This window comes from Giraffa tippelskirchi, chromosome 2 (assembly GCF_054371585.1).
Source record: "Giraffa tippelskirchi isolate mGirTip1 chromosome 2, T2T-mGirTip1v1.2.pri, whole genome shotgun sequence".
NCBI lineage: Eukaryota > Metazoa > Chordata > Mammalia > Artiodactyla > Giraffidae > Giraffa > Giraffa tippelskirchi.
Genome location: NC_137276.1, coordinates 27,539,325 through 27,818,894, shown reverse-complemented (window position 1 = coordinate 27,818,894; position 279,570 = coordinate 27,539,325). Strand labels below are relative to the sequence as shown.

Sequence of the window (279,570 nt, the reverse complement as noted above, 5' to 3'; positions counted from 1 at the left end):
GTAAAAATGAATGATATCTGTACAGATTTCTCCTAGAAAAGGCTTACATAGCTTCCCTGAGATCTTAGATAATCTTGATGATTGTATTGCTTCAGAATAACTTAGGGTGTTTCAGTATGGACACTACTACACCTGAGTGAGGACAAACATCATTGTTATGGTGTGTCTAAGCCTCCTCCTGTCATGTATTAAGGCAGCTCATATTATGCAGCCTCAGGGTTTTCCCCAGGCTAAGCTTGTGGCATTAAAATTGTAGAGGACCCTAATGATCATTTAGTCTAACACTCTTCTAAGATCTCTGAATTCTGTCAGTAATGTATTATTATTGTTTATGATACATCTTAATATGCAGGGTGAGTACCCTTTCAGGACCTAGATTTTTCCAAAATTATCTTAGCTATTCTTATCTGAGTACTTTATTTACATTTTTTGTTTTTGTATTTTTGTATTTATTCAGTCACTCAGTCATGTCTGACTCTGCGACCCCATGGACTGCAGCACACCAGGCTTCCTTGTCATTCACCATCTACTGGAGCTTACTCAAACTCATGTTGATTGAGTCAGTGATGCCATCCAACCGTCTCATCCTCTGTCATCCCCTTCTCCTGCCTTCAGTCTTTCCCAGCATCAGGGTCTTTTCTAATAAGTCAGTTCTTTGCATCAGGTGGCCAAAGTATTGGAGCTTCAGCTTCAGCATCAGTCCCTCAAATGAATATTCATGACTGATTTCCTTTAGGATTGACTGGTTTGATCTCCTTGCAGTCCAAGGGACTCTCAAGAGTCTTCTCCAGTACCACAGTTCAAAAGCATCAATTCTTCGGCACTCAGCCTTCTTTATGGTCCAACTCGCACATCCGTACATGACTACTGGAAAAACCATAGCTTTGACTAGATGGACCTTTGTTGGCAAAGTAATGTCTCTGCTTTTTAATATGCTGTCTAGGTTGGTCATAGCTTTTCTTCCAAGGAGCAAGGGTCTTTTAATTTCATGGCTGCAGTCACCATCTGCAGTGATTTTGGAGCCCCCCAAAATAAAGTCTGTCACTGTGTCTGTTGTTTCCCCATTTATTTGCCATGAAATGATGGGACCGGATGCCATGATCTTAGTTTTCTGAATGTTGAGTTTTAAGCCAGCTTTTTCATTCTTCTCTTTCACCTTCATCAAGAGGCTCTTTAGTTCCTTTTTCTTTCTGCCATAAGGGTGGTGTCATCTGCATAGCTGACGTTATTGATATTTATATACATTATTTCATTTAATTCTCAAGCTGAGCCTATGTGGTAAGGTTTTTCAAATCTCCATTTTACGGTTATGGAAACTGAGGCTTAGAGAAGTTTGCTATGGTTACACCAGAACTGAAACTTGATTCTTGGTCCTTTTTATTCCAAAGCTACTATCTTTAGATGTAATGAGGTCTCCATCTTCACATAAAATTGAGTTCTAATAGGAATAATAACTATAAAAATGTATTCAAACAGAAAAATGGTACATGAGACTTAAGTTTAAGCCAGTGTATACTTATGGGGAAATCTAAACTATATTTAAGATTCATTGACCTTTTGTAGTCTATCTTCTGACCCAGAAAGGGAATGTAGACTGCTCTCTGAATACACTGGCTTCTTATTTGCTCTATAGCCAAAAAGGTCCTTACAATGGTGGGCCTCATCCTGCAGGATTTTAAAGACAAAAATAAAGCATGCCAATACCTTAAATACTATTTGTGGTTCTATTTTCATATATATATGAAAAAAATTTAAAGAAAGTAACATGAAGAAGGGACTTCTAAGTTTTGGAATATTAGAATTCAGGAACATAATCTTCAAATTAGAATTAAGTATAAGAAAAAGTTCTACCTTGTATGTGGCTGTTAGTAAATTTTTAAGTTTTATGTAAGAAGTTGATTCAAGAAGGATTGAGATCAGACATTCTGATCTGGGGTCTTGGTACGGAATTTAGGAGATTAATAGAACTCCTGAAAATATATGCAAACTTGTATATATGCACGCATGTGCACACGCGCGCACGCGTGCACACACACACACACTTTTCTGGGGAGAAGATTCATATCTCGTCAGAATCTCAAAGGGAGTTATTACATTCTAAACCTCCATAAACTTGGGCATCGTAACTTTAACTTTTTGTGTTTCATTTTCTTTCACCTATAAAATGATGGAATGCTCCTCTGATCCGTTAACACTGACTCTGGTGTTAAGACTTCCTTTTCTCTATAAGTTTGCATTCTTGGTTCCACATGGCTGAGGAAGTGTCACCTTGGTCACCTTGGTGAAATAGTATTAAGAGGTACCACTTTACTTCTAATTCTGGACAATATTTCTCTCTTAGCTATAGAAGTTGAAGTCCTTTTCAACTATGTTTCTCTCCTGAAGAGTCATTTCAATATATTTTTATTGAATGTCTTCTGTATACCAGACACTTTAGGGTGCTTTGTGGAATACAAAAATAACCAAGTTTTATGAATATCACATACTGTCCTTGACAGTGAAAGTGTTACTTGTGTCCAACTCTTTGTGACCCCATGGACTGTAGCCCGCCAGGCTCCTCTGTCCATGGAATTCTCCAGGCAAGAAGACTGGAGTGAGTAGCCATTCCCTTCTCCAGAGGATCTTCCCAACCTAGGGATCAAACCCAGGTCTCCTGCGTTGCAAGCAGATTCTTTCCCTCTTGAGACATCAGGGAAGCCCAAGTAAAGAGTAATAGAGCTTTCCTGCCAGAAGGATGGAGGTAGGACAATCCAAGGTTTGGAGAAAAGCAAGGAATCCATTGGGAGAGAAGGATGTTAGGTAGGTTGGATTCATGTTATGGAGGGCTTAACTGCCAACTGAGGAAGGCCATTAGGTGGTGAAAAGAACTTAAGTGGCAGTCTGAATTCTTGAGATATAGACTGGGCTTTGTCATAATTATGTGTGTGATCTTGGGTGAGTTAATCTCCATTGACTTCACTTTCATTACACATGTATACACACATAATGGGATAGAAAATGGGCTGGTTGAGTGCTTGTTTCCTTATAGCTCTAAAATCCTATGCTTCTTCTTAATTCAGTTAGAAGTGGGAAATTATCAAAGGTTTCTGAGTATGGGAGTTTTTTCATCAGCAGAATTACTGCTGTTCTGTTGCTTGGATACTCCTATTTATTAATGCTGCTTCTTCACGCTAAGGTGATTGCTCTAGTGGGACTGTCACTTTAGATAATTCTTGATGTAGTCAAGGAGTTGGCCATCATTGTCATTATTAAGTTCTATTATCAAGAACATAGAAACTACCAGGTGTCTGTTCTTGAATCAGATCTAAAGCTAGTCTTATTTCCTCATGTATTATCAGTCACTGACTTGAGAGTTGGATCATGTGTCCTGAGGGTGGGCAGCAGGTAAGTGCTGACATTTTGATGGCCACATCATATTTCAGGGATCTATAAGAAGGCCTGTAATGACCATGGAAAGCCAGCCAACAGTCTCCTTGCCGTGGACAAATGGGAGAAGTTACTAAGTTTAGCTGACATTAAGCTGTAAATTATTTGAAAGGTGGAAAAGGATGCTATTCAGAGGCTATCTAGAATTTCCATTTACTAATCAGGTCTGTGTGCTGTAGGGGCCTCCATCCCAGGAAGAATATTGCTTTCTGGTTACTCTTTCCCCAAACTTTGTCCCTGTTATATTGGGGAGATGATTTGCAGCTCTTATTGGGACCTGGCACTTTAGTGCTTCCTGCTATCCTTAGATTCCAGGGGCTTCAGGATGATAAAATCAGAGGTTGAAACTGCTTGCTAAAAATTGGAATATGAGTTTCGTTGGAGTTGACTTTTCTCCAGAGAATGAGAGACGTGTGAAATACAGTAAATTGATTTTTGAAAGGAATATTTCTAGTGATATTTACAAATCACCAAACCTGCCAGATAAGAAAGTCTCTATAAGAAGTTATACAAATCAATAAGAAAAAGGCAGATTTTGCAACAGAAAAATGGGCTAAAGACTTGAACAGACACCTCACAAAAGAGGATATCTGAATAGTCAGTAAACATAAGAATAGATGTTCAACTTCATTAGTCATTAGAGAAATCCAGAGGCACTGTGGACTACTACTACACGTAGAGCAGAATAACTGAAATGAGTTGATATGTCCATACTCTGTTGAGCCAGCAATTTGATTTCTAGAAGTATATGCTGTGCTGTGCTAAGTCGCTTCTGTCATGTCAGACTCTTTGCAACCCCATGGACTGTAGTCTACCAGTCTCCTCTGTCTGTGGGAATCTCCAGGCAAGAAAACTGAAGTGGGTTGCTGTTTCCTCCTTCAGGGGATCTTCCCAACCCAGGGATTGAACCCATGTCTCTTACATCTCCTGCATTGGCAGGCAGATTCTTTACCACTAGTGCCACCTGGGAAGCCCCATTTCTAGAGGTTTCAGTTCAGTTCAGTCGCTTAGTTGTGTCTGACTCTTTGCGACCGCATGGACTGCAGCATGCCAGGCTTCCCTGTCCATCACCAACTCCCAGAGCTTGCTCAAACTCGTGTCCATTGAGTCAGTGACACCATTCAGCCATCTCATCCTTTGTCGTCCCCTTCTCTTCCTGCCTTCTAGAGCTATACCCAATAGAAATTCATACATATGTTCACCAAAAGATGTGTACAATAATACTTATAGCAGCACTATTCATAGAAAAAAAGAGGGGAAAGCTGCCCAGATGTCCATAATAAACAAAATGGATGAGTGGTATATGTGTGGTATAGTCTTACAGTGAAATGTTATACAGCAAGGAGAATTAGTGAACTACAACATACGGCAACACAGATGAATTTTTTCCAATGTAATATTGAGCAAAAGAAGCCAAACACAAAGGAGTTCATACTACACAATACCATTTATATATTAAAAGCTTTTACTTTGGTTGTGCAGAGCAATCAGTGGTATTAGAAGTCAAGCTAATGGCTACCTTTGGAGTCATTGTGAATGGAAGAAGTCATGATAGTGGCTTCTGGGTCCTGGTTATGTTCATCTGTGCTGGTTACTTAGGTGATTAAGTTTGTGAAAATTCACTGAGCTGTGTACTTAATGATGTTATATACTTTAACTGAAAAGTTTTCTTAAAGGGGGAGGGAGGGATTAAGTTTGTAGATGCTGAGCCGTCAGCCAGTCTCACTCACTAGCTAAATAATTAACTGTTACAAATTACTTAAAGCAGAATTCAAACTTTTGTCTCAGAAAAGTTATTAATTATGATTAATCTTGGATCTTTAGAGCCATTTTTAAATAGTTGAGATAGTAAGTGTTAAATTTATGGATGCTATTTTGGTCATCAATACTAATAAGAAGGTCTTTGGGGTAATATGACTAAAATGAAATGGCAAGAAGAGGTCTACTCTTACAATACTGATTTTTGGTCAGTATTATATGGAACACTCCTTGGAAGAAAAGCTGTGACAAACCGAGACAGTGTATTAAAAAGCAGGGACATTACTTTGCCAACAAATATCCATATAATCAAAGCTATGGTTTTTCCAGTAGTCATATATGGATGTGAGAGTTGGACCATAAAAAAGACTGAGTGCTGAAGAATTGATGCCCAAGCTGCGGTGCTCGAGAAGACTCTTGAGAGTCCGTTGGACAGCAAGGAGATCAAACCAGTCAATCCTAAAGGAAATCAACCCTGAATATTCGTTGGAAGGACTGATGCTGAAGCTGAAGCTCCAATACTTTGGCCAGCTGATGTGAATAACTGACTCATTAGAAAAGACTCTGATGCTGGGAAAGATTGAAGGCAGGAGGAGAAGGGGATGACAGAGCACGAGATGGTTGGATGGCATCACCAACTCAATGGACATGAGTTTAAGCAATCTCTGGCAGATGGTGAAGAACAGGGAAGCCTGGCGTGCTGCAGTCCATGGGCTCACAAAGAGTCAGACACAACTGAGCAGCTGAACAATAAGAACAATTATATGGAACACAGAATACCCTGTGTTCTGTTGACCCTTATAATACTAATTTTTTCCCTCTGTCAGAGTCAGGCTACAGAAATTGTTTAGTGTGAAGCTTGCTTTTTCTCTCTGGGCAGCTCAGTTTGTGACTTTTCTTACTTTTGCCTCAATATCTTTGTTTGTAAATAAGACACTTGCTTATTCATCTTCCAAGACTGTTAAGATATCTTGTCCACTATATTTGTTCAGATTAGGCTGCCTTTTTTTTTTTTTTTTTTTTTTGAGAATTTTTGGTCTTTCTAGTTATGATTTTGTGTGTGTGTTTGTGTGTGTGTGTGTATGTATCTGGAGCTCGATTCATTATTAGTTGTGGAATGAAAGGCAAGGTATATTTTGTTCTCCTGAATTTTCTCCCTGTTCTAGATCTGCTGTCATCAGGCTTTAGTCAGAAGCTGATTTAGTGATGCTGAGTTAGTCCTAGAAATTGCCTTCAATTCTAGTTTCAATTTATTCTGAGTTTCTGTGTTTTAAAAAAAATTCTCATTTTATGATTCTTGGTTTACATTTGTATAATTTAAGAAAATATGGCCACCTGTATTTCAAATATATATAGCTTCATCTTTTCTATTGGGCGTAAAGAGCTGTGTTGGATATTGTGAAACTGGAAGTAGGTTGTGTGGATAGTTGTGGGATTTAAGTGGATTAGTAGCTGGTAGAAGTGATGAATTGGAAAAGTGGTAGGTTACATGTGTTTCTCACTCAGGTCTAGTCTGTTCTTACTGTTTGTTGTCAGAGTAAAAAGTGTCAATAGCTCAAAAAGGCAGAAGCATCTTGACAGAGTTGAAAAAGTTATACTGATATTCCATTGACCAAGAGGAAGTTATATTTTCAAACTTGCACGCTGAGATGAAATCGAAATCGTATATCTGCCCTGTTTATTCTTCTTAGCCTTGATTTGGTTTTCAAATCTGTTCTATTAAATATGATATATGTTATATTAGCATTGAATCTGCTATGCCTGTATTGGTTGAGATTTCTATTAATCAGTATTAGATTTCTGGTCTCTGTTAGGTGCCTCATTTTTACTACTGGCATTCCCTAGAATAGAGGCATGCTTATGTTCTTATGATTATAAACACCAGAGTTTTTTTTTCTGGGAGTGTTAGAAAATATTGCAGTGGTATTAACCTAGAAGAGATTTTGGGATTTTCAGATTTTCAGGTAAGTATGAGGGCTTGGTCAGCCTGTGGCTTCTACACCAAGACTATTCTTTATCAGCCCCAAGCCACAGGGGTTTGTGTGGGGTTGAAGAAGGGATTGATTTTCTATTTATTAGAGGTGACAAGAGCAGTGGGGCAGTGGCAAAGAGGCCATGTTGCTCTTGCTAAATATACATCCCTGACAGTTGGATAATAGGTTCCAGGAAGTTCAGTGGAAAATTAAAACAAAGCAACATTTATAGCTGATTGAACTTGAAAAGCCATTTTGGTGTTGAATGGCAAATATGTAGACTTCAGCATTCCTGGAGCCTGATGCATCCCGCTGGATGGCCCTGTTCCTGTGTACATGATGACCTGGGGACTCAGCACTGTTCAGGGCATTCTCCTTTAGAGAGTGTTTTGAGGAAAGAAAGCTTCCTGGTGCTTACAGAAGTCCCCTTCCCATAGACTTAGGTAACACAGATTCCTTATGTCTTGGGAGCATCTTTCCTCTGATGATTTGATGACTTGTTTATTAGAAGGACAGGAATGACTGGCAAGAGACAGAACAGCTCTTAAGTGCTATAAATACTCCTAATCATTCTGTATTGGGGCTGAAGCTCTAAGCAGATTGCTGTGGTATATACACACGATCTCAGCATGGTACTACTTTTGATTAATGTCCCTAGTTGTCCTGAGGCCACTGACTTGAGCCTTAATTTGAGCTGACTTGGCTATGAAGAAAAGGTTTTGGACTCCATGTGCACGGTGGTTAATTTTTTTAGAACCAGAAGAGGGGCTTCAAGGGATTGGAAGGTGAAGAAATGGTACAAGGAATATAGGTGGAGAGAGAATCGAGCCTTTTGCAACTATCAAGAAAAGTTGCTGTACCATCTTTTTCTCCAAGATTATCTCATGCTTCCCTTCCTTTGTGTCTGTCTTGTGGAGAACAAAGCTTGAACGTCTGATGAAAGCTTTTGAGCTTTGGTTTAGTAAGAGTGATGAGAAAGTCCCTGTCACTTAACCTGATCAGTCCCTTCAGAACTTCATGCTAACGAAGCTGTCAGGAAAACATGAATTGTGGATATTGGCATAATCTTCTTTGGTTCCCACTCAGGTGAACTGCCTTTGTTGGCTGTAGAACCAGTCATTCCTGCTCCCTGTGTATTTCCCCAAAGTTGAACTACTCCAGTGGAATGGAGAATTTATAGGTTCCCTAGCTTATCAGGGCATTTTCCTAACAAATAAACAGTTTTCTTCCTTTTCACCTTAACTAGAAAACAGAGACCTAGCCTTAATAGTTCTCTAAGCTCCTCCTTTACTGAATGAAGCTTGAGTGGGCCCCATTTTAGACATATCTTCTATAAGAATGGTGGAATGGAGAGAATAACATTGAAACATGTATATCATCATATGTGAAACAGAATGCCATTCCAGGTTCGATGCATGAGACAAATGCTCAGGGCTGGGGCGATGGGATGACCCAGAGGGATGGGATGGGGAGGGAGGTGGGAGGGGGGTTCAGGATGGGGAACACATGTAAACCCATGGCTGATTCATGTCAATGTATGGCAAAAACCACTACAATATTGTAAAGTAATTAGCCCCAACTAAAATAAATAAATTTAAAAAACCCCTCCAACTAAAATAAATAAATTAATAAAAAAAAAGAAAAATATAATTCTGGGCCTAGCTGGCTGAAATTTCTTAATTAAAAAGAAAAGAAGAATGGTGGAATGTTAACAAACTTAGAAAATGTTAAGTCTCTCTCTGCCCCCACTCTGCTGTGGGTTTGAGGCTGCTGCTGCTGCTAAGTCACTTCAGTCGTGCCCGACTCTGTGCGACCCCATAGACGGCAGCCCACCAGGCTCCCCCCGTCCCTGGGATTCTCCAGGCAAGCACACTGGAGTGGGTTGCCATTTCCTTCCCCAATGCATGAAAGTGAAGTCGCTTAATCGTGTCCGACTCTTCGCAACCCCTTGGACTACAGCCTACCAGGCTCCCCTGTCCATGGGAGTTTTCAGGCAAGAGTACTGGAGTGGGGTGCCATTGCCTTCTTAATGGGTCTCTTCCCTTCCCAATTGCAACTGTATCAGCTCTGTGCTTATGTTGCTTAGCAAACATTTATAAACTTTGGATAACCTGGCACCAGGCCTTCAGTTCACTTTTATTTTAATGCTTTTGAAGTTTCGCTTTTAGTTCAGTAACCTTTGTTGGTGCCTAACTGTTATAGTTAGCAATCTCATCCATTGCAGGGGAATCTTGGCAGCTGATCCACTGTTGTCTATGCAGTTTCAAGGGTCTTTGGTTGCAGTAAACCCATACTTTTGGTGTTCCCAAACTGTGAAACTGTGATGCTACAAGGTGGGAACGGCTGTTTCAGTTTGGTTTCTCCTATAGAGAGAATTCTGCTCATGAAATTTGGCTCCAGGTGTTTTCCTCAAGTGCCTGTAAGAGTCACTGAAGAAGAAATTGGTTTCCAGTGAATTGAGTTTAATTTTGCCCTGTTGCTTTCTGTCTGCATCTCACATTAGCACCATTAGTTTGCTTTCTAAGCCACTGAAAGCAAGGATTTGCCTGTCCTGTAGAGATCTGAGACTTGGCTAGGCTCGTCTTTGTGGTCTCCTGGTGGTGAAATTAGGGCCAAGGCACAAGGAAATGCTGGTTCCTGTAGTGTCTTATGGACAGTGAGTGTTCACTTTGACAGGACAAGGAAAAGTAGTTCTGAATATGTGCTCCAGAGTCCCGTGCAAGGGTAGCAATACTGTGAATGCTAATGAAGAAGAATTGAGCTGCTGGGCAAACGAAGCATTTCATGACTTGGAAGCAGGCTCCTTGTATTGTGGAGGCCAGGTTATGTTCCTAGCTTCTGGGAGGTAACACTACAACAAGAATCCTCCTGTTCTTCTGAGCACACCCAAGTCCAGACTGCAGCCAGTACTATTCCTTTCCTGAAATAAGAACGTGATTTACGAGGTGTGGGCCCTTACGTGAAAGAAAACAAAACCGGCTGCTGTGTGGGCCTGTAAAATTCTTGTGCCATCTCGATGGTGTAGGTTACAGGAGGAGAAGATGAAGAGGGCTAGCTGGCCCTCCCTTACTGGGGCTCAGCTTCCCCAAATACTTGTGATATTGTGGGTTATTTATGAGCTCGTCTGGGCTGGGATTCACTACCCCACACCCTGGTAGGTGAAGATTTGCAGGCAGAATGTAGAAGCCCTCATTAATCTTCCTGGTCTTGTTGGGGATTTCTTGCCGGCCGGAGCTCCTGTTGGACAACGGACTGGCCTTCCCACTGAATTGCAATGACTCAGATTAATATTAATCCCTTTAATGCTGCAGTTCATGATATAGTCATTAGGTGACTTGGAACTAATCCTGTCCACCTAACTACTGTGATTTATTAAATACACATGGAGATCGAGCCTGAATACAGCCAGGCAGAATCAGCAGCAAATAAATACCTCTGTGTATCTGTATTAATGCTGGTTGATTGGGACACAATTGCAGGCTGGGCTGGGGAGGAATGGCAGTAAAAGAAGGCTGTGCTCTCTAATCAACAGCACTTGCCCAACCCTAGCTTTTAAGTGACAGAAATTCTGAAAACTCTAGATACAGGCCCAAACTAAGGAGGAAAAAGTCCCTTAAACATATCAGTTCTTTTATTGAGTTTCCTCCTGTACTTTTTTTCCTTTAAGTTTTAAGAGTAATTAATCAGATAAAACTTAATTGTGCCTTAACTTGCTTAGATTCTTAGTTCTTCATTATTAGACACCCTGGGCAGGGCATGGGGCACAGTGACCTATCTTCTCTCCTGGCCTCAGGGCTTACATTTTTCTTTTTCAAAGGGGCAAGAACGTGGAGCAGCAATACCTGCCAGATAACAGTTCTTCTTTTATATCCTTGCCCAACTTAGAAGCATAATTTCTTCTGCAAATAATTTTAAGTTTATCATTTTCCTTTCTCAAACCTCCTTTTCTTTCCCCTTTTGCTCTTTTAGCAAAGATGGCATTAATATGAAAAACATCTACCTAGCTGGCTTCGTTTAATCAGGCAAGTCTGACATTTGTGAAACCTCTCATTAACATTTTCCCCAAAGAGCACAAAATGGCCTCTCTCCCATCTCCCTTCCCAATACAGCCACCTCAGAGTTTAACTGCTTTCCATCTCCATTGGCAGGCTGTTCTGAGAAAGGTTACTTCTCTGAACTCTCGCTCTTGGCCAACAGCCAATGGTCACATATGGAGGGACCTTCTGTTCAGATGCTGCCCTATTCCTTATAAACCTTACTTTTCACCAGTTTTTCTTGGAAATGACAAGAAATCTTTGATAGAAAAATTTGGATATGGATTTTGTTAGTATGTCCCTGTGACGTTTTTCAACTGAAAAGCATTGATTGAGCACTACTATCTTCATGAACCCTCTCTGCCTTCCAGGAGCTTACAGACTACAATTAGCTATTCCATAATGGTACTTCACATGGTAAAGAAGCTGCCTGCAATGCAGGAGACCTGGATTCGTTCCCTGAGTCAAGTCCGAGATCCCCTGGAAAAGGGAATGGCTACCCACTGCAGTATTCTTGCCTGGAGAATTCCACGGACAGAGGAGCTTGGCAGGCTATGGTCCATAGGGTCGCAAAGAGTCAGACACAACTGAAGCTACTAATACATTTCACCTTTCTTTTTTTCCCCCCACAAGCCAGAATGTACTGTATATACTAAAGCAACAGCATTCTAGAAGTACCAAGAAGGAATACATTAATTCTGGTAGCAAGAAATTAAAGGTAGTTAGTTTTACTGAAATTGAGAAAGTGAGTAATGAGAGAGCCAGGCCTAAACTCTTGGGAAGATCTTGGTTTTGTTACTGCCATCAAAGTGGAGACCTGTGTGTGTGTGTATCTGTGTGTTAGTCACTCAGTTATGTGAGAAGCCCCAAAGATCTGTGTACCCTGAACCAATGGATAAGAACTGACCCAGAATAGGAATCTTAACACATCACGTTAGTAATGGTACTTCCTACTTTTATTGCAAGGTGAGCAGTGGTAATTCTCTTTATTGCTTGTCCTCAGTTTTCTTTGCTATTCCTTTAATCCACTTGATTTCAGTGTGACATACTAATTCATATCCAAATGAGGACAATAGTCTCTTGTCAGTTACCTCTGTGTTTAGATCATACTCTTGAGAGGCTCTTTATTCTTTGACTGAGTATAGTTTAAGTTAGGATATGACCTGCTTAGAGAAAGCAGGAGAATCCAGAAAAAGAGAAAGCAAGGGAATTCCAGAAAACATCTAATTCTCCTTCATTGATTATGCTAAAGCCTTTGACTGTGTGGATCACAACAAACTGGAAAATTCTTAAAGAGATGGGAATACCTGACCACCTTATCTGTCTGAGAAACCTGTACGTGGATCTAGAAATAACAGTTAGAACCTTACAGGGAACAACAACTGGTTCAAAATTGGGAAAGGAGTATGACAAGGCTGTATATTGTCACCCTGTTTATTTAAATTATATGCAGAGTACATCATGCGAAATGCTGGGCTGAATGAATCACAAGCTGGAATTAAGACTGCCGACAGAATTATCAGCAACTTCAGATATGCAGATGATACCACTCTAATGGCAAAAAGTGAAGTGGAACTAAAGAGCCCCTTGATGAGGGTGAAAGAGAAGAGTGAGAAAGCTGGCTTACAACTCAACATTGAAAAAACTAAGAACATGGCATCTGGTCCCATCACTTCATGGCAAATAGAAGGGAAAAAAATGGAAGCAGTGACAGATTTAATTTTCTTGGGCTCCAAAATCACTGTGAATGGTGACTGCAGCTGTAAAATTAAGACACTTGCTCCTTAGGAGAAGGCAATGGCAACCCACTCCAGTACTCTTGCCTGGGAAATCCCATGGACGGAGGAGCCTGGTAGGCTGCAGTCCATGGGGTCTCTAAGAGTCGGACACGACTGAGCGGCTTCACTTTCACTTTTCACTTTCATGCATTGGAGAAGGAAATGGCAACCCACTCCAGTATTCTTGCCTGGAGAATCCCAGGGACGGGGGAGCCTGGTGGGCTGCCATCTATGGGGTCGCACAGAGTCGGACACGACTGAAGTGACTTAGCAGCAGCAGCTCCTTGGAAGGAAAGCTATTGACAAAGCTAGACAGCACGGAAGTGAAAGTTGTTCAGTCGTGTCCGACTCTTTGCGACCCTGGAGTGGGTAGCTTGTCCCTTCACCAGCAGATCTTCCCGACCCAGGAATTGAACTGGGGTCTTCTGCATTGCAGGCAGATTCTTTACCAACTGGGCTATCCTAGACAACATATTAAAAAGCAGAGACATCATTTTGCCATCAAAGGTCCATATAGTCAAAGCTGTGGTTTTTCCAGTATTCTTGTATGGATGTGAGAATTGGACCATAAAGAAGGCTGAGCACCGAAGAATTGATGCTTTCAAACTTTGGGGCTAGAGAAGATTCTTGAGAGTCCCTTGGACTGCAAGGAGATCAAACCAGTCAATACTAAATGAAGTCAGCCCTGAATATTCATTGGAGGGTCTGATGCTGAAGCTCCAGTACTTTGGCCACCTGATGCTAAGAGCTGAGTCATTGGAAGGGTCCTGATGCTGAGAAAGATTGAAGGGGAAAGGAAAAGAGGGCAGCAGAGGATAAGATGGTTAGGTAGCATCACCAACTCAATGGACATGAATTTGAGCAAACTCAAAGATAGGGAGATAGTGAAGGACAGGGAAGCCTGGTGTGCTGCAGTCCCTGGGGTCACAAAGAGTCAGACATGACTGAACAACACAACTTTAAAAAAAAACAGATTTTAAACATTTAAACCACTATCTCTTGACTTCCTACTCCTAGATGTAGAAATAGCACTTCTGCAGTGCTGCTTGATACCTATTTTCCTTCCCTCCATCCTCCCAATATGTAATAGTTCTCTCTCCAGTTGGCTAAATCAATATTCAGTCTTTACCTTATTAAGATCTTAAGTATTATTTACTACAAGTCAGATATTACTCCCTTTTGAAAAATATACTTAATTTTCTATGTTAGTATTACTATTTCTTTTCAAGCTGTACAATACAGTTTTTAACTCTGAATATTATTTTCCCACATGATCAAACACTCCATTCTTGTCTCTTGCATTTTTATCTTCTACTCCATTTTTCTCTCTTCTTGGAGAATCTTTATCAGTGCCTGCTAGCCTCTTCTTCCATTCTGCATCGGTTGCTTTCTAGGCATGAGGTACAGCTGTCATCCTGAAACTTCCCTTCACTTTTCTCGGGACTCCTTTTTCCTGGATTCCATGTCCATTTCCTTTTTGTTTTACTCTCTCAATTTGGGTTAATAATCCCCCAAAGACCCCTATAAAAAGACACTTGGTATATAAATTCTTTTAGACTGTATCTGAAACTATTTGTATTAATGCACTGACTCTTGAGTGAAGATTTGACAGGATATAGAATCCTAGTTTGGAAATTAGTTTCTTTCAGAATGTGGTGGCTTTGCTTCTTTGTCTCTTCATTTCCAGTGTCGCTTTTGAGTAGTCTGATACCATTGATTCTCAGTGCTTTGTGTTTGAACTGGAAGTTTTTTTGCAATCTCTGTTTCAGTGTTCTAAAACACTTGATGTCTCTTTCTAGTCATTGTGCTACGTTCTTAGTGAGGGTCCTTTTGATCTAGGAAAATCATTATCATTTGATTGGGAGATGATCTTGTAGTTCTTCAATGATTTCCTCTTCTTCCATTTCATTTTCTTCTTTTTTCTCACCCTCCACCTGATGCTTCCATTTCAGAGCTTGTTTCTCACTGGTGCTTCCCTCTGAAGGCCCCTGGTATTCAGCCTTTTCAGCTCTACTTCCGTTTCCTTTTCTTCTGCTAAGAATATGTTGATGAATCTTATAACTACTTTTTCTTCATCTCAGGTCACTTTATTTCACCTGTTAATATGTTTCAGTTTTTATATTTAACTCTTGAACATTTTAGCACCTGGCACTTGTCCTTCACTTATGTGAGCCCTAATGTCTTTCTCTTCTACTACATAGGAAAGGATTGCATTGCATTGTTCACCACTATATTTCTATTATCCAGCCCAGTGACTGCTACACAGTTGGTGCTCATAAATATTTATTGAGTGAATTAATTATTATCTTCTTTTGATCACGTAGAATTTATTTTGTCAAGTGAAATGAAGCAGGAATGTAACTTTTACTCCCTAATAATTAACCATGTGTTACAGGACCATTTTTTGAATCTTCTTTTATCATACATCTTATATTACATATTATTCTACTTGTTCTTCTGCTAGTATTATACATGCTTATTTGTTATAGTTTTGTAACTCATTTTAAAATGATACTATAAACTTTCATTAGTTATTTTTAAAAATATTCTGGCTATCATTATCTGGTTATTCTTTCACATGAAGTACAGGGTCACTTACTCAAGTTCTTTTAAAAATTCCAGTTGGGAATTTGATTTTAAAATGTCAATTAATATGGGGAGACTTTACATCTTTATAATATACATTTGCCTCCCTGTCCAGAAACATGTTTTTGCTTCCACATTTATTCAAGACTTCTTTTGTAACTAGTAAAATTTGTAGGTTCTTCTTTCCCCCATTTATGTACCATAAATTTCTTAAGTTTGTTCTTAGATTTTTTTTTATCTTCAATTGCTAATGGAATGAGATTTCCGCCCACTATAAATTCTTTTTAACTAAAATTGGGTAGATTTTCCTTTTTTATGCAATAGAGTTTATGTTATATGCCCAGGACAAAAGAATACTAGCTTCATTTTTAACAAAAGCTAGCTGTTTCAGTTATCTGTTGCTAACTAACAAACCACTCTAAAAGTTCGTGGCTTAAAGCACAACCATTTTATTATATCTCACAATTCCATGGGTTGACTAGGGCTCAGCTGGGCAGTTCTTCTAATGCTCTCACTTAGGGTCTTTCTTGAGGTTGCAGTCAGCTATGACTGTGGCTTGGATGTCTGGTGCCATGTGGCTTCTTTCGATATGATGCTTCAGTCTCCAGGGCTTTCCCTTGTGACCTCTCATAGAGTAGCTTAGACTTTGTACATGGCAGTTCAGATTGCCAAAATGAAAGAAATAGAAGCTTCAAAGTCTTTTTAGTGCCTGGGCACCAAAGTCCCAGATTGTCCCTTCCCCTGCATTATATCTGTCAAAGCAGTCACAGACCAGATTCAAGGGGAACCTCTTGATGGGAGGAAGCCATGTGAGGGGTGGCATTGTATGGGACTGTCTTTGGAGATTATCATAATGGCATTTGTTCACCTGTCCTTACCTTTCTTTTCTTCTTTTATACCAAGTAGCTACTAGCTACCTTAGGCTCTTAAATTCCCACAAGCTTCTTTCATCCAGTCAGCTTCTAGTACCAAATAACTATACTCATTGTTATTTGGGACTGGAAATTAGAATCTGTTTGAAGAGGGTAGCAGAGAGAAAAAAATTGTTTCCACCTTCCCATTTGTTCTCCTGGGTGAGGCATACGTCTCATGGACAGAAATTCAGCGTTCGCTTGAGCATGAAATTCCAGACAAGGGGACAGGTGTACATTGGCCTTGTTCTCCTGAATTCTGCCTACTCTCCAGGAAGAACAGCCTCCCCTCTTTTCCTCCCTAGCAGAAGTCTAACCACTTTCTTCATTGTACCTTACCATAAGAGCTCCCTCCTATGCTAGTCCAAGCAGAAATGAGAACGTGTCATTCCTTTTCTCTTTTCACATGTACTTCTTCCTACCCTGCGTGTACTAACCTCTAGCTTAAATATGCCCTAAGCAAAGATGTATAGTCTTCCTCCCTTCCTCCCTCTCAGCTTAGTCTGATGGAAGGCAGCAGGTGATAGAATGAATAAAGAATGGGGCTGGGGTGATGGGGAAGGAATCTTTTCTCACACAGTATGGATGTTGCTCAACAGAACGGGTGTGAAATTTAGTCAGAGCCACAGCATGTGTTTCAATTTTCCAGGGAATTTCCTCTTCCTAACAGTAGGTTTAACCCTTTCTTCTGTATAGTGCCAAGAGCTACATGACATGTGTGAAATGAGTTATTTACAAGAAGGAAAAAATGCTAGGGCCCCTTAGAGATGTAGGATCTCCAACTTATTTCCTACCAAATGGTTGTGGAGAAAAGTGTAACTTTTAGAGCTGAATAGACCTGGGTTCAAATCCCATCTCTACCATTGGGTTGTCTTGGAAGTTTATTGTTGTTCAGTAACTCAGTCATGTCCAACTCTTTGTGATCCCATGAACTGCAGCACGCCAGGCTTCCCTGTCCTTCACCATCTCCCAGAGCTTGCTCAAACTCATGTCCATTGAGTCAGTGATGCCATGCAACCATTTCGTCCTCTGTCGTTCCCTTCTTCTCCTGCCTTCATTCTTAGCCAGCATCAGGGTCTTGACAGTTACTTGACCTATTTGAACCTCCATTTTTCATCTGTAAAATGGGGATTAAAAACTTGTTTTACCCGGGTTCTCCTGAGGATTAAACAAAATGATACATGCAAGGAGTCTAGTACAATGCATACCTAGCACCTAGTGCATAATAGGCACTCAGTACATGTTTGTTTTCTTCTCCAGTCTTTCCACTTGATTTTGAGGATACCTACTCTTCTTTTATGGACTTCCTTGGTGGCTCAGAGAGTAAAGAATCCGCCTGAAAGGTGGGAGACCTGGGTTGGGAAGATTCCTGAGGAGGGCATGACCACCCACTCCAGTATTCTTGCCTGGAGAATCCCCATGGACAGAGGAGCCTGGCAGGCTACAGCCCATGGGGTCACAAAGAGTTGGACACGACTGAGCGACTCAGCACAGCACTCTTCTTTTATGCTGCACCACTTTGGGTTTGCCATGTAAGCAGCTTTTTATATTCCTAAGCTGTAAGCTATTTTCTTTGAATCTAACTCTTTAAGTGTGTTAGAGGGGTGAAGTCATTTCACATGAAGTGGAGAATCCATTCTCTGGTTGAGGAGAGGGGTGGGTCTCATTAAACTACAGGATGAATCTATAACAATGCTGAGAAGGATTACAAGGCTTGCCTTCCCCATCTTATCCTGGAGGTCATATGAACTTACAAGAGTATTAAAATAATACAATGGTAGAGCCAAGGTGAAGCATAGATATCATCCAGGCCCATTTTATTGAGAAGGAACTGTGGGTTAGAGGTCATGTTTTGTATAAGGCCTCATGACAGAGTGGTGACGGCTCTGGAACTAGAGCTCTGACTTGCTTGTCTGTTACTATGGTTATAATATGTTTTTTAAGACTGACTATGATTTTTTTTTTTGGCCACACCACTCAGCCTGTGGAATCTCAGTTCCTCAACCAGGAATTAAACCTGTGCCCTCTACAGTGGAAGTGCAGAGTCTTAACCACTAGACCACTGAAATCCCTGAATTTTAAGTAGTGAGGGCCTGACTTTTTCTTTGTGAACTTCTAAATTGAACCGTGATTATACTTTTATCAATAGAGAAGTAAACACTGGAAGACATTTCAGTGACACTCCTTTGGGGAACCATAGGGCCTCACTAAGGTATATCAGTTACAACATGAAAATCTCTTCTTTCCCCAAAGGTTGCCCAAGGGGCACTGACATGGCAGCTCAGCTCGCTGTTGAGCCTCTGCTCCCAGAATGGTGAGCTGAGAAGCAAATTTGCTTCTTCTCTTCTATATCTTCATTCTCCTAAATAATCCCAATAGGAGAGGCTGATCCCAAGCACCCCTAGTTCTCTCTTCTTTTTTTTAGTTGAAATACAGTTAGCATACGCTGAAGTACACTGACCTTAGGTGTTCAGTTGATAATTTTTTGAGAATTGTAGACATTCATTAACCATCTTAAAAAAAAAGATATATAACATTTTCATCACCCCAGACAGTTGCCTCATGCCCCCTTTAAGTTAACCCACACACGCATATACAAAACCACTTTCTATATTCTATTACCATGCCTTAGTTTTGATTTTGGATTTCCTGTAAATGGAATCACATAAGATATTCTCTTTTGTATCTAGCTTCTTTTCACTTTGCATATTTTTGGAATTCATCCATGTTGCATATATCACTAGGTTTTTTTTTGGTTTTGATTCATTGTTTTACTGAGCAGTATGCAGTTGTATGGGTAAACCATAAGAGAATTTACTCATTTTCTTATTGAAGGATATTTGGAGTGTTTCTAGTGTTTGTCTTTCATGAATAGGTTGCTATGAACATTCCTATACAAGTCTATTTATGAACATATATTTTAGATTCTCTTAGACAAATACTTAAGGATGAAATTGCTGGATCATAGGGGAGATATGTGTTTGAAAGAAACATTTCTTCAAGGTGGCTATAACCCCCAGTCTATCTTTTCCTCCCCTGGGGAGCTAGGCTCTTTAAATTGAAGATTTGGCAGGAGAAGAGAACCCGTATCATCAGGGTCCCTGCTGCCAGAGCACAGTGGCCTGAATCGGACACTTAAAAAGCTGAAACAGGTGTTTGAAACCCTACTCCAGCCTCCCTATTTTATGCCAGCCCCCTGAGAGACTGGGGCTTGGCCAGCAGAATTCAGATCTAATCTAATGGATGCTGGATTAGAGATTTTTCAGGACATGGCTAGGTAATAATGTATGCGCTGTGACTTGATGCATTTGAAGCAGGTAAATGAGCGTCATTATGTAGGAGAGGGGCCTTTGGTGGCCGAAATGCTTCTTGATCATGGGGTAGTCTGTGTGGCAGATGAAAGCCCCTTCCCACTCTTGCTTTTTACCCCTACCTTTTCTCCTTGAAGCTGAATGCAGTAGAAATCATCACTTCCCTTAGTAACGTTAATATTGCCAAGGTCCTTTAGCCAGTTAGGATTTAGTATCCTGTGTATCAAATATTATGGAAAATAAATTATGCCCTGGTAAAATTCTTCTCCGTACTTTTAATGCGTCTATCTTACCTAGGTCTTAGGGAACGAATTCTTGGGAGCCAGAGGTTAAAGCAAGAAACAAAAGGTTAGGGTGTGGGTTCCCAAAGCCAAATGACTTAATGTACCAAAGAGTACTCTCTACTGTTCTCAGTAGGCTTGAAATTGATGGAAGTGTGATCTGTCTCTGCAGGGCTCCTTCAATTGAAGGTTTCGAAAGAACAAGTTCCAGTAACAAATTTTTTCTAATATTGGTTAGAAGAGCCCAGGGAGAGAAGAAATAGGCTCCCCATGCCAGTCTAGCCTTTCCACAGAGGAAAGGGCTTTTCTGAATTCAGGTCTGTGTACATAGGTGGCCATTCCCTTAAACCTAATCTCAGTGTCTTCAGACCTCAGTCTTAGAAGGCAGGGTCTGATATTTGGCTGCATCATGTGGATGCCATTCTTGGTGTGAACTAGGCTGAGATTTGTATATTAAGATTCTTTTGATACTTAAAAAATTTTTTTTAAATTTTAATTGTTGTATAGTAAAATTGAGTTTTTTATTGTACAGATTTATGAGTTTTAACATACACATAGATCCCTGTAAGCACTATGTCAGTTGGAATACAGAACAGTCTCATCACCCCAGAAAACTCCCTCTGTTAACTCTGTGTGATCACACCCTCCCCCAACCCCAACTCCCTTGAACCACTGATCTATTCTGTCACCACAGTTTTACCAAAGAAGTCACATAAATGGAATCCTACAGTATGTAACCTTTTCAGGCTGATTTGTCTAAACTGCTGCCTAAATCAATAGTCTGTTCCCTTTTCATTGCCAAGTAGTATTCATTGCATGTTTCTACCACAATTTGCTTATCCATTCACTAGCTGAACGACATTGGGCTTCTCCATTTTGGGACAATTATGTATAGAGCCGCTATAAACATTTGGGTACAGGTTTTTGTGTAAAGAACACTGGTTTTCATCTCTCTGGGATAAATATCCAGGAGTAGGATTTCTGGGTGAAAGAATAAATGTATGTTTGGTTTTATAAGAAACTGCCAAACTGTTTTTCCAGAGTCCTATACCATTTTGCCGGAGAAGGCAATGGCACCCCACTCCAGTACTCTTGCCTGGAAAATCCCATGGACGGAGGAGCCTGGTAGGCTACAGTCCATGGGGTCGCTAAGAGTCGGACACGACTGAGCGACTTCACTTTCACTTTTCCCTTTTCCCTTTCATGCACTGGAGAAAGAAATGGCAACCCACTCCAGTATTCTTGCCTGGAGAATCCTAGGGACGGCAGAGCCTGGTGAGCTGCCGTCTATGGGGTCGCACAGAGTCGGACATGACTGAAGCGACTTAGCATAGCATAGCATACCATTTTGCATTCCCACTAGCAATGAGGATTCTGATTTCTCCACAGCTTCTCTAGTGCTTGGTATTTTCAGTACTTTTATTAAGTCATCCTAGTAAGTAAGCAGTGGTATCTCAATGTGGGTTAAATTTGCCTTTCCCTATTGGCCAGTGACATCAAACACTATTTGGTGATCTGTCTGTCCAAGTCTTTTGCCCATTTTTTGATGGGAGTTGTTTTCTTATTGTTGAGTGTGAAGACTTATGTCTATTCTGGATTCAAGTCCTTTATTGCAATTTTAATTATAATTTATACAGTTATATATAAATATTTTCTCTCAATCTGTAGCTTGTTTTCTCATTCTCTTAACAGTATCTCTCATAGAATAGATATTTTGTTTTTATTGAAGTCAAGTGTACCAATTTTTTTCTTTTGTGCATTTTGCTTTTGGTGTCCTATCGAAGTACTCTTTCTAAAAAGTATGCAGATTTATGCTTTTCATTTACCCCTATGATCTATTTTGAGTTAATTTTTGTGTAACATGAGGTTTAGGTGAAAAAAAAATTTTTTTTTTGGATATGGGCGTTCGGTTGTTTCAACAGTATTTGTTGAAATTGATACCTTTTTTGATACCAAATTCTCCTTAGGACTGTGTATTCTTTTTTTTTTTTTTTTTTTTTTTGCTGTAGATTATTCATGTTTTATTCTTATTGCCAAATAAAACTTCTGGTTACAAAATAGGTACTGGCAAAAACTTGTTTGAATTAATACTAAGTTAACTGAGTTAATATGAGTTAAAACTGAATTAATACTGAGTTGCTGCTGCTGCTGCTGCTAAGTCACCTCAGTCGTGTCCGACTCTGTGCGACCCCATAGATGGCAGCCCAGCAGGCTCCGCCATCTCTGGGATTCTCCAGGCAAGAACACTGGAGTGGGTTGCCATTTCCTTCTCCAGGGACTGTGTATTCTTTAGGAATGAAGGAATTACAGAGCATTCTCTTGAGTTCTTCCTGTCTTTCCAGCAATCACTTTTGTTCCTATTCCTTGTTTCTTTCTGAGTCTTTCTGATTTGAGGTTTGTTTTTAATGCCATTTAATGGAAGACTCATTATTTATAAATTGACTGAGCATAAAGTTTTTCATTATAAAGTGGCCATCCATCACAAAGAGGCATGTGGGCTGTAAAAAACATTAACTGTGCACTCTGGGCTGGAATGCAACTTTACCAGAATAATGCAGCTTTTGTATTGTGTGAGGTTGGAATAAAATGAGAGAGACAGATATTGTTGGGGAAACAGGTGTTGGCTGAACCCGGGGTTCTGTCCCATGTTTTCTAAAAGGTTGTTTCCCAACCCTTTCAGGATTACTCCTCTAGATTCAGCTGTCTTGAAGGTTCTCTGGGTACGTTTCAGAACAAGTAACGTGTGACTTCTCAGAGTACTGCTGCTCCCATAAACTTTGTTCATTCTCCAGCTCACAGTCATGTCTTTAGAGGCAGCAATGGCAGGTGGTTAGAGTACTTGTCCTGGCCCTTGTTGATTATATTTTAAATGTCTTTATTTTTCCCATCAGTGAAATGGAAATGTCTCTTGTCATAAAGTTCTTGAGTCCATAAACACAAAAGGTGTCTGAGGCAGAATAAGATTCCTCAGACTTATTGTCACTAAGAATTTGTGATATGCTGCTATTAAAAACAAAAAAACAATTTCCAGCTGCTTGGGAAAGGTGAAGAATTAGGTTTCTGTACACTTAGGGAACAGGGAGAATTGCTTACCAGTCCTGTAATTGATACTCTTTAGGGGTTCTCTTACTCTTTTCCAAAAGCTTTGGCTATTGACCCTTCAGTCTTTTCTATCATCTATAGACTTTGCTAATGTCAATTCAGAATTTAGTTCTTTAGTATTTCCTTTTACTTCCCTTCAGGGCCCCTGGAGAGACCTGACAGGGTGGTAATTACTGATAAACCTGTAGTTGTTTTCTTTTCTTGCTGCTGTTGAACAATGAAATATTTTACTGGACTATGAGGGGAATTTGGATTGAAAAAGTTGCTCCAAAAGTAGTGACTGCATAAAGCTGGGGTGAATGTCCTGTTTTAAAGTGTAGCAACAGAAAATTTTAATTTCTCCTGGGCTTTCAAATTGCCTGCTTAAGTTTGCTCTTGGTCTTATACAATGAATGCAGAAAATGGCAAGGCAGAGTAAAGGACCACAGTAGCTCTGGTTTGCCTGTATGTTACAACCTAATTGCTTTCCTTTCAATATGTGCCAATTTCCTCTAGAAGGAAGAGAACTAGTGTTAAGAGTTGACACACATCAAACTTGTGCTCTCAGTAAGACAGATGGATCAGTCTGTCCTCAGGCCTCTGCGATATGTTTGAGGCTGGTCCCTATGGGCCTCATTTAGCCCTGCCAGTCTTGTTAAAGGGGCCTCACTCTTCCCTCTTGGATTAGGAATGAATGTGGGCAAACCTGAAGCTTCATTTGTATGGCAGTCATAAAATCAGTAACTGTGTTAGTCATTGGTTAGAAAGAAGAAAGGTACAGAAGAAACTTCAATTCTCGGATAGTTAAGTTTTACATTTTTATTTGCCATCTGTGTTATGCAGTTAATGTATCTAATAGTAAACCCATAGCAATAGCATAGTATAATGTTTAAGAACATAGTCCAGATCAGACCTGGATTTAAATTCTACCTCTTCCACTTATTGTGTGACTTTGGGCAAGTCACTTAACCTCATAGAGCCTTGGTTTTCTTATCTGTAAAATGGGAACAGTAATATTATTCCTAAGGGCTATTCAGTTCAGATCAGTTCAGTTGCTCAATCGTGTCCAACTCTTTGCAACCCCGTGGACTGGAACATGCCAGGCTTCCCTGTCCATCACCAATTCCTGGAGCTTGCTTAAACTCATGTCCATTGAGTTGGTGATGCCATCCAACTATATCATCCTCTGTCGTCCTCTTCTCCTGCCTTCAATCTTTCCCAGCATCAGGGTCTTTCCTAATGAGTCAGTTCTTCACATCAGGTGGCCAAAGTATTGGAGCTTCAGTATCAGTCCTTCCAATGAACATTCAGAACTGATTTCCTTTAGGATTGACTGGTTTGGTCTCCTTGCAGTCCAAGGGACTCTCAAGAGTCTTCTCCAACACCACAGTTCAAAATGGGAAGATAAAAATCATCTACATATGATAATTAGTTTATTATGTAGCTGTTGCTGATGTCTGAGGCCAGTTAAGGTTGTTGTCCTGAGCAATGGAATTGGATTCTTCTTGTAGGTGGTATAGATAGCAGCTCCTAGTAGCAAGCTAAACTGGTTATTTACCAGCTTAAATAACTGTTTAACTGTAAATAACATTTAACTGGTTATTAATGTCCAAGGTGGGAAGCTCATTCCTCTTCCAATTAGGATTGTGTATCATATTGAAGAAAGTCATACAGTACATTAAAAGTATTTTCCCATGTGTGCGCTGCCTTTTAAGTTCCTATCTTACCTTCTGAAAGTGAAGGCTAAATCTGACATCAGGCAGACCAGGATGGTCCTCCTCAACAAGGAGGAGATTATAAAAGTGAGGATTTCAGGAACAGAGATTTTTGGGAAGTAGCCTGCTTTGGCTTGTCAAGAGATTTCAATCTGAAAAAAATACATCTTCTTTTCTATCCTCTCCCTAAGTAGAAATGGACCTGCTGTAGAGACAGAGGTGACCCAGGTCCTGACAAGGTGTTTGAGCCAGAGAACATATGTAAATGCCAAAAATCCTTTTCTTTTTGATCATCTTGAACATTTGGAGGCCAGATGTCTATGGAAGAAGGAGAGTAGTTTTTATGTCATCTCTGACTTAAGTTGGGACTTCATGAACATGACCTGGAAATTACTTATCGAAGACAGCTTGGGAAAAATATAAATTTATGATTTCTAATTCTTGGGATCATCAGACTTTTAGTAAAAGCCCAAGATGCATAAGTTCAGGAATTGCTTATGTTTAATTAGAGTAAAAGTTAAGATTTGGTTTTTTGATTCATAAAAAGAGGTTGAGTTGGCCTTTGAGGGAGATTCTAGCCTGAAAAATGAATACTTCTCAAAGGGTTTTTAAAGGGCGAAGTGTTAAATGGAATTTGCCTTTCGTAGTGTAAGGTGGTTTGTACCATTATCTTCTACTGTAGGCTCTAAGTAGACCCATTGACTCACCTTGTAGCTGGATGTGGTAGTGATTACACTACCACCGTACTTTAAAAAAAAAAAAAAAACTTTTAAAATTTATTTTTGGCTGTGCTGGATCTTTGTTGCTAGTTTCGGAGAGCAGGGGCTACTCTCTAGTTGTACTTGGGCTCCTCACTAGGATGGCTTTTCTTGTTGCAGAGTACAGGCTCAAAAGTTGTGCACACGCTTAGTTGCTCCATGGCATGTGGGATCCTTCCAGATCAGGGATGAAACCTGTGTCTCCTGGGTTGGCAGGTGGATATTTTAGCACTAAGCCACCAGGGAAGCTTCATACTTTGTTTCTTAAAGGGTCATAATATCAGAGATAATCCACCTCCCCACCCCTGCTACAGTCTGAAGGCACTTTGAGAAACTAAGCATTTGTTTGAAAATAGGAAACAGATCTGGGAAACTACTGGATGATATCTAGAAAAAGAGGATCCACTGTCAGGAGCTTAGACAAACAAACCAGGCTTGCTTTTCCCCCAGGCTACCTTTGTAACAGACTGTCTGCATTCATGTTTATTTATTCCCAAACTGTACTTTGTGTTTAGAATAAGCTTGGAGGGTCTAAAGGGAGCCTTAAAGAATTTCATTAAACTGTGTACCCCCACCACCATCTTCCCCAGGAAAACTCTGTGGATGTGAAGTGTTTGCCCAAGGTCACATACAGTGACAGACCAAGACTGGGCATAGCACTTTTTTTTTTTTTTTTTCCGTTTCTCTTGTTGTATAGGGCAGGGTTGCAAACGGTTATCAAGGTTTAACTCTTAAGCCCAGAGTAGGTAATTTTCTGAGAGCTGCTCTTTGGCAGCCTTCTCTCAAGTCAGATCGTGAAATCAAGCCTAAATCCCCACCTAACCTTTCAAGGCTGGAGATAAAGGTGTGGCAGATATTTCAGAGGCTTCTGGCTCCACTAAAGTTTAGTTTGGCTTATCCTTTGGACCACTACTCCTGATGTCCCCTAGTGACCAAAGAGTACAACTCTTTCCTACTGAACTTACAGTTTCTTAAAAATTCCATTTGTAGCTCATTCTCAATCTTACTTTGACTTTTACAAGAAATATTCCTAGGCATAGCTTAGTCAGAGAAGTAGAATATGAGGACCTGGACTTCCCTGGTGGTCCAGTGATTAAGCCTCTGTGCTTCCACTGCAGGGGACACCAGTTTAATCTCTGGTGGGGAAACTAATATCCTGCATGGCACACCAAAAAATAAAAAATAGGAGGATCTAACACTTTCTCCTAAAATGGAATGTGCAGGCATAGACATAAAAGCCCAGAACCAGAGAGCTTTTTATGCTCAGATAATTCTGTCCTGTGTCTTTGGATACAGAAATGTCAAGTGGGGTAAACGAACTAGACTTCTGTTTTTATCATGCTCTGATTCATTAGTCTGTTATACATGATCTACCTTGTGAATGATGATATTCTGTCTCCAGGAACATGAGCCAATATTTGCAGGATGAAGAGTTAGGATGGGAGCAGGCTGGTGACCCTCTAGAAAGCAAGAAGGGAGAAGAAGTAGGCTCTGAGGGCAAAAGGGGTCGAGACAAGCATTTCTGAAGTCAAATGGTGTTGAAATAATATACCACAGGAGTTTTTCCTTGTCAGCGTAATCCAATTGAGAATGCCCAACCGTCCCTGATAAGAGTCACTCAGGAGTAAAGAGCTTCGCTACCAGGGAAAGCAGCTTATGTGTGCATTTTGGCTCAGGAATGTGCCAGCCCAATGCTGGCCAAATGAGAAAAGGCTGCTGTAGGCTGGAGAACACATGCCTCCTGGGAGGATGGTGACTGCTCCCCTGTATGCTGAGAAGAGATTGTTCCCTTTTGTCTAAGGGCAGTGCAAAGCACCACATGTTGAGGCCTTTGACATAGATTATCAGAAAAGGTATCAGCTCTGATGTGGGAAGATAAAACAGTGTCACTATTCATCTCCATTTGGACAGGCCACTGCATCATCTGAGAAGACAAAAGACTTAGGGGTCATCTACACATTCTCAACCTGACTTTAGGCCGGAGTGAGACTTACCTGTTAATGCTATAATATAGGGAGGTGAGAGCCCTGTTCACTGATGTTGAGCAGAGTAGGAGCAGAACACCATCAAGAAACCTCTGGAGATTCAGTTTGCTTTGTGTTGAAGTGGCCTACAGCTTCTTCAGAAATAGTTTAATAAGTCTTGCTTGATTATTCTTACTGGGCACTGACTAGAAGTTGGACCTGGACTTGATTTGAGAAGCAGGTGGCCTAGTCCTCGAAGGATCCCAAGTGTTCTTTCTCCAATGGGAGTTGAATTCCCCCTCCTCCTTGTTCAGTTCAGTTCAGTCGCTCAGTCATGTCCGGCTCTTTGCGACCCCATGGACTGCAGCATGCCAGGCCTCGCTATCCATCACCAACTCCCAGAGTTTACTCAAACTCACGTCCATTGAGTTGGTGATGCCATCCAACCATCTCATCCTCTGTCGTACCCTTCTCCTCCTGCCCTCAATCTTTGCCAGTATCAGGGTCTTTTCAAATGAGTCAGTTCTTCGCATCAGGTGGTCAGACTATTGGAGTTTCAGCTTCAGCATCAGTCCTTCCAGTGAATATTCAGGACTGATTTCCTTTAGGATTGACTGACTGGATCTCCTTGCAGTCCAAGGGACTCTTGGGACTCTCAAGAGTCTTCTCCAACACCACAGTTCAAAAGCATCAATTCTTTGGCCCTCAGCTTTCTTTAATGTCCAACTCACACATCCCTACATGACTACTGGAAAAACCGTAGTCTTTGATTAGACGGACCTTTGTTGGTAAAGTAATGTCTCTGCTTTTTAATATGCTGTCTAGGTTGGTCATAGCTTTCCTTCCATGGAGCAAGCATCTTTTAATTTCATGGCTGCAGTAACCTCTTCCTTGTACCCATTCCTTTTTTATCTTCCCATCTTAGAACACGAATTAGTCACCTTCAGAGCACCCCTCTACCTGATCTGCACTCTGTTTACTGAACTGTTTGTGCCTTGAGGTTGACAGCCTTCCAGGGTGGGAATTTTGGCTACTTGGCCAGGGGTGTCAGATGTCTCCTTGTTTGTGAAATTACTCAACCTGCTTACTATGAACAGCATCATGGCACCTTTTCCCTGAAGGACTCAGGCGGCTCTTCCTACCCTTCCAAAGAAGATCTAGACAATTGAATCTCAATTCCTGGGCAGAATGAATCAGAAGATAGAACACCAGAAATTTTTCTTTTCTGGATTCATAGGAAGCAGTAGAGTTGAATCAGCAGTTCAAACTAGAGGTCAAAACTCCAGTTCTGCCTAGACCAGATTTTCTTGGGAAAGTGATTTCAATGTACCATCATTCTCTTTTTTTGGAAGGGTAGGGGAATGAGGGTGATAGTGAAGGTTCCTGGTGGGTTCTTTAAAAAGTCTAGCCCTTTTAGTTTTCCATCACTGAATTTCCATAAAGCATTGACTCACAGAATGGAAGTGCTGGAATGGATGTATTGTAGCAATCAGATTCCAACTATCTAATTTGACAGGTGAGCTTAGGTATCATATGCCTGGTTATTAGTAGGAGTGAGACTAATGATTCCTTGTCCGTTGACTGGATTATATATTTCACATCCAGAGAATTTTTCGTGGGACATTGTCCAGGCCTCTGTATAGTGTCACTCCTGCCCCCTCAAAGTCTCAATGCCACATTGAGCTCTTTCCTCTTAAGAAGCACAAGGTTAGCAAGTCAGATCTAACAGTATATAAAAATAATTATATACTAAGACTGATGAGGTTAATCCTGGGAATACAAGGCTGATTCAATATCTGAAAATCAATTAATCTACCATATTAATTATCTAAAGAAAAAAAATCACCTGATCATATCAGTTGTTGAAGCAAAGGCATTTGACAATAAAACATCCATTTTTGATCATGGACATCTACAAAAACTTATGGCTAATATCATACTTCACAATGAAACACCAAATGCATTTTCCTAAAATTGGGAACAAAACAAGATATCTACTTTTATAGTACTGGAAGTCCTAACCAGTAGTGAGACAAGAAGAGGAAATAAAAGGCATGTAAATTGAAAAGAAAGAAACAGGGACCTCCCTGGTGGCCCAGTGGCTAAGACTCCATGCTCTCAATGCAGGGGGCCTGGGTTTGATCCCTGCTCAGAGAGCTAGGTCCCACATGCCACAACAAAGACTCAGGACAGCCAAATAAATAAATAAATATTTAAAAAAAGAAAGAAACAAAACTGTCACTATTTGCAGAAAACATAATTGTCTATGTAGAAAACCCCAAAGAAGCTACCCCTCCCCACAGAAAAATCCTAGAATGAATAACTGAATTTAGTAAGGTCACAGGATGCAAGGTCAACAGACAGAGATCAATCACATTTCTATATTCTAACAATGAACATCTGGAAACTGAAAATTAAAACACATACCATTTACAAATATGCCAAATAAAATTAAATACTTATGTATAAATCTAGCAAAACATATATAGAACCTGTGTGCTGAAAATTACAGTACACTGATGAAAAATATCAAGTAAATACACAGACATACCGTGTGCATGGATTAGTAGGCACAACATAATAAAGGGGTCATTTCATCTCCAAGTTGAACTATAGACTCAGTGCAAATCCTGTAAAACTTCCAAAATTCTTTTTGCAAAAATAGACAAGTTTACCATGTGAAAATGGAACGATAGAAGACCTAGGATACTGGAAATACTGGAAATAGTACTGAAAAAAAACAAAGAAGTAAATTGGAAGAATCACACCACCTGATTTTAAGATTTAGAATATATCTGTTGTAATCAAGAGAGTGTGATATTGTCAGAGTTTGACACACAGGTGAATAGAACAGAACAGAGAACCCAGAACAGACTCACACAAATAAGGCCAACTGATTTTTAAAAAATTGTATTGAAGTATAGTCTATTTATAATGTGTTAATTTCTGCTATACAGCTAAGTGATTCAGTTACACATATATATATATATATTCTCTTCATATTATTTTCCATTATGGCTTATCACAGGATATTGAATATAGTTCCCTGTGCCATACAGTAGGAGCTTGTTATTTATCCATCCTGTATATAATAGTTTGCATCTGCTAATCCCAAACTCTCAGTTCCTACCTCCCCCACCCACTCCCTCTTGGCAACCACAAGTCTGTTCTCTGTGTATCTGTAAGTCCAATTTTGTTTCTTAGATCTATTCATTTGTGTAGTATTTAGATTCCATATATAAGTGATATATTATGGTATTTGTCTTTCTCTTTTTGACTTACTTAGTATGATAATTTCTAGATCCATCCATCCATAATTCCATGACATGGCATTATATCATTCTTTTTAATTGCTGAGTAATATTCTATTATATATTTACACCACAACTTCTTTTTATTTTTAACTATTTATTTTGTATTGGAGTATAGATGATTAATATGCTAGACAGCATGTTAAAAAGCAGAGACATTACTTTGCCAACGAAGGTCCATCTAGTCAAACCTATGGTTTTTCCAGTAGTCATGTAGGGATGTGAGAGTTGGACTATAAAGAAAGCTGGGTGCCGAAGAATTGATGCTTTTGAACTGTGGTGTTGGAGAAGACTCTTGAGAGTCCCTTGGACTGCAAGGCCAGCCAGTCAATCCTAAAGGAAATCAGTCCTGAATATTCACTGGAAGGACTGATGTTGAAGCTGAAACTCCAATACTTTGGCCACCTGATGTGAAAAACTGACTCACTGGAAAAGACCCTGATGCTGGGAAAGATTGAAGGTGGGAGGAGAAGGGACCACAGGGGATGAGATGGTTGGATGGCATCACCGACTCAATGGACGTGAGTTTGAGTAAACTCTGGGAGTTGGTGATGGACAGGGAGGCCTGGCATGCTGCAGTCCATGGGGTTGCAAAGAGTCAGACACAACTGAGCGACTGAACTGAACTGATAGATGATTAACAATGTTGTGATAGTTTCAGGTGGACTGCAGAGAGACTCAGCCATAAATACACATGTATCTATTCTCTCCCAAACTCCCCTCCCATCCAAACTGCCACATAACATTGAGCAGAGTTTGATGTGCTATACAGTAGGTCCTTGTTAGTTATTCATTTAAAATATAAGAGTGTGTACATGTCTATCCCAGACTCCCTAACTATCTCTTCCCCCCATCCTTTCTTCTTGGTGACCATAAGTTCATTCTCTAAGTCTCTAGAGTTTCTTTCTGTTTTGTAAGTAAGTTCATTTGTGTCATGTCATTTTAGAGTCCACATATAAGGGATGTTATACAATATTTTTTCTTCTCTGTCTGACTTACTTCACTCAGTATGACAATCTCTAGGTTCATCCATGTTGCTGCAAATGGCATTATTTCATTCTTTTTAATGGCTGAGTGATATTCCAATGCATATATGTACCGCATCTTCTTTATCCATTCCTCTGTGGATGGACATTTAGGTTATGTCTTGTCTTGGCTTTTGTAAACAGTGCTGCTGTGAACATAGGGGTGCATGTATCTCTTTAAGTTATAGTTTTATCAGGGTATATGAGGAATGGGATTGCTGGATCATAAAACTCTATTTTTAGTTTTTGAGGGACTTCCATACTGTTCTCCATAATGGCTGCACCAATTTACATTCTCACAAACAGTGTAGGGGGGTTCCCTTTTCTTCACAACCTCTCTAGTCTTTATTATTTGTAGACTTTTTAAAGATGGGCATTCTGACTGGTATGATGTGGTACCTCATTGTATTTTTGATTTGCATTTCTGTAAGTAGCAGTGATGAACATCTTTTCGTGTGCCTATTGGCCATCTGTATGTCTTCTTTGAAGGTATCTGTTTAGGTCTCCTGCCCATTTTTCAATGGGGTTGTTTGTTTCTTTGTTATTTAATTATAGGTCTTGTTTGTATATTTTGGAAATTAAGTCCTTGTCAGGTGCATCACTTGTAAATATTTCCTTCCAGCCCGTAGATTGTTTTTTCCTTCCATTTATGGTTTCCTTTGCTGTGTGAAAGCTTGTACGTTTAATTAGGACCCATTTGTTTATTTTTTCTTTTGTTTCTATTGCCTTGGGAGATGGATCTAGGAAAACATTGGTATGATTTTTGTCAGAGAATGTTTTGCCTATGTTATCTTCTAGGACTTTTATGGTGTTTTAAGTCTTTAAGCTATTTTTTAGTTTATTTTTGTGTATGGTGTGAGGCTGTGTTTTAGCTTCATTGATTTACATGTGGCTGTCCAATTTCTCCAACTGTTTGCTAAAGAAACTGTCTTTTCCCCATTGTATATTCTTTTTCCTTGTCAAAGATTTATTGTCCATAAGTGTATGAGTATATTTCTGGGCTTTCTATGCTGTTACATTGATTAATATATCTGTATTTCTACCAACAGTAAGCTATCTTGAGTACTGTTAGCTTTGTAGTATTCTGTGAAGTCTGGGAGGGTTATGTCTCCTGCTTTGTTCTTTTCCCCCAGGACTGCTTTCACAATTCTGGATCTTTTATAATTCCATATAAATTTTAGTTCTGTGAAAAATATCCTGGGTATTTTGATAGGTATTGCATTTAATCTATAGATTGCTAAGGCCAATTGAATTTTGACAAAGGTGCAAAGACAACTCAATGAAGAAAGGATTTTTTTTTTTCCAACAAATGCTGTTGGGACAACAGAACATGATATGCACAAAAAAAAAAGAAACACTTTCATCTGAAGCTCATCAGTCAGTCAGTTCAGTTGCTCAGTTGTGTCTGACTCTTTGCGACCCCATGAACCACAGCACACCAGGCCTCCCTGTCCATCACCAACTCCCGGAGTTTGCCCAGACCCATGTCCATTGAGTCGGTGATGCCATCCAACCATCTCATCCTCTGTCGTCCCCTTCTCCTCCCGCCTTCAATCTTTCCCAGCATCAATGTCTTTTCAAATGAGTCAGCCCTTTGCATAAGGTGGCCAAAGTATTGGAGTTTCAGCTTCACCATCAGTCCTTCCAATGCACACCCAGGACTGATCTCCTTTAGGATGGACGGGTTTGATCTCCTTGCAGTCCAAGGGACTCTCAAGAGTCTTCTCCAACACCACAGTTACAAAGCATCAATTCTTCGGTGCTCAGCTTACTTTATAGTCCAATTCTCACATCCCTACATGACTACTGAAAAAACCATAGCCTTGACTAGACGGACCTTCGTTGACAAAGTAATGTCTCTGCTTTTTAATATGCTGTCTAGGTTGGTCATAACTTTCCTTCCAATGAGCAAGCGTCTTCTAATTTCATGGCTGCAATCACCATCTGCAGTGATTTTGGAGCCCAAAGAAATAAAGTCAGCCACTGTTTCCACTGTTTCCCTATCTATTTGCCATGAAGTGATGGGACTGGATGCCATGATCTTTGTTTTCTGAATGTTGAGCTTTAAGCCAACTTTTTCACTCTCCTCTTTCACTTTCATCAAGAGGCTCTTTCGTCTTCTTCACTTTCTGCCGGAAAGATGGTGTCATCTGCATATCTGAAGTTATTAATATTTCTCCCGGCAATCTTGATTCCAGCTTGTGCTTCCTCCAGCCCAGCGTTTCTCATGATGTACTCTGCATAGAAGTTAAATCAGCAGGGTGACAATATACAGCCTTGACGGACTCCTTTTCCTATTTGGAACCAGTCTGTTGTTCCATGTCCAGTTCTAACTGTTGCTTCCTGGCCTGCATACAGATTTCTCAAGAGACAGGTCAGGTGGTCTGGTATTCCCATCTCTTTCAGAATTTTCCACAGTTTATTGTGATCCACACAGTCAAAGGCTTTGGCATAGTCAATAAAGCAGAAATAGATGTTTTTCTGGAACTCTCTTGATTTTTCAGTGATCTGTCGGATGTTGGCAATTTGATCTCTGGTTCCTCTGCCTTTTCTAAAACCAGCTTGAACATCTGGAAGTTCACGGTTCATGTATTGTTGAAGCCTGACCTGGAGAATTTTGAGCATTACTTTACTAGTGTGTGAGATGAGTGCATTTGTGGGGTGGTTTGAGCATTCTTTGGCATTGCCTTTCTTTGGGATTGGAATGAAAACTGACCTTTTCCAGTCCTGTGGCCACTGCTGAGTTTTCCAAATTTGCTGGCATATTGAGTGCAGCACTTTGACAGCATCATCTTTCAGGATTTGAAATAGCTCAACTGGAATTCCATCACCTCTTCTAGCTTTTTTCGTAGTGATGCTTCCTAAGGCCCACTTGACTTCACATTCTAGGATGTCTGGCTCTAGGTGAGTGATCACATCATCGTGATTATCTGGGTTGTGAAGATCTTTTTTGTACAGTTCTTCTGTGTATTCTTGCCACCTCTTCTTAATATCTTCTGCTTCTGTTAGGTCCATATCATTTTTGTCCTTTATTGATCCCATTTTTGCATGAAATGTTCTCTTGATATCTCTGATTTTCTTGAAGAGATCTCTAGTCTTTCCCATTCTATTGTTTTCCTCTATTTCTTTGCACTGATCACCGAGGAAGGCTTACTTATCTCTCCTTTCTGTTCTTTGGAACTCTGCATTCAAATGGGTATATCTTTCCTTTTCTCCTTTGCTTTTTGCTTCTCTTCTTTTCCCAGCTATTTGTAAGGCCTCCTCAGAGAGCAATCTTGCTATTTTGAATTTCTTTTTCTTGAGGATTGTCTTGCTCCCTGTCTCCTGTACAATGTCATGAACTTCTGTCCATAGTTCATCAGGCACTCTGTCTATCAGATCTAGTCCCTTAAATCTATTTCTCACTTCCACTGTATAATCGTTAGGGATTTGATTTAGGTCATACCTAAATAGTCTAGTGGTTTTCCCTACTTTCTTCAATTTAAGTCTGAATTTGGATCCAGAGTAGGCACTTGTTTAAGTCTCTAAGCTCAACAGTAAGGTAACAACACCATCAAAAAATGGGCAAAAGACTTGGACAGACAAATCATCAAATGGTGTTTGATGTCACTGGCCATTAGGGAAAGGCAAATTTAACCCACATTGAGATACCACTGCTTACTTACTAGGATGACTTAATAAAAGTACTGAAAATACCAAGCACTAGAGAAGCTGTGGAAAAATAAAAATCCACATTCCTAGTGGGAATGCAAAATGGTATAGGATTCTGGAAAAACAGTTTGGCAGTTTCTTATAAAACCAAACATATACTTATTCTTTCAGCCAGAAATCCTGCTCCTGGATATTTACCCCAGAGAGATGAAAACCAGTGTTCTTTACACAAAAACCTGTACCCAAATGTTTATAGCGGCTCTATGCATAATTGTCCCAAAATGGAGAAGCCCAATGTCGTTCAGCTAGTGAATGGACAAGCAAATTGTGGTAGAAACAGGCAATGAATACTACTTGGTAATAAAAAGGGAACAGACTATTGATTTAGGCAGCAGTTTAGACAAATCAGCCTGAAAAGGTTACATACTGTAGGATTCCATTTATATGACTTCTTTGGTAAAACTGTGGTAACAGAATAGATCACTGGTTCATGGAAGTTGGGGTAGGAGGGAGGGTGTGATCACATAGGGATAACAGAGGGAGTTTTCTGGGGTGATGAGACTGTTCTGTATTCCAACTGACATAGTGCTTACAGGGATCTATGTGTATGTTAAAACTCGTAGATATGTATACTAAAAAAGTCAATTTTACTATATGATAATTAAAATTAAAAAATATTTTTTAAGTACCAAAAGAATCTTAATATACAAATTTCAGCCTAGTTCACACCAAGAATGGCATCCACATGATGCAGCTGAATATCAGGCCCTGCCTTCTAAGACTGAGGTCTGAAGACATTGAGATTAGGTTTAAGGAAATGGCCACCTATGAATGCAGACCTGAATTCAGAAAAGCCCTTTCCTCTGTGGAAAGGCTAGACTGGCACGAGGGAGCCTATTTCTTCTCTCCCTGGGCTCTTCTAACCAATATTAGAAAAAATTTGTTACCGGAACTTGTTCTTTCGAAACCTTCAGTTGAAGCAGCCCTGCAGAGACAGATCACACTTCCATCAATTTCAAGCCTACTGAGAACAGTAGAGAAACTACTCTTTGGTACATTAAGTCATTTGGCTTTGGGAGCCCACACCCTATGTGTGTGTTAAAATTTATAGGACTCAAAGAGTCAGTTTTAACGAATTAAAAAAATTTAAAAACAAACAAGCAGAATGTACTTGGACCTGAAAGTGTCAAATGCTGGTTGTAAAATTGCCAACACCTTTGACTACAAAACAAATATAGGTATAGCAACTGGGTGAATGCTCAGAAAAATCTGTTCCCTATCCTACCTCTCAAAAGATTTTTTTTCCATTTAACAGTTTCATATCTCAAATATTCCCAACCTATTTTTTTAAATGACAAGCCAAATTGTATGTAATAGAGTTGTGTTCCTAAAGCAGCAGGACTAGATGACTTTAATTTTCTCAGTCTGCTTTTTAAAGGTATTTTATATATTTCAGTTTTTCCAAATATTTCTATTCTTTACATCTCAACCCTTCACCATCTTACACACACACACACACACAAAGGTTTTTCTCTAGGCTTTTTCTGCAGATTGTACATCTCTTGGTGGGGGTAGCGGGGGATGAGAAGCAGGTTTTATACAGCTGATGTGATCACTATACAGACAAGCTTGGAAAATGCTACCCAATCTGCCAATTAATTAAAGCATTAATCTGAGGAGCAGCCGGGCCAGGGAATGTTTACCCAGAGAGGGGCGTGGTAGGAATTGAGTGGGAAGCTCCCTGTATTTGCATGAAAATGGAGGTGCTTAGGAAACCCAGCTTCCTTTTGTCTCTAAAGGTGGGGCAGCCCTTATCCAGTCCCTAAGTCTTCTAGCCTGTTTAGGAATCCTTTTAGGAAGCTAGTGTCTGACATCTGTTAGCACTGTAGAAAAACAAAAATTAAACCCCAGGCATAGTAGGGTACTGAGCAAATCCAGTATAGAGTAGCTTCTTAGACCTGGAATGAAACCTAAATTCAGGAGTTTGTGCTGATAATTAAGTAGAATAGATGTAATCTTTTTTCAGGTTTTAGAACCATATGTGTAGGTTCAAATTCCAGCTCTGGTTCTTACTAGCTGTGTGATTTGGGGTCAGTCGTGTCTTGTCTGAGCCTTATTTTTTTCATCTGTAAAATAAAGATCATGAATTGCCTCATCATCTCCAGGTAGTTAGCCCTCTGCTTACTGTAGACTGAAAGAAGGCTGGAGAGTGATTAGGACCTTTTGGTCCAGTTCAGTAGCTCAGTGGTGTCTGACTCTTTGTGACCCTGTGGACTGCAGCACACCAGGCTTCCTTGTCCATTACCAACTCCCGGAGCTTGCTCAAACTCATATCCATCAAATTGGTGATGCCATCCAACCATCTCATCCTCTGTTGTCCCCTTCTCCTCCTGCCTTCAGTCTTTCCCAGCATCAGGGTCTTTCCCAATGAGTCAATCCTTTGCATCAGGTAGCCAAAGTATTGGCGTTTCAGCCTTAGCATCACTCCTTCCAAAAATATTCAAGACTGATTTCCTTTAAGATTGACTGGTTTGATCTCCTTGCAGTCTAAGGGATTCTCAAGAGTCTTCTCCAACACCACAGTTCAAAAGCATCAATTTTTTGGTGCTCAGCTTTCTTTATGGTCCAACTCTAACATCTGTACATGACTACTGGAAAAACCATAGCTTTGTCTAGACAGACCTTTGTTGGCAAAGTAATGTCCTGCTTTTTAATATGCTGTCTAGGTTGGCCATAGATTATATTAACTGCCTCCAACACAGCCTTTTGTTCTTTTTAAAATTATTTTTCAGCAAGGGACTATAAACCACAAGTTTCCCCCTCAACTTCCTGGGATGTACTGCATTTTTTATCTCTAAGAGAAGTGACCTTGATTATAACTACAAAAGACCTGAAGACAGCAGCTCATCCTGAGATCTCTTTGGCCATGTTGGCTGTACTCAAGATTTGGTTTACCTGTGTATCCCTAGGGAGGGTGCTGAAATGGACATGGGAAATTGACCCAGCTGTATTGATGATATTAAAGAATTACTGTTAATTTTTAAACCGTGGTTTAAAATATGTGTGTGTGTATGTATATGTATATTAAAAACATAAAATTTACCGTCTTAACCATTTTATTGTTAATTTTTAAACATGGCAATGATACTGTGGGGTTTTTTTTTTTTTTTTTAAGCTTTTTAATCTTTTAGAGGTACAAACTAAAAATTTTACAGATAAAACAACATAGTGTCTGGAGTTTGAGTCAAGATAATTCAGAAGGAGGATGATGGTCCCAGCAACTAAGAACTTTGCCTCACAGCACAGACAAAATGGCCTTTTTCTACGTTTAGTTTCTTTTAAGATGGCACCTCCTCATGCTCATTTCTTTTCTTACAGAACTCTCAGAAATTGAGCCCAATGTGTTCCTTCGTCCATTTCTGGAAGTAATTCGCTCTGAAGATACCACTGGCCCTATCACTGGACTTGCACTCACCTCTGTCAACAAGTTCTTGTCCTATGCGCTCATAGGTAAGCACTCAGGCTTTTTTGAGTGACCACACCCTTTCATTTCTTTGCCTTTCCCAGGGTGGTCAGGCTTTAGGCAATGAGCTGGTAATGCTGAAAAGTTTTCCCCCAAGTATCTGTTTCCTTGCAGAAAAGAAATAGGATTGTTTTTTGGCTACTCATCACACTAATTGATTGAGGTTGTACAGAGGGGAGTGAGAGGAGGTTTCCTTGGGACTACTGATTTCTTTGTGCTTTGGAGGCAGTTAAGGATATGATGCCCTTGGAGGTTTGATTTTAGTTTATCTTTATTTTTCAAGTGTAATGTATGGTTATTTTAAGAAGATAAATAATAAAGAGGTGACTACAAGAAAAGTTAATGGTCTCTCTCAATAGTCCTCATCCTTCTTTAGGTAAATGATGTTAACAGGAAGGTTTGAATATTTCTATACCTTTCCATACATTTATATAAATATATATAAAGTTCTACTTCTTTTTAATTAGTTTATTTTCTGTTTTTTAACTTTACAGCATTGTATTTGTTCTGCCACACATTGACATGAATCCACCATGGGTATACATGCTTTCCCCCTCCAAAACCCCCCTTCCATCTCCCTCCCCATCCCATCCCTCCAGGCCATCCCGGTGCACCAGCCGCGAGCACCCTGTATCATGCATTGAACTTGGACTCGCGAATCGCCTCACATATGATAATTTACATGCTTCCATGCCATTCTCCCATATCATTCCGCCCTCACCCTCTCCCAGAGTCCATAATACTGTTCTATTTATCTGTGTCTCTTTTGATGTCTCGTATACAGGGTTATCTTTACTGATTGACTAAATACCATATATATGTGCTAGTATACCGTATTGGTGTTTTTCTTTCTGGCTTACTTCACTCTGTATAATAGGTTCCAGTTTCATCCACCTAAAATTCTACTTCTTTTTAAAAAGAAATAAAAATAGAATTTTGTGCTAAATATTTTTTTTTCATTTAATAGTATTAAAACAGTGTACATAATATAATTATCTATCTGATTTATTCTTTTCCCTCCAATTTTATTGATATAATTGACATATAACATTGTATTAGTTTAAGATGTACAGTATAATGATTTGATATATGCATATGTTGCAAAATGATGATTACCATACTTAGTTAAGTCCATCACCTCACATTGCAACAAATTTTGTGTGTGTGATGAGAACTTTTAAGATCTGTTGTCTCAGCAGCTTTCAAACATACAATACAGCATTGTTAATTACAGTCATCATGCTGTACACTACATCCCCAGAACTTATTAATCTTACAACTGGAAGTTTGTATGTTCTTTTTTTATTTTAATAAAATATACGTAATATAAAATTTGCCATTTTAAAGTATATAATTCAGTGGCGTTAACTACATTCACAGTGTTGTACAGCCATCCCCATCGGTTTCTCAAACTTTTTCATCATACCAGACAAGAAATTCTAACCATTAAGTAATAATACACCATTTCCCCTGCCCCTCAGTCCCTGGTAAGATTTTTTTCTTTTTGGTAGCTGTATAATTTCTATAGTGTAGATATAACACAGTTCACTCAATCGTTCTCTTATTGGAGAATATTTAATATTTAGGTTGTTTCTGGGTTTTTTTTTAGAAAAGATTTATTATTTTTGGCTGTGCTGGGTGTTCCTTGCTGCGTGTGGGCTTTCTCTAGTTGTGGTGCCCAGACTACTCTCCGTTGTGGTGCACCAGCCTCTAACTGTGATGGCTTCTCTTGTTGGGGGGCAGAGGCTCTAGACACATGGGCACGCTGGCTCAGTAGTTGTGGCACACGGGCTTAGTTGCTCAGGGGCATGTGGAATCTTCCCAGACCAGGGATCAAATTCATTTCCCCTGCATCGATAGGCGATTCTTAACCACTAGCCCACCAGGGAAGCTCAAATTATTTCTTGTTTTGAGCCATTATCAATAATGTTGAAATAAGCTTCCTTGTTCACGTAGCTTTATTATAAAATTTCATTTTGTATGACAGATTCCTGTACTTGAAATTTGAATGTCTTCTCCTTTATTGAGTTGTCTTTGTTTTTCTGATTAGTTTGTAGGAGTTCTTTGTATAGTGAGGATATTAACCCATTGTCTATCATAGTGTTACAAATTTCTCTCAATCTAGCCCAAATATTTTATCCAGTCTATTGTTTATCTCTGAATTTGTTTATGGTGTATTTTTTTATTTCTTTTTAGTTGATTTTGTCACTCAGAATCCTGAATTCTTTTTCTCATATTGTCTGCCCATGTGCAATAGTGAGGAACATAAAACACAGGCAGCTGTCCTTGTTTCTAAGTAGGGAGACAGGAAAAGTGGAAGCTCAGGTAGCTAGCAAGAAAGGAAAATGACCTTCAGTTCAAAGCAAGAAAACCCTTTATCTTTTCTAGAAAATTGGATTTGTTTAGTTGAAGCATTCAGGATTGGGAGCAAATATGCTGGTGCCAGCTAGGTTCTGAATAGGGGCATCAGCTTCTCCAGGCACCCTGGTCCTAGCTTCATATTTCTCCTAAGCAAAAATCAGGCCCAGCAACTTAGAGCCTTACCCTGAGCACCACCTGCAGGTCATCTCTCTTCAAGGCCTCCAGTAGCTGCCCTCTGTGCCTTTTCCCTCTGCTCTTTTGTTAGTGTTTCTCTCTCGCCTTTCTTGGCTTGGCAGACAAGCTGGTCATTGGAGACCTCAGGCCAGCTGGTCACTGGAGTTTCCTGTGGTGGGAAAAGAGAATGCTGGAAGTGGTGATTGTAGTGGGTATGAGAAAAGGAACAGGAAGGAGTGTATGAAAGCCAGAAGGCAAAGGAGATGAGATTGGCAAATTTCCCTGCAGTCTTCTCCAGGGTGGCCAGGAAAGGAAGAGATTCTAAAGAAGAGGTCCTGGGGAAGATAAGGTCTGTTAAGTGAACCAATCTTTTGTTTAGGCTGCCCTTCTTGAAGGAACTGCCCTCCATCTCTCAATCCTGTGATGGAGGCTTCTAGGATTATTTTAGATCCTACTCCAAAGACCAGCCTTTTGTTTGGCCCCACACAGCTACCAGATCAGGATTTGTGCCTCTGATTGCCTGGCTTGTGAGGCCCTGCCTGTGGTTCTAAGGACCTGTCACTTGTACTTGCCTTTTTAGAAAATTAAGTTTGCTACTTCATTCAAGCTCAGAGGATAAGAGCTACAAAAAGATCAATAGAGCTTAAGCCATTTTAACTAGGGAGGTTACTGAAAGAGGGGAAGAAATAAACCCCCAGAAGTTTGTGAGGTGAGAGCAAGGCTGCCATTCACTAGGAGCTCTGAAACACCACACAGCACCAAAAAGGTCCTGGATTTTCTGAGCAAGGAAAGGTCCTTCTGTGGACTCTGTCCAGCAGGGCTGTGAGAGAGGACTCAGGCAACTGCCTTGAGAGTATAGGATTTTCTATATTGATTGGGAGAAACATGGAGAGTTGGGTAATAGAAGGAGCTGGGTCCTTCCTCTATTGTAGATCATGAAATTGGCTTCCTTCTGCATGACCTCTAAAGTAGCCATTCATGATACTGAGTAGAGGCATGAAGTAAATAGGACAACAAGAGTCTTTGACCAGGTATCAGAGACTAACCAGGACGGGAGAGAAAAATGAAAACCACTCACAATTGATGAACGTGTTCTGGCTCATTGTTGCAAGAGAAATGTTCTGGTTTCTCAGCCATCTCCTGAGCTTCAAATTCAGGAACTCCATTATTTTCAGGTACAAGGAAAGAGAATGATGAGAATTTCTTCTAATTCCTACACTTAAAAACTAGGAGGTTCTCTTACCTAACACCATGTCACCTCTAGAGCATTTTTCTCTGTCACTCACAAAGTTTTTGTCATATCCCTATCTTCTTTTTCCTATTTGTGCCCCCCAAGAACAATCCAGGCTGCTCTGGAGGACCCTTGTAAGCCTTGATGGAGGTCACTTCTTTGTCTACTCTTTATGGGTATTTAAATCATGAACGGGAGCAGTTTCCTCCTTGGCAACATTTGTGTTAGCTTCTACCCCAGTGCTGGTTGTCAGAGCTGGCATCTCCCTTCTTATTCACAGTTTAAGGTCTTCCTGCCTCCTACTTCCCAGTTAGCTAGCCTCCAGTCCTCTTCATTTAGTCCCCTATCACTCTTAGTTAAGGATTCGTGTCCATAACATACTGTTTTTAATAAGCATGAAACCAAAGCAGGAAGTGCTTTCTGATTTGCTGTAATGGATACCCACATCTTCATATTGGCAGCAGTGACTGTCCATTTTTTACCTGTACTCCCCTACCTCAGTTGCACCTGAATACTGCATTCCAAAAGCGATCAGATAGAGAGATGTGTTGAAAGAGAACACATGAAAAGAGAAAGGCCACAGCCTTGGCATTCAAAGCTCTGGCCCTCCCAGGCACTTGCTCTGGGCCAAAACCTCAAATTTCCAGGTCCTTCCTCTATCAAGTGAGTAGCTTTACACCAGTGATTCCGAAGTATGGTCCCCTGACCAGCAGCATTAACTTTACCTGGAATCTTGTTAGAAATGCAGATTCTCAGGCCCCATGCTAGACCTACTAAATCAAAAATTTGGGGTGTGGGCTAGCAGTTTTTATTTTTCACAAGCCCTCCAGATGATTCTGATATATGATTGAGAACCCCTTTTACACAGTAGCATTTGTGCTGAGATGGGCACAACATATATCAGCCAGTTATGGGCAAAAACTCAGGTAATTCAAGGAGCCATGGGTTAGAGAACTGAAGAGGAGAAAACTAAAGTCTCTCAAAATAGACCCTACACAGGACGTCTTGACTTTTTACCTCTCCTCTTCATATCCTTTCTTTTTTTTTCTTTGCTTGAGCAGATCCCACCCATGAGGGCACAGCAGAGGGCATGGAGAATATGGCAGATGCTGTCACCCATGCCCGTTTTGTGGGCACAGATCCTGCCAGCGATGAGGTTGTCCTCATGAAAATCCTTCAGGTAAATGGAGGGAAACAGCAACTAGGCTAATGGCCAGGAGCGAGTGCTTCCGGCTCTACTTACCGGAGCCTGCCAGCAATGTGAAGCTGTGTTTTGAGTCCACTGAGGCTTAGAGAGCTACTTTGTTTCCAAACAAGCTGCTCTGTACCCAAAGTAAAAGCTTTTTCTAAGGAAAATAATTAAAAGCTTTAAATTTGATATTGATATCAAATAACCGGAACCCTTAATACACTTGTACCTCTGGCAGACTGTATCTGTGCCATTCATCCGTTAGGTTTGTGGGCTAGGGCAGAAATGAGTGCTGAACTATGTTGGGGTCATATAACATAAAGACACAGCTCCTAAGATAAGCTCCTGGGAGACTTGACCACCAGCACCAAGCCGAAGCAAGGTCAGCATTCTTGCTAACCTCTTTCTCACTCCTGAGTGCTTCCATAGGACACGAGAGAAACAGGAGACACTTTCTCTCCCCTCACGTATACCCTTCTTCACCCAGCCTGCCTTGTTTATCATAGTGTCTCCTTTTTCTTTCCTGGTAGGTACTGCGGACTCTGTTGTTGACCCCAGTAGGTGCCCACCTAACCAATGAATCTGTGTGTGAGATTATGCAGTCTTGCTTCCGGATCTGCTTTGAAATGAGGCTCAGTGGTAGGTGCTTGAATACTGGGCCCTTCATCATTCCTAGGGGCAGTATCTGTGAGTATGAATATAGGATGCTGTCTCTGAACCCCAGAGAGATAGAAAACTCATGACTTCTCCATCACCTACCTTGTGGAGCCATAGGGATCTTGAAGTCTCTGTACTTGACAATTTGTTGTGTGGCTAGAAAAGACCTTAACTCTTTGTGTTAGGGCAGGAATTGGGCTAAATCGCAGACTGACTCAGCCCAGAACCAGATCTCCTTCCCTTGAGGTTTCTGGGATTGACACCAGCCTGCAACCCCTGAGAACATATCCTTGTGCCTTTTTTCCTGACTCAGTAGTGCCATCTAGTGGGTCAGTGAAGTTATAGCTTCCAAGCTGAGCTGGAGCTGGTTTTAATAAGTTTGGTATAATCCTTAGTAAACAAGGTTTGGAGGGGAGTCTGCTCTGAGAAGCCTCCTGATAATAGCACGGCAAGTAATGACACCTGTGTTATTTGTTTTTGCCTGTGCAGAGTTATTGAGAAAATCCGCAGAGCACACTCTCGTAGACATGGTGCAGCTGCTCTTCACAAGGTAAACCTGCTGCTGTTTGCTTCAGCCTGGCTACCCAGGCCTCTTGAGCCTGCCTGCTTCCACACAGCCACTTCAGGGACCTGGCCAACCCCACAGCCACATCAGAGGCTACTGAGATGGTGGATGGGAGTAGTTCTCTGGGCCCAGGGTTACCATGCAAGGGAGAAGGAGGAGGGAGCTGGCTTGGCCTCAGAGGGAAGCAGAGGGTTATTTGATCTAGGCTGACAGAACTTCTGCTTCCCAAACTTGTGTCAGTTTCTGTGCAGGTAGCAGCTGGGAAAGGAAACCCAGAGAGGAAGCCAAACTCAAGGAAGCCTGGAGCAGGTTGCTGAGCTCCCAGAGCTCAGTCCAGTTTCTGTGAGGAAGGACCAAGGCTAGGGTAACCAACAATCCTGGTTTGCCTAACTCTTCCCATTTGAGCACTGAAAGTCCCGCATCCACGCAATCCAAAACCGTTGGTTACCCTCATCAAGGCCCTCAACTTAGCCCTGAGGCGAGCACTTTACAGCTTCCCCTAAGGGATATTGATGATGGAGGAGGTTATGCTTGTAGGGGAGCAAGTGTTATATGGGAAATCAGTGTACTGTGAAACTAAGATTGCTTTTTTAAATAGTCTATTAAAACATACACACACACACACTTCCCCCTGGGATTTATTTTTGCTCTCAAATCTATAAATAATAATTCTTATTACCCACAGACTAGATTTGCCTCTGAACCCTGCTGCTAATTGTTTCCTACTTCTCAGGTTCAAATTTACTGGTTTCAAAACTTCATCTGCCTTTCACTTCTGACCCTATGCCCAGTCTCCTGGGGTTTTAATAGACTGCCCTCTCCGCATATCATGCCTTTCAGCAATATCTGCCAGGTGAATACAAGCAGGAGAGTATCAGTTTAAAGATGAAAAGAGCCTCTGCACTCCAGGGGTACTTAGTCACCTTTCCCTCATGACAGCTACCTTCTTTTTTAGAACGTGTCTGTGTCCCACGTTCCTCAATTTCTGTGGCCCTTCAATAAAGCTCTGAAAAGGGTGAAATTAGCCTGTTTCTTTTTGGGACTGTGGCTGGCATGAAGGGGAATATTTGTTATTATCCCTAATTACAGTCCATGGGATTTTCTTATCTTACAGGTTACCTCAGTTTAAAGAAGAACCCAAGAACTATACGGGGACCAACATGAAAAAGGTATGACCTGCTATCCCTCACCCAAACTTCAATCTCCCAGCTTCTGTGCTATCGGGATTTTCCTGGATACTCTTGCTTAGCAAAAGTATGCTTTTGCCTAGACAGGTTTGCTTGGAATCTAGAAATAGTTATCGCTCCTTTACCAAGAAATTTTCCAGATGCCTCTTTCCCAAGTACCTCTCCTTCCCCAGCCGTTCCTTTCTAGCCTATCTTTGTTGACCCTCCATGTAAGCTAGTGAGCCAGTCCTTCATGGAAACTGGGTGAGGCCCATCAGGCTGGGCAAAAAATGTATCCTGATAAAGGTGAAAGTCCTGCCATCCCCTCAGGGCCCAGTCTTGTCAGCAGATAGGAGGCCTAGAGAGGCTATACCTAAAATCTCCTGATACTGAATTAGACTGGGCTCATGCTTGGGCTAGCCTCTGACAAGATAAATCAAGTCTGACTCCAGATCAGAAGGTTCTCAAACTGCTAGGAGAAGAATGGTGTTGAGAAGAATGGCCTCTTTCTATCTTAAACTGAAGCCCTGGACTTCACAGGCCTCTGATGAGGAATCTGCTTGCAGCCCTAAGAGGTTCTGCCCTTGGAGATGACCCTTGGCTGTTTGGTGCATGAACCTGACCTTCCCATTTCCCCTGCCATCCATCCCCGTTCCTGCCCTGTGCCCTGTTGGCTTGTGTCTGAGTTTATTTCACTCTGTTTAAATCGTTCGTTTGCCTGTCTTTCACAGATTTCTCCATGTCTCCTCAACAAACTGGAGCTAAGTAGTGGGGAGCAGACCAAAGCCCTGAACCAGTTAGAGAGGGTACTACTCTTTAAGAACCTCAAGGTCTCTCTCCCTCTCCCTCTCCTTACCCCCTTTTAATTTATTTATTTAAATGTTTATTTTTTATATGTAACATCTGGGTCCCATGTCCTCTGTATAGAGCACAATTTACCCCTCCCTAGTAATACAGCATGGCTTTGGAAGAGCTGCATGTGTTTGTAACTTTGCAGTGTTGGGAATTTTCATGGGGCATCTGGCTGCCTGGAGGCAGAAGGAAGCCTTAAACTGGTAACACATTGTATAGTGAGCCTAGATAGAGAGCCTGGGTCCTACTGACATCTTGTGGGGAGGCTTAATATCTACCATTTCTAGGGGAACTATGAGGGACCGTCAAACAAGACCCTTCACTTTTCTACCCTCTCTCTGTCTCAGAGCTGGCATTAGAAAGCTTAAGCACAGTCCTTGATTCTAGCTGGATAATTGAACTTGGTTTTGAGGGAAAGGGTACTCTGTCTGGTTGAGCTCTTTTTTTTTTCTTGGTTACCGTTAAAGGAGTCATTCGAAGATTTAGGACTCTAGATGGATGAAAAGGAGCCAGGTCCAAGGTTAGCCCAGGACACTGAAAATACTTTGTCATCTGCCAGGGGGCCCTCTGTCCTTGAGAAGTAGGGGAACTTAGAAGAGGTGCAAGCTAAAGATTACTGTAATCCCCATATCCCTGCTTTAGGAAGAAGGAGAGAAGGCAGTATGGGCTGTCTAAGCTGTCACAAGAGTGTGCATGCTAGAGGTGTAGTTGTGGACATTCAGGTTTTAGAAGATGAAAAGAACTGTATGTGTGTACACTTGACAGTCCACAGGCCTGTGTTCTCTCTGCATGCCTTGTCTCAAAGTTTCATTTGTGTGCTTGCCTAGTCTCAAGTTGCAGCTCTCTTCAGTGGCTACCCTGTGTTTTGCCATGTTTATTAAGCTGGGACCTGCACTTTTTTTTTTTTATAAAGCTTATATTGTCTGTTGGAAGTAGAATTATATGGAAAAGGTGATGAAGAGTTTCATGAACTGTTCACCCCAGCCCCCATCTTAGGCTCTTAAAACAGGGAGCACAGCTGCACTTTTAAAGGACTGAGACACTTGTAAGAACTGGCAGCCTCTCAACTCTTACTCCAGCCAAGAGGCAGAGAACACTCATTGAAATGATCAGGTTAAAGCTGCCTTTGCAGAGGATGGTGAAGGAGACAGGGATGTGATCCTAGTGTGGGAAGGAATCTCAGTGACTGGCTTCTCAGTGAAAGTGGGACTACCTGGAATTCCTGAAATTGGGGAGCCACCTGGAGAGAAAAGATATCTCACACAAGTCAACCCAGGTGTGAGTGTTTTTTGGAGCTCAGTGACAGTTTCCAGTTTAAGCCAGGAGGTTCCTGTTTTCCCTCATTGATCTCTTGGACTTCTGGCCTATCTGCATGTTTGACTGACTCTTATCTCCAGAACTTTCTTTTGCCATGAACTTGACCCAGATGAGCTTCAGTGGTTCCCGGAGGGAGCATCCTGGTTCCTGCTTACCACAGGAACCCCAGTACTCAGAGCACTTGAAGCTCTATTCTAGGCATATGACTGCTGGCATTTTGGAGATGCAGGGACAAAAAGTGTAAATCCAATGCTAGGCTGTTGCTGTGTTACTAAGAGCTGGAGGTGGGGCTCAGCTGTTGGGCTTCTCTCCTTTATGGGTGGAGATATGGGTAGGGAAGAAAAAATTATGTGGTTTCTAAGCAAAGCATCAAAAGTTAGCAAGATTCTGGAGGGCTTGGGGGGAAAAGGGGGGCCTATCTCTCAGATAGCAGAGGGAATTGAATAGGCCAAGGATAACATGGGTATATTCAGCCTTTAGAAAGAGGCAGGGAGAAAAATTGTTTCTACTCTCTTTTAGAGTCATGCTAATGGTCTCTAGAAGAGAATTTCTATTGCCCTTCCCAGGAATGGTCCATCAGTCTAGGAATAGTTTGATATAACTGAAGGGGGGTTGGATTCAAACCATAACTGAGAAGGCATCAGGATTAAGAAAATGAAATGGGCCTAAACAAAGTAGCTATGAACTTAGGGTGGAAAAAAATGCATGAAAATTTATACCCTAAAGTAGTCAACAGGTGATAAAGGTTTTCCTTTGTGACTAAAAGGAAGCTAGAGAAGGGATAGAAATATAGCAAGAGAGAGGGAAATGGAATAGAGCAAGAGTCTAAGAAATCAGTAGTTTTAGTATCTGAAAACATAGTTGCTTCTAGAAAGACCAACAGTGAGAAGGACAGGAGGGCTCATTTATATACTGAAATTGAGAGTACCAGAGCAGCAACATGACATGACCTTTCATCCTTAACTCCACAAGTCAGCTGGGATACCACTCCTTCCATAATTCCAAGGAATGAACCTTTGACCTGTTTGATGTAGACAATCAAGAGTGACGGATGTGGTTAGGATCTAGGCCCAGTTCATGAAGTAATAGGAAAGCTAAGCATTTGGCTGGGAAGAAGTAGGCTGTCATAGCTGGGTTAAGAACTAGGAGTCAAAGGCTTCTATGCAGGTAGTTGAGGAAAGCCCAGGGATCCAGGACCTGTAGATCTGAAGCTTCTGCCAAAGGACCCCCGGCCCTTACCCATTCTGCACAAGAGTCGGGCACCATCTACAGGGCTCAGGATGGCCACCTGGGATTCAAGGAAGCAGAGTGATGTGTGAGGATTGACCTTACCAATGACCAGCCTAAAAACAGAATGTCACCTTCCACTTGGAGGCTCCCAGGCTGACCTTTAAAGTGGCAAATGTAGAAGCCCAGCTAGAGGACTAGGAATGTGCTCTGATGGTCTTGATTGTTACTTTGGTACAGATGTGGTGCATAGGCTATCTTCTAGGGACCAGTGGGACTAAAGAAGGGAGATTTCTAGGGATAGAATCTTAATTTGAATATCAGTGCTAATGAGGTACGATATTTCCAGCTAAAAATGAGAGCAGGAGGCATGAGTGATTCATCTAAGTGGAAGAAACAGAAGAGATCTCCCCGGGCCCCACGCCATATGACCAAAGTCATACCAGGCTCAGAGCAGCCCATCTCCAGTGGAACCACCTTATCCTCTAACCTCAGTGGTGAGTACCTTGAGCTGCTTCTTCTGATTAGAACAGATAGAAGAAAAGCTCCTACCTCTTTCAGGTATTGTGTCAGTGAAGACCAACTAACTGAGGCACTTTGGTCCTTCTGCAGAGAGCAAATTGGAAAAACTCCAGGTCAAACTGTGACCATTTAGCAATTCTGCAGTGACTTAAGGTTGTTCTCCTTCCAGTGGGACTCTGACTACTCTAGAGACCAGCGTATGCAGTCTAGGGAAAAACAAGCAAACAAACAGTACCATGGAGGGTAGGTGTTTCCTAGAGTCTCTTTTCTTTAAGCTTTACTTACTTTATTTAGCAGGTGGCATGCCCTTCATTGATGTACCCACTCCCATCTCCTCTGCAAGTTCAGAAACTGCCTCAGCAGTGGTCAGCCCCTCTACTGACAGTGGTCTGGAGTTCTCCTCCCAGACCACCTCCAAAGAGGACCTCACTGACCTGGAGCAGCCTGGCTCTCCAGGGTACAGCACAGTTGCAGAGCCTGGCAGCAATGAGCTGGGGATTCCTGAGCAACCTGAGCCACAGGTATGGCTTTGATTTCTAAAGATCCCTGTGCAGTCTTCTGCTGTGGGAATTGGCTTGATCCCTTGGCTCCTTTATCCAGGCCTTGGTTCAAAAGAAGGTTGGGGCAGTGGGGGTTCTTCCCTGTTTCCTAGAATTAGCTGTGCTGCCTAGGAAAAACACAGCATGACTCACTGTGGTGGGTAGCTCCCGGGATTTTCAAGTTGCGCATACAGGCAGTACTTGGCAAAGGTGAGGATGCTGGCCATGGCTTTTTCTGGATGTTAATGATCTAAATCCCAAGCCCCTGAGGTCCTCTGTTGGTATGCAGTTCTAGTCACCATAGGTCAGTGTTGCCTCAGGTGATGTTTTCTGAGTCCTTCGTCATACTCCTTCCCTAAACCATCTTGCACTGATTCACAGCCCACTGAGCTGGCCCTGTACCCACAGTCCATTAGAGACACTTGGAGGACAGAGACTTAAGGGAAATAAGTTCACGTTGCTCTTGCCTCATCCTTTTTCCTATATCCCCCCCACGACTGGTCATAGCAGGAAGGGGCTCATGTGGAAAAGGCCCAATCAACATCTGTGGAATCCATCCCTGAAGTGTTAGAGGAGTGCACATCCCCTGCTGACCACTCTGACTCCGCCTCTGTCCATGACATGGATTATGTCAATCCCCGGGGTGTGCGCTTTACACAGTCCTCTCAGAAAGAAGGTGAGTACTCTCAGACAGGCTTTTCCCCTATCTGACCCACTAAGCTGTCTGACCCTAAGCCATCCTAGATCCAGGGTGTCTTCTGGCAATGTCCTAGGCCATTTTCTAGTGAGGAAATGGAATCAAGCCAGAGGACTGTTGGATGGAGCCCTTCCCTAGCTTACACAGAGAGGGAGTTTGGTTAACAATAGGAAGTGAAAGGGAAGAATAGAAGCTTGAGACTTCTAACAGAAAGGTGGGATCATCAATTCTGATTCCCTTCAGTAAGTGAGACTAGTCTCCCTACTGCCCTAGAAAAAAAAATTGTGGTTTTTTTTTTTTTTTTCTGGAAGAGAATCACTTATCTGAAATTGCCTGTATAATACAGGGCAGGTTAGTTCTGTGATCGAGCCAGTTGTTTCTTAGCAGTCCCACTTCCCTCCTGGCCTTTCCCAGGCACAGCTTTGGTCCCCTATGGTCTCCCCTGCATCCGTGAGCTCTTCCGCTTTCTCATCTCCCTCACCAACCCACACGACCGCCACAACTCAGAGGTTATGATCCACATGGGACTGCATCTGCTCACAGTGGCTCTTGAGTCCGCCCCTGTAGCCCAGTGCCAAACCCTCTTGGGCCTCATCAAGGATGAGATGTGCCGCCACTTATTCCAGGTAAGACTGGATTTCTAAAGGGGTGCCAAGCCCCTGGCTATTTTTCAGGGTCTCTTAAGGGCCAGGGACACAGGGAGGTTTGGCTGATTCATGTGAAGAGTATAGGACCCAGGAAAGAACCTACCTCCCCTACTGACCACTAGTCATAGTCAAGAGGACTCCATTAATTCCCCAGGGATGCTGGCAACCAAGGGGAAACATAGAAATGGCTGGATACAGAGTTCCCTCAGAGCACAAATATAGAGTTCCCCTGGTGGCAACTTCCCACAGTTTGCTCTCCTGCTTTTCTCTTGGTTGAGCCAAAGTCAGGTTCAGAAACCTAATGGCCCGTCCTACTGTGATCTCCAGCTACTCAGCGTAGAGCGACTGAACCTTTATGCTGCTTCCCTCCGGGTATGCTTCCTACTCTTTGAAAGTATGAGGGAGCATCTCAAGTTCCAGTTAGAGGTGAGTTTCTTGAACTTGGAAAAAGAAGGGGAAAAAAAATAGGAAGATGTATGGCACCTTCATTTGGATCAGCTTTGTCATGCTGCAGGGGTGGGATTTAGTGGCATCTGAGGAGAGTGCTTTTAGCCTCCATAGTTTGGTTCACTGGCTAACCTCTCTCATGGACAAATTGAAAGGAGCCCAGAGAAATCTGCCTGGCTTTAAAATGGGAGAACCCAAATGTGAGAATTGGCAAGTAACCTCACTGTGAGTGGGTGCAACTCTTTTGCCTGTAGTTCTTTTTCAACACAAGCAGGCAGGTCAAGCCGAATTCACCAGAAAATTGCAAAAAGGAACCCTGAATAGGACCAGATAAGGCTCACAGAGCACAAAAAGGGCAATAGGCAACTTGTTTTGGATCAGGCACAAGGTAGAGAACCAGCTCGCCTCCATCATGAAGGGCAAAGAGGGGAATGTCTTTAGGTATGGAATACCATTGTCTCTTAATGCATGCTTCCTGGCTAGCATTTGCTTCCTATCTAATTTGCCTCTTCTTATCTTGAACCCGTTCCCCATCCAAATGGCAATTACTCAATTATTGTCAGATGTACATCAAAAAGCTCATGGAGATCATCACTGTGGAGAACCCTAAGATGCCTTATGAGATGAAGGAGATGGCACTGGAGGCTATTGTGCAGCTCTGGCACATCCCCAGCTTTGTCACTGAGCTCTATATCAACTATGATTGTGACTACTACTGTTCCAACCTCTTTGAAGATCTCACCAAGCTGCTGTCCAAGGTGCTGAGCATTGTTACTGGTCTCTGGAAAGAAAACTTAATTAAGGAAATCTCTCTGGTGGTAGTGAGGATACTACATATAGGGAATGAAACACTTGAGAGTTGGGGAACAAAAGGAAGGGCATTTTCTCAAAGCAATGTAAAAGTTATGGGCAGTTTTAGGATTTTTGGAGTATTCTAACCTCAAGTCTACTGGATCTGTTTACTTTCCAGAATGCCTTCCCTGTGTCTGGTCAGCTCTATACAACACACCTGCTGTCTCTCGATGCCTTACTGACAGTGATTGATAGCACTGAGGCCCACTGCCAGGCCAAAGTCCTCAACAACCTTATCCAGCAAGAAAGGAAAGAGGCAGCCAGACCTGGCTATGAGGCAGTAGATGGCGCTCGAGAAGCCAACAATAGTGAGAGGAATTTCTTTCTTTGAGGATCCCAGATTCTATGTTTATCCCTTCTCTACTCACTGAATCTTTTCTCCTACACTTTCATTACTTCCTCTGAAGTACTCCTAATTCTGTGTTTCTAAGATTTGGTGATGTGAATCATAGACCAGATTGGCACATTAAAAGGACTCATGGACTTCTCCCTTTCTCCTCTTCCATACTTTGTCTTTTTTACTGACTTGTCATTTCTTTATGGGGAGAAAAGAGAATTTAGATTAAAGGATATAGGACTTACGTTCCTTAAAGTTCCAGGCTTTAAGGAAGTTTTTCCTACTTTTCCTTTTCCTACTCCCAGTAACTGCCTCAACTCTAATTAATCTTCTCTAACTTTTCCTTGAGATTGAGGTGCAGAAGATCAAGGAAAGTGACTCAGTAATCTCTTTATTAAACTATAGAATCTAATGCTTGACTAATGTGGGATAGTGAATACTTATTTGGGCTTGGGTTTATCCTGTCAGGGCTGGTGACCTATGTGGGAACATGCAGATCTCCTTTGCCTGAGACTCAATTCTCCTGAAGCTCTGCTTGGCTTCCACAGCACCAATCTTCACTTAACTTCTTCTCTCTTACCAGCTGAGAGAGCAGCCAGTGATGGGAAGGCTACAGCCATGGCCCCAGACATCGCAGGCCTGAATCTGCCAGGTGGAGGGCGGCTGCCAGCAGAACATGGGAAACCAGGATGCAGTGATCTGGAGGAAGCTGGTGACTCTGCGGGTGTGTACTGGGTGTCCATCTTCCTCAGCCCCCTCAGCTGGAAGGCCTGTTGGAGAACAGAGGGGACGGTAGCAGAAACCCCTGAGGCCAAATGAACTTGGCCGCTAACCTTGGCTTCAGACCCAGAGAGAGGAAGGAGAACATTGGGAGCCCTAGAAAATAGGACTTCTAGGGATGCGAAAGACTGATGAGCACAAGAAACTTTCTGAGGCCTCCTTCTTTTCACTAGAGGGTATATCAGCATCCTTCTAAAAGTCATTATCCTGGTAAAAGAGGTCTTACTGGTGTTTCCCTCTTTCCCTCCCATTCCTAGCTGACAAAAAGTTTACCCGGAAGCCAGCTCGATTTTCCTGTCTCCTGCCAGATCCACGGGAGTTGATTGAAATTAAAAACAAAAAGAAGGTACATATAGATATCCCCAGAGCTCAACCTCTACCTGCTCTGACTGGGTGTTCTCTGGGGGGTTCTGTCTCAGAGAACAAGGGAGAGTTTCAGCTCATTGAACAGTTTCCTATGGCTAATTTTTGTGCTTGTTGGGACTTCAGCAGTCCCCCAGTCTCCTTTGAAGCCCTTTCCTTACTCCTAAGCCATATAATCAGGACCTCCTATTGTGTGCTCCTGGGCAAATGCTGCCCTCACTGAGAGTCAAGTGTTGCTTGTGGCAACAGGAGTCCTGGGAACCGGTATCCTGTGGATCACTGAAGGTTATTGGTCATCTGGAGCTCTGGGGTGATCATTGGCAATAAAAGGGAATTGACATTTATTCTGGTGCTTTTAGTAAAGTTCAAATAACTGTGCTTTGTGGTTTTCTTAACACAAAGAAAACCTATTTAACCCTTCTTCATCTTAAGGCTGGCCTATATGACTTTGGTTTATGTGTGCCCTTGATTGCAGAACTGTGAATAGACAGTCAAAAAGTTATCATCATGGTTAGTTCGCCATGTCTTTCAAACTCCAGGGCCTTAAGAGCTAGGAAACCAAAGAAAGAAGGGGAATCTGTAAAGAAAGGCTAGAATCAGCTAGTCTGTAAACAGATTCTAGGGATGGCTGTAAAACTGAAAAGGAAACCTTCTCTAGTCTCTTACTTCTACTTTTTTCCCCTGATTCTCAGGTTGGAGGAGAATGCTATGCATTTTTAGCACTCAGAAAAGGAGTAAGAAGGAGTTCCTCAGCCAGTTCTACATAAACAATGGAGATCGGGGAAATCTAAGGGCCAATATGATTCAGCCTTAGTTCTGGAGTGAGCCATGTCCTAGGAACCCATTAGGTGACCAGCTGTGGACCCTGATGGAGGCCTGGTCTTGTCTGGTTTAGAGGCAGAGCAGCTTTTGACACCTCTTGTATTTCTCCTGCAGCTGCTGATCACTGGCACAGAGCAGTTCAACCAGAAACCAAAGAAGGGGATCCAGTTTTTGCAGGAGAAAGGTCTCCTTACCATCCCAATGGATAACACAGAGGTAGCCCAGTGGCTGCGAGAGAACCCTCGACTGGACAAGAAAATGATTGGAGAGTTTGTGAGTGACCGCAAAAACATTGACCTGCTGGAGAGCTTTGTGAGGTGAGGAAACTGTAAGAAACGTAGGCTGTAGTTGGGGGACAGACAGTTCAAAACAGTACCAGTCAGTTCCTGCTAGTAACCCAGGTCACATGCTCTTCCTCTTCCCAAGATTTATATCTGTTGAGTTTAAAAGAGTCTCCAGCAAGAAAGCTGAAGGGGCCAATCCATTCTACACAGAGAACATTGCGAAGGGGTGGAGCAGAGTTCCTGAGCACAGGGCAGGTTCTGGGTTCCAGAATGAAATTTCTAGGCAGGAGCACACTGATGTGAAAAGTACTAAGGTTAGTGGTTGTCAAATTCTGATTCAGTGTTAGAGATGTCCAGGAGATACCTCCCCTTTGCCAAAGCCTTCAGCCTCTTCTGTTCCAATAGGAGAAGCTTAGGGGGACTATAGCTATAGATCACCCAACATTTGCAACTTATATATCTTGAGTCTTTCATCCTTCTTTCTTTCTCTGTAGCACCTTCAGCTTTCAGGGTCTGCGACTGGATGAAGCTCTCCGCCTCTACCTGGAAGCCTTCCGCTTGCCCGGGGAAGCACCAGTCATACAGAGGTTGCTAGAGGCATTCACAGAACATTGGAGGGTGAGTTTGAGTGGCAGGGGCTGAGTCCAGCATCCCAAATTAATTTGACTAAGGGTTTCTGTGGCTTCAACTGAAAGACTCAGTTCCTGTCTCCTAAGGAGGCTGAGAACAACATCAGTGAGCTTTCCCATAGAGGGGATGCCAACTTCCATCAAGGAGTTGGCAAGAGATGGGTCAGTTTCTGGCTGGTACCTTCCCTCTGTCTCAGCATTGACCAGTAGGTTGGCAGTGAGGGTTTGATTGGCTAGAGAAGAGCATTGACATAGGCGGGGTCTTTGCTTTTTCAGAATTGTAATGGCTCCCCATTTGCCAATAGCGATGCCTGCTTTGCCCTGGCCTATGCTGTCATCATGCTTAATACTGACCAGCACAACCACAATGTTCGCAAACAGAATGCGCCCATGACCCTAGAGGTAAGATTGAATCCCAGCCGCGGCAGAGCAGTTCTAGCACAGCTTTGGAGGTAGCAGGAAGGATGAGGGATTTCCAGTGGGCACAGTGGACACGGTTCTGTCCAAGGGAGTCAGGGAGGGCTGGCCAGTACAGAAGAGGAACTGGGGTAGGGAAGTGGATTCTTTTACTTATTGTTTCCTAAGTCCTGTTTACCACAGATCCAGGAGTTCCTTGCGTGGGGCTTCAGCATTGACACATGGTAGGGTAAATCTTACTGCCCTGTCTCTAGGAGTTTCGCAAAAATCTGAAAGGTGTGAATGGAGGCAAGGACTTTGAGCAAGACATCCTGGAGGACATGTACCATGCCATCAAGTGAGTATATGTAGAGAATGGTATAACATCTCTGCTAAGGAGAAGCACACTGCTTCCCTTTGCAAATATTGGAGTCACATCAGTCTGCAGTGACTCACATGCCCTGGATTTAGCTTCGTACTTCAGCTGGGCAGCCCCGCCTCCCCCAACTCATTTATTTCTTAAAGAAGCTGAACAGTACTGTAACTGAAGAACTCTGAGCCAGGATTCAAACGGCCCCTGCTGAGTGGAGGGGGCATCATCGCCCCGTTTTCTGAATCCACAGCAGCTAGATTTTCCTGTCTAGCTCACAAGATGCGTTAGGATGGGGGTAGTAGAGAACCCAAAATGAGTGCTAGAGGGTGACGTTTGGGACACTTAGACTTTTACTGTAAACCAGAAAAAGTAGAATTGTTCATTCTCTCATATCCAGAAAGAATATGAGATCTTACTGTAGAACTAAAGGCCCACTTAGAGACAGGGCTTGGAGATTATGGGATGCTTCCTTTCTTTCTCCTTTGTGCCACTGGTGGGCATGGAAACAGACCACTGAGCTGCAGTTGTGATGACCTCTCATTGGTGGAAGTGCCAGTTATGGGCAAAGCCCCTTGTCCTAGGTTGTAACCAGTCAGTTCGGAGCAGTGCACCTACTCCTTTTGTTACCTCCTGACAGGAATGAGGAAATTGTGATGCCTGAGGAGCAGACAGGCTTGGTCCGGGAGAATTATGTGTGGAATGTGCTGCTTCATCGAGGTGCCACCCCAGAGGGCATATTCCTACGTGTGCCTGCTGGCAGCTATGATCTTGACCTCTTCACCATGACCTGGGGCCCCACTATTGCTGCTCTCTCTTATGTCTTTGACAAAAGCCTTGAGGAGACAATCATCCAAAAAGCCATCTCAGGCTTCAGGTAGCCAGGATTTGACTTTGGTCTTAATCTTCTTCCACCTCTCTGAGTTAACATGATTGCCTCCATGCCTCTCTGACTCCTACTCTTATTTTCCGTAGAATGGGGTTCCTCCTGAGTTTCTGGAGGGAGACTGAGGCTTGGGAAAGCTCAGTCTTAAACAGACTCAAGAGTAAAGGTTTCTTCCTGAGACTGATTAGGGAAGAATCCCAAGCAAGTCTCCTTGAGGACTTGGAAGGGCTGCCTGGCCTTTCAGTGATTGTATCTGGTATGTGACATTACAGGAAGTGCGCCATGATCTCCGCCCACTACGGCCTCAGTGATGTGTTTGACAATCTCATCATCTCTCTATGCAAATTCACAGCTCTCAGCAGTGAGGTGAGCAGCGACAGGAACTGTGTTCTTGGCATTCCAAAGGAAGACCTCTCCCTTGGCCATAGATCTACCTGTATCTGTGGAGCTGATTCCCTTCAGCATATTCTCTCACTCAGCCAGACTATAGAAGAGCTTAGGCCATTTCTGTCTGACTTATCCTGTGATGAGAATAGCATTACCTTGTATAATGGGGATGAGAGAGGAGACACAATAGTGGAGAAGGCCTTAGCCAGGTTAGCCCTTCTCACCAACATTATGGGGGATTGAAGCAGAAATAGCAGAAGGACCCTTAGGAACCATAGGTACAGGACTAAGAGAATCTCCTTTCAATTCATTTGCCAGGCTCTAAGCCTCTTCTCATCTTCTTTTCCAGTCTATTGAGAACCTCCCGACTGTGTTTGGAAGCAACCCTAAAGCCCACATTGCAGCCAAGACAGTGTTCCATTTGGCCCACCGTCATGGTGACATCCTGCGAGAGGGCTGGAAGAATATCATGGAGGCCATGCTGCAACTATTCCGAGCCCAACTGCTACCCAAGGCTATGATAGAGGTAATTCTTGGTAGGAGACTAATCGATAATAACAAGGCAAGAGCTCCAAGATTATGTACTGTCTGTTGTTAGAAATGGTTGAGAATAGCACTGGGCCTGATGCATGCTGAAACTTACCGGGAATGCCTCAAATGTAAGACCACAGATCTTCAGCCAAGGGGATAGCTGTGAAGGAAGGCTGGTAGAAGTCATTGCCAGTCACCAGTTGGAGGGGACTCTGTCAGTTGTGGAGGGCAGAGGGTAACAGGGAGAAAGCCAGAAAACTTTACTCAGAGGAATAGGAAATGCAAAAGGCATGTGGGAAAAAGTTATTCTTGACCTGATTTTCCAGGTAGAAGACTTTGTGGATCCCAATGGCAAGATCTCTCTACAGCGGGAAGAGACACCATCAAACCGGTGAGGGCAAATCAGAGGCTAGAGACTTTGGGGAGGGAGGATTAGAACTCTAGAGCTCACTAGAGCTTGTACCCTCTTTCTCCAGAGGAGAGTCAACAGTGCTGAGCTTTGTGAGCTGGCTGACACTAAGTGGTACTGAGCAGTCTAGTGTGCGGGGCCCATCCACTGAGAACCAAGAGGCCAAGAGAATGGCTTTGGACTGTATCAAGGTAACTGACCCTGATCACCCCTGGTGAACAAGCCTAGACCTTTCTCTACAAGATAAGATACTGCTGTATGAACTGAAGACTAGGATCACTAGAGTTTGTGACCAGATCTGACTCCTTCTGCCCTTTCTTCCTAGCTTCTTGGGAACATTCTCTTCCCTCTAGTCCTTATCATTAACCCTTGTGCCCTTCTAGCAATGTGACCCAGAAAAGATGATCACAGAAAGCAAATTCCTCCAGCTGGAGTCACTGCAGGAGCTCATGAAGGTACAGAGTGAAGAGGAAAGAGGGATGAAAGGGCTGGCTGGGTCTGGGAGGGGAGACAGGGATGTATGCCTCAGTCACTGTCAGGGCTGGGCCACTGGCTAGCTTCTTCTCCATGCCTACTTTCCTGCGATTATTCTCCTCCAGGCTCTGGTCTCAGTGACACCAGATGAAGAGACCTATGATGAAGAGGACGCTGCTTTCTGCCTGGAAATGCTGCTGAGGATTGTGCTAGAGAACAGGTAGCAGGCAGTTTTTAGGCAGGCCTCATATTGGACTTGTGCCAAAGAGATGGAAGCCTGGAGTCATCTTGCAGGGTGGACTCTAGGGACAAGAAGCACAGGAAGGTGCAGGCAGTGGAGAAGAAGCTTGCTCATTAGACCTGCCTTGAAGGGCCTAGCTTCAATCAGAAAAGAAGGCTTATTGTCTACTGGCCTCTTCAGCTGAGACTGTCCTCATCCCTTATGTTTCTCAGGGACCGTGTTGGCTGTGTGTGGCAGACTGTTCGAGACCATCTATACCACCTGTGTGTCCAGGCCCAGGACTTCTGCTTCCTTGTGGAGCGGGCAGTGGTGGGGCTGCTGCGCCTAGCCATTCGGTTACTCCGGAGAGAAGAGATCAGTGGCCAGGTAAGCAGAGTGCAGCTGGGAGGGCAGGAAGGTATATAAGGGGTAGAACCACAGTATTAGTTATGGATATGGCCTGAAACAGAGAGCTCATTTAATGCCCTATAGCGTGAGCCCAGTGATCTACACAGGGCTGGGGGAGTCTTAACAGGTGGCATTGGAAGTGAGTCTGGAATGGCCTCAAGCATGAAGCCTGATACTCAGCGTCTGTGCTCAGTAGGGTTAGACGGCTACTGCCTTGTGGCAGTCCCAACCCTGTACCTGATTTCCTAGTTCTCATGCTTAGGACCTTTGCCCAATTTATAAAAAGACAACCAGCATAGAAATAATAAGTGAGTTCTGCAAAATCAGGGGATATAAGATCAATACACAAAAATTAATTACATTTTTTAATACTAACAATGATCATATAGAAAATGAAACCATTTCAAGTGTTCCAAATAAAGTCAAATACTTACCTATAGACCTAACAAAACATGTATATACTCTGTATGCTGAAAATTACAAAATGCTGATGAAAGATATTAAAGAAGACCCATATAAATGAGACATAGCATATGCATGGATTGAAAGATTCAGTGTAGTGAGGACATCATTTCTCCCTTAATTGATCTATTAGTTTAATGCAACTCCTATGAAAATCCCAGCAGGGTTTTTTTGTAGACATAAACAAGCTTATTCTAAGATTTACATGGAAAAGCACAGGCCCTAGAATAGCCAAAAAACATTTTGAGAAAAAAGGTGGGAAGGGTCACTCCATCTGATATTAAGGCTTACTGTACAGCTACAGTAATCAATACTGTGGTATTTTTGGAGGAACAGACACATGGATCAATGTAACAAGAGAAGCCAGAAATAGACCCACACAAAAAAACTTAACTAATTTTTTGACAAAGGTGCAAAAACAATTCAGTATAGAAAGGATAGCCTTTTTAATTGCTGGAGCAATTGAAATCCATGGTGGGGGTGAACCTAGACCTAAGCCTCATACCTTATAGAAAAGTTAATTCAAAATGAATCATAGATTTAAATGTAAAATGTAAAACTCTGAAACCATTAGAAGGAAATACATGAGGATATCTTTGGGAGCTAGGCCAAGAGTTCTTAGACTTGACACTAAAAATACAATCCATAAAAGGAAAAACTGATAAATTAGACTCATCAATATGAAAAATTCTACTCTATGAGAGCCCAATGTGGAAAGGATATAAAGACAAGGAGTGTCTGTTTTCAAATCAAATACCTGAAAAAAGACTAATATCTAAAATGTTAACTCAAAACATAACAGTAAAAAAAAAAAGTTAGAAAATGAGTGAAAGATACGAAAAAGATAACACAGATGGCAGATAAGCACATGAAAAAGATTAAGTGATGTTCAAATCATTAGCCAACAGGGAAACACAAAACCACAATGAAATACCACTGCACACCTGTCAGAATGGCTAAAGTGAAAAATAGTGATAATACCAAATGCAGACAAGGATGTGGGTCACTCATAAATTGCTGGTGGGAATGTAAAACAATAGAGTCATTTCTGATGAAACTAAACATGCAGTTACAACACAGTCCAAGAGTTGTGCTCTTGGGTGCTTATCCTAGAGAAATGAAAGCTTACTTTTATAAAAACCTGTGCATGAATGTTCACAGAAGCTTTATTTGTAGTACCCAAAACTAGAATCAGCCCAGATGGTTTTCAACATAAAGTATAGTATATGCATACCATGGAATACTATTCAGCAACTAAAAGCAACAAACTATTGATACATAATTCCTTGGATGGTTCTCCAGGGAATTATGCTAAATGAAAAAAGCCAATCCCAAAAGGTTATATACTGTATAATTCCATTTATATGACATTTTTGATTGACAGAGTTTTAGAAGTTGTGGACAGATGGCCAGGGGCTAGGGATCAGGGCAAGAAAGAGTTCATGGAATTCTCCAGGCCAGAATACTGAAGTGGGTAGCCTTTCCCTTCTCCAGGGGATCTTCCCAACCCAGGAATCGAACCCAGGAATCGAACCCAGGTCTCCCGCATTGCAAATGGATTCTTTACCAGCTGAGCCACAAGGGAAGCCCAACAATACTGGAGTGGGTAACCTATCCCTTCTCCAGGGGATCTTCCCAACCCAGGAATTGAATTGGGGTCTCCTGCACTTGCAGGCGGATTCTTTACCAACTGAGCTATCAGGGAAGCCCAAGAAAGAGGCAAATGTGGTTATAAAAGAACAACACAAGGGATCCTGTGGTGGTGAAGCTATTCAGCATCTTGGCTAGTGGTGGAAACACAAACCTCCACAAGTTAAATTGAATTAAATTGTGTAGAACTTAATATGCATATAAGTAAAACTGGGGAAATCTGAATAAGATTAGAGAATTCTATCAATGTCAGTATCCTGGTTAGGATATCATACTATAGTTCTGCATAATGTTACTGATCTTTTCTTTTTTTCAGTTTTTTAAAACTTAAACTTTTAATATTGAGTTAAAAGTTATATATATCTATATAACTATATATCAATATAGTTATATTGATAACTGTAGATTCATATGCAGTCTTTTATAATAAAGTGTTGGATATCAGGTAATTTATTAGATACTGTACTGAAAGTGGCAAACAAAATGGTTGTAAGTGCATCAGTTGTTCACCTTTATGATGGCATGTCTGACTGGGAGCTGTGGCACCCTGACGCTGCCCAGCATCGCAAGAGAGTATTGTACTGCATGCACATCAGTAGCCCTGGAAAAAATTAAAACTCTTAAGTATGGTTTCTACTGAATGTGTGTTGCTTTTGTACCACTGTAAAGTCCAAAAAAGTCTATGTCAAATCATCATAAGTTGAGGGCTGTCTGTACACATTCCCCATTTTACCCCAATGGTAGCATTATGTAAAACGATAGTGTAGTATCCTAACCAGGATACTGACGTTGATATAGTTTACTAATCTTACCAGATTTCCCAGTTTTGGTTGTACTCATATGTGTATTAAGTTCTACACAATTTAATCCTTGTGTAGATTTGTGTTTCCACCACTAGCGAAGATGCTGAATAGTTCCACCACCACAGGATCCCTTGTGTTGCCCTTTTATAACTTGCCTCTTGCCCCCATCTCTAGCCCCTGGCCATCTGTCCACAGAGTACCTTAAGTTGGGTCTTAGCCGAACCATCCTCACTGGCCTAAGGAGACTGCTGGGGAAAGAGGCTAGACAAGATACTGTGTGCCCACTTTCTACTTCCTGCTCCCTACTCTTGCCCCAGGTACTGCTCTCCCTGCGCATTTTGTTACTAATGAAGCCCAGCGTGTTGTCCCGGGTCAGTCACCAGGTAGCCTATGGGCTCCATGAACTCCTTAAGACCAACGCAGCCAATATCCACTCAGGCGATGATTGGGCCACCCTCTTCACACTGCTGGAGTGCATTGGCTCAGGTGTAAAGCCTCCAGCTGCCCTGCAGGCCACAGCCAGGGCCGACGCACCTGATGCTGGTAAGCCCTTTCCCAGGGAGATCCGCAGTGGCAGATAAACAGTCATGGCCCCAGTGGCTGAGACAGGAAAACAAAACGCAGGTTGTTGTGTTCATCAGATTAAATACCTTTGGCTCTGCCATCTGCTTCCAGGGCTTCCTGTGCCCACTGGCCTTTTACCAGTACTCACAGACTAAACAGCATAAAGGCAAGCAGGCAATGGAAAAGGCTATGAGCCAGGCTTCCTACTATCCTGAGGACTGTTTCCTCAGAAACTGTCCTCACTGCCATCTCCCTCCCCAACAGCTTCCATCCAGAGCCCCTACTAGATGCCATCCAGAGCCCAAATTAGCCTGCTGCCCCATTTGGTCAAGAGAGCAGCTCTCTAGGCCATCCTTCAGCCCTCTGGTGACAGAGCTGAAACTAATCTAGACCCAGAGAAAAGAGAGGCCAGGCTTCAGCACCTTTCTTCTGATAACTGAAATTATCTCTCATCCCAACATCCCCATCGCCACCCTGACTCTGCCCCTTTCCCTGCTGTCTCAGGGGCCCAGTCAGATAGTGAACTCCCATCCTACCATCAAAATGATGTGAGCCTGGACCGGGGGTACACTTCCGACTCAGAGGTCTATACTGACCATGGCAGACCTGGCAAGATTCATCGATCAGCCACAGATGCTGATGTGGTCAACAGCGGTTGGTTAGTGGTGAGTGAGCATATGGGCAGCGGGTGAGTCTTCCCTCCTTGGCCTATGGAAAAGATTCCTGGTCTTTGAGAGGGTATCTAGGGGACGATCAGGGTCAAGCCTGGATTCTCAGCTCTTCTGTACTCAACAGGTGGGGAAAGATGACATCGATAACTCTAAGCCAGGGCCTGGGCCCAGCCGGCCAGGTCCTTCACCTCTGGTCAATCAGTACAGCCTAACAGTGGGGCTGGACCTCGGACCACATGATACCAAGTCCCTGCTCAAGTGTGTGGAGTCACTGTCCTTCATCGTGCGTGATGCTGCCCACATCACACCTGACAACTTCGAGCTCTGTGTCAAGACTCTCCGCATCTTTGTGGAGGCCAGTCTAAATGGCGGTGGGTCACCTGATGAAGGGACAGTTGGGGAGTAGCCATGTGAATTACGGGGCAAAGGTGGGGAAAGGCAGGCCATCTATGCCCATAGATGTGATATGTGACCTGGGTCTGGCCCTGCTCAGGGTGCAAGTCCCAGGAGAAACGTGGCAAGAGTCACAAATATGACAGCAAAGGGAACCGCTTCAAGAAAAAATCCAAGGAAGGCTCAATGCTTCGGCGGCCTCGAACCTCCAGTCAACATGCCACTCGGGGCGGGCATAGTGATGACGATGAGGATGAAGGTGTGCCGGCCAGCTACCATACGGTGTCTTTACAGGTCAGTCAGGACGTAAGTATGGCACCCTTTACTTCCTCTCCTCTCCCTGTACCTGACATCGGGAGTCTTGGTGGGGCCAGGGACAGTCAGGGCTAAGAGGAAGGGCCTGTTTTCCAGCCCAAGTCCTTGACTAGCACCCCCAGTGTTTCCCTATCCAAGACTACTTGTAAGTCTTCATTTGCTTAATTTTTAAATTATAGTTAATTTTTTAAATAAATAATTCTAATGCACATAGTACAAAGTTCAAAAGGTACAAAAGGGTAAACAGATAAAAGTCCCATTCCATTCCTGTCCCTAGCTGCTAAGTTCTCCTTACCAGAGAGAACCACTGCCACCAGTTTCTGTTTATCTTTCTGGTTATTCTATTGTCTATTCAAAACGTACAAAGTTTATTTTATGAGCAGACTTTATATCACTAAATAAATGGAGAACTAATTGCTTTAAATAGAATAACCTTAGAAAAATGATGAAAACAAAAATTACTACATCTGTCCAAACACTACTGCCTTTAAAAGCCTCTGAGCCTGAGATTTGCCATTTTTAAAATGAGATTAACGAATATGAGGCTTTATCTGTCATCAGAAAGGGTGAAAGAGAAGTGAAAAGAAAGTGCCTTTCTCATTGTGTATTTGTGTTATTAAATTCTTACTGCACACACCTCAAGTCCCTGCTACTGGGAGTAATACCTGTCTTTGGAAAACACTGGTCAGGACTAGGACACCCAACTCACAAAGTTGAAGATTCGAGTGGTGAGAGGAGTGTGGTGCGATCAGTACTAGGGGCTCCCTTGAGGACTCAGTCAGGGACAGTGGGAGTGGGCTGTTGGGGAGAGGGTCCAGCAGACCTAACCCCATTTGTGTCCTGCCCCTCCTGTGATCCCAGTTGCTAGATCTGATGCACACCCTGCACACAAGGGCAGCCTCTATCTACAGCTCATGGGCGGAGGAGCAGCGCCACCTGGAGACAGGTGGCCCGAAGATTGAAGCTGATTCACGCACCCTCTGGGCTCACTGCTGGTGCCCTTTACTGCAGGGTAAACCTCAGGGGAGCAAGGGCGGCAGAGGTGGAGCTGGTGCTTAGGAAGTACCAAGATTAGGATGCCTGAAGGATCTGAGCCTGTTCTTGTTCTCAGGCATTGCCTGCCTATGCTGTGATGCCCGGCGGCAGGTGAGAATGCAGGCACTGACCTATCTGCAGCGAGCACTGCTGGTACATGATCTGCAGAAGTTAGATGCTCTGGAATGGGAGTCCTGTTTTAACAAGGTAGGCCTTCCCTTCGGTCTTAAGGTAAAGGGCAAATCCTAAAGACAGGGATCCCCTGGCAGCCTGAAGAGCCGCTAATGTCAATCCTCAGCTGATTATACCTTCCCTCCTGCTCTGTACCCACACTCTCCAACCCAGGGTCAGGTGGGCATGGCTTTCACCTGACCCCTCTGGAGAGATGTTGACTCTTTACCCACCAGGTGCTGTTTCCTCTACTGACCAAGCTCTTGGAGAACATCAGCCCTGCAGATGTGGGTGGGATGGAGGAGACCCGGATGAGGGCTTCCACCCTGCTCTCTAAGGTACTGTCACCACTCTACACCCACCCACTGTCTCCACCCCCGCCACTTCAGAAGCCTGGGAGGACCGAGAGATGTAGTGTAGGCACTTATGACCCCCAGCTGTAGAGACTCAGCAGGACCCAGGAGGATTTTGGAATTCAGAGGAGTCTCTGATCCAGGATTCCCATGAAAGATAGAGAAGGCTTGCCTCTTACCCATGGAGAGGGGTGCAGAAGGCTCCTACCCTCCTCTTGGCTGAAAGGGGCTGGGGGCCATAGGTCTTTCTGCAGCACCTGTCTCCACTGCTGTCACTCTCCACCTTTGCGGCCCTCTGGCTGACCATCCTGGACTTCATGGACAAGTACATGCATGCAGGCTCCAGTGACTTACTGGTACGTTCTGCCTCAGCCCAACGCTGCTGCCTATGTCCTCTCCTACTTTCTGGGAAGACTTCCTGTTTCCCACTTGGTGGCTATCTCCTCCTTACCATATTCCCCCATATCCCTTTTCCCATTCTCATGGTCCCACTGCCATCTGCAGTCAGAGGCCATTCCAGAGTCTCTGAAGAACATGCTCCTGGTGATGGACACAGCAGAGATTTTCCACAGTGCAGATGCCCGAGGAGGCAGCCCCTCAGCCCTCTGGGAGATCACCTGGGAGCGCATTGACTGTTTCCTGCCCCACCTGCGAGATGAGCTCTTCAAGCAGACTGTCATCCAGGGTAAGGGGCTCCGACCAATTTCATCAGAGAGAGTCTGGAGCTAATAACTAGTTCTCTGTGCCCTGGGTAGGTGGGAAGTCTAGTAGGTAGGCAAGACTGTACTTGAGAGAAAGCACTGAGAGCTGCCGTCTGGATTCTCTACCCTCCCCAGACCCTGTGCCCATGGAGCCTCATGCCCTAAAACCGCTGGCCTCAGCACACCTGACTCCTGCTGCTGGTGACACTAGGACACCTGGCCATCCACCTCCCCCAGAAATGCCGTCTGAGCTGGGGACCTGTGGTGAGTCCCTCTGAGCGAGCTTGCTGGATGTCAAGGCCTAAGAGGAGGCCCACAGTACTTTATGACTGCTGCTGAGCACGGGCAGTGAGCCAGGGGAAGGAAGGAACCACAGGATCCCGCTTACCTGCTCTTCCTGTGGGAGATTGCAGGGCCAGGTCTGATGAGCTAGCTGCCTGGGACTTCCAGGCTTCAGAGAAGAAGGCTGGATTGGAACTTGGGATGAAGAGGCAGAGGTGCCCTTCAGGGATGCTAGTAAAAAGCAGACCAAAATTAATCTGACTGGAGGTACAACAGTGGGGGGAGTGGGTAGGTATGAGGGAACTGGACACTGGAATAAGTTTCAAGCAGAGAATCTCAACTGTGTAGACTGGGAGGAGTCATTTTGCTCACAAGAATGGGGAGGAGCAGAAGTGTGGTAAACCAGCTGCGGACTGTAAGGGAGTTTGACTGCAGCCACCTTGCTTTCCTCTAGACTTTGAGAAGCCCGAGGGCCCCCGACCTGCTAACAGCAGTTCTTCTGGATCACCAGTGGCGTCCAGCCCCAGCAGGCTGAGCCCTACCCCAGATGGGCCTCCACCTCTGGCTCAGTCCCCACTGATCCTGCAGCCCTTGGCCTCCCCGCTGCAGGTGGGCGTGCCCCCCATGACTCTGCCCATCATCCTCAACCCTGCTCTCATTGAGGCCACCTCACCTGTGCCCCTCCTGGCCACACCTCGCCCCACAGACCCCATGCCCACCTCTGAGGTCAACTAAGGCAGGCCCCTCAGCTATCAGGACCAGTACTTCTAGCAGGCTGTCCCTGGCCCCCCTCGCAGCTGTCCCAGGGGCCACAGACTCTTCAGTCCCAGCCCAAGCGGCTGTCACTGCTTTTTGGATGGGGACGGGAAATAGAACTTTTATGGCCCCTCCTAGGACCCACAGTTAGTCTGTGGGACATTCCTCCTCTGCTGTCCATTCCTGGGAGTCCAACCTGAGAGCACACTCAGGTATCACCTGCAGCCTGGCAGCTCCGGGGAGGGAGGCATCACTGTACCAGCCCTACAGTGCCTGCCCTTGTGCCCCTCCTGCCCGTGTCAGGCATCGAGAGCCAAGTCAACCACTCTGCACTTTGTTTCCCTCTCCCAGCCCCACTCCCACTAGCCCTGGACCACCACCTCTAGTTTTTCCTCTTTTATTAATTAGTTGGTCAGTTTGGAGAGTTGATTTGCGCCATAGAGTGTGGGCAGGTGGAACTGGAGAGAAGGATTGCCCACAGGAGCATGTACATACGGAAAAACAGGAAAACAGTGGACTTTTTATGATGTAATAAATGTCTTAGTACCAACATCATGGCCTTTTCCTCTGGTTTCCTTCTTGAGCTTGTGGGTACCATGTTTTGGGATATGTAGGCCCTCACATGAACAGAAATGAGGCTGAGCCTACCAACCATGGTCAGGATTCCTTCACCACTGCTACTACCCCCCACCCGCCCGCCACTACCATCACCATTATAGTGGTGCTCCTTTGTCACCAGGGATGTGCCGGGGGTTAACAGTTCTCTTCCGTAACTGCTCCAGTGGAGATAACTGTGACAGCCCAGGCTGGGGTCAAAGGGAACGTGAGCCAAGGCTGAGCTGTCATTACTCAGAAGGCTTCCCTCAGGTGTGCCTCATAGTCCAGCAGCACAAGGAGCCCATGGGCCTTAGGGGGTGGGAGGCTACCTTGCCCATAGCTGTGAGCTTGTGTTTCTGGACACAGGGCATTCATTCTGGCCCATAACTGAGCGGGAAAATTTTTTTCTCATCCCATAGCCTACAAACAGCCCAAGAGGGAGTGTGCATGGGGCAGGCAGCATGGATTCTGCAGGGCTGAGCTACTGTGGGTGGGATGCAGAATGCTATTAAGCCTTTCCAAGTGAAGCATCTCCCATCATCTTGACTTCCTCCTCCACCATAGTCCCTTCCACCAAAGGGTGGAGAGTAGTACCAGTGGGCCTCCCTCCTGGAGACTTAGGGGCAGTCACCTCTTCATTGGCCCCAGCTGTCTCTGTGATCAGTCAGCCTCTCAGGCTTCCCTTTGCTCAGCACAACCACATGGATGGGTCTGGATGTCTGTCAGTGCCTCCCTTGGGTGCACCGCTGTGGAAATGGAAACAACCGGATGTGGAACAATACTAACAGGAGTCCAGCAGCTCCTACACTAGTTTCTCCTGCTTCCCTTCCTTCTGCAAATAATCCAGACCATGCCTGCTTTCCACACTAACCTGAAACCTTGCCCCTGGGGAAATTATGAGTCAGACTGAACGCCTCACCTGCTCTTTTCTGTATGGGTGCAGCAAAGCCTGGATCTACAATCAGGTAGACACTTGGGCCATTGGCTTTGACTCTAACATCTCTGTTCTCTCTTCTGAGCCCCACAGCTCTGCCTTCAGAACCCTCTGAAGGAAGAGAAACATGTGAGGGAAACAATATAGACTAACATATAGAAATCCAAAGTCTATCCAGTGAACAAAAGAATACGAAAAGTCTGTAGCCCTTGGTCTGAAATATTAGGAAAGAAGCTGGGGTGATTGCAAACTGAACCCTGCCCCACTGGCAAGCAAAGGAAAACATTTGTTGAAAGTCTCATTCTGGTATAGAAAAATCAGCTGACATATAACCTGACTTGTGTTGTTAACAGTATTGTCAGGCAAAGGAAACTACAAGAAGATCTAATACGCAGGCCTTAATTCTGACCAAGAAAGAATCGCTAATGACGTGGAAGTGACAAAACCTGTGGGAAAATAGTATAATCTGGAAGGAAATGCTGGTCTTAACAGTGTCTCCTATAAGAACTCAGATGTGGGTGGGATGGAGGAGACCCGGATGAGGGCTTCCACCCTGCTCTCTAAGGTACTGTCACCACTCTACACCCACCCACTGTCTCCACCCCCGCCACTTCAGAAGCCTGGGAGGACCGAGAGATGTAGTGTAGGCACTTATGACCCCCAGCTGTAGAGACTCAGCAGGACCCAGGAGGATTTTGGAATTTAGCAGGTTTCAAAAAGCCCAGAGGCCTGAGATCCTAACAAGCAGAAGTGACATTGTTGGAACACCAGTGTATGTCAATATTAAGTGCACTGCTTACCCAACCTTGTAGAAATATTAACTCCTCTCCTAGATGAAGCAGCAGGTTCAGAGAGGCCGTATTCCTGGGAAGTTAGGGAGCTGAGATTTGCATCCAGGTCTGTTTCACTCTAAACCGCATGGTCTTTCCTATGACACTTCCCCAGCTCAAAAGTAGTGATGGTGATGTGGAAACTCTCGAAAATGAAGTACATTTTTCTGTAGTTTCTCATGCGGAAATAAAAGGTCGAGTACCTAAAGTAATAATAACATGGTGAGCTAAGACTTCACTAGAAAACTGGGAAAAGGGGGCTGGGATAAATGAGTTGGGATTAATACACACTGTGTGTGTGCATGTGTGCTCACTTGTGTCCAACTCTTTGCAACCCCGTGGACTGTATAGCGCACCAGGCTTCTCTGTCCATGGGATTTTTCAAGAATATTGGAGTGGGTTGCCATTTCTTCCTCCAGGGGATTTTCCCAACACAGGGATTGAACTGGTGTCTCTTGCATCTCCTGCATTGGCGGGCAGTCTTTACCACTGAGTCACCTGGGAAGCCCATAACAGATACACACTACTACATATAAAATAGATCAACTATTTTCAATATCGTAATAAACTATAATGGAAAATATCTGAAAAAAATATATGTATGTGTGTGTGTGTTGTTGTTCAGTCACTCAGTTGTGTCCGACTCTTTGTGACCCCAGGGATTGCAGCCCGCCAGGCTTCTCTGTCCGTGGGATTTCCCCGGCAAGGATACTGGAGTGGGTTGCTGTTTACTTCATGTGTGTGTGTGAATTACGTTGCTGTATACTTAAACTAACACAACATTGTAAATCAACTATACATCAATAAAAGGGGACTTCCCTGGTGGTCCAGTGGCTGAGACTCTGCGCTCCCAATGCAAGGGACCCCAGTTTGATCCCTGGTCAGGGAACTAGATCCCATATGCTGCAATTAGGAATTTTCATGCCATAGCTAAAGATCCTGCATGCCACAACTAAGACCCAGCATAGCCAAATAATATTTTTTTTAAACTAGAATTAATAAAAGAAAAACAGGAAAAAACAGACATAACCAAGAATAAATGTGAATTTTCTGAGCACATAAGAATGATATCAGAACTTCCCTGGAGATCCAGTGGTTAGGACTCCACACTTCCACTGCAGGGGTCATGGGTTCCATCTCTGCTGGGGGAACTAAGATCCCACAAGCCCCATGGAGCAGCCAAAAAAGGAAAAAAAAGAATGATATCAGGGAGGATGAATTACAGAGTTGTAATAATGGGTGCACACTTCCCCATCACCCCAGCCTCCCAATAAGTGCTAGGAACAATAAAGTATGTGGCTTTTCAAGCCCTTCGGTATTCACCTGTGTTCAGGGCTCACTGGGAAACTGTGGTTGTGAGAAAACAAGAACCCTGAGCTTCAGCTGAGAAGGAGCTTTAATTCAACTAAATAGTTCACCACCCCCTCCGTGAAATGCTCTTCACCTGGCTGAGACACAGGTTTTTCTTGGTTCTCCTCTGCCTCACTGACCATGTCTTTTCAATTTCCTCTTTTGGTTCCTCCTCATCTTCACAGCTTCTTAACATCAGAATGTCCCAGGGTGTAGTGCTTGTCAACTCCTTTTCTCTACATTCAATCGTGGGGTGATGGTGACCACTGTCAAAACTTCAAATACCATCCATTACACTGACTTAATGTACAATTATCCCTCATCTCCTCCAGGTTCTTATATCAACACCCCTCCCCAACATCCCACACCCAATTCCTCAGCAAGTTTTATTCCCCTTGTCTTTCAAAGCTATCTAGAATAAGACCATCTCTCCCACTCTTACCCACTCCCACCCAAGTCTAAAGTCTCACAATGGGGTGGGAAGACCTGCTTTGCCTTATACAAATTTAGGGTAAAGAGCTTTGTGCTAGAGTTAAGAGACTGGGTTTTATTCTCACTCTGTCCCTTTCAAGCCGTGTATTTGGTTGTGTTACTTCACCTTTCTGAGTCTTAACTTTTATCAGTTTGGGCTTCCCTGGTGGCTCAGTGGTAAAGAATCCATCTCCCAATGCAGGAGATGCAAGAGGCTCAGTTTCAATCCCTGGGTTGAGAAGATCCTCCGGAGAAGGAAATGGCAATCCACTCCAGTATTCTTGCCTGGAAAATTTCATGGACAGAGGTACAGTCCTGGCAGGCTACAGTCCATGGGGTCGCAAAGAGTCGGAGACGACTGTGCAACTGAGCACACATACGTCTTCACATAGTATCTGGCACATTCAATTTGCAGGCAAGATGAAGAGGGGGAAGTGACAGGAAATTACCCAAATCAAGGGCCACCATAGTCTCCCTTTATGCAGAGCTACTGCAGGCCTGTAATTCCATTATTGAGGGCAGGGGCAAGTTGCAGGCAAGATTTGAAACAACAGCCTGTGTTCTACCCTGGTGAGCCTAAGGGAGAATGCCTCCAAAAATGGAGATTACTCATGGCACCTCCTAAAAAGAGATTCTACCAACCAGAAATGTCCAGGCCCAGAGGTCAGTACTTTGTGAAAATCTGTACTGACCTTGCTGCCACTAGAAGTGTCTAAGCAGGGACTTCCCTGTGGTCCAGTGGCTAAGACTTCACACTCCCAATGCAGGGGGCCCAGGCTCCATCCCTGGTCAGGGAACTAGACACAATGAAGACAGAAGATCTCGACAAAGATCTCAACTAAGACCCAGTGCAGCCAAATATACATATCTTTAAAGTAAACGGACATAGGAAACTATGTAAAAAGGCAATCTCTTACATCAAAGGCATTTGAACTATTAATTTTGGATGACTTTTCAACTCTAATATTCCAAACTTGTGTGATCGATGAGTCTCCCAGATAAATACCTCCTTTCCCTTATCCTCGGAAGACCTCCTGAATTCAGGTCTGAAAGTTTGGCCAGCTGTTAACCTGTCATTTACAGAACAAGTTTCAGATCCGGGAAGACTGAGAGGATTATGGAGTCTCCTTGAGGCTCCAGAGGGGCCACCAGATGGCACTCTAGAACCTACTGCAAGATCAACTTCCTTCCTCTTCCCCTAAGTCTTCCCGGCAGCCGGGCCCCGCTCCGGGCGAGGGACCAGAGGGCTGAAGCATATCAGCTTCCCCCTGGGGTTCCCCGACTTCAGAGGTGGCCGAGCATTAGGCGCAGCAAAAAACCGAGTAGCAGCAGGGGCTGCCAGCCGGCTTGGACAGGCCTGGGTGTGACGAGACCGGAGCCAGGTCCCTCGGCTGGGGAATGGCGCTCGGTCAGCGGATCCCGCAGCGGGTTGGTCCCCAGGTCAGAGCTAGTGCCTGTCTGAGGGTCATTCTCACTCTGGCTTCCAGAGCTGTACAAATATTTCTCCTCCAAGGGGCGCCCCTGAGTCACTCCCGATTGGTTGTGTAAGTCCAGAGTTAAACTTTCAGCCAATGAAAAAGGGCACGGCGAGTGACGCACGGAAACGTCACGGGAATTCCCCCCTCCTGGGGGCGGAAAAGGGGCTTTCCCGGCTGGAGTCCTGGTGGTGGGAGAGGTGTCGCGACCCGTCCGAGGTGGGTCCGGCAGGGAGAGAATCCTGAACCGGAGCCACCGCTGCGGTGAGTGGCCGGGTTCAGACCTCTGGGTGGTGGGACACCGACAAGGGCGGGAGGAGGGTCCCTAGCTGACCGAGCCCTAGAGCTAAAGAGCGGCATCTGCGCATTCAGAGAGCGAGCATACGAACATGACACGCGGATACACAATCGATATCCTTGTACAAAGACACGCGGGCCGTACATCCATCTACACGTATGCCCGCAGGTGCACAAGATCGTTCATGCACTCAGACTCTCACACACATGCATACGCAAAACACACTCACCCATGCACAAGTGCCTGGACACACACCCTTCACCCAGAAACTCAAAGACAGGTTCACCTGTGCCCTCAGATACATGCTGACATGTGTCCACACTAATAAATTTAAGGATTTTCACCTGTACACGCATGTTCACGCCGGGCACACAACGCGCAAGCACATGGGCTGAAACATACTTAGACACCTGTGATGTACATGTGTCACATACGGCCGTGGGACAGGGGCGGGGGGGGGCGTGGGCACCCAAAGCAGGTGCGGTGTGGGAATCAACGACTGTTGAGATTTTCGGGAAGAAGGAATGGAGGTGCCCACCCCAACACCCCCTCTGGCCCCTTGGCCTCAGAGACTGCTTCTCGGGACAGAACCCCGGGGCCCTCTACTCGGAAGAGCCCCCACCTACAGGCCTTCGGGGAGGAGGCCTTCCTACAGCAGGAATGTCCCCCCAAAACCCCCCGAGGTGAATCAGCCGTGGCCTCCCTGAGGGTAGAAAATCCCAAGGTTGCTCCAGGACGGGGGAGGGGAAGGGGGCGGGAGGCGGGCCGGGCCCCGGACTAGGAGCTTCCTCCGGCCTTGAAAGACCCTCCAGTCCCCGGCGCCGGCCCTGGAGAGAGAAGGGGGCCCCCCCAACCCCGCGGGGCCTTCCCTGGGTCTGACTGCCCCTCTGCTTGCAGAGACGCTGCAGGCGCCCTCTGGCCAGCGAAGAGACAACCTCGCGCCCCTCCCGCCAGGGGGCGTGGTCGCTGACGTCATTTCCAGGCCCGCCCCTCCGGCCCCGCCTCCCCCTGGTATTTTCGGGACTTTCCTAAGCTGTTCTAACTTTCCTGCCCCTTCCCCGGCCTGGCCCAGCCCAGCTCCGGATCTCGCCCTCCACCGGATCCTGCCCGCCACACCCGGACGGGTAGTTGGAGGAGATCGGACCCTCCCCTAAATTTGGGCCCCCCTCTCCCCCCAACTCCCGTCCTGATCTGTCTCTCCCTACCCCCGCCACTCCTCCCCACCCAAGGCGGGCGCCTGAAACTCTGGGAAACAGAACCCGGCCGAAGCCACCGGACAGAGCCGGGCCTAGCCCAGAGTCATGGACAGTTGCTACGACCCAGTGAGTCACGCTGCCTGGCCCCAAAGCCAGCCGGTTACCCCCCTGTGCCTGTCTGCTTGTCTGCCTGCCTGTCCTAGTCCCTTCTACTCCCTTACACCTCTAATGTCCTCAGATTATTTCACCCTGCCTGTCATTCAGTCTCTGCAAACTGCTTTCAGTAGCAGCTTTTTTATGGGCCTGCCTAGGAGAGGGAGTGATTACTAATGGTTTAGAGAGCTGAGAGGTGGAGGGTTCTGGGGGTGGCTCAGAATCAGCTGCCATCCCAGTCTGTCTCCATACCAGGGTCTGGATGGCATCATTGAATATGATGATTTCAAATTCAACCCGTCCATTGTGGAGCCCAAGGAGCCAGCCCCAGAGACAGGTTAATAAGTCCCCTGACCTGCTCTTGTCTTGGAGGGAGGGGGAGGGAGGAGCATGTGGTGTGTGCCCTCTGTCTTGGGAATGGGCTCAGAGGTCCTGGCTCAGCAAGGCTCCTCTGTCCCCAGCTGATGGTCCCTACCTGGTGATCGTGGAACAGCCTAAGCAGGTGAGCAAGTAGAAGGGATGGTGTGGGATGGCTTCAGCTTTGGGGGCAAGTGGGATAGTTGTAGCTGGGTGGCCATGGGGAAGGTAACTGATCACATACCCACTTCGGGTTGGGATGGTTAGCAGCTGCTGATCACAGTGGCGTGGTGATTCAGGATACACACGTCCAGTCATTATGGTCACTGCTGGCTGGGGATGTGGCTGGGGAGGGGGGGATGTTTCTCCTGGTCACAATGTCACTCTACCCTGGCACCTTCAGCGAGGCTTCCGATTTCGATATGGCTGTGAAGGCCCTTCCCATGGTGGACTGCCAGGTGCCTCTAGCGAGAAGGGCCGGAAGACTTATCCCACTGTCAAGGTGAGCCAGGGTGCTGCTGGAGGGTGGGCTAGTGGACAGTGTGTCCATGGGCATTACTGACAGCCCTCACCCCGCACAGATCTGTAACTACGAGGGACCTGCCAAGATTGAGGTGGACCTGGTAACACACAGTGATCCACCTCGTGCTCACGCCCACAGTCTGGTGGGGAAACAGTGCTCGGAGCTGGGGGTCTGCGCAGTGTCTGTGGGGCCCAAGGACATGACTGCCCAGTAGGTGCCCGGTGCCCCCTACCCCTGGTCCCCACTGGTGTGCCCCCTCATTGCTTGCCAGTTCTAGGTCCCAGCCCACCTTTGTGAGCTTAGCATCTGACCAAGGGGAAAGATTCTGGTTGGCCCCAGAACCCAGGGGCCCAAGTAAAAACTAGAAAAGCTTCCTAGAGGAAGTAGAGCTGAGCTGAACCTTGGCAGTGGGGAGGGTGCCTCAGGAGGAAAGAACTGCCCGCAAGGCCTCTGACTTCTCCCTGCCCCCACACAGATTTAACAACCTGGGTGTCCTCCATGTGACCAAAAAGAACATGATGGAGATTATGATACAAAAACTTCAGAGGCAGCGTCTTCGCTCCAGGCCCCAGGGCCTTACGGGTATGGGGGATATGGAGGGAGTCATGGGAGGTGGTCATGGAAGGAATAGAGGAGGAGTCCAGGGGTCACATGTATGCCCACTGCCCAGAGGCTGAGCGTCGAGAGCTGGAGCAGGAGGCCAAGGAACTGAAGAAGGTGATGGATCTGAGCATTGTGCGACTGCGCTTTTCTGCCTTCCTTCGAGCCAGTGATGGCTCCTTTTCTCTGCCCCTGAAGCCAGTTATCTCCCAGCCCATACATGACAGCAGTGAGTATCCTGACCACCTGGGGTGCTGGGCCTGGGTGCCAGAGGGAGTGTGGAGGGCAGCCTCGAACTGTGGAGTCAGATATACTCGGGTTTGAGCTTGACCCCACCATGTATGAGCTGAGTGATCTTGAGCAAGTCACGTCCCCTCTCTGAGTAAATGAAGATACTGGCAGTTCCTGTGTCTCTTGGGGTTATTAAAATATAAAGCACCTGGCTCCCTAGTTGGGACCATGGCTATTGTATCATCTCAAGTAACTGATATCCCATCTCCATAGAGTCTCCTGGAGCCTCAAACCTGAAGATTTCTCGAATGGACAAGACAGCTGGCTCTGTGCGGGGTGGAGATGAGGTTTATCTGCTCTGTGACAAGGTGCAGAAAGGTGAGGCTGGAGCCCAGGCTGGGAGCTGGCAATGGGTATCAAGCTTGGGGAGCAACACAGCTTCAGGACAAATGGCCCTATGGATTCAATTTTCCCTGTAGATGACATTGAGGTTCGGTTCTACGAGGATGATGAGAATGGATGGCAGGCCTTTGGGGACTTCTCTCCCACAGATGTTCACAAACAGGTACCCTAGGGCCAGGGCTGGGTCTGGGCTCAAATTAAGTCAAGGCCTTAATGACACCTATGTCCTCCTTCCCCCTAGTATGCCATTGTGTTTCGGACACCTCCCTATCACAAGATGAAGATTGAGCGTCCTGTAACCGTGTTCCTGCAACTGAAACGCAAGCGTGGGGGGGATGTCTCTGACTCCAAACAGTTCACCTATTATCCTCTGGTAGAAGGTGGAGCTAGACTGAAGATCCCAGGGGGGCTGGAGGCGGGGGCTTGACTGGAGGGTCCCAAGAACTAGATCAGGGGACCCATGAGTGAAATCAGGAGTAGGGAATGTCCCAGAAAGAAGTGGCCCTAGGAGCCAGCCTGAGGGCTTTTGGGGGAAAGGCCATTACCAGGTGTGGGACAGGGCTGGTGCGAGTTGGGGTTTTAACATCTCTTTTCCCTCTACCCCTAGACAAGGAGGAGGTGCAGAGGAAGCGGAGGAAAGCCTTGCCCACCTTCTCCCAGCCCTTTGGGGGTGGCTCCCACATGGGTGGAGGCTCTGGGGGCTCGGCTGGGGGTTATGGAGGAGCTGGAGGAGGAGGTGAGGTGGTGCTGGTGGCAGGAAGGGCAATGGAGGAGGATGGGATAAAGGGGAGAAAAGTTGTGGGGAAGAAATCTGGGGGAGTCCTCCTGGTGCCCTCTCCCCACAGTCCTGCCTGTATCCACAGGTGGCAGCCTCGGCTTTTTCCCCTCCTCCTTGGCCTACAGCCCCTACCAGTCGGGCGCGGCCCCAATGGGCTGCTACCCGGGAGGCGGGGGCGGGGCGCAGATGGCCGCCGAGACGCCTAGTGTGGATGCTGGGGAGGAAGCAGCAGAGCCGAGCGCGCCCCCCGGGACTCCCCAGCGCGAACAGCAAGCCCCGGAGCTGCTGCATCGAGGTATGACCTCGGGAATCTCAGCGGTCGGGACGCTGCGGGTGGGGACCTAGCCCACAGTCACGCCCCTGTCGCCCCCAGCCCGGGAGTACAACGCGCGCCTTTTCGGCCTGGCGCAGCGCAGCGCTCGAGCCTTGCTGGACTACGGCGTCACGGCGGACGCGCGCTCGCTGCTGGCGGGACAGCGCCACCTGCTGACGGCGCAGGATGAGAACGGAGACACGTAGGTGGGCGGGAGAGCGGCCGGGGTTCACGGCTCCGCGCGCCGGTGGAAGGTCGTGGGCTGTGGGGCAGGGAAGGGACCTATAGAGCCAGTGCTCCGGAGTTAGGCAGACCCAGTTTCAAGTTCGGCCTCGCTACGCTCTAGGTCTGTTCGAGATACTTATATCTCTGCAGACCTCAGTTTTGTGGATTGTTTAAGGGGCACAGTAATAGTACGCACTTACCACAAAAGGTGCGCGGAAGGATTTACTTTCGTGGGTCGGGGAGGCCTCAGCGATGAAGATTATGGAGGTGGTGGCGTTTTGAGAGTAAAGCCTAACAAGTTGCTGAGCTTCCTAGGCCAGAGTCTCACCCCCCAACTCCTAGGCCGCTGCACTTGGCCATCATCCACGGGCAGACCAGCGTCATTGAGCAGATAGCCCACGTCATCTACCGCGCGCCGCACCTTGGCGTGGTTAATATCACCAATCATTTGCACCAGGTGAGGGGCCTCCATTGGGGAGGGGAAGGGGCCGGAAGTCAGGCGGGGGAGGCAGGGGCAGGCCTGGCTCACGCTGCCTGCCTCCCCCAGACGCCCCTGCACCTGGCAGTGATCACGGGGCAGACGAAGGTGGTGAGCTTCCTGCTGCAGGTGGGCGCAGACCCAGCCCTGCTGGATAGGCATGGAGACTCAGCAGTGCACCTGGCACTCCGGGCAGGTGCCAGCGCCCCCGACCTGCTGTGCGCCCTGCTGCGGAGTGGGGTTCCTGCCATGCCCCAACTGCTCCATGTGCCCGACTTCGAAGGTGAGTTCATCACCTCATCTGAACCAGCGGGCAAGGGTGGGCACCAGGGAGAGTATCTGGGGAGTGCCTGCAGTGGACATGAGGCGTGGAGGTCAGCTGGTCAAGGGCTCACATTAGGGGCACAGCTGCAGGCTGAATACCCTGTGTCACTAGGGCTATACCCAGTCCACCTGGCAGTCCGTGCCCGAAGCCCCGAGTGCCTTGATCTGCTGGTGGAGAGTGGGGCTGAGGTGGAGGCTGCAGAGCGGCAGGGGGGCCGGACAGCCCTGCATCTAGCCACAGAGATGGAGGAGCTTGGGTTGGTCACCCATCTCGTCACCAAGGTGGGACTGAGGACTGTGGAAGACGTGGAGCCAAGGGCTGTGGAGGGACTGGGGACGGTGAAGGTGTGGGGGGAGGCCCAGTGGATCAGTCAGTGCTGTGATCAACCACTCCCTCGCACCCCACAGCTCCGGGCCAACGTGAATGCCCGCACCTTTGCAGGAAACACACCCCTACACCTGGCAGCGGGACTGGGATCCCCAACCCTCACCCGCCTCCTTCTGAAGGCTGGTCAGTCTCACCCTCAGGGGCTTATGAACAGGGGTGAGGGAGCAAAGGGGGTGCCTCCCAGTCGCCCACTTTGCAGTCCTGAATGTGGGCTCCGAGGGAGCCTCCCCGTGACTATCTCCCTGCCCCAGGTGCTGACATCCATGCAGAGAACGAGGAGCCCCTGTGCCCACTGCCTTCGCCTCCCACCTCTGGTAGTGACTCAGATTCTGAGAGCCCTGAGAGGGACACCCGAGGCAGCTTCCGGGGCCACACACCTCTTGACCTCACTCGCAGCAGCAAGGTGAGGCCAGCCTGGGACTAGCAGTAGCAGGGGATGGGGCATCTGGGCTTGTAGATGGGGTCCTGAGTAGCTGGTACTTGGGGTCAAGGACTGTGATGGGAGGTAGTCAAGGCTGAGGCTGTCTCCCCAGGTGAAGACCTTGCTGCTAAACGCTGCTCAGGACACCATGGCGCCGCCGCTGACCCCACCCAGCCCTGCAGGTGAGGAGTTCTCCTCACCCACTGCCAGACCCCTGACCCCTGCTCACAGCATTCTCTTGTCCTTCGGGACCACTGAAGGAGGTCGCCCTTTCTCCATCCCCGTCCTCCGTTTGTTGCCCCAGTGGCCCTGCCTGCCCTATCTATCAAGTTGCCTTGAGAGAAAGGTGTCATTTGGGTGTCTGTCTTTGCCATCTCTGGGGGTAACTAACATGTTTATGTGTGGGACCTCTTCAGTGCCAGAGATACCCCTTGAAGATACAGTCCTACAGAACCTGGAGCATCTGCTTGATGGGCCAGGAGCCCAGGGCAGCTGGGCGGAGCTGGCAGAACGGCTAGGGTTGCGCAGTCTGGTGGACACGTATCGAAGGACAGCCTCGCCCAGTGGCAGCCTCCTGCGCAATTACCAGGTCAGTCAGGCCCTGGCCCATGCTCCATGCCCCAGTCTCAGATCTCTGGTGCTTCCTCAGAGATCCCACACCCTAACCACAACTCCTGGTTCATGCCTCTTCCTTCTCCTCAGCTGGCTGGTGGCGACTTGGCGGGCCTGCTGAATGCCCTGTCTGACATGGGCCTGGAGGAGGGGGTGAGGCTGCTGAAGGGTCCAGAGACCCAGGAAAAGCTTCCCAGCACAGGTAAAGGGGCCGTACCTGAGAGGTGGATCTGGGCTTGGAGGGTGGGAGGCCTAAGGCCTGACTCTTCCCTGCACCCTTTCCCGTGTCCACTCCCCCAGCAGAGGTGAAGGAGGACAGCGCCTATGGGAGCCAGTCGGTGGAACAGGAAACAGAGAAGCTGGGCCCACCGCCTGAGCCACCAGGAGGGCTCTGCCATGGGCACCCCCAGCCTCAGGTGCACTGAACCGCTCCCCACCCACCAGCCCCTTCCAGGGCCCCTCTGTACAGTGACCCTGCCTGTTCCAGTTCTTATTTAACACCCCGTGCCCACCCTTCAGTTGGGGCAAATAAAAGATTCTCATGAGAAAGCGAGGGGGCCTGGCCTCCTCCCCAACTTACAGCGGCCCCTGATGTGTGTGGTGCTTGTCCCCAGGAAGCAAATGCCTACCCTGGCCTCAGGCCAGGCACTGGAGAGAGGAGGAGGCCCAGCCAGCAAGTCGAGAGCAGTTTTAATGGAGGTGGAGGCGATACAAAGGGCAGGGCCCACTGAAGGAGGGAAGCAAGGCTGCACTGCCTGGCCTGTGCACAGGGCCTCAGCTTGGACATCCATCCTCCACCTCTGGCAAGGGAGAGGGTGAGCCCTCAGGGCAGAGGGAGGGAAACCAGCTCAACCCCAACTCCTGGCTTGTGTCTGAGCCAGGCCCCAGGTTGGAGGGGGACTGCTGGTGTCAGGAGTGGGGGTGGTCTCAGCAGAAAGCAGAAACGTCTGGTCTCCCCCACAAAAACAAAAAAAAAGGAGCATCAAGAGTCCGGGGGCCCTGGCCCCTCCCACCCCATCCCCTGTACGAAAAAGTGCAAAACATTATCACAAAAAGGGGGTCTTGGAGGGGCCCTTAGCCTAAGGTTCCTGAGGCCCATGCCCTAGCCCTGCCCTGCCCCGGACACCGCGTCCGGCGCGGTCAGGCCCTGGACCGAGAGGCCCTCACAGGTGGCCCGAAGCCGGCCTGGGCTTAGGCAGGGCCGTGTCATGCAGGTGCCCAGCGGGCACCGCCCCCCCACTCCCACCCCCAGCTCAGGGCTTCCACCGCCCACTGCCTGCCCCTGCCCGAGCCTCTGAGTCAGGACACTGAGCCCGGGGCTGGCTGGAGGAGTTGGGCAGCAGGGAGGGACTGGAGTGAGAAGGGGGGAGTCCATCCTCTGTGCTGCCAGCCTGGGCCACTGCTGCCTCCACCGCATCCAGCTCCTCGCTGCCTGCTTTCAGCTTGACCCGAAGCAGCGCTGCGTACGTGCCGTAGCGGGATTTCTGAGACAGAAGGGCAGCGGTGAGACTGCTGGTCCTCCTTTGCCGGCCCACCCCATCTGGAGCAGGGAGCCAAAGAAGGCTAGGAGACGCCAGGTTCTCACCAACCTCTGAGGCCCCTGAAGCCCCCAAGGACTGACTGTGACCACTCACACCCCTAGGTGTTCTGGTGCCGTTCTCTGGACTCTGTAGACTGCCAGCTGTAACACCTCATGTTCCTGGAGCCTTTACTAGAGTCAGCGAAATGGAGCCCTTGGCAGAAATCGGCTCCCTTCATCACCCTCGTGGGGACAGACTACTGTCCTCCTTGTCCCACTCAAGAGGAAACAGGCTCATGGCTCGAAAGCTGCCCACCCAGGGTCACCCAGATAGTCCCACCCTGAGCCATGCCCTTAACCACGCTTTTGAGCCTGTGCATGGGACACAGAGGCCCTGATGGAGCAAGAGGTCCCTGGGCTGGGAGCTTACCTCAAACTCCAGATACGCCTCCTTCTGCCGCTGCTCTTCAGCCTCCTTGCCCCGGGCCTTCTTGGCCAGTTGCGTGGCCCGATGCTCCCGCAACTCACTTGCCATGGCCTTCAGCTTGGCCTCATGGGTCCGTACCTGCTCCTCCTAGGAGCCAGGGGAGCACGATCAGGGTTACTCTGGCATAGACAGTGCCTTTGTGCAAGGTTTTTGAAAAGGTGCCCCTTCCTCTGGATGAACAAAGCACCCGGTGTCTGGGTTAACTGACTGACTGACTGGACTTCAGCCTCCATGGCCCCCCGCATCCTGGTGCAGTGGACGCTCACATTATAGGCAGCAGCCTCGAGTGTGGTGGGCCTAGGCCAGCCCCACTCCAGCACCCCACTTGCCCCAAGGCACCAGGTGGACAGGAGGTGGGGAGGGTACCTGGGAGAGGCGGGTGGCAGCACTGGGTAGCAGAGGGCGGCTGAACTTCTTCTGGGAGCTGACAGCAGCTGGGAAGGGGGGTGCGGAGAACATGGCAGCCACCACGTTGATGCGAGTGATCCAGGACTGCATCTGCTCCAGGCTCCTGGGGAGACAGCACGGCCAACTGGGACTGGGGCCAGGGATCTGTCCCACGATGGCAGTGCCAGCTCAGGGTGTGGCCTGACAAGGAACGAGGCAGTCCGGGAACAAGGGAGGGGAGCATGCTGGAGGTGGGGGGAAGGGGTCTGGGATAGGCCGGAGGAGGGCACTCACGGGGCCTGGAAGAGGAAGACCCGCCAGTCAGCAGTGCGCAGGTAGAAGACGTGAGGCCTCTTGCTGTAGTCACTGGCCCGCGTGGCCAGTGCGTGGTGGATGCTGATGGCATTCTTAAGCTCTGCCTCCGACAGGGCTTTCCCAGGCTGGTACTCCTCCTGTGGGGCGCCCATCTTGTCCTGGCCATAGTTCCGGCGCAGCCCAGCCCCCCGCACCCCCTGAGCCACCCCAGCCCCACCCCTTTGGGCTGGCCTCGCACCTTCTGCAGATACAGGATCATGCCCTTGAGGATCCCGTGGAAGTTCTTCCAGCCGCGCTTGCCCCGAGGTGCTGGCAGGTGGGCAGAGGTGGGGGGTGAGGAAGACAAGTCAGGGGGTGCCTGAGACAGGCCCACTCCCATCCCCCTCCCAGGCCTCCCCACCTGGCCACGTACTCTTCCTGCAGTCAGGGTCTGCGTGCACCTTTCGCACCAGGGCACCGTGCTTGTAGACTGCAGCCCCGGGCTCAGGAGTCAGGTCCAAGAAAGGGCTAGAGCCGCTGCCACTGCCCCCGCTGACCCTCTTGATGACCTTGGGGTTGGGGTCAGCCAACTCAGACAGAGAGCGTCTCAGCTCCTCCTCGTCTCTGCAGGTGTGATCACCTCAGAGGGGGCTGGTTGTGGAGCCACAACCCTGCCCCCACATCCAGTCCTGACCTCTGGCACCCAGGAAAGTGTGGAGAAGAGGGTGGGGGGCTGCCCCTCTTCTCCACAGAAGAAGCCACAGAGGGTGTGGCTCTCCTCAGCCTGAGGCTCCTGGAGCCACATCTTTGGCCTCAGACCAGGTGGCCCAGGGTGCTGCTGTACCTCCCCACTCAGATCAGGGCTCCTCCAGCCAACCTGTCTCTGCCCCCATATTAGAGCTCCCACGAGTAGGGCCATGTCTGTCCCTTTCTCTCTTCACATGGACCCAGCCCCATCCTCTCCATTTCTGCACACACAACCCTTACTCCCTTCTGTACTAGGGCAGAAATATCTGACTCAGCTTCTCAACCACACCCAGCACCAGGCTTTACTCACAGCTTGTTGGCTAAATGGTGGCAAGGGGAGCTTCCTAGTGGTTCCCTTGTACATCCTGGTCTGCAGGCTCTGTCAGATATCATCTAAAGGATCTGATTCTATCTTGTTACTCCCTTCTCAAAAACCTGCAGTAGCTCCCTACTGCCTCCCACATGGAGCCTACACCACATCCCCACCAGCACCGTCTCTTTCCTTCCACTCGCTATTCCAGTTAGGCCTACCTCCTCTTGGTCTCCCCACCCTACCCAAATATCAACTTCCCTCTTTCTCTCCCCAAACAATTTTTCCTCTCCTTCAAGGCTTGCCCCAAGACCAGTCCTCACAGAAGCTTTCCCTGATCCCCCCATACCCCAGTCCTGAGCTTTGCCTCCTCTGAGGAGCAGAGGGAGCTCCCAACTAAACTGAGCAGTGACTGGACTCTCAGCAGATACCAGCAAGTATGAGTGACCCATTGACTATTTAGATGAGGGCTGTACTCTCAGACTGGGGAATTCAACATTAGACCTCCTCCCTCAGACTAGACTTTTCCAAGACAACTCTTAAGTCTTTCTGTTTCACTGGGGCTGCCAAGAGTAGACAACTCTGGACTCCCTAGGACCCAAGAGGGGGCTCTCCCTCTATCGGTCAGAGACTTCTGACCAGAGACCTCTACTTTCCCACTTGGGTTGCCAAAAGACCTCCCCGTTTTGTTTCAGCAACCCTCCTCCCAGGCCAGTTGATACTGGCCACCTACCCAGCCCAGCTTGTCAAAACAACCAGCTAGAGACAAGACACAGGCCCCACATCTAGGCAGGATCTCCAAAAAAGGAAGTGAGGCAGCCTCATAGCCTCCATAGTCTTACCCACCTCCCCTGTCTCACAGCCCCAGGGTTCACTCAGCCCACCTCAGTGCTCTCAACCCCTCCAGGCAGCCCCTTCCTGACATCTCATCCCCCCACCCCCATCTCCAGACATCCCCAGGACTCACATGGCCCATTGCAACTTTTCGTTCTTGATGGAGCTGTACAAGGCCTGGGGAGGAAGGGAACAAATCAGGGGGGTGGGGGTCGATCCTGGGGGAGGTGCACCAATGCCAGAGCTCAGAGCCTTCCCTCCCAGTCAGGGGGAGGAGACAGAACTGGGGGTGAGGATGGGCATGGGTGTAATGGCCAGTGACCCAGGCTGTAGAGAGAAGGACAGGACCCAGGCCCAGATCTTCCACTTGAGCTGCAGGACAAGTGTCTATGGGAAGAACAAACTATTACCATGTGTTATTTTTTGGTGGGGCTGAGCCGTGGGGCATGCAGGATCTTAGTTCGTTGACAAAGGATCAAACCCACAGCCCACATATCGTATCAGGAACTTGGAGTCTTAACCACTGGACCGCCAGGGAAGTCCCAGTACCACGTGTTTAACATAGGGCAAGCAATTAACACAGACATCCTGGCACATGGTTGATGTACAATATACAGTAACTGCTATTACTATCTTTGGGCTTCCCGGGTGGCACTAGTGGTAAAGAACCCATCTGCCAATGCAAGAGATAAATGTGGGTTCGATCCATGGGTCAGGAAGCTCCCCTAGAGGAGGCCATGGCAACCCACTCCAGCACTGTTGCCTGGAGAATTCCCTGGACAGAATTCCCTGGCCTATAGTCCACGGGCTCGAAGAGTTGGACACGACTGTAGCGACTTAGCATGCATCTTTACTGTTGTTATTGTTATAGGTCATCCTATTCAGATCCTGGTTGGGGGAAGTACGGCTCTAGAGGGAACAGAAAGAGCAGCCTAAGAAGCTCTCCTTTCCCCAACCACATCTTTTGGCCTATTTCCACAGAATAAACCCACACAGAGCATATGGAGAAACTGAGGCCCAGGAACAGGACTCTCCCTGTCACCTCCCTCCTTGGCTAATAGACAACACGCTCTCATGGCTCCCAACCCCAGGGCAAGCTGAGCGCTTCCCCCAGCCCAGACTGCCCCACCAGGCCAAATACCAGGGTGCTCCAAACCCCTGGCCATGCCCATACTTCATGTTACTGGGGAATGGACATTAGTCTAAAGGGCAATAGTTTTAGCTTCCAAACCCTGTACACCACAAACTCCCTGTGAACTCCTGAACCAGTCCCTTCTCTCTGTGGAGTTGGCCTGGGGGACCTGCAGGGGCCTTAGGGTGGTGGGAGGAGAGGATGAGTTCCAGGAGTGGCACAGGGGACCCCTCTTCTTGGGAGCAGCCTGCGACATGGGCTCACACCAGTGCCTCCCACTGTGGGGGTGCTTCCACCAGCCTGTCTGTGAGTGGGTGTGTCCCCAGCATGTGCGGCTAAGTGTGTGGCGTGTGGTGGCGTGTGCTGCTGCCTGCCTGCGAGAAGCTGGGTGCAGTGGTGACGTCGGCACCTTCTCCAAGATGGGACACGGCCCCCCCCCACTCTGCTCCCCACACAACATGGTCTCTGACTCTTTCACTGTCCACCCGCTATGCCCAGCCCCAAGTGCCAAGCATCTCACCTGTGCGCACCCTGTCTGGGGTGGTACATCCCACCACTTCCACCCCACAGCACGACAACCTCCACCCCACAGCACAACCCAGACAGATGCACACACAGCCCTCCCAGCACAAGCCCAGCCCACACTCAGCATAGCTCAGAGCCCAAGCCCTCACTCTCCGACTCTCTGGCCAGGACGCTGAAGTGGTCGCTGAGATCCGGCCTGCAATGGTGTCTCCAGCCTCCCAGTTCATCCCCTGCCCCCTCTCGGCACTTCCCTTGGCCCACAACCACGTCTTCCTTCCAAAAGTCCTAAACCCCACGGGTAAGCCCCATATCATGCGCTCACCTAGAAAGACCCTTTGGTCTGAGATCGCCAACTTGATCTCAGGGCCTCTGCCCTACCCTCTCCATCCATGCCCACCCCTGGCTACCCATGGGCTCTGTCCCTGTCGGGCTCCCCCCTCGGCCCCAGCGAGGCCCCCCTCGGCTCGTGCCGCCTTCAGCACCTCCCTCAAGCCGCCCCCTCTGTGGCCCGCCGCCCTCAGCAACCCCCTCGGTCGCCCCTCAGCCTGGCGTAAGCTGCGGCCCCACAGCCCTCACCGCCTTTTTCTTCTTGCGGCTCTGCAGGCGGCTGACCACCAGGTCGGTGTAGAGCACGGGCTTGAGACTGCGCGAGCGCTGCGGCCAGCCGTAGCACAGAGTCTCCGCGCCGCGGTGGGTGCGCCCGTAGCGCACGGAGCACAGCGAGCGCGAGCGCAGCCGCCCAGCGCTGCTGTGGATGCTGTTGACACCGATCATGCTGGCCTGGCCGGCGCGCCGCGGCCCCCAGCCATGCCCCCGTCCGTCCTCGGCCCCGGACGGCCCGCGGACGGCACCCCCGACAGCCGGCGCGAGCGGCCCGGCCCGGCCCGAGCCCGGCCCGGCTCGGCTCCCACCGACGCACAGAGCGCGCGGCGGCGGCGCGGTCGGCTCTGCAGCTTGGCGAGAGCGGGAGGGGGGCGCCGACGGGGAGGGGAGGGCGAGGGCTGGGGGCGGGAACGGCGCAACATGGAGGCGTCCGACCGAGAGGAGGGCCCGCGGCGCGCCGTCACCGTCACCGGGGAGGCGCCTGGGAGAGCCAGTGGGGGGTTCGGGGGGGGGGCGGCCTGCTCCAGGGGTGCTGGGAGGTTGGGGCTAAGGAGGGCTGCTCCTGTAGGGTCTGGAGCGCCCCCGGGCTCGGCAGGGTGGGGTGGTGAGGAGAAAGGTCGGAACGCCTCCTGGTGGCCCTTTTGTATGAAGCCAGGAGGGGCCAAGAGGCTGGAGACAGCGGGACGGAGACAGCCGTGGAATCACCCACCTCGCCGAGCCGCAGATACTTCAAATGCCCGTGTATATACCCCAGATCACACTCAAACACCCCACCTTACATACATCCCAACTAACCAGATGCACCAGTTCACACTCACCTCAACTCACAGACAGTAGAAATTAAGAGGTACACCTCAAATTTTACAGTCTTTAACTCACATACACCACCCCCCACTCGTGGACACATGTCATAAACCAGATAGCCAATTCGCAGATATACACCCCAACACACACAAACACGCAGCCTACATCCCAACTCAGATACACTTTACATCATAAAACCTAAAGACAAACACACTCCAAGTCAGACAAACCCCTTTGGTTCACCGACACCCTAAATCACACGTATACAAGTATACAACTAAACTCAGCATATATCTCAACCATTAACCACCCCCAACTCACAAAGGACAGCCCCACTCAGATGCATCCCCAAACTCAGAAGCTCAACACACCCCAAGTTCACAGATATGCCTGTGCTGTCACGCATAGGTAGTGCCCAGGGAACCCCTTGACAACTCTGGGAGTGCAGGCCTCCTCGGATAAAGCACCACCGGATCTGGGAGAGGAGTGAAGCCACGGACCAGGACACCCACCTCCTCCTCCCATCCTACCAGCTCCAGTGTAGCTAACCCTCAGGTTCTGGCGCCCGGGCGCAGGGCCTGCCCATTAAGGACCCAGAAGCTCAGTACACAGTCACAGTTTCGTGCTAACTGACTTCGCGATCTTCTAAAGCCTTTATCCCTCTCAGGCCCTTCTACCTCCGGTGCAGCGGTACCAGGGAGGCCTTTGTGGCCGTACACAAAGGCGGGGGCCATACACCCCAACTCAGTGAACACTGTAGGAGGGGCACTAATGAAGGCAAAATATAGAGTCCAGGGCCCGCTGATCACGTGTTCTCCAGACCAGCTCCGCCCTCCCCAACGGCCTGCGGGGATGACGAGAGCGCATGCTCCGGGAGAGCCAGCCCGGTGGGGGCTGGAGGAGGGGGCGGTCCCCAGGCTGAGTCACTAGAGCCCAGGCTTCCACAGCAGGAGCTGGGTGCTTGCAGGCCCCTCACCTCACCCGCCTTGGAGGCCTGCTGTCAGGTCCCCTGTCCCTCCCCTCCGGCCACCTCTGCCCTGCCCCAACCCCCCACCTTGAGCAGCTCTCTGGGGAAGTCGCCGCCTTCGTTGAGGCCTTCCAGGTTACCAATGAAGTCTCCGCAGGTCATGCGCTTCCCGATGTTCTAACGGAGGGCACAGAGTTCTGTCAGCTTGGGGGCGGCGGGGAGGGGGCAGTCCTTCACCTCCCAGGCCTTGAAGTCTCTGGACGGGGTTTTCCTGTCTCCCTCTCCCCAGCCCCCCACTCACGTGGCCGTGGAGATCCGTATTGAGTAGCATGAGGGCGCAGGTCAGCGTGTGCGCACCATCTAGGGGAGAGTTAACATTTAGCCTCGGCTACCTCCCAGAGGGTCTTCCCACAGCTCCCTTCCTTTCTCTTCCAGTTCATGCCCTGCCCCCTCTCGGACCCTTTTTGGCCCACAGCCACACAGTCCTGGACCCCACTGGCAAACCCCTCCGGAGCAAAGACCTCTCTCCTCCAGCAAATCCCTCAGACGACCTCTCCCTCTTCTTAGGTCACCCTACCTAACTCCCTAAGGTTCTGGGGACAGCCCACTGCTCACACCCAACACCAAGGTTCCTCTGTGTCTATGCATTAAACACAAGCAGCTGGGCCCCACACAGTTATGCAGGCCAAGCAGAATCCCTACTCAGGTCAAGCACTGTCTTGTACATATATGTGAACAACGGCATGCAAACACACCTGCCACGTGGCTCTTCACAGCACACACTAGCCTCTAGCGCTGTACCTGCCCACATGCACAGTTCCACACCCATGCAGTCATGCCAGTATTGTCTGCATTCATGCGTGCTTGCATGCCTGCAAGCTTGTGCACTCATGTACTTCTGCACACACACTCATGCCACTTTGCATAGATGCAGTGCCCATCTGCCTCCATGACCAAACAGGAAAACCCTGACCCTGGCCTCCTCACCCTCTGAGGACAGGGCTCCAGGATTACACTGGAAGTATCTCTGGGAGAAGTGGGCCAGCACACGCTCCCGTTCCTGGGTCTCACCCATTAAGGCCAGCTCCTTGAGAAACACCCTGGGGAGAGGGAAAGAGGGGGCATGTCACATCTATTCAAGGTCCCCTTACCAGGCAACTCTGGCTCTTGGCCATGCCCAGTCAGCTTGAGAAGAGTGACTTCAGGGCAGTTTAGGGGAGGCACAGGGCTCGGGGGAGGCATAACTGAAGCCCTCCACACCAGGCCTAGAGAGTAGGGCCTGCTCTCAAAGGGCTGGACACCCACCTGAGAGCTTGGTCCAGAGTCATGCCCGTGAAGACAAAAAACTTCAGGTACTCGCCAGCCACAAGTTTGCTGAAGTCATTGCTGTGGGCAGGGCAGAGAGACAGGTGGAGTCTCAAGGGCAAGTGTCAAAGGGGTCAGGTGGGGGTAACCTAAAGACCTGGGGGTATCAGATATAGGGGATGTGGAGATGTTGCCCACAGAATGCATTCCCTCTCCCCCCATCCTCAATCCCAGCCCAGTGTCTTTACTTCTTGCCCAGATGCCGGGCCACATCCGCCTTCCTGAAGCCATCTAGTCGGTACAGCCTCTTAGCAAGGCGCTGCGCAGCCTCCAGGTCTGCCTTCTGCCCATTGGACAAGGTGTCAGTGCTTCCCAGGGCCAGCCTCTCTGTGCTGTCCAGCTCTGAGTCCGAATCAGACACCAGCTGGTTCAGGGGTGGTTCGCTGCCAGGGTAGAACACCAGCTCAGAGGTGGGACAAGCCCTCGGGGGCCATCCAGATGCTTCCTCTGCCTCCAGACCCAGTAGACAGAGAAGGAAAGATTGGGACATGGGGAAGGCATTTTTCTTTTCTCCAGAGGAGAGTCTTTCCATCAGCCTAGTCCATCATTACCACCTCTCTGTGGAAGTCCTGCCGTAAATCTAATGTGCATCCATCGTGCTGCTGTGGGAGTTTGGGCTGCTTTCCCCCAAACTCCCTAAGTTTGCTATTAGACATAGATTCCCTATCCCCACACTGGCCCTACTCAGGACAGAGTCCTCTCTCTCTGAGAATATGGGCAGAGATAGGATAGATGGACTGCTATGGGGGAACAGTGGAGGGTCAAACAAAGATGTGAGGCAGCAGGGACACTCTCCTGCTCCTACGTCTTTCCTCTTCCCGCCTTTTAGCAAGAGAAGTCTCCTCCGTGGTCCTTCTCTTCCACCCACAAAGAAGTAGGCTCTGGGGTAGAGGGGATAGGGGGTCAGAGCACACCCCCTCAGCTCCTGTCTCCTCCTCCCTTCCCTTTCCACCCCAGCTGCTCTACTCACAAAGCCACCTGTCACCCCAGAGACAGAGGCCGGAAACTCCTGGTTGCTAGGCAACCCTGTCTCCCTGGCCACCCCCTCCTGTTGCCATGGCTTCAGTGACTGAGAGGGTAGCTGGCAGAGGGGAGAGCAGAAAGGTTAGACTAGTGAAAGGACTTCCTGGGGAAGGATGAGAGACTCCAGATTGGAGGGGGTAGGCAATATGGGAGGCAATAGGAGAGGCTGGTGGCTGATTCTTTGGGAGGAACCTCCAGGCTGGGGGGTGGGGTAAGAGCAGAAGAATTCTAATCAGGTTAGAGGCTCTATGTAAGGAGGGAAGCGGCCTTCTAGAGAAAAAGGGTGGTGTTCTCTAGGGATCCTTCCATCCTGAACCATGGTTTTACAAGTCATAGTCCTCCAAATGGGAAAACACATCTGTATCCCCTAACCACCCCAGTCAGGAGTCAGGAATATAAACCACATTTTCATATTCAGGATCCATCCCTTGGAGCAACTGTTCCTGGGACCCTAGGGCCTGAGGTCTGAGGAACCAAAGGAATCACTCACCTGCCCAGGGGTGCTGCCCCGAGTCCAAAGCTGTCTTCTGAGTGGCAGGGACTAGGGGGATCCCTCCCTGGAGCCTGCTTGGCTCCAGCCTCTGCCTCCTCTTCCTCCCCTCTCTGTGTCCAAGGCCCATCAGCAGCAGAGCTGGTACCAGAATCCGGTTCAAGAGGAGCAAGTGGGGCAGGAGCAGGCGGATCAGGCCTGGGGGCAGGGGGTTGGGGAGGCAGCTCGAAGGTGAAAAAGGGGCTCTGGGTCGGCCCAGGTGAGGCCAGGGCCTCCAGCGAGGCGAGGCTGGTGTAGGAGGTGCCCTTGGCCCGGTGTGACTCCAAGATGGCTTCAAACACACAACTGAAAGAGTCAGGCCCATCAGCTGAGGGGCTGGTCCCAGGTAGAAAGGGCAGAGGTGACTTGAGAGGCCCGGAGTGAGGCATTCGAGTACCTGGCCTGCAGGGGCAGGGAGAATCTCTGATCAGGGGCCTAGAGGACAGCTCTCAGGTAGCATTTCACTGAACTTTCACACCAACTCTGTGAAGGGGATTATCATCTCTTTTCAGAGGCTCCCAGCCCCTCCCAAAAGTTACCTGGCTCAGGGCTCCCCACCATAGGTTCACCAAGCTATAAAGTGCCCCCAGAACACCCTAGCCCTACCCATCCCCAGTACCCAATCCCTTTCCTCTCTCACTCCCTGCTAATCTCCCTTTCTCCTCCTTCTCCCTGATCCTCTTCCCTCCTGCCATTCCATTTCTATTTCTGGCAACATCTTAGGAGAAGAAGATGAGGCTCCAAGCTGCAATGGGGTGTGAGACAGAGAGGAAAGCCCCCACACTCCACATTCTCCTGCCAGGATCCAGGATCTAAACTGATGCTCCCAAGCCCCTAGGCTTGATTCTGGCCTCTCACCCTGTCCCCCTGTCCTTCCTTAGAACCCCTTTCTTCCTCTATCCTTGTGTTCCTACCCTCCTGGGTTCTTGCTGATGGCCCCCACAACCCCAACCCCGGTACTCTGCTGGGCCACAGGCTTCAGTCCAGAATCCCATGCTCCACCACCCTGTCGGCAGTCCAGCTTGGTCCTGACACTCCCAGCTCCACCCTCATCTCTATCCCAGTCCCTCGGAGCCCAACCCTGACTCTGGGTCAGTGGGAAGGAACAAGTCACTTTCCTCTCCCACTCCCCCACTCACTCACCGGGCCCCTTCTGAGGCCTCAAACACTTCGTCGTCCACATCCTCTTCCCCACCTGCCTCATCCTCGTCCTCATTGCCACTGCCCAGGCTGGGATGAGGGCCAAGGCATGGGCCAGGACGTGGGGCAGGTGGGCGGGCAGTGCCAGGCAGGCCCTCAGAGCTGGGCTGACTCTCGATGGCCGAGTCAGCCTCTTCCCGCTCAGTCAGCACCTCATCGATGTCGGTCTCGCGGTAGCACCTCAGGGGCACCGTGTCCAGGTCCGTCTCGGAGTACTTGGCTGCTCGCCCCACAGCCACCCCAGAGCCCTGCCCTGAGCCCACCCCAGGTGGAGATGGGGGGGCCTGCTCTGGGGGCTTAGCACCTGCAGTGTGCATAGGCATCCAGGTCAGCAGGTTACTCAGGTCAGCTCCCTGTCCTGATTCTGTTCTCGGAAGGAGCTCTCCCACACTGCCTCATATTGGCCCGAACTTATTTCGCTATCTAGCCACCATTCCTCCTGCTACAAACTCAGCTTGTTCCTGGTGAAGCTCCTTTCAAATCAAGTCCTTGTCAAACAGTTTCGAGGGGCCTGAGGGAGACCAGCCTCTTTGCTCCTCCAAGGAATGGCCCTTGATATCTTGCCATTCCCCTCCCTCCACTACCCAGCTGCCTCCAGCTGCCCAAACCAGCTGCCATCCCCAACTGCTATCATAACACGGATGGAAAGACTGAGGCTTAGAGAGGCATTAGCCGACTCAGAAGCCCAGGAAAGGACTGGGGGAGTTTAAAGGAAGGCTCCCTAGCATACCATGGTTCCTGTATTTTGAAAAGGCCCTGTCCTGTTCCCCTGGCCTCAGTCCCAGGCCTTACCTGAGCTGGGGGGGTCCAAAGAGCCATAGAAGAATTCCCATTTGGCTCGAGCGATTCTCTGGGCATGAGAGGAGACTTCTCGGGGTGAGGACCAGATGTCCCCCTAAGCCAAGGAGGGAGTCATAGACACAGGCACCCAGAGAGAAAACAAGACATACAGAGACACAAGAACATGGGACAAAAGCACAGAAGGAAAAACATACAGGGACAGAAGTACAGAAACATAAGGACAAACACAGAGAGCAAGAAAGAGGCAGATTTAGTACAGTTTGAAGAATTCAGAGTGATAGGCCCAAGACCACCAACCAGACAAGACAAGCCTTGGCCTTTGCTGGGTCTCTGGGGTTGCAGGGAGCCCAAGAGAGATCCCATACCTGGTTCAGGAGTCCAGTGTCAGCAGGTCCTCGGAATAATGTGGCCAGGTGCTCAGAGGGTGCTCCCAGCCCATTAGGGAGAGAGGAGTAAAGACCATCTGCTCCAACCTGGGGTTGAGTTGGTGGCCCCTGTAAAAGGCCCTGGCTGCCAGGCCGAGCTGAGCCTCCTCCAGCTGGAAGTGGGTCTGATGTGGATGCTTCTAGCCTCAACTTTTGATGGGAGCCAGGCCCGAGGGCTGGGGTGGGCCTGGGAGGAGAGACCCCACCCAGGTCCCAGCTCCGACTCAAGCCTCCAGGAGCAGGCAGCCCATTCAGTGGCCTCACGCTGGCCTTCTCCACAAAGCGGAATATGACCACAGAGCTCCGGGCCCCTGGTGGGGGCTGCCCAGTGGGTGAAGAGGGTGCCCAGGGTGAGGGAGCAATGCGGGGTGAAGGGGGGCCACGCAGAGGTGTACAGGGCGCTGTTACACGTCCAAGCTCCCGGCTTCGGGGACCTGGACCTGCCACTCGCCGGAGTAAGGAGCCTGTGCTCCCATACATGCTGGCTGGGGGGCTCTGGGGCACTGGGCCTTCGGGGAGCCAGCGGCGTGGGCATCGTGGTGGGGAGATGGCACAGTCGCCTTCCGAGCAGAAGCGCATGGCACCCTGGGCCATGCTGGGGCCGGGGGTCAGGCTGGGGGGGCAGGGATGGCCAGGCCAGGTGGGGAGTGAGCGGGCAGCATGCTCTTCAGACAGGCCTGCAAGAGAGGAAGGGGAGCAGGGGGTGAACTGCCTGGGAGTCAGGAGGATGGGAGAGCAGAGACAGGGAGGGGAAAGCAGATGGGGCCACTGGGCACCAGGAGTCTAGCCCACCCTGGAAATATGGCAGCACTGATCCCACCCCTGGGGGTGGCGATCAGTCCTCCTGCTGGGCTATTTCCATGGAGGCCTGAGGAGAAAAGAATTATGCCCCAGTGGGCCCCTGGCTCCTCTCCTTTCTGCCTGGGGGCCCTAAGCATCACCCTGAGAGAACCGAGGAAGCTATTTCAGAAGCTGAGTGAGCCCAGAGTCACTGTGGCATTTTGGAACTACTTCTGGTGGGGGAGGGGGAAGACTGCTACCCCACCCTCAGGATCAGAAGTATCAGCCAGCCATCATCATCATACGGCTAGGGGCTTCCCACAGTCTCTGTGGGAGCCCCTCACTCAAGGGGAGGGGACTCAGGCCTCCTGGAAGGAGAGGGAGGAAGAATAGGGGTGGTATATAGGGACATGAGAGGCTGAGAGGCACGGTGAAACTAATGCATATATGCTGAATGGGAAAAGGACATTCTTGTTCCCCATACAGGTACACATACTCATGAGCACACACACATAAGGACAAATAATGCTAGTACACAGCTAACACGTTCATAGGCAACATCCTCCAGCACACACAGACACGGGCACACACACACATTGCTTAAAGACACACCCTCATACACTCTCACAGTCATAACAAATATGTGTGTAATGGAAAGGCACATGCTTGTTTTACACACACACACACAGCAATCAGACAGAAACACACAAAGAGATACCCAAATATACACACAAGGCCCTCATTCCCCAAGACACAGAGACACAGGTATATCAGACACTCACAGAGACCTACTGGTCACAATCAGACACAAATACAGATGCCTACTCACACACATACTTAAACAGGGACATACACCCTCTCTCGTAACCCCCACCAGTCACTGGTCTCTGAGGGGAGGCAGTGGGGCTGAGCTACACCAGACCCCTCTCCCCATCTCTCTCTCCACCCCGAGGGGTAGGACAGATTTTGTCCAGCCCAGGACCGACCATAAAGGGGTAAAGGGGCTCCTGGTGGCAATGCAGGTTAGGGGCAAGGGTCCAGAGCAGCAACCTTGCCAGGCAGGTTTCTGAAGCTCAGTCGGGGCCCCGTGTGCCCTCAGTGCAGCCCTGGACTCAGCCGCGTCAGTACTCACCGCTGCTCGCCTGGAGCTGGGGCCGAGGAGAGGCAGGGGAGAGGCTGGGCCCAGCTCAGCTGTGAAGGCAGCGCGGCTCCCGCTTGCTCCCGCTTGCTCCAGGCCCGCCCGCCTCTGAGTCCCTCCTTCTCCCCCCTACGCGCGGCTCAGAGCTAATCCCCCCACCCACCCACCCCCCGCCCTCTCCCGGGGCCCTGAGCCCCAGAGACTGCCCCCACCTTCTCGACACTAGGTCCCCGCTGGGCTCTCCCGCCAACCTGAGACCCGCCCCTGACGAGGGGGAGGACGAATGAAACCTCTGGTCTGTTCTTCAGACCCTCACATGCCCCATCCCAATCGTGTCCACGTCCCTCTTGTCCACCACCCCCTGAGCCGCACGCGGGACCCAGCTGCACACCCGTGTCCTGCTCCAGACCCCACGCGTGTCCCTAGGAGGTTGCCACATGACCTGTTATATGCCACACGCGCTCCCGCCCCCACGAGCACGCGGCCGCGCCAGCACACGGTACGGGTGTAGACTGGACCTGCCCCCTAAATCCAAGAGACCATCAATTTATGGAAGAAATATCCAGAAAGAACCTGGCCTCAAACCCTCCGAAGGTTCTGAGACCGGGGCTCAGGAGACACAGCCCTGACCACTCGACCAGGATGCAGCAGGAGGGATGTTAGTCAGACTTCAAAAAGAACTTCTTTGCTGCCTGAGTTAGGCATCTTGCCGTCTGGGAGTAAGAGGTTAGACGGAATAACGCCTGGACTAGAGGAAGTGGGAGACAGGCAACCTTTGTGCCCTTGGCCAAGGTAGAAGCGGGCCCGGCTATTTTAAGAAAGCGCCGCTAGAGTTACTATGGCAACTGCTCTTCTTGGGAACTCCAAGGCAGGCAAGTCGTGACCTCGGAAGGAAGAAGGGGTCTGTTCGAGCGGTCAGGGGGCGCGAGAACGTGCGAGGCGGGGGTGCGCGGGGCTCACCGCGGGGAGGGGCGGCGCGGGCTCGGCGTGGTGCTGAAGGGGACAGCGCCAGATTTGTCGCATTGCGCAGGCGCAGAAGCGCGAACAAAGCTGGAAGGGGGAGGAGGCGCGCGGCCCGAGGTGTTGCGCGCCCACTTGACTCTATCTTAGCAGAGATCTATCCTCCCAGCTACCGTTCCCCAAGCAGGCGGAGGAAAAAGGAGGAAGTCCCTCACCCAAACTGATCCTCCTTGGTCCTTCCCCGCTGCTGTTTACTCTCTTCTCAGCAGCATGGGAGTGGGGGTGGGGGAGGTTGGAGGAGTGTGAAAGGAATTCGGGGAAAAACAGGATGCCTGAGTTCTCTATCCCGATTCGCTTGACCCCTGACAAGGTGCTTCCTCTTCAGGGCCTCGGTTTCATCTTTAAAGTGGACTGACGGAACAGACCTGTCCACCTTGCAGAGGTGCCTGAAACCCTGGTAATGGATGGGAAGCAGTTTTCGTTATGAAGAGGCAGGTGAAACGGTTGCACGAAGTGAGAATGCAACCCTGCTAGGGCGGGGATGGGGGTGGGGGAGCTCCTAGGGACAGCAGTAGCCCTCTGCGTCCTTCACACCTTCCCTGACAATGGATGATGGGGAAAGCACTGCTCCAGGTGTTCTGATCTAGGGGTGGACTCTGATCTAGGATCTGGGGACGAGGCGAAAGGACGACCCAGAGTCTGAACCCAGAGGTCAGGGGGGCCGCTGCCGCAGGGCAGGCCCAATCTTAGACCCACAACTAAATCCCCAGACCAACGCCAGGCCAACCGAGAAGCAATATTCTTGGTGGGCCGACCTGAACATTTACTCTTCTCAGGATTCCAGACCTCCTGGGTAAAGGAAAGGGACCCAGCTGGAGATATAATCCTTCTCGCCCCCAACATCTCACCCCAAAAGGTGTAAACCTGTTCCAAATCTTCTGGGAGTGGAAGGGGTTGAATAGCTCTGTACCTCACAATCAACCAGGGATGGGAGGTTTGGGCAAATTTGCTTCATGAAGGAAGATAAATTCTAACTTTGCCCCTTCAATTCATTCACCAATTCTTGGGCATCCACTCCGTGTCAGACAAGAAGAGCCTGGACAGTTTCTCCCCATTTTTCAAACTCGCTAAACGCGACCAGAGGGCAGAGAAAGCAGGCCCAGAACCTTAGAGTCTTGGCCCCGCCCCTTATACGTTTGGCTTTGCCTGCTCCTCCCATCACTTCACTTAGACGCGGCCACTGGCCCAAAACGAAAAAAGTCAGTCTCTGCTGCACCATCGCGTTCTTCAGCCTCGAGTCTCAAGCTCTATAGCGGAGAAGGCGAGGTCTCAGTTTACACCACCGGTCTGTTCCGCCTTCGGTTTCGGGGTCCATCCGGAACGCTTTCAGATAGGATCCTCAGTGAGCCGGTACTCGATTGAATCGGTCTGTCTCTATAGCTCAAGAAGGCGGGTTCGCTGCGCCCGCTCCAAGGCCACAGCGAGAAGACCTTACTGCGCACGCGCAATAGGCAGCCGATGGAGCCACCGATGGACCCGTCCGGAGGGGAGCAAGAGCCCGGAGCCGTCAGGTACCGAGCACCGGAGGGACCGAGAGAGGGAAGAAGGGCCTAGGGGAGGGGAGCTGAACCAGGGCCGGGTCTGGGGGCCGCTTTTAGGAGCCTAGGCTCAGGAGCATAACGGAGGCGGACTCGCAGGTAACAGTGACCCGGGGACGCCGCCGCCAACGCCCTTTTACCCACAGGCTCCTGGATTTGCCCTGGGAAGACGTGCTGCTCCCACACGTCCTGAGCCGGGTGCCGCTGCGCCAGCTACTCTGGCTGCAGCGCGTCAGTCGGGCTTTCCGGGCGCTAGTGCAGCTGCACCTCGCCCGGCTGCGCCGCTTCGACGCCGCTCAGGTGAGCCTGGGGCTGGAGCCCCGCCCCCTTCTGGATACTGCCCCCAGCCCCGCCTCCAGCCCCCAGTCCCCAGCCCGGAACCTCCAGCCCCCAGCCTCGCTGTCTACCCTTCCGGATCTCCCTTGGGCCTTTAGGAATGCCTGGGAAGCGATCCACCCAGCGAGAAGTACTCTCAAAGGGCGAGAACCAGGGATCAACTTGAGGGCTCGTAGGGTCTTTCCTGGGAGGGCAGGTGCCAAGCCCCGAGGGCAACCTGCTGCCAGGAAAGAACGCCTTAGGGGCGAGTAGGCAGCGTCCTCCCCCGGGAACAGCTGAGAGTCGAGGTGCCTCCCCGCCCATAGGTGGGTCCGCAGATTCCGCGGGCCGCATTGGCCTGGCTGCTTCGGGACGCCGAGGGGCTGCAGGAGCTGGCGCTGGCGCCGTGTCACGAATGGCTGTCGGACGAGGATCTGGTGCCGGTGTTGGCGCGGAATCCGCAGCTGCGGAGTGTGGCGCTGGCCGGCTGCGGGCAACTGAGCCGCCGCGCGCTGGGGGCGCTGGCCGAGGGCTGCCCCCGCCTGCAGCGCCTTTCGCTCGCGCACTGTGACTGGGTAGATGGGCTGGCGCTGCGCGGCCTCGCTGACCGCTGTCCGGCCCTGGAGGAGCTGGACCTCACCGCCTGCCGACAGCTCAAGGATGAGGCCATTGTATACCTGGCGCAGAGGCGCGGCGCAGGCCTTCGCAGCCTCTCACTAGCAGTCAACGCCAATGTAGGGGATACTGCCGTCCAGGAGTTGGCTCGGAACTGCCCGGAACTCCAGCACCTCGACCTAACAGGGTGCCTCCGCGTCGGAAGCGACGGTATCAGGTGCCTGGGCCTGGGGTCGGTGGGATGGGAGAAAAGCGATCGCTTGTCTCTGGGGATAGGGGCGGGCTGTAGTTGTTAGAACTGGGGTTTCTGGATCTTTCTACTAGTACGGAACCGCATTCTGAACAGGAAGTGCCTCCAGGAATACCTAGGCCAGAGAGCCCATAGTTGAAAAACTTTTCTGAACCTTGGGAGATTTCAGATACAAAGTCAGATTTCTGGCTATTCTTCAGCAAGGGGAAAACCTTGCAATCCTGGGGCATGAAGTCTCTGGTTTACTGGAGGCATTGAGCGTATGACCTCAAATTAGGCCCCTTCCCTCCTATATGGAGGGAAGTATGCCACAACTGAGGGAGACTGGGCTCTGCTGACTCCCCCACCGGGGTGTAGCAGCTTCACGCCCTTTGCCTTCCCCTGCTCCTCCCCCAGGACTTTGGCAGAGTACTGCCCGGCGCTGCGCTCCCTACGGGTGCGCCACTGCCACCACGTGGCCGAGCCCAGCCTAAGCCGCCTGCGGAAGCGCGGTGTGGACATCGACGTCGAGCCGCCGCTGCATCAGGCCCTGGTACTGCTGCAGGACATGGTGGGCTTTGCACCCTTTGTCAACCTGCAGGTCTGACCCGCCTGCCGATGGGCACAGCTGGACTGTGTGGCAGGGGCCTCACTGTGAACTGTAAGGAAACTGAACTGTGGGGGCCTCCAGTGAGAGGCCAGTGCCCTGCCCCACCCTGAGCTTCAAATAAAGAGCTTTTTACCCCTTCTTGCCTGGCGCCGCTGCCCTGTTGGAGATAGGGGATGTGAGGTTGGGAGAGACAGATACAGTACTCCAGCACCCCAGCTGTGAAATAACCAGAATGCACTCACACCTTCCTGGGGCTACCTTTACTGTGCCTGTGGCAGCTCCAAGAGGAGGTTAACACTATGGAGCAAGGAAGTTGAGAAGGAAGGGGGAGAGGAGTTAGGGCGGGCCCTGTGTGGTGTGTAGGGCTCCTGCATCCCTCTGGGATCTGAGCCTAGATAGCTCGGGCCGAGTCTGGCAAGTGCCTCAGTGGAAGCGGTACTTTCTGGCTGGCTTGAGGTTGATGTATGTGGCCTTCATCTCCTCAGCCTCAGGGTTCCGCACGTCTTTGAATCGCTCCCCTTTGGTGCTCACTATCTGGTTGTCGATGTATCGGATCAGCTTCTTGGGAGCCTGTCAGGCAATCAGGAAGTGAGCAGCGGAAGCCTAGAGACAGATGAACCCGCTCCACGACCCCGACCACCTCACCTCCTTAGGAGCCATAGGACGGTGAATCTTCTGATCCTCTGCGCTATCCACCATCATGTACCTGCCAAAAACTGGATGGGTGAAGCTCCTGCCACCCTGGGAAGACCCTCAAAGGTCCCAGCCCTGCCAGCCCAGACTCACTTCTGCAGGATGAAGGACTTCAGCTCATCCTTTTGGGGGCCTCTGAGACGCCTGGGCAGGTCCTGCAGAGAGAAGCCAGGTGTAGGGCCTAGGGTACCAGCAGGGGAAGCAAATGAGGCTAGGCTAGGGGCAGGGGCTTAACACTAAGCTGGAGCATGGCTGAGGTTACATGGGGTGGGGGGGTGTCTAGCAGAGGATACCTGGTTGGGGCCATCCCAGGCTGGAGGCCCCTCCTTTCCCTCTACCAGCATCTGCACAGCTTCTTCCAAGTCCCCTCGAGCTTTGGCCAATACCCACTGGGCCTGCTCCACTGAACAGGTGGGGAAAACCTCCAGGAGTACGTCCACCCCTGGCAGCAGCTCTTCCTCAGGGCCGGCTGCCTGTGAGCATAAATGTTGACAAGAGGCACTATTTCCTCCTTTCCAGCCCCCCAAGCTCCTTCACTGGTACCCTCCTCTACCAGTACCTCATCTTGGGTGTCCCCAGCAGAAGACATCGTCTCTTCTTTGAGCTTTTCGGGCCGCTTCAGGGGCTCTGGGGAGATAGATACCTGACCTTGGACCTTGGAGCTCTGTGGCTGCACATTCTCTTAAAGGGGCAGAAAGAGCAACAGGTTTGCCAGGGCTTTGGAGGAGGCAATTTGAGTCACCCAGGGGCCCGATTCCTAGGCTCACCTTTGTTCCTGGCACCACTCAACTGCCCTGAGAGCTTCTGGATCATGTCCCCTATTGTACCCCTGAAAAGACCAGGAGGGTGGTTAAAGGACAACTCTACCCACCCTCCACCATCAGCCAGCCCCCCTCATCCTCTTGGCCCCAGCCAGGCCCTACCTGGGGATGTGGGCGAAGCCAGGCACATAGGCCTCCATCATCTCAGTGAAGGCTTCCATGTCGAAATTCTCCTCTGATGGGCCTGAGGGGCCCAGGTCCCCAAGAACCCCGAGCACATAGGAAAAGATGACGTCATCCAAGCCGCTGCAGGAATGGGACAAGACAAGCCCTATTAGCCTGGGACTCCAGCCCCTGGCTTCCTGGGGACCATGAGGCAGACCTCAAGCCTTAAGAATGGAGAGTATCCCACCCTCCCCCTTCCTCAGAGATTTGATCTCGCCTCTGTTCCACAAGGGTGACGGGTACAGGATGAGAGGCAAGGCCACACCAGCAGATCATTCTCAGCCCTTCTGCATCTCAGGAACAGGGCTGAGTGCTTCCCACCCCAGTCTCTCCACTGGCCAGGGTCCAGAGTCCTTCCCAGCTGCTCCAGCACTGGCTCAAGCGTGACCCTTCTAGGAGACCAGCTTCTACCTGAGGTCGGCCTCTGGGAGGTGCGTCTGGACAAAGGCAAGGAGGGCTGCACTGACAATCCTCTCCAGCTCCATGCTCTCTCCTCTGCTGAAGGGATACAAGATGGAGGCTTGTCAGGCCCTCTTCTGCCTGCCCCTGCTCACCAGGTCCAGGGGCAACCAGCTCCTCCCTCCTGCCCTGCTGTGGAAACCATTTGTTGAAATTGCCCGTAGCTTCCAACTCTCTGGTCCTCCCCCGCCCCCTCAAGCAGAGCCACAGCCCCCCACCTCCCTATCTCTCCACCTCCTCCAGCCTGAGACAGGACAGGACACTGTTTCAGAAGAAAGTTTCCAGAATGGAGGTTTCCCTCCTCCCTCCCCCTGACCTCTCCCCATCTCCCCACCCCACTCCCCAGCAGTAGGCCCAGATCCTCTGGGAAGACGCCAAGGTCTTGAGGTCACATGCCTCCTGGCTGAGGAATCCCATCACTGAGAGGGCCACTGGGCCCCCAAGTCCAGTCACAAGGGGCCCATTGTCCAGCCCCCCCAAGAAGCAGGCCTCAGGACTGAGCACAGCCATCCCCCCACCCAGAATGGGCCACCCACCCTCCGCACAAAGGGGCTTTTCTGGCTCTGGGGCCCAGATAGAAGGGGAAGTCTTTCATAAATTCTATCTCCCTGCCTGGTCCTTGCCCTTCCAGCAGCTTGTGGCTATCTACAGAGGCTGTCCATTCTCATTCCCAAGGCCTACGATGTCCACATGGTTCATCCCCTCACCTCTGCCGGGGCTCTGCTCAAATGCTGCCTCCAGAGAGACTGTCCCTGACTAACCTACCAAAAATAAGCATTCCCCCTACTCCCCAATCTCTTTCTCTGCTTTATTTTCTACATGGCGTATACTACAGCTTAATGTTATTTTTATGTTTATTTGTTTATTGTCTCTCCTCCCCCATAGAATGTAAGCTTCAAGAAGAGGGAGTTGGGAGGGACTTTGTCTTATCCTTTGGTATAGCCCTAGCACTTAGAAAAATGCCCATACTTAGCAGGTGCTTGATAAATACTTATTGACTTGTTTCAATCCTACTTACATGCTTTTGACTCCATAAAGTCTGTATTTGGTAGTCAAGAACATACAGGTGGCAACAAACTGCTCTAGATCCACAGGTCCAAATGTCAGCTTATTATCCCAGTTAGAAGACTCAGGAGCACCTACCCCCAATTCACCATATCCTTTCCCTCTGTGTACATCCCCTCCAAACAGGCACCTCCTCCTGTTTCACTAGCTTGGCACAACTTGCTCAGCTGCCAAACCTGAACTTGGGGGTTACCCTGAGTCTCACCCTCTCTCAACCCCACCTGCTGCAATCAATCAGTCACCAGGTCCCAGTCAAGTCTACTGCCTTATTATTCTCCGTTCTAGCCACTTCTCCCCAACTTCAGTCTGGCTTCTGCTCCAACATCTCTACCAAATCTTCTCAGGCTAAGGTCAGGAGTCACTGTTTTCAAGTTTTGGTCTAATTGTTTTTGTTGTTTAGTTGCTAAGTTGTGTTCAACTCTTACGCAACCCCCTGGACTGCAGCCCTCCAGGATCCTCTGTCCATGGGATTTCCCAGGCAAGAATACTGGAGTGGGTTGCCATCTCCTTCTCCAGGGGATCTTCCAACTCAGGGATTGAACCCACATCTCCCGTGTTACAGTCAGATTCTTTACCACTGAGCTACTGGGAAGCCCTAATTGGTCTAATTAGGTTGAACCATATGAATTTGCCAACATTATCCATTTTTTATCAAGAAAGAGAGAAAGAAAGAGAAAGGCCATTTCTTATACTGTCACCTAATATTTGCCCTTTCAAGCAGCATCAGTATTGGTCGAGGAGGCATCACGTCCTCCTGTTTCTCTTCCACCTCTCTGGCCATTTCTTCCCAGGCCATCTCTGCCCCCCTCTCCTCTTTTTCCCTCTAACTGTGGCAGCAAAGCTCAGGCTCAAAGCTGCTTCTCCTCTCTCTTCAGTCTGGACCCTCTGTCTCTGGAAGATCTCATCTGGGCCCACATCTTCTTGTTCCAACTCCATGTCACCAATTCCCAAATGTCTAATCCTCTAGTCCAGCCTCCTCCTCTGAGCTACACACTTGTACATCTATCTCTCTGACACCTCCAAGGGGATGACTTAATGTGTCCCAAACTGACATTCTCCTAAGTCATCTACTCCTCCAAGGTTGTCCCCAGTGTACACATGTCCACGTACCCAGCTGTTCCTGCCACAAGTCTGAGACCAGATGCTGTCAGGATCCCTGACACCATCCTACCCTCTGCCTTCCCACATCCAATCAGTCACCAAGCCCTGACCATTATGTCTCAACACATCTACTTCTCTCCATCTCTCCTTCCACTCAGCTCCATCTCTTGCCTTAACTGCAAGTTTCCCAATCCTTCTCACCACCATCTTTCCACCAACAACCTATTCACCACAAAGATCATGGCTGTACAATCTTTACAAAAAATCACGTTCTTCCTGCATAACATCTATCCATGATTTCCTGTTTCTAGATTAGTCCATATTCTTTTTGTGGCCCTCAATTCAGGGCCTTATTCCTGCCTCTGTCTCTCCAGCCTCGTCATGTACCATTGCCCTCCCCCCTCCCCACCCAGATCACTCCCTTCCACCCTGGCTTGCTTTCACCTTGTCAGCACTCCAGCTTTTTCATGGCAAGGGTCTCTGCATGAACTGTTTCCTCTGCCTGGGTAACCTGCCGCCTCCACGCCTTCACTTGCTAACTCCTCTCACCTTTGAGGTTTCATTTTAGTTTCCTTCAAGGGATGCTGTCCCTGACCCTCTAGAACAGGGTTTGGTCTCTTCTATCTTACATCCTTACTGCAGACTACACTTTTCCTTACTTAGCAACACTTTTATAGCTATAATTAAAAAAGTTACTGGGGCAATGTTTAATGATTCTTCTACTTGCTTCATGAGCACAGGGACTACACACCTGGTTTATTGATCAATGTACATTCAATAAAGTTACTTCCCACTTCACAGATGAAGAGATTGAAGCTCAGTGGGTTTAATGACTTGCCCAGAGTCACCTGGCTTGACTGTGGTAGTCAAGAGATAAACCCAGGACTTTCTAGTTGAGTATATATTTGAGGGGCTACTTTGGGAATGGGGTGATGTCAAGACCTCCAATTGGGTTGAGACAGGGCTGCCATCTCCAATCGCAGTTCCCTGGTCCCCTGACTGGTAACACAGAGTTGCTGTGACAGTACGGGGTCACTTGGGACAGCAGAACTGAGAAGCCCTATCCTACTAGGGGAGGCCAGCCTCTTGCTCCAGACCCTAGTATGGGCCCTGGTGAGGAGTGTAACTGCTCACACCAGGCATACCAGATCCCATCATGCTGCTCCCCCCAAGAAGTCAGCCCCCTGTGGAGACCAACATCCACCCCAGGTTATACCACTCCTGGCTGCTAGCAGTTGTCTGCCAACCTCTACAAAGACCAAGGTCCATGGATGCTGCATGAAAGCTTCTAGGGAAGAAGCTCTCAGGGATGTAGCTGATGCCTAGCTTCTAATCAAGGTCCAAGAAGTTATTCATGGGAAACACCTCACTGTGCTCAAATAAAAGTCTTCCTGCCCTGAGCTTTTGCTCTGGCTTGTTTCCTAATAGAATGTCCCCATTCCTCCTGTTCTTGGGCTGCCCAAACTTTCCCCAGCCTTCAAAGCTTGCCACTTCTTTCTTTCACCCTTCTCCACCCCTTAGGCTTCGTTGGCATTCCTTTCCTACCTAGAACCTTCTCCTAATATTTCTCCTCATAGTCCCTGAGTTGGGGAAGCTGCAGCCCAAACAGCCAGCCTTCTCCAGGGTCAGAACACGATTTCCCCAAGACTTTTCAAATTCTGGATATAGCCCACAGAACCCCATTACATCCTGGGGGCTCCAAATCAGGGTTCACTGGTTAGTTGCACCCATGAAATGTGACTGTCATCCTGTCGTGAGTCTTGTTTGAATACCTCTGATGAAGGTAATAATATTTAGCATTTACTGACTGCTACAGGGCTTCCCAGGTGGCACTAGTGGCCCTAGTGGCACTAGACAAACAGAGGTGGGTTCGATCCATGGGTCCAGAAGATCCCCTGGAGGAGGGCATGGCAACCCACTCCAGTATTCTTGCCTGGAGAATCCCCTGGACAGAGAATTCTGGTGGGCTGCAGTCCATAGGGTCGCACAGAGTCGGACACAACTGAAATGACTTAGCACTCATGGATGACTGCTTAAGATCTGCCAAGGATTGTTCTGTGCTCTTTACATGTATTAACTTACCTAATCCTCACAATTAGCCTAACATATAGATACTAATATATCATATTATCCCATTTACCCCAAAGGAAATGGACGCATTGTGAGGTTAAGTAACTTGCCCAGGGTCACAAAGGAAGTTAATGGCAGTTGTATACCCGGGCAGTCTGGCTCCAAAACCCTCACTGTTAACCACCATACTACACCACCTTTCATGATGCAAAGAGTCTGTCCCCAACCTATGTTCTGATCCTCCTCTCCCGCCTGGCTGGCCCTCTTGCCTACCTCAGTATCTTTGCTCACACCATTCTCCCCACTCAGAATGTCTCTGCCCCTTTGCCCCTCACTTTGCAGGACTCACTTCCTCTCCGGAGCCAACTCTGACTGCCCCATCGTCACTGGCCAGGTGGCCTGGGAACATCTCCGGGACCGCACAGCCCTGGACTCTTCAGATGCTCCATAATGCCTCCTCCCCTCCCCAAACAAATTTAAGTGAAACTGGAGAAAGAAGTACTATGTTGTTCCCTTCGGGTGGGGATGTGCCCTAGGTGGAGGGAGACCAGTAGGCCATGTGGGAGGAGTCCTGGGAAGCAGAGTGGAAGAAGCCCCGGGCACTCAAGAGTCTAAAAACGAGGTCTTCGCTGCTTCTCCCAGACCCTGTGAAGCCCGGCTCCTGGGGCCCTGGTACATAACGCAGGTTCCAGAGGACATCATGGTCCCCTGACCCCCCAAGGCAACTCTTAGAAGCACCAAGGGGACCGAGGGGTATACGGGATTCCGGCATCCAAAATCAGGCGGAAGTATAAATGCGGGGTGATGGGTGTACAGGAAGTGGGGCCAAGATGATGGCCGACCCCTGAAGCAGCAGCTCCCTAAACGAGCTAGCGGGATACCCTTAAGCATCCAGAACAGTGGGCCCGAGGGCACATGCATGCGCTTGCGGCCCTGGGGGATACATGATGAGAGAGGCCTGAGTAAGCTAAAAAGTGCCTTGATACAGGCCACGGAGAGAATCAGAGATGGGGGTCTGGCGGGCCCCGGGGGTATCGTGGGGAGACACACAGGACTGGTACCCTGGGTCAATGCTCTCCGCGACTCTTCCAGCCCTGAGTCGGGGCCTGGAGGGGGAATCACCTGCTCCGTCGGGCGCCGCCGGCGACTTGTCCCGCGCGGTGCAGCTCGCATTCCCCCAGCCCCACCAACGAGATCAAAGGCGGGGCCCAGAGCGGTTCACATCCAGAAGCGCTGTGGTGGCCATTTTTAAGAAGGGCACTTGCCCATAAGTGGGTGGGGCTTCTGGTTCCATTCTCATTTTTCTCAGGGTTTTGGACGGGCTCCCGCGCGGCCATTTTTTGAGGGTAGGGAGGAGTTAGGCATGAAGATTACGCCATGGGTGGAGTCTCAGCGACTGACTGTATCCCCTCCTAGTTCCTTGTCTGCCCAGACCAAGGACATTTGGCCCCACCCAGTGTATTCCCATCCGCCTTATTTCCTAGCCCCCCAAATCTCCCTCACATCCTGTATCTTCCCCTCGATTTCTCCTTGTTTTTCCCGTCTTCCCACAGACCCGTGGCTCACTGGTTGATTCTGGTGGCCCCTACTCCTAGACCTGGTGTTCCCCAAATCCCACTGTCTCTCCTCCTACGTGTCCAGTCCAGATTCAAGCCCTGTCACCCATCAGCTCTTAGGTACTGACTTACCCGCCGTGTGTGTGTGCGTGTGTGTCGGACTCTTTGTGACCCCATGGACTGTAGCCCCCAGGAGCCTCTGTCCATGGAATTTTCAGGCAAAAATAGTGGCTGCTGCTGCTAAGTCACCTCAGTCGTGTCCGACTCTGTGCGACCCCATAGATGGCAGCCCACCAGGCTCTGCCGTCCCTGGGATTCTCCAGGCAAGAACACTGGAGTGGGTTGCCATTTCCTTCTCCAACGCATGAAAGTGAAAAGTGAAAGTGAAGTCGCTCAGTCGTGTCCGACTCTTAGCGACCCCATGGACTGCAGCCTACCAGGCTCCTCCATCCATGGGATTTTCCAGGCAAGAGTACTGGAGTGGGGTGCCATTGGAGTGGGTTGTCATTTCCTCCTGCAGGGGATTTTCCCAACCCAAGGATCGAACCTTTGTCTCCTGTATTGGCAGGCAGATTCATTACCACAAAGCCACCAGAGAAGACTACATCTGCCCCTATGGATTCTCTTAACAGCGATGTCTCCCCAAGATTAGGGTGGCTACAGGGCCCAAGTTTTGGGACCTGGAACCTGGTTTGGATGGGGGAAGGGGCAGCAGGTGCTCTGAGGACCCACCTGAACTCAGATTCAGGATGCCTGCAGGCCAGTACCTTAATGCCTGTGTTGGCAGGGCTCCTCATTTAGGACAGGATGGCTGAACCCCAGTATCCAGTAAAGCCTCAGCTTCCTCTTTCTGTTCCTGCTACCTCAGCTTCCCGGTGCTATCCAGAGGGGGAAGCCCAGAGCCTTCCCTTCCCAGAAGTCCTTCAGAGGGTCACGATGGAAAGAGTTCCATTCAAGGATGAGCTCTCCCATTCCCAGTCATCAGGCTGAGCCTCTTTTCAGGTCTAGTCCCCCTGTAGGGTGCTGGGGGCCCAGAGATTGTCCCCATGCTGAGGAGCTCATGGTCCAAGGTAGAAAGTCCCATTCTGTCCTTCCCTAAGGACAGAAGCAATGCTAGAATATGGAGAAAAAGGGGATCATTGGCCAAATGTCCCTATTCCAGTCCTGTCCCTCACTTCAGCCTCCCACCTCCCCACCAGGATTCTCTGGCCTCAAAGAGAGCAAAATGTGGGCTGCTGGGGAAAGGGGACAGGAAAGGGGAGGAAAGAAGGAGGGAGCACCTTTGGCGTCTCGTCTCCCATAAAAGCCCTGCTGCTGCCAGCCTGGTGCTGCTGGGGTTAATGAAGGGTGGAGTGACAGCCACTTTGAACTGGGGCCAAGCAGGCCCCTGGGAAGGAGGTGATGGATAGCTGCCAGGCCTCTAAAGACTAAGCCATCGCTCCCCTCCCCCAGCCCTCCATCCGTCCTCCCTCTCCCCTCCATTGCTCAATACCGATGCCTCTTCTTTCTCTACCACCCCCATTACAGGAATTTCCAGGTTTCCTCAGTAGAGCTGTCCCTGGTTCCAAGCCCAAGACCCTGGCGACCATCCCTGAGACTGTACCTTTCCCCCTCCCCCATGGCCTGTTTCTTGAATGGCAGGGGATGTAGCTACTTATCATGGGAAAGAGCTTCCTGAGGTTTTGGAGAAAAGACCATTTAGGAGAAGCCCCTCAATTCTCAGCTCAGATTCTGGAGGGTCTCAACTCTGTGCAGTAAGAGTTGGGTTCTTGAATCAGAGGACAGAGGGTGGGCTGGGGAGAGGGCCCACCACAGACACAGGGACACACACAAACCGTAATCAGGAGCTCCAGGGAACACTAGTCCCATGAGACATTCCACACTGCCTGGGCCTTAAGCCCCTAACTTTTCTGTTCCCTCGGGTCTCAGTATCTTTCCACGGAATGGGAATAAACTCCACTTATGCTTTGGATGCCGCTTGAAGCTACATGAGGTAGAAGGAGGTAGACTGATACCTCCTCCCTCCCCATTCAATGAATGAATTCTGGAGCTGATGCTGGGTCTCCTAAGCCGATGGGGAAAGCTAGAAGCTTGTGCTGAAGCCTCCACTAGCACATCAGCTCTGGGCTTGAATTAGGCAGAAAGGGCAGATTTCTCAGACATTAAGGGCAGAGAAAGAACCCAGGGGGCTGGTTTCAAGGGGTGGGAGAGACTCAGTCAGAGACTGAGGTGAGGAAGGGGATGCTTTTAAAGATGGGGGGTGGAAAAGGGGGTCCCCATTCTTGCTTGAGGTCAAAAAGGGCTCTCTGGGCAGGGTGCCCGGCCCTCCCACACCTTCCTCCTTTCTCAGAAGAGCCAGGATAGGCGGGGGCGGGAGTTGGCTGGGGCGGGGCCTATTTAAGGAGCAGTCTCTGGGAGCATCACTCTAGATCCAGCTCCAGGAGGGAGAGAAGAGGCTTCAAGGGTAAGTGCGGACCTGTTTCTCTCAACTCAAGTTGGGGGTGGGGGTGGAGAGTGGCTCTTGAGCCTGCCGGTTTGCCTTTCCCTCTCCAGAGACAGGCTGCAGCTCTGCCCTGAGCGGAAATAGCACCCCAGTCCTTAGTTTAACTCTCTAGAAAGTCACAGTGTGTTTCAGGGAAGTCTTTCTCTTCCATTCCCTTATCTATACCAGGTACTTCAGATCTTCATTTCAGGTGTGTTTGTGGGGGAGGGGGGCGGTGGTTTCAGGGAGCTTGGACTCCTGGGCCTCTATCTTGGGGATCCACATTTTGTGGGTCTTGTTTGGCTCAGGAAACCTGTCTCTAGAGAAATACCCTCTCAGTGTACATGCTCTAGCTCTTCCCCGAGTCCCTTGTCTATCCAATTCCACACCTAGGCCCATTGGAACACATTTGGGTAGGGGATGATGGGACTTATTCTGCATGGAATCTCTACCATGGCCCTGAGCCCCCACCCCTCATATCTAACATCAGTATCCTGTTGGAATTGAGAGAACCTTTGCCTCTTCTAGCAATGGACCCCTATTTTCTGCTTCAGGCTCAGACTCTTCCTGGAATAGGACGAATCTTGAGATCCCAGGTTTCTAACCTGACCCATCCTGGGGATAAGGAAAGATTCACAGAAGAGAGCGCAGGAGGGCAGCATCAAGGTTAAGAGAAACTTTGGCCGCCTGGCTCTGAGAACTGAATTCCATAGGCTGTGAGCTCTAGCAAATGCCCTAGGGACTCAGTTCTGGTGCCCGGCTGTGCTATACCATCAATACGGAGGTCCCAGGACATCACCCAGGTGCTGCCACTGGCTCGATCTTTTAATAACTTCAATTCAAGCCACCCTTCTTGTCAAAGACTTCAATGGCTCCCCAAAACTCCTCACTTTGCTGTTCAAGTCTTTCAAAGTATGGCCTCCACTTAGCTTTCAAGCCTGATCTTCCACTGCTTCCTGGTTATAACCTGCCCTCCAGTGAAACCATGCTCCTTCCTGCTCCTGCTGCCACGCTTTTACTCGTGCTGACCCCTCCTCAGTTCTTCATGGGACACCTCCTTTCCATCGCTGTCAGATTCCTACACATCCTTCAAAGTCTTTCTCAGATGCCTCTTAGAAGAAGCTTCTCCAATGCCTCAGTGATGCATATGATGTCCTACAAATCCTCCACACTCTGCTTCCAGTGGGGCTTGACTCATGAGCCTCGTGATGACTAATCTAGTATTCTTCACAGAGTGGCTGTTCAATAAATGTTCCTTGTATTTTGCTGAGCATGTCTCATATATGAAGAGGCCTATATGTTAAGGCTACAGTCAGATTTCCCAGGTGTACTCTGTGTATACCCTTGGGTAAGTTGTTAATTTCTATAGGCCTCAGTTTCCTTATCTATAAATGGGGATAATAATTATATCCACATCAAGGTTTTGTGAAAATTAAATGATAGTTTCTGTACAGGGCTCAGCACAGTGCCTGCACATAGTAAATGCTCAGTTAAGTGTGTAAGATTGTTGTGATTATTACCCTCCTTTCAGTGGAATGTGAGTTACTCAGTTGGGAGGTGGGATAGGGTTTAAAATTGGTCAGTCATGGTTTATTGGCAAAGGGCTCTAAACCAGATGCCAGGGTTGGGTAAGGCTGGGGCGAAGCCAGGAGGAGAAGGCCATCACGATGAGAGTTTGGTGGCTCAAGCCCTACTGGGATAGGATCAATAGGTGGAGTCCCACCTACTGTGTGATGTTGGGTGAATCACTCCTCTCTGGCCTTGGTTTCCCAGCGGAAGGTAACTTGAGGAGGTTGAGCCAAATAAACAGTAAAGTCTCTGGCAGCCCTGATGTTTTATGAGTTCTAAGCTTCTAAGGGTTAAGTTCAAAGAAAAGATCAAAGAAAGAAGCATCTAGGACTCCCTGCAGGGCTTCCTTACAGCCACAGGGCTGGAGCACTGGGGTTTGGAAGCAATGGCAGGCTGGACTGAGCTGAGTGGCAGCACTTCCTTCAAAAAATCTATAATTGGGGACCTCCTCCCTCACTGGGGCTGGGGGATAGGGGTAAATTATGTGCAGCTTCTGGACATTTCTAAGGCATGAGTGGAGGCCTTGGGGGAAGAATGTCTGTGAGCAATGTGGATTCTCATAGTTGAGGAGAGTTGAGAGACTTTAAGAGTCTGGGCCTGAGAGGGTAGAGGAGGAAGGGGGTTCAGAACACATCTTATATGGTGGGAGAGTCATGATTTACTTAACCTGCTTTGTTTCAGGAAAAAAAAGAAAAAGGATTTGAGGAGGCTTACCAGCATGTAGAAAATTCTCTAAGATTAAAATATAAAATCTGTGACAAATTATGTTTTAAATGTGTATCCTTTTTGATCCAGAGATTCACTATCCTTATTATCACTATTTTTAGTTAGAAATTATTTCAGACTTACAGAAAAGTTGCTAGAATAGTACAAAGAACTTTGACTTAGCCTTATATCAGATTCACCGTTAACCTTTTTTTCGCCATATTGATTTCTTTAATCTATAGTCCTCATTCAAATCTCAGAGGAGGCGATGGCACCCCACTCCAGTACTCTTGCCTGGAAAATCCCATGGATGGAGGAGCCTGGTAGGCTGCAGTCCATGGGGTTGTGAAGAGTCGGACACGACTGAGCAAATTCACTTTCACTTTCCACTTTCATGCATTGGAGAAGGAAATGGCAACCCACTCCAGTGTTCTTGCCTGGAGAATCCCAGGGACTCGGGAGCCTGGTGGGCTGCTGTCTATGGGGTCACGCAGAGTCAGACACGACTGAAGCGACTTAGCTTAGCATTCAAATCTTGCTACTTGTCCCAACATTGTCCTTCATAACAATGTTCATTCTGGTCTGAGATCCAAAAGAAGATCATGAATTGCATTTAGTTTTCATGTCTCTTTCATCTCCTTTGAGTTGAAACCTTTGTCTGTTATGACACTGACATTTTTGAACAATTTTCTCTCAATTTAGGTTTATCTTTCCTCATGATTATGCCTTACCACTGAATTTTTGATGTTGTATTTTTTGTTTAACATACCCAAAGCACATGATGTCAATTTGTCTCCATTAAAGAAAAAAATTTAAAGACACTCATTAAAGATGGTAAGAAAAAAAACAGTAAGGAAAAAAAATGGTAAGAAAGATTTTGTTTAAGAGGGACTACTGCAATGGGGTTAAAGTGTTACCCACCACTTTTCCCTATTATACTATTAGGTTACTATTTTCTTCAGGTTACTATTTTAAAATTTGTAATTAATAAATATCTTATTGGAACATATCTGAAACTATATAAATATCAGGTTTGTCATCAAACTTTCACCCATTAGTTTTAGTATCCAGAAATGATTCTCACCTGAATCAATCATTACTGTGATGATTGGGAATGGTAATTTTCTAATTTCATTTTTCCTTCTTCTATAAGGAGAGCTTTCCAGTCACATGTATTTATTTAGTTAATATTAGCATGGACTTAGGGATCCTTATTTTATTCAGTAGGTTATAATCTGTTACTGTGATTATTTGTTTTGATGCTTAAAGTGTCCTTGATTTGGTCAGTGGAAGTCCCTTCAAGGTGGCTCCTTTGTTCTTTTGATATTTTTGAGGAGTCCTTTAATTTCTGGCACAAGTTGTTCCAGGCTCATCTTGTACCTTTCCTGCCACAGCCTTGAAATCAGCCATTTTCCCAAGGGGAGTGGTTCCGTTTTTGGAGAATGGAATTTAGAATCAAAGATCTGGGCACTGGCTGTGCTTGTTGCTACTAGGGTGTCACTGTTCAATGATTCAATCTCTAATTCTAAGGTTTCAGATTCCACAATTTAACACTTGTATCTGTGAACAAAGATGTATATTCAAGGACATTTATTTTCTCATCACTCTCTCAGCTTATTTCTCAAATGCCTCCTAACTGTTCTCCCTATTTCTACAATGGCCCCTCTATAGTCTCTTTTCCACATATCATCCAGAATAATTTTTAAAAAAATCTCATCACATTTCCCTGTGCTCATAATCCTCCTCTAAGAAAAAAATCCAAAATTTTCTACATGGCTTCAAGATGCCACAGGATCCAGCTTCATCTGTAACTTCATTAACTATTACATTCCCACTAACTCACAGGACAAGGACACCCCAGCCAAGGGTGTTTGTACTTGCTTTTCTCCCCCAGCTATTCAAATGGCTTGTAAAGGTCTTTATTAGGTCCCCACTGAAGACTCACCTCTTCTGAGAAGACTTCCCTAAGTATCCTGCTGAAAACAGCACCCCATCACTTATCGCTGTATGACATTGCATTGTATATTCCCCCTTTGCTTATTGTCAGTCTCTATTTCCCTACATTACACCTCTGAAGTAAGGTCTATCGAGGGCAGAGAGTTGTTTATTTATCTCCTAAAGCCCCAGTGCCTAGAATACTGCCCAGCATATGTGGGCTCTCAAATGCCTGTCAAGTGAATGAAGATTACTTTCATTCCTTGGGACTTTGGCATTCACCATACTTTCTTCCTGGCTTCCCCTCACCATTCTCTTTGGGCAGCTAGCTTTTTCATATTCTTTAGGTCTCACCTGAAATGTTTTCCATATGGACAGAAACTGCCATGGCTATCTCATTCACGACTATATCCTCAGGGCCTGCAATACTTCCTGGCAAATAAAAGGCATTCAAGAAATTTGTTGGATGGACTTTTACTAGCTAAAAACTGGAAAGAATCCAAATGCTACAGACTGTTAAAGAATGAGGTAACACCATGTGCAATGGCATAAAACAATGTCCAAGATATACTTAATGTAAAATGCAACAAGCAAAACTGCAATTCCTTTTATGTAGTTAATATGAGGTGCACAGAAAAAAATTGTAAAAAATACTAGATTGGACCTCAGTGATCATTTGGGGGTGATGCGCTCCCCAGGTGGCCCTAGTGGTAAAGGACCCTCCTGCCAATGCAGGAGACATAAGAGACACAGGTTCAATCTCTGGGTCGGGAAGATCCCCTGGAGGAGGATACGGCAACCCATTCCAGTATCCTAGCCTGGAGAATCTCATGGACAGAGGAGCCTGGGGGCTACAGTCCATAGGGTCGCACACAGTTGGACACAACTGAAGCAACTTAGCATGCCCACACAAAATATTAGAACAGATTTTAACTCTCTATTTTATAAATTTCTGTATTGCAAACTACTTTTTAAAAACAAATACTAACCTTTGAGCACTTAGCATATGACAGGTACTGTGGTAAACATTTTGTGTGCAGGATTTCATGCTATCTTCTCAATAATCTTATGAGATAGGTCCTGATACCATCATCCCCATTCGCGATGAGGAAATTGGTTCAGGGACATTTAATAGTTCACTCAAGGTCACACAGCAGACCCAACACACTACAACACCTTCCTGTGTTTCCATAATTTAAAAAAAAAAAAAAAGAAAGGAAAATAAGATGAAACTAGGGGTAACAGTTCAGGATCCAGGTTTTACACAAAAGATGCTAAGCAAATTTGGCTCCCTAGAAACCAGGGCAAAGAGAAAAATATGTTCAATTATGAGATCCCTAGTGCTTCAAAGATAAAAAAGCAAACCACTCATCAGGAGAAACATCTTTACCAAGTGCTGAGGTTTAACAGAACTTCTGCATGAAGCTCATAATTATAGCAGTGTTCAATCAAGTGATCTACAATTTCAGTAACATACCTGTATACCCAGGTATCTGCTGACCAACTACAAATGAAAGTTCACTGAAAGCAATTCCATGAGGAGCCAAATTTATACAGCCTGGGTGTCAGATCTGGTGGTATGGCTAGACCCGTAGTTAAAATTGGATGTGTGGCTTAATCCTCCAGCAAACTCCTAGAATAGTGCACATTCAACCTATTAAAGACTGTTAGCAAGAAGGAGGAGACAAGATACAAATATATGTATGTCTGAGTCCCTTCAATGTTCACCTGAAACTATCACAACATTGTTTATCAGCTATCCCCCAATACAAAAGTTTAAAAACAATCGGTACACAAGATGTGACATTCATCTTAGATTTCAATCCTGGTAAAATTTCCAGGTAGGCTGTGTTAGTTTTACTCTTCTTTAACAGATGAGGAAACTGAGGCTCAGAGAGTCTAGAAAATGTCAGTCAGTTCAGGTCAGTCAGGTCCAACTCTGCAACCCCATGGACTGCAGCATGCCAGGCCTCCCTGTCCATCACCAACTCCGGGAGTTTACCCAAACTCATGTCAAAGCTAGCCCTAAATCTGTGTCTTAGGGATCCCTTCCTCAGCTATGCTTGCCATCCACACCTCAACAAAATAGCTGATGCCCTCAGGATCTCTCTATGGGTGGTGGGCCTCAGGACCTAGGAGAGAGTCGACTTGCACTGGAAGGGAGCTGGTTAGGGGAAAGTGGGGACCAGCGAGTGAGGAAGCACACGTTTCCCACTCTAATCCCTGACACCTTGTACCCCAAAAAGGGAAGTAAGGCTCACATTACATAGGTGAAGAAACCCCACCTCCACCCCCAAACATAAAAACAATCTTAAAGCCTACACTTGACTTCAGTCATTTACCTTTCTTTACAAGCTGGGAATAAGTGGGCCCTCAGCTTGGGGAGTTAGGGGAGATATGCTGGAGAGAAGAAACGAAAAAGGGCACGTGGGGGCTCGTTGCAGGGCAGGGTTCATGGGGAGGAGGTTGGGCAGGGAGGAAACAAAGGGTCCAAGCCCTTCCTCCACCACACGCTCAGGCTTTCCAAGTCCAAGGAGAAGGAAGGAGTAACAGGACACCCACTCAGAGATCTCTATGATCCCTTTTCGCCCTCGCTCTGCCGTCCTGCAAAAACCTGAAATCAAGGAAGAGCAGCAAGCCGGCGGTGGTTAAAAAAAAAAAAGGCAAAAATACAGGTAACAGGTGCACCCAGCCCCAGCGCATAGCTGCGGCGGCAGGAGAGCGGCGCGCCTGCTCACCGTCTCCTGCTGCCGGGCCTCGCGCGCCCTCAGCTCAAGCCTTCCTCTTCTTCCGGCGGCCGCGCTCCACCGCTTCCCCCGCGGGACTGTCGTCCCCGCTGTCGCTGCTGGCCGGCGGCCGCAGGACTCCCCTCTCGACGCGGTACTCGGGCTCGCGCAGGCGCGGCGCGCCCTGCAGCAGGAACTCGCCGCCCCGGTAGGTGACGCGCACGTTGGTGCGCGGGTATGTGCCATACACGCGGCGCAGCTCCCGGCGCACCGAGTCCGGCAGCTCGAGGCGCGGGCTAAGCGTGCGGTCTACGTGGCCCCACCGCAGCTCGGCCTGCACGGTGCCGCCTTCCGGCCACTGCGCCCCGCTCTCGACCGCTGCCCGCCGTGTGGCCGCGGGCGCCTGCAACGATGGCCCCAGGTAGCTGGGCGCGGGGAACGGCGGGCGCAGGGCCGCGGCGTAGGCCGGCGGAAAGGTCCAAAAGGGCGGCGCGACCTCCAGGGGCGCGCCGGTGGCGTGGAAGCAGTGGTATTCCCGCGGAGCAGCCCACTCGCCGGCGCACAGATCCCGGGCCCGGCTGCAGAAGTTATGGGCCTGGATAGGGGGCAGCAGCAGAGGGGCGGGCTGGTAGGTGTAGGTGAGGTGCTGCAGCAGAGGCCAGACGTCCTCCCCAGGCGCTCGGCAGTAGACTGCGTACATGGTCTGAAGTTCAGGCGGCCGGCGTGGTTCCTGGGGCCTTGTCCTGGTTCAGACCTGGAGTAAGGGAGGTGGATGCGCATTGTTCTCGCGTCCACCGCCGACTCTGGTGCCTAGTAACTCAGGCCCTGGTTCACAGCAGGAGCCCCTGCGAGTGTGCCTCTGGCTTTGGGGAACTCTTACTAAGGAATTTGGCTACCAGGTCACCGCTTGTCCTAGGGCTTGACCGAAAGCCCAGGCTCCCAGCAGGCAGGAAGGACTCAAGGCCGTTTGAAGCCCCCAGCCCTGAAATGCTCTTCCAGGTAGCTCCCCACTCACTTGTCTCCTTTAGCCTCGGGGAGCTGGCCTCCAGCCTTTGGAGGAACCAGAGAGATCCAGGAAGCAGGGCTCCTCTCCACCACTTTTCAGTTGATCTGCTGTTCTTCATGCCCTGACTTGGCCACACCTCCTGGTTTCCAGGCAAAGGGAAACACCTTGACCTTGCCCTTGCCAGAAGCCAGCCAGCCCGTGTTTACACTGGGTGAACCTGCTGGAATCATGCTGGCCCCAACTTAGACACAACATCCGTGAGGGCATCCCAGTGCCCTTTGCAATTAGGTTAGCTCTCTGTTATCCACATCCCGTTTTCCCAGTCAGATGGATTGAGTTATCCTAACATTTGAGTTAAGCTCCTCCTTACCAGGCACTGAATCAGGTTGCTTCGTGGTTCAGTCGTGTTCAACTCTTTGAGACCCCATGGACTGCAGCACGCTAGGCTTCCCTGTCTTTCACCATCCCCAGGAGTTTGCTCAGACTCATGTCCATTGAGTCGGTGATGCCATCCAACCATCTCATCCTCGTTCAAGTTGCTTATGAGCATCTAACTTCAACTTTACATCAACCCTAGAAATGAGGTAGTAATAGTTTCCTCACCTTACATAGCAAGAAGCTGCTTGCCTCAGATTTGGTATACAATGAATGTATTCTATGACTGGGGCTTATGTAAATATCTTGTCCAGACTCACACAACTAGTTATGTTAAGGGCAAAGTTCTCAAGACTTGTGCTGTCAGTAATAGCGTAATCGCCGATCTATGCTGGGTCTCCTTTCCCACTATCTGACTGTCCTTCCCTCTGGAATGTTACATAAGAGCTTATAACTTTTTTTCAAAGAACTTCTAATTCGTATTAGCCACACAAAGAAGATGGTGATATCATTCTCATGGAATAGATTAAGGAACCAGAGACTCAGGAAGTTAGGCCACTTTCCTATCTTCTCACAGTCTGTAACTGGCACTGTGGGATTTGAACTCAGTCCAACTGATGCCAAAGCCCAGAAGCAACTTGGGTGAAGCCAGAAAGGTTGCTTCATTCACATGGGGTGAGGACTATCTGAGCTCCAGTCCCCACTGGCTGCAGCTCATACCCTTCTACCTCTCTTCCCCAGTGGAGTGGGTCATAGTTGCTGGATGGTTAAAATGGATACCCTTTCCTAGTTGCTGGGCTGCCAAGCCATCATACTTTCCTTCCTCTTCTGTTGATCTAAGCAGTATCACCACTAACCCCCACAGTTTCTCCTAGATTTTCAGTATCCCTCAGAGCCCAGCTACCCTCTGGGAAGTTCTCCCACACTCAGCCTGGTGATGTCATGTTTATTCCTGACTGCGCCACTCTTTCAAGTCTAATTCAGGCCATTGGCCTAGTGACAACAGCAGCTCGGACTGGTTTAGGTTATCTACCTAACAGTCCCTATCCAACAGCTCCAAGAAGGGAGCCTCTCCCTCTGTCCTCTTTAAGAACTGGTCCCAGGGACTTCCTGGCGGTCCAGTGGTTAAGACTCCCTGTGCTTCCAATGCAGGGGGGCACAGGTTTGATTCCTGGTTGGGGAACTGAGATCTCTCATGCTGTGTGGCCAAAAAAATGAACTGGTCCCAGGACATAGTGGTCTTTGTTGGGGGAGGCCTCACACCCCCATGATGTCCATGGCTTAATCTCTGGGAACTCATTAATATGTTACATTACATGGCAAGGGGGAATTAAGGTTGCAGATGGTATTAAGGTTGTTAGTTAGAAGTCCTTAAAGTAGAGAGGTTATCCTGGATTATCTCGGTTGGTCCAGTGTAATTACAGGAGTCAAATGTGGAAGATGGAGACTCAAGAGTCAGAGTATGTGATACTAGAGAGAGTCAATCAGCTATCACTGGCTTTGAAGATGAAAGAGGGTCATGAGCCTTGTGAGCCAAGGAATGCAGGCAGCCCCAAAGCTGGAAAAGACAAGGAAATGGATTCTTCCCTAGACCCTCCAGAAAGGAATGCAATTCTGCCAATACCTTGATTTTAGTTAATGAGACAGAATTCCAGTCTCCAGAACTGTAAGATAATACATTTGTATTGTTTAAAGCCTCTAAGTCTGTGGTAATTTGTTAGACCATTAGTGGAAAATTAATGTACCTCCCCACTCTATTTATAACTTTGCTCCTTTCTCCCCCATGGGGATCTGGTCACCCTGAGTGGGAGATGAGAGTGTGAGACCAAGCTCAAGTTGAAGCCTGGGACAATGAGAAACCTGTGTTTTAATGTGACATGCTTGCTGAAGACCTCTGCTGGTCTGGGGCGGGGTGTAGTTTTAAGGAAAAATGAGAACCAGGCCAAGTTTCTCAGCATTCATTCACCCTGATTCCAGTAACAGCCTCCAGATTTTTAGGGTTCCACACCTTATCTACTCTTAGGAAAGTGGTTCTGGGGGAGTTGGTTCTAGCCCATCCTTAAATTACCTAGGTGATTTAGAGCTAGACCAATCATCACTGTCATCCCTTTGGCCATAGTGACTAGTTTAGGCTAGCCATGTGACTCAATTTGGGCCAGTGGGAGCCAAGCCCAGGGCTCTGTTCTCTTATTGTGTGGAGGGAAGGACTCTTTCCCCTGGACTGAAATCTGGAAGAATGCAATTCTGGGTCCAAAGGCAATGCTGTCTTAGCATGGAATCGCAGAAGAAGTGGAACCAAAGGTCAGAGGGAGAAATTGAGTCCTGATGACATCGTTTGAATCCTGAACTTTGAAGTTATGTGAGCCATTAAATTCCTTTTTCCCCCTCCAGTTTTTTAGGATATAGTTGGTATACAGCACTGTATAAGTTGAAAGTGTAGAGCATAATGATTTGACTTACATTTATTGTGAAATGATTACCACAATAGGTTTGGTCAACATCCATCATCTCATATAGATACAAAAAAAGTTTATTTTCCTTCTGATGAGAACTCTTTAGGGTCTGCTCTCTTAACAACTTTTAGATATACCATACAGCAGTGTTAACTTTAGTCGTCATGTTGTACTTTACCTCCCTAGTATATATGTATTTTATAACTGGAAGTCTGTATATTTGATCAGCTTTATCCAACTTCCCTCTCACCCCACAATAAATTCCTTTCCTGCTTAATCTAGTTTGAATGGAGTCTTTTTTTGTATATGTAACCAGTTTTGTTTACTTCATGTAAACTTAACTACAAAAGACACAATGAAATGGGCATTTAAAAAATTATACCAAAGCACCATCATGTTAGCCTTTGGAAGATCAAATGTTTATTATACTGTGGAGTGGAGTCTTCTGTTGTTTGCATCAACAATACACCCTGAGTGTTTTTCCCCCAGAATTTATGAAAAACTTCAAAATACAGCAACCTGAGTAGTTTTTGATAAGTGACCCCCATGATCAGAGGCTCTTTTTCAGGCAAAGTAGAGGATGGATTGGGGAGAGAAAGATTGGAAGCCAGTCTTGGAGGAGGTTCACATCCTCGTTTAGGAAAACTGACAACCAGAACAAGAGCAGGGAATGAAAAAGACATGGGAGCGGATTCACCTGGACTTGATTCCAGGTGAATCAACTGCCTGGATGGGCAAAGGTGGATGCACATGTTTTTAGCTTGGTCACCTGGATGGGTAGTCAAGGTGATCCTGGAGATAAGAAACATGAGGGGGTGACAGAAGTTGAGACAATGCTGAATTCTGGTGGGACATTGGAGAAGACTATCTAGCAGCAGTTTTATATTCAGGCTGGAGATAGGAGATGAGTTGGTCATGAAGGAAAGGTAGTAAGTAAAGTTACCAAAGCCGCTGCTGCTACCTTGGCCCGTGTTACATACACTGTGTCATCGTGGATGCCAATTTGTTGGGTTCCACTTATGCCTTTTGAGACAAATTGAGGTATAGTTTATGTATAATATTGTAAGTTTCAGGTGTACAAATAGTGATTCACAATTTTTAAAGGTTATATTCCATTTATAGTTATGATATTTGACTATATGTCCTGTGTTGTAGAGCTTCCCTGGTAGCTCAGACTGTAAAGCGTCTGCCTACAATGAGGGAGACCCGGGTTCGATCCCTGGGTTGTACTATACATTCTTGTAGCTTATTCATTTTACATATAGTAGTTTGTACCTCTTAATCTCTTACCCCTATCTTGCCCTTCCCCTTTTCCCTCTCTCCACTGGTAATTTGTTCTGTATATCTGAGTCTTTCTTTGTATATGCACTAGTTTGTTTTATTTTTAGATTCCACACATAAATGAAATCATACAGTATTTGTTTTTGACTTATTTCACTTAGTATGAAACGTTCCAAGTCCATCCTTGTTGTTGCAAATGGCAATATTTCATTCTTTTTTTATGTTCGAGTAGTATTCCATTGTGTGTGTATGTGTGTGTATTGGGACTTTCTCAATGGCTCAATGGATAAAGAATCTGCCTGTAATGCAGGAGACACAGGAGACTGGAATTCAATCCCTGGGTCAGGAAGATCCCCTGGAGAAGGAAATGACAACCCACTCCAGTATTCTTGCCTGCAAAATCCCATGGACAGAGGAGCCCACGGGCTACAGTGCAAAGGGTCGCAAAGAGTTGAACACGACTGAGCGACTGATCACACAGCATATATATATAGGCTCACATGTTCTTTATCCATTCGTTTGTTGATGAGCACTTAGGTTGCTTCCATATCTTGGCAATTGTAAATAATGCTGCTGTGAACATTGGGGTGCATGTATCTTTGCAAATTAGTGTTTTCATTTTTTTCAAATAAATACCCAGGAGGGAATTGCTGGGTCATATGGTAGTTGTATTCTTAGTTTTTTGAGAAACCTCTATACAGTTTTCCATAGGGCCTGAATGAGTTTATATTGCCATCAACAGGCAGTCTTGGTTTTGAAGTCCTTCTTACCCCATATAGTGTATGGCCTGATGAGTTTAAGTGAATACATGAAAAGAGTATTGAAAATGGAAATTTGGGGGACCCTCTCTCTGACTAGGAAAGCCCTGGAAAAATGTGCCCCAAGGAAGGGGCCTGAGGAGTTGTTAGGTGGGAGGAGACTATGGTGGAACCCAGATGAAAGAGGTTGGAAGCCAAGGGAGGAAAGAATTTCAGGGAGAGTGTGTATCTCTTTCCCACGACCCAAGGACTCTGATACAACTTGAGAGGAGGCGACATGATCTTCAGTTGTACCACATGTCTCCTCCTAGTTATCTCTGTGCCTGACAACTGGGAAGGAAATCAGATATAATCACAAGCCTGGTGCTGACACAAAAGGGTAACTGGTTACACTGTCTATAAAATCAGAGGCTGAGGGAACACGGAGTGTAACTATTGGGTATTAAGTGCAATACAGAGGCCAAAGTCTTCCCTGTAAAACCACATCTAGTTCTCACCCCTTGGCAGCTCAGCCCATTTTTCTGTTCCCCCACTGGATACCCAGGGAGGGCTAAGCCAAGATTCAAGGTTGCTCTGAAATAAAGGTGGATGCATTCCAGAGATGGAATGCCAGAAAGACTTCTTTAGTCAATTTATGGAGGACCTAGTGTATCAGACTCCATATTGAATGCTGCGTTTCCTGCCTTCTCTCACAGCCAGGAAAGCATAGACAGGGATAAGAGGTAGCAATGAGAGAGAAATGGTAGTCTTCCTTCTAGTCATGAGGGCTTTCTAGAACATGAGGGATTTCAGCAATTGCTTGAAATCTTTAGAAGAGAGATGATGCCTATGTGGCCAAGTGGGGAGGATATAGGCGGTAAGAAGAGAGTCTGAAGGGCAGAATTGGGGAGGAGGAAAATGAGACAGACTGGTGGGAGATGGACGCTGGGGGCAAGGTTCATGGGGCCTCTGGGGCTCTCCAGGAACTGGGTGAAGAGACTCTACCCCTGGACACTTAGGCTCTTGGGTTGGACTGTTTGCAACGGGTGTGCCCTTTGCAATGGGTGCCACCCAGGTTGTCAGGATGGAGGATAAGGATAATATTCCTGTTGACAACAAAACTCTTACACCCCTATTTCTCATTTAATGCCCACAAAATCCCTCTAAGGAGTGAAACAGAGAATCACAAAATGATGGTTCCTGTAAAAGAGGTGGTGGAGCCAGGGAACTGAGTCCCAAGTCCCCCAGAAGTCAAAAGTCATGATCATTGCCCCTTATCCCAGGGTAGGGAAACAGCAGGACTGGAATCTGTGCTGTCTGACTGCCTAGAAACCTAAGTAGGCTTACAGGCCTACTGAGAGAAGACATGGGACATCCTCACCAGATTAGACTGAGCAAAACAAAAGTTGATTTTCAGGGCCTGGGAAGGGGTAGGAAGAGGAAAGACTCCCGAGTCAGGAGACCTGTGTTCCAGCTTGTCTGGGCTGCTTGCTTGCTGTGTGAAAGTCATTGAATCTCTCCCCACCTCAGTTTCCTCATCTGTCAAATGGGATAATAGGACCTACCTCCCAGGGATGACAATGTGAGGACTCAACAAGATAATGCATGTAGAGTGTTTAACACAGCACAGGGCACATTCTAAGAGCTCAGTAGCCTTACTATTGTGTGCATGCGTGCTAAGTCACCTCACTTGTGTCCAACTCTGTGAGACTCTATGGGCTGTAGCCCACCAGGCTCCTCTGTTCAAGGGGTTCTCCAGGCAAGAATACTGGAGTGGGTTGTCATGCTCTCCTCCAGGGAACCTTCCCCACCCAGGGATCGAACTCGCGTGTCTTCAGTCTTCTGCATTGGCAGGCGGGTTCTTTACCACTAGCGCCACCCGGGGAAGCCCATATTTTAATTAACAGTACAAGGAGGTTGGGCTGCTTGGTTGCTCTCTCAGGGTCTGGTGTGTGTGACCTGAATCCTGGTACGTGTGACCTGAATCCTGGTGCCCACAGCAGCTCAAGGCAGGCGTGTCCACTCTTGGCTCACAGTCCAGCTTCAGGGAGTCGTAGGTCGTGCCACCGTCCTCTCCTTATCTGTCTCAGCTGTGCATCCAGTCACATCACAAGGCTTGAAGGAAGGCACTGAGCTCTCTTCATTCTCCGAATTAATAGTAAGGAAGGAGGGTGGAGAGGACGGGAAGCTCTTAGAAAAACAGTTGATTTGAACTGAAGTGACATTAAGCCTTCGTGGAGGTGAGAATCAGGAATTCAAGCAACCTGCCCCTTTTTTTTGCTAGCGTGCACATCCTCTGTTTGACCCCTAAGGGCAAAGGCCCATAACAAATATGGCGGCGGCAGCCTCGGGTTCCGGCACCTGCCTACACTGCGGTCCCAGGAGCCGCGTGGAGCCAATCGCTGGGTAGGGGCGGAAGAAGAGGCTGGAGAAGCTGCCGGCGGCCCGCGCGCAGGCGCACTGGCTGGCACCTGGCTCCCGGCAGCCGTGGGATTAGGCTTCGCGTGCCACAATTGCGGTGAGCGGCTGGCCGGCGGCTGGGGCTAGGGGGCAGCGGGCCAGACTGGGGGCCAGTCAGACACAAAGGACACACCGAGGGGTACCGGAGTGCTGTCTGCTCTGGGAGTCCTGGGGGCTGTCTTCGGGTGTTCCTGAAGTGATCTGGTTGTGGGTTGAGAAAGTGCTTGGGTCAGGGTGGGAAAAGCTTGGGCTCAAGGGGTGAGGATGGAATTCTTGCACAGGGGACTCCCTAGAGTCGCCGCCTGCTTCGGGCCGGGATCCATTTCATTAACATAATGGCCTTTAACCCTGGTGATGTAGTAGAACCTATAGGGGAGCTTTAAAAGAACACCGATGCTGGGCCCCATCTCTAGAGATTCCAGTTTATTTAATTGGTCAGGAGTGAGGCTTGGGTCTTGGTATGATTGAGCAGCTCCTCAGCTGATTTTAATGTGCAGACAGGCTGGAGAACCACCACATGGTTCAGCACCATGGTTGATCCCAGACTTCTCTGTGGCTTGGAAGGGGTGGGTGGTCTTGGGGTGAAGTTACTGACCTTCCAAGGAAATGGTCCCAACTCCCAATAGGGTGAAATAGATTTCTAGCCTAAGAAAGAGGATGGGCCCATTAGTCACTGCATGGAAACTGGGCACCCTTCCAGGGTGGGCCTCCCCAACAGCCCTGCCAGGGGTTGTGGGACGACTGAACAGGGAGACAAAGGGGATGTGAAACAGGAAACTCAGCAGACAATTCAAAGGTCACCTTGTTGAAAAAGGACACTCTTAATATTTGCATAGGGTTTTATACCTTTAAAATTCATTTAATACCCCCTAGGGACAGACAGGGAATGGAATTTTTCTACTGCTTTGCAGATGTAGGAATAAACTAGTTAGTGAATAGCTAGTTAGTGAGAAGGTTCAGACTTGACCTAGGGCTCCCAACTCCAAATAATTAGATTTTTTTCCCTCCATACCAATTGCTTCTCATACAGTCTCTGGTCCTTCTGAAGCCCCTCACCCCAGGGGGCCCTGTCTGGCACTCTTGGTTTCCTCTACCAAGTTTATCAGCCCCCTACCCACCATAAACTGGTTCAAAGATCAGGGAGCTACTCTTGTTTCCATGCTTTTCTAGTTATTTCCCAGGAGCCCAATGGGGTGAAGAGGGGAGCATTTTTGAAAGATGCGGTGAGGGGGGATCCTTCTAAAAATCTTTTTCTGTCACCTGGCCACCCCCAGTGGCCCCCACTCCCCTTTCTGTTGTCCTCAGGAGAGTATCTTGTGTGTGGTTTCCAAGCCCTTCCTAATCTCCTGTCTCTCTGTCCTGAGCTCTCTTTCCATATTGTATCAGTTTTCCTTAGCATATGGTGAAAGCTTTATAAATGTTACATTTTGTTATTATCACTGTTCCTCTTTTGTTCACCTCTTGCCTTGCTGTCCATGTTTCACATCAGGTTTTCCCAGGTTGCCTCTTTCTGACTTCCATAGTCGAGCAGAATGAAGAGTTGAGGGGGACAGTGGGATCTGGGGGTGTCACTCCTCCTATGGCTGCTTTTCCCCCCTTGGGCTGGGGATGTCCATATGAGCCTTTTAGGGGCAAATTGACCCACTGGGTATTAATTAAAAGGCCAATATGTGGTGAAGGAGCCTGGTGGAGGCTAGAGGTAGAAATCAGGGGTAGGGCTGACCTGGCCCTGCCCATAAGGAGCTTGGGGGCTGGAGGAGGGTTAGGGAGACCTTTGGATCCTGATACAGACGATTCAGCCAAGGGACCTGAAAAAGGGAGAGAATACCTAACTTGGTGTTATTGAGAAGGTTTGTACCACTGAGCTGGCCCTTTCTCAGATAAGCAGGATTTGATAATGATTGTGGTGGGTGATGGGCAAAGTGATGTGAGAAATGCTGAGGATTTTTCCTTTTTTTGCTCAAAAGCATCTGTTTTGAATCTTGGCTCCAGCACTTAATAGCTCTGTGATTTGGGGCCAGTTACTTATCCTTCAGAGCCTTGGTTTCTTCACTTACAACATAAGGATAGAAATAGTAACAAGTTGTAAGGATTCATGATGATAGGTGTAAAAACCAGGCATATCTTATATGCCTGAGAACTGGTATGTAGTTACATCTAGAGTGTTTTAGGTGGAAGGAACAGCATGAACTAAGGTTGGAGGTGGCATTCAAAAAAGAATTTGGAAGATGGTAGGATATTCCAGGCAATGAGAAGCATCAGTGTTTCGTACTGAAAAGACAACTTCAATCCTGGATTTGGCAGAAGACACTGACTGAAATCCTTTAAAGATCATAAAGCCAAACTTCAGAGAAGTGAAAAAGAAAAAGAATAGTTACATTTTACTGAGGGTCTTCTAAATGCCAGGCGCTAGGCTTGGTGCTTTATATACCTTTATGCATTTCAGCCCCACAGCAATCTAAAAGGTTGGCTTAGATCCTCACTTTATAGAGGAGGAAACTGAGGCCCCGAGGGAGGGAGTGGCTGGCTCAAGGCCGCACAACTGGGACCATACCTGCCATCGTTGTGGGGGATGGGCTGTGGGGCCTCCAGCAGGCTCTCTTTCATGGTGTCAAGGTGAGGGTGGAGTTGGTTGCAGGTTACAGGATATCTCAGTCACGTTATACAGCTAGGCTAGTGTGGGCCCCAAGCTGTTCCTTCCCAAGAGAGGCAGGGCTGTTGCTCTCTGTGGGGGTGGACTGGGGGTGGTGTTTTGTGGAAAGTTTTCACTTTCGTCTCAGGTTCAAAGGATTTGTTAACTAAATAAGCCTCTTGTTATATACGAATAAATAATACCAGTATTTATTAGAGAATTATCTAACTTACTTTTGATATACTACCATTAAAAGAAATGAGAAAGAAACAGCAGAGGATAAGTCACCAAATTGAGTTTTGGCCAACATCCAGACTCAGACAGCGTTTGGAAGTCCCATGACACAGCACATCTGGAGTCCCAGTTGGGAAAAGGTCCCAGGCATCGCTTCTGCTTCGTGGGTGAGATTTCAAAATTGTGGTTCAGAGTTCCCGCTCATAATCCCTGGACGCAGACTGATATCATCATCAGTCTGTGAGCAAAAGCAGCTCTGGTTTTATGTTAATCCTGTAAAACTTGGAAAAAACCTTTACTTGTCATGTAAAACTTGGAATGTTGTTAAGCCTGGGACTTGGTTGGTCAGGCCCTCTCCACAGGGTCAACAATTTCGAGATTTGTCCTATCGTATCTATGGTGTCACAAGGCTTCCACTCACAGCAGGCAGTTAGGGCACTCACAGTCAGGGCAGTGTCCAGGCAGGTTAGAAGCAAGGTCAGAGAGCTGGTCTGCCTTGTCTCTGAAGCCTATACAGGACTATTTATTTAATTTCCCTAACAGGTGGGATTTCCCTGGTGGCTCAATTGGTAAAGAATCTGCCTGCAATGCAGGAGACCCATGTTTGATCCCTGGGTCTGGAAGATCTCTTGGAGAAGGAAGTGGCAACCCATTCCAGTACTCTTGCCTGGGAAATCCCATGAACAGAGGAGCTTGGTGGACTCTAGTCTATAGGGCTGCAAGAGTCAGAAACAACTTAGCATCTAAACCACCACCAAGTGGGGAGGGCTAGCAGAGGAAGAAATTCCTGATGGAGCAATACAGTCTAGAAGAGAAACCATTGAGTGACCCTGTATACTCCTCCTGCAGCTCACTTTCCTGGGCAAAGGCTTACCTGGGCAGGGTACTTTGCCTCTAGATCTAGTCCATGGTTTACGGGTTTGTCTCTGGTACCCCTGAACATTGTATATGCTCCTGCTTCTTGCAGGCCCTCCTCCTCTGACTTCACCTCTTGTGCCTTTTTTTCCCCTCAAACTCCCTTGCCACAAGAAGGACCTGATTACCTGCATATTCCCCTGCTCTTACTCTGATCTAAGTGAGCCTAAGGAAAAGCCAGTTCCTCGGCATATTTTTGTCAGTGCTCTGGGGCTTACTAATACTCCCTTTGTTTGTTGGTGATCAGTCACTAAGTCATGTCCAACTCTTTTCGACCCCATGGACTGCAGCATGCCAGGCTTCCCTGTCCTTCACTATCTCCTGGAGTTCTGGAGTTTGCTCAAACTCATGTCCATTGAACCTGTGATGTTTTCCAACCATCTCATCCTCTTGCCTCCTTCTCCTGCGCTTAGTCTTTCCCAGCATCAGGGTCTTTACCAATGAGTCGGGTCTTGGCATCAGGTTGCCAAAGTATTGAAGCTTTAGCATCAGTCCTTCCAATAGATATTCAGGGTTTATATCCTTTAGGATTGACTAGAATTGATACTTCCAAATTGTGATACTGGAGAAGACTCTAGAGAGTTCTTTGGACTGCAAGGAGGTTGAACCAGTCAATCTTCCCTGCATTCCTGTAAAGATAGGCACTGTTACTTTCATTTTGCAGGTGAGGAAACCAAGGTTCAGACAGGCTCAGACCTTACCTGTGGGTGCAGTTAGTAGGAAGTGCAGTTGAGACTTAAAACCAGGCTCTTCCGATGGCAAAAGTCATACTTTTTCCATCTCACCACACTTTGAGGTTTTCCCCTACTGTTGTCCCAGTGTGGGTGCAGGGAGCTGGCGGCTGGCAGCTGAGGACGTTGCCTATAGAGTCCACCTTCTCCAGTAACTAGGGCAGGTCATTGGACACCTGGGTAGGGGTGCCAGGAGGCTTCACTCCCTTTGGACAAAGGCTTTTGAGGTGAGGGAGGGGAGTTCTGAAAGGCCCTGGGGAATCAGAGGAGGTGACCTGAGTTAAGGGTAAAAGCAGAAGCATACATTGTGCTTTATAGGCCCAAAGCACCTTTAGATTAATCCCCATCTCATCCTGGTGTCGTGGATATGGATGGTCTGGGAGGCTTGATAGTGATTGTGAAGTTCCGGTGCTCACTGCACTTACTGTGCTCACTGTGTTGAAGTATTTTCTCATTGACTGCTGACCCTAGCCTTAGGAATGTTGGCTTCATTGTGCAATTCAGGAAACAGGCGTGGAGGGGTTAACCAAATTGCTGCAGGTCACATGGGTAGGAAGTGGGAGAGTTGGACCTTTGGAGACCTCCACTTGTGCCTTCTTTCCACTACATTGCTTGGGAAAGTGCCAAGGAAACTTTCAGGGTGATGGATATATTCCTGATCTCAACTGTGACAGTTTCACAGGCATACACATGCCAAAACTGATCAGACTATACACTTTGAATATGTGCAGATTATTATTATCTAGAGAAAGGTTCTTTTTTCCATTCTCTTTTGTTTGGCTGTACCACGTGGCTTGCAGGATCTCAGTTCTCCAGTCAGGAATTAAAACCAGGCCATGGCAGTGAAAGCCTGGAGTCCTAACCCCTAGGCCAGCAGAGACCTCTCCATTGTGCAGATTACTGTATGTCAGTTGTACCTCAATAAGGCTGTGGGAAAAAAAAATATTTCCCACCAAATGCTTCTTCAGGGGCTTAAAGGCCCCACAGATATTGTCCTGCTTTCAGACAAGGGGGGATTCTTTTGGCCAGGGAGAGATTCTCACAGACTTAGCAGCTGCTTTCAGGAAGTTCGGGCTTCCCAGGTGGTGCTAGTGGTAAAGAACCCGCCTGCCAATGCAGGAGTTGTAAGAGACGCAGGTTCAGTCCCTGGGTTGGGAAGATTCCCCTGGAGGAGGGCATGGCAACCCTCTCCAGTATTCTAGCCTGGAGAATCCCCATGGACAGAGGAACTTGGCAGGCTACAGTCCAAAGGATCTCACGAGTCAGACACGACTGAAGTGACTTAGCATGCATGCATTCAGGTAGTTTTGGCCACTCCTCCTCCTCCCTCCATCACTAAGATGTGGACTGGCACAAAGCTGGCACAGGGGTGGGAGGCTGCATACTGACCTCTTGAGTGACCACCTCAGCTTCCAGTGAGCCTGAGAGAGATCCTGTGAGAGTCTCTCCTTGTTTTCCCCACAGAGCCTCTATCTCCCCAGCCAGTCACTCCCACAGCAAGGGTGGCTGAGTCCAGAGACGTAGGTGGATGGTGAGGACACAGGCCCCATGCTGGCGAACTCCACCGTCAGGTTGGAGTGTGGGCAGGCAGGAGAATGTGTGCAGGGCTGGAGGCACAGTGAGGGACAAGGAATTGGAGGTCTAATGGCCATGGTACCTGAGGGACAGGTGAGATGGAGACGAAGAGATAGGGAGGGCGCTTCTGGTAGCAGGGGCCCTTGAGAACAAAGGCCTGGCCAGAGAAGATGGAGACTTGAAGGTCCATGGGAAGCTGGGCTGGACTGGCCGGGAGAGGCTGGACATGGAAGCAGAGCCCTGGGGACTCATGCAGCAAGAACAGGGCCTGTGGGGAACGGGCCACCACTTAGAGACTGGGCCTGAGTTGGTTCTCCAGGGCCTGACTCTAATGGGGAAACAGGAGTTTCTGTTCTGCATATGTGTGTGCAAGCATGCGGACATGTAAATGAGGCCTGTGGGTAGGCTGGAGGGTGGAAATCCAGCATCGGGGCATCAGCAGGGTCATGCGCCCTCTGGAGGGAGCCTCTAGGAAAGCATCCTTCCTTGCCTCCGCCTGGCTGTCTTGTGCTACCTGCAATTCTTTGTGTTCTCTGGCTCATAGCTGCATCACTCAGATTTCTGCCTTAATCTTCACATGGCTGTCTTCCCTTTCTCTGTGTCTGTGTCCAGATTTCTCTCTCCTTATGAGGACAGCGGAGAAGGCAATGGCACCCCACTCCAGTACTCTTGCCTGGAAAATCCCATGGACAGAGGAGCCTGGTAGGCTACAGTCCATGGGGTCGCTAAGAGTCGGACACGACTGAGCTACTTTGCTTTCACTTTTCCCTTTCATGTGCTGGAGAAGGAAATGGCAACCCACTCCAGTATTCTTGCCTGGAGAATCCCAGGGACGGCGGAGCCTGGTGGGCTGCCGTCTGTGGGGTCGCACAGAATCGGACACGACTGAAGCGACTTAGCAGCAGCAGCAGCAGTACAAGGACAGCAGTCCTTAGGTTAGGACTCACCTCAATTCAGGCCTCATCTTAACATGGCTACATCTGTAAAGCTCTTTCCAAATAAGATCACACTAACAGGTGCTGGGGGTTAGGACTTGAACCTATCTCTTTGGGGCTAATTCAACTAGCTACAGGGAGTCTGAGAGAAGAAAGCCCCCATAGCTTCCCTCTGGTGGGGGGATGGGGTGGTGGTGGTCAGACAAGCACACATGGGATTATTTTTCTGAAAAGAGAACAACAACTTTGAATCTAAAAAAAGAGACAGATAGACTTAATGCCTGGCTGCTTAAAGTGTGGTCATGGCCCAGCAGCATCGGTACTCCCTGAGAGCCTGTTAGAAATGCAGAATCTCAGATTCCGCTGCACACCTGTGGAGGTAAAAATCTACATTTGAACAAGTCCCCAGGTGATGTGGAAGCACATTACAGTATGAGAACTGCTGCTGTAATAAGAATTGGATTTTTATTTTCTTTTAAATCCGTGGTCAGTCTAGCCTGCTGGTCTCTGCATGAGCTGGCCTGGTCTGGAGCAGGCACGTGTGTTGTCCTTTGTTCTCTCTTTCATGTAACACATCCTTGAGTTTCTCTCCTGTGTATTGACACTGCCTACGTACTTTACCTTTGTGGAGAGCATCAGGCTTGTTGAGCCAGTCCCTTTGTTGTGTTCCTGGGCTGTGTCCAACTTTTGGCTGTTTTTAGATGTTGCTGCCATGAACAACTCTGTACATGTTCTCTTGGGGTTAGTTCCTTGAGGTGGGGTTTCTGGAATCAAAGTGCATGGGCAGTTGTGGACTCTTATCATATCTTATCACTCTTATATCCTGTGAAACCTGACATCACAGCAGATCTCTCCATTCTACCCAGCACCCCACAGTAATCCAATTTGGGAGGTCAAGTGGCAAAAAAAAAAGGCTTTGGAGCCAGACAGGCCAGGGTTCAAATCTACTTTTATGCTGTGTGACATTGGACAAATGACTTAACCATCTCTGAGCTTGAGGTTGCTCTTCTATAATATTGTAACAGTGCTGTAAACTTTGTATGGGTTTTATAAAGATGATAATGATACCACCAACATCCATTTATTGAGCACTTTCTGTGAGTTACCTCACTTAATCCTTTTATTCTTCTGAGTAGCCATGATCATCCACTTTTCCGTTTTCCAGAAGAGAAAACTGAGGCTGGGGTTAACTAGCTTGCCTAAGATTCTACTGTAGGCACAGTGTGTGCCCAGGTCCAGGGCTGTCAGGTTGGAGAGTATGGATGAAAGAAGATGCCCTAGCATGCGACCTGACTCTGCATTTGCTGGCTGTCTGCCTTCTCTTCCCACACCTTTATCAGTTTCCTTTTACTCCCTAGTAGTGGTATGTAGTCCAGCATTGTTTTAGCTGGTGATTCCCATTGGCGATTCCCCAGTTTTGTTTTATGTGCAAACTTTCTGCCAGTGAGAAGACTCAGAGGTATGGGGCTAGGAGCAGGGCTGGCTCTGATCCCTGCAGTTAACTGGCTCCTTCTTCCCCAGGAACAAGTATGGCCAGACTGTCCATGGCCATGAGTGCGCCTCAGTGCTCCTGGGGCTGAGGCTGGGCTGGCCGCCATGGGGCTGGGTAGACCCTGGGCCTGGCTGCTGGGCCTGCCCACGGCTGTGGTCTATGGCTCCCTGGCCCTCTTTGTCTCTGTCCTGCACAACGTGTTCCTGCTTTACTACGTGGACACCTTTGTCTCAGTGTACAAGATCGACAAAGCTGCCTTCTGGGTTGGAGAGGTAGGCCAGCGCTGGGGCAGTCAGGCGGGGTGGGAGCCGGGCAGATGGCAGGATAGGGTCCCACCCAGCCAGGAGCAGAGGGTAAGCTGGCTTGCCGACCAAGATTCAGCAAGAAAAGGTAGAGCTGGAGGCCTCAGTGGAGATTATGCCAACTCTCCCGTCCTCTGTCCTGCGAGCCAGGCACTGTATGCCCATTTATAATACACTCACATGTATTTATCAGCGGGGCCCTGGATGGTAGGAGTTTGATGGGGGCAGTGGCTGTGGGTTATGGCAGAGGGACTGACCTGAGCACAGGTTTCCAGGCAGGAGAGCTGGCATCATCTCTGAGGGGTGACGAGCAGGCTTGGGTGGGGAAAGCCCTGGAGAGGAGGCTGCCTGGAGCCCACCTGCCCGTCTCCCCTCTGCCCACAGACGGTGTTTCTCCTCTGGAACAGTCTCAACGACCCCCTCTTCGGCTGGCTGAGTGACCGTCGGTTCCTCAGCTCCCAACCCCGGTTTGTTTCCCGGGGATGGCTCAGGACCGGTCCTCTCCCACCTCCCCCTCCCCAGGGCTGGAGGACTGCCACCTGTGTGTGGGGTGGGGAAAGAAAGGGAGACCACTGCCAGCCGTTGGCTGGGCCTTCTCATTTCCCGAGTTCAGGCGGGGAGTGGGGCCTGCCAGGGCATCTCCCAACAGCCCCCCTCTCCCTGGCAGGTCAGGCGCTGGGCTCTCCTCAAGGGCCGTGGTGCTGGCACGGGTGCGGGCACTGGGCTGGCACGGGCCGCTGCTGGCACTGTCGTTCCTGGCGTTCTGGGTGCCCTGGGCGCCTGCTGGGCTGCAGTTCTTGCTGTGCCTGTGCCTCTATGACGGCTTCCTGACGCTCGTAGACCTGCACCATCATGCCTTGCTGGCCGACCTGGCCCTCTCAGCCCACGACCGCACCCACCTCAACTTCTACTGCTCCCTCTTCAGTGCAGCTGGCTCCCTGTCTGTCTTTGCCTCCTACGCCTTCTGGAACAAAGAGGACTTCTCTTCCTTCCGCGCCTTCTGCCTGGCACTGGCCACTGGCTCCGGGCTGGGCTTTGCAGGGGCCGCACGGCTGCTGAGGCGGCGGGTTGAGGCGGCCAGCAGGGAGCCGGGGTGCCCAGCCATGGCTGTGGATGGCAGGTGAGTGGCCAGCACTCTGCTGGGCTTGACTGCCATGCTGGGGCTCCTGGCTGATGGATGGCTGCCTGGGGTGGGGGGTGGCTCTGGCCCAGCCTAAGCTGTTCTTGATTCCCCTCTGCCCTGTAGCCTGTGTGAAGAAGAGCTGCTTGTGGGCGGTGAGGAGGCAGGTAGCATCACCTTGGGCCAGTACCTCCGGCAGCTGGCACGCCACCGGAACTTCCTATGGTTCGTGGGCATGGACCTGGTGCAGGTATGGGAGCAATGCCCATTTGTAGGATGGTTGCGAATGCCTTACTCAAGGGAATGGCCTTCCCAGAAGCCGGGAAATCAGTTCTGGCCTTGCTTGAGGATGGCTGAGCGGCTGAATGGCAGGAATACAAGTTGGGTAGTTACAGACTTGGATTCTTGCTGCATCTGAGCTAACTCCCCATGTGATCTTAGGCCGGTCTCATTCTTTTGGGGTAGCCATGTTCTCACCTGCAACGTGAGGATAGGAAAGAGAGGTGCTCCCTTGGGGAACATTTTTTTGGCCACTCTGCGGGGCATATGTGGGCTTCCCTGATGGCTCAGTGGGTAAAGAATGTGCCTGCAATGCAGAAGACACAGGAGACGTGGGTTCAATCTCTGGGTCAGGAAGATCCCCTGGAGTAGGAAATGGCAACCCACGCCAGTATTCCTGTCTGGAAAATTCCATGGACAGAGGAGCCTGATGGGCTATAGTCCATGGGGTCCCAAAGAGTCAGGCACGACTGAGCGACTAAGCACGCACAATGCTTAGAACACTTTTGTATAATTGTATTTTTGCAGGGCATGTGGGATATTAGTTCCCCAACCAGGGATCAAAACCACACCCCCTGCACTGGAAGTAGAGAGTTTAAATCACTGGAACACCAGGGAAGTCCCTGAGGACTCTTTTTAAAACACCACAGGCCCGACCTAGAACACATGTAGTATATAAGCCAGAAACAAATGTAGAAACAAATTACTTTTATGTCATTAAGCTTGTTTTAGCATTGATAAGTTTTGTAAGAGAAAGCTTTCAGTTGTTTTAATGGTGATGTTATCATTCCTTCTAACTTTTATAGATAAGCATAGGAATTTGGTTTTAGGTTTTGTCCTGGTATGTTCCATGTTGAAGGACATGGGACTAGAGGCCGCTCTGGCTCCTGCTGCTGCCCAACCCCCTGCACCCCCTGCTGTTGGTTTTCCCTCTGTTCCTGGCTCCCCTTCACTCTGCCTCCCCAGCCTCCTTAGTGTCCTGTTGGTTGCAGGTCTTCCACTGCCACTTCAACAGCAACTTCTTTCCCCTCTTCCTGGAGCATCTGTTGTCAGACCACATCTCCCTCTCCACGGGCTCCTTCCTGTTGGGTGAGTGGGTGCCTTGTGCTGGCCGGAAGGACAGAGGCTTGCACCCCAGAACCCCTAGACTGACTGCAGATACAGCCACCTCCCAGCTGGGGCCCAGGTGGCAGAGGGCAGAATCTGCACTGGGGTTGCACCTCCAGCCCCCACCCCCACCCCCACTCTTTTCCGGGGGAAGGGAGGGAGCTTCTGTGAGTCTGAGTGGGTAGGGTTGCCCTCATGGTCCTCTTGGTAGTCACGCCACCTAGCGGTAATGCGGCACAGTAGCTTGTTCACAAGGGACGACTACTGACAGGCCTAGGAATGTGTCTTGACTGTGCTTCTTCACTGTGTGGCCTTGGGTGTGTTTTATATAATCTCTTTGGGTCTCCATTTATCTGTAAGGTAGGGATAGTACTTACCTTAAAGGGTTTCGAGAACTAAATAAAAGGATGTGGAAACTCTTAGCACAGCACCTGGACCTCGTCAGTGCTGAATCAGTGCAAACTTTGATTTCTGATGGTTAAAACGTGGGCAGTTGTGGAGATTGTGGCAGCACCCCTTCACAAGGCCACGTTCCCTTCCCCAGGCATCTCCTATGTCGCTCCCCACCTCAACAACCTCTACTTCCTGCCCCTGTGCCGGCGCTGGGGTGTTTACGCCGTGGTGCGGGGGCTCTTCCTGCTCAAGCTGGGCCTGAGTCTGCTTATGCTGTTGGCTGGCCCTGACCACCCTGGCCTGCTCTGCCTCTTCATTGCCAGGTAGGCCCTGCCCCTCCCTCGCTCCCACACCTGTGTCCCCCCCACCCCCCACTTCATTCTTATCCATTCTCTCTTGCCGGCAGCAACCGTGTTTTCACTGAGGGAACCTGTAAGCTGTTGACCTTGGTGGTCACAGACCTGGTGGATGAGGACCTGGTGCTGAATCACCGCAAGCAGGCAGCCTCGGCGCTTCTCTTTGGCATGGTGGCCCTGGTGACCAAGCCAGGCCAGACCTTCGCTCCGCTGCTGGGCACCTGGCTGCTCTGCTTCTACACAGGTGAGGGCCCAGGGGCTGGCATGGTGCTCGAGGCTCCAGGGAGCACAAAATACCTGGTGTACCTGCTGATGAGCCTGGGACCTGGGTCAAGTGAAGCAGAGAGAATGACAACCAGCCATGACAGAGGCTGGGCCTGGGCCGCCCCTGGCTGCCACCCCTCCTCTGCCTGTCCCTATGTGGGCAGAGGAACTGGGTTCCATTCTTTCAATAGTTCATTCATTCTTCATTCAGCAAATATGTATGGGATACCTTGTCTGCCAGGTGCTGTTCTAGGTGCCTCTAGGGAGAGAGATAACAAAATAAGACAGAGAAGGTCTTTGCCATCATGGAGCTTATATTCTGTGTTGGGTTGGGGGTGGGGTTGGCACTAAACAGCTAAACAAGAGAAGAGCAGGCAGTGATAAATGCACTGGTAAAAGTATCACTGTGGCTAAGAAGCTACTCTTTGTGGTCCAGAAGGACCCTGAGGAGATGGTACCCAGGATGTGAACTGAATCGTGAGGATTTAGTCTAGAAAGATCTCAGCAAATCACAGACAGGCAGAAAAGAAAGTACAGGAGCCCAGGTTATCAGGAATGGTTTGGATTGGCATTTCCTCCTCTGGGGGATCTTCCTGACCCAGGGATCGAACCCCAGTCTCTTGCATCTTCTGCACTGGCAGATGGGTTCTTTACCACTGCACCACCAGGGAAGCCCAGGAGTGGTTTGGAGATGGAGCTGAAAAAGTGAAGAGGGCTCTGTAGATCAGGGCAGGGTTTGGATTTTATTCTCAGTGCAGCGCTTGGGAAGGTTTTAAGTAGGGCAATGGCCTAGTCTGATTTACATTTTTTAAAGTTCGCTCTGTCTGCTTTTTGGAGAGTGGACTGTAGGGGGGCTGTGGCAAAAGCGACGGAGGCTTGGAGCAGGTGGTGCCGGGGGTTGAAAAGAAGTGTTTGGTTTGGGCTGTGTTTTGGAGTTGGGGGAGGTGAAGGATTGACTCTGGGGGAGTGGTGAAGCTAATTGAGGACTCTAGGAAGACTTCGGTTATTGGGGGGTTAGTGGTGCCATTCCACAAGAAGGAAGAACAGGGGAGAAGCAAGTTTGGGTGCGGAATTGAGAGTTGGGGTTTGGACGTGTCCATGTGACATCTGAGATGAGGCACTGTGGACTTTGGAGGCCAGGACTGACCTGTTCTTTCTGTGGGCGCTCTTGTCCTAGGTCATGATCTCTTCCAGCAGCGCCCCCTGACCCCTGTGGGGAGTGCCCAGCCCTGGCCAGAGCCCCCGGCTCCACCCCCGGCACAGGCCCCCACACTCCGCCAGGGCTGCTTCTACCTGCTGGTGCTGGTGCCCATCACCTGTGCTCTGCTGCAGCTGTTCACCTGGTCCCAGTTCACGCTGCATGGGAGACGCCTGCGCATGGTCAAAGCCCAGCGCCAGAATCTGTCACGGGCCCAAACCCTGGACGTTAAGCTGGTGTGAGGGGAGTCCAAAGCCACCCCGTTGAGGATACTACCTGTAGCCTTGGGGGGGCCAGCCCTGTGTCCTGCTCTTCCGCCTCCCTGGGGTCCTGCCTGGAGGACAGATGGCAGAGTGGGAGCACCTGGGGCTGAGCCGGAGTGTCACTGGGGTCTTAAGTTCCTGCTTGGCTGTCTGGCCCAGCTTGGGCAAGGGCTGGGCCGTGTGTGTGCTCAGGGACCTGCTTCCTCCTGTAAAGCAGAAGGAAGAAGAGGACCGAGAAGGGTGGGGCCTGCCCTGTGGTCACATGGGGTTGCTATGGGTACGGAGGCCATTTCTCCTACCTGGCCGGGGCTGGCGCCCTGTGCGGACTCCGGAACCACTTTTGCCCAGTCAAGACTGGGAGTCCTACCTGCCCCTTCCAGTGGTTTCTCTCAGAATTCTCTGTTTCAGCCACACCTGGAGTAGCATGCCCCAGCTGCTGCAGGGCACCCCCAAACCCCAGCTGACCTCTCGATGAGGTTTATCTCATCACAGACTGATTAAAGTCAGTCATTTCTATTTCCATTCCTGAAGTCTATGCTGTACATGGGAGTGGTGGGTTGGAGAACAGGATTCCTTAACAAGAGCAGCCTGAGAACATTTTCAAAGATGAGTTGGGTAGGGCAGAGGGGGACGCTGCATCAGGTTCACTGAAGTAGTGGGGAGAGCCTGCAAACCAGTAGCCTCATGGACCCCTGGGAGCCAAACAACTTTCAGGCCTGTGGTCGTAGCCCCAGTGTATTTCCCATGTACCACTGCTGGAGGTGGTGGGCAAGGAGTGGCCACTTCTAAGCTAGAGATCCTTAACCTTGGAGTTGCTGGGATCTTCCCAAGATGACTTTTTAAATAATTTTTCTTTACCGTGCGACTGGGACTAGAAACCTCGGCTTTAGGCCAGTGTTTCTCAGTCTGGGCTCTACAGATATTTGGGGCTGGGGAGTTCTTTATTGTGGACGGGCTCTGCCTACTAGATGTCGGTAGCATCTCTCCCCAGTCATGACGACCAAACACCTTCAGACATTGCCAAATGTGTCCTGAGAGGCAAACTGACCTTAATTGGGAACCACTGCCCTAGACCAGTGGTTATTTGAAGGTCTGCATCACAGTTAAGAATGTAGTCTAGTGCTATATTGCCTGGGTTCAAATTCTAGCTAACAAAGGGCAGATTTGGGAGAAATTACATAATCTCTCTGTGGCTCTGTTTTGTCATCTGTAAAGTAACAAACATATTTGCATTTTACAGTTGTTGTGAGAATCAAATGGTTAACACTTGTAAAGTGCCTAGCAATTCCCACCCCTAACTGCTCAAGTATACAGGTTTAAAATGGAGAAGTGATTAATCAGAATATCTGAGCGTAGACCCCGGGAACTGAGTTTTAATAAGCTCCTGACTTCAGAGATGTGAAAAGCTGGCCTCTCATTGCAGGTGGAGTCTCATCCATGGGCTTGGGCATGTGTACAGGGCGTGGACTCAGTTCCTGGCCTGGTCTTTGGGCTTCTTTGTCAACAGCTTCTTTGCATCCACCTGACAGGCTGGGACTTGGGTGAACGTCTGGCCAAGTCTGGCTGGTGCAACAGTGCCCTCTAGAGGACAGACCAGGCCCAGTCTCAGGGCCCACAGCTCCTCCCTCCTCCCACCCTGCAACTGACTACAGACAGAGGCCCAGCTGATGTGTCTATTAGAACGAGTTTATTTAAGTACACTGGGCCCCACCAGGCAACATGGTTTGTGCGAGGCTGTGCAGGGGACAGGCTTGGGCTAAGAGGAGGGAGGTGAGCTGGTTAAGCACATTGCAGTCCGCGGGTCGCCACATTGCTTTCACACACACCTGCTGCTGCGGCCCACACCTGGCAGGGCCTTTGGTCGTTGGACGGCATGGGGTCGAGAATACTGCCTGGAATCTGGGATCGGGCAAGTGTTGGTGTCACGGGTGAGGGTGCCGGTGAATATCTGCTAGCCCCAGCTTTGCACCATCTGAGCTGAAGAGCCTTTGGACCCCTGCCAGGCCAGCCCAGTCCAGGGTAGGTGCCTGGCCCCACTGGACCAGAGGAGGTGAGCCTGAGCCCATCAGCTCCTGGCAGCCTGGTCTGGCCCCTCCCTCCCTGACCAAACAAATCCAAAGACAAGAATGGCACAAGTCAGCCAGAGGGGGCTGTCTGGCCTCTACAAGCTAGTCCCCCAGGGTCAGCTAGCATGGGAGAAGGCAGCTTGGTTAACTGCAGCTCTTTCTCCAGTCCTAAGGAGGCGGCATCCCCAACACCCCTCCTTTGCCAGGAGCCTCTGCCAAATGGTGATTCTACCTCCTATGTCAGAAAAATCCAACCACCAACTAGCCTGTTGATTCCAGGGCAGTGAGCAAGTGGAAGAGGGAGAAAGAAAGAGGCCGGAGTGACTGAATGTAGCCTCTGATCCCAAATGGTCATGAGGCCTATGGATACTGTCAGTTCACGTTGGCAGGGAGTGGCGGGGCCCTGAACGCTATGCTAAGCTTAGGTGCTGTAAACATTAGTGTGAACAGGGTGACTGGTGGGCGGGGCAATGAGCTCCCTCTCTCCAGTCCCCTAACTGAACAAACACTTCAATAAATAAAACTGAAGATGGCACTGCCCATGGATGGATGGAAAGCAAGTTAACAGGACCTGAGGCCAACAGGCTCCTGAAACTCTCCCGAGATCCCGATGGGGTTGGGGGTTGGAGCGGTAAGCCTGCCACTGATCAGAAGTAGCACTCCTTGCCCTCCTCAAGTGCCCAGTGTGGTCCTGGTCCCCAGGTGAAGTTGAGGGCATCCTGCCCACTCCTGACAGGGAAGTTTCAATAACAGCTCTTGGAGTGCTTCTCCAGCTTTCTAAACCCAAACTGCAACAAGACCAGACAAGAACTCAACCCTGGACTCAGGCCTCAGTCCACGATCAAGAGGCATCGAGAACAGAATGATGAACAAGGGGAGGCCGCAGGGCACCCTGGGTAGAGGGGGTGGGGTCAGCCCAGCCTAGGATGGGCAGCAGCAAGTGTCCCTGGGGTTGGTTTACCTCCCTCGCTGTCTCCCTGTGGTAGTAAACATAGTCCCACACAGCCAGACAAAGGCCCGGCTGACAGAGCAGGGCCCTCTGCCAGCACTCTTCCCTGTCAGGGGCCAGTTAGTGGTCAACCCCAGGTCTCAGGCCGTCGCCATCATGGGTAGTTCATCGTCCTTTCCGGGCCCTGAAATCCTGGGATCCCTGGGCCACACGGCACTCGCATATGTGCACACATTCACACCCACACACACACATTCATACACATAGGCAGTTCCTCGCAAACACTCCGACTCAAGAAAGCGAGTTTTAAAGTGGAGTTAACTTCAGAGAGAGGTGAAGACGATGTCCCAATATTAGAAGGTTTTCCTGTGGATGGACCGGGCACCATCTTCCTCATATTCCTTCTTAGAGACCCACATCTTCTTAAAGGTGTCCAGGGAGGCGAGAATGGAGCCCCTGGCGTGGAGGGAATCCAAAGGAATCATGTCAGAGATGGGGAGTGGATATCTGTGGAGCCAGCCAGTCCCCCTGGGTCAAACCAGACCAGGCTTTTCTTCAAAGGCCTGGGGTGGTGAGGCGTAATCAATGCCTCTGCAATAAGAGTCGGAGAAGGCAATGGCACCCCACTCCAGTACTCTTGCCTGGAAAATCCCATGGACGGAGGAGCCTGGTAGGCTGCAGTCCATGGGGTTGCTAAGAGTCGGACATGACTGAGCGACTTCACTTTCACTTTTCACTTTCATGCACTGGAGAAGGAAATGGCAACCCACTCCAGTGTTCTTGCCTGGAGAATCCCAGGGACGGGGGAGCCTGGTGGGCTGCCGTCTATAGGGTCGCACAGAGTCGGACACGACTGAGGTGACTTAGCAGCAGCAGCAATAAGAGTGCTCCACTCTTATTCCCAGAAGAGCTACTCACCCAATCCATGTGGAATACAGTCTCTCCTGCGGTGCAGATATCTGCCAGGATAGGTGGAAAGAGAAATCTGAGATGGCCTTCCTCCCTTCTCCCTTCCCCGTCTAACACTCGTCTCACGGCCAGTGAGAGTCAGTGGATACATTTCACACAACAACCTTTTAAGTTCTGTCCCTGCTGGACCCTGTGGCCTCTCTGGGGGGGTACCATTATCAGCCTGACACTCATCTGGAGAAACAGGCTTCTGGCAACCCGAAGTACCTATGGCTCCCAGGGAAGCAGGGGCTATCTGAAGGCAAGATCCAGCTCTGCTGGGGGCTGGTGAGGAGCAGATTGCATGGCAGGCACCACACTCCTCCACTTAGGGTCCCTCCTTCCTCAGGCAGGCCAACTCCCCTCAGCAGTCACTGAGGTGCTGGACTGTGTCACCAGGGAGCAGCTGAAGTCAAGCTCCTGTCAGTGTTAGCTTCCCTGATAGACTGCATGTCTAGCATCCTGCCACATCTGGGGATCAGAACTGCCCTGTTTGGTGAAGACCCATCATGAGGATGGGTCCCCCCTCTAGGAGGCCTCAGGGGCACAGTAGAAGCTGGGAGCCACCTGATGGTGCCTGGAAATCTTGGGCAGAGCAGGAGGGGAGGCCATGCCACGCAGTGCTTCAGACCCTTGGTGGCCCAGTTCGCCCACCCCCTGGCATGCTCCTACCCTGATCTTCACGTCTTTTGGAGCCAATTTCTTCACTTCACTCAATAGCCTGTCACCAAAACCTGAATAGGCAGGAAGGGAGAATCTCACATCAGTCCCCTGGGCCCAGCAGGATGTGGCAGCTTCCTTGGGTAGGGCCCTGAGAGCAAAGCCCAACCTTTGAAGAGGGTGGAGCCACCCGAGAGGACGATGTTGGAGAACAGCGTGCGCCGCAGGTCCATGTCAGACTTCTGGATGGCGAACACCAGCACCTCATGAATGCCCTCGCTCTCCTCGCCGATCAGGTCCGGCCTGAACAGCAGCTCAGGTGCCCGGAATCGGGAAGGACCAATCTGCGGGGTGGGGGGCAAGCGTCTCAGGCTCAGGTCCCTCTGCCCAGGGTTTAGTAACCAGGTGGCTCTGAAGGCCACGCTCAGAGAAGACTTTGTATGTCAAGAGCCGCAAGAAACAAAGATAGGGCTCCTGGGAACATAAAGGAACAACCAGCGCTCCTGGGAAACTAGAGAGAGGAAGCTCCTGTGTTTAATTCTAGCTCTGACATTTTCCAGCCAAGAGACTTGATAGATTCATTCATTTGTGGATATTTCCTCCTATCGGTGGAGGTCCAGGGGGCTGGAATTCACTCTATACTGTGCCTGAGTGGTTAAGGACAGCACTACACATCAACCTTCTAATCCCACAGGAGAACACCTCCTCCCCTCCACACAGGAGAAGCAAAGTCCCTGGCACCTCACCCTGGAGGAGACGCTGCAGCTCAACAGCTACACTGCTTCAGGCAGAGGGTGTAAAAGGACTGGGGCGCCTGCCTCCAGCCTCCCCGTGGGAAGTTCTCTTTGGGCTCAGTGCTTTTGGGACCTGAGGGGAGAGGTCCCTCCGCCTACCTCAATGGTGCTGCCGTCGGGCAGGTAGTATTGCGCCTTCTCTGTCTCTAGTGTCTCATCCTTCTGGGGGTTTATGGACAGGTAGCAGGCTCTCTGGAGAACCAAGCACAAGTCAGGCTGGCTGGAAAGCTGGTGCCTACCTGGTCAAAGTCCCCATCCATTGCAGTGACTGTCCTAAAGGTCATTAGAGCTGCATATCCTAAGTGCCACCTAGTGAAGCTGACCCAAACCTCCCCACCCCTTCTTAGGATGTGTCCCCACCTGCTCCACCTTCCTGGGGGCCAAGCGTGGCAAGTCAGCTTTCTGGATTTGAGTCTGAGACTACACCCTAATCTTAGTTCAGACTCAGGTGTCTTTTTCCTACTACTTGTATGGTTCTGGGCCCTGCCTACCCAGCTCAGAGGTCTCCCTGGAGCCGTAGATGACAGGAGGGTTCACTTAAAAAAAAAAAGCCGTCTGACTTCTTCAAGGATGTAAAAGAACATGTGTAATTTGTACATGATGTATAAAAAACATAATGAGCATGGGTGTGCTTATCACCCAGCTTAGGAAATACAGGCAGCTCCCTTTTGCCCACAAGACGGCAGCATTTTGGAAGGTCAATCCCTCGGTGTGAGGGGACTGGCTGGCAATCACACGGCCGCCAGGAGGCCTGGTCCAGAAGGACAGAGACCCATCTCCAGGGCAGAAGTTTAGCCACTCTTCACTCTAGGTCACGGAGGTCCTGGCTGCTGTTCCCGTTCCCTCTTCCAGCCCTGGGCCCATGGGGGCAGCACTTACTTCTTTTATGGCCTTGACAATCTCAAACTCGGAGGATGAGTGGAAATCATAGCCCTCCTTGCGCAGGTAGAGGCGAAGAAAGCGAGAGACGTCTCGGCCAGCGATGTCGATGCGCATGATGGAGTGGGGCATGGCAAAGCCCTCATAAATGGGCACAGCATGAGTGACGCCATCCCCCGAATCCAGCACCACACCCGTGGTCCTGCCGGTGGCATAACTGAAGCAAAGGGGGCACACCATCACTCACCCCTGCCTCCTCACTCTGGGAAGACTCTCATTTCTTGCTAGAGTTCAAGGTCAGCTGAACTAAAGCTGGGGCCTGCCTTCTCCAGAAGCCTCCGACTGGACTGAGTATGAAGGCAGCCTGAGCACTGAAGCAAGCAAGCCTGGAATGTCTGAAGGAAAGGAGCCGAGCCTCTCCAAGTGCCCCTTCTGCCCCCCCACCAGAAGAACAGGCCCTCCAACGGCAGGAGATGGCCTGGCCTTCCTCTGCTTCAGGGACCCAGCCTGCGGGACAGTTTTTACTCTCTAGACAAGAGGAAAAAACTTACAGGTCAGGCCAGAAAAGTGAATGAATTAAAACAAGAATATTTTTACTTGCATAAAAAACTAGCTTTTGGGGACTTCCCTGGTGGAGTGGCTAAGACTCTTTGCTCCCAATCCAGGGGGCCCAGGTTCGATCCCTAGTCAGAGAACTAAGATCCCACATGCTGTGCAATGTGGCCAAAATGTTAAAGAACCAACCAACCAACCAACTAGTTTTTTTCCCACATGGCCCTCTACGTCTATCCTTAAGTTTTTCTCTTGGTAAGGACAAGAGTACAGAGATATATTTCTGTGATGTGAGGGGGAAAAAACCCATAATGTTTCATAAACAGCACCTGACATTCAGCCTTCGTGTTGGATGACAGGCAATGGAGAAGGCTGTGAAGTCAGGTTTCCAAACCCTATCTAAAATGGCAGCTGCGATTTTCTTTCAGCTCCTGCTGATTTTTGCTCTAGAGGAATGCAGGCCCAGCATTATCAGATTGTCCCATTTTTTTTCAAAGAAGTCAGAAATTTTGATTTTGATAGGAAATGTCCCAATTTTTAAAGGTTGGCTCACAATTTTTCAGCAGGGTCAAACATGCCATCTGCAGGCTACCAATATATGATCTTGGCAATAGACCTAACCCTGGTGGGAGGCAGGCTGGGAGCAAGACAGGATGACGGGGGTGTTTTCATCACAAGCCTATCACCAGCCTTGCACAGTGCCTGGCTCAAGTAGGCCCTGAAAAAAAACACCTGAACTCATTGCAGGGGCCAGTAGGGAGAGCTGTTGCAGCACATAGCCTTCCCAGCAGGCTCAGCGGAGAGCCTTTGGCACCAGACCAGCAGGGAGGGCTGAGACTGGGAGATGCTCCCTTTCCCACCATCCATTACCGTCCCTGGCAGGGGTGCTTAGGGAGTTCTGCACCAACCCACAGCAGGGCCAGCCTCAATTCTGCCATAGGACTGCTTCCCCCCAGGGGCCAGGCTCGCCAGCCAGCTGTTACTCACAGGCTGAGCACAGCTTGCATGGAGATGAAAAGGGCTGGCACGTTGAAGGTCTCGAAGAAAACTTCAGCAGCTCGTTCCCGGTTTTTCCGTGGATTTAAAGGCGCCTCTGTCAGGAGCACAGGATGCTGGTGAAAGATGCCCAGACAGCAATCAGGGTAAGGACAGATTCCCAGCCCTCATTAGTACTGCATGGCTGGCTGGAGAGCCCACACGAACTTTGTCAGCCTCTCTCTAAAAGAGGGCTGGTGGGCTGGTCACTTACCGCCACCCAAGCCAGTTTCTCAACTTTCCAAATTCATACCCCCTTTAAAGTGTCATTCTATCCTCACCTTCTACTACCCTCTTGTCGTCCAAGATTCTTATATAGGCCCTTGTACCTTCTGGATAGCTCCAGGTGTCAAGATTTTGCTAAACTCTAAATTTGGAATTACTATGATAAAAGTAATATTTAAAAATTTTTTTCAAAATAGAAAATTAAATATCATTATTGATTATACTATTAAAAAACAGAATATATCCCTCTCCTGGAAATTCTGATAAGCCTAGCCAGCACCTTCCTTTGTGTTTCTGAGTTGAGAGTTCCTTCCTTAGAAACTAAAGAGTACAGGCTCCGAAGTCTGAAAGGCGTGGGTTTGAACCCCAGCTCTACCACTCTTCACTGGGTGATCACAGAAACACCACCTGGCTTCTCTGAACTTCTGTTCCCTTGTTTGTAAAATGGAGATAATAATACTACCTGTGCCTCATAGGGATGCTGTGAAGATTAAATGCAAACATGTCTGAAAAGCACATGCCTGATGCCTAGAACATAAGACACAAACGCTCAAGGCAGTTATCATTGTCATCTGCCTCATCTCTGGGGTAGGGCTTCTGTCTGCTCTGCATAGCCCACATGGCGCCCCACACACAGGACTCTCACCTCCTCTGAGAAAGTCTGCAGCTGGTCCTTAGAGTAGACGTACTGCCAGATGCGCTCCATGTCGTTCCAGTCTTTGACGATGCCGTGCTCCATGGGGTAGCGGATGGAGAGCAGCCCTCGGTGCTCCTGGGGGCAGAGAGCAGTGCTTGCAGCCACAGCCAGCCTCTCAGCAGGACTGCCGGGTGGACCCCACAATCTGCAACCATGGCTAAGGGTGGACCCACCCATCCTCCAAGTCCCTAAACTGTATGCTGTGAACTGTGTTCAGTGCCCAACCAGCTGGCAAAGGTTAGGGCTTCTGCCTTTCCGTGGGCCCCTGGGTGGCATCCTCCTCACTGTCTGGTCCCAGGACACAATCTCCTGGCATCTGCAGCCAAGGTTGGCAACAAAGATTCTGTTGTTCTACTTCTAGAAGCTGCCAGAGGGTTCTCCCAAACTGTGCTAATTAACTTATCCCCAGGGTACCCCAGCCAGGATCTCCCCTCAATCACTTTTGCCAAAAAATAACCAAGCCAGTCAATTTGATTATTGGCAACATAGTGATAGAAGGAAGGCAAAAGCCCTTTTTTCTGGACTGGTCTCTGTTTCCCAAAGTGGGGTTCCAGATATTTCCTCTCCAAAACCAGAGGCTGTTCCTGGGAGAAATAAACCAGCTAGGTTTATTCTCTTTAGAATGAGAGAGTGAAAGGGGAGATTTCAAGAGGAAATTGTTTCTTTTACTCATGTCCCTCTGTCGGATACTGCCTGCGTGGGGAATAGTGAAGGTCCCCTGCTGGCTTGAGGTTTCTTCAGTAGGACATGGGATTACCTCGGCTTTGGGGCCAATGAAGATGTCACCTTCGAGGGCGCCTGCCATGACACGAACGTGCTTGGGTCTGCCCACACTACAAGAGAGAGCGGGGAAGACTATTACTTCTCATGTCATGACGCAACACATGACAGAACACAGGAAAGATGTACTAATGCATGTATTTGGATGGGAAGAAATATACTCAATTCTACTGTGACTGTCACTGAGGAATGCACTTCCCACAATTTCTATAATGAACATTTTTTTGTATTTATTCATTAGTATACTATTTCATATATTTATTATATTTATAAGTTATCAAATTTGGGAGGATTCAATATCCCTAGTTCTTCTCTTTCCCCAATGTATGTACAGATCAAGAGAGACAAGGAAACAAGAGTTCATTTAGAACGATTAACTCAAAAAGTTTTTGTCTCCTTAGCCTCCTGCCCAGGCCTTCTATGAAGGATAACTGTGATGCTGTAACTGGGAGATGGCCTTCCTCCTTTCTCCACTGCTTTGACCCCTTTCCCAGGTGCCTGTGCCCTTTTCCTGCCTGCAGCATCTCTGCCTTAGTAAAATAGTGCTGAGAAAAAGACTCATTCTCCCTAGAATGGTAGGTACGGTTTAATGTCAAACTCCATTCTGAGTGACAGGAGAATTTTAAGAAGAGGACTCCATTCTGAGACTGTCATCCAAATAAGTAAGTCACCAATGATAACATTTTTGGCATCAGATAAAAAAAAACCCAAAAAACTGCCTCTCAATTGTACCATGCAGGCAAGTTTGCTTACTGCAAAAGCCAGCTCTTGTCCCTTGCTTGTTGTTGTTTTGAATACCAAGGCTGACCCAAATGAGAGATCTTTTCCCCCTAAAAGATGGAGGGCTGATATCATAACAAAACTGACAAGACTTACAAGCTTCTGACTAAGCTATAGAATGACTTACTAGTTTGGGAAGCAGTATTTGGGGATCTGATCACCAGCAAAACCAGCTTTAATCACACCGGATCCCTGAGGAGAGAAAGAGAAGTCAGACTATCACACAAACAAGAGGAGATACATATCACACCGTATGTATAATATGGTTCCACCTTTATTTTATTTTTTTATTTTTATTTTCAAATTGCCAACATCCCCTGGGTCATTGAAAAAGCAAGAGAGTTCCAGAAAAACATCTATTTCTGCTTTATTGACTATGCCAAAGCCTTTGACTATGTGGAGCACAATAAACTGTGGAAAATTCTGAAAGAGATGGGAATACCAGACCACCTGACCTGTCTCTTGAGAAACCTGTATGCAAGTCAGAAAGCAACAGTTAGAACTGGACATGGAACAACAGACTGGTTCCAAATAGGAAAAGGAGTACGTCAAGGCTGTATATTGTCACCCTGCTTATTTAACTTATATGCAGAGTACATCATGAGAAATGCTGGGCTGGAAGAAGCACAAGCTGGAATCAAGATTACCGGAGAAATATCAATAACCTCAGATATGCAGATGACACTACCCTTATGGCAGAAAGTGAAGAAGAACTAAAGAGCCTCTTGATGAAAGTGAAAGAGGAGAGTGAAAAAGTTGGCTTAAAGCTCAATGTTCAGAAAACTAAGATCATGGCACCTGGTTTCATCACTTCATGGGAAATGGATGGGGAAACAGTGTGAGACTTTTATTTTTTTGGGCTCCAAAATCACTGCAGATGGTGATTACAGCCATGAAATTAAAAGACGCTTACTACTTGGAAGGAAGGTTATGACCAACCTAGATAGCATATTTAAAAACAGAGACATTACTTTGCCAATAAAGGTCCGTCTAGTCAAGGCTATGGTTTTTCCAGTGGTCATGTATGGATGTGAGAGTTGGACGGTGAAGAAAGCTGAGCGCAGAAGAATTGATGCTTTTGAACTGTAGTGTTGGAGAAGACTCTTGAGAGTCCCTTGGACTGCAAGGAGATCCAACCAGTCCATCCTAAAGGAGATCAGCCCTGGGTGTTCATTGCAAGGACTGATGTTGAAGCTGAAACTCCAATACTTTGGCCACCTGATGCGAAGAGCTGACTCACTGGAAAAGACCCTGATGCTGGGAAGGATTGGGGGCAGGAGGAGAAGGGGACGACAGAGGATGAGATGGTTGGATGGCATCACCGACTCGATGGACATGGGTTTGGGTAAACTCTGGGAGTTGGTGATGGACAGGGAGGCCTGGCGTGCTACGATTCACAGGGTCGCAAAAAGTCGGACACGACTGAGCGACTGAACTGAACCTTTATTTTAGAAAGAGAAAGGACCTTATATTTATGTATAATATATCCACTCATATGAGGATTTGTACAGTGAATGCATGCCAAAGGGAGGGCACTGGAGCTGGGAATGGTGAGGGGAATTTCTACTGCACACTCTATTTGATTTTTGTTTGTTTGTTTGTTTTTTGATGAGCATAGTTTGTTTTTTTTTATTTATTTTTTTTAATAAATTTATTTATTTTAGTTGGGGGCTAATTACTTTACAATATTGTAATAGTTTTTGCCATACATTGACATGAATCAGCCATGGGTCTATTTGATTTTTATGTATTCTTCGTCTTTTCTACATTGAACATGTTTACTTTTGGAATTAAAAATAATATTAATAAAGGGAAGAAAAGGAAAAGGCTTGAGGACAGAAGAGGAAAGTACCTAGAAGCACAAAGCAGTAGAGTTTAGGAACATAACCAAGGTGGGAACGGCACACAGTTCTGCTAAACCATCAAGGAGTGCTCGTCTAAGCTACCTTCCCAGCTCAGACCTGAACTGTCCCTGCCCTCCAGGGCCTCTCTATGACAGACACACCTTGAGAGCACTGCCATACTTGAAGCTAACTCCCATATGACATATGTCATCTGGTTCTGACTGCAGGGGCAGACTACAATGATTTGTGGGGGGGTCGTAGTAGTTGTTTTGCCTTTTCACTGTGCTTTGCTGTACTCATTGGTCTCTTGAGGGTAAAGAGCAGAAGAGCCCTTAAGGACTCTGAGAAGAATCTGCTGTCTCCCACCATCATCTCAGGTACCACATGGGCCCAGCCAAAGTAAACATTGACTCTGGACATCAACTCCATGCAAGACAGATGTTGAGGCTTGATGCTGCCTGCAGATCACCCTGTTCTCTTCCTTCTTAATTCTTCTACCACTACACTGGGTACCCTTGTCGTTCCACCCCCAACACAGTTGCAGCTCCAAGTGCAGCAAGCCGTCTCCTGCTGCCTGTCGACAACTTCTCCTGGGGTGGAGTGTAATGTTTCCAGAACACACAAGCATTAAACACATCAGGAGATGCTATATAGCCAAGATTACCTTGGTACCAAAGGCTTCCCAGCAACACCCCTGGATCCATCTGTCTTTTTTATTCCTGCTTTTTTGTAAGAGCAGGATGAGGGGGTAGGTGACTGATCCTAGCGAGGGAGGAGGAAGGAGGTAAGAAGTAGTTGAAGGACAGGGAAAGAGGTGTGGGGGGAGAGCAGGGCAAGCCAGTTCTCTAAGACAGCAAGAACTTCTGCCAACAGAAAAAACAAGAGACAATGTGCAAACTCATTGGTCTGGGCAGAACAGCAAGGAGCCTGGAAAAGGTACAGCTGTAAACTGAGCTGAAAGACCGGGAAGGAGGGAGGACTATCCTACTGCAAACCCAAGGGCTTGGGGACAGTGGTGCAGCTAGTGAGAAGAAAATCGTACAAGAGAATGTGGGGATCTTGTTAGCTCAGGCTTCCGATAATTGCCCACTGCCTTCATCTGGGTGTGGTGATGCTAACAGACTAATTGGATCTCCTGGCAGGAGTTGAAAATGAGAAAAGTAAAGATGAAATATGTGCTTCAGACTCTAGATTTTTTTTTTTTGACGACACTGATTACTTTTTTTTTTTTTTTAATATTTATTTATTTGGCTGCACCAGGTCTTAGCTGCAGCATGTGGCATCTTTTAGTTGTGGCATGTGGGATCTAGTTCCCCAACCAGGGATTGAACCCAGGCCCCTTGCCTTGGGAGTATGGAGTCTTAGCCAATGGACCACCAGGGATTCTCTGAGATATTTCTAAGAGATGATTTTCCTGGAGATTTGATTTTGAGTTTGCTAACAAGAGGGCTAGAGTTTGAGTGACAAGGCAGATTAAGACATTAGATTCTTTTCTTTCTCCCTGTCCTTCCCAGCAAGAATATAACAGGCCCAGTTCAAATATCACTGCCTTCCTCCTGAAGGATAATCTCCAGTTGGAATTTGTTATCCTCTTCCTATTACCTTCCCCAAATCATCATTACCTGTTTCACTAGGCAGCATGAATTTCATTCTGCTTTCTAATTTACTGTTTACACTTTTGTCTCTTTTCAGCACAAATTCCTTGAGGTCAGAGACTTTGTATATCAGCAGTATCTGACATTTGCAGGGTACTCGGCTAGATAGTGGCTAACTAAAATGAAAACCAAGCTCAAACGATTGGCAGATGAAGCCGAAAGTATGGAACCTGAATGAGCAGCTGGAATGTCAGAAGCCCCAGGCAGAGGTGGTACAGGGAAGGTGAAGACAGTCTTGGGAATGACACACAAGGTAGAACCGGACCCAGCTTGTCCCTGCAGCCCCATGAGCTGGCTTGGCAGGCCAAGTGTCAGGTGAAAAATGGGTGGGGACAGGGGAAGTGGCTGAGTTGCCTCTATTCTGTTCAAGCCATACCAAGAGAGCATACAAAGGGGTCATGTCAATTTCTTTAATAGTATTTGTAACTAGGAACTGTATACTTGGCAAATGAGCTGCCACTCTTTGTTATTCACTTGGTCAAAACCAAGTAAACAAATGCCTACATTTGAAAAAGTAATCTCATTAAATATTTGATTTTTGGGACTTGAGTCTGCTGCCATCCAACTCTGACCATTCTCCTTCTGATGCAGGCAAACAAATAGCAAATTCCTCAGCATGGTTCTAGTAGTACCTGCTGGCTATCGACCCTGTGGCTTGGGCAACTTTACCCTAAGCACTGATTATTCTTAACATGCTGGGAAGAAGGCTGGTTGTCTGCCATTTAACACTGCGAGGTGGAGCCTCAGATTCTTGGACACTGGTAGCCTATTCTGGCCCAAAGACATATTTTGTTTGGTCCACAAAGTAGTTTTTTAAAAACAACTTTATTGAGATAAAATTCACATACCACACAATTTACCCATTTAAGGTGCATAATCCAATGGTTCTTAGTGTATTCACAGAGCTGAACAATCATAACTGCAACCTAATTTTAGAACTTTTCATCATCCCCCCCAAGAAACCCTGTACCCATTAGCAGCCACTCTCCACCCTTACTAACCTCCACCCTAGGCAACCACTAACGTACTTTCTATCTCCACAGACCACAAACTCGTTTTACATTAACTTCCAACAGTTAAAAATTAGAGATTTTAAGACTTCCCTGGTGGTCCAGTGGTTAAGATTCCATGGTTCCAACATAGGGGGCAAGGGGTTGATCCCTGGTCGGGGAACTAAGATCCCACATGCCACCTGGTGTGGCCAAAAAATAAAAATTAAAAAACACTAGAGATTGCATATGAAATTAACACTTCTGATTTCCCTTGAAAAATGAGAAAAATCTGGTAACAATGGGCCTGCATTCCTGCATGGGGACAACCTGCTGGAAATGAGAAGTAGCTGGCCCTTTGGTCAAGCATGCTCAATGCACCTTTCAGATTTCTCACTTATTAAGACTACCTTCTCCTCATCCCCCTGTCCCTCCTCCGCCTTTTTAACATATCTGCTTGGCCTCCCCAGGCATTGAGTTTGAGACCCCTATTCTAGACATTCTTTCCAGCTTGTGAAGCACATCCATAGCTCTCAAAATACACATAATTGAGTATAATCTATAAGCCACCTTCTCTTCCCTCTCTCCACCAAACTAGGGAGGATTCTCACAGCAGTTGTACAAACAACAGGTTGAAAGTCATACCACAAGTGATGGTGTTAAATAAATACACTGACTTCATTTCCTCGGCTAATTCTAGTGTCCCTTAAACTTCAGTGAAACAACAGATCTTAAGAGCTGATGACAAACTGTTAAAAAAGAGAGAGAAAATTATTGAAATTTGATACTGACTAGATATTTGATGACATTAAGGAATTACTGTTCATTTTATTAGCTTTGATAATAGTATATTGGTTATGTTTTTAAAAGTTTGTGAAAGAGGGAAGTGGGTGGGTATGTAGCTAAAAAGATTGGTCAAGAGTTGATAACTGTTACAGTTAGATGATGGATACATGGATGTTTGTTATAACATTTCCCCTCCTTTTGTTTATATTTGAAATTTTTTACACTAAGGAAGGGCTTCCCTGGTGGTTCAGCAGTTAAGAATCAGGATGCCAGTGCAGGAGCTGTGGGTTCAGTCCATGAATCTGGAAAATCCCCTGGAGACCGACATGGCAACCCACTCCAGTATTCTTGCCTGGAAAACCCCATGGACAGAGGAGCCTGGCAGGCTACAGTCCATGGGGGTCACAAACAGTCAGACACAATTTAGCAACTAAACCACCACCACCACCAGAATAAGGAGAGCTAGCAAATAAGATGATAGCAGCTAAGTAAAAATTCAAAACATAAATACTATATACACACACATTACAAAATACATGTGTCCATAAAATCAGAAAGAAAGGAGCACATTAATTTTACAATGAGGTTTGCTTCCGGGGTTATGTATGGACCAGAAAGAACAGATGGGATTATGGATGGGTACAAAGAGGCTTCAATTATATCTGTAGTGTTTTATGTCCTAAAAACATCTGAAGCAAATTTGGCAAATGACAACATTTATTAAATCAAGGTGGAGGACACATGCTACATAGGTGCTTGTTATATACGTCTCTGAACTTTTCCGTGTGTTTAAAGTATCTCACTTTTCAAAAAGGGGGCCAAAGCATAATGACCCCCCAAAACAGTAAAACTCTTAGCTTGAAAAACTTGTAGAGATCTGATATTACTCCTGCATTTAGGCCCGCATAGTATGGCCAGAAAAGATAATTTTAAGATTGGCCATAATGTTGATTCATTTTATAGAAGTATTTAACCTTCAAGATCCTCCCAAAGATTTGAGCTTCAGAATAAATATAGTATTCCAATTAAAGTGTTGTAGTCCTGGGAGTGGCCCTTCTCATTCTTGTACTACTATCTGTGATATGACTTTGGGAAGAACAACATGTTTAGTTTTTTTAAATATATTTTTTTTCTGTCGTTGTCATTAAATCATGCATGCACATATGCATACACACACCCCCATCTTCTTCATTAAATTCTGATTAATCGATTTGGTCCCAGAATTCTATGAAAGGGGTGGTCAACAACTGTCTTAAGACTGGGAAAGGCTGTGAACTGATAACGGGGCTGTTCTCTCTTTTCCTTGCTTTCTTTGTTCTTCTGTCTTTTAATTACACTCTCCTTAGCACAGAAATAAAATTGTGGCAGCATGATAAGCTATGGAGCTGTTAAATCTGCTAGAGACACGTTATTCTCACAATATAAAGCTGGCTCAAATATTTTAAATGATTTACTGGAAGATAGTAAATTCTAGTGGGAAAATTATTTAAGTTTCTCCTATTTCACCTTTTGGTGGGATTGCTGGCATAGTAAAGGCAACGTTTTCCCGGAGAAAAAATAGAAAAAAACGTCTATTCCTTAAGTATTCAATGAAAGAGTACCGCTGCTTTGATGCATTTCAAATACACTATCAAGAATGAGAAAGAAGGAACTAAGAAGGATTTGCTTAAGTGACATAAAGAAAATGGTTGAAGATATCACCGCTGCCCAACAATTCTAGAAGCAAAAGGTCTGGTGGGATGGACAGACTGCTCCTTTTGCACTGCTGATGAAAACAGGAAATTGCTAATTTCTATTTTTCTTTCTTTTTAAAACCAAGAAAAAGGCACATGAAGCATACACAAACTGGCTGAAGACAGAATTAGTAGTGTTCTCTGAAAATCAACATCAAGAACAAAGAGCTCCGCTCAACCTTATGCAGTAACTAGTCCTCCCTCCCATCCTTTTTTTATTTAGGGACATCTTTGTTACTGTGATAGAGATTTTCAGCCATTTATCCCCCCCACCCATCAATAAAAATTAAAAATCCAATGTGCACCTAGTGGTGCCAGGCCCTAGATATTGTATGTGTGGAGGGAACTGGGGAACCAGAGATTAAGGAAAAATGAAGGATTACCTAGCATCTTTTCCCACCCAGATTCAATAGCCTAAGGAAGGAGATCCACGACCCTCCCTGCCCTGACCGCCCAAATCCTCCCCAAAATGAGGTGTCTCACTGAGCTCAACCTTTTTCCGGGAGAGAAGGAAAGCTAGCCAAAGAAGCACCTTTCCTTGGAAAAAGTGAGGAATTAAGAACTCAATCTCAAATTCAGTCTTGGCTCTTCAATTCACAAGCCAGGTGGTTTGAATACTGTTATTTAACCTCTCTACGACTCATTTTTCTGTATATTCCGAGTCCTATCTACCTATCAGTGTTTAAGCTTGAATGAGATGATGCAGACGAAAGGACCTTGCAAGTGCCAACGGTCCCAAGGACTGAATCAAGAGACGAATCTGAGTCAGCTTAAGACACAGGGAATTCGCAATTCTGCCTTAGTAGAGGGACTCAGAGGGGACTAGAAAGGTAGCAACCAATCTCGGTTGGACCAAACCTTTGAGTGGAAGACAGACATCCACTTTTTAAATAACTGCTTCCATTTAGATTCTTTCCATTTGTGACTATCGATGCATTTGCGTGGGTGAATAACGGATAAAGCACTGGATTAATGTGCGACCTTGGGCTCACTTTACCTTTTTGCGCTTCAGTTTTCTCATTTGTAAAACGAGGATCAAAATCCTGCCTTAACTATTCACCAGGTTTTTGTGAAGATCCAATTGAAATGTATGCGAACCCCCCGTGTAAGCGCTGGAGCGCCTGGCAAGTATTATGTTTAGTAATTTTTACCCCCAGCAACTAGGCGTTCCAAAGAGGAAGGTACCTCCCTGCTTGCTTTGTCATTCGCCGTTCTTCTCGACCTTTATTAACGCTGTAATTTATAATCACAGAAATAACTGAAATCCTCAGGCCATTTCTGGCATCACACCCTCGGACCCCACCCAGAAACACCGCCAAGCCTCCCTGCCGGCTGGGACCGAAGGAAACTTAGCCCTTCTCCACCCGCCGGCGGGCCCTAGCCCGTCTGTCCCCTCCACTGGGAGTCCCCGAAACCAATCACAACAGCCCTCGTGCACTGCACCGCCCTTAGAGAAGGGAAACACTATGGCGGCCCGGAAGAACGGCAGGGGCGCAAGCCAATCACTGCAGAAGGCTGCCCTCATCCGGCAAGGCCCAGAGGCGGGGTCAGCGGTCAAGATGGACAGCCAGAGCAGCCAATAGAGTTATCGAAAACTGGGGAGGGGCGGGCGCCGGGGGCTCACAGAGCGGTTAAGGCCCCTCGAGTCAAGGGCCCAAGGACCCTGCTAGGACTATAACCCTTCCCTTTATCCATCCCAAGGTTCTCCATCCCATGGTTGCTGGCCAGCTGGTCGCCCTATCTGCGGACTACGGGTCGAGGGAGGAGAGAGGCGGCGGCGGCTGAACCCGCCTGACAGGCCGGGCCAGTGACAAAGAACCAGCAGCCCAGACTGAAACATGGGAAGCGATCCCTTCGGGGAGGAGAGCATAAGCCCTGCTAGGGAGATGCAACTCACGTTGTCGATCACGACAGGCTGGTTGGCGATTACATCGTAGGACTCCATGGCAGAAGAACCTCTCCTTCCGAGGAAGGAACTGCCAGCCCGGTCCGCCGCTAACGCCACTCACACGCATGCGCAGTCTAGCCGCCGGCACGGGGCTGCCGGGGAGCGGCCCGACCTCACTTTCGAAGAACTACAATACCCAATATGCTTTGCACCTGAGTTAGCAAGCCAGCCAGCCTCGGAACCCCGCCTAGTTTAAGGAAGGGAGCGTCGCGTTTCGACGCACAGTACCCTGGGCTTTGTAGTTTCTGTAGGTAAATAGAAGGGTACGCCTATTGATGGTTGCAATTGCATGTCTGGATCTGTAGTCCCTTTGAAGGGATTCTCAGTGCATGCTGAAATATGTAGTCTTCAGTATCGTCTGTAGTTCGGTTTGGATTGATCAGTAACTCGTGAATGTTTGAATTTTACAGGCTAGTCCTTCCACTCCTCACCACTTCCCCTGGACGATGTGAGGTTGCGATGTTTTTATATGGGTCTGCTGCTGCTAAATCGCTTCAGTCGTGTCCGACTCTGTGCGACCCCATAGACAGCAGCCCAGCAGGCTCCGTCGTCCCTGGGATTGTCCACGCAAGAACACTGGAGTGGGCTGCCATTTCCTTCTCCAATGCATGAAAGTGAAAAGTGAAAGTGAAGTCGCTCAGTCGTGTCTGACTCTGAGCGACCCCATGGACTGCAGCCTACCAGGCTCCTCCATCCATGGGATTTTCCAGGCAAGAGTACTGGAGTGGGTTGCCATTGCCTTCTCCGTTATATGGGTCTATAAGACATTAATAAACATCTACCACCTTCTTCGTCTAATAAAAGGAAATTTTAGTATACATACAGGTGAGGAATATATTCCTAGAGCAAAGGAAAGTATATTGCATAAAGCTTGCTTTTTTTGAAAAAAAAAAAGTATATTTTCGTTCAGTTCAGCTCAGTCGTGTCCGACTCTTTGCGACCCCGTGAACCGCAGCACGCCAGGCTTCCCTGTCCATCACCAACTCCTGGAGCTTACTCAAACTCATGTCCATTGAGTCAGTGATGCCTTCCAAACGTCTCATCCTCTGTCGTCCCCTTCTCCTGCCGCCTTCAATCTTTCCCAGCATCAGGGTCTTTTCCAATGAGTCAGTTCTTCACATCAGGTGGCCAAAGTACTGGAAATAATCAACAAAATATTTTTTGTTGATTTTCTCATTTTTTCCTGGAAAGGTGTAAACTTGGCAACATACTAGTATTGGCCTGAAGACTGACATTTGGAACTACTGGTATATGATCTTTTGGTCATTAAAACATCGTTCATCTAATAGCTTCAGGAACTGTTCTCTCTCTCTCTCTTTAGTCGCTAAGTCGTGTCCGACTCTTGTGACCCCATAGATTTGTAGCCTGCCAGGATCCTTTGTCCATGGGATTCTCCAGGCAAGAACACTGGAGTGGGTTGCCATTTCCTTCTCCAAGGGATCTTCCCGACCCAGGGATCGAACCCAGGTCTCCTGCACTGCAGGCAGATTCTTTACCGACTGAGCTGGGAGGGAAGCCCAGGAACTGCTCTAGTATATCTTTAATTTTCATGGGGAGCTAGAAATGACACTGATGAATGAGAAAATGGAATTGAAGAGAGTTTATGTGTTACTGCTTTCTAAGGAGCCCCGTGCATTTTTCTCTAACAAATTATTTCCACTTTTCCTTCATGTTGTGGGGAACTTTAGTTAATAGCCAGCAGTCAGGACTCTCTTCTATCCCTTTCTCTTGAAATTTCTTCAAGATTATTGAGTGGAAGACATTACTATAAGTAAAGTTATTGCAGGCAGGAAAATAATTTCCAAACTGGTGCCTTAGAAACTAAAAAATTCCGTTTTTAATGCTACATGGACGAAGCTAATGCTACGTGGACGAAGCTAATGCTACATGGACGAAGGAAGCAATCCATTGTCACATTTATGTTTAAATCCTTCTGAAATAAATAAATTAATTAAATAAATCCTTCTGAGCACCGTGTTAGCATAACAGTGACATGCTTTTTGTCGGCGCACTTCCCAGAGCTTTCTTGGGTCCCTAGCACCTCAGACAATGTCCCAATATATTTAATCCTGGGCTCCTCCTAACGCTAGGGGGAAGCGAAGAGCCTTGGAACACCCCCACAACTCTGGGAGAGGGAGGAGGGACCTATTGTCAAGTCACGCCTTCCCTACCTGTGACTGGCACAGACATTAACCAATGGAACCGGAATAGGGCGCTCCGGCACCCCGCCCCCTGAGCGCCCCGCGGCCCCCGAGGCACCCTCTGGCCGTCTCCACAGCGGCAACGGCCTGGGCGGACAGTGCGCCTTGCGCAGGCGCGGAGCCTAGACCTCGCTGCAGCCCCCATCGCCTCCGTGAGTCGCACCCAAGGAGTTCGCCTGCTGGCGCGTCAGTGCTGTCCCCCTAGTCTGCCCTCCCCGGTCCCCCCAGAACCCTACGCGCCCCGATGGCGGAGTTGCGGCCTAGTGGCGCCCCCGGCCCCACCGCGCCCCCGGCCCCTGGCCCTACTGCCCCTCCGGCCTTCGCCTCGCTCTTCCCCCCAGGACTGCACGCCATCTACGGAGAGTGCCGCCGCCTGTACCCGGACCAGCCGAACCCGCTCCAGGTTACCGCTATCGTCAAGTATTGGTACGTCTCGGGCCGCGCGGAGACCGACAGGGGCGGGCTGAGAAGGGTTAAAGCGCCGGGGGCGAAGTAATTTGCCAGGGAATTGGAGGGGAAAGGAGAATGGTTAAAGCACTTGGAAGACGGCTTCCTGCTGCGAGGGAAGAAGTTAAGGCACAAGTTAGGAATGGGGACAAAGGGGTTAAAGAAGCCTGTGGGTAGCAGAGGGCTAGCAAGGAAGGGGAGGATGAAGGGTTAACTGGCATTAGAAGAATAGAGTGAATGGGGGTGTTGGTAGAAGCTGAGGGGGCGACGGTCGGAGAGAGGGAACTGTAAACGTGGTGAAAGGAGGGGGCGCCTGGAGGGGGTCATAAGTGGGCGCGGGGAAGCCGAGGCGAGGCGGCTGAAGTGAGATGGGGGAGGCTAGGCGGGGCCTGAGGAGGATCTGAGAAGGCTTTGGAGCCGCGCGGCCGGAGGAGCTTGGAGGGCACGGGACTGCACAGGATAGGGGCGGGTGTGGGTCTGTGGGTTAGGATGTGAGCGTTGAGTTTGTGAAGGGATGAGGGGGAGGTCTCTTTTTGATACCTTCCGGATGAGCTCAGACATTCATATCGGTGCAGTGCTTTTGCGTTTGAAGTTTGATGGAGCAACTTCTCCCGATCAACTTTCTGCTTACTCTGCACAGCTCTCTTACTCCATGCAGAGCTTCCTCTGACTCCGCGGCTGCTTTGCTCTAGGTCACTGGCTAGAACAGGGGGCAGGCTGGGTCAGGGAGATCCATGGTTTGGCTCAGGATTGAAGGAGGCTGCAGTAAACGATGAAGATCCAGAACTTGGACACGGAGAATCCTTCAGTGAGATATTAAGAGGAACTTTGTGATCTGGAGCGCCCAGATGTAGGCAACAGTTCCTCAGGGAAGCTGAGAGTAACCCCCAAGTAGCTCTGTTAAGATCAGACCTATGTACACATGGAATGCCCCTGGGGAAGGAATGGTCTTTTGTAGTTTCCCATTCTTTTTGCAACATGTTTCTTCCTGCCACCTCTGTTATGGGGACTCTTCTTCATGGTCTTTCTGAACTAAACGTTGACTGAGAAACTAGTTGAATCTGTACAAAACCACTTTCATGCAGGCACTGTATTAGATGAACCCCTTCATTGGCTCCTGAAAGACTGTCCAAGGCAGCCACTTGGGGTGTGACCAAAGGGGAGGTACCCCCGAAGGAGGAATGAGTAGAATGGATGTCTTTACTGGTTACCTTCCTTTAGGACTGAGTCTTTTCCCTCCGTGGCAACCACTTACTTCTCCTGGAGATGGCAGGAGCTGGGCTGCCTAGGGCCGAGGCCAGCTCCCTATGTCTGTGGGAGGATGTGAAGAGGCTGACAGTGTGAAGGCCTGGGGAGCAGCCACCTGCCCCGTGGGGAGAGCAGCCTGTCTCTGTCTGGTAGCCAGGAGGAGGTGTGGCCAGCAGTACAGTTCTCTCTGGCAGGCATGGTGTTCTTTGGTTGAGAGGAGTTTTTGAAGAGGTCTTCTGAGTAAAAAGCAGCTCTTGATAACTTAATCACCCATTTTAAACTTTTTATTTATTTTCATCTACAAATTATGGCAATTTTATTTCATTTTTATCATTCTTTTACCATTTATTTCTTTTTCTTGACTTATTACCATCTGGTATAATTTCGTTTCGGAGAAGGCAATGGCACCCCACTCCAGTACTCTTGCCTGGACAATCCCATAGATGGAGGAGCCTGGTAGGCTGCAGTCCATGGGGTCGCTAAGAGTCAGACACGACTGAGCGACTTCACTTTCACTTTTCACTTTCATGCATTGGAGAAGGAAATGGCAGCCCACTCCGGTGTTCTTGCCTGGAGAATCCCAGGGACGGCGGAGCCTGCTGGGCTGCCATCTATGGGGTCGCACAGAGTCGGACACGACTGAGGTGACTTAGCATAATTTCCTTTCAGTATGTAAACTTTTTATTTTGTATTGGGGTATAGCCAATTAACAATGTTTGTGATAGTGTCAGGTGAACAGCAAAGGGACTCAGCCTTACATACACATATAGCCATTCTCCCCCAAATTCCCCTCCCCTCCAGACTGCCACATAACATTGAGCAGAGTTTCATGTGCTATACAGTAGGTCTTTGTTGGTTTGTACCACTATATTTAAATATGTACAGTGATAGACTCTATTGGCATACTTTGTGAGAAAAAGGGGACCTGCCTCTGCCATGCTGTTTGTTCAGGCCTTGTTTGAGTATAAGGAGAAATCCCCTCTCAGACTTGGGCCACTGTTATTATGTCACCCAAGTGGACATGAAGGATAGAGTTGTAAAAGGTATTTAACACGGGCTTCCCTGGTGGTCCAGTGGTTAAGACTGTGCTTCCACTGCAGGGGGCTTGGGTTTGATTCCTGGTTGGGGAAGTTCCACAAACCATGAGGTGTGGCAAAAAAGAAAACGGTATTGAACACATGCAAAGGACTAAGACTAGTTTGGGAATCTGCTTTCTCCTCCATCTCCCCGTGAACCTTTTTTCCCATCTTGTTGCAAGTTTGCTAGCCAGGTCAGGACTTATCTTAAAAGATGGGCCAGCATCTAGTGATGAATAAAAACGATTGTATAGCACTTTTTGAAATTAGAAATGCTGCCTGGATGCAGAAATACATGAGAAGGAACAGCTCAGGGACTGGTTCTTTTTAAGATTCAGAAGGGGTTGCATAATTAAGATCCTGAAAGTGGTTCACTGATAAACCTTCACATCTGGGATCCTGTAAGCCCTCTTTGATTTTCATAGCAGGATGGCTGACTGAGGCTGCCTCAGTTGGGCTGTGGCCCAGGGTATCTTGAGATTCTTTTTTCTTGTGACAGAAGGATGACTCTCTTGACTAGTAGTCCCTAGCCAACTGGGACATCGTGGCTGAAAGCTGAGGCTTTACTGGTCAGGGAGCTGAAGTAGAGCCAGTGCCCTGGGTCACTCTGGCAACTTCCCTGTAAAGTCAGGTGTTCAGGGACTTACACTGAGGGATGATCTGGGTCCTGGGATAACATCTTTTTCTAAGTGCAAAATATGATGATTTTCCACGTACTCATCTGCTTTCTATCAGGTCTCTGAGTGAGTAGAACAGAACACTGTGTACTTAGAGAAAAGGCTAATTTTGTTTGACTCTCAGTCCTTTTCTGCAGATAGAGTTTTAAGGTAAAGCCTCTCTCTTTGATGAAATGCCCTTTGGGAGACTTGGCCAGGGCTGTCAGGGGTGTGGTAAATGGGGAGCATGGAAGAGTGGACACAGTTTTGCCCCTTGTTGCTGGATGGGCCTAGGCTGAAGGACAGGCAGAACTGGGACTCAGCAGCAGGGAGACTAGAGCAGATATGGAGCCTGTAATCATTCCCACCTGTTCCAGGGCTCTGCGGTTATCATGAGGTCCTTGCAGGGGTAGCCACCCTTTCTTTCTTCTTTTCCCCAACAGACTTTTCTAAATCCAAATGATTGTGGAATTAGTCGAATGATTTACCTACTCACTCCAGTATTTGTGCCTGGAGAACTCCATGGACAGAGGAGCCTGGTAGGCTACATTCCATGGGGTCGCATAGAGTCAGACACGACTGAGTGACTAACTTGGCAAAAGCAGAGTTAAGGAAAGCCATGGAGATTTATCCCTTTTCCTAATCCACTCCATTGAGATTCTAAGCTATTTGTAGCGACTTTCTTGCAAGTCCTATAAATAACTTAGCATTTCCCAGCAGAGAATAAGGACTTCTGCAAAGGCAAATAATGTCCTGGCAAAAGAGGGTGAAACCATACCTATGATTTTAAATAGTGTTTGCATCATGTGGTACTGACATGTTTGCTGGGATCACATCCGTGTAACATCTTTTATTGGGTTGGTTGTATTCTTGCAGCATATAATCCCCAATGCCAAGTGTACCCCCATCCCTGTCCCAGGGGCAAGCAAAGTTTTTGCACTCTGTGGAACATGTCCGATGTCCAAGGCAGCTCAAGTACAGGGCTTGGGGGCTAAATGCAGACTTCCTTGTGCTAATGGTTTCCATTTAGTCTGTCTCTTGAGTCTACCACATTTCCCTCTCCATTCTGAAGAAAAGCAGGATTCTTTTAAAAAGATCACTAATTACTCTGCTAAAGGGACCCCTTCTTGAATTAAATCCTCAGAGTGAGCTAATGACTGAATCTCTTCCTCAGCTGCCTCTCTGTTGGAATTATGGGGAAGTCTAATGTGGTCCTCAGAGGCCCTGAATCATTTAATGTTCCAGCTCTACCTCTTAGGCAGCCGTCTCCTGGGATCATCTTGCAGTTGCAAGACCTCAGAGGGCTCAGCCGGGCTCCTGCTGCAGTTCTCTGTGCAGAGCTAAGCTAGCCTAAGTTTGGCCTTTGTCACTTGCATGATAACAGACCAGCTTTGGTCTGGGGTGTTCAGGCTGGGGTCTGGAGGCATTGGGTCTGTTTAGAACAAACTATAATTAACATAGGGCACAATATAGTCTTTCAGGAATTAGCTGTCTAAGAGGCAGGAGTGGAGCCGAGCCTCTGCTTCCATTAACAATGCCCACTGGGGATGCTCAGGATGGTCTTTCAACAGAGGCCCATTGATTGACTGATGCACTTCTTCCCTGAAGCTTGGCGTGTTTACAGGCACCATGGAAGAGAGATAATCCCTGCCAATCCCACTTGGGGTTGGTAACTTGAAACAGAGGGAAGTCAAAGGGAGCAATCAGTCTGTTTTATTTCTAAAAGAGGTTCTACCTGAGAGAGGAGATGGGAGCCTCTTGTGCTTGTGGAGTTGGGCTACCTCCGGTTGCCCATCCTTTGGTCTTATCCTAGAGAGGTGTGGCCCTCCCTTTAGTTCTCTTACCCCAGATTCATCCAGGATGGGGCCTGTAGGTTTGTAAGACAGAGTCCTTTAGCTTCACATTGTCTGCTTTCAGGTTTACGCTGACATCCCTGTGTTTTGTCTTTTGCAGGTTGGGTGGCCCAGACCCCTTGGACTATGTTAGCATGTACAGGAATGTGGGGAGCCCCTCTGCCAACATCCCTGAGCACTGGCACTACATCAGCTTTGGCCTGAGCGATCTCTATGGCGACAACAGAGTTCATGAGTGAGTGTGTACTGTTGCCTTCTATCTCCTTCTTCCTTAGCCTTGAGCCTTATTTCTGAGTTTTGTTTTGCAGAAAGTTTTACTTTCATTTTAGGTTTGAAGGATTTGTTAAGAAAAGAAACCACTCACTACATACAAATACATAATTTCAATTTTTAATAGATTAACTTAATTTCAACATACAGTCATTAGAAGGAAAAGAAATAGAAACAATAGAGAGAAGTAACAGCGTGTACATCACCAAATTGAGCCGACACCTACATCCAGACTTGAACAGTGCTGGGAAATCCTGAATGATGGCAATCTGGAGTCGGTGAGACTTCATATTGCAGTTCTGGGGGCTCCCACTTACAATCCCAGGCCGCAAACTGATATCATCATCAGTTTGCGCACAAAAAGGCAGCTCTGATTTAACTTTTACAGTGGTGTTTGTTTCACCTTGTGAGTCACAAGACTTCTTAGACCCCAGGGGGCTGCTAGGCCTTTAGGGGCTTACAAGATCCAAGACCCACTCCCTTTCTTACCTAAAGTGCCGCCTGACTGACTGTGCCTATCGCACAGTCACTGCCTGGGCAGTGTCCAGGCAGGTCAGAAGCAGGTCAGAGGTCTGCCGTCCTGCTTCCGAAGCCTGCACAAGACTTCCTCTGTTTTAATTTCTGTAGCAAGGTTTTCCTGAGCAGAGAGGATCACGTCATAGTCCCTTGAATTTGGCATTTCTCACGTGGAACATCTGGGTTTCTGCCCTCTGCCTGTAGCCACTTGTGCCAAGGTGGTCCAGATCAGGACCTGAGCTCTACTCATCTGGTGCAGGAAAGTGTCGATGATGAGAGAGAATTCCAAAACTGTTAGGTTTCTCCAAGCTTGTTGTGATGTTTGACCTCAGAGGACAGGCAGCACAGCTGTGACCCAGAAGTTGAGTTGATTCCTCTAGGTCTATTTCCTTTTTTCCCCCTCTAGATTATTATAAAAATTTTAAAAGAAGCAAAGTTGAAAGAGTTTTACAGTGAACACTCATATACCACTACCTAGATTCTACCATTTAAGATTTTATTCTACTTGCTTTATCATGAATATGTACATCTCTGTTCCTCTGTGGATCTTACCTACTTCCTTTTTACCTCCAGTTACCTGTGCTCAGATCAGCTGCAGTACATTTTTTATCCTAGTCTATCTTCCATTTGCTGCCCTGTGACACTGCTCAATCCTACCTGCCTCCCTTACTTCCCTGTCTAATCACTGAATTTAAATACATTTTAATATTAAGTGAAACATTGTCAGCTGGAAAAATAGCAGCAACAAAATAATAAAACCTAACAGTTGTTAAGCATTAATTATTAATATGAGCCAAGTACTCTTCTAATCACTTTATATGTATATGTATTAACTAATTTTCACCACAAACCTAAAATACTGGTAGGTACTGATATTTGCCCCATTTTACTGTTGAGGAAACTGAAACACAAAGAGATTCTATAATTTGCTTAAGGTCATACAGATTGGAAGTGCTGAAACCAGGATTCTAACACAAGCAGTCTGGCTCCAGAGTCCCTGCTCTTAATGACTGTACTCCATTGCCTCTTAAACAATTGTATCATGTTCTCTAATAATTTTGAAATAATGTATAATAAAAATTTTTTCCATCTATATTCTTTTGAGGGAAAGATTCTTCAGTTTTAATGTAGTTTTCCCTCCCCCTTATTAACAGTTAAGCAAGAGCCGATTTCTATTATATCTTTTCCTATTTTTTGCTTTGCATATTATCTTTTTATTGCCATCTTTTTGGTATCTTGCTGGTGGCTGCTTAGTGTGTGTAAATTGAAAGAGTAGCCAGGCTCTTCCTGCCCTGCCTTGGCATAAGAGGCTGATTCTGGAGATGATTCTGAAGAAGATGATAATATTCTTTTTTTTTTTGCTTTGTTTTAGTTCTTACTGTGTTTCATATCATTGTGTCAAATGCTTTACAATCTTATCGGGTCTTCTTGTTATCCCTGTTTGGTACATGAGGAAACTGAGTCCCTGGAGGGGTTGAATGAATTGCCAAAAGTCACACATCTAGGCTATAAAAGAGCTAGGATTGACTTGAGCTGTTCAGAGTCTGAGCTCTTAACCACTGGGCTATACCACCTCTCTGATCACAGGCTCAGCTCAACTTCCTCTACACTCTTGTTAAGCTCGGAGGCCCAGGCCCGGTCTCCTTACTGATCACGTGTTGGGAGCAATGCCTGGGCCTGCCCTTTATAGCCTTCCAGACATATCCATTGCAGTGTCAGCAGAAGGCTTTGGGAACAGGGAATTAATCTTGCTTGAATCAAGACCCTGCATTACATTATTAATAATGGAGACAGAATAGCAAACAGATGCGGGAGTAAACGGACTGTGCTGGACTTTAATTTATATTTTTAATAAGAACCTGCAGAGGATATTTAGTGCCGCTAGCCTGTACCTTTTTGTTGACAGATTTATTCCAGTTAAAAAAAATGCTGTTTTCTATGTGACCTAAAGATTCTTACAGTCTACCCGCCACTGAGATATGAGTCCAAGGCCCAGCTGACATGAAGAACATAATTGAGAAGGTTCTGTGTTTCAGGAAAGGCAAGCTCTGAATTTGAAAAAGGGCCTTTCTGTGTTTAGCAGTACCCCTGTATATGTGTGTCATTTCTATGTGATAAAACACTTTGATATTCAGATGTCATTCATGACAATGGTGAGACCTCCCTTTGGGCTTTTATCTCACCATTCAAGCCTAGGATTTTCTGATATTAAAACCTGACACTGGAAGGACATGGGAGGGACGTTCTTGGATATTTACTGAGTTCTGGTCTATGTTACAGAAGTCAAAGGTACCTTTGTAATTGGTCTTGTGCTGTGTGACTGGTCTCTTCTTGATCCTGGTAAGTTTCTTGAAGAAAAGTTTGCTTTTCCAAACATTTCATGTGGCGAGCCCTCTTTAAAACTGGTTCATGAATTCTCATTTAATTTAGCGCTTGAAACTGAGATCAGAAAGGTGAGTGTTCTCTCACCCAGCTTAAGTGCTAAGAGGTATTGGATTGGAATTATAACAAATGAATTTCTGGCAACAGTCTTCTTACACTGTCTTTTGACTTTTCATTCAGTGAAAAAAAGTGCAGACGCCTCAGTTCATTTACTCAGCATTCATCAAGTGCTGAAGTTCTATTTTGTACTGGACACAGATGTCTTAGGGATAAGATGTCCTGAGGAGAATATGCCAAGGCAAAATTCCTGTCTCAAGGAGCACATGCTGTAGAGGGAGGATAAATGTAAAGATACTGAGTAAATAAGTGCTATGATCCATGATATGGAACATGATCTGGGAGCACAGTGGAGCAAGTGACTTGTAGTCGGGCTGCTGGATTGGAAGAAGTTCCAGGGAGGAAGTGAAGTTGGAGAGGAACCTTGTAGGAAGGTACTGGGGGAGATTTACAGTCTCACACTCTCGGGCACATTCACTTTGGGAACTAAGAGGAGCTTTCAAAATCTTCTAGCCCAGTATTTCCAAAATTTTTACTGCTGCCTTTATAATTTTTGTTGCCTGTAGTATATTACCTACTTTATGTTCTCTTTAAATTAATCTCCTTATAAAAAACTGATATCTTTTTAAAAGTTAAATCACCTTAGTGGTCCAGTGGTTAGAACAGCAGGGGACATGGGTTCAGTCCCTGGTTGGGGAAAGTTCTCAAATGCTGTGGCCAAAAAAAAAAAAAAGTTAAATCATTACCATATATGGGAAACCATTATCACTTGCTGTAATTTAAAGGTACTTATTAAAGTAAACATAGTGATAACAAAGCAATGTTATTAAATTCTAGCTCAATTCTGGCCTGTCAGAGAAGATTCTAAGCCTGAGGTCAGCTTTCTCTGTCCAAGAGATTAGTAAGTATGAGTGAAGTATTTAAAAGACATACTAACACCAAATAGAACCTGGCTGTAGGTATGATTAGAAAAGTTGCTGAAAGACAATTGAGAAGAGACTTTTTTTTTAAAGTATGAGTCAGTATTATTTGGGCTTCCCTTGTAGCTCAGTCAGTAAAGAATCTGCCTGCAGTGCAGCAGACCCGGGTTCCATCCCTGGGTTTGGAAGATCCCCTGGAGAAGGAAATGGCAACCCACTCCAGTATCCTTGCCTGGAAAATCTCATGGACAGAGGAGCCTGGTGGACTGCAGTCCATGGGGTCGCAAAGAGTCAGGCATGACTGAGCGACTAACACTTACACTTACAGTGTTATTTAGTCATAGACAAATGGGAAACACTGATTTAGTCCATCTCTGTTAATTGTGCGATTGAGAAAGTACAGTAGCCTACCAAAGGCCATACAGCAAGTTAATGTCTCCTGACCTGTCAGCAGCAGGGTCTCCTGACATCTAAAATGTTCTGTGTAACAAAGTCCTGCTGTATAGCTCAGGGAACTATATTCAATATCCTGTAATAAACCATAATGAAAAAGAATATATGTGTATGACTGAATCACTTTGCTGTCCACCAGAAACTAACACAACAATGTAAATCAACTATACTTCAATTTTTTTAAAAAGTGTGAAAAGTTAAAAATAAAATGTTCTGTATGTTCTCTCCTGATTGGGGAGAAAGGAATATGTACAGGGCACTGTTTGTCTTTAAGGTAATAATATAAGCAAACATTTTTTTCTTTTTAGTTTTGACTATATTCTAGAGTAGTGTTAAGTTCTTTATATTATCCTTATAGTAATTAAATGACATAAAGAATTCTTATTACCTCTTGCTCATAGATACAGAAATTTACACCTAGAGAACTTATTGCATGGGTGGTAAGTTAGCAATCAGTTCTAGCAACCCCCAAGCCTGTGTTCTTAGCTATTGTTCTGTATTGCTTTTCCATTTTAATCAGTCAACAGCATTTATTAAATGCCTACTGTGTACCTCTTCCCATTAAGGTCTTTATCCTCATAGCTTATGGAGGACAGGGACAGAACAGGCAGAAGCCCAGGGGTCCCCTGGGTTTCTTCTTGATCCTGTTAGGCTTTCTTCTGCAAACAGGAGGGGAGCCCCACCCTGGTAGTCCAGAGAGGGGTGAACAGCAAACTGATTGGATGAGCCCTGGGTTGGCCAGTTCCATCCAAGTTCTTTCCCCGTTCACATTCACTAAAGAAACAGGACAAGAGAGCATTTGTTTGAATTAAAAGGTTCTTAAGAGGCTATTTCTAAAGTTGGAGAGATGGAACAAGTTCCACCTCGGGGCAGCCACATGGGAGATGGGCGTGCTTTTCTAGGAACCCTAAGGCCACCCCCAGCTGGCTTCACGCCCCCCCCCCCCCAGAGGTGTGAGACAGCTGAGCTTCAGCTGCCAAATGCCTGTCGGAAGACTGCAGCTCTGACTCTTCTCTTTGTGGCCTGGCAGCTGCAGACTGGAATGTGGGGCTTTGCAGGGCTGTGGAAGAAGTGGCTTCAGCACCCCTCTCTGTGGGGATTTCTGGCTGTCCCTGGTCCTGCCAGCAGTCCCAACAGGACCCAGGCTACAGGGGGCCTGACTGAGGCACAGGAGGCTGACTAGTTTCAGAGTGTGTTTGTGATCTCAGGCAGACTTCCCTGGTGGGATTCCGCTGGGCAGGTCATCTGCTGTTCATGCTGGCTGGTTCCAAAGCCAGCCTTTGTGTGGTGTTGGCTTGCAGGCCAGCAGCTCCAGAAGGCAGAGCCCACACCGTGACTCTACCTCCACGGTTGATCTGGGCTCTGCCCCACAGACCTGGCTTCTTGGCAGATGTGTCATGGAGTGGAGAGTTGTTCTCTCACCCCAGGGGCCTGGAGCTGCTGCTAACTGGCTCCCCGTGGCTGCCTCTGCTGGGCTGCCTCTGCTGGGGAGAACCTTCTCTTCCCTTTGGGTTTCTCCCATCTGGGCTCTGCATTGAATGAATTATTTATTAAAACACTGGATACAGATTAACTTTTCCACTTGTTGTTTTGCGTGGCCTTGGTCTCCTGCAGTTGGGAAATGCTCATTTTCCTCTCTCAGAGCTTGGTTGGCAGGAACTTTTTAACATGCCATTTCATCCCCTGGGGTTTCCAGTGGAGATTCTGCCCGTTGCCATAACATACCTGTTCTGGGAGTGCGGGCCCTCTACTCGTTGGCCTTTGCTTTCTTCCCAGGGCTGTCCAAAGGCTGACAACTGGAATGCCTCTCTAGACACCTACAGATGGCAGGCCTTCTCCCTGGCTGGGCACAGCAGGCTGAGGAAATTCTTTGCAGGTTCACTGGAAGGCAGGCCTTGCTGACGCTTTGGTTCCTCTCTCTGTCTTTCATCTCAGAGGTGGTTAGTTTCAGTATGACCATGTGAAATGGTGATGTTCTCTGCTAAGAGCAGGGGACCTGGGCTACTTGGAGAGAGTGGGGTGTCCTTGGTCTTGGCTCAAGAATGGGCAGAAGGGCCAGCAGTAGGAATAGAGCTCTCCCTGAGGCAGAAACCACCTGCTCTCGGCTGGATTTCAGGCCCCAGATCTTGAATTTTGAAACTTTGAGAATTCCTTTTCTTTTGTAACCACGGAAGATCTGAGGCATTGTGGGGATCTTAGCAGATCTGTGTGGGTGTGTGGCTTTATCCTCTGTAAAGTATTTCATTTGCAGCATAGATTCTCTCTTCCTTCGTGGTGTAGAGATTCTAAATTTTCCAGTTCAAGGAATCCTTCAATAAGGGGGCAGTTGGGAGGAGATTTCTTGAACTGGCCCAGTCAAACTGACTGAACAGTCTGAGAGGCCTGATTAATCTGGGGTGACTGCCAGGCTGGTGTGGCGCCAGGTTGGTCAGCATTGGGAAGTTTCCTCTTCCTGCAGGGAGAGGGGAAGAAACTGGGAAGCCCTTATGGGTTTGACATGATCAGATCTCGAAGTCCCAGCATTCTTCTCTGCTAGCACATGCTTTTCGACTCCCATCTTCCATGCTGCAGTTTTTCCCAAGTATGCTGTTCCTCGCACCTGCCATGTTCTGGGTCTGGGTTTGCCAGCATCTCCCTTGCCCAGCATTCTGACTCAGAGATCCTGACTCAGGACTCTGGTCTTTGGCTCCTAAATTCATTCCTTTGTCCTGCCTCTCGGGTCTCCCAGTCAACTACATTTCCTGTTTTCAGTAGCTCTGTTCTGCTGTCTGGTCCTGAGATGTGTGTGGAGAGGTCTTGTCCTCACTGACCTGAGCCCCCTGGGAGGGAGCTCCTCACCCCTGCACATCCCTTTGCAGCTTGCTGATCTGCCTGCTGGGCTCTCCACAGAGCACCAGGCTGTGCAGCACACCCCAACAGCAGAGCTGCATCGAGTCCCAGCACTGGCAGAATGGACTTCCCCAGGTGGCTCAGTGGTAAAGAATCCAGGAGATGTGAGTTCCATTCCTGGGTCGGGAAGATCCCCTGGAGAAGGAAATGGCAACCCACTCCAGTATTCTTGCCTGGGAAATCCCATGGACAGAGGAGCCTGGTGGGCTACAGTCCATGGGGTCACAAAAGAGTTGGACACGACTGAGTGACTAAACAACAAGAACAACAGGCAGAACACTGGAGAAGGTGATGTGTTTGGGTAGTGGTAGAGATCAATGAGAAGTCATACTTAGCTCCTGTCCTTGAAATACCCAGCGTATATACTTGGTAAGAGTTGCAGAGTCCCTGGGAAAGAGGCAACAGTAAGAATTAGGGTTGGGGGTAGCTTTTGGCTTTGCCTGACTCTGAGGCTTTGCAGCTGTCTCCCCTCACCCTGTAGTCTTCAGTGCTTCAAGTATCTTAAACCAAAAAAAAAAAAAAACTTAAACCATGTAATGATAATTGTAGCTCCTACTGTGTGCAAGGCACTCTTCTAAGTGTTTTATATAAACTCATTGAATCCTCACAACAGCTCTGTGCGGTAGGTATTATTAAGCTTATTTTACAAGGAAACTGAAGCACAGAGATGTTAAAGAACTTATCCACCCAGCAAGGGAATGCTGGAGCTGGGCCATCAACCCAGGCAGTTTGGCTCCAGCAGTCCTCACTCTTTCCTTCTTCCACCTGTACAGGGAGTGTAGTGGGAGGTCCCCCCTCAGACCACTATTACTATCATGCACCTCAGTTCAAAGGTATCTTGGATTAATGGAGTGTGACTAGGTAAGCAGGAAGTGCTTTGCAGGGGAAATGTTGACCTGGGTATTGAAGCAACTTTGTAATGAAAGAGTCCTGCCCGGGAATGGCAAGGGGGTAGGTGACAGGGTCCTGTATCAAATTTAAGTGAAGGCTTCTGCAGCCTTACTGTAACCATTTTTAGTAGGTTTCCAGCAAAGTTTGGGACTCTTAAGAACATAAAGTTGATGCTTCTGACTTGGATGTCAGGTTCACGTGGTCATGCTTCCTATGTGGTCAGGGATGTGCCCAGCATTCCAATAGCCCAGAGGATATCTTGCATAGAATGTGTGGATTATCTGATCATTCTTTCTGGGGAGCGGGTATAGAAATGAGGAACACTTCAAAGCCAGGAGTATTCATACCTTCTAGCTGAGGTGTCCATAGTGTCAACATGGGAAGGATTTTTGGTCTGAAATGAAGTTGTCTTATCACTCTTCAGGGGATATATTTTTCCTCTGTCATTATATTCAATGCAGACTATCGTATCATTTTTTAAAACATCTTAATCCCTGTAATGTTTATTTTTAATTAATAGACTTTATATTTTAAAGCAGCTTTAGGTTTGAAGAAAATCAAATAGTCCAAAGAGTTCTCATATACCCCTTCTTGCCTCTGCATGTAATTTTCCTATTACTAAATTGCTTTTGTTAGTGTGGCGTATTTGTTACAATGGATGATCCAGTATAGATACATTATTACTAGCTAATGCCCTCTAGTTTCCATTAGGGTTCATTCTTTTTGTTATATAGTTCTGTGGGGTTTGACAAATATGTATCCTGTATCCACCCTTAACGTATCTTATACAGAATAGTTTCACTACTCCAAATGCCCTGTGCTTTGCCTTTCTATCCCTTCTTCCCTCCTCCCAGACCCCTGACAACCAGTGATTATTTTCCTCTTTAGGTTTACCTTTTCTAAAAAATCAAGAGAGTTCCAGAAAAACATCTATTTCTGCTTTATTAACTATGGCAAAGCCTTTGACTGTGTGGATCACAATAAACTGTGGAAAATTCTGAAAGAGATAGGAATACCAGACCACCTAACCTGCCTCTTGAGAAACCTGTATGCAGGTCTGGAAGCAACAGTTAGAACTGGACATGGAACAACAGACTGGTTCCAAATAGGAAAAGGAGTACGTCAAGGCTGTATATTGTCACCCTGCTTATTTAACTTATATGCAGAGTACATCAAGAGAAATGCTGGGATGGATGAAACACAAGCTGGAATCAAGGTTGCTGGGAGAAATACCAATAACCTCGGATATGCAGATGACACCATCCTTATGGCAGAAAGTGAAGAAGAACTAAAGAGTCTCTTGATGAAAGTGAAAGAGGAGAGTGAAAAAGTTGGCTTAAAGCTCAACATTCAGAAACCTAAGATCATGGCATCCTGTCCTATAACTTCATGGCAAATAGATGAGGAAACAGTGGCTGACTTTATTTTTTTGGGCTCTAAAATCACTGCAGATGGTGATTGCAGCCATGAAATTAAAAGATGCTTACTCCTTGAAAGGAAAGTTATGACGAACCTAGATATCATATTAAAAAGCAGAGACATTACTTTGTCAACAAAGGTCCGTCTAGTCAAGGCTATGGTTTTTCCAGTAGTCATGTATGGATGTAAGAGTTGAACTGTAAAGAAAGCTGAGTGCCAAAGAATTGATGCTTTTGAATTGTGGTGTTGGAAAAGACTCTTGAGAGTCCTTTGGCCTGCGAGAAGATCCAACCAATGCATCCTAAAGGAGATCAATCCTGGGTGTTCATTGGAAGGACTGATGTTGAAGCGGAAACTCCAGTACTTTGGCCACCTGATGCGAATAGCTGACTCACTTGAAAAGACTCTGATGCTGGGAAAGATTGAGGGCAGGAGAAGAAGGGGATGACAGAGGATGAGATGGTTGGATGGCATCACCAACTCAATGGATATGAGTTTGGGTTAACTCCGGGAGTTGGTGATGGACAGGGAGGCCTGGTGCGCTGAGGTTCATGGGGTTGCAAAGAGTTGGACACGACTGAGTGACTGAACTGAACTGAAATGTCATGTAGTTGGATTCATATAGCATATAGCCTTTTCAGATTGACTTCTTTCACTAAGCAGTATGCATTTAAGGGTCCTTCATGTCTTTTTGTGGCTTGATAGCTTATTTCTTTTTATCACTGAACAATATTCCATTGTGTGTATATACCATAGTTTATCCACTCACTTATTGAAGGACATGTTAATTGCTTCCAGATTTTGGCAATTTTGAATAAAACTACCATAAACATTCATATGTGAGTTTTCTGTGGACATAAGTTTTCAACTCATTTGGGTAAAATTGCTGGATCACATGGTAAGACTATGTTTAGCTTTACAAGGAACTACCAAACTATCTTCCAAAGTGGCTGTACCATTTTGCATTCCTGTCAGCAATGAATAAGAATTTCTCTTATTCTGTGTCCTCTCCAGCATTTGGTGTTGTCAGTTTTTTGGATCTTAGCCATTCTAACAGGGATGGTAGTGGTATCTCACTGTTATCTTAGTTTGTAATTCCCCAATGACACATGATGTTGAGCATCTTTTTTTTTTTTTAATAAATTTATTTATTTTAGTTGGGGGCTAATTACTTTACAATATTGTAGTGGTTTTTGCCATACATTGACATGAATCAGCCATGGATTTACATGTGTTCCCCATCATGAACCCCCCTCCCACCTCCCTCCCCATCCCATCCCTCTGGGTCATCCCATTGCCCCAGCCCTGAGCATTTGTCTCATGCATTGAACCTGGAATGGTGATCTGTTTCACATATGATAATATACATGTTTCAATGCTGTTCTCCCAGAACATCCCACCCTCACCTTCTCCCTCAGAGTCCATAAGACTGTTCTATGCATCATTTTATATCATTTATATGCATCTGAGCATCTTTTTATATGCTTATCTGCCACCTGTATCTCTCTCTGTGTATGTGTTAGTCGCTAAGTTGTGACTGACTCTGCAATCCCATGGACTGTAGCCCACCAGGCTCCTCTGTCCATGGAATTCTCAGGCAAGAATACTGGAGTGGGTAGCCATTCCCTTCTCCAGGGGATCTTCCCCACCCAGGGATCAAACCTGGGTCTCCTGCATTTCAGGCAGATTCTTTACCATCTGAGCCACAAGGAAAGCCTGTATCTCTTCTCTGGTCATATATACTTGGTTTTGTTCTTCACCTCCTCTCCTTCCCCATTTTACCCCTGACCACAAACCCCTTTTTCTCACATCATGGGTGCAGACAGTGTTTTCTGGAATATTTTCCTTTTGGTCACTTCTCAAGCCATTAAGTGAGTTAATTCCCTTGAATAGGGGCTGGGTCCACATCTTAGGGCTTCCCAGGTGGTGCTAGTGAGTGGTAAAGGACCCGCCTGCCAATGCAGGAACCACAGGAGACGGGTTTGATCCCTGGGTTGGGAAGATCCCCTGGAGGAGGGTGTGGCAAACCACTCCAGTATTCTTGCCTGGTGAATCCCATGGACAGAGGAGCCTGGTGGGCTACAGTCCATAGGGTTGCAAAGAGTTGGACATGACTGAGCAACTGAACACACACGCACATGACATCTGACTCTTCTATCTCTCTGGTTTTTAACTGGGGCTGGCCCATGTGTTCTGTACCCTCTTTTCCCCAGTGACACCTTCTTTTCCCTGGTGTCTTTTTACAAAGTCTGTAGCTGGTATTGGGTAGGCTGATAGCCTGCAACTTCAATCCCAAGGTTCAAGATTGACTTGCCCTCCAGTACAGACTGGTTCCAAATAGGAAAAGGAGTACGTCAAGGCTGTATATTGTCACCCTGCTTATTTAACTTATATGAAGAGTACATCATGAGAAACACTGGGCTGGAAGAAGCACAAGCTGGAATCAAGATTGCTGGGAGAAATATGAATAACCTCAGATATGCAGATGAAGGGAAGTGAAGTGAAGTCGCTCAGTCGTGTCCTACTCTTTGCGACCCCGTGGACTGTAGCCCACCAGGCTCCTCCGTCCATGGGATTCTCCAGGCAAGAATACTGGAGTGGGTTGCCATTTCCTTCTCCAGGGGATCTTCCTGACCCAGGGATCGAACTGAGGTCTCCCGCATTGCAGGCAGACGCTTTAACCTCTGAGCCACCAGGGAATCAAGTATATGCAGATGACACCACCCTTATGGCAGAAAGTGAAGAAGAAGAAGAGCTAATAAGCTTCTTGATGAAAGTGAGAGAGGAGAGTGAAAAAGTTGGCTTAAAGCTCAACACTCAGAAACCTAAGATCATGGCATTTGATCCCATCACTTCATGGGAAATAGATGGGGAAACAGTGGAAACAGTGTCAGATTTTATTTTTGGGGGCTCCAAAATCACTGCAGATGGTGATTGCAGCTATGAAATTAAAAGACACTTACTCCTTGGAAGGAAAGTTATGACGAACCTAGATAGCATATTAAAAAGCAGAGACATTACTTTGTCAACAAAGGACTGTCTAGTCAAGGCCATGATTTTTCCAGTGGTCGTGTATGGATGTGAGAGTTGGACTGTGAAGAAAGCTGAGTGCTGAAGAATTGATGCTTTTGAACTGTGATGTTGGAGAAGACTCTTGAGAGTCCCTTGTACTTCAAGGAGATCCAACCAGTCCATCCTAAAGGAGATCAGCCCTGGGTGTTCATTGCAAGGACTGATGTTGAAGCTGAGACTCCAATACTTTGGCCACCTCATGAGAAGAGTTAACTCATTGGAAAAGACCCTGATGCTAGGAAGGATTGGGGGCAGGAGGAGAAGGGGACGACAGAAGATGAGATGGCTGGATGGCATCACTGAGTCGATGGACGCGAGTTTGGGTGAACTCCAGGAGTTGGTGATGGACAGGGAGGCCTGGCGTGCTGCAATTCATGGGGTTGCAAAGAGTTGGACACGAATGAACGACTGAACTGAACTAAACAGATACTACAAAGATTGGAGTACAAATTTGTCCACAGCAGACCCTGGCAAACTTAATCTTACCTTAGATGAGAAATGAGTATACCAGGTTCCTTGAGGCCCCAGCCAGACCTTAACCTCTCTGTCTTAGTTGAACCAGCATCAAGAAGACTCTTTTAAAGTCCGAAACTTTCCTGTTCCATTCATTTTTGTTGTCACTTTTTAGTTACAAATTCACTTTTTTTTTTCAATTGAACCATTTTACAAAAAAATGTTGGAAATTAGAGAAGGAAGAAAAGAAACCATTCATAATCCTATCACTTTTTGTTTGCAATCCTATGTCTGTCCTCATTATGACTTCTGTAAACAGTTTGTTGTGAATGATGCTGTGCCCAGATAGTGCAAGGATTCTGTCTTGTGTGAGTTTCTCAGTTTGAGGTTAACATCTTCCAAGGCTACCCTAGTACCTGGCATATGCTGTTTTCTAAATTCAGCTGGGCCATGGCTGCTTAAACTTCCAGTTTCTAAAAACAGCATTTTTGCTTGGAATGATGGCTCCTACCCATGGTCGGGTTGCATTAACTCCATCCATTAATTTTGCTGCTTGACTTCTCACAGAAGTGAAGAGTAGAGCCGAGGTATGTATGTATCAACTGTGCTGGCGACCCTTTTAATGTAAATCACCCTGCATGGTGGTGGTAGTCTTGAGAATGTGTGTTGTTCTTTTTGTTGTGTGCCCCTTAGGAAGTTGATCAGCAATTAGATTCTGTGATCATTGTCACCTGGAAATTAGCACCACGAGCCTCCTTGTCTCTCTCTTACTTGGGTGTGTGGATACAGAAGACTGAGACTGACCTTACCGAGTACCCTAGGGTGTCAGTACCCAAGGTATTGATGACAGATTCTCAGAGATAGGTAAGATCCTTTTCAGGTAATTATCTGAAATAAATGGGCTACCTATTAGGACTTTTGAGGCTTTCTGCCATACATAGGAATCAAATCAATAACATAATAATACTCTTGTGTTGCAGTGAGATCTGATCAGTGGATCTAGGAGAAAGAATGGCCTGTTGGCCTTTCCTGGCACTGGGTCTACCAGGTGATGGGTGGGCACACTTGGTTCTCATCCAACATTAATCACTGGCCACTCTTGTTTGCTTGGAGGGTCAGCCATTCACTCATTACAGATATAGTCATTGCTGGGATAGTTGTGGGCATGAGGTATGTAGTAATGAAAAGGATACTCCTGGTCTGGTGTTGTCTTCATGGAACCTCCAGTCTTTTGGCTGAAGCATCCTTAAGCAGGAAAAATGTGGGGAGGTGGACTTGTTACAGCCTCAGAACCTTAGGTATCAAACAGAGCCTCCCTGCCTCCTTTTCTGTAGTCTGTCCCTTGAGGCCTAGAGGGGGGCTCTTTGCAAGCAGAAGTCCTGAAGCTCAGAAATGAGGCCAGGCCTTTGTTCTTAGCTGAGCCAGTTGCTTATCTGTAAATGAGAATGTGGATTCATAGCAGTTACTCAGAGAGATGTGGTTCACTCAACTCCAGGCCCTTAACTAGAAGGTTAGTATAAACTGGTGGCCTCTAAAGATCCTTTACCTTCCTACTCCCTCCCACGTTACTCAGGCTTCTTGAGTCCCTGTCATAGAACCAGCTTTGCTGCAATAAGGCCAATCAAGGAGATATTTTTGTTATTCCAGTGCTGACCTCTGTGATGCCTGGAGGTACTGGGAGGCTTGCCTCTGCTACCAGTTTCTCTGACTCTGATCTCAGGCCTTTCAGCATGAGGTGAGGAGCTCAGGAGCCATGCCTGTGGAAGGGGCTAATGGAGGGTAACTAGCAGAGAATGGAGCCTGGCCCAGGCTCCCAGTCCCAGGGGGGTCAAGCTGGCTGGCTGCACTCTCTGACTGTGATGGATTTGACTCCTAAATGCTTCTGAAAAGCTTGTTTGGTTTGAGGAAAATAACTTAGTGAAATCCGACAGACAACACCATGGCTTGTCCTAACCCCTTCTCCTTCCTGACCTAGCTTTTTCAATATATCAGGTTGCAGACATGCTGGATTCCTGCCTTTCTGGAGCTAGTCTGGCAATTTTTCATTCCTATAGCCACGGGTTTTGCACAGAGAAAAGGCCCAGAAGAAAGGCAGTGGCTGAGCAGAGAGCCTTTGAGGTTGGAGCTTTACAGGAGCTTTGCTACTGTAGAGCCCTTAGTCCTATGCCAGCTCTGTGGTTGATGGCAATGTTCATACCGTATCCCTCCCTGCCATTCAGTGACCTCCTGTCTCAGTAATAGCCAAAGGCTATTGCCACCAAGATTCTTTAATCCACCTCATACCCTGCTGTTCTTCTCCTCCCTCACTCTGTTCCTGCAAAACCAGGCACCCTGCTGCCTCAGGGCCTTGGCACCTGCTCTCCCCATGTTTAAAAAGCTCTATTCTCAGATAGCTTCATGCCTCACTCCCTCATCTCCCTAAGTCTTTCCTCAAATATCACCTTTTAGTGAGGCCTTACCTGACCTCCTTACTTAGGATGGAAACCCTGAGCCTCCTCCATGAAGCACTATCACCCTTTCTTGCTTAATTTTTTTAAAGCACTTATCACCACTTACCTTATTTTACTTAACTGGCTTGTTTGTTGTCTGTCTGCCCTTTTTCCCACTAGAATGTAAGCTCCCCTAGGGTAAGGATGTATATCTGCTTTATGCATTGATGTTTCCCCAGTATATCAACAAATATTTGTTGAGTGAATGAGTAAGTGAAAAATTTAAAAACCTTGCTTTGGGGTTTCTCTGGCTATTGGGAAAGCATTCTCACAGCAGAGGCAAAGAATTCTTCTGGCCCAGCACCAAGTCTAAGCATTTAGCTCATGCAGGGAGATTTCTTCAGTTTGGACCTATGTACTCATAATGGGGTTGATGCTCCATGGGAATTTTCATAAGAGTCAAGAGCCTTTCTCTGGGAGGAGGTGTGTGATTTCGGTAGAAATGCTGGAACCTTGCTTTATCGGGGTGGGGGAGAACCCCTAGCACCTGGCATGGTACTTGGTGTATAATAAGCCCATAATTGGTTTCCTGAAGTGTTTAGTGCACTTTACATTTTAAATGCTGGGGATATCATAGGAGCAAGACAGGTAAGGTTTCTGTTCTCATGGATTTTACATTTTAATAGGAAAAAAACATGTTAAAAAGTTTTAGGTAGTGCAAGTGCTGTGTTGAAAATAAAGCACAGATGATGTGCTAGAGATATCCAGGTAGAAATTGGGGTTGAGGTAGGTGGAGAGGTTACATTTAGCAGGTAATCAGTAATGGCTTCCTTGAAGACACAGTATTTGAATTGAGAGCTCAGTGACAAAGTAGCAACCAGGTTGCCACCCCCTGCAACTCTAGGGGCACCATTCATATTATTCTGTGCAATTTGTGCTCCCTGGCATTGTACAATGCTCTGATTACTCAATTATGTGAAGATTGTAGGCAGTGAAAATTGCTATTTCAGAGGCCCTGGGGTAGTAAGGACCTTGACATGTTCAAGGAAGAAAAAGAAGGCCAATATACTTGGGGCTTGGTAAGAAGAACACAGTGGAGCCAGATGAGGTTGGAGAGTTTGAAGGCAATACAAAGAATGTGACATTCAACAGATTATCTATTATCTGTTGATGAGGGGAGCAAAGGGATGATGTGATGGGGTGGAGGTTTTAGGAAGCTTTTCCAGTAACGTAGGAAGTCAGCACTGGTGTGAAGTCAAGAGAACAGAGCTGAGTGATGGTTTTATTTCCCTAAAAAGGAAACATCTGCACAGTGACTCCAAGGAAATGCCATTAAGATATTTGAGTCTGACTTTGGTAGTGACTGAGAGGAAAGCTCATTGCTTTTTAATACTATCTTATCTTGTTTGTCATTGAATAGCTCAGCCTAATTATTTCTTTGGACAGCAATGGGAATATTACTACCGTTTAGCATTTGCTCAGCTGTGACACTTTGTGCCCACGTACAGAACACACAATAAGTACAGTCCCTGCTCTTGGAGAATGGAGATGCTGAAAAGACTTGTTCCTTCCCATTACCCTCTTTCAGGTATCTCGATCTGGGACGGCTGACTTCCCAGAGTCCTGGAGGCAAGTGGGTGAATAGAAAGTCCTTGGGCAGAATGCCCTGGCTCTTGGGTTTGTGAGAAGCCCCAGGCTGTACACCTGTGTACAGACGGAGACTTGCTTCCTAAATCTGACTGTGATCTTGCTGCCATTGGCCTAGCCTTTTTTTTTTTTCTTAGTTAAAAAAACGATCTTAGTATAGATGCTGCTTAGGCCAAAGCCTAGAGTGGGAGCTGTCCTAGTGATGACAGGTGACTCAAGCACCAAGCTCCTCTTTGGCCTAGAATTCCTATAGAACACCAGGTGGGCTTGGAATCCCTCTGGGGACTGATCTTTGGGTTCTTTGGTGGTGGTTGGGAGTAGAGGGGAGAAGGTATAGTTGATCTCCACTAGGGGAGGGTGAACTCAGCTTTTGCCATCTTGCAGAGAAAGGGTCTGCTGCTCTTGGCTTGGTGCTTTTCTTAGATTCAATTCTCAGGCTGGGAGACTGTTTGTTCACTGAAAGCCTGGGATAGAGTTAAACTACTCTGAGCGTTGGGAGCCAGGTAGATTGTTTAGCTGGGTTCTCAGCTGAATCAGCCTGGGAGCTACTGTTTTTAAACCTGAGGAATGCTGTGGGAACATGCTACTTGGCTCCCAGCAAGGGATCCGAAGAAACATCTACTTGAGTGAGGCAAATGCATTCCATGAGTCTGGTTGGATGGCACGAAGCAGAAAGAGCATCTGCTACTCAGAGTTCAAGCTCAGAAGTGGCTGCCCTGCACCGTAGCCTCATCAGAATCCCAGCTCAGCATAAGGTACAGAGTCTCGACTGATACAGTTTTTCTTTCTTTCTTTCTTTAAGATTGTGCAAAATTAACATGATGTAGCTGGAAGTGTTTTTAAAAAACATAGCTGTGTCAGAATATTACCATAAAGACATTGGAAAAGAATTTTACAAAGTTTTATTACCTCATTTAGTCCTTGTGTAGTCACCAAACACGATTTCAAAATAGGTCATGATATATCAGTACTTGTGAACTGTTCAAAATGAAAACATAATCTTTGCAAATGTTTATTTTGTAATTGTTTACTGAATTCTGTTGTAATGGCTGTCACTGAAAGCATGGAAGCAGCCAGGAAGACTCTTGGGCATGGTCTGAGGAATCCAAGGTCAGGAACTTGGGCAAAGCTGGAAGATCCAGCACCTCTTGAAGGACGGGGCTGGTTAAGCTTCAGAGTCTAGAGGGTAGGGAAGCTGGAAGCATCTGCTGCTATTCTCAGGGAGAAGTGATGAACAGGACTGCTTCTGCTGAGCACTGAGTAAGGGAAGGTTGACTACTAGCTTCTCTGTATGGGTACTTGCTAGTGCTGGACACTGTGCCACCCACTGAAAGCCTCCCAGCTGCCCTATGAAGTAAATATTCTTATTCCAGTTTAACAGGTGAGGAAACTCCAGGGCACGTGGAAATTAACTTGCCCAGGGGTCAGCTGAAAAGTGGTGGAGCTGGGCTTTGTGTCTTGTCTACATCACTGGACTCTTCTCTAGCATCTTATTAGGACCATAAAGTGGGATAATTTTATGCAGTTTCTGCCCAGAGTCCATCTTGGGACCTCCAAAGGGTTCAAGGAGTCCAAGACTAACACTGTCTTGTGTTTCCCATCCTCACATCCCAGCCTCCCTGCCGTGCTGGCCAGGCTCACTCTGCCTAAGCCCTTCAGCTCATAACCTTGGGCTGGCATTTGCCCCCTTATCCCTTGTTCAGTGTTCTAAAGTCTGTAAAACTTTGCCTTTTTTCTCAAATTTAGTCTCATTAGTAAATATTTTAGTCTCACTCTGTTCCGTTGTTCAGCAAGCCTTCACTGAGCGCTTCTTTTGTCAGTCACTGGTGGTGCAAAAAGGGGGCAACTCCAGTCCTAATGGGAGAACTAGGAAGACAGTTACCATACAGCAAGGAGGGTCCTGTAGTGGAGGCTTGCACAGGAGTAAGGAAGAGTGGTCGGTGCCCTATATTGGTCTCAAAAGAAAGAGTTTGTCACCTTCAAAGTAGGATGACTGGGGAAGGGTTTGTTTGTAAAAAAAAGAGTGCAGTCACGCAAGGCTAGTCATTGGCTCAGCTGCTACTCTCCTAGCGCTGAAGGGACCAGAGGAGGGAGTGAGATTTGAGAACCCAGAAGAAAGAGTTGTGTAAAGTGTTGTTCTTCAGAGTGACCTTAAGCGGTAACCTTCAATTGAAGGGTCTCTCTCCTCCCTCTGATTTCCTGTTAGGGTTTCCACTGGCTGAACCCAGTTGAATGCCAGAAGGTTCAGGAGCTCCACAGAGGTCAGCCTTAAAGGGCAGAGAGCAAGGTGGGTGTGTTGGTTTTCTACTGCTGTATAACAAATGACCACAAATTGAGTAGCTCAAAGCAGCACACATAACCTCACATCTCCTCTGGGTCAGGAGTCCAGGTGTAGCTTATCTGAGTGTTTTCTTTATGGCCTCACAAGGCTGCAGTCAGTGTCATCTGGGCTACATTCTCATCTGAGGTTCCATTGGGGAAGTATCTAGGATCTAGTACTCACCAGCTGGGGCTTCCTGGGTGGCTCTGATGGTAAAGAATTCGCCTGCAATGTAGGAGACCCAGGTTCTATCCCTGGATCGGGAAGATCCCCTGGAGAAGGGACTGGCTACCCACTTCAGTATTCTTGCCTGGAGACTCTCATGGACAAAGGAGTCTGGTGGGCTACATTCCAAGGGGTTGCAAAGAATTGCACATGACTGAGAGACTAACACATACTTACTCAGCAGTTAGAGGCGGAAAACTATTTGCCTCTCAAAACTCAGCGATTAGTCGTCCTGCTTTGACAAAATCTCATTTTTAATGACTGTGTAATGTCCCACCACACAGTGCACCAGAACTGGTAATACCCCTACTTGTAGAACATTTAGATTGTTTCTAAATGTTTTACTCTGATAAATACCACTGAATATATTTACAGAAAAGGCTTTTATCCAAATACAAGAGTGAAAAGCTGCTGCCCCTCATGTATATATATAAAATAAGACATTGACTCATGTAATTATGGAGGCTGGTAAGTCCAAAGTCTATAGAGCCAGTGTCACTAGGTCCATTACCATCAGTATGGAGTCAATAGAGTTTTAATTAATAGGTTATAATTTGTTAATACCATTTGTTTTGATGCTCAAATTGTCCTCAATTTGGCCAGTGGGAGCCCTTAAGTTTGGGTTCTCTTTACTGTTGACTTAAATGTTCCCATCATTCTTTAAGTACTTACTTACCTTCTGGTACAACAAAAAGTTCCAGGGTCATTTTGTGCTTTCCCAACTCTGGAATCAGCCGTTTCTCCAGTGAGCTCTGGTCTTTTTTAGTGGCAGATGGTATTTAGAAACCAAGATCTAAGTGCTACGTGTTATCATTGCTTTTGAGGTGTTACCCAGTGGAGAGAGCTAGGAAATACACATGTATCACACCCACACCCACACCCACATCTTTTATCCCACTATTGAATACCATACCAATACCTCCAATTCCAAAATCATACCTATGAGGCTCATTCTGTCTTTCCTTTTTTACATATTTTTAACTTTGATATATGTTTACCAGTTTTTTAACATTTCTGACAATGAGAGTAACCTGGCTCTCATTATCCACAATACATTTACACAGAAAGTAGTTTTAGAATTACCAACCCATAACACTGCATGCTAACCAGAGTTCAGTATTTGTTTACAGTTCTTTCTGTCTTTAGTCTGAGGACATATGATCAACAAACTGTGTACATAAGGTACTTGGGTGACTTTTTCCCCCCTCTTCAGTGTGGGAATATTATTTCAAACACAGTTAAGTTCATTAATTTATATTTGTATTATATGTAATATTTGCCTCCATTCCTGTTTATTTGGAGTATGTGAAAGCATTATCATTGATCCAGAAATGATAACCATACAGAAATGTATATTCAGAGAAATGTCACACTCATACTTCCCCCACCCCACAGTCCTTTCCACTTGATTTCCACCTACTGGCTGTAGGTAACCAATCTTATTAGTTTCTGATTTATCCTTCTTGTGTTGCTTTTTGCAGAAATGAGCAAATACAGGTACATTTTCCTGTCTTCCCTTTTCTCTTTCTCAAAAGGTGGCATGGTATAGTCCTCTTTTGCTGTTTTTACTTAACAGTATCCATTCAGTTTTTAGAGCTCTTCCTCATTCCTTCTTACAGCTGCATAGTACTCTTTGGACGACTCTCCTATGAATGGGCATTTAGTATTTTGGGATCATAAACTCTTAGCGTTTGATTGCTGAGTCAAAAAGTAAACAATATGTGGGAGTTCCCTGGTGATCTAGTGGTTAGGATTCTGGGCATTCATTGCCATTGCTCTGGTTCAATCCCTGCTCAGGGAACTGAGATGGGGCAAACTGCTGTGGTGCATCCAAAAAAAAAAAAAAGTAAACAATATGTGATTTTGTTAGGTGTTACTCACTTCCCCCCAAAAAAACTTGTGCTAGTTTGTATCCCCACCAGCAATATATGAAAATACCTCTTTCCTTACAGGCTCATCAATGGAATATAATGTCATACTTTAAAATGTTTGCCAATCTAAGTGATAATGGTATCATTGTTTTTTTAATTTATATTTGAGTTGCATTTCTCTTACCATGAGTGAAATGGACCATCTTGTTGTATGCTTAAGAGGAATATATCTATAGCTCGGTTTGTGAATTTTTTTACCATTAGGTTTTTGGGGTTTCCGCCACCCCCCCTCAGTTTTTAAAAACAGCTTTATTGTGATAAAATTCACTTACCATATAGTTCACTCACTTAAAGTATACAGTTTAGTGGTTTTGAATATATTCAAGCGTTATGTAACCATCACCATAAACTAATTGTAGAACTTTTTTTTTATCACCCTCAAAAGAAAGCCCACACCCATTAGCAGTGACTCTGCCTGCGTCTTTAGTCTCCTAGCCCGAGGGAATCACTGATTTGCTTTCTGTTCCTGTAGATTTGCCTATTCTTGATATTTTACATAATATAAATATATATTATAAATTATAATATTTATTGTAACATATAAAGGAATTCATACAACATACAGTCTTTGTAACTTCCTTCTTTTACTTACTGTAAGTGATACAATGCTTACAGTGTTTCAGGCAGTTTTGAAATATTTTATCCTCCTAACAACTCTGAAATAGATATTGTTATTATCCTCATTTCATAGATGAAGAAGCTGAGGCATAGAGAGATTAAATATCTTGCCTGAAGTCACACTGCAGTAAAAAAATGGGCTTTGGAGTCAAGCCTCAAGTCTGAAGTCCATCACTTGCTTACTGTGTGACTTATAGAATATTACTTGAATTCTCTCAAGTAATTGAGATTGGATTCTTGAATTCTTTTTCTCATGTATTAGTTAAACGAGGATAACAATGGCTGAGTCACAGAGTTGTTGGGGAATTAAATAATACAGCATCAGAAAAGTGCTTAGTGCAAGGCCTCCAACTTAATAGATATTCAGTTAATTGTAGTGGTTATTTGTAGATAGAACCAGGTCAAGGCCTGGCTTATTTGGCATGGTTGGCTCTGCCTCCCCTAGCGTCAAGGTGTATCTGAGATGCCAACTTTCTTTTTTTAAAGATGTAATCCACATAGCATGAGATTCATCCTTTTAGTATACAATTCAGTGCTTTTTAGTATATTCACAAGGTTGTGCAATCATCACCATTATTTAATTCCAGAACAGTCCCAGCACTCCAGAAAGAAACTCTATACCCATTAGCAGTCACTCCCCATTCTCTCCTTCCCCAGCCCCTGGCAACCACTAATCGTTCTGTCTCTGTGAATTTGTCTATTCTGGACATTTCATATAAATGGAATCATATAATATGTGGTCTTATGTATCTGGGTTCATTCACTTGGCATACTGCTTCCAGAGTTCACTCATGTTGTAGCAAATAATCAGTACAGCATTCCTTTTTATTGCCAAGTAATATTGCATTGTATGGATATTCTATGTTTTGTTTATCCATTTATATGTTGATGACATTTGGATTGCTTCCACTTTTTACTTATTATGACTAATGCTACTATGAACATTGGGCTTCCCTGGTGGCTCAGCTGGTAAAGAATCTGCCTGTGATGTGGGAGACCTGGGTTCAATCCCTAGGTTGGGAAGATCCTCTGGAGAAGGGAAAGGCTACCCACTCCAGAATTCTGGCCTGGAGAATTCCATGGACTGTATAGTCCACGGGGTCGCAAAGAGTCGAACACGACTGAGCAACTTTCACTTCACTTCACTATGAAGATTAGCATACAAATTTTTGTGTAAAAACTGTTTTCAGTTCTGTTGGGTATGTACCTCGGAGAGGAACAGTTGTATCATGTGGTATATTTAAATTTTTTAAGAACTGCCACACTGTTTTTTCCAAAGCAACTCTGCCGCTTTATGAGTGTTCCAAGTTCTCCACATCCTCATCAACACTTGTTACTGTCTGTCTTTTATTTTGGCCATCCTAGAGAGTGTGAAACAGTCTCATTGTAGTTTTGATTTGAATTTTCCTAGTAACTAATAGTGTTGAATATGAGATGCCAGCTTTTAGGTCAGCTTTTTCTGCCCTCCCACATCTTGTATTTATTCTAGGAAGTCTCTCCCAAGTTCCTGTTAGTCTTCTGCCTGGAGTTCACAGTCATTTTGGTCTCTCTGAGGCTGATTGGCACCTTCTTAATCAGGTGCTTTGGGGGAGACCTTTGGGCAGGTTCCAATGGTTGGGATTTGAGGCACATGTTTTTCCTGTTGGCAGCTTTGATGTGACTCCTGAGGCTGGCACAACCATTGCCTGGGCTCCTCAAACTGCTGGGACAAAGCCAGACTCTCCCTTGGGTGCCTTAGTAGGCAGGATCAGATGTTCTTGAGCTGGAAGCAATCTTGGGAGGCCATCTCATCCAGCCTTCTACCACAAGACAGTTAGAATCCTTCACTCCTCCCTACCAGGTTGGGGAGGGGAGGATCTGTAATGTCTTCCTTTAAGAATCTCTGTAGGAAGAAATTCCACTGGGCGCCTTTACCACCAGCCAGTGTTTTAGCAGCCTTCTGTGTTAGTAAGATTCTTTGCTCTGACCCAGATCCCACCTTCTACAGCACACGCCAGTTTCCTCTCATGAGTTCCTTTCTCAGAGGATGCGTGAGACAGCCGCTCCCCGGGGGGGGCTCCTTCTTCTGGTCAGATCAGTCTGCTTTGGCTGGAGAAGCCCTCACTTGAGGAAATGCAGACCAAGCCAGGCCCCTCCAGGGGACGTTAAAGACTGAATGACCTTGTCATTCGGCTATTGCCTGGGCAATCTGCTTTGAAGAAGAGGCCTTCTGACAGGCCCCAGGTTGTGTGTTTATCCTGAGGCTAGGCCATTCCAAATTCATGTTTCAGAGTTTAGAGGTTGCGTCCAGCTAGCCTGGTGGGTGGTAATCAAATGCAGGTGGAGACCATCTGGCCCGGACTGTCCCTCCCAGCCAGTCAAGTGAGGGCCGGCCTGCCCACCACAGAGCTGGCCCAGAAAGCACCCCATGTGGAGGCAGATGGTGTACACGTGCGTTTATGCGCATGCATACCCATGTGTGCATGTGGGTGTGTGTGCGTGTGCATGTCCCTCCTTAGAGAGGCAGTACTGCTTGGGTGGATGTGGCTCCTCTGTCTGCATCTGAGGGTTCTCCCCTTTGCACAGTCTGAGAAGCGTTTTTCTCTTAGTCTGTTTCTCAAGTTTTTGCGGTTAGAAATTATGTATTTTTCTTGGCTCAGGATGAAAGCCCGGGAGTAATGGTCTAATACATTTTACAAAGCAGCCTCTAATTGGTGGCTGCTTAAAATCTTCCCTTTGCCCTAGTGACCCATCTCCCTTTGCAGGGTTTTGACTCCAAGTCAGTCTTGCTTTACCCCAGATTTTCACACCCCCTTGCAAGCCTACAGCTTCAACTTGCTTAACTCTTCCCTCAGCCTCTCTGCATAGAATTGCTCCCAGCCAGGACAATTCAGCAAGGAAAGAACATAGCTTACACTGCATCCTGCCAAGCATCTTCTAGCCTGGTCTCCAAAATTCTAGATGTATACCCCCAAATGGAATCTGCCTCCCCACTGATACTCAGAGAAAATGGTATTTAATTAAAGATCTAAGTGTAAGACCAGAAACTATAAAACTCCTAGAGGAAAACATAGGCAAAACACTCTCTGACATAAATCACAGCAGGATCCTCTATGACCCACCTCCCAGAATAATGGAAATAAAAGCAAAAATAAACAAATGGGACCTAATTAAACTTAAAAGCTTTTGCACAACGAAGGAAACTATAAGCAAGGTGAAAAGACAGCCTTCAGAATGGGAGAAAATAATAGCAAACGAAGCAACTGACAAAGAATTAATCTCAAAAATATACGAGCAACTCCTGCAGCTCAATTCCAGAAAAATAAACAACCCAATGAAAAAATGGGCCAAAGAACTAAACAGACATTTCTCCAAAGAAGACATACAGATGGGTAACAAACACATGAAAAGATGCTCAACATCACTCATTATCAGAGAAATGGAAATCAGAACCACAATGAGGTACCATCTCACACCAGTCAGAATGGCTGCTATCCAAAAGTCTACAAGCAATAAATGCTGGAGAGGGTATGGAGAAAAGGGAACCCTCTTACACTGTTGGTGGGAATGCAAACTAGTACAGCCACTATGGAGAACAGTGTGGAGATTCCTTAAACAACGGAAACTAGAACTGCCATATGACCCAGCAATCCCACTGCTGGACATACACACCAAGGAAACCAGAATTGAAAGAGACACGTGTACCCCAATGTTCATTGCAGCACTGTTTACAGTAGCCAGGACATGGAAGCAACCTAGATGTCCATCGTCAGACAAATGGGTAAGAAAGCTGTGGTACATATATACAATGGAATATTACTCAGCCATTAAAAAGAGTACATTTGAATCAGTTCTAGTGAGGTGGATGAAGCTGGAGCCTATTATACAGAGTGAAGTAAGTCAGAAAGAAAACACCAATTCAGTATACTAATGCATATATATGGAATTTAGAAAGATGGGAACAATAACCCTATATCTGAGACAGCAAAAGAGACACAGATGTATAGAACAGTCTTTTGGACTCTGTGGGAGAAGGCGAGGGTAGGATGATTTGAGAGAATAGCATTGAAACATGTATATTATCATATGTGAAATAGATCGCCAGTCCACGTTCGATGCATGAGACAGGGTGCTCGGGGCTGGTGCACTGGGATGACCCTGAGAGATGAGATGGGGAGGGAGGTAGGGGGGAGTTCAGGATGGGGAACACATGTACACCCATGGCTGATTCATGTCAATGTATGGCAAAACCACTACAATATTGTAAAGTAATTAGCCTCCAATTAAAATAAATTAATTAATTAAAGAAAAAAAGAAAATGGTATCTAAGTATTCTATGGTATTATAAGGCTTCCTTTTCAGTCCTTTAGACTCTAAAATTTAGAGAAACTTTAAATTTAGAGAACTTAACTTATCAGAGGTGATCTCCTCACTGCAGCAAGTGTGGGTGGGCTGGACCCACCCAGGTGCACAAGCAGGGCTGGCCTTGGTGTCAGAACTTCTGAGTCATTGGAACCTCTTTCTGTCCAGTCTCCTGTCCTGGCCCCTTGGAGGCAATGATAATGATGATGGAGGAATGATGCCACATGGAATCCCAGGGTTGGGCACTGACCACCTCATTCTGACCTTCAGCATTCTCCCCTCTGACCGCCTGTTCCGGTAGCTTGGCTCCAAGAAGGTGTTGGCTGTCATCTTATTTTATAGCTTGAATTTGTATGCTCAGGAGTTTACACGTATATAATCATTGTGGCTCATGTTTGTACAAGATATAATTACTGAAAATTATATCACGAACATATTTTAACTTTTAACCCTTTCCGGGCTGACAGGCCTCCTATATCTCTCAGCCGCCTCTCCCTGGATGTTTCCCTCACCCCAGGAGGTGCCACCACCAACCAGCCTTCCTCTCTAATCTACATCATTTCCCTCTCTGGCAGAAATCCATTGCATGGACTCCCCTGGAGATTTGGGCTCCTGAGCGTTCCCAAGCAGGAACTGCTCCCCTGCCTCATCTCCCTCTGATGTGTGTTACCATCATCACCCTGGGCCACTTGGGGCCAGGAAGGGAGGGCAAACTCTGCTCCCTCCAGGTGCCAGTGATTGGAGAGTGCACACGGGGTGCCAGAGTTGAGAAAGATCACAGGCCTTCCCAGTATTGGGAGTCTGCTTTGAGACCCATCCTCAAATGCTGAGTTTGGAGCCCAGCCAGCTCAGCCCAAGGATTGTCGCGTCGTGGGGCAAGATGGAGGTGGGAGTGGAGGAGGGTCTCGTCCTCCTAGGGTATACAGTAGGACGTATATTCTTAGCAAACTAAGTAGGTGCTTATTAATAGCTTGTAGGAATAAAGAATGTGAATAAGGACAATTTTCAGTATTGGAGCCTCAGTGATACAGAAAGGAATATTCCAGAGCCACAAAATCTGGAACTCCCTAATTTAGAGTACCAGCAGGCAAATTCAGTTGGCCAGGCTGAGGTTACACACATGTACAGTAGCTGGAGGGCAAGGCTAGAGTTCTGGTTCCTTACCCCCTTTCAGGATCCTCCTTCCCCTCAAGGCTTATTCCCTGAGATTCTTCCAACTAGGAGGTTTGGATGCTGAGGCCACCAAGAAAGGAGAACTTTAATTAGGCAACAAAACAGTGTTTTCCCTAAGGTAGTTAAACTAAAAACATTTGCTTTTTATTCCTTCCAGATTCACAGGAACAGATGGACCTAGTGGTTTTGGCTTTGAGTTGACATTTCGTCTGAAGAGAGAAACAGGGGAGTCTGCGCCCCCAACGTGGCCAGCAGAGCTAATGCAGGGCTTGGCCAGATATGTGTTCCAGTCAGGTAAGAGCCCCAGAAGCTGGCTGGTGTGGGTGTCCTTTCACCATGAGCCTGCTAGGGTTGGGAACCTACAGGTATATTTTGACGTCTGTCGAGGGAGCTTTCCTGGGAGTGCTATGTACCCCATTTGTACCATGAAGGTGGTTCGTTTCCTGACATTTCCCAGGTGGAAAGCTGTCTGGGCCATGGGAAGGAAGGATAGGTCATATGACCTCCGGCAGTGGGAGTCGCTGACACCCGGAACCTTGGTGCAGTCTGCTAGCCTTCCTTCTCATTCCCAGAGAGCCAAAGGCCAGCCCTGCATGGAGCTCACCAGTGCTTTTCCTGTTTGCCCCCTTTCCCACAATTAGCACAGTCGTTCCTCCCTGATGCTGGAGGCCTAGCCATCTCCACTTCTGGGCCCACACACACACATGTTAATCTTGGCTAAGGGTTAGCAGTAGAGCATAGGGCAGAGAGAGAATGAATTGCCATGAGCTTGCTTCCTCACAATATGAATGGGAAGCTGGAATCAGGCAAGACCTTGACGGTCAGATATATTGTTTGATTCAGATGGTTCAAGTGCCCTCCAGGGGATGGTCCAGTGCCCCCGGTGCCCCTCTGGAGACTGCCAATATGGAACCTGAAGAGGGGGCTTTGTGCTGGGAGCCTTGGTCACATGCTCTTGACTCAGCTTGCCAATAGTCCTCCAGTAGGACGATATGTTGGAGTGAAAGTCAGTACTTTTTATGGATGGTTTCATATCATCTGAGTATTTCTGAGTGGTTAATTAATTGCTCAGAAACCTTTCCCATATGACTTCACATTTTGCTTATTTGGTTTGGTAAGTAGCCTTGAAGTGAAAGCCAGCACAGTTTTATCCAACTCTTGCTCTTTGACCAGCAGAGCAGACCAGCATCCAAGCCAGGATGTCTCAGTATGGTCCTTGCACCCATGCATCAGAATCATCTGGAGAGCTTGTTTCAAGCACACATCCATGGGCCCCAGAGGAGATCTCTCACTCAAAATCTTAGGGGGGTGATGTTCCCAAATGTTCTGATAGAGGCTAAATTTGTAAAACCATAGACTTGGCAGCTTCTCTAAGTATAGTCACTTTTTTTTCCCCCCAGCCTTGAGTAGGCTATAAATTGAGGGTGCAAGTTGACTATGTATGTTGAAGCCGTCTGCCCTTGTTCCAGACCCCTGGCTGTCAGTTGTTGGCTGGATGGCCATCATGTAATGGGACTGATCCTTAACTACCATCTACCGTTGTGTGGCCTATAGGATAGTTCCCCTTTGGAGGCTATAGTGGGTCTTCTGTAAGCGAGAGTTCCCAAACCTGGCTGCTCGTGAGATTCTCTGGGATCTCAACATACTTGAGTCCCAAATGCCCCGCAGGGCTTCGATTCAGTTGGTCAGAGGTGGAACTGGAGCATCTGTTTCTTAACCAGCTTCCCGGGGATTCTAATGCAGTAGTCTGGGGATGTCATTTGGGCTCTAAAGGACTGTTGACAGGAAGAAGTATCATTCACTGGGGCAGGGGAACCAGGTTATTGGAAGCTGACCCATGTGATTTGGTACTGTCCTAGTGTCTTTTAACATTGTGCCAGGAGTCTACTGCCTGAACCCATTGTGTCCCCTTCTCTCCCTTCTTGGGATGCCTGAAACTGATGTTGATATAGAACTGTCTTTGAGAAAATAGACATTTCTTCAGTCTCTCCCAATTGAGATATTTCAGCTCCTAGAAAATAGACATTTCCTGACGTGGAATTTGATCTATTATGGAAAGGAGAGCTCTAAAGACTAGGCAATCTCTTGCTTGTGTAGACAGGTAGCTTCCTGCCCACTGCTTAAGCCAGTGCGTTTATACGTTTGTTTGCACTTAATGTACCTGCTCAGGTGGATCAAGATCAGAGAAATGTAAAACAGGTGTTATGAATCACTGTCAGGTGGAGTCAAGCAGATGAACTTCTGAAATAGTTCTGATGTTTTAGTTCTGAAATAATAATGCAAGTGAGGGAGAAAATAGGATTTGATTTGCAAAGGTTCATTTCAGCTACAGAGTAACCATCACAGTGACTGTTTTGCAACACTAATGTGGTCATTGATTCAAGCTCATTGTCAACAGATGTCAAAACCATTGGATTAAAAAAGATTGTTGGGGTACAAGATGTTCACAAGGACTCAAAGAATCCCTCCACAGATTACTTATTTTCTACAAAGAGGAAAAGAATGCCTTTACAATGGTTTGGGTGGCCATCACCTTAACCAAATAATCAAATGTAGCAACGCAAAATGGAACAAATGACTACCGTGCACCTCCTTACATGATACACTGTGAAGTATGAAACATCACACATGTAGCACTTTTCCAAAAACTGTTTCACCTGAATTGAATCCTGAGTGTATAGTCAGGCAAGTCCAGATTGTAAGATATTTTATAAGACAACTGCCTGGACCCTTCAAAAATGTCAATGCTCTGAAAGGTAAAAGGGCTGGGACTTGCCTAGATCAAAGAAAACATGACCGTTTAAATGTACTTACAGTCCTTGACTGGACCCTGGATTGAAAAAAAAGGTTATGTTTAGAGCAATTAGAAAAAATATAGACTGTATATTAGATAATAGTATTGTGCAACTGTGAAATTCCTTGGGTGTGATATGGTATTATGTTCTGATATTATATTATGATAGTGTCCCTGTTCCTAGGAGATAGGAGCTGAATTATATATGAACAAAATAACATGATATCTGCAGCTTAACTTTTGAATGATTTGGCAAAACAAAGTGGGTTGGAGGAGAGACAGAAGAGAAAGCAAATGTGGCAAAATGTTAATAACCGGTGAATCTCGGTGAAGAATGTATGGAGGTGAAGGATATATTGTACTCTCCTTCTGACTTTCCTATGGGATTGAAAACTTTGAAAATAAAACGTCATGGCTATTTCTTGAGTGTGCATTGACTGGTGTCGCTCCACAGTATTGTCTGTCCCGACAGGCCCTTTTGTGGTGTCTGCAATGTGACAGCTGTGGTTGGTGCCTGCAGGTCACTTCGGGCATTTCACAGCAGTGACAGGATGACTTCACTCTCCAAAGTATAATACCTGATTTTTTGATTTCCAGATTTTTGTAATATGATGGTATTCTTGAATAATAGCTAAAACAAATCTACCTCAGATTTTTCTTGAAACATGGCAGGAAGTAGTAATTATTTAAATAATGGGGAAATGATGAAGAAAAGTATATGGCAACTGATGTAAGAGAGAAGACCATGGCCATGAGCTGCAAGAGTAAAGACAGAGCTAAAATTCAATAGTGTGTTCTGTGTGCCAGGCACTATTGTCAGTGCTCAGTCAATGTGCAGTAAAGCCCTGTGAGTTAGGCACTGTGTGATACCAGCTTTTCAGCTACAGAAAGCAAGACAACACGGAGAGGGGAAGTAGATTGTTCAAAATCACACACCTGGTAAGTCCGAAGGAAAATGTGAACCCAGGCGTTGTAGTTCTTACCGCCACTCTCTTAACCGTGATAGCTTAGTTGACGTTTGGGCTGCACATGTCTCAGGCTGGACAGTGAGATTTGAGAGTTGTCCACATAGATGACTGCACTTGTACACGTAGTCTCTGAACTCCAGCATGCCTTGGGCATTCTAGAACATTTGGAAAATAGAGGAGGGCCAAAGCCATTTGTAATGTTATCCAAGTCCTCTCAAACACATACTTTCATCTTTTAACTTTTTATTCATGAAAATATGTATATAAAAAGTACAGCTTGCTGAGAGTTCATACCCCATGTAACCAGCACCCAAACCAAGAAACTTCCCTTGTGCCTCCTCTCAGTCATCTTTTCTTTTCCTTTTTCTTTCCTTCTTTCTTCCTCTCTTCCCTTCCCTCCCTCCTTGTCTCCCTCCTTTCCATCCTTCCTGTTTTACTGCATAGTACAGGCTCTCAGTTCCACGTGCCTGAGCTTGTTGGTAAGTTAGGTAAGTAGCTATAAACGAGGTAGCCCCCATTTCTGCTTCTTTCCCTGGCACGCTTCACCATCTGGCACATTTCGCCATCTGACACATTACTACTAGATCAAGGGGGACAGCATAGTATGATGGTACAAGCATGGGCCCTGGGCCCAGACTGCTTGCATTTTATTTCAGCTCTGTCGGTTATTGCTTCCTGACCTTGTGCAACATAACCCATTTGCTCATCTATAAAGCAGAAATAACAGTAACTATGCATGAAGTTATTGAGATGATGAAATGAGTTAATACCCTCAAAGCACTTAGAATAGTGCCTCTCTCTCTCTCTCTCTATATATATATATATAAAACCTCCAATTATTATTATTCAATCTTCAAAAACTTTATATGAATAAAGAAGGTGGGTACCTTGATCTTTTTTTTTTTTGCAGTGTTAATAAAGACCCCATTTTACAGGAAAACCCTGTTTCTGCATCAGATGCCTGCCTCAGCTGATATAATAACATTTTTGGTGCCATTATCCTTCTTCCACACAGAAAATCAATAATAGTGATACATATAAAATCACTTCATTTTATATGTATCACATTGTAAAACAAAAAAGCAAATTCAGTTCAACTGTGGCTCCTTGATTTATGTAGTTGGCAGTGCCTGTAAAGTCTTAAGCAAATCAAATCCTATTCTAAATGCACTAGAGCCCATGTACTTTAGTAGAACCTTGTAAGTAAATCCTTCTTTATAAGGTGAAAAATCTTTTTATAGTTTTCTCAGAGCAGGGCACCCTTTCCTGATGCTGCGGAGAACCTCTCTTGTGATGTGCAAGCATTGCTTTGCCCTGACTGGTTCCACTGTACAAGGATCACGCATATGCTGCTGCACAGAACATGTATTTTATGTCTGATGTGTACATAGATAGACCCACACATGTACCTAGCAGCATGGTTCTGTGTGATGGTCTTGCCTCACTTGGCTGTTCACCTTAAACTCAGTGACTTACACGAAGCACCCTGCCCATTTGCATGTGAGAACATGTTGAGCAGTATCTAGTAAGTGGAGTGCTTAGACCTGCTTTTCCAGGTCTGAATAGCATCCACAGCGTTGCCATCCAGACTTAGAAACAGCATTAGGGGAGTGGGAGGGCAAAGGAAAGAGACAAGACTCTAGGGGGTGTGATGGGGAGTGGTGGTGCTCTCACCCTGCCATGGGGCTGCATGGGGCTATCTCTGAAGCTTGCTCTGAAGAATGACTTAGATGGGTTCCATAACTTAGCCCTGACCTGCTAGAGGGCAGTCATCTTCTGGTTGGTTTGCTCAGAGATGGGAAGCTGAGCTGTAGAGAAAAGGAGGTAGAAATGTGAGCAGCCTGGGAAAGAAGAGTATCCAGAGAAGGTGAAGAAGTCAAGGTGTGGGGGTGGGGCAGGTCAGTGTTTATTTTAGTTTGGATGGTTCTAATCATAAGCAGATGACAGAAGCCCAACACAAACTACCTGAAATAAGAACAGACTTTATCGGCTCAGGTTACTGGGATGCCCAGGGCTTTGGGCATGGATTGACCTATATGTTCAAAAAGTGTCCTCAGGGCTCCTACTTGTGTGTTGGTTTTGTACTGTAGACTGACTCTGCCCACGTGCCAGGAGTTCTCCCAGTTTGTACCCAGCAGGCAGAAGGCTTTTTTTTCCCAACGTCTCTCCATCAGTCCTGGAGAAGAACTCAGATTAGTTCTGTCTAGGTAAATGGGTTCCCCCAGTTGACGGTGGTCCAGATGGGAGCACCAGAATTTATGTTTATAGTCTTCCCCGCTCCTCACTTCCAACTACATGGAGTGGGAGAGAAGTCCTCTAGAGCACAGGGTAGAAAGCACTGGAGAAAACATGCAGGTCTAGCTCTTGGCTGGCAAAGTCAGCTACTCTCACAGAGCTTAAGGGGCATCTGTGACATCAGGACCTGGTGTGCAGTTAATGAAAGTTAGGTCATTAGAGGATGCAGGTGGAGCAGACACCTTTTGTTCTTGTATCTGTTGGGATGGTTTTGACTACAAGTAATAGAACACCATGACTAAAATGACCTAACAATAGTGCTGTTATCTTACATAGTAAATCATCTGGAGGTGGGGAGTTCCAGGGTTGGTTATCATCTGTTCAGCAATGCTGTTAAGGACCTGAGTTCTTTCTAACTTCCTACTCTGTCTTCTTCAGTGCTTTGGATTGTCTTTTTAAACTGGGGTTCCCTGATGTTCTAGAGAGAGCTGCTGGAATCCCTATCATCCTGGAATCACACTTGACAGCAGCAAAAAAGACACTTCTGTCCTGTGTCTCTTTTCAAGACCAATCAAAACCTTCACAGAACTGCCCCCATTGCATCTCATTGGCTAGAGTGAGTGAAAGTTGCTCAGTCGTGTCCAAGCCTTTGCAACCCCATGGACTGTACAGTCCATGGAGTTCTCTAGGCCACAATCCTGGAGTGGGTAGCCTTTCCCTTCTCCAGGGGATCTTCCCAACCCAGGGATCAAACCCAGGTCTTCTGCATTGCAGGTTGATTCTTTACCAGCTGAGCCACAAGGGAAGCCCAAGAATAGTGCAGTGGGTAGCCTATCCCTTCTCCTGCAGATCTTCCCGACCCAGGAATTGAACCTTGGTCTCCTGCATTGCAGGCAGATTCTTTACCAACTGAGCTATCAGGCAAGCCCCTCATTAGCTAGAGTTGTCAGGAAAGTGACAGCCCTGTTGACTTACTGATCAATATCCACCTTCTAGGGCTGGGCCAGGGGATGGACCCTGGTTCCCTGAAAGTCATGGCCAAAGAAAGGCAAAGGAGGAAAATTGGGGTTCTCTTAGTAAGAAGATAAGTGGCCCGCAGATGGGCAAAAGAGTTTTCTGTCCCTGTACCCACGTGGCACCTGGGGTCAGAGGATCCTTGCATATTGATCAGGATGCTGGGCCAATATAAAAGTGTCATGTGGAGAGAGAATGTGACAGGGTGGCTGCTGTTGTTTCACCTGCTACACAGATTTAGAATGAAATCCAGTCACCATCATGAACTAGAAAGTTCTGCAGTAACTTCACCAGTAGACACTTCAACTTCTTTCCCTCTTACTTTATAGCCAGTTTCTCTTACTTCCCCATTCACTTTTATTTTTGTGATCAGCTCCTTCTTTCTTCTCAGATTGCCAGTGACTGCTCCCCTGCCCCCCCACCCCCCCACCCTCTGGGTTTCATTAGAAGGAAACCATTCCCCAACTCAGCAGTGCTTGATTTCTGAGCTGTGCTTTAGAATTCTGCTGGAGAGGCTGTCTGCTCTCAGTTCTGCCATTGGTAGACCTTAACCACAAATTCCAAGGCAATTTCACTTGAGTTTTAGGAGAAACATGGTCCTCCAACCTTGTAACTGACACTGGAAATTCAAATGCCTTTGCTTGCTGCTGTTTAATGGCAACCTCATGACATGGGCTAAGTCGGCTCACTTTTGATTCAAGCCCAAGCAGGGAGGTGGGGGTGGGGGTGGGTGGCATTGTCTGAACATCCTGAGTTCTGTGGTATGGACAGACTTAATGTCAACAAGAGATTTTTTTTTATTTTACATTTTTTTCCTTTTCCCATTTATTAAAGAAATACTTGCTCATTATAAACCTGAAACATAGAAATATGTGACAGAGTGAAGTCCTTCATAATTCATTCCCCCACTGAGAAAACATTGGTGTTCTATTTTTTAATTTTCTTTTTTTCTGTGATAATTTCTTTTTTAAAAAATTTTTTGAATTTTTGAATTGGAGGAAAATTGCTTTACAATGTTGTGTTGGTTTCTGTCATACATACGGCAGATCAGCCGTAATTGTATTAATACATATATCACCTCTGATTTTCTTTTCAGTGCATGTATCTAGAAAGAATTGTCATTACTTTATAAAAATAGACCATGTTTTTCATATTGTTTTTCAACTTGTGCTTTTTTTTAACTTAATATCTTTTGGATATCTTTCCATGTCAGTATATTTTTTCTAACTGTACACTTTTTTAAATTATCTAGATACACTGTACTTTAACCACTTCCCTAGTGTTGAGCATTTGGGTGATTTCTAGTTTTTCCCTACCACAAACTTGCAGTGTGCATCCTTGTCTATGTGTGCCTTTGTACTCTTGCCTAAGTATTTCTGTGGGATAAATTCCTAGAAGTTGGATTGCTAGGTTAAGGGAAATGAACATTTTATATGGTAACAGCCATTGCAGATGAATGTTTATATTATTTAGGAATACTCTTGTGATCATCCATAAATGTTATAAATGTTTTCAACAAACAACAGAATGATTGTTATATAAAATTACTTTCATAGCAACAAAGTGCTCTTCTGAGTCCTTGAGAATGGTCCCCTTCCTTAGGTTACTTGGCCTGAGGAGGCTTGTTAATACATGTTAAACGGCATGCATTTGGGGTTAGGAAACGTGCAAGCTCTTATGTGGTTCTCATACAGTTTAGATTTAGCCCAGGAACCCATCCATCATGCTTCCTGTCGCTGAAGCTAGAAGTGGTGAGGGACACAGCCTGCTGCCTGAAGTCAGAGATTTTTCCAGGTATTGACAGTGGGTCAAGTTTTATTAAAGAATCCCAGTGAAATATGGAATTTTCTCAAGTTTTTGCCTCCTCCTACCTTTCCTAAAGTTAAAAATACTCATGCAGTTAAAATCTTTTCCTGTTGGGGTCTTTTTTTTTTTTTCTTTCCTAATAGTTAAAAGTAAGTAAATAAAATAATAACTATGAGCACCAAGCTATCCTAGGCACTTGCATTCTCTTATTTAACCTCTGCAGTACATGGCTTGATGAGGAAGATACTGATATTGCTACTTTTCACATAAGGAAATGGGCTCAGAAGGGTGGTGGGCCTTGGAGAATTTCCTGCAGCATGTGAGTGGCAGGAGCTAGTCTCCAGGGACACCCTTACCAGCACTGGTTTGCATACTCTGGCCTCTGAGCCTCCAAGGATCCATTTTAAATGGCTAGAGGTCTTGGGAGAAAGGAGCACTTTTTCTTTGGTTGTGTTTTTTTATTGAAGTACCTGCACCATGCTAAGGATGCTGTCAGATGCTGGGCAAGCTGCGTGGAACAGATAGGATCCCTTCCCTCAGGCAGTGGAGAGAGACACCGAAAACGCAGGCCAGTAAATACTGGATTCCATAAGATGGCAGAACAGGAAAGCTCAGGGTGCCCCAGAAGAATAAGGTGGCAGACTCCCTTTAGATGGTGGAGTCAGGCAAGGACAGGACTGAAGGCAAAGAATGAGGAGAAGTTTTTTGGCAGAGGGACCTGCATGTGTAGGCCTTGGAGGAGAGAAAGAGGTTGAAGAATATGAGGAACTGAAGGGAGGGAGAGGAAGGGGCTCAGGAAAAGCAGGAGGCTTGGCAGGCTTGGAAAAGCGCTGGGTTTTGTACTTGTGCTTGGACTCAAAGTCGCGATCAAGAGTCTGGTTTTGATTCTAAGGGCAGTGGAGAGCTACAAAAGCATTTTGAGGAAGAGGGGGAAATGACCAGTTTGGGGAGTGAAAACACTTTTTAAAAAAGAAATTAAGATGTGTTTTAAACTGAGGTGTTCTGCCTGCATTATTAGAATGGCTCTTCCCTAGGAGGTGCTGGGGCCGCTGCAGTCCTTGGAGCACAGTGTCAGAGTCATGGCTGCTTCTCAGCCTGGCCGTTCTAACTCTTGGGACCTTCCTGCAGTCTAATCCTGCCCCCAGCCAGCCTCTGCTAAGGCTCTCCAGCCTTAGGAGGGGAACCCCTCTTCTCTCTGAGGGGTTGTCAGCAGCCTCGGCATCCTGTGCCCGGCAGCACACCACAGGGCTTTCTTTCCAGATCCAAGAAGTGGACCGGGCTTTGCTTCCTCATCCCTGCTCTGCAGGTGAGTGAAAGAAATCAGGAAGATTGAGTGAGGCGCTTAGAGCATGTCCCCAGGTGTGAGATGTTGCTAGGCTGCAGTTCAGGTTCTCATTAGCTGCTTACCTGGCTGGCTTCTCTCTAAATATCCCAAGTGTATTCGATCTTAATATCTTTGCCTCAAGTAAAGTTTCCTGAAAGGAGATGCTCCATCATTACCAATGAGAGCTGTCGAGTTCTCTCGTTTCCTGGTTCCATTGCCCTAGTAAGTTAACTGAAGCCAAATGGAGCTGCCTGGTTATATTAATATCATTTTTCTTCCTCATACTCTTTTTGATTTTCCTGACGTTTTGTTTCCCTCAGCGTGATTTATCCTCTTTTCTGGTTGCTATGGATCTGTGAAATATTTTCCCTTTCATCTGTTAGTAATACTGACCAACTATAAGGCAAAACAATTCCTGGTTTCTCTGTACTTTCCCAAGATCTTAAGATTAGTGATTGAAAGATTGTGTTTCTACTCCACTGAAATAAAACAGTCAACCCCTCAGAAATGATCTTATGGCCTAAAATTTAAGTAGTTTGCATGTAAATTGTAATTTATTCAGTATTTAAATTTAAGTGTTTTTAGGGAAGACTTAAATCCTAGAAACAAAAGTTGGCAACATATGGCCTGCACGTCGAATCCTGATGGACATCTGACTTTGTACATAAAATTTAACTGGAACACAGACATGCCCATTACGTATTATCTACGGCTTCTTTCGTGCTGAGCAGAAGAGCTGAGTAGCTGTGACAGGGACTGTATGACCCTCAAAGCCTAAAATATTTGATATCTGGCCTTTCACTGAAAAAGTCTGCCAACCTCTGTCTGAGAGTGTTTTCCACTGCTGAATAACCACCCAAGCGGAGTGGTGGCCATCCTTACATCTCTGTGATAGATCCAGAGGTCCTGGGAAACGCCTCGCCTTAGCTGGGGCCTGTGCCTCTGCCCAACACAGAGGGATCACAGTACCAAGAGGTTTGTTGGGGGAGGAGGAATTTGAGACAAACTCCTTTCTCTTCCATGGGTCGTATCTTACTCGGAGAACTGCGTGAAATGAGCTGCTTTTCAGAAAGGAATTCTTTGATACAAGCATTAAGCTAGGATATTCACCCTCAGATTAGCGCTCTCTTCTGTGGCCCCCCATGGAGTCTTAATTGGTTGGCTCTTCCAGCAGAATTTGGCTCCTTTGTCTCTAGCACCTGCATTTCAGGAGTGCTCCCTGAAGGGGGCGGTGAAGGCCTCTGGCAAGTAGAACAGAGCAGCTGGTACATTAGGAGTAGACCCAACACCTCGACAGTAGATAGAGCCGTTTGATAACTTGAAATGGCTCATAATTGAGTGTTCAGTGAAAGGACTGGAGGACAGCACAGGTAGGGGCAGGAGTGCAAGAGGCAGGCTGCCAGTTCGGCCATGTGGGACCTGTGACACCTGGGGTTAAAACTGAACATCTCCGAGACTTGGTTACTTAATCTGTGAAATGGGGTAATCAGGATATCTATAATATGCGCTTCCCTGGTAGCTCAGTTGGTAAAGAATCTGCCTGCAACACAGGAGACCCTGGTTTGATTCCTGCATTGGGAAGATCCGCTGGAGAAGAGGTAGGCTACCTACTCCAGTATTCTTGGGCTTCCCCAGTGGCTCAGCTGGCAAAGAAACCGTCTGCAATGTGGGACACCTGGGTTCGATCCCTGGATTGGGAAGATACTTTGGAGAAGGGAAAGGCTACCCATTCCAGTATTCTGGCCTGGAGAATTCCATGGACTGTATAGTCCATGGGGTCGCAAAGAGTCAGATACAACTGAGCGACTTTCACTTTCACTTTATAATATAGTCAGTGTCCCTAGTACAGCACATGGAAGCAATTGATATTATTTATGTGGTCATTTAACAGGCATATTGCAAAAAAAAAAAAGCATATTGGAGGGGGGAAAAGGTAATAAGCTTAAAAGAACAAAAATGGTGCATCTTACAACTCTACAGAGTTGGGTCTTAATCCTGTGAATATATACACATCTACAAAGATGCCTGGAAGAGATGCATGAAGATACTCACAGAGGCCATCCCAAGGCAACAGGGTTATGAGTTATTGACATTTTCTTTTTGGTACCTTCCACTGTGATAGAATTTTCTGCACAGAGCATGGATTTTATTATCAGAATAGAAAAACTAAAAGGACGCCTGTGACTGAGTTTTTCAAAGAACTTTCCAGGGGACAGGATGGTGAGCCCCAAGAAGCAGTCCCAGGCCAATCCTACAGGACCAGTCACCACCTCAGTCACCACCTCACAGCCGCCTGCTGTGGCTACGAACAGCTTTGAATGTCATGCAATGATGGGCCAGTGCAAGGGGTGCTGCTTTGTTGCCCAGACTCTTCATAGCTCTTTCAGTAGGAAAAAGCAACTCGTAAGCCAGACTCAGTTCTGCTCTGGCCTCTCTAACATTGGGTCTCCGCAGTCAGGCCTGTCTTCTTGCTTTTCAGAGCAGACATGGTGACAGGCTTGTTGTTAGGTTTCTCTCCAGGACTCAGAGGCCAGGCAACCGGCCTGCTCTTCCCCACGGAGCTCTGATGAGGTTCCAGCAGCATTTCTGACCCCTCACAGAGCCCTTCTCCAGGAATGACAGTTGAAACTGGAACCAGAGGATGAAAAGAGAAAGGAGCTGGAATGCTTTTCAAGAGGGGCTGCAGCATGCTCAGGCCATACTGGGTGGTTGTACCATACTGTCACGGGGACTCCAAAGTAGCCACTGGGTAGCCATCCGTGGCCTTGTCTGGCTTGGCCCAGCGGAAGCTGAAGCTTTGGGCACTGCACTGGCATGGGGTGGGTGTCTCTGGGACAGGCTGCAGCCCTGTCTGTGCTTTCCTGAGCCCTGGGCTCAGCTCTAACAGTCCCTCTTTGGATTTGAAAATTTAGGAAGAATAGGACACTTATTGACTTCCTGGGCCAACTGGGCATGTCTGGGTCTCCACCTGGACTGGCCAGCCTGGTGACCTGAACTCGAGAAGCCTTTGTCCTGTGCCTCTGTGTACTGAGCCACTTAGATCACATGTACATTGTGATCCGTCTTGGCTGATGCACTTTTATTCTGCTAAACAAAAATAACTTTATTATTTTTCCTGTTAAAAGATGTTTTTTTTTTTTTTTAAATCCCAAGTAATACGGAAAATGCAAAAAAAGCAAGTCACAGAACAATGGGTAGAGTGGGCTTGCATTTTTATGTTAAAAAAATAAGAAAAAAGAAAAAAAAAATAAGAAAAAAAGTGTAAACTTGATTATATATGCTTAAAAGAAAATGTGGAAGAGTACAAGTCAAATATGAACAGTGGGAAGTATATAATTGGAAATAAAAAATACACATTATCTACATCCCAGCCCCTGAGGCAGCTACTCTTAATATTTGCTTACCATCCTTCTAGAGATGTCTCTACACATAAAATATATAACTTTACTAACAGTACTATATGTGTTAGCATGCTTTCTCCACCAGCGTTATGGCCAAGTCTTTCTAGCTAAGTGAGTAGAGATCAGCAGCAGTGTTTATAATGATTATATGGTGCCACACTGTATGATAGTGAAAGGAAAATGCGTTGTTTTCCTCTACTCCTCTACTTCCTTATGTGACTAGATGTGTGGGTTTTTTCACACCAAGTAACTCTCCAGTTTTCTGCAGACATCAATTAGGTGTCCTGCAATTCTGTTCAGTTCTGACATTTTAAAAAAAATTTTTAAAGATCTGACTGGTTTTATTCAACGTTTCATGAATTTGGGAGCATCCCCCCGGTAAATAGAGATGTGCTCCCAGTTCTGACACTCTTTACCTGGAGTTAGCATCAAGTCCCACAAGTAAGGGTACAGTCCCAGAAGATTGCTCCCACTTCAGACATCAGCCCCAGGTTGTCAACTGTCCTTCTGACCAACCATCTATAAACTGGGGTTTCCATGACCCCCTCTTAGGGTTTGATAACTTGCTAGAACAGCTCACAGAATTCAGATTACTGGTTCATCGTTATAGGATACAACTTAGTTGTACCATTATTTATAATAGCCAAGACTTGGAAGCAACCTGAGGGTCCATCACTAGATGAATAGATGAAGAAGGTGTGGCATATATATGTATACACAGTGGACTATTATTATTCACCCATAAAAAATGAAGACATTCTACTATTTGCAATAACATGGGTGAACCTTGAAGATACTATAGTAAGTGAAATAAATCAGATAAAGAGCCACTACTCATATATCTCACTTATATGTGGAACTGACCTCCTCTCCCCCCAAAAACACTCATAGATATAGAGAATAGATTGATAGTTGCCAGAAGCAGGGGAGTGGAGGGTGGGGGAAATGGATGTAGGTGGTCAAAAGGTACAAGCTTCCAATTATAAAATAAATGTCATGGGGATATAATGTACAACATGGTTAACATAGTTAATAATACTGCAGTGTATATTTGAAAATTGCTGAGAGTATATCTTAAAAGTTCTTATCACAAGAAGACTAATTACTGTGTTTGGTGAGGAATGTTAAGTTAACTAGACTTATGGTGATCCTTTTGTAATATATACACATATTGAACCATTAGGTTTTATACCTGAACCAAATATAATGTTATATGTCAATTTTATCTCAATAAAAAGAAAGGAAAAAGGATACTACTCAGCAACAACCAGGTGGGAGAGATGCATGGGTCATGGCTTACGGGAAGGGGTGCAGAACTTCCCTACCTTCTTCAGATGTGCCATGCTCCCAGCACTGGCACATGGTCACCCACCCAGAAGGTCTCTGAATCTCATACTTTAGGGATCTTTATCAAGGCTTTATCGCATAGACAAGACCATTTATTAACTCAGTCTCCAGAGCCTCTCCCCTCCCTGGAGGAGAGGGGGTGGGGACCAGGCTCAACATTCCAAGCTTCTAATCATGGCTAGGTCCTTTCAGAGACCAGCCCCTACCCTGTGGCCATCCTGGAGCTCAGCAAGAGTCACTGCATTAGAACAAAAGATGCTCCTCTCAGTCAGGAAATGTCAAGAGATTTAGGAGTCCTACGTCAAAAACTGGGGTCAAAGACCAAGAAGAAAGGATGCTTCTAGCACCTTTATCACCTGAGAAATGACAAAGGTTTTAAGAGCTCAAAATAAGAGCCAGGGAGAAAATCCAAAATATATGTTTCTTATATTGCAGCATCACAAATAGTAAGATAACAGACCCTGCCGGTATAAACAGACCCTTCTTGATGAACTTGCAGTTTCCAGCTTTCCCCCACTTTAGACAATACTCTAAGGAACATTTTTATGTATATCTTGGCGACTGTGTTCAATTATTTCAGAATAAATTTCTTTTTTTGGCATAGGTAAGTGTTTTTATTTTTTTTTTTCCTGGCTAATGTATGTATTCCTCTGGTGTTTGCCATGGAAAAGACCCACCTAATCTTTAGGCTACGAGTAAATCATTCAGTCATATGGAACTCACTTAAGTGTTCTACGGATTTTTTAAACCTTGCATTTTTAGCTTCTGTGGTGACTCTGACCTCACCTCCTTGTCTGTGGGTCTTTCCTTATACATGTTTCTAGAGGCAGGACAGAGGAGTGTATGAGATCCAACATCATCAGCAGCAGAGATTTTTTCTGAACAAGTGAAATGAGAAGATAAAATAAAGGAGCCCTTTCAGAGTTGGTAAAATGGCTGCTTTTGCTGGAACTCACGTCCAGGCTGGTTTTGCCAGTGCTGTCCACTGCTTAGAACTGGTTATTCCAAACACCAAAGTTCTCCAGAGGGGCTTGTTGGGAATTTCAGAGTTCCTTCACGCCCTGTCCTGGAGGAATTTGGACTTGTGCTCTGGAAAGGATAACGTCGATGGTAGAAGAGTTCACGGTCTTTATGCTGTTGACACATTTGGATGTTGATTCTTGATATTGATGAACTTGATTATTTCCTGCTGGTCTTGGAGGGTCTCCTGGGGAGGTAAGGGGTGGCTGTAGCTCTCCCTGGGGTCACAAAAGCTGGTAGTGGACACAGTGGATTGTTCATCCATGTGAACCCTGGCTGGAGGCAGACATCTTGGGTCCTTGGCACCCAGAAAAAATTTCTAGAGTGGAATTTCTGGGACACAAGATCTGCACATTTTGTAGTTTGGTACATGTGCACTGCTGTCCTCCATGAAGATGATTCTATAAGGCTGGGTGGCCCCTGGCCATCACTACCTTGTGTTCTCTCATCTGTAGCTATGGCCAGTTGGCAGCCCAGGCACTGAGGAAGCACTTTGTAGCTTCCAAAGTCCACAAAGTGAGTCACAGGAGTCTTCCCATTTTTGGTAACTTCAAGGCTGCCTTGATTCTAAGGTTAAAAGAGTTCTGTGACACTGGGGCATGTAAGCTAAGCCAACTCCATGGCTCTCAGAAAGCCCAGCTAAATGCACTTCCAAGCTCACCCTCATGACTTAGTTCCTGTTCCACCGCTTCAACCAGGAAGAAATGTCCTGACAAGGAGTCTGGTCTAAGTACCAAGCTGTTACCACTCATAATTTATTGCAGCCTCTGCCAACAACCCGATCACACAAAATTGGTTATCCCCAACCTCCTTCCTGTATCTGAGGGGTAGGGAACTTTGGAAGTGCTTGGGCAGACACGTGAATAGCTGGAGGTCTGGTCTTTACACCTGTACCCATAGCGGGAAGTCTGGTCTTTACACCTGTACCCAGAACTAAGTTTCTGTTTCATGTTCCATCTCCAACATGGTGAACTTCCTGGGTGCCACATGCTTCAGGGGACATCGACAACTTGGTGTATCCAGAGAGTAGTGGTTCTCAGACTGACAGAAGTTCTCTAAACTGTGGTTTGTGAGGAATGGCTTTAAAAGTGAGGAAACTGGAAACATTTTACTTTGAAGAGAAGACTTTGGGCTGAGGTGTGGAGAATGATGAACTATGACCCACACAAGTGTTTTAAAAATATCTGAGGTCTTGCCATATGGAAGAGAGATTTGACTTTTCTTTGTTATCTAGAGAGGATTAGAAAGCTGTTGACTATTCTTTGAGATGTGGAAGCATTTTCTAACATCGATAGGCCTCAGGAGGCAGTAGACCTTCCATCTTTGAAGTTGTCCTAGTCAAGTCTGTCTTTAAGTAGAGAGGCTTTAAGTGCTGCATGTGGGGTTGGTTATCTGGGGGCTCAAACCTCTAAACACAAAGGCCACTTAAGACATGCTTCTTTCCTAATCCAGCTTCCAGCCGGTTCTGCTGTGCTCTGGTCTGGCTTCCTGCAAACAGCCTGCCTCCTCCCACTTCTTCATGCTTTCATCCCAGGCCCTTCTTGGTCTGATCCTGCCAGGCAATCTCTGAGAACACCCATAAGTACTGTAGCTGTGTTTCTTGATATAAGCTAAGGAAGAGGGGGCTTCATTTCCTGAGGTGAAAATTAGAATCCTGGCTCCCTGAGGAAGGTGTCTGCTCTGCCACAGTGGATGGACTCTGAGGGTCTCACCTTCCACTATGCCCTTCCACCTTCATTCTTTTTCTTGTCAACAGTGGCCGTGTTTTCCCGTGGTGGAACCTTTCAAATGTGTAGAAAGTGAAAGTGAAGTCACTCAGTCGTGTCCGACCCTTTGTGACCCAATGGACTGTAGCCTATCAGGCTCCTCCATCCATGGGTTTTTCCAGGCAAGAATACTGGAGTGGGTTGCCATTTCCTTCTCCAGGAGATCTTCCCGACCCAGGGATTGAACCTGGGTCTCCCGCATCGTAGGCAGACGCTTTACCATCTGAGCTGCCAGGGAAGATGGTTCAGATGTGTAACAGTTCAAACGTGTAACAGTTCCTTAGTTTGTACCATACTTTCATCACAAGACAGTTTTTACTTATGTTAATTCTTTTATTTGGTTGTAAAAACTACCCTGCAAGGGAGACCGTATCATGTTTTGATGCATAAGGAAAGGGATGAGGAGAAGTTAAGTGACTTCTTTAAGGCTGCACAACAAAGGAAAATGTATCAGAAAATAAACTATGATTACACGGAGACTTCTCACTAGATGCCCTGTTTTTGCCTTGGACATGAGGGTAAACAAATACATTTGGGCCAACTCTGTTTCCATGATTTGGTAGAGGAAAACTGATGAATGCTGAGTGTTGCTTGAAATTTACGCTGTGGTGGCCAGTGACAGAGCCAAGAGAAGTCAGTGTTTTATTTATTTATCTTTTTTTGGGTTGCTGGAGATGAGGCCCACCAGAAAGCTCTCTGGCTTAAAAGTTGGTGTTTCAAGCAAATGGCCCATAAACACATGAAAAGAAAGATGTTCGCCTCATAATAAGAAAAACGCAAGTTAAAGTTAAACTACCCTGAGATACCACTTCCCGCTTGTCAAATTGGCAGAGATCCCCATTTGATCACATAACCTGTTGCCAAATTGTAAGGAAACAGGCACTTTCAGGCATTCATGGTGGGATGCAAAATGGTGCTCTCTCGGTGAAAGAGAACATATCACAGTCTAGCAAATTGCTTATCTACTTACCTTTGCTATAGCAGTTTCACTTCTAAGAATCCAAGACATATATGCAAAAATAGGAAAAGATATTTACAAATGGCTACTAATTAAAGCATTTTTTTTACATGTTTGAAACATTACATATTTGTCATAACTAGTGCAGGCACCTTCTTACAGCAGTAGTGGGTGGGTCCATGGGAAGACAAATTTGTGCATGCTTTGTCATGCCTCTGCTTCTGTTTGCTGCCATCCCCTGGGCCAGTATAAGTCCCCTGGCCAAGCCTAGGGTCAGAGAGTGAAGGGTCTACAAAGTTACAGATAAAATGCATATGTTAATTGGGACTACCAATGCAGTCAGTTTACCGTAGGGTAAAGTACAGGTACTTGTAATTCATACAGCATGGGTTTATAGATTTATGACCTTGGTTATGTAAGTAGAATACACTGTGTTAGCAAGATGTCTCTTAAAATGTGTAAATCCAACCATTTCAGATATTTAAATATATATTAAGGAGTTATGTTTAAGAATATGTATGCTCATCATTCTATCTGTGCAATAAAAGATTTGGTGGTAATAATGATAACACCCTTGAGGATAATCAGTGGAACTGCCTCATGCAGAAGGCCGGGGCAGTGGCCTCAGAGTTGTTACTCAGAATGGCAGGCAAATGTGTCAAAGCAAAGAAATTTCTTTTTCATGTAGCCTAAAAAGTTGTTGAATATTCAGGGATATAGAATCAAATATATGGTAATGTTGTGACCAAAATAAAACTACAGCTGCTGCAATCTTAAAAAAAAAAAGAAAGAAATGTGGAGAAAAATATGTATAGTAAGTTATGTATATAAGAAAACATGTTTTTCTTTATATGTTTTAAGTGGAAGGATAAACTGTATTATTTTTAAAATGATGATCTATGAGAAAAGGAACAGAATGGAGAGGAAGCCAGATTTCTCTAAATATATTTTGTTTTTAGCTTTTTGACTTTGGAGTGATGTAAATTTTATTTAATTATAAAGCAAACAAACAAAAAAGCCTATAATATTACCAAAATACTCCTTATAAAATAGAATGTGATTGATCTATATTTCACATTGTATAAATTTGGTAGTTGATAACCAGATGTATTATTTGATCCTCATTCACTTCAGTTCAGTTGAGTCACTCAGTCGTGTCCGACTCTTTGTGACCCCATGGACTGCAGCACGCTAGGCTTCCATGTCCATCACCAACTCCTGGAGCTTGCTCAAACTCATGTCCATCGAGTTGGTGATGCCATCCAACCATCTCATCCTCTGTCGTCCCCTTTTCCTCCTGCTTTCAATCTTTTCTAGCATCAGGGTCTTTCCCAATGAGTCACTTCTTTGCATCAGGTGGCCGAAGTATTGGATCTTCAGCTTCAACATCAGTTCTTCCAATGAATATTCAGGACTGATTTCCTTCAGGATTGACTGGTTTGATTTCCTTGCTGTTGGTCCTCATTATATGCTACAAAAGCATTGAGGAAATTTGAGTAAGAAAGTGTAATACTACAGTGAAGATTTATAGATGAGAAGATTGTCTTGTTTGCTTTGTTTAAAGATTGTTAATGCATATCAGTAATGGAGAAAATGACATTACTACCTAATATTGAAAAATAAAAGGTGTCTATCTTCTGAAAAAAATTATAAAACAAAACCCCAAATGAACATTTTTCCTGTGTTGGTTTTCTGTGCTATAAAACTGATTTTCACAAAGTTAATGACTTAAAACAACACATGTTTATTATTAGTTTCTTTGGGTCAGTGGTCTAGACTCAGCTTTGACAGGTCCTCGGCTTAGGGTCTCACAAGGCTGATAAGGAAATGGCTGCAGGCTGCATCCTTATTTGGAGGCTATACTGGGGAGAGATTGCTTCCAAGTTCCCTCAGGTTGTTGGCAGAATTCCTTTCCTTATGGCTGTAGGATTCAAGGCAGCTTGCTTCTTCAAAGCCAGCAGTGCAGAGTCTCTGGTGTGTGTGTGTATGTATCTCAACAGTCCTTTTTTTTTTAAGAGTTTTCACCAAATTCAGTCAAATACACCAAAAATTATCTCCCCTATAATTAACTCAAAATCATTTGGTTGGGCCTCATATCCATTAGGATGGCTACTGTTAAAAAAAAGAAAAAGAAAACACCAGAAAATAATGTGTTGACAAGGATGTGGAGAAATTGGAACCCTCATGCACCGCTAGTATGAATGTAAAATGATGCAGCCACTGTGGAAAATAGAACAGAGGTTTCTCAAAAAATTAAACATAGAATTACTGTATGGTTAAGTAATTCCATTTCCAGGTACATATCCAAAAGAATTGAAAAGCAGAGTCTCCAAGAGTTAGTCATACACCCATGTTCATAGCAGCATTATTCACAATAGCCAAAAAGTGGAAGCAACCCAGTGCCCATCAACAGAAGAATGGATGGATAAAATGTAGTATATACGTACAGTAGAAAATAAACAGCCTTAAAAAGGAAGGGAATTGCGACACTTTCTACAACGTGAATGAACCTTGAGGACATTATTCTAAGTGAACTAAGCCTGTCACAAAAGGACAAATATTGTATGGTTCCATTTATATGTGGTACCTGGAGTAGTCAGCTTCACAGAGACAAAAAGTAGAATGGTGATTGCCAGAAGCAGGAGAGAGTGGAGAATTGGGAGCAGTTGTTTAATGGGTACAAAGTTTCAGTTTTTTATTTTTTTTTTTAGTTCTACCAGTTTATTGCTACCAACCCATTTCCCGCCACCCTCACGCACGCGTGCTCAGTCATGTAACCCCATGGACTGCAGCCCACCAGGCTCCTCTGTCCATGGACTTTTCCAGGCAAGAATACTGGAGTGGGTTGCCATTTCCTTCTCCACAAAGTTTCAGTTTTTCAAGAAAAGAGTTTTAGAGATTGTTTGCACAACAAGGTGGATGTACATAATAATATTGAATTGTTCACTTAGATTGTTCAGATGGTAAATTTTATTTTATGTGTATTTCAGTACAAGAAAAAATTTAAAAATCACATGATTAGGGATCTTAATCATGTATAAAATCCCTTCACTTTCATATTCTCTTGGAAACCAGCAGGTTGCAGGTCTTGCCCACACTCAAAGGGAGAGAATATAGGATATGAACACCAAGGGGTGGGGAATCATGGGGGCTTCCTTAAAGTTGGCCTAAAAATTCATTTGCTAAAAATTCAAAACAAAATGTAGCAAACGAAATTCACAGCATATCTAACTAGAGAAAAGCCTGTGCAGCAATGAAGACCAATCACAGCCAAATAAAAGTGTTTTAAAAAAATCTGTGTTCATAGTAATACTTAAAAAGGTAAACAAACAAGGTCCTGCTGTATAGCACAGAAGCTATATTCAATACCTCTGATCTTGAATATATCAGTGTCAATATATTTATGTGTATATATATATATATATAATCAGTATATTCAATATATATACATATATGTATAACTGAATCAGCTTGCTGTACAGCAGAAATTAACATAACATTGTAAATCAACCAACTTCAGTAAAACAAATTTTTAAGAAAAGGCAGTCAAACCAGAAGAACCTCATTTGTCATCTTTTTAGAAGATACGACCATTTATCATTCTGAAAACTAGCAAATAAAAGAGCCACACATTTGATCTGCTTTTCCTGTAAAAATTACCTTAAGGTAACTTTAGAGATGATTTCCAGCTAAAAAAATCTATAAACAATGAGAGAATAGTTTTTGTGACCTTCTAATGAAATATTAGATCTAGCCAGTGTCATCACTCTCTGCTAACATCACAATGTAGCTCTAACCTTTGGTGTTTACAAGAAACATCAGGGGACAGAGCAGCATGCTGAATGACACCATGGGGATGCAAACAGAAAAATTCAGACTGGGAAATTCTACTGGACAAAAAACCTGTTTCCTTCAACAAGGAGAAGAAAAAAAAAAACTTTGAGATTAGAAGGCTTAAAAAGTAAACCGTCTAATGGGTTAGATCCCTGGGTTGGGAAGATCCTCTGGAGGAGGGCATGGCAACTCACTCCAGTATTCTTGCCTGGAGAATCCTCATGGACAGAGGAACCTGGTGGGCTACAGTCCATGGGGTCACAAAGAGTCAGACATGACTGAGTGACTAAGCATAGCACAGCACATCTAAATACACTATATGGTCCTTGTTTGAATAGTAATTTATGGAAGATCAATTTGAACAATAACTTTGATATGTGATAATCAGAAAGTACTGTCAAATTTTTGAGGTTTGATGCCTATAATTGTGGTTATGCTTTTAAAAGTGTCCTTACCATTTAGAGATCAAAACTAAGATATTCATGGGTGAATTGATATAATATCTGAGATTTACTTCAAAGTAATCATACGAGGTTAGGGTGGAAGCTGGAGGAGTGGTTGTAGATGACTTAGAACTGCCCATGAGAGTTGATAATTATTATAGCTGAGTGATATTTGGGAATTTATTGTATTATTTTCTCTACTTTGGTTGGAAATTCACCTCGACAAGTTGTTTGGTTTGTTTCTAAAGCCTAAGTTTCAGACCAGGAGTTGCAAATTAATGTAGTTTGGAGAGATTTGAAGTACAAAGCTGTACGGTGGGCTAACCAAGTCTTAGCAGATTAAGTAAGAAAGAACTCCTTGAAAATTATGTTCTCTAATACTCAGGTCACCGCTGTACCATAATGCTTTCCTTTCTCCTGTTTCAGTGTGGTTGGTGGTTGGGAGAAGGGTTGAAGTTCACTGGTTTTGGTTTGATTGATTCATCAGTTTCCCCTGCCACCTGACTGCGTCTAGTGACTCACTCAGGAATGACTTCTTCCTGAGAGTACTGGGGTGAAGCCTGAGCTCCACCCCAGGCCTGCCATTGAATGGTCCCACCTTGCTTCCATCTGAACTCATAGCTGGGATGAGGGCAGACATGTTTTCTTAAATGAAGATGGCACTTGAGAGAAGACTTGCTTTTCTCACCTATGTAACTTCTTACCTGGTTCCAGAAGGTTTCTCTCTTCATATTCATTGGAAACCAAACGCTTTATGTACATAAAGCCTGGGCAGAACCGGCTTCTTCCCCTGAAAGGAACTGGAGCCACATCCTGTCTTCACCATCCTCTTTGCTGAAGGAAAACAGAGATGGTGGTTTTATCTGCACCTTCCTAGCCTGTGTGTGCCAACGGTACACCACTCTCCACTCCCAAAGCAAGTGCAAAATGACAACAGAGCAAAAAGTTACCTTAGAGTGTCCCTCCAGGCTTCCAGACTTCTGCAAAGGAGCAAAATGCCATTCCTCTGGAATTTAGGCAGAATGAGGGCTGTGCTAAAGTTCTTTGACTCAGAGATGCTTGGAGATACGAATGCAGCTTTGTTCCATAGTAAGAGTGCTTCTGCTCTGTCTATCCTAACAAATGAGAATAGCAGGTACGTGTGGTCATCTTCACCTGGGCTTGTCAGGTTGTTGGTCCATAGCCATGTCTACAGATCTTAAATTTTAGGGCTTTTTTTTTTTTTTTATAAATTTATTTATTTTAGTTGGGGGCTAATTACTTTACAATATTGTAATAGTTTTTGCCATACATTGACATGAATCAGCCATGGGTTTACATGTGTTCCCCTTCCTGGACCCCCCACCCACCTCCCTCCCCATAGGGCTTTTTTTTTTGAAGAGAACAGTTGACTTTATTATTAAAATGATCAAATAGCAAATGTTGATTGTCAAAGTATCATGAACAAAATCACTTAACAGATCTTGTCCTTGTCCCCAGAGATCTTGTATCTCAAAGAGCATAAAAACATACTATTAATAGAAATTTTAAATAATATCCTAAGATTTTAAACTTCTTAAAAGCAATGTTAACCCTGAGCTGTAAAGGAATAAGAATGCTAGAAGTGCTAGTAAGAAACAGTGTACAGAAATAGGACTAAGAACAAAAGTTGCAAGGGAGAGAAAGGGGATTGTTTTTATGTAACTGACCATAACCACCAAGAGAAGAAGAAAAATAAAGTAACAGGAAAAGTGTGAAATCTGTGGCAACAGGACCAGCATCATCAGTCTGGTTAATTTAGAAGGTGGGGCATTTGTTTAAGAATTTAAAAGCTTAGATGGTGAAAGTGCCACTGGTGACATGTTAGATGTGAGCCAAGGGTGGCCCCCTAGCTTCCTGGCTGGGCCAGATCTGTGTCACTGCACGCAGAGTTCCTGCGGCATGTCTGAGGTATCAAGGAGGAGTTCTTTCTGATTTTATTTTTTTAAGTGTATTAATAACATGTAAGTACATTTTTGGAGGCTAAAAATTCAGATTCTACAGATAAAGCCCTCCTTAACCACACAACCCAATCTCAGGCCCCTCCCTAAAAAGAGCCATTTATCTGTATGACCATCTAGATACATTTTTTCCTAGGTATTCACCTTCTTCTAGGTACCTGAAGAAATGAAATGGGTTTACTATTTTTTTTTTCCTTCTTTAATGTAAATGAAATGGTACTGTTCTTCACAGATAGATTTTTCAATTAACAGTATGTCTTTCAGATCTTTCCATGTCAATATATGAATATTTATCTATTTTTTTTCTTTTTTACTGTTGCCTATGATTTGGTAGCATGTTTAGGCCATCATTTAACCATTTTCTTAGTGATGCACATTCGGGCTGTTTCACTTTTTCCATGATCACAAACAATGCACCGATGCTGCAAGCATCCTTGTTCATTCCTCCTTGGGCACGTGTTCTGCTCTAGGGTAGATGCTAAGAAGTAGAATGATTGAGTCAACGGGAATGTACCTTTATTAATAGTTTCTGCCATGTGGCCCTCCAAAGTGACTATGCTAGTTTACATATTTGTTGTTGTTTAGTCGCTAAGTCGTGTCCGACTCTTTTGTGACCCCAAGGACTATAGCCCACCAGTCTCCTCTGTCCATCGGATTTCCCAGGCAGAAATACTGGAGTGGGTTGCCACTTCCTTCTCTAGAGGACCTTTCTGACCCAGGGATCCAACCTGCGTCTCCAGCATTGGCAGGAGGATTCTTTCTTTACCACTGAGCCACCATGGCAGCATTAGCAACTAAATAGATTTTCCTGTGGATTTAAATACTAGTCTCTTTAGGAAAGAGGCAGAAGGAGTAGAAGCATGCACTTGATTTTAAAACTTTAAAACATCTCTTGGCATTTTGAGGGGTTGAAATGTACATAGGGGTTGCAAGTTTAAAATTTTTTTTGTTATTTTGGCTTTTGGAACAAAGGAGCTTGGAAGCTGCTCTGCGTGTAGGTGGCGAGTCCTCTGTGCCAGTTCAGGAGAGTGAGAGGAGCACGGACAGGTTCTGCCCAGTTACTAGCCTCTGGGCAGAAGACTCCGCCTTTCCGTACTGACAGATGTCTAAACCCATGGAGCTGCTTTAAGAGAGAAGTGAAAGCATCTGCCAGTTTAGGACTCAGGGCTCTCTGGAAGGCTCTGAATTCCTTACAGGAGGGCATGGCCATGGTGGGTGGAGGAACAGGATTTGACTAGTGACAGCTGCTACCCATGGCAGATAGATCCCTACGAGCTCCCACTGCAGTCAAGGTCCTCGCCATCAATGTGCGGAGAATGAGGGTGTTCCACTGGGACCCTGTGTGTATGGACATGGAGTGTCCGGGATCTGCAGTCGGCCTCTGGGGTCATCCCCACTACCAGGTAGAGAGCCCGTCCTGAGACTCGCTTTTGGGGGAGGACCCTGGGGGCCACCGGCAGCCTGCCAGCCCCCTCCTGCACTAATTTTGCTGAGTTTCTCTGCTTATGAAAGGGATCTTCCTTCCCCTGCACCATCTGCCTTTGTATCTGTGTCTTGGAGGAAAAGGGAGGAAGGTGGAGAGCCAGAGGTTGTTGAGAAAATACATAGGGAAACAATTTTGAATCTCCTTGGACTGGCTTTCCAATCCTTGGCAATTCCTTTGATTCTGGATGAAACCTAGAAGGAATATCCTTTCCTTTCCCCTTCAGTTTTGTAAGAACAAGCACGTCTCCTCTTGCTCTTCCTGACTTAATCAAGTGGTATGGCACGCCCACTTCCCCAGCCGTGTCTTGCAGCCACATTGAGCCAGATTAATGTCACACAGAACTAGTTGAAGGACTCTCTCTAACTGAACACTCAGATTCACTTTTACAGTCTTGAGAAACTGCCTTCAGGACTTTTAAAAGGTGGGAGGGGGGTTGAATTCTTGCTTCCACCACTTGACCAGGTTGGAAAAGCTTGACACCATCCATCCAGCTATGAAGAACTTTGCCTGCTGGCCATGAAAGCCCGTTAACACACATACAGGCAATCTGTCTGTCTCCCGCCTCCACACACTGTTTGTTTGTTTTGTGGTTATTTCCTTCTTTCTTAAAGAAAGAATCCTGTCTCGGCCTTTCTTTGGAGGAGTGTGATTTGAAGCGCTGCAGCGGGGCGATTGTGCAATCCGTCTCCTGGAATCTCCTTCCTACAGTCTGCTGTGCATGTGTTCTCAGAAGGGCAGGGGTGCCAGAATCTGTTGTTCCGTACCAATCGAAGCTTCTAAACTCCAGTGTCCCCCTCATACGGTCTCCTTACAGCACTCAAGCGTTAAAGGGGAATTACCTGGGGTGCAGTCATGTTTTTGCTCCTATGTGATACACATACATACTGTTCTCAGCTGCCACTCAGACTTCCTAGGGTAGGCTAGGTCTCACCAGTGCTGCAGGGCTCCGAACTGAACTCATCTCTGGCTTGGAGCTGGGGAGTCCGGGCAGGCGGGCAGAGAAGTGTCCACTCATGACTTTATTTGGCTCCCTGGAGAAAGGAGAGTTGCCATTGCCAGGAAAAGGTGAGCGCTGATCTTTCCCAGCAAGAAGGTCTGTTCCCTTCCTTCGGCGGGTGCTTTCAGATGGAGGTAGAGGAGGCCCGCTGGAGGCTCTGGGTCTGAGGGTGCTAGGACAGTGAGGGCAGGGCCCTCTGCCTGATGCCTGGGGCACCCCCCCCCCCAGAATGAGCACAGCATCTCATAGGTGTGTTAAGGGCTCCAGAAATCTGTGGCAGTGGCATCAAGCTGTCCTACACCCTATGACCTCAGAAAATGTTGGAGGCTCCTCATTTCTAGAAATCTACCATGACACAAATAGATGAGGCAATATACAACTCCACCCCTTTCCCTACAGCTTGGCTTAGAACAAGCAAGGAGAAAGCACCAGGGCTTAGAAATTAGGACAGGATTACATGGAGATCCAGCAGGGGCAGTGGGCAGACTAAGTGGCTTCAGTTAGGAGCATCTGGGCTGGCCAGAGGCCGACAGGGCTGACTTTGAACTTCACCCCCTCCACCACCTTGGCTATGCCTGGGTCATTCAGCAAAACTTCCAGGCTGTCTCCTCCTCCTGCTGGGGCATCTGGAGGCTGCTCAGGCCTGTGCAGACTTGTGTTTCTGCCCATTTAATGTATTGCAGTTCATGCGCCTTCAGTTGACTTGAAGGGGCTCTCTTCCAACCTCAGAGGAGGCCTTCTCTGGGCCCAGCTCCAGCAGCCCACAGTGGGCCTTCTCAGGAAGGAGAGGGGGTTGAGGCCATTGCCAGATTCTCCCCACCCGGAATGTTGGTTTGATCCTGGGACTTTCTTAGACAGGGGAGGCCACCTGACCTTCCTGCTCAACCATCTGTGTCGGAACACCTGGCATTTCAGGGAAGAACTGCTTAGCTGTCTTAGGAACCAGCTCTGTGTCTTCATTTGGGAAGCACGAAAGGCTTCATCGTCAAAGTGATTTGTGAGTACCAAGAAGATGAGAAGAATGGAAAGATGATGACGGCAACCCCACTGTTCAGCGTTTGACCCTAAAGTTGACAGGCTCCAGTCTACTAGCCTGCTTTGGGCCACCTCTTGTTTTCCTCCAATCCCTGAAACACCTCTTGCAGACCCCTTTGACACCTGTCCTAGTTCAGCTGGGTTTCCTGCCTTTGCTCTTCATGTCTGGAGTGCAGGTAACCACCTGCGAGCATGAGTGCTCCTGGCATCAGCCACGAAAAACCCTGTCTTTGAGGCTCCAGGAGACAACATTAACCCGTTCTCCTCAGACCAAGCTTATGGATTCTGACCACTGAGATGGGGGGTAGGAGAGGCGGGGGGCTCATCCTATACTTCCACACAGAATGGAGACAGATTAGGCACTCTCCAGAGATGGGATGACTTAAGAACTCTTGAAGAATGCATTTGTTTCTCGGTGTTTCAAAGGCAGCACTCATTATTTTGCAAACAATAGCTGTTTTCTTCTGCAACCTATTTCCCTAGATTTTGGTAACTTCTTCTATCCAGCACAGTCCAACTTCAAACCACCTAAAGCTGAATGACTAAAGCTGGATGTTCGTGAGGTAGGGTAGGGTAACAGCCAATTCAAGGGGTCAGTTAGAATCTGCACAGCCATATGCGCCCCCCTGCCCCAACCTTTTAAGAGTTCTTGCCAGGGAGTTGTTTGTTATTGGGGAAAGAGACATCCAGTGATGAAACCTTTCTTTAAACTGAGCAAGGGGCAGAACTGAAGCGAGTATTTTTTGGATCCTTTACCACCCTGGAGTGGTGTGAATTTGCCAAACAGGCCGCAGCGGTGGGATGATACTGCAACGTGGTACTGGGAGGCAGAGCGGAGAGGAAGAGGGAGGGTATGTGAAGTGGCCTCCAGGCCTCACCTGGAATCGCACACCTTCACATCTCCTGGCGGCCCCTCTGCTGTGCGGTTTGGGTGGGGGTCTCAGGGATGTCTGGGTAAGGACATCTGGGTAAGGACACTTGAGGGAACCAAAGAGAGGAAGGGAGAGGGAGCCAGCTCCTCTAACCACTGGGCTGAACAGCTGGGCCTCCAACCGAGGCAGTATTAGCATTTGAAAACCCCTCTGACGGGATTGAGGGCTTCCCTGGGGTGGGTGCTGGGCCTGAGAGCTGAGACAGCAGTGGCTCCACACAGAATGGGGCTGAGCATCCGGGGCATAAAGACCAGGCCGGACTCAAGAATGAGCCCATTGTGGCTTTGTCCCCAGGCTTGAAAACTATGACCAAGGCTCTTTCATTGTTAAGAAAGACCGTTTCTTGGCCAGAGCAAAGCTCAAAAGTCTGGTTCCCCAAGCAGGCAGGTCTGGGAGGTTGTTAGCTACGTGCTCTCTGAACCTTTCTGTGGGTAGTCAAGACCGTCTCACGCCGGATCACGCAGGCTGGCATGTCGGTTCTGGAACTGCAACCCGAGTCTGTCTCCCAGTTGACTAAAGTCAGCCCCTTCCTGAACTGTACAGAGTAGCTTTTCGTCATTCGTATCTCGTTTAAACAGTGTAGCTTTGTACAGCATGTATTTTTTAATTGATGTTAATTCTGGTTAATAAAGGTCATAACTCCAAACCTCTGTAGCCTCTTACCCGTTTCCAGCCAAAGTCTGCTTAGAGGTGGGGCGCTGGAGGGAACTGGCCACACTCTTCCTTAATCCAGGAGCAATGGTGCCACCTACTGGCAGTTGCTGTTAGCTACAGGTTCTGTGGCCTGTCCTGTTTTCTGGTAAAGGGACTTTGACCTAGATGGAAGTAGCAGTATTCCAGTACAGGAATAATAACATGCTTCAGTGGAACACGCACTGAGTAGGCACACTATTTCCTGCTTACAAATGTGGAAGGGCTTAGAGACTGCGATTGGGCAAGTTGACCAGGGTCACAGAGGCAAATAGGCTTCCCTGGTGGCACTTAGTGGTAAAGAGCATGCCCGCCAATGCAGGTTACATGTAAGAGACACAGGTTTGATCCCTGGGTAAGGAAGACCCCCTGGAGAAGGGAATAGCTACCCACCCCAGTATTCTTGCCTGGAGAATGCCATGGACAGTGGAGCCTGGTGGGCTACAGTCCATAGGGTCATACAGAGTTGGACACGACTTAAGTGACTTAGTACGAGCATGCACGCAGCAGAGGCAAATAGGACAGAGCCTTCCCACCTGCAAAATTAGCCAGTTGGCCAGGGTTTGCCAAAGCCAGCAAGAGATTTTAGATAGTAACTGGACAAAGCACTCAATACTGTGGCTAGTGAAGACTGTCTTCCCTCTTCAGTTCTGATTCAATCCTGCTGAGTTTGTCAGTTTGACATGACTCTTTAAACCTTTAACAGTCTTTGACCCTTGTTTATTTCAGTTTTTAACAATGTTAGATAGGCAGCAGTATCAGTTATAAATTATTAACTTTTTTCATTAAATTATTTTGAAGTTATCAAAATTATCTTCCACTTTATGACGAGCAACATTGGTTTTCTAGTTTCCTTATGTAGTACAGTGATATGACATTTCCTTTTAAAGTAAACTTGTTAGGTTTAAAAAAGTGAGTCAATTTTAGGGGGGAAATACAGGTAGGCAGTGGTATGGGTGTACACAGATACATTGAAAATCCTGATGGATGTTACGGGTGACTCACAAGTGTGGGCGATGTTGCACTGTGCCCATCCTCACTGGCTTGCTTCACAACCTTGGGCAATCTTGAGGAGCCTTTCCTTGTTTGTAGAAAATGAAAGTGGAGTAGGTGATCGTATAGGTGGACTATAAAATGCTGTGAAGTCTGGGCACTACGACTCAGGTTTCGCCTGGGTCAGGCTGCTTTACCTGTGAAGGTAGTAGCAGTCCAGGGCCTTATTTCTCCCACTTTTCTTCTCCTGTAAGATTCTTCCCTTTTACCTGCTGCATTTTCTTTCTTCTTCTTAAAAATCACCTTTACAGAGATATAATTCACATATTTTATAGTTCACAGCTGTGAGACCATTACCCCAAAAAGCAGCTCCAGACCAGTCACTTCCATTCCCCATTACCCAGCCCAGCCCTGGGCAACCACTAATCTATCTCCGTAGATTTGCCTACTCAGGACATTCTGTATAAATGGAATCACACATGGCCTTTCGTGACTGGCTTCTCACTTAGCATCATATTTTTGCTATGTTGTTCGTGTTGTGGCGTGTATCAATACTTCAGTATTTTGTATTGCCAAATAATATTCCATTATGTGGATATACCACGTTTTATTTATTCATTCATTAATGGACACTTGGGACACAACCCAAACAATATGAATAATGCTGCTGTGAACATTCAGGTACAAGTCCTTGTATGGACATGTTTTCGTTTCTTTTGGGTATGTACCTACAAGTGGAATTGTTGGGTCATATGGTAATTCCATGTTTAGTATGTCATGGAATCACCAAACTTTTCCAAAGCAGTTCCACTATTTTACATGGGCTTCCTGGTAGCTGAGTTGATAAAGAATTTGCCTGCAATACAGGAGACCCTGGTTTGATTCCTGGGTCAGGAAGTTACCCTGGAGAAGGGATAAGCTACCCACTCCAGTATTCGTGGGCTTCCCTGGTGGCTCAGGTGGTAAAGAATCTGCCTGCAATGCAGGAGACCTGGGCTTAATCCCTGGGTTGGGAAGATCCCCTGGAGGAGGGCATGGCAGCCCACTCCAGTATTCTTGCCTGGAGAATCCCCATGGACAGAGGAGCCTGGCTGGCTACAGTCCTTGGGGTCAGAAAGAGACACATGATCAAGCGACTAAGCACAGCACAGCACCACTAATGCAGAGGGGATCCAATTTTTCCAAATCCTCACCAATACTTGTTATTTTCTGAGGTTTTTTTTTGCTTTATTTTTTTAATTTTTATAATGGCCATCCTAATGTATGGATGAGGGCTTCTCTCATAGCTCAGTTGGTAAAGAATCTACCTGCGATGCAGGAGACCCAAGAAGATCCCCTGGAGAAGGAAACAGCAACCCACTCCAGTATCCTTGCCTAGATAATCCCACGGACAGAGGAAACCTGGCAGACTACAGTCCATGGGGTCACAAGAGTCAGACACGACTTAGCAGCTAAATCAGTCAATGTGTGTAAAGTGGTTGTTTCCTTGTGGTTTTCATTTGCATTTCTTTTCACTTTCTTGAAGCACAACAGGTTTTAATTTTAATGAAGTCCGATTTATCCTCTCTTTGTGTGTGCTTTTGGTATCTATCTAAGAACATTGCCTAATCCAAGGACAGAAGATTTACTGTTATGTTTCTTCTAAGAGTTTTGTAGTTCTAACTATTTTAGTTAGGTTTATGATCCATTTTGAATTAAGTTTTATTTATGGTTTAAAGAAGGAATCCAACTTGATTCTTTTGGATGTAGATATTCAGTTTTTCCATCACTATTTGCAGAAAAGAATATTCTTTCCTGTATTGAATTGTCTTGACTATCTTCTCAAAAATTAATTGACCATAAATTTGAGGGTTTGTTTCTGGGGCCTATAAATTCTGTTACCTTTATCAAATGGTATTCTTGTGCCAGTACCACACTGTCTTGATGACTTTAGGTTTGTAGCAAGTTTTGAAAACAGAAACATTAAATCGTCTATCTTTTTTAAGATTGTTTTGGTTATTCTGGGTCCCTTGCATTTTCAAGTGAATTTTAAGATCAAGTTGTGAATTTCTGCAAAAAATCGGGGGGGGGGGAGCATTTGGCATTTTGATAGGGACTGTATTAAATTTATAGATCAATTTGGGGAAAATTGCCATCTTAACAATATTAAGTCTCCTGGTTTATGAGCAATTTCCATTTATGTAAGTCTTCTCTATTTTCTTTCAGCAGTTGTTTTATAGTTTTCAGAGTAAAAATTTTACATTTCTTTTGTTAAATTTATTCCCAAGTATTGTATTCTTTTTGATTCTGTTGTGAATGGAATTATTGTATCGATTTCATTTTCAAGTTGCTATTCTTGGTGTACAGAAATATGCACTAGCTGTTTATTATTCTTGTACCCTGAAATCTTGCTGAACTTGTTTTTTTCTGATAGTTTTTTAGTAGATTCCTTAGGATTTCAATGTATAAGATCATGTCATCTATAAATAGAGATAGTTTTATTTCCTTGTCAGTCTATCCAAATTTTTATTTCTTTTTCTTACCTTATTGACTTGGTTAGAACCTCTAATACCATAGGGGTTTTTTTTGCTTGTTTGTTTGTTTTGTTTTTTAGAACCCAGGGAATGATTTCCTCTTAGTCCTTCTTTTCTTTTTTTTTTTTAAGTTTTATTGATTTATTTATTTACTTTTGGCTGCACTGGGTCTTCATCGCTGCGCACAGGCTTTCTCTAGTTGTGGCGAGCAGGGGCTACTCTCTAGTTGTGGCGAGCAGGGGCTACTCTCCAGTTGCAGTGTGCAAGCTTCTCCTTGTGGTGGCTCCTCTCGTTGTGAAGCACAGGCTCTAGACACACAGGCTTCAGTAGTTGTGGCTCGAGGGCTCCCCACAACATGTGGAATCTTCTCAAAGCATGGATCAAACCCACGTCCCCTGCATTGTCAGGGGGATTCTTAACCACAGGACTACCAGGGAAGTTCAGAACCCCTGATACCATGTTGAATAGAAGTGGTGAGAGCCAGTATCTCTGTTTTATTGTTGATCTTAGAGGGAAATAATTCAGTCTTTCATCATCAGGTATGATGTTAGCTGTAGATTTTTTGTAGGTGCCCTTTAACAGATTGAGGAGGTTCTCATCTATTCCTAGTTTGAGTGTATTTGTCATAAAAAAAAGTATTGGATTTTGATAAATGCCTTTTCTGGGTCTATGGAGAGAATCATGTGATTTTCCAGAAAATCTGTATTCTCTTGACGTAGTATTTACATTACATTGATTTTCTTATGTTAAACTAACTTTGTATTTCTGGGATAAATCTCACTTGGTCATTGTGTCATTTTATATGTTGTTGTATTCAGTTTGCTGATATTTTTGTTGATGATTTTTGTGTCTGTGCATAAGGGATATTGGTCCATGGCTTTCTTTTCTTGTAATGCCTTTGGTTTTGGTATCAGGGCTTCATAGAATGAATTGGGAAGTGTTACCTTTTTTTTGTTTGTTTGATTTTTGGAAAAGTTGATGAAAAATTGGTATTAATTCTTCTCTAAGTGTTGGTAGAATTTACATTGAAGTCATTGGGCCTAGACCTTTTATTGTGGGGGGGAGCTTTTAATTACTAATTCAGTCTTTTCACCTGTTGTATTGTTTATTACTTGCAGATCATGCATGCTGCTTGTAGACACATACTTCTGTAAAGGAGAGAAAATCTTGGAGGAGCAAGCCGAGCAGGAATTGGGAAATTTGGGGGTTTGCAGTTGACTCCCCCTGTGCCTTACTTTAAATGTTGATTGAAAAGTGACAAGATCTTGACAGTTGCAGATTCCCAGATCATAAATAATAGACCACAGTGAACTACTATACATTAGTTCTACTACTAACTATAGTTATATGAACTATGACAGTTATGTAAAATATGAGGTAGTTGACAATTTCAGGTATTTCAGAATGAAAAATACAAACTTACTTCATGATTACTTAAAAAAAAAAGATTAAGAAATGAAGTAGTTATTGTATATAAAACTATAGTAACCAAAACTGTATGGTATTAACATTAAAAACAGACACATAAATCAGTGGAACAGGGTAAAGAACCCAGAAATAAAGCCACACATGTGGTCAATTAATTTACAAAGTCAGAAAAAGAAAGATAAGTATCATATGATATCATTTACATGTGAAATCTAAAAAAATAAACAAACAAAAGAAAAAATGAAAACCAAGCTCATAGATACACATAACAGACAGGTAGTTGCCAGAGAAGAGAGGAGGTAGCTGGGTGGGGTGGGGTGGGTAGGTGAAATTGGGTGAAGGGGGTTAAAAGGTACAACTTCCAGTTACAAGATAAATGCTTGGGAGGTATATACAGCAGAGTGACTATGGTCAACAATACTGTGTTGTATACGTGAAAGTTCCTAAGAGAGTAGATCCTAAAAGTTCTCATCACAAGAAAAAAAAATCTGTAACTATTGTAGTGAAGGGCTTGTTGTGATAATAATTTAACTATATATACATATATATAGCAAATCATTATGTTGTGTACCTTAAACAAATATAATACAATATTATATTAATTGAGGGAAAAATATGAGGTAACTTTCTGTGTGTTGATACGAAATGATCTCCAGGATACATAATTTTGAATGAAATGTGCAAAACGATGTGAAGGGGGAAAAAATGGAAAGGACCTGTAGATGCTTTCAGGCTGGTAAATGCAGAAGACCTGTGAAAGGACACCCAAGGTGAAAGGCAAGGGTGCAGGAAACTTCATACCATCTGGGTATTTTCCCCTTGTGACTCTGCTACCTTATGCATCTTTCTTTAAAGCAGTGGGCCTGTGTCAAGGGCAACAGTGAGACTTCCAGGTGGCCATATTTGCACATTTCTCTTAGGCAGCCTGGGTTTAACACCTGTGTCCTCCAGGGCAGCAGCTGCCCCTCCTGGCTGCACATCTCTGCCGAAGTGCGTGAGGCATGGTGAGATCTCCATCTGCTGAAGAGCTATTCCCTGAATCTCTCTGCCTGTGGAAACTCAAAGGCCCTCCAAGGTTGGGGATTCCTATTTGAACAGTTTTAGCCACACAGAAATCCTAGTATGTTTTTCCAAGGTGAAGGGCTTTCACGGCCGTCCAGCCTTCCTGTGGACTTCTGGCCGGATAGCCCAACAGTAAAGTACTTCATTCCTTCTTGGCAGACCTGATAGTGGCTGCCCCTTCCCCCGCTGAACTGCCCCAGTGAAGGTGCTGGGGGAGTGAAGATTCCAGAAGTCTTTGGACCCCCCCAAGCAAGCAGCCCCACTGGCAGCCTGTCATTTTCCACTGAAGGCTGGCAGGATTGGCAAGCAGGAATGCATTTGATTTTGGAGAAATAGCCGTACTCTTTGCTCTCATCCAAGTGAACACTTCCCCTCCTTCACAGGGGCCACCTTGGAAGGCTAGGGAGCCTCCCATTCCGGGCTTCTCAGGCCCCAGGTCGAGCTGCCCCCCCTGGCTGCCGGGCCTCAAACGCTGAGGACCCTCACGTCTCTCCACAGAGAACACCTTCTGCAGCGGCGACCACGTGTCTTGGCACAGCCCTTTGGACAACAGTGAGTCAAGAATTCAGCACATGCTGCTGACAGAAGACCCGCAGATGCAGCCCGTGCAGACACCCTTTGGGGTGGTTACCTTCCTCCAGGTGAGGCCCAGGTTGGACATGGGCTCCAACCTTTCCCGGCATGGGAGGGCAGGTGAGGGAATGGACATTTCATTTTGGTCTTCCTCTTTCTAGTCCCTCTGATGGTCTGTCAAGTGGGTTCGGATGGTCTGATTCAGTCTGCTGAGATGGGCTGAGGGGGCATGGGTGGGGCCATTTGGGTAGGAGAGAGTGGCTGTGGCTGAGCGGATAGCAGGGGAGGGTATTTCTGTGAACTTGTAAGACCCGGACAGCCACAGGCCCAGGACCCCTCGGTGGGCAGCTTGGGGCTGGACTGGACCTTACCCAGGGGGGTGTGCATCTCTCCCAGCTGTAACCAGGCTGCTTGTGGTCATGGTGGGTCTCTGTGAAGGTCCAGTTGTTTCCTCTGAGATTTACTCAAAGGCTCAGCCCCTGATAAGGAAGGGAGCTTTTCTGCAAGCTGCTGGCAGCCTTTGGTTGTCTTTCCGAGCTTGAAGGGACTCAAAATCTCCTCTGTTTACAATTCCTGTGATCTCGACTGGGCAGGAACATCTCCCTGGACCTCCCCTCCTTCCAGAGACGTGGGCTGGGGACCCATCCTGAGTCCACAGGGCCCTGATTTTCTCTTCTGCCATCTGGGCTTGGCTTTGTGTCACCCAAACACCCGAGCCATCGCAGCAGGGCAAGGGTCAGACCTTGGTGCCCCACCTGTGGACCCCTCGACAGACCCCTAGTCAGGCTGCGGTTCCTTTCTAAGGGAACCATCCTATTTTGGATACATCAACCCCAGAGCACAGATCCTGCCTGTGGTCCCCCAGGTTTGGGGACACTGAGAGAGCCTGTGTGGCTGACCTTCCAGATGGGTGGGAGAAATGGCCATTAACGCACAATGGCATCTTTGTCCCTGGGTCTCAGATTGTTGGCGTCTGCACTGAGGAGCTCCACGCAGCCCAGCAGTGGAACGGCCAGGGCATCCTGGAGCTACTGCGGACGGTACCTGTGTGAGTGCACCCCTGCACCAGGAGATGGGGGCAGGCTCCCCAGGTCAGGGATTGGGAGCCCCTGCTTCCCCCTTACATTACTGCTCAGACTCTGGGTTTTCACACTGGGCCTCCCTGATCACTACCCCTGGCTGTCCCTTGGCCACTAGTACCCTGTGTTCTGGGCCTGGGGCAGCGAACAGGGAAGGCTGTAGACCCAGCCCGTCAGCCCCAACCCCTCAATTACCATCCTGTCCCCTTTCCTTGTTCACAGCGCTGGTGGCCCCTGGCTGATAACTGACATGCGGAGGGGAGAGACCATATTTGAGATCGACCCGCACTTGCAAGTATGTCTTGAGTGAGGAAAACCTTTCTAGCACACTGTGCCTAGGCCCCTGCCACATAACCCTGGCTTTCCTGCTGGGAAAACAGAGGAGCTGTATTTGTGAGTGAGTAGAAATGTGGCATGATATGTAACTTGTTCTCTGAATTCTGCAGAGTACATAAGGGAGCAGAGATTTCAGTCTAGGAAAAATGGTCTTAGACACACATTTTCCTGCATTTTAAAAGGATTGATTTTATTGTATGCAAATTACACATCAATAAACCTGACCAAAAAATTGGATCACCAGCAAGAAAGAAAATCAGTATAATGGGTATTGCTTGCCTGGAATTCATCCTGCCATGTTCCCCTTCTTAGAAGAACACGGACTTCCTTTCAGAAAACCTCCCTACTGCCACTGCCATACCATGACAGACAGAGGAGCAGGTGACAGTGGCCCCACAGCCCAGCTGCAGGGGTGAGCACTGACTGGTCTAAAGATCCTGCCCTCTTTCAGATCATTTTCATCTTGGGCAGTCAGACACTGAGCTCCTCCCGTGGGTAGGTTGGAAAGTCTTTATACACACAGGCCGGCTATTCGCACTCGCTGTGTATGGCTCACCTGTACAGAGAGAGTATCAGTGTCATCTCTGGGCTTTTTAGAAGCAGTACTCTGTATGCAGGTGAATTTTGAAAGCCACGTAGAGCATAACTATGTTTCTTATGGGCCACTCATGAAGCAGGAACTGCAGACAGCCAATAATGTGCCTGGCACATGCCTGCCTCCTTCTCTTTTGCCCTTGCCCTTTGCAAGTCATTGCCATCTCTGAACATTTTATGCCTCTGTAGAAATCTCATAGGCCACAGACAGCTGCCAAGAGTTAATGTCCTTTAGGAAGGCTGGGAGAGGGTAGGGAGAGGTAGCAGGCAGACAGGTAGCCTGTGGTCCCTGGGCTCTGCAGGTACCCTGCAGACCTGGGAGTTCTCAGGCAGAAGCCTACTCATTCACAGATGACACTCCTCTATTTACCTAGTGTCTTGAACACTGAAACTTTCCGATCACTGCCAGGATCCTCTGTTATCTCTCCTTTAACTTGGTTTCCTAGTAGCTTCTGCTTATGCAAGAACCGGAACCACATGGCTGTGTTTCCCTAAGCCCTTGTTCTGCAGCCACGCTTTATCCAGCACAGGGCACCGTGGGCTGTTGCTTTGGCCCCTGTCCTAAGTGCCAAATGCTAAGAAAGCACCTGATCCTTTAAGCTACTAGGGTAAGCAGCCTGTCCTTGCTCTACATGCCGAGAACAGTTCTCCTTTCTAGTCTTCAGGCATCCCTAAGGGCAGCCAGCAGGACCCAGAGCACTAGTGTTCTTGAAAAGCAAGCAGGAGCACCTCAGTGTGCATCCAGTGGGAGCTGCTCTGTGTTCACTTGTGTCTCTGGGGTCTACTTGCAGTTGGTTCATTTTAGAGCTGCTCCTGGCCCTTTGCTCCACACTCTACCACTAGCCAGCTGTGTGCAGGAACAAGTCCCCAGAGTCCTCGGCATCTTCACCCTTTCTTGTTTACTCATAAAGTAAGTGGGCTGAGCTCATTGAGCCAAGAGATGTCTTCAGCTTCTTGCTTAGGTGAGGGACCCCCAAGGTGGCCAGTGGAGAAGGAAAAACATAGACTCTATCCTGAGCAAACCAGCACCCACATGCCCCTGCCTAGGGCACAGAGAGCCACTCCCTGTCGTCAGCCTTCCTGCCCCTGCTCAGAATCCCCAGCTTTGCCTGGGCTGATGGGAGCCCTGGAGATGGGGAGAGGGGGGCTGATGGGAAGGAGGCATCAGGCCAGGGCCACCTGCTGATTGGTGTCCAGAAGCAAGGACCCTCTCTGTAGGCTTACCTCGTGCTTCCTGGACAGGCTCCCCAGCCAAGCAGCAGGCCAGTTTGGGCCTGTGGAGCCATGGGAAGAAGGTCCCCAGACAGGGAGGAGCAGATTCTAATTGAGGTCCTGACTCAGGAGCTTTATTTGGCCCACATGACTGTTTATGAACAAGGTTGCAGGAGCCTCCCAGATGACCTTTCATCCAAAGCCCAACAGTGCAACTGTATTTTACCGGAAATCCCAGGGTGTTTGTGTTCACCTCTTCCTTGAGGCCATTTGGAGAGTGTTTGGACTCCACAATGTCAAGGCCTGTGCGAAGGCAGGACCTCTGGTGGGGCTTGCAGATGCTCAACGCCCTCCCGGCCACCGGTTCAGCCTAAGAAATGGAAAAGAATCTCCATCCAGAATCCTTGGCCAAACAAGTCAGAGATGCCGCAGGGAAAGTCCTGCCCTTCTGCTCTCTGGGGGCTTGTCACCGCGTGACCACACCCTCTGCTGTTGGAAGAAGAAACTGCAGGTGTGCAGCGGGAGAGATGGGGCTGAGTCCCAGTCTCTCCCACCTATGGCCGGCTTCCTCACTGGCCTCTGGAGCAGGGCCGGGTAATCAGTCAGCAGAGGAAGGACTGTGCCTTTCCTCCAGGAGGTAGTTCCTGGCCCTGCTGTGTCAGCTCCACAGGCCAGCACAGGATGGGTGGAGTCAGGGCTCTGAAACAGGTGTGAAGGTCACTATACTGGAAGTCTAGTGAGTGGGGAAAAGCTTCCCTTGGGATTTTCATTCTTCCCAGCTCCCCTAACTCCTGGTTGTCCTGGAGGAGCCCAGTGGCTGGCAGAGACCATCATTCGTTAGTAACCAGGGCAGAATAGAGTCAGGAACCCTGCTCTTCCGGCACCTGTCCATGCTTAGCTCTTACTCATGCCCGTGCTTGGTCACTGAGTCATGTCCAGCTCTTTGTGACCCCATGGGCTGCAGCCCACCAGGCTCCTCTGTGTCTGGGATTCTCCAGGCAAGAATACTGGAGTGGGTTGCCATTTCCTTCTCCAAAGTATCTTCCCTACCAAGGGGTCAAGCCTACCTCTCCCACATTGGCAGGTAGGTTCTTTACCGCTGAGCCACCAAGGAGGCCGTTAGCTCTTATTGAGGCTAAGTAAATATGGGAAAGGTGGTGGTGACCTTGGGCCACTGGTTGGCTGAAGGAACTCTGGCTCTTTGGTTCTTTCCAAGCAGGAGCGAGTTGACAAAGGCATCGAGACAGACGGCTCCAACCTGAGTGGTGTCAGCGCCAAGTGTGCTTGGGATGACCTGAGCCGGCCCCCCGAGGATGACGAGGACAGCCGGAGCATCTGCGTGGGCGCTCAGCCCCGGCGGCTCTCCGGCAAAGGTGGGGGCCTCACCTTCCCCTTGCCCAGGCTGGTTTTTAGCATTTCTTGGCAGGATTTAAACCGCCAGTGAGATCTCCAGCAAGGTGGAATGGAGGGAGCATTACTGACCCATTTCTCCTGGGTTTTGTGTGCGTGTGTATGTGTTTCACATTGCACCTCCAGCAGGGACCATTGTGTTTTAGATTTGCCCCTTGCAATCTGAGGTCAGGGAGGTGAGTGGAAGCCCTAGAACAGTTACAGGAAATGGCCATAGTCCACCCAAGTGCAGGAGGACAGCCTCGGCCACCCACAGAATTGACACAGGGCCCAGCTCTAGCCTGAAAGCCATGCTAGACCCAAGGATCACACTGGCCTCAGGCCTGCATATGAGAAAGGCCTGAGTGTGAGACCAGTTTATAGACTTTACCCCCCCAACACACACACTCTCTTGAAGATACAAGGTAAGGGGCAGGGGCAAGCACCCTTACCTGGGGGGTGGGCCTTGGAGAAAGAGGGTATGACTCTCCTGTTGGAAGCTCACCATGCTGGTCTTGGCTAGAGAAACAGTCATGGTTTTAAAGAAAGGGCATCCCTAACTCTTCAAAAGAAAAGCAGCCATATATAAAGACACGTGCTTATAGCCGCTCTCTCTACTTCCTTTCTCTATTCTTCCCCCTTTCTTTACCTTTTGAAGAGTAAGATACTTGTGATAGCACTTATAAAAGCTTTTCTTTCCATAAAGAACAACTTAAACCCCTCATGCAAATACCTGACCCTTTTCTTTCCTTCCTGCTTGTTCTAATGATGTGCCAAGTCCCAGGGAGGTTCTGAGAGAGTGTACAGTTATTAGACTCATTCAGTTGCTTTTGTGAAAAGGGGCTAATTTAAGGAAGGATTCACAGCTTTGTCTAAAATTTCAACCATTGTTGGCTATTTAAAAAAAATGTTTTTTAAGTAAATCCATGCTTCTGTAACAAATCAACAGACAGCTAGAAAAATCACTAATCATGTTCAGCATCTACCCTAAGCCCACCCTTTGATCAACCAACATTAATTTGCTTTTTAGTGTGTGTTTGCAGAAGTAAGTCTTAGACCAAAATCTCAATATAGGGAACCAGAGTAGTAAGCTTTACCCCGAAGACCAGCAAAGCATCTTGCAAAGAAATAATTCCATCAAGAGACTCTTTTCTCACCTCCTGGTCCTTGGCAGATCTGTGGAGAGGCAGGGTTCCCTGGGATGGGACCAAGGTGGGAAGATGACTCAGCATCCCACTGACCTGGCCCCAGGGGAAACGGTGGCAAGACCAGACAGCAGCTAACCACCCCGAACCCAGAAACTTGTGTCAGGGACGCCTGCCCGTTCATGGCAGAGCACTTGCAGCCCTTACTGGTATCCAGTAAGCTGGCAGAATTCCTGGGTGGTCTTGGTCAGCGTCTGTCTTGTGAGTCACTGTCTGGAGCCATGTTAGGGGTAAGCCTAGGGCCTGTGTCGCAGGAAAGGAAGGACAGTGGAGGAGAGCCCTGCCTTTGAGGGTGCCGTTCTGTGGTCCAGAGGCCATACCTTGTCTTCTACAAGAGTGGTGCTCTTCAGACAAGAAGTTTCAGGAGCACACGATGCCTCGTCTGCCCCATGTCCTCACGCTGCACTTAGATCTCACAGCTGATAGCTGGAGTGGCCTCAGGACCAGCCTTCTCAGGAGCCTTTCCCCAGCACATCTGCAGAGCTGGGCTCTAAGGACAGGAATGGGGCTGCTGGGGCCCAGAGAACCATTGGGTAACTTGCTGTTGTCATTGCAGACACAGAGCAGATCCGGGAGACCTTGAGGAGAGGACTTGAGATCAACAGCAAACCTGTCCTTCCGCCAATCAACCCTCAGCGACAGAATGGCCTCACCCACGACCGGGCTCCGTAAGTTGCCCACCCACAGAGGGGGTCAGTCCAGCTTCCTGACAGCAGTGTCCTGGGACTGGGACATGGGAGCAGTTCTGTCCTTCAGAGCCTGTCCCTATGGCTTGCATGAGAGAGAACAATGCCCAGAGGCCTTGCTGGATGGACTCAGGGTCTCTGGGGCACACAGATCCATGGTCATAAGGGCCTCAGAGGGGACCCAGTGGACCAGAAATATAAACAACAGTAAATATTTACACGGGCTGTGTGAGCAGATGGGAGGCCAAGTTGGGGCGAAATCTGACTTGGGGCCTCCCAGCCTTGTGGGAGCCCATTGTGCTGAGCACCATTCCCCTCCTTATCTCGGCCTCGGCCAGAGTTGCCCTTCCTTCCTTCCTGGTGCCTGGTCTCCGGCTGATAGCTACAACCCCAGGGGCCTCCGTGTCTGGCCAGCCCCAGACTGGACGCCTGCTGCTGAGGCCCTTCTTCCTGCCTCCCTTCCAGGGGGCCCAGGGAAGGGAAGTCCTCTCAGGCCTCTGCTATCTGTCCACAAGCTCTTCGGAGAGACTTTTGACCACACGAGAGGTCAGATCTACTTCCTGCTGACCTCTCCTCCTCTGATGGGGACAAATGGTGGGCAGAGCTGGAGCTGGGCACCCCCCGCCTCTGCCCTTGGTCCCAGGGCAACTCCAGGGAATAGCTGCTGGCAGGGGTAGCCTGGGAACTGGCAGCCCAGAGCAGGAACCCTGCCTGCCAGAGAGGAAGTTGCTGTGCCCTGGGCTAAAAGGGAGGCGGACCACTCCTGCAGGTCCAGGGTGATCCGTCCTTCTTCTGAGAAGTCTTTATTACACATTCGCTGTGTGGCAGACTCAGGACCCAGAGGGCCATCTGGGGTGTAGGCTCTTTTGGGAACACATGAACTGAACGAATTAATTAATTGGCATGATTCTGGCTATGGACATAATTTGTTAGAATTAGTTACTTTGAATTCTGTCTCCAGTTCTCCAATTCTATCTCCATGACCCCCAGAAGTGGTAGTGATTTAATGTGCTACGGAAGGGACAAATCAGCATGATCTTGAGTAGTTAGGGAGGGCTTCCTGGAGGAAGTACATGAGATGGGCCTTGAAGGTGCCCTAGAATTTTAACAAGCAGGAGATGGAGCTGACGGGGATGGAACGGGGAAGGGCTGGCTGGTTAAAGTTGAGGCTGGAACCTGGGAGCAGATTGTGGAGTAGGGAAAGTTTCTCTGGCTGCCTGAGGTGGCCCACCTGGCACATCTGCCATCTAGAAGCCATGAGAGTGGAGTTCTTTGGCAAGAGCCTGGAGAAGCCTCCATTGCACCTCTGAGCAGCTTTTAACTCTAGCCAGTGGGTTTCTGCAGCCAGCTGCCTTGAAGGAGCTGGCCAAAGACACCATCCTCCCCTGGCAGCAGCAGAGGGCCAGGCGGAGTCGTGGGGCATCTGGAAACTCTCCACCTGGGAGTCTGGCTCCCTTCCCAGGGCCATACTTCTTCCCATGCCCTGAGCTGGGCCTCTTCCTCTGGGCCCTGTTGGCACTGGTAGGAAGTCGGGAGGTACTTGAAGGCTTAAAGGCTCAAACAGATTGCCCCATAACTTGTAGACAGTCTTAGTTCAGATGGCCCCTCCACCTCTGAAGGTCTAGGTTTCTGGGCAGAAGGGCAGGGACTTCTGTGGAGGTACCCTACTTGCCCCTTTTGTATATCTGGAACAAGCCTGAGCTCTCACGCCCTGTCTTGGGCATACTTCCAGCTGCTGCAGCCCCAGCAAAAGGGGCTCAAGGTTCTTGGATGCTCACATCTAGCCCAGACTCAGTCTGCTAGGCAGTGGGGATCAGACCTAATCCACGGGCCATCTGCAGACAAGGCAGAGCTGCAGCCTCCACTCTGGCCTGAATTGGCTGAGCTACAGAGAGATAGATGAGAGTAGAGCAGAGGTGCAGCCCTCTGGGGTCCTCTCCCCTCCCTGCAGCTCAGGGACCCAGTCGCATCTCTAAGGCGCTGGAATCTGCAGTCTGAAGGGAATCAGCACTGTCTCCTTTAAGGTCATTGGTCCTAGTTACCAATCTGCTAGCATTTGGTTGAGAACTGGTTCCTCCTCCTTCCCCAAGAACATTTTCCAACACTACCCCCTGCCCCCCAGTCTCCAGCTCCCTGTTATCTCAGGATCAGTGGCGGTGGACTCAGTTCACATTAGCAAGCACGAGTGTAGTATCTGTGCTGCCCACCCTGGGAGCTGACCCCATTTCAGATAAACTGCCTGGATCGCGACTGAGAAAGCCGACCCAAAATGTGCTGGCACCAGCGTTTGCTCCTCTCCCTGCAGGGGCACAATGGGCATGGGCCGTGCTGTGTCTTTGTGTCCAGTTTTCCTTTAGTCAGGCTTTCTGGGCGGGGACTCTGAGACGTGGTCCTCACGGGGCCGAATGTGCTTTGAGGAGGCTGTGGAGATAGAGTGGAGGAGCAGAAGAGCCCATTGGAGCCTGGCCATGAGCAGCGGGGCTCTGGCCTGCCTGGTGGACTTGGATGCTCGCTCTTTCCTATCTCAGTAGCAGCCAACACTACTGGTAAAGTGCATGTGCCGTGTCATGTTCCGAGGGCTTTGTATTAATACCACCCTTGTGGTCACTCTGTGAAGTAGATAATATTATTATGCCCCTTTTCTAGGTGAAGAGGCTGAGGTACAGAGAGGCTAATAAGTGACTTGCTGAGGACAGGGTGGCGCTTAGGGCTGTCCCTCAGCCGTTAACACAGTGTTAACTCCTCACGCCACACTCAGGGCCTGCGTGAGGGACACCCCAGGCCTCTCTTTCCCCCTCCCAGGCTGACTCCTTCTCACGAGTCAGAGCATGAATAGAAACCTCTCCCTTGAGGCCAAGGTCCAGGCTGAAGCCCTGAGTTAGAAGTTTACTGTTTGTATTTAACTCGAGGAGGACATGCTGCCAGCCTCAGTGCTTCCAAATCCCCGAGATAACGAGATGTGTCATAATTGGCTCGTTTATACCACAATTCCTTCTTGACACGAAGCCTTGTTGCCCTCACGTTCAGAAACAAAATCAGCCATACCTCTGGCCCCTCCACTGCTTCAGGGCTAGGGGATTTCTTTCTTTCTTGAGGCCTCACTTCCTGCTTCCCAGAAAGGCAGGCCCCTCTGGGTAACCTGCTCCTCTCCCACTCGCCCCTGCCAGCCCTCCTCCCACCGCCTTCCCAGAAGGGGAGCCCTTGGCCCTCTTTGGGGCTTCTTCCAGCATTTCACAACCCCTGCATTCCAGCCATGAAATTTGTATCTGGCTTTTCCCAAGATGATCAGTTGAGAAAAGCCTCCTTCGGCTTGCTGGCGCCTCCCTTCCCACTGCCTGCCCGCGTGAGTTTGGGAAGCAACTCCTTTGTGCCACTGAGGGGAGCCCAACTTAGGCACTGTGCCTGCCAGCATTTGTAAGGACCTGGGTCAAGGGGGGAAAAGTCACTGGCATCCCGTATCTGAGGTGGCCGGCTTAGACGTGGACTGTGGTACGGAGCCCGGCCTGTGCTCCCCAGCCTCCGCACAGGGACTGGGAGATGAGCGTGGTCAGGTGCACTGTGTGGCGAGGCTTGCCTCTCTGTAAACTTGCTCCGGTGCTGGGAAGCTGCCTCGGTGTACCAGCCCTCCTCCTTTTCCCTCTGCAGTGATTCACTGACCGAGGCTGGGGGACCTCTAGGGAGCTCTCTGGATCATAAATCAACCTCCCCCCAAAGAGGGGCAGGGCTCCTGGATGTGTGTGCACATGTGTTGGTAGGGAAGGTTCCTGGCTGTGGGAGAAACCCTCTGTGGTGAGGTACCTTTTAAAAGTACACTAACCATCATCACTGAGCTCTTCCAGTCTTCTGGAATTGCACCAGCAGCACTTAAGGCTTTTTTTCTTGTTGCCTTAACTTTCTGGAAAATTAAAGTTTTGTAGCATGATTTCTCCCATCATGGCATTGTCAGCTGTACCTTCCCACCAACATGCACCAGAACACAACGTACGTTTCTCTTCACTCTTATGAGTGTCTCTGCTCCCATCTGTTTGGCCTTTTGAAGAGGGGGTCCCTATTGCCTCAGTCCCCATCTTGAAGAGCTTGTGACCTGGCCAAGGAGTCATCCTTTAAAGAAAACTGTGTTTTGTTTTCAGGCTTCCCAGGTGGCGCTAGTGGTAAAGAACCTGCCTACCAATGCCAATGCAGGAGATGTAAGAGACACAGGTTCGATCCCTGGGTTGGGAAGATCCCCTGGAGAAGGAAATGGCAACCCACTCCAGTATTCTTGCCTGGAGAATCCCATGGACAGAGGAGCCTGGTGAGCTACAGTCCATAGGGTCGCAAAGAGTCAGACACGACTGAAGCGACTTAGCATGCATGTGTTTTGTTTTGTTCAGCCTATGAGGCCCATGAAGATTAATTAGAAGAAGACAATATCTCGTTTGCATCCAGTGAATTGGGTGAAGGAAGGTGAGTTTCCATCTGGGAAAACAGCTGGGCTGTTGCCGTCACTTCCCGCACACAGGGCAGGCCTGGATAACCCTGCTCTGGGGGCTCCATCGTGTCAGCACAGTGGCCCGCCAGGAGCCCACGTGTCATGTTGGCTCCCCTCACCCCTCCCACACTGGGGAAGTACGGTTATTTTCACTGGAGAGAAAACCCAAAAGAAAAAGAAACAGTCCTGCTCTCAGGGCCCCTGCCAGGCCCTATAGGGCTGACGAGGGGAAGGGCCCAGGCTCCTGTGATCCACTGTTGTCTTGCTGAGCGCCTGCCTTTACATGCCCTTTTCAGAAATACACATTTGAAAGGGCAGAACGAGAGCTCCAAAGCGGTCCTGCCTGGGTGAATTTCTGTTTGAACTCCATTTACTGTCCACTTCCCCAACGAGGTGAATCTGTGGCCATTGTTAATGCTCCAGCTTCAGAGTTCATGGCCAGCACGTCGAAATTCTCAGTCCACACTGCATCTCCTCCTCCTCAAGTTGCACAATCAGGAGTATTTTTATCACCCATCCTTGATCCTCAGTGTCACCCAACACTTGAGCAGTGAGTCACTTCTCCAGGGAAGGGAAAAGGAAGGCTCAAAGGTGAGAGCTGGAGAGAGGAAATGACTCAGTGTCTCAGGAAATGGAAAGCCAAGGACTCTAACTGGAGCTGGCTCATTCAGGAGAGCAGGGGTCCTCGTCCCCTACCCAAGTCAGACCACACAGCTGCAGGGTGGAGGTCCCTGGTGCCCAGAGGAGTTAGTAGTTGATGAAGGGATCCACCAACCTTAACACAATCCTTCCTTCCTCACTCTGTTTTCTTCACCCACACTCCATCCCACTGTTCTATGATCACGTTTTTCTCCTTGGGATGTTCACAGTGAAAATACTGCATTTTGTCATTTGGTTGTTGGTGTTTACCAATGCCCTTTTAAGGCCTTTTACCCCTTGTGTTATCCTCTTCAGAGAATTTGTCTGAACTCAGTGATAACAGTAACTGTGGTGGTAAGCTGGGGCCCTCACTCCCACCCACACCCTGTCCCAGTCCTGCCCTGAAGGGAGACCTGCAAGTGCTTCTTTCTCTGGAAAGTTCAGTGCTTTCGTCAGCAATCTGAAAGCAAAAGGAACAATTTCCCAGGCTAGTGGGCAGAAGCCAGAGGTTGGACTGGGCTCAGCAGGCCAAACCCACTTCACTTCTGAATCGTTGCCAACCCCGGTGCCCTGGTTCCTATTCCCCAGTGTCCCCAAGGAGAAGGCCCCAAGCCGTGTAGCCAGTGCAGACGTCATCACTGTCACAGGACTGAGATTGTGGCTAAAAGGAGTCACGGTGTTTGGGCTCCTCTCCTTTCCACACTTGCTGCCATTGATAGAATATGACCAACACCCTTAGGCTAAAATGGAAAAATTAAGACTTTTCAATCTGTAGAGAGCAGAGTGGAGAGGAAACATGGCTATGGTTCTGTCAACCTGTGAAGTGTGGGTAGGGTGAACAGTAGCATGTACTGCGATCTGTGCAGTAGTAGAAACAAGGAGTCTCTCCTGATGTTGGAAGGAGAAGCTGTGTTAGGATATATAAAAAGTCCCCTTATACAGTGGGAAGTGTAAATATAGAATGTGTTATATAGACAGGTGGTAAAAAAGAAATAAATGGGAAGATTTAGATCAGTTGCTAAATTACTGAGGCGTGCCTCTGAGCCATCCCATAAACCATTGCTCAGTGTTCCCAATACAGGAAGGATCCTGGGTTGGACAGGTTCTGTGGCCAAGCAGGCATTTTTACTAAGTATCACCATGTGCCAGGCCCTGTATTGTGGATTACTTTTGTCCCCATTTTACAAACTAGAACACAGAGGCTTAGCTAGATTTTATAACTTATCCTGGGTCAATGAGCCAAGATTAAGAAGGTTCAGAGCCAAAATTTGAACTTTGGGTTTTTTGAATCCAGATCCATGCCTCATCAACACTAGGTGCTGCCTGTAAAAGAGGATAAAAGTAGAGGAGGTGTCTGCCCCTCCTCAGGAAAAAATAACTGGAAAGAAGGCCACAAAAGTCTCCGAACCAGCGCACAGAGTAAAGCTGGTGTTAGTTTGCCTGTAAACTCCTGAAGGTGACAGGTCAGAGGGAAGCATACTAAAAAATAAAGTGAAATCTGCTGGAGGATATGCTCCATCGAAATGAGTGAAGAAAATACTTGGGAAACAAGAAACAGAATCCCACATGAGAAAGAGGGGAGAGGAATCGCCAGCGTGAAGGTGAAGGGTGATCCCGTGAGGACATCTGTGTAGCAAGAATGGAGGGCAGCCAGTTCAGACGGGAGTCATTTGGAAGGATCCTCTGGAGAAATGTCTTTAAGAAGATAAAATTGATAAATAGTTGCTCTATTTGAAAGTCTTGGGACAATCTGCAGGCCATTGGTAGTTAGTTTAGGATTGAATTATTGAAATTCATAGAAAACAATACAGTTATTAAATACAAGGAAAATAGAAAATTACACTAAAAAGGAAAAGTAATCATAGTATATACTGCATGAAAGTGAAGTGAAAGTGAAAGTCGCTCAGTCATGTCTGACTCTTTTCGACCCCATGGACTGTAGCCTGCCAGGCTTCTCTGTCCATGGACTTCTCCAAGAAAGAATACTGAAGTGGGTAGCTGTTCCCTTCTCCAGGGGATCTTCCCAACCCAGGGACAGAACTCAGGTCTCCCATATGGCAGGCGGATTCTTTACCAGCTGAACTACCAGGGAAGCTCACTTGTAAATAGCATTAGTATTGTATAATAACGTAAACACTTAATACTGATCCAAACAAACTTACAGTACAGTTATCTTGAGAAGGAGGGAGTATGAGATGAAAGGGAGCTAGAAGCTCATCTTCCATAGCAGGAAGTCAATGGGTATAACCTAAAAAGGGAAAAACGGGAAATGGAAAGTATGTTAGAGGTATTGAGGAAAGTCAAAGAAGTGATATTGTAGGAGCTGTTACAGCTTACCCTGTGTAGTGAAAAGAATGACATATTCCAGGTGAAAATCACAGAATTGGCACTAAGGTAATCCCTAGTCACTCAGAAGAACTTCAGCTTCCCCAGCATCAGGCTGAGAGCTCAAGGGGAGCATTGTATAACTGTCTGACAGGCCTCCTGAGAGTGTCTTGCAATGTGGTGAAGGAGTTGATGGAGTGCCTCTCTGTGCACCTGACTGACTGGCAGGGAGGCCGATGCCATAGGCGTGACAGGTCCCTGGGACAAAGTACTTAGGCAGAGCAGGGTTTAGGAGGGAAAACCCTGGGCCCTGTCAGAACACTGCCTGGTCAGTGGTCCCCAGAGGGAGGGTCCCTACAACCTTGTAAGGGGCTTTGTTGGGGATTAAGTGACAAGGGGTTCCTGTGGCTAAGCTTGGAATATACTGGCTTACACAAAGTGAAACTGGTTTGTTTGCCCTCCATAGTCCTCCTCAGAGTACTCGAAATGCCAACATTTTATGAATCTCTCATCTGAGATGCAGTGTGCTGCATCCAGCCCTTGCTACATCTGCTTTTCTAAAAGTGTGTCTTAAATTAAAATTCCATCGAATACCCTTTGGGAAGCCCTGCTGTGGCTTCTAGGAAGCAATTCTTTTTAAGAGTTCAGGGGAAGAAATAGATGTGTCTTTGTGGCCTTGGAAACCCCAGAAGGAAAGACCACTCAAAGGGATGGGAGGCTCTTAAGAAGAAATATTGTGGTTACATGTTTGCTGGCATCAGGAAGACCTAGGGGTTTTGTCTCAGCCCTTTATTGCCTCAGTGTGCGATTTGGGGCTAGTTATTTAAGTATCTGAGTTTCAGTTTCTTCATCTGTAAAATGGGAAAAATAACACCTATTTATAAGGTTGTTATACCATTCACGGGGTTCTCAAAGCAAGAATACTGAAGTGGTTTGCCATTCCCTTCTCTAGTGGACCACGTTTTGTCAGAACTCTCCATCGTGACCTGTCCATCTTGGGTGGCCCTGCATGGCTTGGCTCATAGCTTCATTGAGTTATGCAAGACTGTGATCCATGTGGTCATTTTGACTAGTTTTCTGTTATTGTGGTCCTGATGCTGGGAAGGACTGAGGGCAGGAGGAGAAGGGGGCGACAGAGGATGAGATGGTTGGATGGCATCACCTACTCTATGGACATGAGTTTGAGCAAACTCCGGGAGATAGTGAAGGACAGGGAAGGCTGGTGTGCTGCAGTCCATGGGGTCACAAAGAGTCAGACATGACTTAGTGACTGAACAACAACAATAGGGTTGTTATAGAAATGAAAGGAACAAATAAATACAGGGTTTAGCATAGGACCTGGCTTCGAGGTGCAGGAGACATAGGTTATGTCCCTGGGTCTGGGAGATCCCCTGGAGTAGGAATTATTATTGTGGATAGTCCCCTGAAAACTGAAAGGAGGTGTAATATCTCTGGGGACCAGTACAGATATGTAGAGAAGTCTTTGTGTAACTCAGAATATTTTTGAAGGATTTGAACAAAAGCTAGAAGAAGTATGTTAGACCAACACCAACTTTAAGGAACAGGGTCAAGAAAAGCTGAAACTCAAGAAGAGCTAAGTCTTGCAAAAAAGTGCTATGATCAGCAAAAAGGACTATTTTATACTTCTGTTTGGAACAAGAAGAAAACCTAGGTCCTGTTGTTTGGACAGAGCGATGTTAATCAGAGACAGAGAGGCAGCAAAAATTTACTCTAGTTCTGTTAGCTTCCATCTCAAATAGAATGGTTATCAGACTAGGAAGAATCACACAGGCATTGATAAAAGAGGATTGAAGCCATGATTTCCGATCTCCTGGTCCACATGTATTGCACTCCAGAATACCAGTCCAATTGGCAGATGAGATTCAGGAAGCTGGTGTCAGTAATCTCTAAGGGAATGGGAGAGAGGTGTTGGCAGACTGAAAGCACTCAGAAGTTCCAAGACGCGAAAAGCATCTTTCACTCTCTAGACTAGCGAGCTTGGTGTCAACTCAAAGGGAAAACTCTGGGCTAGATTGTTCAGTGAGTAGGCTGTGAACACTCCCTAAGGAAAAACAGTGAGGCCTGCTTTCACAGAGAGTCAGGCCTGTCGGACCTTCCTCACTGCCTTTTTAGAAACACTTAACCTGTTTCTACCTGGTAGATAAAGGAAGTGCTATAGACCTCATATAGGTGGGGGTGAGCAAGACGTTTGGAGAGTATCTTCTGACATCATCATTGGCAAGACAGAGAAATGTTTACAGAACATCCAGGAGGGTGAGGGACGTAGCGGTGGAATGGTTGGGTTGATTATAATCGGTTGGATGAGCATACCCAAAGAGTAATGATGTCAGTCTGTCAGCCTGTCTGCCTGGCCCTGGCCTGTTCACTGTTTAATCAAAGCCTGGGGTGAGAACATGGATGGCAAGTTTATCAGTTTTGTCAGTGATGTGAAGTCGGGGGAAATGCCAATATGATGTGTGCCAGAGCCAGGTTTCAGAAATATCCGGACCGCTCGAAACCCTAGCCGAGTAACAGCAGAGTTCTGTTTTAAGCTCCAAATCATCTAGAGTACACACAGGCAGGGGAAGAAGAGGTTTAAGCTTAGTCCGTGGGAGAAAGCCTAAGGGGGATTTGTTGACAGAGGGAGTGCGGTATAAGTTGGTAGTATGACGAGGTTACAAAGAATAGACAATTTGATGACAGTTTTAATAGAAATAAAGTATCCCAAGCAAGAAAGCTCACAGTCCCTCTGTGACCTGTGCTGGTTAAACCATGTACTGTATTTATTTCCACACATGGCACTTCAACTTCACTTCTGGACATGACACTAGGGTTTGACAAGCTAGAGTGAATGCAAGGGAGAGTTACTTGGATGGATGGATGATTTAGGACCTTATCTTAAGAATAGAGTTGAAAACCACAATAACAACAGCAAAGAATATCATTGAAAGTTGGGGCCACAAATCCTGGAAGGGAAACTCTTGTTGGGCTGTGGGAGCAGCCTCGGGGATGTACAAGACTGTCATGGAGGATGAATTAACCTACTTCTGGCTGACTTGAGGACCGGTGGATAAGAATTGCAGGAAGGCTCATTGTGCTCATTGCGCAGGAAGGGAGCCCTGCCGGCACGTCCCTCAGCAGAACAAAGGCCTCAAGGGATTTTGTTGACCTGTAGTTGGGCCTTCCCAGAATACCAGTGGTTGACCAGGGCCCACAGTGACTGCTGCCCCATCTCAGAAGTCCCCCTCCCAAGCCCAGGGTAAAGACCTTTGCTCAGAAAGGGGGACTGACTTGGCTAGAGGCACTTGGATTCTGGGCCCAGGGTAAAGGCAAATAAGTCTCTATTAAGCTATCAACATTCCTGCATGAGGAGCAGATAGACTTCTAGAGGCAGCCTGCTAACATCCTGGTAATGCATTCCAGATACATTTTGAGTACCTACTACATTCCAGGCACTGTTTGATGCTTTACCTAGGTCATCTCATTTAATCCTTATAAGGAAAGGGTATTATTATTCTTCCCATCAAGAAGATAGTAAAGCTTAGAGAGAGGTTAAGTTATTTGCCCAAGGTCATATAGGACTCAAACCCCAAACCTACGTTTGTTAGCCACTCTGCCTCCCCGAGCATACTTCATCACCTGGCTCCATCTCCCCAGCAGCCCCTGGAGGTTGTGGGCCGCCATGCCTTCCCTGGGAGCAGTTCTCCCCTCCAACCCCAAGCTCTGCCTTCCCCTCCACTAGGAACTCAGGGAAAAAACAGCCCAGCTGAAAAATTAGGCCACGCTGGTGAGCACACTACTTATTTTTTTATGACTAAGATTAAGCTGACAACCGTGCAAAACATTGCAAACCTGTGTCGGCTGCAGATTTAATACCTCACCCAGCCCACACAAATAATTCATGCTTCTGCATCGATGTCCAGAAAAAACAAATCAGCAAAAAGCTGGGCTCCTACGTGTGTGCGTACATGTGTGTGTGCGTGTGTGTGTGTGTGTGTGTGTGTCTGCCCTGTTTCCATTGAAGCAGCAGGCCGGAAATACCCAAGCTCCAGGACTGCAGATCTAGCATTTTGCAATTTTTTTTTTCTCTTTAAAGATTAAAGTACGTTTTCAAATGATTGAAGGTTGGTGGGAGGTGTAAATGTGGGCACTTGTCACATTAATTCTTCAGATGATTAAGTTCTTTTCCATTTCTTTAAAGCTGTTTGCACTTGGGTTTGATGTCCTCGTTCCGGGTGAGTGTGTTGTAGCAGTTACCAAGGTGACTTTAGCTGACTTTCAACAATTTATTTTTCCCTCCAGCTTGAGACTTCTCTAGCCCTGTGTGCTGTTGATTCTGCTCTCCCAGCCCCCTGCCCCCAACCCCCAGTTGCTATTCATCCGCATTTTTGCCTGTGTCAGAGAGGCCTGCTGCCCGGCCCCACCTGGCAGCTGGGCTAGGAGCCTGGTGGTGGGTGATGCGTCTCAGAGGTGACACAGGGAAGTGATAGTGAGAGTCACACCCTGGTTCTTCCTCTTAAACTCACTCTGTGACTGTAGGCTTATCCCCTCTCCTATTTGAACCACAGTTTCCTCACCTGTACAAGAAGAATTAACCACAGAAAAATTTACCTGGTGTAGGTTCCTCCCACTCTGGAGCAGACTGAGGGCTCACCAAAGAGGGCTGCTGCCTTTCCTGAGTCCTGCTCTTGTCCAAGCCTCAAGACTGGTGTTTGGTGTTGCCCTCCTCCGAAGGGAGGCGTAGTGGCCAGGGCTTCAGGGGAAGAGAGCTGGTCAGAGGTCCGAGGCTCCCACGCTGGCCTGCCACAGCCCAGCTCTCTGACCTTAGATGCATTACTGGCTCTCTTTCATAAAGGAAAGAGGTAGATTAAATACCCTCCGAGTTTCCTTCCAGCCCTGAAATTCTGTGACCTCCTTGGCCAGCGTGTTTTGTCTTCTTCACAGGTCTCCTGAACGGGCTTGTCAAAGGAGGTGCTAAGGCAAAGGGCAACTCAGAATTGGCTTTGGGAGCCCAGAGGAAGAGACTACTTTGTGAAAGAGCAGTCACATCTGGGGGTGGATCCACGGCAGCTGGTGGGAATGGTCCCTGTTACCTTGGGCTTATAAGTCGCTGCTTCATCGGGGCCCTGTGCTGCCCCATGTCACCCTCCATCCTGCCTGCTGACCTCACCTCCTGCCTCTGGGGAGGTGCTCTCTTTGAGTGTCGGGGTGCCTCTTGGGCCACAGGCTGCAGTGCTCAGCCCTCCAGTGTATAAGGAGGTTATCAAACCCAGACATCCTGGGTGGCTTCTGCCGCTTGAATGATAAATAACTAAAGCTTCTCCCCCAGTATTTATTTATTATATTTATTTATTTTTGGCTGTGCTGGCTCTTCGTTGTTGCATGGGGGCTTTCTCTAGTTGCTGGGACTATTCTCTAGTTATGTTGCACAGGCTTCTCATTGTGGTGGCTTCTCTTGTTGCAGAGCACAGGCTCTAGGCACTTGGACTTCAATAGTTATGGCGTGATGGCTCAGTTGTGACTCACGGGCCTAGTTGCTCCTTGGCATGTGGAATCTTTCCAGACCAGGGATTGAACCCATGTCCTCTGCGTTGGCAGGCGGATTCTTATCCACTGCGCCACCAGGGAAGCCCATCACCCAGTATTTCGATTGGACACTTGAGTAATTATTTTGAAATTCACAGTCCAAACCGGGATCTAGTCTTTTGAATGAGATCAGTGGGTAACCGTCACTTCTGGCTGGGGCAGATTTACAAGGTCGTCATTGGGGGCAGCTGAATTTGAAAGAGTGAATCTTAGATTGCAAAGGGGCCCTGTGGCCCAGCTGTGGAGCAAGCTGTGGGTGGGAAGCAGGACAGGAAGGGGCGTGAGGCAGCAGTGGCAACGTGCCGTGGCGGGAGCCACAGTCAAGAGGAATCTGGTACCGCACTCCTGGGACCTCATTGCCCAGTAGGGTGGCGGCCGGTCCTGCTGCCCAGCCAGGCTCACAGATCTGACTCCTGCGAGCCTGCTCTCCACCCCTCGGTGAGGCCTGTGTCATTTCCTGTTGGATGAAGGGTGTGTATGTCACTGCAGCTGTGGGCTGCCAGCAGGAGTGTGCATGCTCTGAGCCTGCTCTGATGTCACAGCCTTTTCAGGGTCAGCTGGAAGGAAGCTTTCAGAGCCGAGTCTCCTGGCACTCTGGCACCCCAGCATTGGAGAACTTGGGGTCTGGGGCTCTGGGGCAGCAGCAGAAGGGCTCCCAGAGACCCCTGCTGCTATCTGAGGGAAGAACAAGCCACTGTGACATAGCTTTTCTACAATGTGTTGGCCAAAGATGAGGTTTCAGAACTAGACCCACCTGCGACCAGATCCCAGCTCCACAGTCCCCGCTGTGCCACCTGGACAAGTTACATCACTTTCTTGATCCCAGACTCCTTATCTGTTACAGGGCCGTAAAAACCGTGCCCACCTCACGGGGGCGCTGTGCCCACCGTGCGAGGGGTGCCTCGCACAGCAGCTGGCACTTGGCAAATGCGGGCTTGAGTGAATGGTGGCTATGTTATCTTTATCATCAGTCACCATCCTTGTCGTTGCGCAGGAGCCCAGCCTGGGAGCCTCCCATCCTGCTCTGCCCTGTGGTTTGCACCTTGTCCTGAACCTGTTCCTGTGCTTGCTTTGCAGGAGCCGCAAAGACAGCCTGGAAAGCGACAGCTCCACGGCCATTATTCCCCACGAGCTGATCCGCACGCGGCAGCTGGAGAGCGTCCATCTGAAATTCAACCAGGAGTCAGGAGCCCTCATCCCTCTCTGCCTCAGGTGAGCGCCGCAGCGCACAGCTTGGCCTCAAGGAGCTACCAGGCCTGTGCTTGCCCCTCCATGCCTTAGCGGAGTCTGGGACCCTGGGCGGGGAGGAGAGCTAGTCAGGCAGCTCCAGCCTGGGCCTGTGGGTGGGCCTGTGGGCAGGCCTGTAGCCCCCCAGCCCACCAGTAGCCCCCACTGCTCTGAAGAGCTCTCCTTTGTGCAGAGAAGTGTTCCCCCAGCCCTGCTCCCTTACGAAGATCCAGTAACTTAGGGTGTCTCAGACCCCCAGTGCCATCCCACCAGCCCGGAGTCAGGGGTGGCAAGGTCCCTGGTAGCACTGGGGTAGTAGGGCAGGGGTTCCAATGGGTGAGACTCTGTTTTCTCCTGTTTCGCTGTTTTTCCATACCAAACACTCAGTTCTCCACACCCTATGCCCCGCACACTCCTTGAGGGACCCAGAAGCCCAGACTATGTCCCTTCTGCTGCCATCCACAATGCCAGAAATCCCGCCCCAGGGCCAGAATGCAGCTCCCTGCATGAGGACGCTGCCCTGGGGGAACCTGTGCAGCTGGCTCCCTCCACAGCCCCGGGGGTTCCATCCTCACTTTTACAGCAGGGATAACTGTAAACCCGGACAACAGTGACAGGGAAGAAGCGGGGTATACTTGTTGAGACCATCCCCACTGTCCCAGAGCCTGGGGAAAGAGCTTGAATGGAAACCAGCCTGGCCCAACAGGGCAAAGACAGCAAGTGGTCAGAATGATCAGGGGCTGGCCGGGCCCCTATACAACCCCCTACACCCCCCAGGACCCCAACCACTTCCTCCCCCAGCTCCCTCTCCAGACCAGGCTCAGGACCTTTAGGCTGGTGAAGGGTTAATCTGAGGCAGCCTGAAGAAGCCAGGAGCAGGTTTTGCTTCCTTTGCTGACTGGCATCTCTGTCCCCACAAGTTGCCCCTGCCCACCCTTCCCCCAAGTGTTATTTCCAGACTGGGGGTTAACAATAACTTCTGTGGCTCCCTCAGAGTGACCCTACTTGGCTTCAGCTTTTTTTTAAAGATGTAGACTTGGTAGCCGTTTAAATCTCACGAGAAGCCTGGGAGTGGGTGGACCAGACACAGGGTTGTGCTGTGAGGGCGCTGTGCCATCACCCAGGGGTGTGGGAAATTTATTTAGGGGCTTCTTCGTCCCCACCCTCCAAACAAAGGGGGGCACGATCCCCTTTTTAGCTCTGGGCCTGACCTTGGGCACGTTACCACCTGGCCCCTCTGGCCTCAGTTTCCTTACCAGGACACGGAAGAGGTAGACCTCTCTCCCCTTGTAGCCCCTCTGAACACTGCTCTGGTGTCTGCCAGCCTTGAGCACTTCGGAAGGATGACAGTGGAGAACTCGTGAGAGGCTTCTCTTGGGAGGGGTTGAGATGAACATGTTTGGTTAAGTCCCCTGTTAGTGGGCAGGTGGTCAGTCAGGAGGGCATTTGCCAGGCACCCCATCCTGGGAGCGTAGCCCCCACAGTCCCCAAGCGCCCCGGCCAGGCCTGCTCTTACTGTCTCACTTTCCCACCCCCAGGGGCAGGCTCCTGCACGGACGGCACTTTACATATAAAAGTATCACAGGTGACATGGCCATCACCTTTGTCTCCACGGGAGTAGAAGGTGCCTTTGCCACCGAGGAGCACCCTTATGCAGCTCATGGACCCTGGTTACAAGTGAGAAGTCTCTTTCTCTTCTGCCTGCCTCCTTTCCTGTGCCCACCACTTCCCTTTACTCCCTTGGCAAGCTCCCGGGGGTGCCTTCCTGAGGGGCCGGTGGTGAGATGCCATGTGGTATGTGGATGCTTCCACCTAGCCCACCAGCTCCAGGAGCACTTCCTGGCCTCTCCCTGTCCCCCGAGACAGGAACGGTAACTTTCCAGGCTCTGGCTGTGGATAATTCTGTTTGCCATGGAAATTCAGTTTTGAGGGATGTGAGACTTGCTGCATCTCAGGTAAACCAAGGTACAGGTAATGAGGGGTACAGCAGAGTGGGAGGGAGCGTGGAAGCCACTCTCCGCTATATGGGGAAGCCCACCAGAATACCTAGAAAGTGGGCGTCTGAACCTGGACTGGGCAATGGGCTGTGATGGGCAGGTTTCTGCAGACTGAGCCTGCCCCCTCTCATCTAATGGTTCTCCGGTGTTCCTGACGGACACCCAGCTTCTCAGTGCAAACCTGCTGGCTTTTTCCAGAACACTTTGTCCTTCCTTTGCTCTTCTGGCTGGGGCACAGCCTTGAGCCATTGCCAAGCAGGGTGCCCAGACCTGACAGCCACAGGCCTCCTTCCAATCCCCACCCTGCCCAGGTCTCTAATGGGTACTTGGCCTGGTCCAACCCACTCCCAGATGTAGTAGAGGAACAACATCCTTTTTTGTCTGTTGAGGGCGCGGGAGGAGGAACACGCCACCTTACCTCTCTCAGAAAGGGAATCTGACCCTAATGTAAAAGATGACTCTGCCTTGTCTGTGGTGTATCCTGGGCAGTGGGGGGCAGCAGTGGGCAGGGGGATTACAGTAGAGGGGAAGAGAATTTTGCTGGTTCTGTGGGTTAAGGCCAGTCTTGGGGGTCTATGAAGTGTATTTACCATTAATGTAGGCATGCTTTTAGTTTGTGTGTGTGTGTGTCTCCTCCTCAGGCCAGCTCCTCCCTCCCCCTCCCCACCAAAATACTAACCCTTAATTAAAACAAACAGCAAACAAAGGATACCAACCAGACTCCCAAGACTAAGCTGAGGTAGAAATGGAAGCCGGTGCTTTAGGGATATTGTGTTCCATAAATTATCTTGCCTTTTTTCACTGTTGTTATCACATTGTTTCATAACAAAGTTACTTTGAACCATAAAGTTATAAATACATTTTAAAAGTCCCACTTGGTAACATTAGATTTCTGTCCATGTGGCGTTGGTAGTTAGCTTAGCAAAAGCTCTGAAGTATAACATTTGAAATTAGCCCAGAACAAGTAGAAAGGGCCTCCTCCCACCCCTAGCGTGTCCCAGGCCTCCAGGCTGCTTGTGGAGAGCAAGGACAGGGGGTAGGCCTCCCGCTGGTGGCACAGAGCTGGGAAGGAGTTGGGGGTGGACCATGCAGGAGCCCCCAGCCCCTGACAGGTCAGAGGTGATCATTCCCAGCAGGTGACAGTGTGTTGACAGGTCTCAGCAGAAGTGTCCTCAGTACTTTGTGTATTGAAGGTTAAGCACTTTTTCTTGGGAAAGTAGGAACTAGAGCCTCCCCAACTCGAGAATAAGTGCCACCCAGTTGCCTTTGACGTGCTAGACTCTGAACCTGTCCTTGGAGCCCCGCCATCCCTCCTGGAACATCTTCCTGCCTGGGGTGGGGGTAGGGGGTCAGCATCTGCAGTTCTCAGCAGCCTCCAGAGGGCTCAGCACATGTCACGTTGTCCCTCAGTGCCCCCAAAGGTCTGGGCCCAACCCTGGCTCCCAAGCCCCTGATCCCCTAGCTGCTGGGATTTCCTTCCAGCTCTGCTCCCCCACGCCTCCCTGGCAGCCCCTCAGCCAGCTCGAGCACTCGCCCCGCTGACTCCCAGCACATGGTCCCCTCCCAGGCGCTGTTGCCCGGGGAACCGGAGCGGTGGGAACCAGCCGCTGGCCTCGGCATGTTTCAATAAAGTTGCTGTGCTGGGAGCTGCTTAATCAAAGGCCTGTGTTATGGGCTCATTAGTGTGGTCCACCACGGGGGCCAGCTCACAGGGGAGCTCCCGGGAAGGCTGGCTGGGGCACGCACCCTAACTCACCCAGGGGTTTCTCAGGCCCTGTCCAAGGAGCCCTGGGAAACCCTCTGCCCCTGCCCCCGGCCCAGCCCTCCTAGTCTCCCCACCCCCAAAGCAGTCAGCACTTTCTGCATCTGACTGCCAGCATCAGCCCGCCTTCCTCTCTAGGGTCTTGCCACTGTGGTCACAGGCAGCTCCCTGGCTTGTGGGAACCTGAGCTTGTAATTACTTGTGGGCCTCTCAGTCTCCCCCTGGGGCCGCCAGTCTCGCTGGAAGTCTGAGGACCTCCTGGAGGTCTGGGGTCAGGCTCCGGGTCACCAGTGAAGGCCCAGTCCACTGGGCCAGGAAGGACACCAGGGTCTTCTGGAGGGAGACCCCAGCAGAGACTTGCCTTCACCTCCCATAGGAATCTCTCCCTCATGCTTCTGGATTCCAGGATGTCTCCCTGGCCCCTGTGTGCCCAGGCCTGTTGGGGGCAGGGAGGCAGGAAGGAACTGAATGCAGCAGCCCCAGGACTGAAGAAACCCAGACTTCTGTTTTCTTGGCTGCTGCTGGAACGCTCTCCGTTGGTCCCAGATGAATTGGGAGGGGCTAGGATGACTTTTCTTGCATCAGCCTTCAACAGCCTTGGAAGCCCTTGCTCCTAGCCTTGGCACCTTGTTCTGGCCTCCAGCCCAGGCCTGTTATCTCTTGGGGAAGTGGCATGGCAGAGACACCCCACATGGGAGAAGATGACAAAGGAGAGCCTGAGAGAAAAAGGCAGAAAGTGAGGGAATCTGGGCCCTTTCCGGGGTTTCTGGAGTAGACCCAGACAGGCCCCCACACCCACCAGCTCCTGGGCCTGCACCTGCCTTGAGGCTCCCTCCTATCTCCAGGTCCAATCCCCCCATCTTTCCAGCCCCGGGAACGTCAAGGCCTGGCGCACAGAAAGGCAGGGCTGCCTGCCACCCCAGAGTGAGCACAGCGGACACTCCCCGCTTCCTGGAGGAACTGGAGAGGCAGGAATCCTCCGATTCCTTAGGCTCTTCAGTTTCCGGAGGTTGACACCAGACTCCTCCGTCCGCCCTACCCTTGGCTGTTTTTATCTCTGCTGAGATGGTGAAGGCTGTCAGCCAGCTCCAGAGGAGTACAGGAGGGTCTTCGGACTGGGGGAGGCCTGCCAGCGTCTGCTCCCACACACACCTTCCCCCAGCATTCCTCAACCCAGTGGCTTTAACAAGCCTCTCTCCCTTGAGTCTGTCAACACGGGCTGTTAGTCTCTGAGCGGGAGCCTGGCCCAGAGCTGAGTCGTTCATCTGTCCCCAGCCAAGATTGATCTGAAGGGGGAGAAGTTGGCCCCAGAGGTCACTCAGGGGTCACATCACCAAATATGAGAGTATTTTTTTTAAGCCCTGCAATGCTTTCTCAGCTGTGTGGTGTCTGACAGCTCACCCAGGTGGCCCCCCTTTCCCAGCCGTTCTCTGCCAGCCTTGATGGGAGGCCTGGGGCTTGGGAGAAGACGCCCAACAGCTGTTCAAGTGGGCTTCGCTTCTCCAGGCCAGATCTGGGGAGTCACTGCCAGGCTCTGCTCCTTGCCCAGTGGCTGACTCACCCCCCCACCCTGTGGACAAGCCTCAGCCTTCTCCTATCCCATGCACGCATTTGGACATTGTGTAGAAGACACTTGGTGAACCCTGGCCTAGGCCCTGTGCAGCTCCTCTTGCGTGCCTCTGCTATTTCTCCTTCCACTAGTGAATGTGGGATCCCAAAAGACCTTTGCTTGGCTGTCCGAGGGTCCTCGTTGTCCCAGGAACAGCCATAGGGCTTCAGTCCCAGCACTGTGCCTGGGGAGGTACAGGAGAGAACTGAAAGGGCCTGTCGTGCCCTCACCAGCTGCCAGCCAGAGCAGGAGAAGTCTGAGCCTGCTCCTGGCCACCTCAGCCAACCCCTTGCCACCCGCCGAGAACAGGAAATGAATGTGGCCTCACTGTGTGGGGCTGCTGCAGTGGTACCTGCCACACCTCTGCCCCTGAGCCTGGGGGGGTGGGAGTGCTCCAGGCCATTGTCTAGCTTTTGTCCGGCCTGCTGGTGTTGGGGGGATGCAGACTGGATGGCTTCCTGGTCCCTGCCTCCTCCCTGCCATCATGGGTGCCAGAGCAGCTCCTTGGCAGGCCCTACCCTGTAAACAACACATTTCCTTCCCTGAGAGAAGGAAAGGGAGGGAAAAAGAAAGCCAAACTTGTTGGGAAGCAAGAACAACGTGTCAACACGAAGAGCAAACAAGGCCCCAGACAAAGTGCGGATTGTCACACCGAGGGGAAGGAGTGGGCATTGTCAGTGCTGTTTGCAGACTCAGAAATATCACTGACCGCAGACATTTGAATCAGATCTGCAGTGGCTGGGTCCCTGCCTGCCGCACCACCAGGCCTGCCCAGGGCAGGCATGATGAAAGATCACTTTTCAGGTTCCTTCTGGAACTTGCTGGGGCCTGGGGAATTGGGAAGATTGTTGACAATCCTCCCTCTTCACCCGCCAGCCAGGCTACCCTAAGGCACTGGGTGTGAGCACCTTGGAGTAAGCTGCTGGCCTGTGTTCCAAGCCCCCTCCCTGATCAAAGGTGGAGGCTGAGAGTAGGGGGCAGGGAGCCACTGCCCCCCTCACAGCTCTACCAGTCAGAGCTGGTGGGAGAGCTGCAGCCACTAACTCATCCCTGTTGGTTAAAACTGTGCCTAGACCCGCTGCCCCTGTGAGTGTGTTCCCCAGGGTACCCTCCACCATGATCTCCTGAGGGGAGGGGTTGCCTTTTTAAAATGCAGATCCCTTGGCCTAGCCTGAGCTACTCAGATTCAGAAGGTCTAGATGGTGCCTAGTATCTCCAGGTTTTCAAAATCCTCCCCAAGGAGTTTCTTCTCAGATTGCTTGGGGGGCTTCCCCCCTCACTGGAGCGTCTTCTCCCTCCAAGGGCCGTTTATGCACAGCCATAAGCACCTTATGCCCAGTTCTTGGTGAGCATGAGCATCGATGAGTGCTGCTTCATTATTAGTATTATTTCTACTGCTGTTTTCTGGACTGGAGCAACTGTCGCCTCATGTACACGTTTACCAAGCTGACCTGGAAATCTGCCCCATTGGAAACTGTATCGGGGCATGGTTTGCCTTCCTTTCCACTTGGCCAACCTGGTTTTGAAGAGCTGCATGTCTGCGACGCCCAGGGTTTCAGCCCTCTTGAGCCGAGCAGGTGGCCAGGAGATGTGTCGCTGGTTTTCCAGGCCATTGGGTTGAAGCCAGAGTCACCTCCACCTCCCCCAGCAGAGAAGACAAGTCAGCTCTGAGTATACGAGGCATCTAGACTTGAGGTGCCTTCCCCAGACAGAAAAAGAGCATCTTCTACCACCATGAGGTCAGGTCACTGCTCTTCTAAAGTCCAGACTTGTCTTGTCTTGACACTCACTCATCTGCACAGTGGAAGTGATGGTTACCTTCCTCACAGGATGGCCCTAAGATGATACCAGTCAAGCACTTAGCCCTGTGTCTGGCACATGGAGGAGGTACTGGTGCTTCTGCCGCTGGCGGTGTTACCCTTACTGCTGTCATTCTCATAACCCTTCTTATTATTATTTGTGGCAGAGCCAGGCAGCTCCATGGGGACCCAGGGAATTTCAAGAGTCCCAAGTCCCAGAACTGCACAGGCTTTTCCCACAGTTCCATCACAACGGTGCGTCTGTTCCTCGTGAGAGCATCCAGGAGCTGCTGCATCGCGGCTGTCTATCTCCAGTGTCCTGTTGATAGGATCTGTTAACATTCTCAGCTCCAGGTCTGAAATATACAAAGAACAGGGCCTGTTTGTTCAATCCAAGCTTCTAAGGTTTAATTCCCAAAGGAAATTAAATTAGGTGCCTGGAGCTATGACAGTCTGTCGTGTTTCTTTGTAGGGAATGTCACCCTTAGTATCATGCAGATCTCGTGTATAATTTTCCCCATTTAATTCTTTTAAAATAATGTGAAGTTTCCAGCAGGAACCAGCCAATCACCAAAAGTGAAAATTGAGGAGCCACTAGGGTTTGTCCCTCCTTTTGGTCTTGCCATCCCCTCCCCCAGCTGAGTATAAAATGAGTCCACACACAGATATTAATAGTACACACTTGGTAGTTGGTCTGCTGAAAGCCACCGTAACTCACCTTCTCTCCACCACCAACTCCACATCTTTGTCAGAAGAACTGGCTTAGGACTGAACTCCTGTTAGTGGGGTTATTTTCCCCCTTTCTCCAGCTTTTTGGAGTCTCTCTGTGTGGTCACCATTCCTGTGAACCCTCCCCCAATCCACTGTCACCCCGAGCACTAGTTACAGTCCCAGGCCTATTTACCTCTCTGGCAGAAATGTCCTCCCTCCCAAGTATTTGTGGGTTAGAAATCAGTTCAGCCTGGCCCGGACTGGAGCCATTGTAATATAATTGGGTTTTAGGTATGCTTGTGTTTGTGCTCGCATTTGCAGAGATGGCAACAAGCCCCGGAAATTCCCAAAATGTGAATGTGACTTTTGTACTGCTCAAGCAGACTGGTGATAACTGGTCGAGAAACTCCGGGCATTGGGGTGCGGGGGTGGTGGGGGGACCCTGGGATAAGAGCAAGAGGAGCAGAGGCTCCAGCTGTGGGGGTTAGAATCCATGGCATTGGGCAACATCACAGTAGTCCATGAGAGGAGTTACCTAGTCCTACCTTAGGGAACCAGGAGAAAGGTGGGAGGGGGCATCTCAGGTAGGCATTTTCACAGACCCACTTTGCCTGTCCAAACTTTGTCTCTGTCTCCACTTGAAGCCTAAGCTTCTCAAACAGAAACTGGTGAGGAGATATGGGCCGGTGGTTAGAGCTGTTTTGTCCCTGACTATGGGCTTGTAGCCTGAGAAGGAGATGACCTTTGGCTCCCTGTCAACCCCAGGAAGGTGCTTGTCCAGCTGGGGAATGGACTGCTTTCATGGCTGTTTCCCTAGGGCTCCACCCAAGGCCAGGAGTAGCAGAGGCACCCAGGGAATGCTTCTGGAATCAAGTAGGTTGATGGGCAGGTGACCGGAAGAATCAATACATGAGTAAATGCCATGAGGGTTAGACTTTAGGATTTGGAAACTGCTTTGCACACTAACTTTAGAGTCCAGACAAGACTAGGACATGGAGACTTCCCTGGTGGTCCAGTGGTTAAGACTCTGCCTTTCAGTGCAGGGGGCATGGGTTAAATCCCTGGTTGGGGAACTAAGACTCTACATGCCATGGGGCAACTAAGCCTGCACACCCCAATGAAGACCCAGCTCAGCCAAAAAAATAAGGACCGGGACATGATCTTTTCTCTGCTGCTCACAAGCCATGTGACACTGGGCAAATCTCATAACCTATCTGTGTCTCAGTTTCCTCATCTGAAGGAGATAAGCTCTATGAGTGGTTAGCACAGTGCCTAGCGTGGTGATGTTTTGTCTGCCCACTTGGGGTAGTTTTCTCATTCCCTGCTCATACCTCCACCCAGTCAACTTCCTCCCTTTGGAAACTTCCATCCTGTGAGGTGCCCAGTGAGCCTGCTTGCTTGCCTTCCTTCCTCTGCTATTTCACTTTATCTGATACACTGACCTATTCCAAATGTTGAGACATATGTTCTTATCAGAATGGACAATTCCCTGGGGAAACCTGCTGGTATTTTCTCAAGTCCTGGATCCTCCTCCTTGTCATAGGGGACTTTTCCCACACCTTGGTCTTCACCTTGTTGTTTCTCTTCCTCTGTCCCCACATCCCACCCTGGGGCATTCAGAGGCTACTGGAGAAGGCAAAACAGAGGTGGGGAGAGCCACAGCCTGGGGTTACAGAAGGGTCCACTGCAGAGGTCAGGAGGCCCCATGGACCAGCATAGGGAGGAGACAGGTGGAGGACAGGATCAGGTTGGGAAGAGGAAAGACATGCCCAGCCTGGGCCCAATGTGGGACCGGCCTGAATAGAGGAGCCTGTTGAGAAGATGGCCCTGCAGGTTGAGGAAGTCCTGGGTATCCTTGCTGTTGACTACATAGTGGGTGAGGGGGTGGTTGTGCCCCTGAACAGAGGGGCGAGGCTGTTCTCAACAGCAAGCCTGAAGCCACAAGGTAGCAGACTAGAGTAGTGAAGTGGGATAGGTGGGAGGTGCCCTGGAGAAGACGTTTCTTAAAAGAAAACTTGAAGAACTCAGTGGCTGAATGGAGCTGGCAAGGCAGGGCTTTGGGAGGTTGGGGCCTGAGAGGAGGTAGATGCGTCGCATGAAAATGGGAGTTGAGGAGTCCCTTTCTCTTCAGTAAAATGAGAGAGGTCGGTGCAGCTCAGACATTCCTAGATGTACCTTCCGGGGCATTTCCAGATTCCAGGCAAGGCTTGTATTCCAAATCCGAACAGATTTCTTTTGTCCTACCAAGTGGGACTGGGGGAACACGTGAACCTTGTTGAACAAGGAGGATGTTGGAGTCACTCTCCTCTGCCCTTTGGCTTTTCTGTTTCCCCTCTACCATACTGCAACATGCAGGATGCCTGGACTGCCAAAATAGGGGGCCTTCCCTGCCCATCCTCATGTCCCTCCTGGAACCAGCACTACCATCTCTCCTGATGTCCTCACCCTGCTCCCCACTGTCCTGTACGTCCTTCCTTCTCTGCCCCAGTCCCTCTGATATTGTAGGCAGGTGGTGGTGGGAGGTGGGGGCAGGCTGGGGGTGACAGTCAGGGATAGGCCTCAAGTACTTCCCCTGGCCCTAGAACACATCACAGTGGGCTCATCGCTCCTCCACGGTCTGAACAAAGGTCTATAGCTTGTCAATTAGCAAAAAGACCATATACTTTAAACAAATAATAATAATAAAAGCCTGTCTTGTGCCTTCTTCCCAGATTCTGTTGACCGAAGAGTTTGTAGAGAAAATGTTGGAGGACTTAGAAGATTTGACTTCTCCAGAGGAAGTAAGCTGTTTGGTTCTCTCTGACAGCAGGTTCCAGTCTCCAGGAGTCTCTGTGTGTGTGCGTGCATGTGTCCGTCTCTGGACAGGAGACCCTGGAGATGTTAAACGGCTTTATTTCACTTCCCTGAACCTCCCCCTGCCCTACCCCCAACCCTTGTGAGGACACCCAGCAAATTGCCTGAATTGCCAGCTCCCGAGAAGCTCATTGAAGAGGCAGCCAGGGCCTTTGGGCTAGTACAGAGTTCTCCTCAGCCTCTGCTGTTCCCTGGCAGGTTCTGAACAGAAAGCCCACGCCTGCTGCCAGAGAACATTCCATGGAGGAGTTCTGGTGGGCAGCAAGGGGCTCCTGCTCCAGCCTCAGGCCACCCAGGAGCCACTCTCCTTCCTCCCGCCTCTGGCCGCAAGCAGCGCTCCCCTCTGGGCCCGCCTCTTCCAGCCCCAGCCAAGCTGCAGGCCAGGTGGGGGCCTGTGCTTGTCCTGGCTACTCCGCGGGGGTACAGGAGTGGAGCCCACAATCCCCTTTGTTTTTCTTCCTTGTTCCCGGCATCCTCATTTGTGGGGACTTACCTCATCCTGGAAAGTCCCTTCCCCTCCCCCGGCCTCCTACCAAGCAGCACCCAAGCGGGATTGAGCCTTCCTGGCCTCAGCGCCCTGCCCAGATAGGTTAGTGGAACATTAGCACGCTGACAGTTCTAGGGCTCTTCTGGGCCCTCCCTTGTCCAGGGGCAGAGACAGACCCTTCTTCTGCCCTTTCTGCCCAGAAGTGTATTTTGGGGAGAGCTCCTTCACCTCCCAGGGGCCAGGCAGGAGCCAGCTTTCAGCCAGGGCCCAGTCAGCCCAGACACAGAGGCCTCTGACGGATGTCCACAGGGCGGAGGACTGTACACAGGGCAGGACTTGCCTGTCCAGGTCTCCAGGTGGACAGGAACTCCTCAGAGCCTGAGGTCACCCCTAGTGGGATAATGTCTTGTCTCTTCTCATTTATACATTCAAAAGTCACTAAGCACCCAGTCTGTGCCAGCCAGTCAACTCCCACAAGTCACCAGCCCCTGAGGCCCGGCTCCCATTCAGTCAGACCAGAGCCGGCTGCCCAGAAGTGCTTCCGGAGAGGCCATGTCGCACAGGGATGGCATGGCGCCAGACTGCTGCTCTCAGCTCGGGTGCTGAGGGGGTGGAAGGGGGGTAGTCCAGGCAGGAGGGACAGGAGCCAGGAGGAGCTTAGGAAAGTAGGTCACTAAAAATGACTTTTTTTTTTCTTTCCTGTCCAAGGCTGTCCCTGCACCCTACCCTCCTCTCCACTTTGGTCCTGGCTTGGACAGTCACCCATCAGAGGGAGGGAGAGGGAACCAGCCGGGCAGTGTCAGGCCGTCCTCTTCTAGCACCAGCTCTGGGCAGGCGGAGGGCCCTGCTCTTCCCTCCTTCCCAGCTTGCTCCCGGATTAGCAGGAGTCCTAAAAGGCAGACCCTGCTCCTAAATCAGGGAGCATCTATGAGCACCAGCTGTGTGTCAGGCCCCATGCAGGGTCCTCGCATCCACAGGGAACATGTCAGTCTCTTCCCCTATCCCCCACGAGAAGCTTGAGAAACAAAACTGTAGGCAAATCAGTGATTCCGGGGAGTCTGGTCGTAAGAACTTGGGCTCTCCTTTACCACTGCTGCACCTCTCTCAGGCTGGTAACCCTGGGAAGCTTGTGAGGAAGAACAAAGGGGAGCAGAGTGGGAAGCTTCTCTCAAGTTGCCACCAGGCCCAAGAAGTCACCTCAAACCACACTAGCTCTGCTTCTCCACTCCCACCAAGGCCGAGGCAGGGCCTCCTTCCTTTGGGACCCTTTGGCAAAGGCTCCAGAGGGCAGGTTCCAGCATTCTTCCCCACCAGCCTCGGAAAGGAGCCATGGTAGGGACAGGACCACAGAGTTCCAGACCTCAAGCCACTTCCCTGTAGCATCTGCACCCTCCCCTGCCCCCCCATCCTCTAGCCCCCGGGCCTCAGGGAGCAGATTCCTTACATGCTTGTGGCCAGAGGCAGAACCAAGGAAGTGAGCTGGAGGGAGGTCAGCACAGTCAAGAAAGAGTCAGAAAACAAGCCTCCTCCAAGCCCAGTTAATTATTGGCCGGGTGCGGGGAAGGGAGGGGTCGGCGCTGGATCCCAGCCTCTCACCTGGGTTCAGCGTTGGTGACTGAAGCCAGGCAACCAACCGGTGGCCTGTCTTGCCCCAGCACTCAGGGGACAGGGCCTGGGTGAGGGTCCTGGCCTCTCTATGCAGTGTGAGAAGAAAGCAGTGGATTCTAACCATGTATCCTCTGGTTCTGTGCTTGTTGCCCCCTCCTCAGTTCAAACTTCCCAAAGAGTACAGCTGGCCAGAAAAGAAGCTCAAAGTCTCCATCCTCCCCGACGTGGTCTTCGACAGCCCACTGCACTAGCCTGGGATGGCCCTGCTGGGGCTAAGGGCGAGCCCAGCTGCTTCCCAGTGACTCCAGTGTAACAACTGCGTAAACGAGATTCCCGCAAACACAAGGACAAGTGTGAGGATGACTGTGTAGCCCCCGCACCGCAGCCCGCTGGGATGCCCTGCACAGCCTTCAGGGCCCCCCCTCACCTGCAGCTCAGGGCGGGGGTCTCCGCCCCTGCAGCTGGCCAAGCCACGTGACCAGGCCGGGGCCCCACTGGGCTGAGTGGGGCAAATGTCAACCTTTCCCTCCTGCTGCCACAGCAGGTTCTGGCTTGAGATTTGCCTCTGGACCTCTGATGTGCCCCCAAGTGGAGACAGGCCTCATTCCCACCTACCCTCCGCCTGCATAGCCCAGCAGGAGGGACGTGTAGCAGCCACCTACCCTTCCCAGCTGAACTCTGGGAAGCCTTCGGTAGTCAAGCTCTTCTGGCCGTGGAACGATTCCTTTGATCGTGTTTGGTTTTCTTCCTCCTTATTTTATTTTGTAGAAACTGAATGGTATTTTATTGATCTTCAAAGATGTCCAGAAGCCATGTATATATGTTTTTTTTTTAAAAACAGAACTTTATTTCCAGATGAACTTTCTCATTCTCACAGACAAGGGCCTGGGGCCGTCTCCCCCAGAGCCGCCACAAGAAAAGGTGCTGGTGTTCGCCTGCTGGTCAAGGCCTCAGAGGAGTCAGCTTCAAACAGAGGCTTTTCTTCCCAGCCAGTCCTGGGGGAACCGAGACACTCCCCCATGCAGCCTGGAGCCCAGTTTAGCTGGGGCCAGGAAGGGCTGCTTCTGGTTTCCAGGTGGACTGGGCCCCCACAGAGTTCAAGATCATCAGAGTCTCCGAGACTTGGTGACCCCAGCCTCATCTTCTAGGCATTTTCCTCCCAACCAGGCCTGCCTGAGAGAGGGCGAAGCCCAGCACTTCACAGACCATCCCCACCTGCCACTCAGGGCCTGGGTCTCCAGCTCTTTGCCACTCTCATCCCATTTCCTCATCCCCTGGGCCTCCCAGCCTCCAGACTGTAGGACTCTGACTTATTAAAAACAGAAAAATCAACCTCTTCACATGTCTTTCACATTAGTTTTGCAAACACTGCACTCTCCCGCCCTCCATTCATTTCTGCATTGATTCATTTCTCATCCTTCATTCTCTACCCCTTGTCCTGTCTCCTTTCGGCATCCTGGCCTCTAGTGGTTTTTGGTCCCTCACTCCAGTACTGCAGATCTCACGGTCTTCCTGTCTCATAGCCAACCTATCTCTGACCTGTAGTTTGGGGGTTCTTCTGGGGTTGTCTCCCACTTTTGACCTGTAATCACAAGCCCCTTTCAGGCCCTCTTCCCCCTAACTCTGGGGACGGCTATTACGAGACCACCCTTCTGGTTCTCCCATGACAAAGTTCTTTTGTCTGTCAGGGACCACACAGACAGACAGCATGCTCTGCCCCTGTCTGCAACCACCACACACATGGGCACCACCAGGAGTGCTGAGGAGGCCCGTAGGGCGCAGGGCACCTCTGATGAGCCATCCAGCCAAAGAGCTGCCTTCAGGGGCCATGAGGGTGGCCAGGCTATTGGACTTCCAAGGGGCTATTCAGGTCTGGCTCTTTCTCTGCTTACACCCTCAGGGCTACCTGGTTAGCGCCGTCAAACTCAGAGCTTCAAGGCAGACCCACCTGGCATCTAGGAGCCACATACCACCACCCACCCCATCCCACCCCACCCCCCAACACAGCAAAGGTGGAAGCCCCTCTGGACCTGATGTTGGCAGCAGCTGTGCCTTCTGCTCTGAGGACTTTTCCAGAAGGACATTTCCTGGTCTTCACCCACCACAGCATCCCCACCTTGAAAACTCTTGTCTTTAGATGTTTTGTGGCCAAAGAGGTGTCATTGACTTGCCTCCTTTCCTTGCCATCCTGACCTGCTTCTCCACAGATTCTTTCTGGGGACCTGCCTCTACCCCGCCTGCTTTGGCTTGGGGGCAAGGGGATATTTTCTGAGCTAAGTTTTGTGGTCAGTACAGAAGGCAAAAGGGAAGCAGGTGAGCTCTGAGACAACAAGCCTGTGAAGCCTATGGCTCCTTCCTGCCTCCCCTTGCCCCTCCTCTACCCCTCCTCTTATTGGGAACCTCCAAGGTTCAGTTGAGACCAGCCTCCATCTCATTTCCCTACAATGCTTTGGCTCCAGAGGAGTGGCAGAGCATCCACCATCTCTGCCCAGACCTCTTTCCCTTGGGCGGTGGTGCCTTCCAGAGGGGGCTCTTCACTGAGAGGGGACCCTCGTTGAGGATGAAGCAAGACAGATCATGGGGCACCTCCAGCACAGCACTTGGCATATGGCAGGCACTCACTAGATGGACCCCTTCTTTCCCTCTGCGTAGCTCTTTGGAAGCCCTGACCTCATAGTAAGTTGGGGAGGTTAAGAAATCCCCCTCCCTACATCTGCCTCTTCTATAGGCTTCCCTGAAGCTTGCCCCTTCCTACTCTGTCCCTGCATGTCCCTGTGACTGAAGCTTCTGAGGGGAAGGGGCTCCTCCATGCTGTTTGCTGGCAACACAAGGTGGACACACCCGCGGCTCCTCAGGCCCAGTGTGGGCTGCAGAAGGACCACGGCCCCAGCTGCCATTCTGTGGGGGTGGAGAAGCTCACGCAGGGTCTCAGGTCTGGCTGGGGAGCTGGTGCCTCTTCCTGCCCTTCTCTTCCAAAGGCGAGGCTTCAGGGCAGGGTCTGGGAAGCCTTGGGGAGAATCTAAAGGGCTAGCATGTTTTAAAAGATAAACACAAGTTCTTGGGACTGGGTTTTGAGATTGAGAACAGGGAAAAAACCTGCAGGTCCGCCCCTATGGGGCAGACCAAGAGAGAATTCCCTTGACTGTATTTTTTTATCTGGTTGTCTTTCCTTGCTGGCTTCCAGGTCCTTGTGTCAAGTGAGGTACCTGGGTCCCTGGTATAAGTCAGGAGCCCTGTAGAAAGAGCCCTCCTTTTGTACAAGTACCTGAATGCTGCAATGAGCAGACTTTTGTAAAATTTTATATTAGTTTCTAATGTCAATGGTGACTCGGTTCCTGGGGGCTGCAGCCAGCCTGGGACTTTTGTAAGAATTTTTGGGTGACTCACTTAGATGTCGTTTCCTTCTTGTCCCCTCTTCCTCTGTGTAATCTAAGTTCATTAAACATATTTGCAGAAGTGCCTGGGTCTTGTGCTCCTTTCTGGCTGCCTGGAGTAGGGGAGCGGAAAGCCTGGGGCCCTGGCAGAGGGGTGGGTTGGACTCAGCCTCTTAGAAGAAGCCAGGATGTGGAAAGGCCCAGAAGACTGATGTTGGGAGTGGAGGGGGTGCCAAGGAAGCAGGATCACGCAGCGGTGACTCTTCAGTCATGCAGAAATGACTTCACAGGGACAGGCTCTCTCACTAGTCTTGAACTCCTCTAAGGTCAAGGGGGTAGGAGGTGGAACAGTCCGGGGTGGTGAGTGAGTGGGTAAAGACCCTCTCTTCTGCCTCATTCTCCTCCCCTCCTCTCACCAAAAAAAACACCTTTTTCCCCTGGGAAGGTGGGCCTTCCTCAGGTCCAGTTTGGAGTTCTTACGCCCCTTTCAGCGAGGGCAAGAGACAGCAACAACCCCCACCACCACTACCACCAGCCACCTACATTCAACCTCCTAATCCAGGGCCTGGGACAGGCTCAGAATCAGCACACTGGGTGAGGCAGAGGCCAGCCCACCGTTCTATGAAATCTGGGCCTGCTCGGTGAGGAGGCAGGTGGATCTTCCTTCCCTGAATCGCCCAGCTCCTGTCTCTCCAGGGCCTGGTGTGGCAAAGCAGAGCCTAGTGCTAGAAGGGGAGAAGCCCTGAGAGGCAGGCAGGAGAGGGGTCTGCACCCAGATCAGGTCCACGACCCCACAGGACTGCTCTGGGTCCACACACATTCCTTCCCTTCCTACTAGGCCTGTGTGTCCATCCTGGGGAGTAGCAGGGCCCTTTTCTTCTGGTCCTCAGGATGGAGCCATAGTACCCAGGAGGATCTGCAGGGGTCCTGGGGGTGGCTTGAGAGGATAGGACCTGAAGGAGTTAGCTTCTGTCTGAAGGACTCTTAGCTCCCCTCCCTGTCCTCTTCAAGAAGCAGCTGGATCTGCGGGACCTGCCTTAGGGGGAGGTCACTACTCCTTCCTCTGTGACCTCCTGCTGAACTGTGGCTGCCCCTACCCCCACCCCAGGCAGTGGGGCAGGTCCTATCTGGGGCCCTCAGTCTCTCTGGGAGTCAGAGCCAGAGAGCTGGGAGGGTCTGGAGCCAGGCTGACTACCCTGGGGTGGCCCAGGCCACACCCCTTCCCCTTTCTCCTTGGAGATTGGGGGCGGAGTGCTTATCTAATCCTCCTCATCTGACTAGCCTGGAAGGACCCAGGGTCAGGGTGACGTTCTTGCCCCAGAGAAAACAGAATAGGGAGATTCTGTGCTGAGCTGGCTCTGGGAGACAGGAGTAGGCTGGGCTTGTTTCTGGAAAGAAAAGAGTTCCTGGGCATGAAGCAGAGACTCTATCCCTAGATTTAGGGAGGGAGGAATCTTCCATGTGATCTCTAATGTCCCCTCCAAAAGCCTATACATTCCTCCATGTAGACACCCTACTTGGGGGGTCAGGGGACCCACAGGCTTCAAGCCATGGGACAGGGGATGGTGAGAGATTTGCCAAACTGGCCTGACCAGAAGGCAAATGTGTGCTGGAAATGAGTGACTCAACCCAGCCTGCCAGGCTCTGAGGTTGGGAGGCCAACATGGAGTAAGGGGGTTGATCAACTGGTCAGGAGAAGGGAGAGAAGCATCCCAAGACCCCAGGGCAGGGCAGGATGTGGTCTGGGAGGGGAGGCCATTTGGGCCGCTTCCATGGGGATATGAAGAGACTAACCAGCCCCTCCTCCTCCTCAGGGCAGGAAGTCTTCAGGAGAGAGCTAAGGGCAGGATGCGGGAAGGGCAGGAAGACTGCTGGTGGGAGTCCATGGTTGGTGTAAATGTAGCTTTCTGAGGAACTTGAGGGGCAAGGGAGACCTTGAGGGGATTGTGATGAGAGCAGTGGCCATATTGGGGCCAGAGAAGGAAGAGAAGTGACGCTGTTCCATTGTTTTTCCAATTTCACCGCGGCTACCCCCATTCCATCTCAGTACTGAAAGCACCAAAAGGAAAGAGAATGGAGCTTCTGGGGTCTCAACCTCGACAAGACAGAAGAGGGCCACCCGAGCAGTGCTGAGCTGCTACGATAGCACTGTGGAAACCGTAAGAACTAGAAAATATGCTCGCTTGTCTTTTCAACTAACGTGTGGCAGGCACTCGGATGTAAGCTCGGAGACTCCTCACAGGCCCAGCTTTAAGGAGCTCATAGTGCAGTGGCAGGAAGACAGACAAGAAAACAATTGCAAGAAGAACCATAAAAGAGGAAGGCAGTGAACTGCTTTCCATCCTACCCCAGCTCCACCACTTATCATCAGTTTGCCTTTAGACAAGCTAACTCAGCTCTGCCTCAGTTTCTTCATGTAAAAGTGGATACTCACTTCCTAGAGATGTTTTGTTTGGTTTTTAAATACTTATTTATTGATTTTGGCAGCACTGGGTTTTAGTTGCAGCATGCAGGCTCCTTAGTTGTGGCATGTGGGATCTAGTTCCCTGACTTAGGGATCCAACCTGGGCCTCCTGCATTGGTATCATGGAGTCTTAGCCACTGAACCACCAGGGAGGTCCCTCCCAGAGTTTTTGCAAGGATCATAGTAATCACTTAGTTAGCGTTAACACTTTGTTAAAGGGCTATGCCACTTTGTTAAAGGACTTCCCAGGTGGTGCTAGTGGTAAAGAACCCACCTGCCAATGCAGGAGATTTAAGAGACGAGGGTTCGATCCCTGGGTTGGGAAGATCCCCTGGAGTACAAAATGGCAACCCGCTCCAGTATTCTTGCCTGGAAAATTCCCTGGACAGAGGAGCCTGGAGGGCTACAGTATGTGGGGCTGCAAAGAGTTGGACACAACAGAGTGACTGAGCATACACACACACACATGCCAGGATATGAACACAGAGAAGGTGCCCAACCCAGTCTAGGGAGATTTAAGAAGGCTTCCTGCATGAAGTGACATCTAAATTGAAACCTGATGCTTAAGAATAAATTGGGCAAAATGGGGCAGGGTGCTGTACTTTGAATAGCTCTCCAGGCAAACAGAACAACAGGGACAAAGTCCCCAAACTCTTCTCAGGAACTGCGGAGTTCAAATTGCCTAGAGTAGATTGCTTAAGTCATCCAACTTTCACAGTAGGATCATCCCCCTACCTGCTGGATGGAGAATATATTGAAAGAGAGGTAGACTGGAGGCAAGGTGATCAGTCAAGGCTAGATTAGAATAGAAGCAGTAGGAATGGAGAGAATGGGATTCATTCATTGATGCAACAAATATTTGCTGAGCATCTACTATGTGCTAGGTCCCATCAGGGATACAGTATTTAAAAAATCCTTTCACAGATCTTAAATCTTGGTGATGGAAGATAGTATTTTTAAAAGTAGAACACATAGTACATGGAGCTATGTGCTAAGAAGAAAAAATGCAACAGAAGAAGAGAGACAGTGAGGACTGAAGGAGAGGCACGTTTTAAAATATGGAGGTCAGGAAAGGCCTCACAGCCTAGGTATCACTTGAACAAAGGATCTCAGTGACAGGAAGAAGGGTGCAGTAGGGATATCTGAGGGAAGACAGATTCAGACAAAGTGAGGTGCAACTGTGAAGAGCCTGGGGGCTGGGGCATGGGAGACACATCAGGTGTACTTGAGGAACAGCGGGGAAGCCAGTGTGGCTGGAGCAGAATGAGGAAGGGGACTGTAGGAGATTACTTACACAGAGGCCAGACCTCATACAGACCTTAAGGTCCTGTGTAGGATCTTACAGGCAATTATAAAACTTTGACTTTTATTCTGGTGGAAGTGGGAAGCCATTGGATGAGTGAGCAGAAGAGTGACAAAATCTGACACATTTTTCAAAGATTACTCTGGCTCTTCAGTTGAGAATTGACTCCAGGACACAAGGGCAAGGGCTTTCCTTGTGGCTCAGCTGGTAAAGAATCCACCTGCAATGTGGGAGAGCTGGGTTCGATCCCTGGGTTGGGAAGATCCCCTGGAGAAGGGAAAGGCTACCCACTCCAGTATTCTGACCTGGAGAATTCCCAAAGAGTCAAACAGGACTGAGCGACTTTCACTTTCACATAAGGGCAGAAACAGAAACCAGTTAGGCTCTACTGAAATAAATAGGCTAGAGTTTGTGGTAAGTTATGGAGAGGTTAAGAAGTAGTCAGGATTTGCCAACATCTTGAAGGGGCAGCAGGTTGGGAAGTGAAGAGAATGAAGGTTTTCATTTCCAGTACACTGAATTCGAGGTACTTGTGGGACATCGGGGTGGAGAGCACAGTTGGCTACATGAATCTGCAACCAGGAGGGTGAGGATCTAAGCTGGAGACTGATTAGGGAGTCATCAGTATATAGACAGTAGTAAAGCCTTAGTAGAAAAACATCTATTTCTGCTTTATTGACTATGCTAAAGCCTTTGACTATGTGTATCACAACAAACTGTGGAAAATTCTTCAAGAGCTGGGAATACCAGACCACCTTACCTGCCTTCTGAGAAATCTATATGCAGGTCAAGAAGCAACAGTTAGAACGGGACATGGAACAACAGACTGGTTCCAAATTGAGAAAGGAGTACATCAAGGCTGTATATTGTCACCCTGCTTATTTCACTTATATGCAGAGTACATCATGCAAAATGCCCACCTGGATAAAGCACAAGCTGGAATCAAGATTGCTGAGAAAAATATCAATAACCTCAGATATTATAAAACTTTGACTTTTATTCTGGTGGAAGTGGGAAGCCATTGGATGAGTGAGCAGAAGAGTGACAAAATCTGACACATTTTTCAAAGATTACTCTGGCTCTTCAGTTGAGAATTGACTCCAGGACACAAGGGCAAGGGCTTTCCTTGTGGCTCAGCTGGTAAAGAATCCACCTGCAATGTGGGAGAGCTGGGTTCGATCCCTGGGTTGGGAAGATCCCCTGGAGAAGGGAAAGGCTACCCACTCCAGTATTCTGACCTGGAGAATTCCCAAAGAGTCAAACAGGACTGAGCGACTTTCACTTTCACATAAGGGCAGAAACAGAAACCAGTTAGGCTCTACTGAAATAAATAGGCTAGAGTTTGTGGTAAGTTATGGAGAGGTTAAGAAGTAGTCAGGATTTGCCAACATCTTGAAGGGGCAGCAGGTTGGGAAGTGAAGAGAATGAAGGTTTTCATTTCCAGTACACTGAATTCGAGGTACTTGTGGGACATCGGGGTGGAGAGCACAGTTGGCTACATGAATCTGCAACCAGGAGGGTGAGGATCTAAGCTGGAGACTGATTAGGGAGTCATCAGTATATAGACAGTAGTAAAGCCTTAGTAGAAAAACATCTATTTCTGCTTTATTGACTATGCTAAAGCCTTTGACTATGTGTATCACAACAAACTGTGGAAAATTCTTCAAGAGCTGGGAATACCAGACCACCTTACCTGCCTTCTGAGAAATCTATATGCAGGTCAAGAAGCAACAGTTAGAACGGGACATGGAACAACAGACTGGTTCCAAATTGAGAAAGGAGTACATCAAGGCTGTATATTGTCACCCTGCTTATTTCACTTATATGCAGAGTACATCATGCAAAATGCCCACCTGGATAAAGCACAAGCTGGAATCAAGATTGCTGAGAAAAATATCAATAACCTCAGATATGTAGATGACACCACCCTTATACCAGAAAGCGAAGAGGAACTAAAGAGCCTCTTGATGAAAGTGAAAGAGGAGAGTGGAAAAGCTGGCTTAAAACTCAACATTCAAAAAATGAAGATCATGGCATCCGGTCCCATCCCTTCATGGCAAACAGATGGGGAAACAATGGAAACAGTGACAGACTTTATTTTCTTGGGCTCCAAAATCACTGTGGATGGTGACTGCACCCATGAAATTAAAAGACGCTTGCTCTTTGGAAGAAAAGCTATGCTCAACCTAGACAGCATATTAAAAGCAGAGACATTACTTTGCCGACAAAGGTCCATATAATCAAAGCTATGGTTTTTCCAGTAGTCATGTATGGATGTGAGAATTGGACCATAAAGAAAGCTGAGCACCAAAGAATTGATGCTTTTGAACTGTGGTGTTGGAGAAGACTGTTGAGAGTCCTTTGGACTGCAAGGAGATCCAACCAGTCAATCCTAAAGGAAATCAGTCCTGAATATTCATTGGAAGGACTGATGCTGAAGCTGAAGCTCCAATACTTTGCCCACTTGATGTGAAGAGCTGACTCATTGGAAAAGACCCTGATGCTTGGAAAGATTGAAGGCAGGAGGAGAAGGGGACGACAGAGAATGAGATGGTTGGATGGCATCACTGAATTGATGGACATGAGTTTGAGCAAGCTCCGGGAGTTGGTGATGCAAACGGAAGCTTGGTGTGCTGCAGTTCATGGGGTCAGACACGACTGAGGGGCTGAACTGAACTGAAAGCCTTAGGAGTAAATGAGGGAGCAGGTGTAGGTTCATAAGAGAAGAGTGTGGAGGGCAGTCAATATTTATGAGATAGAAATTGGAGGAGTCTCTGGTTAGAAAGATAAGGAGACAATCAGAACAGTATGATGTTATAGAGGTCAAGGGGAGCTGTCTAGAAAGGTGAGAAATTAGTGGAATCCTTTAAATTATCCTGAAGGTCATTGGTGAGGAGGCCAGAGAAGGATGCTCCAACGTCACCAATCTAGACCTTGTTTCTTTGCACCATCTTTCAACCAAGGAATTGAAGATTAGTGCTTGAAAGTCACTTTCTCCTTGTTTATTCACTGATATGCATGCATGCAGGCATTCATTCACTCAGCATAAGACCTCCCATGTAAGGGGATGCAAAGTACTAAAAGATACATGCTCTGTCCTTGAAGGACCCATATTAGCCACTCTGTCTTCTTCCCAATCAGGAATAAAGAGATGAAGGTCCTAAAGTAGAGAAGCTCTCTGATTTTATGGAAGGATCAGACTCATGGGTCATTTTGAACTGGGTTTAAATCTCAGGTCTACCATTTAGAACATATTCATGAATCTCAAATGCATAATCTTCAGCACAAACCTTCCTTGAGTCTGTATATACAATTGTCTCCTCTGGAATTTCCACTGGGATAGCTAAACCAATTCAAACATGACTTAGAACTATTTAAAATCTCTCCACCCAAACCTAATCCTCTCCTGTTCTCTCCTTCTGGGTAAATGGCATCACCGCACAGGCTCTTGTTAAGGTCCAAATCCTAAATTCAGAAGAATATTCTATATTCATACAGTGGTAAGCATATCTTGATCACATTCTTACTCTATTACTATTATGTGTTGATTCTTCTTCACCCATATCTAATTTGGCTTTACTTCCAAAATACATCCCAAATCTAGTAGCTTCTCACAACCAGCTTCAAGTCCAAACTCCTTACCACGACCCTGTGGATTGTGGTCCCTACCTGGCTTCTCCCTCACAACAGGCCTTCTTTCTGCCCTGGAACATACCTTATTCATTGCTTTTGTATTTGTTTTTCCCTCTGATTGAAGCACTCTTTGGACTTCCCAGGTGGCACAGTGGTAAAGAATCCACCTGTCAACCAGGAGACATGATTTGATCCCTGGGTTTGGAAGCTCCCCTGGAGAAGGAAATGGCAACCCACTCCAGTATTCTTGCCTGGAAAATTTCATGGACAGATGAGCCTGGCGGGCTACAGTCCATGGGGTCGCAAAGAATCAGACTCGACTGAGCACACATGCCACACCCAAAGCACTCTTTTCCCAGATTGTCACTTGCCTGTGAAGTGAAGTGAAAGGCCTGTGAAGTGAAGTGAGTCTCTCAGCCGTGTCTGACTCTTCTCAACTCCATGGACTATACAGTCCATGGAATTCTCCAGGCCAGAATACTGGAGTGAGTAGCCTATCCCTTCTCCAGCAGATCTTCCTGACCTGGAATCCAACCTGGATCTCCTGCATTGCAGGCAGGTTCTTTACCAGTTGAACTACCAGGGAAGCCCTGACTCCTCCTAAATATTCAGGTCTCAGCTCAAATTTCATTTTCTGAGAATATTGTGTGAGTCCCTTACTCTCTGCCACAGAAATTATCCTACATAATTAATTAAAAACATTTTTGGGGGGGTACATGTTCTCCAGGGAATCCCCAGGGCCCAGAAAAATGCCTGGTGCATGAGACTTTTGTTAAACATTTGTTAACTGACAGGTTGATTTCAATTTTTTTTTACTCCGATTTTTTAGGCCTCCATTTCCTTATAAATTGAAGAGAGTAATAATGCATATTTTGTTTGGTAGATTTAAGCCTCAGAAATGTAGGGAAGGGAATTCCCTAGCTGTCCAGTGGTTAAGACTCTTCACTGCCACTGCAGTGGGAACAGGTTCGATCCCTGTGAGGGCACTAGGATCTCACATGCTGCCCTGGGCAGCCGAAAATAGAGTATAAAAAAAAAAAAAGTAGGTAAAAATATTGAGGATACTGGGGAAATTGCTGCACAGTGAACCTTTGCAATTTGCTGCTGAGTTCCATCAGAACGGATATGCCGATAGACAAACCCTCCTTTCCCTCTCAGGTAAAAGGAGCCACGGGTGAATAGGCCTACGAAAATGTGGTCCCACGCCATAGCATTATCATCTCCCTTTTAAGAAGCAGAGAAACTCATCCCCCATCCCCAACGTTTAATGTACCGAAGTTAGTGCAAGTCACGTGAGCCCCGGTTTGCCCCGCCTTAAAGAGGCGGAGTCTCAGTTTGGAGACCAATAGCAGGAACAACCTCCGGAACAGCCCCCAACTCCAGACAGGGATAAGGGGAGGAGCCGGGCGCCCAGCAACTGTTATAGCACTTCCGGACAATACTCCCCGCCCCTCCTCCCCCTTCTCTGTCCGCTTATTTCTCCAGTGCCGGGTGGGCAGAACCAGCGGGTGCTGATTACAGGCACTGCCGTAGTGCTGCTGCTTTCTCCTCGCCTACACCTCCCAGTCTCCCCCCGCTACCCTCGCAGAGTAGCGGGACCGGCCTTGATGTAGGGACACCACCCTCCTGCCTCCGCCTCTCTCCGCGCTAACTCGGGACCCCAGCTCACCGCAGTCCGCTCGCGTCTCCACCCTGCCCGCCGCTCTCTGCTCCGAGCTCATTGTATCCTCCCCATTCCTGGGCTCAGACTCCGATACCAAGCTGTGGCGGGAAGATCGGGGACCCCTGTGCACCCCTCCAGCCGGTCCCGCGAATTGGGGCCCCTCCCCCGCCTGCCGTCCTCGCAACAGCGCTGTAGTGGCGAGGGCTCTCTTTCCTCATCACTAAAGCGGAGAGGGCCGACTGGCGGGCATCTGGGACGAAACCCCCCACTCCCTGGGCGAGCACCCTCCTCCCGTCCTCTTCCTATGGGAAGGAGAGCCGAAGCTCGAGCGAGCTGAGGCAGGAAAAGGCAGCCGTGTGCTGCCCAGCCAGCAGATCATTTTTATTATCGAGATTATTATTAAAAGGGGGCGGGGAGCCCAGGATGAGGGGCAGGGGGTTAGAGACGCAGCTATTTTTATTAAACAGATTATTCCTGAAATAATAATACGCGCAAGATGGCTGAAGGTGGCTGTGATGAGATTGTTGGGGCTTTTTTTTCTTCCCCTTTTTTTTTTTTGATCGG

At 47.6% G+C, this 279,570-nt stretch overlaps 9 protein-coding genes and 2 long non-coding RNA genes across 102 annotated transcripts in view; 5 read left to right on the top strand and 6 right to left on the bottom strand.

The window, feature by feature from the left end:
- Positions 1 to 69,533, top strand: part of GBF1 (golgi brefeldin A resistant guanine nucleotide exchange factor 1) — a 120,207-nt gene extending 50,674 nt beyond the window's left edge. For 2 of the 50 annotated variants that reach the window (XM_081545703.1, XM_081545695.1), the window contains exons 4-42: positions 38,942 to 39,073; positions 43,914 to 44,032; positions 44,572 to 44,680; positions 45,188 to 45,248; positions 46,378 to 46,432; positions 47,161 to 47,235; positions 50,175 to 50,322; positions 50,642 to 50,868; positions 51,397 to 51,562; positions 51,998 to 52,209; positions 52,558 to 52,656; positions 53,241 to 53,435; positions 53,648 to 53,837; positions 54,450 to 54,590; positions 54,904 to 54,992; positions 55,946 to 56,148; positions 56,610 to 56,733; positions 57,021 to 57,146; positions 57,416 to 57,498; positions 58,151 to 58,387; positions 58,669 to 58,762; positions 59,133 to 59,309; positions 59,641 to 59,705; positions 59,791 to 59,914; positions 60,107 to 60,178; positions 60,323 to 60,417; positions 60,651 to 60,804; positions 64,058 to 64,283; positions 64,809 to 64,969; positions 65,100 to 65,346; positions 65,469 to 65,674; positions 66,545 to 66,695; positions 66,795 to 66,925; positions 67,126 to 67,227; positions 67,485 to 67,598; positions 67,747 to 67,927; positions 68,079 to 68,207; positions 68,680 to 68,834; positions 69,390 to 69,533. In XM_081545703.1, the coding sequence (XP_081401829.1) occupies positions 38,942 to 39,073; positions 43,914 to 44,032; positions 44,572 to 44,680; positions 45,188 to 45,248; positions 46,378 to 46,432; positions 47,161 to 47,235; positions 50,175 to 50,322; positions 50,642 to 50,868; positions 51,397 to 51,562; positions 51,998 to 52,209; positions 52,558 to 52,656; positions 53,241 to 53,435; positions 53,648 to 53,837; positions 54,450 to 54,590; positions 54,904 to 54,992; positions 55,946 to 56,148; positions 56,610 to 56,733; positions 57,021 to 57,146; positions 57,416 to 57,498; positions 58,151 to 58,387; positions 58,669 to 58,762; positions 59,133 to 59,309; positions 59,641 to 59,705; positions 59,791 to 59,914; positions 60,107 to 60,178; positions 60,323 to 60,417; positions 60,651 to 60,804; positions 64,058 to 64,283; positions 64,809 to 64,969; positions 65,100 to 65,346; positions 65,469 to 65,674; positions 66,545 to 66,695; positions 66,795 to 66,925; positions 67,126 to 67,227; positions 67,485 to 67,598; positions 67,747 to 67,927; positions 68,079 to 68,207; positions 68,680 to 68,834; positions 69,390 to 69,410 (5,396 nt within the window). In that variant the 3' untranslated portion in view covers positions 69,411 to 69,533. Of the gene's footprint in view, positions 1 to 38,941; positions 39,074 to 43,913; positions 44,033 to 44,571; positions 44,681 to 45,187; positions 45,249 to 46,377; positions 46,433 to 47,160; positions 47,260 to 50,174; positions 50,323 to 50,641; positions 50,869 to 51,393; positions 51,563 to 51,997; positions 52,210 to 52,557; positions 52,657 to 53,240; positions 53,436 to 53,647; positions 53,838 to 54,449; positions 54,591 to 54,903; positions 54,993 to 55,945; positions 56,149 to 56,609; positions 56,734 to 57,020; positions 57,147 to 57,415; positions 57,499 to 58,150; positions 58,388 to 58,668; positions 58,763 to 59,132; positions 59,310 to 59,640; positions 59,706 to 59,790; positions 59,915 to 60,106; positions 60,179 to 60,322; positions 60,418 to 60,650; positions 60,805 to 64,057; positions 64,284 to 64,808; positions 64,970 to 65,099; positions 65,347 to 65,468; positions 65,675 to 66,544; positions 66,696 to 66,794; positions 66,926 to 67,125; positions 67,228 to 67,484; positions 67,599 to 67,746; positions 67,928 to 68,078; positions 68,208 to 68,679 lie in introns of all 50 variants that reach the window. The other 48 variants (XM_081545679.1, XM_081545670.1, XM_081545593.1 and 45 more) reach the window with 30 other exon arrangements.
- LOC145527889 (uncharacterized) lies at positions 23,933 to 28,545 on the bottom strand. The gene is made up of 3 exons (XR_014069971.1): positions 27,607 to 28,545; positions 26,987 to 27,072; positions 23,933 to 25,172 (listed from the first exon to the last, which is right to left on the bottom strand). It is a non-coding gene; the product is annotated as an uncharacterized LOC145527889 (long non-coding RNA).
- LOC145527884 (uncharacterized) lies at positions 69,367 to 75,872 on the bottom strand. The gene is made up of 9 exons (XR_014069970.1): positions 75,281 to 75,872; positions 74,081 to 74,233; positions 73,856 to 73,960; positions 73,291 to 73,448; positions 72,787 to 72,967; positions 72,420 to 72,493; positions 71,657 to 71,840; positions 71,313 to 71,545; positions 69,367 to 70,324 (listed from the first exon to the last, which is right to left on the bottom strand). It is a non-coding gene; the product is annotated as an uncharacterized LOC145527884 (long non-coding RNA).
- On the top strand, positions 74,818 to 82,516 carry NFKB2 (nuclear factor kappa B subunit 2). Of its 4 annotated transcripts, none has more exons than XM_081545943.1 (24): positions 74,818 to 74,902; positions 75,834 to 75,947; positions 76,166 to 76,258; positions 76,541 to 76,622; positions 76,747 to 76,787; positions 77,046 to 77,144; positions 77,224 to 77,375; positions 77,641 to 77,747; positions 77,836 to 77,994; positions 78,270 to 78,374; positions 78,476 to 78,561; positions 78,640 to 78,778; positions 79,006 to 79,134; positions 79,262 to 79,471; positions 79,550 to 79,691; positions 80,057 to 80,171; positions 80,262 to 80,475; positions 80,629 to 80,798; positions 80,925 to 81,027; positions 81,156 to 81,307; positions 81,438 to 81,507; positions 81,742 to 81,914; positions 82,028 to 82,139; positions 82,241 to 82,516. In XM_081545943.1, exons 3-24 carry the CDS (start codon positions 76,238 to 76,240, stop codon positions 82,360 to 82,362), a joined length of 2,703 nt encoding a protein of 900 aa, XP_081402069.1. In that variant the 5' UTR covers positions 74,818 to 74,902; positions 75,834 to 75,947; positions 76,166 to 76,237; the 3' UTR covers positions 82,363 to 82,516. The 4 variants fall into 4 exon arrangements, with proteins under 4 accessions (XP_081402069.1, XP_081402049.1, XP_081402059.1 ...); XM_081545923.1 differs by having other exon boundaries at positions 82,238 to 82,516; XM_081545933.1 differs by lacking the exon at positions 75,834 to 75,947.
- A 94-nt stretch (positions 82,517 to 82,610) lies between these two features.
- PSD (pleckstrin and Sec7 domain containing) lies at positions 82,611 to 100,673 on the bottom strand. 10 transcript variants are annotated; one of them, XM_081545864.1, is made up of 18 exons: positions 99,738 to 100,667; positions 98,983 to 99,221; positions 95,830 to 96,566; positions 95,456 to 95,558; positions 94,607 to 94,967; positions 93,425 to 93,865; positions 92,100 to 92,294; positions 91,852 to 91,932; positions 91,534 to 91,646; positions 90,848 to 90,906; positions 90,634 to 90,723; positions 86,649 to 86,692; positions 85,058 to 85,248; positions 84,884 to 84,954; positions 84,625 to 84,782; positions 84,310 to 84,454; positions 83,887 to 84,030; positions 82,611 to 83,421 (listed from the first exon to the last, which is right to left on the bottom strand). In XM_081545864.1, the coding sequence occupies exons 3-18, from the start codon at positions 96,481 to 96,483 to the stop codon at positions 83,191 to 83,193; spliced, it is 3,081 nt and encodes a 1,026-aa protein (XP_081401990.1). In that variant the 5' UTR covers positions 96,484 to 96,566; positions 98,983 to 99,221; positions 99,738 to 100,667; the 3' UTR covers positions 82,611 to 83,190. The 10 variants fall into 10 exon arrangements, with proteins under 10 accessions (XP_081401990.1, XP_081401975.1, XP_081401979.1 ...); XM_081545849.1 differs by having other exon boundaries at positions 99,995 to 100,198; XM_081545853.1 differs by having other exon boundaries at positions 99,825 to 100,155.
- On the top strand, positions 100,264 to 102,271 carry FBXL15 (F-box and leucine rich repeat protein 15). Its single transcript, XM_081546143.1, has 4 exons — positions 100,264 to 100,338; positions 100,512 to 100,665; positions 101,007 to 101,512; positions 101,942 to 102,271. Exons 1-4 carry the CDS (start codon positions 100,286 to 100,288, stop codon positions 102,129 to 102,131), a joined length of 903 nt encoding a protein of 300 aa, XP_081402269.1. The 5' UTR covers positions 100,264 to 100,285; the 3' UTR covers positions 102,132 to 102,271.
- A 108-nt stretch (positions 102,272 to 102,379) lies between these two features.
- On the bottom strand, positions 102,380 to 109,693 carry CUEDC2 (CUE domain containing 2). Of its 10 annotated transcripts, none has more exons than XM_081545327.1 (9): positions 109,570 to 109,693; positions 104,225 to 104,311; positions 103,751 to 103,894; positions 103,595 to 103,656; positions 103,387 to 103,508; positions 103,121 to 103,300; positions 102,921 to 102,982; positions 102,780 to 102,840; positions 102,380 to 102,704 (listed from the first exon to the last, which is right to left on the bottom strand). In XM_081545327.1, exons 2-9 carry the CDS (start codon positions 104,296 to 104,298, stop codon positions 102,558 to 102,560), a joined length of 852 nt encoding a protein of 283 aa, XP_081401453.1. In that variant the 5' UTR covers positions 104,299 to 104,311; positions 109,570 to 109,693; the 3' UTR covers positions 102,380 to 102,557. The 10 variants fall into 10 exon arrangements, with proteins under 10 accessions (XP_081401453.1, XP_081401479.1, XP_081401462.1 ...); XM_081545353.1 differs by having other exon boundaries at positions 103,387 to 103,454; XM_081545336.1 differs by having other exon boundaries at positions 104,225 to 104,308.
- Positions 109,694 to 115,954: 6,261 nt separating this feature from the next.
- Positions 115,955 to 120,626, bottom strand: C2H10orf95 (chromosome 2 C10orf95 homolog). Its single transcript, XM_081545271.1, has 2 exons — positions 120,497 to 120,626; positions 115,955 to 120,235 (listed from the first exon to the last, which is right to left on the bottom strand). Exon 2 carries the CDS (start codon positions 120,179 to 120,181, stop codon positions 119,528 to 119,530), a length of 654 nt encoding a protein of 217 aa, XP_081401397.1. The 5' UTR covers positions 120,182 to 120,235; positions 120,497 to 120,626; the 3' UTR covers positions 115,955 to 119,527.
- Positions 119,263 to 142,111, top strand: SLC68A1 (solute carrier family 68 member 1). 12 transcript variants are annotated; one of them, XM_081545213.1, is made up of 10 exons: positions 127,791 to 127,851; positions 130,682 to 130,826; positions 136,337 to 136,579; positions 136,994 to 137,076; positions 137,535 to 137,729; positions 137,856 to 137,979; positions 139,001 to 139,097; positions 139,660 to 139,831; positions 139,915 to 140,108; positions 141,306 to 142,111. In XM_081545213.1, the coding sequence occupies exons 3-10, from the start codon at positions 136,412 to 136,414 to the stop codon at positions 141,566 to 141,568; spliced, it is 1,296 nt and encodes a 431-aa protein (XP_081401339.1). In that variant the 5' UTR covers positions 127,791 to 127,851; positions 130,682 to 130,826; positions 136,337 to 136,411; the 3' UTR covers positions 141,569 to 142,111. The 12 variants fall into 12 exon arrangements, with proteins under 12 accessions (XP_081401286.1, XP_081401318.1, XP_081401289.1 ...); XM_081545152.1 differs by having other exon boundaries at positions 137,277 to 137,729; XM_081545224.1 differs by having other exon boundaries at positions 127,791 to 129,643.
- A 1,143-nt stretch (positions 142,112 to 143,254) lies between these two features.
- Positions 143,255 to 160,985, bottom strand: ACTR1A (actin related protein 1A). 2 transcript variants are annotated; one of them, XM_081545260.1, is made up of 11 exons: positions 160,859 to 160,985; positions 152,051 to 152,146; positions 151,152 to 151,302; positions 150,344 to 150,469; positions 149,425 to 149,549; positions 147,886 to 148,102; positions 147,106 to 147,198; positions 146,382 to 146,556; positions 146,225 to 146,286; positions 145,523 to 145,563; positions 143,255 to 145,060 (listed from the first exon to the last, which is right to left on the bottom strand). In XM_081545260.1, the coding sequence occupies exons 3-11, from the start codon at positions 151,197 to 151,199 to the stop codon at positions 144,958 to 144,960; spliced, it is 990 nt and encodes a 329-aa protein (XP_081401386.1). In that variant the 5' UTR covers positions 151,200 to 151,302; positions 152,051 to 152,146; positions 160,859 to 160,985; the 3' UTR covers positions 143,255 to 144,957. The 2 variants fall into 2 exon arrangements, with proteins under 2 accessions (XP_081401386.1, XP_081401375.1); XM_081545249.1 differs by having other exon boundaries at positions 151,152 to 151,227; positions 152,082 to 152,146.
- Positions 160,986 to 163,154: 2,169 nt separating this feature from the next.
- On the top strand, positions 163,155 to 270,025 carry SUFU (SUFU negative regulator of hedgehog signaling). Of its 10 annotated transcripts, none has more exons than XM_081545057.1 (14): positions 163,155 to 163,536; positions 168,491 to 168,625; positions 196,554 to 196,690; positions 232,920 to 233,062; positions 233,957 to 234,042; positions 234,296 to 234,368; positions 237,435 to 237,588; positions 239,366 to 239,477; positions 253,594 to 253,728; positions 255,282 to 255,420; positions 262,387 to 262,494; positions 264,333 to 264,401; positions 264,673 to 264,858; positions 266,731 to 270,025. In XM_081545057.1, exons 1-14 carry the CDS (start codon positions 163,355 to 163,357, stop codon positions 266,818 to 266,820), a joined length of 1,749 nt encoding a protein of 582 aa, XP_081401183.1. In that variant the 5' UTR covers positions 163,155 to 163,354; the 3' UTR covers positions 266,821 to 270,025. The 10 variants fall into 10 exon arrangements, with proteins under 10 accessions (XP_081401183.1, XP_081401173.1, XP_081401194.1 ...); XM_081545047.1 differs by having other exon boundaries at positions 237,432 to 237,588; XM_081545068.1 differs by lacking the exon at positions 262,387 to 262,494.
- The last annotated feature ends 9,545 nt before the right edge of the window (positions 270,026 to 279,570 follow it).

What these genes read in the sequence shown, in the direction of transcription:
- NFKB2 (XM_081545912.1), top strand. Translation starts at nt 76,238, where the DNA reads ATGGACAGTTGCTACGACCCA. An exon ending in TCACCAATCATTTGCACCAG is followed by an intron (nt 80,172 to 80,261) that starts GTGAGGGGCCTC and finishes TGCCTCCCCCAG; the next exon opens with ACGCCCCTGCACCTGGCAGT. An exon ending in GGAAAAGCTTCCCAGCACAG is followed by an intron (nt 82,140 to 82,237) that starts GTAAAGGGGCCG and finishes CCACTCCCCCAG; the next exon opens with CAGAGGTGAAGGAGGACAGC.
- PSD (XM_081545828.1), bottom strand. Translation starts at nt 99,882, where the DNA reads ATGGGGAGAAACTGTCCAGGCTCTTCTTGTCTGACACGGAGTGGATGC. An exon ending in GAAAAGTTGCAATGGGCCAT is followed by an intron (nt 85,249 to 86,648) that starts GTGAGTCCTGGG and finishes TCACACCTGCAG; the next exon opens with AGACGAGGAGGAGCTGAGAC. An exon ending in TGATCCTGTATCTGCAGAAG is followed by an intron (nt 84,783 to 84,883) that starts GTGCGAGGCCAG and finishes GGCGCCCCACAG; the next exon opens with GAGGAGTACCAGCCTGGGAA.
- FBXL15 (XM_081546143.1), top strand. Translation starts at nt 100,286, where the DNA reads ATGGAGCCACCGATGGACCCGTCCGGAGGGGAGCAAGAGCCCGGAGCC. An exon ending in CAAGAGCCCGGAGCCGTCAG is followed by an intron (nt 100,339 to 100,511) that starts GTACCGAGCACC and finishes TTTTACCCACAG; the next exon opens with GCTCCTGGATTTGCCCTGGG. An exon ending in GTCGGAAGCGACGGTATCAG is followed by an intron (nt 101,513 to 101,941) that starts GTGCCTGGGCCT and finishes CTCCTCCCCCAG; the next exon opens with GACTTTGGCAGAGTACTGCC.
- CUEDC2 (XM_081545321.1), bottom strand. Translation starts at nt 108,889, where the DNA reads ATGGGGCAGTCAGAGTTGGCTCCGGAGAGGAA. An exon ending in GAGTTGGCTCCGGAGAGGAA is followed by an intron (nt 104,312 to 108,857) that starts GTGAGTCCTGCA and finishes GTATCCCTTCAG; the next exon opens with CAGAGGAGAGAGCATGGAGC. An exon ending in CTGGGGACACCCAAGATGAG is followed by an intron (nt 103,301 to 103,386) that starts GTACTGGTAGAG and finishes TTATGCTCACAG; the next exon opens with GCAGCCGGCCCTGAGGAAGA.
- C2H10orf95 (XM_081545271.1), bottom strand. Translation starts at nt 120,181, where the DNA reads ATGTACGCAGTCTACTGCCGAGCGCCTGGGGAGGACGTCTGGCCTCTG.
- SLC68A1 (XM_081545160.1), top strand. Translation starts at nt 136,412, where the DNA reads ATGGGGCTGGGTAGACCCTGGGCCTGGCTGCTGGGCCTGCCCACGGCT. An exon ending in TTCCTCAGCTCCCAACCCCG is followed by an intron (nt 137,077 to 137,276) that starts GTTTGTTTCCCG and finishes TCTCCCTGGCAG; the next exon opens with GTCAGGCGCTGGGCTCTCCT. An exon ending in TGGGCATGGACCTGGTGCAG is followed by an intron (nt 137,980 to 139,000) that starts GTATGGGAGCAA and finishes TGTTGGTTGCAG; the next exon opens with GTCTTCCACTGCCACTTCAA.
- ACTR1A (XM_081545249.1), bottom strand. Translation starts at nt 160,906, where the DNA reads ATGGAGTCCTACGATGTAATCGCCAACCAGCCTGTCGTGATCGACAAC. An exon ending in AGCCTGTCGTGATCGACAAC is followed by an intron (nt 152,147 to 160,858) that starts GTGAGTTGCATC and finishes TTCTCTCCTCAG; the next exon opens with GGATCCGGTGTGATTAAAGC. An exon ending in TCATTGGCCCCAAAGCCGAG is followed by an intron (nt 150,470 to 151,151) that starts GTAATCCCATGT and finishes CTCTGCCCCCAG; the next exon opens with GAGCACCGAGGGCTGCTCTC.
- SUFU (XM_081545047.1), top strand. Translation starts at nt 163,355, where the DNA reads ATGGCGGAGTTGCGGCCTAGTGGCGCCCCCGGCCCCACCGCGCCCCCG. An exon ending in GGGTGGTTACCTTCCTCCAG is followed by an intron (nt 233,063 to 233,956) that starts GTGAGGCCCAGG and finishes CCTGGGTCTCAG; the next exon opens with ATTGTTGGCGTCTGCACTGA. An exon ending in AGATCGACCCGCACTTGCAA is followed by an intron (nt 234,369 to 237,431) that starts GTATGTCTTGAG and finishes GTTCTTTCCAAG; the next exon opens with CAGGAGCGAGTTGACAAAGG.